This window comes from Suncus etruscus, chromosome 16 (genome assembly GCF_024139225.1).
Source record: "Suncus etruscus isolate mSunEtr1 chromosome 16, mSunEtr1.pri.cur, whole genome shotgun sequence".
In the NCBI taxonomy this organism is placed as follows: Eukaryota; Metazoa; Chordata; class Mammalia; order Eulipotyphla; family Soricidae; genus Suncus; species Suncus etruscus.
Window position 1 is genome coordinate 33232307 of NC_064863.1, and position 288358 is coordinate 33520664.

Below are 288358 nucleotides of genomic sequence, written 5' to 3' on the forward strand. Positions count from 1 at the left end.
AGTCTGAATTCTGCATGGATACAAATCCCTTTTGCTTTGATTTCCCCTGATAAGGTCCAGGCCAGAGAGAGATATTTTCATAGCATCCTTCTTGTTAGCATTTCATTTGTCTATGCCCTAGATTTCATTTGTGAATCTCCTGAAACAACTAGAAAACCTACGAGCAATTTATTTGCTATCTAGAAAAAAAAATTCTCTGTGGGATCAATTAAAGATGCTTTTTTTTCCTACTTGCTTTTTGATTGCCTGAAATGTTTCTATTATTAAGTCTAGAGCACAATGAATGGGTAAAAATGGTACATTTATTTCTCTATAAATTTAAGGCCTTTTATAAAGAGAGCAAAGGAAAAGATTTAGATTTATAATTTCTTCACATTAGATGTTTAGTAATTGGAGGAATTGATAGGTATTAATTGGGAATGTTGAAGAGAAACAAATATTTTCTTTCTTTTTTTTTAGAAACAAATATTTCCAAAGGAGCCCAATTCCCAGACTTTGCCTTAAAGCCTATCTGTATTTAGTGCAGAGCAAAATTGTTGATCTTAAAATAAGATATAAATATGGTTTTTAAAATTAGAAAGGATCAGCACAGTAGTACAGTGAAAAGGGTGCTTGCTTGCATGTGGCCAACCCAGTTTTTCCCAGCATTCAAAAGGTCCCCTGAGTCGGGCCAGAAGTGATCCCTGAGAACAGAGGTAGGAGTGCTAAGCCTGAGTATGGCCCAAAAACAAGAACAATAAAGAGAGAGGGCAGAAAAATAATACAGAGGTTAAGGGACTTGCCTTGCATGTGGCCAAGTCAGGTTCAATCTCCAGCACTGTCAAACCCCACAGGAGTGATGCCAGAAAAAGGAGTAAGTCGTGGGCACACAACAAAAATAAATAAATAATGAGAAAATTGCTCTCCTGAAAATAGTTGTCATACTTTAAAAGTTTATATTATACTTCTGTATCTTTAAATCTGTGACTACTGGGTGGAAAAACAGGCTAAGAACTGCTTCCCCAGACTTACCTACCTTGTCTGTGAAGTATGTTTGCTATCATTTAAAATGTAGCCACCCTCTAGGATAACTCGCTTTCAATACTGTTTTGCTCCCCATGCTTTTAAATAATTACTGTTGTGCTTTGCTTTAAAACTTGGCAAAGTGCAGGATCCAGAGCCTGCCAAATGTCAATGAGTTCCTGAATGAATGATTTAGTAATCTCACTTTGCAAGTTTTATATTCCTTCAATAAGTCTAATAAATTGGGTTCATTTCACTCTATGCAATTACCCCGACAAAGCATGCCAGGATTTTTCTTCCATTACATCACATGCAAAGTAACGTCTAGTCTAAATAATGAATGTAGGCCAGTGGCCTGCACCTTATTAAATAAAAAAGCATCAAAAACATATTTCAAATTCAAAGCAAAATACCACCAAGAAAAATTGCTTTCAGGTCCTGTTATATACAGCTTTGATGAGCAAAATTGAGTCCCCAGACTAAAAGCAGAGGCTAAGCTTACATTTTCTATCCCCACTGAGAATAGCTTTTTCCTCTGGGTGGGCCTCACACTTGGACGCTCAGGGAGCCCATGGTTTAATGAGGGATGCCAGTTTTGAACATTTCAGCATTTGAACAGTGTTGCATGTAGTCTTAGCACCCTCAGTTCTGGAACCCGGGCCCTTGAGTGCAGAGGCAATCTAGTGGAAGGTGCCCCAGTTTGGGACTAAAAAAAGGTGTGGAAAATGTTGGTTTGGTATGGTTTAGTCTGGGGGCAAACCTAATGGTGTCTCCCATCTCTGTTCTTAGAGATCACTCCTGGCAAGACTCAGGGAACTAACTGGGGATCATGCCTATGTGAATTTTGTGCAAGGAAAGCCCCCTACTCACTGTACAATCACTTGGGGCCTAGAAAAAAATGGGGAAAAAATAGCATTACCTGCACTTTGTAGTGTCCCCCGTGCTTCAGGGCTCCCTGTATAAGAGAACTCATTGTTTATGCAGGCAATGCTGGTGTCCAGGCATGGGCCTGATCATTTCCAAGATAATCTACAATTAGGCTTTATGAACGTATCTTACCTGGGCTTAATCTCCTTGTAACAGGCAAATATCCATAGCTTTGTTCCCATTCTTTTACAACCCTCTTCCTCCTTTAATATTTCTTAATAAGATACATATGCCTAATCCACTGTCTATACAAACAAACCCAGGCCTCCCCTACTAAATTTGCTATTGACCATCAGTCAGTTGTCTGTCTCAGGCCTGCACACAAAGTACCCCATACAACTGGACTATACAAGCCAGACATACTGTGTCAAAGATAGAAACCAATTCCCATCAGAGCCTAACCAAAGGCCCAGAAGGAAGGATCACAGATAAGTAACAGAACAAAACTGTGCATGAGGGGCAGAGCAATAGCACAGTGGTTAGGGCGTTTTCTTTGAACATAGCCAATCCAGATTTGATCCCAGGCATCCCAGATAATCCCCTGAGACTGCCAGGAGTAATTTCTGAGTACAGAGCCAGGAGTAGCCCCTGGGCACAACCAGGTATGGCCAAAGACAAAAAACAAAAACAAAAAAAAGGGACATGAATGTTTTTCTTTCCTGAAATATAGGTATGTTATTTTATAGTCTATGTTTAATTATATAACACTATTAAACATTCTATTCATTAATATATTTTATATAAATTGTATTAGTATCTAAATAATATTATTTATAAACTCTGTGCCTCAAACTTATTTATTTGAGGGGGCACACTGGTGATTCTGCTCAAGAACTTATCCTGATCCTGTGCTCAAAGGTCTCTCTCCTTGAGGTTCTTGAAGAAAGATATGTAGCATGGAGAACAGAACTAGGGTTGATTGCATGTAACTAATGCTTTATACACAATACTGTGCATGTATATATATTTATGCATGCTGAACATATGGAATAGGTCATAATGCATTACTTTAACCCATATTTTAGTTCACAGAAGCAATTATTCAGGACCAAACTAATATTTTATTGTGTAAAACGTTTTCCTTTGTACTTCCTATGAAGCATGCTCTCCATTTCTTATGGTCAGATTTAGGCTTCACCTTGAAAACCATTTGTTTGTTTGGGGGAGTGACCTATGTGTAGAACTTATTTCTGCCTTTATGCTCAGGAATTACTCCTGGTGAGGTTTGGGGACCATATAGAATGCCAAGGATTGAATCTGGGTTGACCCACATGCAAGGCAAGTTTCTTTGTTTCTGTCCTGTCCTGTCTTTCTGGCCCTAAATTATTGCCTTAAAAACACATCTGCATTGGACAGACTGTAACAATTAAATCGTATTATAAATACTTTTTAAAAAGCATATTTGAAGAGATTATTTTGAAAATTCCTCTTCAAAATTCAACTTCACCTTGGTTTTAGAGTGGATTTTGATTCAAAGTGCTGTAGGAAGTGGATACAAAACAGCCAGTCCTTTATGAAAAATCATGTAGGTAGATTTTTATTAGCTAATTTATTTTATTTTGCCAGGTAACCTCAGAAGTTAGTCAGTTAGTTCCTCTTTCTTCCTTCCTTCCTTCCTTCTTTTCTTCCTTCTTACTTTCCTTCCTTTCTTCCTACTTTCCTTCCTTCCTATCTTCCTTCCTACCTTCCTTCCTACTTACTTTCCTTCCTTCTGTCCTTTCTTTCATCCTTCTTATCCTCCTTCCTTCCTTCCTACCTTCCTTCCTTCCTTCCTTCCTTCCTTCCTTCCTTCCTTCCTTCCATCTTTCCTCCCTCCCTTCCTTCCTTTCTTGTTTTTGGCTATGCCCAGTGGTGCTCAGGGCTTAATACTAGCTCTGTGCTCAAGGATCACTCTTGGTGGTGCTCTGGGGACCATACATGATGCTAGGGATAGAACCCAGGTCATACCTTTGCAAGGCAAGTGCCATTCCTATGCTGTACTATTTCTCCAGCATTTGGTTCATTTGCTGCATATTCAACTCTAATAGCTGCTCCACCATATTGAGGAGAAACAGCATCCTGTTTTAGTTTGGTTTGGTTTTGTGTTTAGACCCTGGGAAGAATTTTTATAGATCTTATCTTTGAACATTTTTATCTTTAGCAATGGCTAAAGTATTAGACAATAAGAAATGGAATGACAGTCTTCCTGCCATTTCTAGCTATTTTCAGGAAAGTAGTGATGGACTCGGAAGAAAAGGTAATTATGGAGAGTCAAAATTTTATGTTGGGATTTAGGCTACATTTACCTGTCTGAATCAACGAGCACTTTTCTCTGCATGAGCTGTCTGCCAAGAAAGCAATTGCACTATGTCTGCCTATGGTCAGTGCTGACTCACATGGCAGCCTCTCTTCCATTTGTCTCCAAGGAATGCTCTATTGCAAAAGATTTGTGTGTGCGTTTCTCACAGGCCTTTCCTGAGTGTAGAGATTTAGAGAAATTCGGAAAGGATCTGCCTTCACTCCTGGATCTCAACAGCCAACTTCTCGAAGCTGCCATTTGGAAGGAAAAACAAGCATAGAAGCCAAGGCCAGATGGATGAAATCTTGGCCAAGAAGCAAAGCTCAGCCTTTGCTTTGAGCCGCTGCCATCTTTATTCTGCTTCTCTCAGGAATTTTGTGAACAGTCATTAAACATTTCCTTTCCGGGGTCAGCATTAAACACATTGTTCCTTTTTATCATGTTTCCTCTTTTTCTCTGCGTTGATCCACTCCTTTCCATCACCTAGTTCACAGGAGAAAAAAGCCATCCCAAAGATTTCCATATTAATAATTAATAGGAATTCACTGTGTTCTGGATATTTCCCTACTCCCTCTCTTACTCACCTGACCGAGTAGATAATGACTATTCCCACCACACATGTAAAGGAGCATGGGAGTACAGAGAGATAGTACATAGGTGAAGGTGCTCACCTTGCTTTCAGCCAAGCATTTCCTCCAAGCACTTCCTGAAGTGATCCTTGAGCACAGAGCCAGGAGTAAGCCCTGGGGGGGAGGGAAGGAGGAAGGAAGGAAGGAAGGAAGGAAGGAAGGAAGGAAGGAAGGAAGGAAGGAAGGAAGGAAGGAAGGAAGGAAGGAAGGAAGGAAGGAAGGAAGGAAGGAGGGAGGGAGGGAAGGAAGGAAGGAAGGAAGGAAGGAGGGAGGGAAGGAAGGAAGGAAGGAAGGAAGGAAGGAAGGAGGGAAGGAAGGAAGGAAGGAAGGAGGAAAGGAAGGAAGGAAGGAAGGAAGGAAGGAAGGAAGGAAGGAAGGAAGGAAGGAGGGAGGGAAGGAAGGAAGGAAGGAAGGAAGGAAGGAAGGAGGGAGGGAAGGAAGGAAGGAAGGAAGGAAGGAGGGAAGGAAGGAAGGAAGGAGGAAAGGAAGGAAGGAAGGAAGGAAGGAAGGAAGGAAGGAAGGAAGGAAGGAAGGAAGGAAGGAAGGAAGGAGGGAGGGAGGGAGGGAAGGAAGGAGGGAAGGAAGGAAGGAAGGAAGGAGGGAAGGAAGGAAGGAAGGAAGGAAGGAAGGAAGGAAGGAAGGAAGGAAGGAAGGAAGGAAGGAAGGAAGGAAGGAAGGAAGGAGTTGGTGTCTAGAGCAATGTGCTAGCTCAATAAGAGTTTCATATCTAGCAAAAACAGCCCTGATTTCAAGTCTGATGTGCAGACCTGATGAGCTAGCATATAAGATCTCATACCTACAAAAGAGAAACCTGGTGAGTTCTTTTCAGAAACATCTAACACGCCTCACTTTCTGCAAGCTAGGAGGTGGGTTTGTAGCTGAAAGACTTAGTCATCAACTTTGATCATTTCTGAGCAACTGAGAACACTTTGGGAACTTGAACTAAAGAGACAGCGCGAGGGAGGTGAGGAGCCCCGAGGGGGTGCTGGATGCAGGTTTCTTCCCCTGCTTCACAGCCTTGCACAGCAAGCTGTTTCCTGTTCCTCAATAACACAGCGACCTGTCTCACAGGTGTCTTTGCTTCATTTAAACTATCTCTATTTCCTCTCTCTTGGCTTTGCCCCTGCCAGGAAGCCCATTTGCAAATACTAGCCTTCCAGAAAATCCTTAACCCTCTCCTGCTGGCCTGGAATTCGGGATTTCTAATGCTTTCTTCACCTTGCGGAGGATAGAATTATTTAGGCAACCTTTTTGCTGAATCCATAGTACCAAGTGCTGTGTGGTACTGATGAATGCTTTTAAGCAGTTCTGAATAATTTCTTCTTGTCCCTGAATTGTGTACTTTCTCTGTGAAACCAAAGAAATCATGGTGGTGGTGACATATGATAGCAATCCTGCGTACTACTAAGATAACTTTTCTTAGCTCCATAATCCCTTGAAGCCCCAGTGTCAGGCTTATGAGATAGCTACTACTACTTTATAGAAAAAATATATTAAAAAAAAATAAAGAAGCTCACTGGGTCAGGAGATTAAAGCATCTGCCTTGCAAGTATGAGGTCATGAGCTCAATTCCTGGTGATCCACATATTCATTGAGCTAATTTTGTTTTGTTTTGTTTTTTAGAGGGCCACACCCAGTGATGCTCAGGGGTTACTCCTGGCTATGTGCTCAGAAATCGCTCCAGGCTTGGGGGACCATATGAGACACCAGGGGATCAAACTGTGGTTTATCCTAGGCTAGCATGGGCAAGTTAGACGCCTTACTGATTGTGCCACCGATTCAGCCCCTCATTGAGCTAATGATAGCTAATAATAGCTAATAATAGCTCTGATGACCTGTGATCCTAAGCGCCATCAGTAAGCAGGATCCCCCCCCCCCCAAAATGTGAGAAATAAAACCAAATGTTGTAAGTCTGTGTTTGCCTTGTCCTCTAGAAAGTCTTCCAGGAACGTTTATTTCCAGTAATAAATTATTTCTGAATTCTAGGCAATGTTTGTAAAACGTTATTCTTCTAAGTAATTAGGAAAGTGGTAAATGGAGTCCAGAGGGCTTCATTTGACCTCAGCTCAAAAAAATGTACAATCAATCAAACACAGTCAGCATGTCTATACCCAGCCAGCTCCATAGACTCACTCTGCTCTCGAAAGAAATGTAAACCAAGCCATTAAAAAGTATGAGTACACCGGCCATGTAGCTGAAAGCTGGCAATTACAGGAAGAGAAGCTGAGCCAACTCCCCGAACCTGCTGAAGCCATGCCAGTTGCACCTATCACCTACAATTGCCACCTCGCCAATGACCCTGTGGCATCACTCTACAGAGACATTAATCTGGCCAAAACTCTAAAATCATGCCGATACTTGGGCTGACATCAGTAGGACTTTCAGCAATAGTGCTTAGAATTCCTGGACCGTGCTGTTGCAACTCCAGTTTTGTTTAATACTGCCTTCCCTGTAGGAACACAATTTAGATGCCAATATTTCTCTGAAGCCGTCTAATGTTCAGAAACAAATGAAGTAACAGAATGGTCAACAGCAACAAAAGCTTACTAAACCTTCTCACAACTTCTTAATGACCTCATTAGAGATACAATAATTTTCACATAATGTTATTGTCTATTTTTTTTCCTTTTTATTTTTCTTTTTTAAATAATTTCTTTCCCCCTTACCCGAAAACAAATGTATTATGACCAGCTATGTCAACTATGTAATACACATTCTTTAAATAAAGTAAATTAAATTTTTTGAATCTGCATCATTTGAGTTAGTGATAGGACAGTGTAGGTAAGGTACTTGCTTTGCTTGTGGCAATCTCCAGCATCTCATATGGTCCTCGAGCACCACTAGGAGTAATTCCTGAGTGCAGAGTTAGGTATAATCTCTGACTATTTTAGAGTGAGGCCCCCAAGCAAACAAAAATATGCAACCAAAAGTTGGCACATCTGATGGAGGCCTAGTCTTTAGTTGCCATATTTCCAGCACCCAGAACAATAGCAGGAGTTGAGATATTATTTAGTGAATAAAAAGTCTGAGTCTTAAGTATATACTATGTAAATGCTGAGTTTGGGAATGCAGAATGCAATATGATAGGGATAGGAAAAGTCTGGTTAAATTAAATCATGAAACTTTATAGAAATGATTTGTATCATTTTATTTGGGAGTTTTGTTTGGTTGGTTTTGAGGTCACACCTGGGCTAGAGTGATAGAACAGCAGGTAGGGCATTTCATTTGCCTTGCACACAGCCAACATGGGTTCAATTTCTTACATCCAATATGGCCCTTGAGCACTGCCAGGAGTGATCCCTGAGCACAGAGCCTGAGTAACCCCTGAGTACTGCCAAGAGTGGCACAATAAATACATAAATAAAATGAAGATGTTTTAAATAAAATAACACACATATCCCAAAACATGATAGACACTAATCACTTCAAGAAGATCTGAATAGACTTCATAACTGATTAACAGTATTTGTAACAGTGTTTGAAGGTGTATACATGAGTAAAAGAAAATGTCATAATTTGACAATGTAATAGAAGGGGACCCCACTGTTATTTGTAATATTTACTTTTTTTTTTTTTTTTTTTGGTTTTTGGGCCACAGCCATTTGACGCTCAGGGGTTACTCCTGGCTATGCACTCAGAAATCGCCCCTGGCTTGGGGGGACCATATGGGATGCCAGGGGATCGAACTGCGGTTCATTCCTTGGCTAGCGCTTGCAAGGCAGACATCTTACCTCTAACGCTACCTCACCGGCCCCAATATTTACATTTTTATAATGAAAATGTATTCATGGATGATTTGCAGTTTTGAACCAAAACAAGAAATAAAAGAAAATTGCTCATTTGAGGAGGTTAAAAGATAATCACTTGTCAAAAAGGATAAGTATAAAATTTCCAAATAGTTTTTCAATAGAACAGTTAGAAAAGGAAGAACATCTAAATGATTTGGTTTTCTTTGTGGTCAATGTTTCTGTAAGGGTCTAAGACAGCCTTCAATTTTTTTCTTTAATTTTAGGCATCTTGACTTACAATACTAGCAATGATAGGGTTTCATGCATATAGCATTCTAAATTGCACCCTCCACCAGAGTGTCCTCTCCCCTTCAGCACTGTCCCAGGATGTCGACTGTATCCTACACCCACTCTGTCCTCTTCAAGACAGTTGTTTTGGTTTGGTTTGGTTTTAGGCTCATACATGGCAGTAATCATGACTTAAATCTGGCATTTTTATTCAGGGAACACACCTGGTAGTAGTGCTCACGGGACCATCAGCAATGCTGAGAATATCAAAGCTGAGTTGATCACATGCAAGGCAAGTGTATTATCTACTGTACTATAAACTGTATACAAATGCCCAAGGTGGTTTTGGTGAATATATAGATTTCTCCATAAGTTCCTCCGAAAGCCTGAGCCAAGATTTGCAAATACATAGTTTGTCACAACTTGATGATGTACACAGAAAATGTGTTGTTTCCATCTCATTGGAAAAGGACTTCAACGTACCTAGCTATATACCTCTCTAATCTTCCTACTAAATTTAAATAGCTCTGGGATACAGAAACAATTTCAGAAACTTCTGGAGAGAAACACCACACAAACGAACAAGTCTGTGGTTCAGAGTTATTAGCCTGATGCCCAAATGCATATTATATTTGCAAGAAGCAGTTTACAATCTGCTCCTCTTGACAAATGTATCACTAGGGGATTTAAATCCCTGCATTTGCAATTTCTGTCTCTCCCGCTCCAAATTTATGGTGACATCGTAGACACGAATAATGTGTTAGGGTTGAATGAATTGAGGTCTCTGCTCCTCTCTTCCAGCTCCATTTCACTCAAAGGAAAGTAATAAATAGGAAGCAAAGAAAGGTCTCATCACATAGTGAATCTAAGTCCTAATGACCTTCCTGGACTGCAAAATGGATTTGCAATTTACTTGGCATTGCCCAAACCATTTGGTGCCTCTAATGAGGTGTGAAAACATTTTGGCCATTTTGGACCAAGACTCTGTATTTCAGACTTCTCCTCAATAATTTATGGAGGGTCACACTACCTTTCCCTGGAAAAGTAAAAATGATGTATCAGTGGCAAGGGAGGACTCGATTCCAGTCTGTCCTGTCTATTGCTTTGACGGTCATGTGATTGATCACTAAGGAGTCTTCATCTATTCTGCTGCCCCAGAGACCAGAGAATAGCGAGTTATATAACACAGGTATAGAGCAATCTAATGCCTGGCATTCCGCATTTCTCTTTCTTTTAAAAAGCGCTGACTGGGTCTCTGGCCAAAAATGGAGAGCAAAAACTCACATTTCCACAAGGGAAGTCATGTGCAAAATAATGTTTGCATGCTGAGCAGTATCCAGTCAGTCTCTCAGTCTCTCCTCTCCATCTGGATTTGCTATAAAGGCAGCAGTTGGTCAGTCAATGCAAAGGCATCTATCTATACCACATGGAGATAACATTCACCCAATGGCATGAAATCAGTTAGCTTAAAAATGAAAGACTCGCTCATTTTGAAAAGTGGGAATAAAGTCCTGCATAGTTTGTTTCTTTGAGCTCATCATAATTTTTTTCTTTCCAGAGTGAAATAAAAACAAACCATGAGACAAAGTGAAAGAGAAGCACATCACAGTACTTATTTTATTTTTTTGTTTTATTTATTTAAAAAAGTACATCACATAGTTGATATAGTTTATCCCAATACATTTGTTTCCAGATAAGTGAAAGTAAGGTTATTGAAAAAAATAGAAAAAATAAAATGGAAGAGAAGAAAAGGGAGAAGAAAGAATAAAAAGAAAATAGAGGAAGGAAGGAAGGAAAGAGAAAGAAAGAAAGGAAAGAAAGAAAGAAAGAAGAGAAGAAAGAAAGAAAGAAAGAAAGAAAGAAAGAAAGAAAGAAAGAAAGAAAGAAAGAAAGAGAAGAAAGAAAGAAAGAAAGAAAGAAAGAAAGAAAGAAGAAAAAGAGAAAAAGTAGCAAGCACTTTGGTGAAAATTATAACTCCAATGAAGACATTAATACAATGGTAAAGGTTTATTATACTCTTTTTGTTAGCTGTGTATTCTGTTTAATTGGGGTGTTCGTTTAGGTATGATAGCATGAAGCAAATGAAGTTGTCCAGAAATTCATAGCACTATTACTGATACTATGACTTTTAGGGACATGCACTCAGCTTCCAGGCTTCCTAGAAGAAGAAAGATACAGGGGGAGGTTGCCTGCACTCACACGTCACTTATTTTCATGTGCTTCTGCTCTTCATTCATTTCCTCAGCAAGCCATATCTCCATCCAGCTGGTCCACAAAGATTGCAACTATTGTATACTCTACCAAATAAAATAGGTTCTTGTCTGAAATTCACTTTGTTCTTCTTTTACACCTAACCACAGTAGCCAGTGTGAGCATTAGAAATCCACTGGGGGTGGGGGGCGGAGAGACAGCACAGTGGTAGAACATTTATTTGCCTTGCATGCGGCTGACCTAGGAGGGACCCGGTTGAATTCCGGGCATTCCATATGGTCCCCCAGCCTGCCAGGGATTATTTCTGAGTGCAGAACCAGGAGTAACCCTGAGTGCCACTAGGTGTGGCCCAGAAACAATCATTCAATCAATAAAGTTAAAAAAAATCCAGGGCCAGAGTGGTGGTGCAGCAGTAAGGTGTTTGCCTTGCACGCGGCTGAACTAGGATGAACCATGGTTCGATCCCCCCGGTTGGTCCCATATAGTCCCCCAAGCCAGGACCTATTTCTGAGTGCATAGCCAGGAGTAACCCCTGAGCATGACAGGGTGTAGCCCCAAAACCAATTAATTAATTAATTAATTAATTAAAATAAGATTTTAAAAATCCACTGAGCTTATTAACATCTTCAACCACCAATCTAGACAAAGATGGTACTCAAATTTCTACCTGGGTTTCTTTCTTTAAAAAAAAATCAAGGGGCCAGAGAGATAGCATAGAGGTAAGGTGTTTGCCTTTCATGCAGGAGGCCATCAGTTCGAATCCCGGCGCCCCATATGGTCCCCTGTGCCTGCCAGGAGCAATTTCTGAGCCTGGAGCCAGGAATAACCCCTGAGCACTGCTGGGTGTGACCCACAAAAAAAAAATTAAAACTATAGACTTTAATAAAACATTAATACCTTATGAAAAAAGTTACTTCTTCTACCTGGGTAAGTGAATGATTTTTAGATAGCAGTAAGTTCTTTAAAGAAGAAATAGGAGGAGGCATAGAGATGACTTAACAGACAAGAGACTAGACTTGGGGCCGGAGAGATAGCATGGAGGTAAGGCGTTTGCCTTTCATGCAGGAGGTCATCGGTTCGAATCCCGGCGTCCCATATGGTCCCCCGTGCCTGCCAGGAACAATTTCTGAGCCTGGAGCCAGGAATAATCTCTGAGCACTGCCGGGTGTGACCCAAAAACCACAAAAAAAAAAAAAAAAAAAAAAAAAGAGACTAGACTTTTGGGGGCCGGGCGGTGGCGCTAGAGGTAAGGTGCCCGCCTTGCCTGCGCTAGCCTAGGACGGACTGCGGTTTGATCCCCCGGCCTCCCATATGGTCCCCCAAGCCAGGAGCGACTTCTGAGCGCATAGCCAGGAGTAATCCCTGAGCGTCACTGGGTGTGGCCCCCCCCCAAAAAAAAAAAAGAGACTAGACTTTTGTCTAGACTTGGAGTAGCAAAGTTTCATTGTTTCTAATGGGTTTCTAATATCACTCCTGAATTCCAAGCATTTAGTCAGTTTGTACCAGGTACTTGCTCATCAACATTTGGATGTTCAACTCATTGGGAGAGCATTGTTTTAACGTCTTCTCATCCTCCCTTATTATAAACTATTGAAATATGTTCTGAAGGGTAGCAAAATAATCACCCAAAATATGCTGCTTTGAAAATGGCTTCTTTTGGGGCCGGAGAGATAGCATGGAGGTAAGGCATTTGCCTTGCATGCAGAAGATCGGTGGTTCGAACCCCAGCATCCCATATGGTCCCCCAAGCCTGCCAGGAGCGATTTCTGAGTGTAGAGCCAGAAGTAACCTCTGAGCACTGCCCGGTGTGACCCAAAAACAAAACAAACCAAAACAAAAAAGAAAATGGATTCTTTGGGGATAAGAGGCACTTGGCCTATAACAAAAACAGAGCGAGAGATTTTCTCAACTCTTTTTCTTCCTAGATAGATCCTCCAAAGGGACCCTGCTATAAAAATCCCCTCCAAAGCTGTTCTATGGACCAGAGAAAGCAGTTTCTAAACAGAAACTAGACCAGAAAAAGACAATATACCTAGAACACTCTATCATAACTCATTGTCCAATTTTGTTCACCTTGCTTGCTTTTTTGTTTATTTATGGTGCTGAAGATCAAATGGACGATCTCATAGGTGGAAGACATGTTCTTACCACTAAGCACTTCCCTCTCCCCTCATCTATTCTCTTGCCAACTCTCTCACTCTTTATCTAACTGCCTATCATAGTGTGTGTTTGGGTCATGTTCAGTGGTGCTTGAGGGCTTCTCCCTTTTTAGTGCATAGCAGTTGTTTCTGCTGGTTCTTGGGAAACAATGAAACTTTGCTACCCCAAGTCTAGACAAAAGTCTAGTCTCTTGTCCTTTAAGTCATCTCCATGCCTCCTCCTATTTCTTCTGTAAAGGACTTACTGCTTTCTAAAAATCATTTACTTACCCCTAAAAAAACCTACCTGCTCACTCTTTTTTTAGATGGTATTTAGTTCCAAATTCTAAACCACCTTAATAAATTACTAATTTTCTTTGGCTCTGGAAACCATATGTGGTGATGGGAATCTAACCTGAGTTGGATGCATGCAAGTTAAGCAACTTATCAGCCTCAGCATAGACGTTTATGAATTATGTAAGCCAAGGAAGGTTCCCCCCCAAATGCTCACAACTAGAAATGGCTTAGAAATGGCAAATAATCACTTTCATAACTGTAGCCCATATGTTTTCCTAGAATATGTCGCTTGTTCTCCAAGCACAACTTTCATGTAAGGGAGAAATAAACATTTCAAGATAACTGGAAAATATCAAGTCTCCTTAAAAGGACATAAATGATGCCTGCCTTTCCAGAGGCAGCATTTCAAAAGCAGCAGTCTCTGAAACAAGAGTTTAAACGACACAAAGAGAAGGTCAGTTGGAGGAATAAAATGACTTTTAAGTCCTGATCCTCTAGTAATCCTTGCTGAGAAAATGGAGCAGGAAAGAGTGGTTTCTACTTAAAAGGAATTAAAATAAAAAGCAGGCTCACAACAGTGGGCAAAGGTGCCCTTGTCTTATTCTCAACTCAGTCATTGACCAGCTCTATGATGGGCCTTGAGGGAAAACCCGTAACTCTGGGGGGCCTCTATTTCTTCAGCTGTAAAGTGAGGAGATTGAACAAGATGATTTATAAGATTTCTTACAGCTCAGACACCCTATGTCTTGATGAAATTCAAACAATGTTAGATGTGGTATCCTGCAAGCAATAGAAAACAACTTGGAGACTTAGGCAGGCAGAGTTTGTTGGGGGGGGGGGAGGGGAGTTCTTTGCAAGAATTTTACCAGTACATTGTAGAATCAAAGGAAAGACTAGACAGGCCTCAGAAACAAGATGCTTGGTAAGAGTAGGGGGCATATTGCTATGCAAGAAGCAAGAATGTAGGGCCGGAGCGGTGGTGCAAGCAGTAGAGCATCTGCTTTGCACAGCTAACCTAGCACGAACCGTGGGTTCAATCCCCCAGTGTCCCAGATGGTCTCCCAAGCCAGAAGCAATTTCTGAGTGCATAGCCAGCTGTAACTCCTGAGCATCACTGGGTGTGGCCCAAAACCAAAAAAACAAAAAACAACCAAAAAAAAAGGAAGCAAGAATGCTTCTGGTATATATAAACTTGGATGCTTTATCCATGTTCTCATAAATTGAATCCTGAGATAGATGCTCAAAGTGCTGTGGCTTAGGTCACAAGACCCCACCACCACTATTGGTAATAGGGAACCCTTGATTCACATTCCCTCAAGGACATCATTTAATAGGCAAGAAGTAATTCCCATGCAGATCTTTGCTGCAAATATGTTTGGTTTTGTGATACTTCAATGAAAAAGTAGAGATGTGGTGCGTGCCCACTAGTAGCCTGGTGAGGAAACGCGTGAATACAATGAGCATGTGCCTGATAAGTTGTGAGAAACCAATAAATAGTTCTTCATCCCACACGTGTTCTTAAGAACATACTGGGTGGGCCAGCACCATACAAGCTTCTAAGAATATGCTAATAAACAGAACCTGGCTAGAGAAAACAGTCATGAATTAATAACAGTGAATCACAGATATGAGAGAAGGTTATAGAGATGGCTCAAGGGTCAGGTCCCTACTTCAATCCCCCAGAGCACAGCTAGGTGGAAAACACACACACTACACACACACACACACACACACACACACACACACACACACACACTGTCCTGTTTGTGTGCTGGGTCAGAGCAGTACCCCGCATCACCAAAACCTGAGCATTGCCCATCCAACACAATTAGCCACATGTCTGCAAAAGTGGCCTACTGGACCCCAGAGTACTTGGGATTTTTCCTCCCCAAATATATACCCAATAAAGGTTCAAGGCAGAGAAAGTGGCTATTTGGGAGATTTTGAGTCATATTCAAGATCTTGCTCAAAGTTCTAAGATCCTACTCAAAACTTTTTAAGAACCCAACTGAGAGTAAATCTCTGGGTCTGTGAATTCTTGGCAGGAACATGTAAATGACCTTGACCTTATTACCACTATTGTCCTCTGTTACAGCTAGTAATTTATGTGTCCTATCTGTCTTATTGCAGGCAGGCAGTATTAAAAGTATAAACCTTTCATTCACAGTATCTGCTTAAAAATCTTTTAGTAAATGCAATTCTCCTACTAAAAGTGATTGCAATTGTACAGAACTTGAAGCTTGATGCTTGCCTTTTGTAAGCCAAGTTGCCATTGATTTTATGCTTTTCGTCTGGACAAAACAGGTGGTGTATGAGAAAATAATTGAGCTCCTCAGAAATTGTAAATTATCTCTACCTCAGAGAATATGTACTTGTAAATGCCCGAGGAAAATCCCATACCCATCTACCAACAGTAGAGGGATAAAAACAAATAGAATTCTTTTTGCCAAATTTTGGGGGGAAGAATTAGAACCACACCTGGCAGTGCCTGGTTCTGTGATCTGGAGTGACCCCTGGCTATGCTAGGGGGATCACATGTGTGCTGGGGACTAAAATGAGATCAGCCTCATGTAAGGCAAATAAATGCCTTACCTCTACAACAGGAAATTTCCTTTCCTTTAAAGACTTGATTCAAAAATATTTTCCACTTCTGATATTCCATTGCCTGAAACATTAGTCATTAAAAGGAAATATAAAGAATCATTACTATTATTCTGCTATATTGCTACATCTTTAATTCCTATATTTTAGGTTTAGTATCTCAGTTTGTGAGGAGGGGAAGAATGACATACCCAAGAAACTTTTGTGCTAAAATATTTACTTTTGTTCACTTGTTTACACTTACATTCAATCCTGCAGTCAAAATCTGGAAATCTGTTCAGATAAGAAATTTTAACTCAAGGAGATTTTTCTATATACAATGTTAAACACTACCCTCTAGTCTATATGAGCCTTTACTATCATTTAATGACCATAATTTTCTTTATGTTAAAGAGAACTATAAAACTACTATTTGCTATTTAATTTAAATCAAATATTTTAAATTTATTTTTGGGGTACCTTTGAATTTTTTAAACATCACCATCATTTTAAAGGAGACAAAATTGTTCAATAAATCAGATGTACATGTCAACAACCTAGGTCATCACAACTGTAGAGGAAAACCCATCAAAGCAGAATCTGGAATATAGGCCAATGAGAAAAAAGAATTCTCATTTTTGCCTGTGTGTGGATTCCTCAATGTTAGTACCTTAGGGCCTTGGTAAGCAAAATAATGATGAGCCCCTGGAGGGGGAATATAAGGAGGTGACAGGGGAGGGGGACTTTGACTCTTTCCATATATTTCATCAGCTTATTTTCTATGACTCATTATGGTAGCCTGAAAAAAACTCTTGATTTGAGCTTGGGTCAAATAAGTACAGATGAACTAGTTTCCTTCAGCCACTCTACATGGCCAGTTTACTCGTGCACATCCTCAGCTGGACCTGAATATTGATCTGTTTTATGTTTGTTCCCAGCATAAAATTAGTAGTCTTCAAAAGGATTCCATTCAGATCTTCCAGAGTAATTAAAATGATAATCTAAATATTAAAAAAGAACAAATAAAAAAGAACAAATATTAGCAAAATAATTTTTTGTTAAGTGTTATTCCAGTAGAATTCATGGGAAATAGCTTTTTTTGGGACTGGAGAGATAGTCTAGCAGGTAGGGCACTTGCCTTGCATGTGTCCAATCTGGATTCAATCCCTGGCATCCCATATGGTTCCCCAAGCACTGCCAGGAGTAATACCTGAATGCACAGCCAGAAATAACTCTTGAGCATGCTAAACAAACAAAAATTACTCATTAAAACTGTGTTTTCCACATGAGTGGTTACCAGAAGGGATGGGTATAGGAGGTGGGTAAACTGAGGAAAAAGAAGTAAATTATATAGTCAAAGTACTGGATGTGATAGTGGGGAAGAGATTTTATAGAATATATTAGGCAGGAGTTTAGAATGATACATAGCTGAAACTTACATCATTATAGTGCAAAGTGATTTTTTAGGAACTTAAAGGTTATCCATTTCCCCAGAAGAAAACTTAATTAAGAAAAATTTTCTACTTATTTTTGACTGAAGGAATAGTAGAATCTTTGTGATCCTACTTAATGCAAATACTTTTTGTTCCCACCTGGCACTGTTCAGGAGTTACTTCTGGCTCTGCACTCGGGGATCATTTCTGGTAGATTCAAGAAAACTATTATGGGACACTAGGGATCGAGCCTGGGTCAGTTGGTCTCAGGGAAGGCAAGTAACCTACTCTCTGTACTATCTCTCTGACCCCAGGGCTCTACAATATTTGTCTAAGAACATGGTGTTGTTATTAGTAAGAAAATTCTCATCCTAGGACCCAGGACACATGGGACCTGCCTAGTATTTGCCACAAAAGTATGTTTGAGTTATTTTCCCTCTCTATGAGAAGAAAGTATAAATAAACTTTCAAGTTGTTTTTGTCATAATCTTTCATTATTCTAGTACAAATACACAGAAATTATGATTCACTCATTGATTTCAACAGGCATCTCTTGGGTACTTATAAAGAACCAGGCATAGGTTCTCTGAACAGAAAGGAGAGTGAGACCACCCCACATATTCCCCCAAATTCTTTGGGACATATCTGTCTGTTTCCTGGCACTGTTGGAAGCAGGGGTTCCCTAAGCTGATGCCCGCATTGATGGTGTGCTATTTTTCCAATGAGTAGCAGAATTCCTGGCATACCATAGGTGCTCCAAAAACATTCAGTAAATGAACAAAGAAGAGGTTTTTCAGGAACAAGATTGATCAACCCCATACAAATTCCAGAGAGGAAACTATCAAGCATTCATTACAACTAAATTTGAGCCAGAGACAGTATAGATCGGGCAGGGGTCTCAAACTCGCGGCCCGCGGGCGTTTGCGCCCTCCGTACAACATTTTGTGGCCTTGCCCTAGAGGAATCTTTTTTTGTTTTGTTTTGTTTTAGTTGTTTGGGTCACACCCCCCAATGTTCAAGGCTTACTACTGACTTTGTACTCAAGGATTACCCCGACTTTGCCTACATAGGGTAAGGAGTTTGCTTGCATATGGTTGACAGTTTTGATCCCAGACACCATTAAAAGTGTATCCCGAGCATAGAGCCAGGAGTAAGCCCTGAGCACCCAGATGTGGCCCAACCCTCACCACCAAAAAATAAAAAATCACAAATACAACATAAAGTAGATTCTACCTAGGAATCCCTTAGCCCACAGCAGATAGTCTGCACCAACACCTGTTCTCTCTAGTCCTGGTCAGAGATGTATCCCTGGAGCTCATGTCTTGTGTAATGGACTGAGGTGTCCACACTTTCTCTTCAATTACCTCTCTGTATCAGTTCCTCACCTTTCCCTGCCTTCTTGGGTCCCTAGGAGACCCAATTGTAGAACCTGCTTCTGGGACACAGAGTTTAAACAACACAACTGAGCACAAGGCATGACAAAAGGGGATGCAGCCAAGTTGGGTTGTCAGTTCCCTCTCGGGTGGCTGTGTTGCATCTCCAGAGATCTCAGCTGGTGCCAGGCAGCTCTGCTTGTGTTTTTTCTTCCCTGAATCTGTTGTTTATGTGTGTCTCGAGGATCATATCCCTCTAGTCTTGAGGGGCACAGAATCCTTAGAATATCCTGTTCCCTAGGACATTTTTTTAAATTTCTTTTTTATTGAGTGAAGTTTCATGATTCACAGTACTTTTTATGATGGTTTCCCATGCACAAAATTCCAACACCATACCCATCACCAGTGTATTCACCTCCCCCCCCCCCAAGGATCCAAGAACACTCTCTTTCAACCCCTGTCCTCCACCATCTCAATTCTCACTACCTTTTTTTTTTTTTTTAATTTTTGGGCCACACTCAGTGACGCTCAGGGGTTACTCCTGGCTATGTACTCAGAAATCACTCCTGACTTGGGGGGCCATAGGGTATGCTGGGAATCAAACCACAGTCCATCCTAGGTCAGGTGTATGCAAGGCAAACACCCAAATGCCCTACTGCTGACAACCACTCCGACTCCTCTCACTACCTTCTTGACCTTCTCACATCCGAGTTTGATAGCCCCTTATTCACTGCATTCATCTCCAAACTTTGAGTAGAGCATCAGTTTTATGAAGAACCTGGACTGTAATCTGAACATTACATGATTTGGCCCAAGCACAATAAAAGAATTGTGTAGGGACTGGAAGATAATACAGTAATTAGAGCTGTATGCCCCAGGTTTACACCCAGCACCACGTGGTCCCCAAGCATCATCAGGTGTGGCCCTGGAGACTCTCTGCACCTCTGGATTGGTTCAGGTGTCCCCAGCACTGCAGGATCTAAACACTGACACTTGCTCAATTCTTTGCATTGAACCACCAGCTTGATTAGCCAAGAATCACCCCAGGGCCTCCAGAACTACTTGTACTGCTTGGGAACACCCCCACTCCAAAAAAGTCTGTGAATGCTAATTTCTCTCCTCTTCCCTATTATCACTGTTATAATCTCCACCATGTGCCTTTAACACAGCACTTAATGCTAACAGCTATGTTAAAGTAAATGTTAAAATGTAAAAGCCACGTTAAAGTAAAGTTGTGCCTTTAACATACAGCTACTTAATGAAATCTATGTTGAATACATGAACAAAAGTCCACCAAAACCTTTATTACAGTCTTTGAATTAATTCCATGGGAATCAATGTACATTTATCCACATCCTAGTATTCGAGAGCCATATGAAGTCTTATCTGAATGTGGGGTTTGTTTTAAATCCTTTATGATTAATTATCTGCAGGTGTTTTATTATCTGCCTATTTTAGGTACCTATAGACCCAGAACCTTGTTAGAATTTCTCAGGTGAAAGGTGTCAGAAGGGGGGGGGGAAGGTATCAGAAAAAGCTTACACAGCCCTGATCTAGATGTCCAGATGTTAATTTAGGAAGCATCTTTAATTTTTATTAGTGAGGGCCAACGCATAGTTCTGCCTTACAAATAAACATTATCTTTTTCTCATGCTCCTACAGCACAAAGGTCGGCTTGCTGGGATTACAAATCAAGCTCAGGAAAGGGTGAATTGACATTGCAGGGACAGATGGACTAACATCCAGTTTCCGGTCCTTTCTAAATATTGGAGAGATTTTATCTTATGCCATCTAACACACAAATGAACTGAGTTTTGCCAATTCAGTCCTCTCGGTCTACTTTATCTCCAGAGAACCATAACTTTACTTCCTTGGATTGAGTAGATTTTCTTTCTTTTTTTTTTTTTTTTGTTTTTTTTTTTTTTTTTTCGGGCCACACCCATTTGATGCTCAGGGGTTACTCCTGGCTAAGCGCTCAGAAATTGCCCCTGGCTTGGGGGGACCATATGGGACGCCAGGGGATCGAACTGTGGTCCCTTCCTTGGCTAGACGCTTGCAAGGCAGACACCTTACCTCTAGCGCCACCTCACCGGCCCCTGAGTGAATTTTCTAATGAACAATGCCTGTCTGTCATTAAAGGCTTCACTACTCACCATGTGTCCTGATCTTGTTGGTGCATCATAGAAGTAATTTCTAGTTCTGGTATTTGAGGCAGCACTTCTGGGATCTGAGCTAAAGACAGCCTCTGGGGGGTGCCTATAATTGAAGAAAAAGTGCTACTTTAGTTACATCATTCTAGGCAATGGTGTTACAGAAACACCAATAATGGAGTAAAAAAAAGATACCCTCTATCCAGAAAAGATTTCTTTCCACCACTCAATGAAAATTGCTGCCTATACCTCTGTCTCTTCTAACCCATTTCTCTCAGCCTGGTTTTGTTTTTTGTGGGGTTTTGTTCTGTTATTTTGTTCTGTTTGTTTTTGGTGCAAGAGATAGAAATACACCCAGTTGCACTAGATGCTTACTTCTGACAATGCTCAGAGGAACATACGTGGTGCCAGAGGTTGAGCAGAGGTCAACTATATGCAAGGCAAATGCTTTAATCCTTTTAAAAATCTCCCTGGATCTCACTCTGTCTCTTTTCTTACATTTTTTCCCTTCTCCTGCTTTTCCCCACTTCCTGTGTTCATGACCTGAAGCTTAGTGTAAGGAAGAACCAACTAAAGAAAGAAAAGGAAACTTAACTATCAACCATTTTTTTAACTCTGTATCTCACAGTGATTTAATTCAAAAAGGAAAATAAAAGAAAATGTGGTAAGCACACTTTGATAACAAGAAAAAATTATATCAGTTTGGATACTGACTGCAAACATTCTTGCATCTGCTTTTGTTGAAATATGTCCTTAAAAATTAGTCCTTCATTTCAGGGACAGTTTTACTGACACAGAATTACAAATTAGATAAAGTCTCATCTATCTTCCTTGCTATGATTATGTAGCCTAATGAAACTCTTAATACTGTCTCTCGATGACTTAAAGGAGATGAAACTTCCTGGTCCTGGTATGGCCAACTTGGTTTGATCCCTCACATCCCATATGGGTCCCCAAGTCTGCCTTACTTCTTAGTGCAGAGCCTGGAATAACCCTGAGAAGTGTCAGGTAGGGCTCAAAAAGAAAAGATAAGGAAAGAAAAAAAAAAGAAAGAAAGAAAAAGAAAACTTCCTGACCCTGGCATAATAAATCTATTTCACTCTACTGGGATCCTGGTATCTTTTGGGGCAGGGGGCAGGTTGTTTACAGAATCTTAAATTCTACATTATACACAAGGTTTGGGTTTCAAATCTTCTTTTTTCTGCAGAACCCTGAATGTGTGTGAGAATGAGTTGACTCACTTATAATTTAATAAAAAATATATATAGGGGGACTCATTTCTAAAAAAAAATCAAAAAGGATATGTATGTAAACAAGTACACAAAGCTTTCTTGTCCACCAATATGATCAAACACCAGTTACTAAAATCAAAAGACTGTCAGATCTTCTCTCGGAGTTTTACTATTTTTATTAGAAAAAAGAGAAAGATTTTGATAGAAAAACTTGTTTAGGGAATTAATTTTCTGAATAAGAAAGACATTTACAGATTCAAAACATTTTAAGCATAAAAGAATATTCAGGTGAATCAATCTCTCTCTCTCTCTCTCTCTCTCTCTCTCTCTCTCTCTCTCTCTCTCTCCCTCTTTCTCTCTTGTTTTTTCAGACCAACCAATAAAAAGACAAGTTCTGGCTGTCTACTGGGGGTGGGGGGACTTATGCTCAGGAGGCACCATGTGGTGTTGGTCCTGAAATCCTTGCCCATGACCTGAAAAGCAAGTGTTTAAATCCTGTACTTTTCCTCTCTGACCCTTAATGTTTTTCTTTTCCCCTCTTTTTCCAAGATAGTCACTTCTCAACCCATCACCTCATTTTTTTCCTCTTCCCTTTCCTCTCTTCACCACAGTTAACTAAGGTCATTAGCATTTTCCATATCAATAGATGATAGAGAGATGACACATACTTTTATGAATATATGTATGTTCTTTCTTTTCTGCATAATTGGCATCATAGTATAATATATGCAAACTTAATGGCTTATCTTGGAGGTACTCTCTTATGATCTCTTCTCCATTCCTCTGAGGGGTTGGAATTTTAATACCAAATTAAAATGTTGTATTTTGTATTTAAAAAGTACTTAAATATTAAGACATCTGGGGCCAGGGAGATAGCTCAAAGAGCCCAGAATTCAATGCCCCGCTTTGCATGGTCCCTATCAGAACTGCCAGGTATATAGTTCAAGAGGCCTTATGCACTTCTGGGATAGGCCTAGAGGCCCCCAGTACCATTAGACCCAAGCAGTATTTTATCACTGGAGCCAAGCATTGTACCATCCAGCCCACTCTGATCAGCTTGGGCCTCCTGAGCTCTGCTTAGAGCTACCACCAAATTACAAAATGTGCTTATATGATTGCTATGAAGTCCAAGCGGATTAGCAGTGATGAATTCTGGAGGTTACTACTCTTGGCTCTTTCAAGTTATAACCTCTGTTTGAACATCAGTTAAAAGTCCAGGTTTCAGTGCTTGTTCTTTTATTCCCAAAGATGCCAAAGCTATCTTTATAGAGGTTTTTTCAGAGGAGAAGCCAGCTTTATCTCTACTTTGCTTGAGTTTTTTTTTTTTGGGGGGGGAGGTGTGGTGTTGTTTGCTTTGGTTTGTTTGTTTGTTTGCAGGCCATACTCAGTGAAGCTCAAGGGTTACTCCTAGCTCTGCACTCAGGAATCACTCTTAGCAATGCTCAGAGGACCCTATAGGATGATGACAATTGAACCCAGGTCAGTTGTGTACAAGGCCTTACCTGCTGTACTATCTCTCCAGCACCCACCCTCTTTCCTTTTTATGTGGCAGTTGGCAACCCCAAACCACTGGTTGGAACCTGCACTGGCCTCAATCATTTCTTAATCCTTTTTACAAATATTTGGCATCCCATAGTATATAAGTAGCACATGTTCTTTATTTTTGTATTGAGGCACCATGATTTACAATAGTGCAACTATTAGTGATTTAGGAATACAATATCATACCATTCTCCCCTTTACACTGTCTCAAAATCCTTTCTCATCCCTCAACAACCTCCTTTAGCAGATTTCTTTGACTGACCACTGTCTGTTGTCATACTATGTATCTTCCACATGCAAGTGAGAATATTTGCTATTTGTCCTTGTCTCTCTCTGACTCACTAATCTCACCTTCAGTATAGCTGAGCTATACTGAATTATGCTCACTATATACTGAGCTTTATTCACTATACCCATCAGTTTCAACTGAGTTGCAAAGAACTGAACATTTCCTCTTTTCTTATGGCTGAGTATGTGACCACAATTTTTTATTCACTTATTTGCTCTTGAGAACTTGGCATGTTTCCAGATCATGACTATTATTAAAAACAGTGCCATGAACATAGGTGAACAAATATTTTCAACTAGATCCCTACAGAAAAGTCGCTATCTTTGACAAACTGCTAATAATTTTTCCCTATTGCTTTTATTTGTATTTGTTTTTTCTCATCATCAAATTTAGTCTTTCAGCTGAGACTGTGTCTCTATTAGAAAGGCCCACATTTGCAATTGGAAATAAATTCTATCATTGTGTTCTTTATTATTTAAAAATTCCAATGCTTATATTACATTGATCTATTTGAAAATTTATCCTGTTGCTGCTGAGAACTCTGGAAAAAAAGCAATTTGTTTCTAGATGGTTTATTCAGTTTAATAAGCACTATTCATTCAGGCAGTCTTTTTTGCCTGATCATTTGATATGGCATTTTCATTGAAATCATAAACTATCTTATTTTTTAACTTGATAATTTTATCTAGTTATATATGAATGTTATAGAGAAATGCCTGGCTCTCTTTATTTCTCTGTCCATTTATTCTTGATTGTTATTTATGGCTTATCTTTTACAGAGTGATATTACAATAATTCTGCTTATTCCAAAAATATTGTGTATTTTATTGATTTAGGAAAAATTGACATTTTTACATTTTACATTTTCATCTTTCTATCCAGGAATATGGTATACCATTTTTTGTTCAAGTCATTTTTACAGACATATGTATTTTTCCAAAGTTTTTAGGAATACTTATATAGTTTTTCACAGAAATCCCCATGTGTAATTCCTATTGAATTTATTCTAGTAATTTTATAATTTTTATAGTTGCTTGAATTGCACTATAGGTTTTAAAAATATATGATGCCATTTATTTTTTATATTGCTTTGAAAACCTATGAATTTTAACTTTTTAAATTGTTCTTTAGGGAACTGTCTTAGATATTCAAGACATACAATATCTATGAGTTTATCTTAACTATATTTTTCTTTTTTTTTGTTTTTTTTTTTTTTGGGCCACACCCTGTGACGCTCAGGGGTTACTCCTGGCTATGCGCTCAGAAGCTTGCTCCCTGCTTCTTGGGGGACCATATGGGACGCCGGGGATTGAACCGCGGTCGTCCACTAGGCTAGCGCAGGCAAGCAGGCACCTTACCTCCAGCGCCACCCCCGCCCAGCCCCTTAACTATATTTTTCAACTTGTCTAATCTTGAAATTTTAGATTTAGGCAAAAGTTAGATAAGAAATTTTCTTTTTTTTTATCTAAAAGGCTACTGTTTCCAGGTCCACAGTGAATAAAGTGGCAATTAATAAATATTCTTTAAAGTTTTCTGATGTTAGTTAGCAAGTGCCTTTATAAGAATGATTGAGTCATTGAGACAAATGTATTTTATTATATTATTAAAGAGGCTATTTATATTTTAAGTGCTATTATACAAAAAGGGATAACCTATATTTTAAAATGCATTTCAGTATCTAGAAAGTGATCAAACAATATTTCTCACTGTATTCCTGGAACAAGCACACTTGCTCATAAGAGTGAACTAATGGAAACTGTACCCTAGGTTTTTCTGCTATATTTAGCTTAAGATTGTGTACATAAAGTGGTTGATTCTTAATAACAATGAAATAAAAATAACAGCTGTGAAGAAGCTCAATGCAGCGGCTCTATGAGAAAGAAAGCAATGGGATAGAATCTCATTTTCCCATCTTGGTCTTCATCAGGAAATCTTTGTTATTTATTTACTTTGTAGCAGGCTCAAAATTATGTCTAAAGAAATGTCGTACTGGGGCTGGAGTGATAGCACAGCGAGTCGGGCATTTGCCTTGCATGTGGTTGACCCAGGTTCCCTCCCTAGCATTTCATATGTCCCCCACCCCCCCAGGTCTGCCAGGAGTGATTTCTGAGCACAGAACCAGAAGTAACCCCAGAGCGCCACTGAATTGGTCCCAAAACACAACAAATAAAAAACCTCATACTAAATGGTTATTGTCATATTTGTGTAGCACTAGGAGGGCCTCAATGGGTGTTGAACATAACCTCAAAAAGCAACTACAACTGCTTCTTAATGAATAGTTGCCTAAGTTTATTTTCTTGATGTCTCCAGTTTAGAGAGATAACTTTCTGGAGTTTATGGGCAGAATAAATAAAAAAATCTAGAAAATGAACTCATAAGTAATAGAAAAAAGTTGCAATTATCTCTCAAATAGTAACTAGAAGATCAATTTATAATAATTCCTGCCCTATCTCTTTAAAAAAGAATTTCCAATATGTTTAATATATTAATATATTATTAATTATAATATATTGTGATATATAATATAAGTATTTTATATTATATAATTATATATCAATATATATTTAATATATTATAGACTATGTAGGAAAAAGGGTGCTTCCTAATTCTGCCTATCAAATAAACATTATAGCATTCAAACCTAAGAAAAACTGTGGCCATTGAGAAATCTTGCTTATGCATTATATGTGGTTGACTCCAGTTCAATCCCCAGTACCATATAGTCTCCCAAGCACTGCCAGGTGCAGTCCTGAAGGTCCCCAACCACCAGTGGGGTAACCCAGTATTGCAGGGCCCAAGCAGCACCACAAACTTGGCAAAAAGAATCACCATGAGGGACTAAGAACTCTCTTTAAAAAATCATGCTTAGGAGTCCGAGAGATGGTAAGTAAGGTGCTTGCCTTATCTGGGTGCAATCCCCAATAGCCACCCCACCACTACCACAAAAAAAAAAAAAAAGATATTTAGACCAAATTAACTCTTTCGAGGCCGAAGAGATAGCCTGGAAGCAGGGCATCTTGCCCTTTGCATGCAAAGGGTGGCTCGGTTCGAATCCCAGCATCCCCCGAGCCTGCCAGGAGTGATTTCTGAGCGTAGAGCCAGGAATGGCCCCTGAGCGCTGCCGGGTGTGACCCCATAAAAACCAAAAAATAAATTAATTTAATTAAAAATATAACTCTTTAGTTTACACTATCCTTCTGTTTCTCCTAATATCTAAAATCACATATGTTAATACTGTTAATAACAAAAATTCTAAAACGTTAATTTTTTCTAAAAAAGACAAGAAAATCAGGATATATATTCTTTTGTTTTGTTTTCTGGGCCACAACTGGTGGCACTCGGGTTTAGTCCCGGCTCTGTGCACAAACATTGCTTCCTGGCAGGCTCAGGGGTCCATATGAGATGCCGAGATAGAACCTCCTCGGGTCCTCTGTCCACGGTCAGCCAAGTGCAAGGCAAGGGCCTACCAAGTCGCTACCTTTCTGCCCTGGATATATCATTTTAATACATTCCCAGAACTAGCTCAAAGTGGGACGGAGTGATAACACAATGGCACAGCAGGTAGAGCCTTGTACTCAGCTGATACAGGTTGAATTCTAGGCATCCCATAAGGTCTCAGGAGCCCATTAGGAGTGATTTCTAAATGCAATCCCATAAGCACTTCCGGGTGTGGCCCAAAATTTGTAAAAAAGCTGCAAGGGATGAAAATTGTTTTTCTGAGTCTGCTCTGGGAAATCAAATTTCTTTCAAAGGACTAACAACTCACTAACACTAGCAAAAGCAGCAGAAACAAATATATTTTAAACTTTTCACAAATTTGTCAAATCTCTGACGTGGACATTTCTTGAATTTATTTCTCTGAACCGTTTGAAAAGCCTAAAAAATTCAAGAGACACAGTAGTCTGAGCTTTTACCCAGCTGCATCGAGCAAACAAATGGATTTTCAGCAATAGCAGCTTTGATTAAAAATAAAACTCCAGGCATTCTCTTGACAAATAAAGCCCTTTCCTGATGCCCGTGACAAACCCAGGCTGCCTCTAATATTTCTTTCCGTCTTTTTTATGTCAGATTTCTATAGCGTTTCAAAATGTTTCTAATAATAACACCTGGAATGTAACCTCAATTCATCCCTCCAAAGTCATTTTGTCTTCCTGCTGCGTCACTGAAACTTGCAAAGCAATTTTTTTTGCTTTGTATCTGATGATCTTCCTGTCAGAGAAAACTCACCTCCCTGGGGAAAAGGCACACCTAAGGTGGCCTAAGCCTGGCCAGACTCTGTTGCTGAAGAAATTTGTCCATCAATTTCTGATATTCTTCTCATCCGAAGTACTAACCAGGTCAGACCCTGCTTAGCTCCTGAGATCAGACAAGGTCGGGCGTGCTTAGGGTGATATGACCATAGACAATGTTTGACATTTTTATCTCCAAAGTGGCTCCTTCAGCTAAGTTTTTTTTCTCTGTTATTAAATTGAAAATCTCAAAGTAGTTTAAAACAAGGAGTGCTAGAGGTTAGAGGTTAGAGGAGCGATAACTCTGCCTTCAGCTTCCCAAGAGAGAATTTATTTTATTTTGTTGTCATTGCTTGTGTGTGTGCCTCTTTGGGTCCAAAGATGTGTCATGCAGGTGATATTCCAGAACCAAGCTTGGAGATAATAGAATATGGAGCACATAGTAGGTGCTCAGCAAATGTGTGCTGAATGAGAGATTGTCATCACAGTGGTTAGAGCACATGCTAAGCATATAACAACCCTAGGCTCCACTCCTGGGCCCCCAGAGTCCCTTGAACATCTCCAGGTACAGCCTTGTAAGTCCCTAAGCACCTCCAGGGTATTCTGGCCATCCTAGACTAGGATAAGCAGCATCACATCTTCAGGCCCTTGCACTGAGGACACCCCCAGGACACTTGTCTGAAAATCCACTGGGGATCCTATACCTCTTGTGCATCAGTTGGGAGGTCCAAAAGAATTTATTTTTTTGAAAAGAATGCCATCAGTGCTTCTAGATTTGGCATTTATGGCTGTTCTAGAATGGCAATGAAGGGACAGAATCAATCATTATCTTGTCGATAAATTTTATACACTTAAGCATTTCTCCCTTCAATAAGGCAGCCTCTACATTTTATCTGGCCAGCCATAGAGCTTATAGGCATAACCTTGGCTGTTTTATGAACCCAAGCTGTATTTTAAGAGTCAGAAATATGACACCTCATTTTTCTTAGTGAAAGGACCTCTGGTTCTATAAACTGTGGGTGTAAGCTGGATGATGTGATGCATCTTCCTCAGTGTGTGGCAATTGCAGGAGGGAGAGCCTGCAGACCTGATGGGAGGTTCCTAGCTAGTTGGATTCACCCAGTAAAGGCCTGCGGTGGCCTTGTGTGAAACAGCAGACAGATGGCCTCTCCTGGCAGTGCCACAAGCCTAGATCAGAGGTTTGGCACTGGGTATACTGATACATAAACCACCAAGATGATGTCCTCGTGGCTTTAGAAGTACTGCTATGGCTGCCTTGAGCCTAAAGGGAATAAAATAAATGCAAAGGTTGGGGCCAGAGAGATAGCACAGCAGTCGGGAGTTTGCTTTGCATGCAGCAGATCCAGGACGGATGGTGGTTTGAATCCCAGCATCCCAAATGGTCCCCCGTGCCTAGCCAGAAACAGTTTCTGAGCACAGAGCCAGGAATGGCCCCCTGAGTGCCACTGGGTTGTGACCCAAAAACAAAAACAAAAAATAAATAGATAGATAGATAAATAAATAAATAAATAAATAAATAAATAAATAAATAAATAAATAAAGGTAAAGGTAAAATGATCCAAAGAAATAGTATACTACGTACTTGCCTGCACACAATTGATCCAGGTTCAATCCCAGGAACAACATATTGGTCCTCTAAGCCCTTCCAGGAATGATCCCTGAGCACAAAGCCAGGAGTAAGCCCCACATATTACTGTGACCCCCAAAATTATTTAATTTTAAACACAAGTGATAAAGCTGTATTTGAACGTACTTTTAAAAAGTAGAAAAGCACGAAGAAGTACAAAAAGAAGCATGTTTGGGGCCGGAGAGATAGCGTTTGTCTTTTATGCAGAAGGTCATCAGTTCAAATCCGGTTTCCCATATGGTCCCCCGTGCCTGCCAGGAGCAATTTTTGAGCATGGAGCCAGGAGTTTCCCTTGAGCAATGCCGGATGTGACCCAAAAACCACACACACACACACACACACACACACACACACACACACACACACACACACACACACACACACACACAGGCAAAACAAAAGAAGCATGTTTGCCAACGTCTTTTAAACCTACTTAAAGAATCTTGTTTAGAAGTTTATGGTGATTGAGGGTCTGGGGATAGTCATATCTAACAAGACTCAAGACTATTTTTGGCTCTGTGTTCACGAGAGACCCTTGGTCAGGACTGGAGCAATAATACAGAAGGTAAGACACGTGCCTTGCATACGCCTGACCCAGGTTCATTCCCCAGCATCTCATACGGTCCTCTGGGCACTGCCAGGAGTGATTCCTGAGTGCAAAGCAGAATCCCCAAGCACTGGACGGGTATGCCTCCTCCAAAAAAATTAAAAAATTTACTACCTGAAAGTGCTCAGGAGGGCCTGATCGGTGACGTAAGCGGTAAGGCGTGTCTGCCTTGCCTGCACTATCCTTAGACGGAACGAGATTTGATCCCTTGGAGTTACATATGGTCCCCCACGCCAGGAGCTATTTCTGAGCTCATAGCCAGGAGTAACCCTGAGCATCAACTGGGGTGTGGCCAAAAACAAACAAACAAACAAAAAAGACAGATATGATGTTTCTGATGATGTAGTAATTCTTATTCACTTCTCTAATTAGTTTTCCAAAAAGCATAGAAATGCAGAATTCAATATGTCTACCTTTCATTTTGAACTTTTAAATATGAAGAAATGGAAAGAGAGAGGCGAGAGAGAACCAAGAACCACTGGCACTTTTCTGTGGACCCAAGATAGCTAGCGACCTTTTAAAGCTGATAGGACCAATGATAGCAGATTAGATTTGACTCCTTAAAATAGATTCCTATCTTTAAGGTGTTAACTCCTTACAATATTCAAAGTTCCATCTGCTAACAAACAGTGATCTTTAAAACCACTCATCCTTTCCAAATCTGGCTAAAACGAAAATCAAATGAGGATGGGAGACTAAATTGCTGCAAAATTACCTAGAATTAACATGAAAGAGAAAAAGACATTCCTGGAACAGACAAACAGGCAATATTATGAGTCAATGACTCACTGCCAGTTCATTCACACCACTGATAGTCCTCAGTAATTCCAGAAATAAAGCTGATGAAAGTGTTTTCACCATTCTCCTTTTTATTACTTTGGATAGGTATGATCAAAAATTAGAATTTAGGAGGGAAACATTCTTGAAAAGTCTTTGCAAGACAGAAGAAACCATCATTTCTTAGTAGAATCAGTAACTGAGGTCAGAAAGCATAGTACTAGAATAAATATCTTTGCATGCAGTTGATACTGATTAAGTCTTCATCACTGGATGAAACAGAGCCAGGAGTAGTCCTGAAACACTGCTATGTGTGGTCCCAAAACAAAACACACGGGAGGTTTGCAGAGGCAGGCAGGATGGCTTGGTGTAAGGACAGAGTAGATGATTCTCTGTAAGTTTTCTCATCAGTTAATCTGGCCTGGGCATATCATGGTCATAACACAATGGCATGTTGATGAATGCAGAAAAATAGGTCCTCATCTCATTTGCTTATAGTCTTTACACTTAGGAATTTCTTCCTGCATTGTAGGATGCCCTCTCCCATTTGGATCTGTTCTATAACCAAGCAGATGGCTCTAACCTTTGCTGGGTTTATACACCTACATTTGTATTTTTAAGTTTCATAACTGTTTTAGTGGAGCAAGTCAATTAAACGTTCATGTTTATCTTGCTTGGTGGCTTGACATCTGTGACCAGTGATTTATTTTTTGCCTCTGCAGGAAATTGAGACCTGCTTCATCTTCCATTTATCCCAGCCATCAACATGTTTCAGATTCTAATTTTACACTGCCATCCATTTTATTTTGGGCTAATACAAATTATTGGGCCAGCCACTTACTCTCAGCATTAAGTAATTCTCTCACACAATTAAATTCCATTTCTTTGGCTTTGTATTCCCTCGGAGCCCGCCCACATTAAACTGCAGAAAAATTTCAGCCCAGTTTTCCAGATGACTCACATTGTCACACACCAAGCCCCTATATCCTTTACAAAGAGAAACGTTTCATCTCAATTTCTAAGGTTAATACAAAAGAGTTTTTATCTGTGGGTTAGCCCAGCTGGAGTTCACTCCCCAGGTCACCACTGCTTCAAGTGGGTTGCTAGAAAGTAGACATCACTGAGTTTGAACTCACTCAGAAATTGAGTGTGGCACAGTTCTTAAACTCCTATAGCTTCTGTTTCTCATCAAAAAATAAACAAGAGGTTGCTATGAAATTAAATAGTTTGAAATGTCTGAAAGTCCTGGGCATGTGGGAAATGTTGGCTGTTTTTATAGTTTAATTCCCTTCCTAAGGCAATCTGGGTAGACTTACTTAACTATGATGCCAGCCATTGCAGAGACAAGGACTCTGTTGTGGCATATGCCAGTATATCATCAATTACTAAGCATATAGGCCTAGTCCACAGTTCACTTTCCATAAACTTTGGTCAACCATGAAAGTGAAGACATTGAAGGTTTAATCTCTTCACCATTGCACCATTGTTGTGGACATGGAGCAAGAAATATGACTTCCTTTTCCTGGTCAGGAAAACAGGAGCTTCCCTCATAGCCGGATATTAAATTGTTGTTGGCTATTTGGCTTGTGACATCTCTCAGATGTACTTGCAGTGTGGCAGGAAACCAGAAGAGTGATATTATTCCTCTCCTGCTTCCCTGTATCCTGTGCTCAGTGATATGAACTCAGCCTTTCCAAGACTTCTGGTTGGGGCTTGCAATACTCAGTGCAAAGCTGCTGGAGGAAAAGTGGAAGGGGAGCCCCCCCACCTCCCGCAGCTAACTAGTGGGAGGCAGTGATGGTGATACCGGAGAGGTCTTCTTATCAGACCATTCCCAGATTGTTGACATGGCCTATATTTTTCCCTGCCTGCCCTTCCATAATTCCTATTCCACTTTCAAAGTCAAGTTCCCTAACCTCTCTACCATTTCTATGGATTTCCAAGGACACTTCCTTTCTCCCAGGTCTGTCAAGCCCATTTCCATTGTTGTCATCTCAAAATTCAGATCCTGTGCACTGTGTGCCTGTCCTTGACTTTGGTCTCCCAGCATGGTCAACTGCTCAGCACTGTTGCTGAGGACACTGTGAAATTACTCTTACTCATTCCTCAAAGCCTCATCTGCAAGACAGTCAATGGTTTTCATTATTTTCTGCTATCCTTAGCAATTCTATAAGGCACATTCTATTTTCTTTTTTTTGTTTTGTTTTGTTTTTTGTTTTGTTTTGTTTTTGGGTCATACCTGGCAGCGCTCATAAGTTACTCCTGGCTCTATGCTCAGAAATCACTCCTGGCAGGCTCGGGAGGGGGGGACAATATGGGATGCCCGGAATTCGAACCACCAACCTTCTGCATGCAAGCAAACGCTTTACCTCCATGCTATCTCTCTGGCCCCCACATTCTATTTTCTTAATGACAAATTATGTTCTGCCTTTTTGCTTAATTTTTCCTTCTCCCCAGCCCTCAATATTTATTTTTGCTCATTGTTTTGTTTGGTTCGGGGGAAGTTGTCTTTTTTTCTTTTATTGAAATTAATTTTGGTTGGGGGGTCACATCCAACTGCTCTGCACTCAGGGATCACTTCTAGGGGGTGCTCAGTGATATGGGTCGCTAGGGAAGCAAACCGGGCTGACCACATAGAAGCACGTACTTTCTCTGCTTTATCATTTCTCCAGCCCCTCACTGCTTTTTTTTTCACTGCATACTCATTTCCTCCAAGGGTTTGTGTGATTTAATAAGCTTCACTTGCACTTGAATTACTTGCCAGATACTATGTCGAGGAACACAAATATAAACATGACTAGTCATTACCTGTGCAATGATAATAGTGGAACAAGTAAAATGTAGATTAATGCCAATGCAGAAAACATACACCAACACATTACTCAATGGCAGGAAGAAAATATTAGAGGCATGTAAACACTTTGGATTTGATTTGGCATAGAATGTCTCCTCTCAGAGATGTGACTCTTTTATTGTTTTTTGTTCTTGTTTTCTTTTTAGGAGTATAGAGATAGAATCTAGGGCTCATACAGGCAAAGCATGTGCTCTACAGCTGAACCAAATCCACAGCCAGAGGCACTAATGGGCCCTCACTTACGTCTCAGCCTCGTGCCCTGTTTGACCTTATTGTGTTAGTTCTGTCTTTTTTGAGGTATGAACTACCTCTCCCCCTGTGTGTAGCAATGTTTGGTTTTTAATCTATGAACAGCTGAAGACATATTCAGGGTTGGATGGCCAGAGCAGACAGCTAGCTGTTCGGCTGTGTAGACTCAGTCCCTGTGCTCTTTGAACTACATTTCTTCACTCATGGTTACCAGTGTCTACTGAATATCTCTCAGCATGCTATTTTCCCTGACATTCTCTCTGCTGCTCTAATCCATCATTACAGAGAAGAAGCTTTTAAAAAATGGCACTCAAGGGAAACATCAGCTCCTTCCATTCCTCTCCCAGAAAGAGCAACTTTATAAAGGTGGTTGGAGGGGGAGGGGGTGAGGATTATGTGTTAGTTAAAGAAATATAAATAGCAAGAATGAGTTTGCTTGGTTCACCCTTTAAGATGCTAGGATTCAAGGTTTAAACAATAAAAAATAGTCCATCAGCCCTGGGGTCTGCTTAACCATTAATGATTATATCCCTGGTAATATAGGCCAAGGGTTAGTGGGAGCTATTAGAAGGGAAGGATGGTCTGGTCAAAGATGGGTTTCTCTCTCTGGTGAACGAAATACACAAGTCCATAAATACAACTTGTATGAGGTAGTCTGGTGGTTCCTTAGTGCTTGAAATTTGTGAGTCCCCTGATGCTGAAAGCTGTGGGGGGCTGTGGGTTATTCTTTTCTCAACAAGGCTGCAGTGCTCAAAATTCTGACTTGCGAAAGATCCAGCTGCACTAGATTGGAACTTTGCCAGGGTCTGAAAGTCAGGCGATGGGACACTGACCAAAGAGAGAAAAAGGGCCAGAGTCATTTTTCAATGAAGAGTTTTCAATCTTCACTGAAAAAATCTGGCATTTGTCACTTTGCAACAACCTGCGGTTTTATTTTATTAAGCTAGAGTGCTCATTGCACAAAAACTTTCCATTTTCTCCTTTTATTTTATTTTATTTTATTTGGAGAGGTGAGGAGGTCCATACTGCTGTTCTCAATTGAGTACACTCTAGCTAAATGTGGGGGTCTTCCCTGGGGCCCTGAGAGATACCGCTATGCAAACACTGTGCTTACCCCTCTACGCTTACACTCCAACCCTACTTTATAGTTTTTAACTGTGGTCATAGGGTCATTTAGTCAATATCTTTACCCAGACAGAGGATAATGCTTTTACTGCTAATGTTCAAGAGTAGAAAGTACATTTCGGGAGGGTTACACTCAGCAATTGCAGAAATGGGTACCATGGGTGCTAGGACATATCTCCCAGCCAAAACATCTAATATTTTTAAATTAAGCTGTTTTAGGTAGCACCCAATTCATTTATCCTCAGTCAAGGATGCTACTAATTTTTGTTTATTTGGGGATTCCAGAAGTGTTGGAGGAGGGCAACTTCTGACTCGAGGCCTATATGGTTTTTTTCTGGCACTTGAGGGGCCATGAAGAGGCGAAGGTTAAACCTAGGGTTCGTGGCTGCAGACCATGTTCCACTCATCTGGGCATCTCCCGTGCACCAAGATGGCTGCTTATTTCAATAACTAATAAAAGTACAGTTGCAGAGTGTCCAAGAAAGTCCTTATAAACAGGCCAGAAAGACAGTACTACAGTATGCAGAGTGCTTTTCTGTGCACAGAGCTGACCCTGTGTTTTAGGCCCCAGGACCTCATATGGTCCTTCGAGCTCCATTAAGAATGACCCCTGAGCACCAGAAGGTGTAGGGGGGGAAATAAATCCTGTATAAATTGCTAAGTGGCTACAAATGCAGCTGCAGGAGGACAGGGGATAGGGATGGGGAAGAGTCAGGGACGCCTGGGCTAGTGTTCTGGGGTTCATGCACTCTCACTTCGTTTCATTTCAGGTTTAAAAACTGTTCCCCACAGATCTGCAGTTGTTTAGAGGACTCCTTGCAGAGCACAAGAAACCTGCCTCTTGGGATGAGCTGGAGAAGCGTCCTCACTGAGGTTTTAAAAGCCTGGAAGGAGATTCAGTCCCTCTTCACCATCACCCTTAACTTCTGGGGGTCTGGAGGCCACATCGCTGGATGCTCACTGGGGGGCATGTCCTTCCTCTGGGCTCAGGAGTGTCGCTGACCTGTGGAACTGGGGCATCTGAGCTAGGGTGAGCAGGATGCAAGGCTCGTTAGCTCTTGCTTCTCAATCGGATTTGACAGCTCGAATTCTGGTGGCTTTTGCGAGCAGAAAGAAGATGGAGCCGCAGCAATTGTGCTAGCAACCCCCTTGGCTGCTTTAATTAGGTTTCCCTGCTTTCCATTTCTTGGAAGAGGACAGGGAACTTATTTTATTGGGGCAATTAGAAGTTGTCATTGCACGACGTTGCCCTCCACAAACTGACGGCTCCTGCAACCCCCTCGTGCCCACTTGGCAAATTATTTCTTGCAATTCTGAGAAATAATGGTATCTTGTCTCATTTAAAAATAAGTAGGAAGCTTAGTCCTCACTGCCTGCCCTCCTCTGCCTACTCACATGAATTTCTCCTTGCCAATTAAGCACACTTTCTTCCCATCCTCACTGTGTCCGTAGGATAATGACATTTAACCCAATTTCATTTGCCTGCAGCTTCTTCTGAACAGTTTTGACTATTTTTGCTTTGCTTTGCTTTGCTTTGCTTTGCTTTGCTTTGCTTTGGTGTGTGGGGGTGGCAGGGCAGAGGGGTCATACCCGGCTGTGTTCAGAGTTGGGTTCTGGCTAATTTATTTAAGGGGTATGGAGGGGGTCACACCCAGCAGTGCTCAGGAGTTATTCCTGGCAGACTCAGGGGATTATATGGGATTCCGGGAATTGAACCCAGGTCCATCCTGGGTCGGCCACATGCAAGGCAAATGCCCTACTGCTGTGCTATCTTTCTAGCCCTGGGTCCTGGCTAATTTAAGTGAGCTCAGAGGGCATGTTCCTGACTCAGGTTCAGGGCTCCAGGCCGAACCCCTGGATTTCCTAAAGAACTCTGTGAAGTCACAGCACTCACCTGCAACCAGACACACGTTCAGCATTTGCAGTTTCTCCTCATCACTTTCTTTCACGAGAGCAGATGTAGATATGTTCTTATGACCTATGCCAAAAAAAAAAAAAGGAAATGAAATATTTATATGATTAAGATGCACATTCTTGATCTATAGTCCCCAGGTTGGTCCAATGGGTTCTTAAGGAAAATGGGCCATTCAAAACTGCAGGGCCGACAGACGCAAGACACTAAGAGCTTTTTCATAGTAAGTGATTTTCCATCAACAAATTCAAGTTACTCCCAAACCCAATGACTTTTCCGCTATCATAAATGCCATTACAGCATCTCCTCTAATGGAAAACACCAATTCTATGTACATAATATTATATTATTTATGTTTTATATATATACTATGCAGAATATTTAACACATGTTTAATATTTAGTGCCCTTAATGGTGCAGCATTTTTTTTTTTATCGTTTTGTAGACTGGGTTTTATAAGACAGCCTTTGAAACCTACTTAGCTTCTGAATATTCCGAAAAACTTAATCTCACTTCCCACTGTTGACTTTTTTCCAGACACCTTTTCTGTTGGTTTTTGTGGCTGTTTTTAAAAGATTTTAAAGAGGAGGGAAGAGAGATACTCAAAGACTCAAAGCTAGGCACTATTTGCAAATAATTCACATTTACAAAAAAAAAATAACAAAGTTATCAGCACTAGAAAGACTCTGGGTCTTCATTCTGACATTTTATTAGCTGTTCAGCTTAAAACAAACAACCCCTATGCAGCGCAGAGAGCTTTGATTTGTGAAAAAAAAAATCATAGCATATATCCTATTCATACACTATGAAAATCTAGTGAAAATTCTCTAGAAAAAAAATGATTGTTCAGACAATGAGCATGATTTTGGTAACCAATGTATGAAGGACCTTTCATAGTAAGGTACCAAAGGTGAGATGTGATAAGAAACTGCTTTCAGCTAGACCTACAGGGCCAGTGAAAAATTACAGGGGTAATTGCCTTAACTTCCACTACACCTTGTAAGCAGTGATGCTGGTTCAATCCCCAGCCCCACATATAGTTCCCCAAGAATTTCCTAAAGTGATATCTGAAGAGAGTCAGACATAAGTTTGAACATAGCCAGGTGTAAGAGAGGGAGGGAGGAAGGGGGAGAGGGGGGTGAGGAGTAGAGAGAGAGCGAGAGTGAGAGAGAGAGTGAGAGAGAGAGAGAGAGAGAGAGGGGAGAGAGGAGAGAGGGGGGAGAGAGAGAGAGGAGAGGGGAGAGAGGAGAGAGAGGGAGAGAGAGAAAGAGAGAGAGAGAGAGAGAGAGAGAGAGAGAGAGAGAGAGATTAATGATTAACTCCTGGTGCTTAACCAAAAGTATAAGTGGCAACCTCACTAAAACCTGGAAGCCATCACAGCCTTTTCTGCAAAAGAAGAAAATTGGGTGGAGGAGAGGGCTAAAAGTACTAGAATGCTTGCTTTGCATATGGAAGCCCATGATTCAGCTCCTGGCACAACACTGTTACCCCTCTGGATGTGAGGCCCCAAATTGTTTTGAAACAAAAGCCTTGGAAATATAATCACCACACTATTGCCCTATCAAAAACTACGATACACTTTGTATTCAATTTCTTACAAAATCTCTTTATTTTGAGCCTTTCCCCAAACCTGAGAGGTGATGGTGGAGTCTGACTTTATAGAGAAGAAAGAAGAGATTCAGATACATTTATTTCTTTAGTCACATAACTAGTAAGTGAGAATAGCAAGAGTCCAATCACACCAGCTCCTAAATCTAATCTCACAATACATCTTATACTGTCTCTAAGAGAACATAAATTACCCACAAACTTTAATCAAACCTTATATTCATATATTTACCTCCAGGACCAGGATATGTGTGGGTTCACCAACAGGATATACCAACGGTTTTCTATCCTAATAGGTGTGTGCTGAGTCTTAGGTGTTAAATATTTGTAATTTTTGTTCTCTGTTGATCTTATTTCCTTCTTAGCTCTGTCTAGCAAAATCTATACCATGCCACTTCTAAATATATTGCACATACTCATCAACTAGAACCATTCTGCTTGAAATGTCCCACACTGAAATGTAGTCTTACCATTCCATATTCTTTAACTCCTTTTGGATCCTCATTGGAACTGAGTTCAGCTTCCCATTTATCAGCTTTCCAAAATCAACAGGCCTCTATTTTTCACTCATTCACTAGTCAGGGTAGGATAGAGGGGCATGAAATTTCTCGAATTCTCATCCTGGGTCTTCTTGATATTTCTATTATTTAGATTTTCTAAAATTATGATTTACACACAGTTGGTGTGTGTTGGTAAATCAAACTATAGATAGCTGGGGTGATATTACAGTAGTAGGGTGCTTGTCATGTATGAGACCAATACAGGTTTGATTCTGAGAATCCTAGATGGTCCCCCAAGCCTTCCAGGAGTGATTCCTGGGCACAGATCCGGGACTAACCCCTAAGCACTCCTATGTGGCCCCAAAACAAAGCAAGCAAACAAAAAGAGCTCAAATCTCCAATTGAGACAATCACAGATTTCTTCAAATAACAAAAGGGATAAAGTGATATATATGGCACCTCCCTCATTGACAATAGGGCAAACCACAATGTCAGAAAGGAAAGAGAGAAAGTGAGAAAGAGAAGCAGAATGATGGTCCAGGAGATAGGCAGGGGTTGTGGGGGGAGGAAAATGGTGGCAGGAAAGTTGCTGATGGGTGTACATTCTATGACTGAAACTCAATTATGAACAGTTCTGTAAACACGGTGTTTAAATACAGAAATTATTATTTAAAATAAATAAATAAAAATAATGGATCTATTTCTCAATACTTACTATGCCACTTTTGTGCTCTCCTGAGGTCTTTAAATACTTTATAGGTAGTGAAAATAAGTAAAAATATAAAAACCAAGAGAATTAAAATATACCAAGTGATCTTTGTTGAACAAAGGAAATCTGCAAAGAAAAAGCACACTATAAAAATACAAATAAAGTTATGCAATTAGTAGGCTATATGGCTGTACAGTTGGGTTCTAAAAATTCTATTCTTAGCTGAAACGTGAATATGTGACCAGCACTTTTATAGGACCATTTGCTCAGTTACACTCTTTCTTGATGAACTAAATGAATACATTTGACTATGTGCCTTCCAGAGAACCATTTCATTCCAAAATTCCAGAAGGAATTTCATTTACCAATTTTGATTTCACTAACCTAGCACCTTTCAGTTGAGTCCAACACACAGCAGCCCCAGAATCAAAACTCTTGGTAATAAATAATTTTCACCCCACACTACAGAGCTAAAATATATGTTTTCAAATCAATCAAGATGCATTGATGTAGAAGACAAGGGAAGAGGCAAACAGAGAAGGCAAGGGTCAGAGAGATAGCACAGCAGTAGAGCGTTTGCCTTGCATGCAGAAGGACGGTGATTTGAATCCAGGCATCCCATATGGTCCCAAGCCTGCCGGGGGCGATTTCTGAGTATAGAGCCAGGAGTATCCCTTGAGCACTGCCCGGTGCGGCCCCAAAACAAAACAGAAACAAAAAAGAAGAGAAGGCAGGACTGTGCATATATAAAAGAGGCTATGACAGATTCATGGTAAACTTACGTAGACTCAGACCTTCCCACTGATTTTTACATACAAAGTGCATGCATTCACTCAACAGACACCCTGGCTTAAATTTAATGTGGATACAGGTTAAATTGTCATTCAACTCAGTTAGGTGACAATTAGCTCAATATCCTTTTATCACACAAAGACACTACTTAGCAGAGCAGGAATCAGTACACAATTAGAAAGACACAACATTATAATCAGAGATACACCTGTCTGAATTTCTCACCCACCCACTTCTCCCTCTTCCTTACAAACAGAATACTTACTGCTGGTACTTCTCAATCTAGCAAGATATATAATTTGCTACTGACCACGTAGTATTCCTGATCTATAGGTCCCTTTCATAGTACTTCTTCAAAAGTGATATAAATTAAATTGGTATACAGCACTGCTTAAAGAATAAGCAGACTTCAGAAAGATCTAGGGTGCCAAAGAAATAATATACGTGCAAGACATTTGCCTTGCACATGACCCACCTAGTTAACCGCTGCATTGCATCTGGCCTTCCTGACCAAAACCAAAAGTAATCCTTGAGCACAGTATCAAGAAAAAGCCCTAAGCACAGATGTTATGGCTTCCCAAAAAAGTGTAGATATTGAGAATAATGTCAGCAGTCCTCCCAATATTATTCCATCTCAGATTCATTTTCTCAAAAAAAAAAGAAAAGCAGCATTTAATTGGCATAGAAGAGCTGAGTACCAGCAAAAGACTAGGTGGTCTAATCTACAAACTGACATGAATACTAGTGAGACATGAAAAGTAATCATGTGGCCGGAGGAGATAGCACAGCGGCATTTTGCCTTGCAAGCAGCCGATCCAGGACCAAAGGTGGTTGGTTTGAATCCCAGTGTCCCATATGGTCCCCTGTGCCTGCCAGAGCTATTTCTGAGCAACAGCCAGAAGTAACCCCTGAGCACCGCCGAGTGTGTCCAAAAACCAAAAAAAAAAAAAAAAAAGAAAGAAAGAAAAGTAATCATGTATTTACTTTCTAGTGCAGGGTGGTCTTGTCCAATCATGGTGCCAATGCACTATCACAGCATCAATGTGAACACTGAAGTCTGCCTTCCCACATTGCCCATTATGGAAAGGAGCAAGTGGAAATAAATAAGAGTCAGGAAATAGCAGAAGAAATGGTCTCAGTGATGGGTTCAGAGTCAGTTTTCCAACTTGAACTAAATGTAGTACACTGATTCTGATGGATAGGACTTTTAAGAGCGACTCCATTAGTCTTGGCACAGCAGAGTGAAAGAAAATAAATTTAAACTTTTCTACACAAGGAAAAATGGACATGCAGCTTCCAGATTACAAGACTCCATAATTGGGCCTCTCTATATTTCTTAGCTAGGGGTCCAATTAGTTATCATTTGGAGATTACTAGAGTTATAGGCTTTTCCATTAACCCAAAAATAAATTACCTTAAAAGCAAGATTATTAAAATAATTCTTTCCCTTTATATTTTAGAAAATATAAAAACTATCAAATGCACATTGGAATTAAAGTTCAAATATCTATGCTCCAAACTTCTTTATCTTCAGGTTATAGCTTGGCCTTTTTCTGATGCAAACTTTTCAAACATACTTGCCAACTTCCCTTCTGAATCAAAGGCAACTGACCCTCTCTGAGATCCTCTCTCTCTCTCTCTCTCTCCTCTCTCTCTCTCTCTCACTCTCTCCTCTTCTCTTTCTCTCTCTCTCTCTCTCTCTCATCACACACACACACACACAACACACACACACACACACACACGTTAAATAACCCCTCATTGCAAAGACTGTAAGGTCCTGTAAAACAGTGGGAACAATTTTTGAAGTCTATGTTTTATTTTAAAAGTGATCTCTGTACTACATATTTGTATTTGCTCTAAAGTTGAAAATAATGGCATCCAAAGTCATAAAGCTTTAATTTAGCAAAGCAGTTTATGATTCTCAAGAAGGCTTCCATGGGGATGGTATATCAAAAATCAATTTCTCTGCCATATCACCTATTCCTTGGGAAAGTACTTGCTTGTTTACTTTATATTTATCCATTTCCATGTCTCCAGTACCTTGTACTAAGTTTTATATCATTGAATAGTGACATCATAAAATGTCTGTCAAGAGTAGATATTTAAGTGAAATGGGAGCATCCTGCTCTGTGGGAAAGATCAATGATGTTAACTAAGAATAGGATGTCTTGGTAATTAAGTTTTGACTTGATTGGTGAAACATCAAACAAAATTAAGACATGTGTAAACTGTGTGTTTACAGATCTTACCATTGTCTCAGGGTCACTTCGGACTAACACGTTATATTATCTCACCAACAAAATCTTTCAACTATTTAAATGTCAGCAAAGTCATATGGTACTTCTATTCCATTTTCTATTTATATACAATTCTCTTCTCTTTTTAATTGTCTTGAAAGTGAAATATTTTATGAAACTCTGACATTTCCAACGCTGAGTAAAACTAGAGAAGAGAATGTTGAAAGAAATGAGTTACACCAAAAAAATAAAAAGATATGCATCAGATGATTTCATTGTGGTCACAGAGAAACCAAACAAACAAATAAAACAAAAACAGATTTTTAGGAGAAAACCAAATTGTGCTTACCAAAATAGAGGGGGGGGGATATGGTTTATTGGGTAAAAGGGATTAATGATGTTTGGGAGAAATATGAATTTTAGCAGTGAACTTAATGTGGTATAAAAGGCAGATGTTGATTTGTAAAGAACAACTGAGAAACTATAAAATCTTACAATGTTACTTCAGAAAAAAAGAATAATTTAAAAATAAAATGGAGAGACCAAAGTGATGGTGCAGCAGTAGGGCATTTGCCTTGCATGCCGCTGACCTAGGATGAACTATGGTTCAATCCCCCAGCATCCCATATGGTCCCCAAGCTAGGAGCAATTTCTGAGTGCATAGCCAGAGTAACCCCTGAGCATCACCGGTGGGGTCCAAAAATCTAATAATAATAATAGTAGTAGTAATAATAAGAGATGGAAGAATAATACATAGAATAAGGCACATGCCTTCATGCACTAACTCAGTTCTATTCCTGCCACCAAATGTTCTCCCCAGCATTACTAGGTATAGCCCTGGAGTCCTCCTAAGCACGTCTTAGTGACCTAGGTAATCCTTAGCACCACAGGGCCCCAAAAGCCCCACATTCTCAGGTTCTCACTTTGAACCACTGGTGCATTTGGCTAAAAATAGCTGAGAGGGTTTTCTGGGAAGCCAAATAATAAGAATATAATAATAAAAAAGAATATAAGAATAAGAACAGAAGGATCAGGATTGTGACTCAAATGAAGCGCACATGCTTGTGTATGTGAGAGTCTGTGTTAATCCCTGAATAACATCACCCCTCTGTTTCCCCACCAGCACTGCTGAAAGTGTCCTCAATAATCATACAATAAAATAAAACTTACTTTTGACATTCTTTTCTAGGTGCAAAGAAATATGTGTGCAATTACTTGGGTAGCTCATAATTGTACAAGTATGGTTTCTAGACTTTCCCTCAGTTAGACCTTCCTCAGAAATTGTTGAGTGAGTGTCAACTTTTATGTTTTGGGTTACATTATATTCTTCCAAATGGTTGACTATGAAGGGACAGTGAAGTACAAATGTTGACAAGATTGAATACAGTCATTTGTCTTCTCTTCAATTGATCCTTGCATGGCAAGAACTGGAAAGAAATTAAAAAAACATTAATGACAAAACATAATAGGAATACACATACAAGTTGAGACATAGGAGTAGAATGTTTGCCTCACTGTGTGAGGCCCTGGGTTTAACCCCTAGCATCTCAAACATACACACACACACACACACACACACACACACACACACACCACACACCTCAAAACTAACTCTTTTTCCTACACAAAAAAATAGAAACTAGAAGTTATTCAGGAAAATATAAGTTATCCAAACTAAGAACAATTTGTGTTTATGAAAACCAGGCACAGAGGTTGAAAAAAATTGGAACAGCTTAGAAAATCAGACATTGGTGCCAGAGCATAGCACAGTGGTAGGGCATTTGTCTTGCACGGGACCAACACAGGACGGACAGCAGTTTGATTCCTGACATCCCATATGGTCCCCCGAGCCTACCAGGAGTGATTTCTGAGTGCAGAGCCAGAGTAACCCCTGAGCGCTGCAGGGTGTGATCCCCACCCCAAAAAAAAGAAAAAGAAAAGAAAATCAGACATCTTCCTGATGACTGTCCACATAGGCTATATCCTCCAAAACAGACACAACAGTAATTCCCATGAACATTGTGCTGCTTTACCAGGGTTGTACCAACAAAATAAATGGGTGTCACGAGGAGCTCACAGTTTTTGTTTCACAATTCTAGAGGAATTTTGGGATGAAGCTGCTGTGAGAGTGCTTCCTTGTGAAGGCTGTGAGCAAGTACATATATGCATCTCTTCCAGATTATTTTGCTTCTCTGCTTCAAGTTAAGGTCACTGTCTGACTTCCAAAGCATGAAGAGCTCCAAAAGAGAGATACCCTGGAGAAGGAAGGAAGGAAGAAGGAAGGAAGGAAGGAAGGGAAGGAAGGAAGGAAGGAAGGAAGGAAGGAAGGAAGGAAGGAAGGAAAAGGAAGGAAGGGAGGAAGGAGGGAGGGAGGGAGGGAGGGAGGAGGAGGGAGGGAGGGAGGGAAGGAGGAGGGAGGAAAGGGAAGGGAAGGGAAGGAAGGGAAGGGAAGGGAAGGGAAGGAAGGGAAGGGAAGAAAGAAAGAAAGAAAGAAAAAAAAAAGAAGAAAGAAAGAAAGAAAGAAAGAAAGAAAGAAAGAAAGAAGAAAGAAAGAAAGAAAGAAAGAAAGAAAGAAAGAAAGAAAGAAAGAAAGAAAGAAAGAAGAAAGAAAGAAAGAAAGAAGAAAGAAAGAAGAAAGAAAGAAAGAAAGAAAGAAAGAAAAGAAAGAAGAGAAAGAAAGAAAGAAAGAAGAAAGAAAGAAAGAAAGAAAAGAAGAAAGAAAGAAAGAAAGAAAGAAAGAAAGAAAGAAAGAAAGAAAGAAAGAAAGAGAAAGAAAGAGAAAGAAAGAAAAGAAAGAAAGAGAGAGAAGAAAGGAAAGAATGAAGGACAGAAGGAACAAAGGAAGGAAGGAAGGAAGGAAGGAAGGAAGGAAGGAAGGAAGGAAGGAAGGAAGGAAGGAAGGAAGGAAGGAAGGAAGGAAGGAAGGGAGCAAGGGAGGGAGGAAGGGAGGGAGGAAGGGAAGGAGGAGAGGAGAAAACGAATTCTGTTGTTTTAAGCTAGTCCCAAATTGGGGGAAGATCTGTTATGCCACCCAGAAACTAGAATAACCTTCAGTTTTCAAAGAGCATATGCGATCTCTGCTTAAAACAATTTCCAGTTCCTTTTGTTCATTCAGATACTTATTTCCCCCAATTTACTTTCCAGTGAATCAGACCCAGAACCCTTCAAGAATTATATTACTGCTTGAATAAGAACTGAGAAAAAGACAAGCTATACTTGTCTGTACTTTCATCCAAAATCAATGGCAAGAAATCTTCTTTCTCACTTTGAATAAAAGTAGGGGGAATATAATAGGGAGTAATATAGGAAGCAAGCTCACTGGATAGTATCAGCAGTCAACTGGTATTTGGACTTGAGGCCACCATTTTATTTTATGACTATAAATGAGCAAATTAATTTTAAAAGATCCAAATGTATTAAAGTAAATATTATATATTGATCTCAAAATAAATGCAAGATTGTTTGGCACTACATAGTTTGTGTTGATTTTTAATTTGTTAGCTCATCCATGAAACAACTGTTTGAGTATCTAATGTCAGATTTTATATTAGGATCTAGAAATGCACAAAGTATTCAGTCCCTGCTATCAAAAGGTTTAACAGAGACCAATAAGAAGGCAACTCATGGCCAGTGGATGAATGTCAGGCAGGAATGGGTACAAATGCATGGAGGAGTCAATGGCTTTTTTAGAAAACAAGGTTTGATTTTACTAGAACTGTGGTTCTCTTAGTCTTGTCCTGGATAATTTTGATTTACTGCTTTTGAAGAGACCATCTAAAGAATCTTTAAACCAACCAATGTGTCTGTATTACATTGTATAATGTAATTGCATTGAAAACCATTAACAAGTGATATAAGTCACTTACCAAGAGTTGTCCCTCTCAGGGCCAATGCCACCAGGCTGAAATCATAACATATTATTAATACATCTTTTTTTTTTTTTTTGGTTTACGGGCTACATTCGGCGATGTTCAGGGGTTACTCCTGGCTCTGCACTCAGAAATCACTCCTGGCAGCCTTGGGGGACCATATAGGGTGCCAGAAATCAAGCCCGGGTTGATCTTGGGTTGGCTGCATGCAAGGCAAATGCTCTACTGCTGTGCTATTGGTCTGGCCCTAATTTAATTAAACTCTTTAAAGTTAATTTAAACTCTTCCTTAAAGAATTTTATTCTCACTTTTCCTTTGCATTTACCTTGTGGTGTTTGTTCCAATGAAATAAAATTCCTGTTTCCTTTGGATTCACAAACTAGACATAAATGGCAACTTTTAAAGTTATTTTGACTGTTCTGGCAAATCCTGGTGAAGTTTTGAAAGTTGGAGTGATTTTGAAAGATTTGCATCATCATCTGAGTTTCCCTTACTGATTGCAAAAAGGTCACAAAAGAAAAATTTAAGGGAAACGAAGTGATATTAAATTGCAAGAATGTTCTCAGACATGATAACTCCAATGTGATTCCTGGAAAAGAAAGAAAAAATTTTATTTACTGTGAAATTTTGAGGTTTTGACATTCCAGTTTCCTGATTTCCTTAGGTGAATGTAGCACAAATTAGTTTTTAAATGGCAATGTTAATTTATAAAATGAACTAGTATTTACAGTATTTAAATACTTTTCTATTTCTAAGTGCAAAAAGATATCACGTCAAACTATAAAAAGTTAATAATGAGGGCCCGGAGAGATAGCACAGCGGTGTTTGCCTTGCAAACAGCCGACCCAGGACCAAAGGTGGTTGGTTCGAATCCCAGTGTCCCATATGGTCCCCCGTGCCTGCCAGGAGCTATTTCTGAGCAGACAGCCAGGAGTCACCCCCTGAGCAACGCCGGGTGTGACCCAAACACCAAAAAAAAAAAAAAAAAAGGTTAATAATGAAGAAAAATAGTCAAGGCTACTACTATGTAAAATTATGTAACACTATAGGTACCCATTTAGGCTATGATCCAATTTTTCAACAAAAATTCTGCAGAGGAATAGAGTAGAATGATATATTTATAATCCTAAAAAATAAAATCTTCCAAGTATACTCCAAAATAATTTACCCTTAAAGTATTATAAAAGAAATAAAGACTTTTCCAGATAAACTAAAGCTAATAGTGCTTACTATCATCATACTTTACCTTCCAAAAATGTTGAAATTATTTCACAAAAATAAAAAACACCCCTCAAAAACCCACAAAATCTTGAGTACAATGATAAGTACCTTAGGTCTCGAAAAAGTAATTAGGTCAAAAAAAAAATACAGCAAATGAATCCAAACTTGCAAAGAAGTAAACTATCATTATTTGCAGATGACATGCTTAGAAAAAAAACCCTGAGGATTCCACCAAAGAACTCTTAGAAATTATAAATAAATAAATTCAGTAAAGAGACAGGACAAGATACAATATCAGTAAATAAAAATCTATTAATTTCTACATAGAAACAATGAATTAGAAAAGAAGAAATTAAGAAAACAATTCCATTTGTATGATCCACAAGACTATGCAACAACCTGAAGTCTCCAGAAAAGAATTTATTTTTTGTCCTCTTCTTATTTCCTGTTCGTATTCCTTGCCTGGCAGCCATTCAAGTCCCAATCTCCTCTGTCACACTGCCTTCTGCACTGTGTCTGTGTCTTCTATTCTTTGTTCTGTGTCATATCTCCCTCTGCCCTTCATCTTATAAAAGATGAATGATTGACTTTAGCAGGTATTGGATAATACAAGATCATCTCCTCATCTCAATAATCATCACTTAATCATATTTGTAAAACCTTTACAAATTTCTAGATCATCACCCAATATCTTTGATGGGAGCCAAAGATATTCAGCCAACCTGAACCTCCAAAGGTGAAAATAAAACAGCAAATAAATGGCATCATTCTACTTTTGTCTGGAGACAAACATCAAATATGAAAATTACAATATAATAGAAAAACTGCTGTTATCTCTGTCATCAGCCAAGATACTTGTCCAATTGGCTTAATCTCTATGTGTCTCATTTTCTCATCAACAAAATAGAGATAATAACTCAAGATTCTGCCAACTATATCAAATTATAGTAGCAACAAGTAGTAGGATACAAATGAAAACACTTTAGTAATTGTATTATTTAAGATGCAAATTCAAGTTCCAGAGTAAAAAAAATTAAAATTTCATTCGTCAGGGGCTGTGGTGCAAGGCATAAGACGTCTGCCTTGCGTGCACTAGCCTGGGATAAACCGTGGTTCAATCCCCCAGTGTCCCATATGGCTCCCCAAGCCAGTAACAATTTCTGAGTACATAGCCAGGCATAACCCCTGAGCACCACCGAGTGGCCCAAAAACCAAAAAAAAAAAAAATTCATTCATCAGGATTACCTATTATTTAATTCATGCAACTAATAAAAGTTCATATATATATATATATATATATATATAAAGAATGTAATCCCTATTTAGTAGTAAGGATCGATGAATAAGTAAGTAATCTCAGATTTCTAACGGTATAGTCATTTACTAAATTTTAAATTTGCATTTTAAAAAAGCACTGACACTCTCAACTTTGCCTTCACATGATTTTCTTACAGTCTGCCATATTATTACATAGGGTAGAACACATGTTTTATTATTTGATAAATGAGAGGCTCTTTTGCCAATTCTCCACATTTTTAGGTTTTTTTTCTGTAATAGTACATAAGAAATTAAATTCTTATACCTGAAATCATAAAATGCATCAAAGAAAACATAGAAAACAAACATTCCACGATACTGCCTTCCACAATAAAGTTGGTCTTTCTCTGTCAAAGGCAAGGGAAAGAAACAAAAGGAAAAGTAAGCAGACAAAATTACTAATTCTGGAAAAAAAAAACCTTCACAGGAAAAGAAAATTGTCACTAAAACAAAGAGACATCCTACTGAATGGCAGAAAATATTTGCATAACATTTGTCTGACAAAGGCTCAAACTCCAAGAAATATTAGGAAATCACAGAACTCAACAACAAAAACAAGTAGTCCCATCAAAAAACTGGGGAGAAGGGCACCAGAATAATAGTACAATGGGTAGGGTGTTTGCCTTGTATGAGGTGGACCAGGGTTTGATCCCCAGCAACTCATAAATTCCCTTGAATACCACCAAGAATAATTCCTGAGTACATAGCCAGGAGTAACCCCTGGACATCGCCAGGTATGGTTCAAAATAAATGAATAAATAACATTGAAATTAAAACCTAGGGAGAGGAACTGGACAGTTCACTGAAAAAGTCATTCTAATGATGGCCTCTTGGTATAAGGAAATGTGAACTGTCACTTTACTTTAGAAAAATGAAAGTCAAAATAACAATGAAATCACTACCTCAAACCAGTGAGAGGGATCTATCTTACACAGGCCAAACAGAAAACACTGTGGAAAGGGGGTGGAGAAGCAGGAACCTCCAAACACTTCAGTGCCCATGTAAATTAATTCCACCTGTCTGAAAGTAATGCAATGCTCTCTCAAAATAATAAACATAAAATGATCTATTGCATGATCCAGAAATTCCACCCAAGATACCTACCCAAGAACACAAAAACAACTTGAAAATATGCGTCCACATCTATGTTCACAGCAGTCTATTTACAACAATGAAAATACAGAAACAATCCAAGAATGCAACATGGATGAGTGAATGGTAAAGATGAGGGCTAGGGGCCAGAGAACTAGGACAGGGATCAAAGAGCATGTTTTGCATGTAGCAGACCCAGACTGTGTACCATTGCCAAGACATAGGGAATCCCCCGCACCACAGGGCCCAAGTTGCATGACATCCACCCAGGTTGGCTGAGAGTCTCAGGGAGGAGAAAGCCCCTCCAAAAAAAGATACACACACACACACACACACACACACACACACACACACAATGGGATATTGCTCAGCTCTAAGAAAGCTTGACCTTTGTTACAACATGAAAAGAATGGGGTGGGGGCTATGCTAAGTGAAATAAGTTAGAAGTAGAATGACAATGATTGGATGCTCTCACTGGCATGTGGGCTAAATAGAAACAAAGCAGAAGAACAGACTAATCAGTGGAAACAGACCTGAATATGCAGATCATAGATCTTCGGTTAGCAAAGTGGTAGGGCAAATCTGTGGGGACAGAAGAATGTTTACAAGAGCTGTGGCACAGGGATACTGGCATCTTGGTGATAATGGTATGGGAATATATATCCTTTAAAGAGAAGTAAAAGTGTATCCCTAAAACAGCCTTACTAATTTATATTAAAAATAAATTAGGGGCCAAAAGGGAGGAAGGAAGAGGGAGGGAAGGAAGGGAGGGAGGGAAGGAAGGAAGGGAGGGAGGGAGGGAGGAAGGAAGGAAGGAAGGAAGGAAGGAAGGAAGGAAGGAAGGAAGGAAGGAAGGAAGGAAGGAAGGAAGGAAGGAAGGAAGGAAGGAAGGAAGGAAGGAAGGGAAGGAGGGAGGGAGGGAGGGAGGGAGGGAGGGAGGGAGGGAGGGAGGGAGGAAGGGAGGGAGGGGAAGGGGCAAATGAGGGAGATATGGGATGCATGATGGGAACAGGGTTGGAGGGAGGACTACACTGGTGGTGGGAATGCCCCTGATTCATTGTCACTATGTACCTTAAATATTACTGTGAAAGATTTGTAATTCAGGAGCCGGAGCAATGCGCAAGTAGTAGGGTGTTTGCCTTACATGCTCTAACCTAGGACAGACCACAGTTGGATCCCCCGGTGTCCCATATGGTCCCCCCACGCCAGGAGCAATTTCTGAGCGCATAGCCAGGAGAAACCCTGAGCATCGCTGGGTGTGCCTCCCCCCAAAGTAAAAGATTCATAATTCACTTTGGTCACAATAAAAGTTATTTTTAACAAATAAATAAAAAGGAGATTAAAAAAAGAAAGAAGTAAAATTAAATTTAAGCAGACTTATAAGTCTGGTTTACTTAAAACTAAGAGCTCTTGAAAGTGACTCAGAAGGAATTAAGAACTGGACTCATAATTAAAACCACCAATATTTTCTGTGTACAATCTGTTGAGAACACAAAGAAAGTTCCATTTTCCTCTTCTTGTCTTTCCCTAAAAAGCTTGTACAAGAGAGACAGCATGTAGCCTCCCCCTACAAAAGAAAGCTCTAGATTTATAGACTCAAGAGGAGCAGACCACAACAAAGCTTATCGGTTATCCCTGTCTAGCAGTCTGCAACAAATTTAGTTTAAGAATAGTCCTAGCTATAGACTTTTTTATAGAAGCTGTTTCTTATGACCTTTCAAGCAAGTCAGTTCTTTAAGTCCTAAAGATGTGTGTCAAAGATGTAAGTGCCACTTCCAACCTGCCAGCATATTGTTGAGAAAGTTCATTTTCAGGAATATAGAAGACTTGTTAGGGTAAATGTCTGGCATGCACCTGACCTGTGATCAATCCTGGCACCACATGTTCCCCCAAGAGTCACTGAGTACATCCTGGAATCCTCCCTGAGAGCCCCCTAAGAGCCCAGCTCTGCAGGGTTCAAGCAGTTTTGCATCCTCAGCTTCTTGTATCAGATCCCTGGCCTGATTGACCACCAATCAACCAGGGACTCCACCCTCTTAAGGGAATCTCAGAAAACAACCCCCCCCCCAAAAAAAAAAAGAGAGCAAGATGTTTCTCTACATTAAAAAAAATTTGACATGATTCTCAGTTGTAAAAACATACTTAGTTGTTACAAAGGGGTTTTTTGGGGAGAGAATCCATTATACTTTGCAATCTCCCATTGTTTCCTTTTCCCGTGACACTGAAAGGGTTTAATATCTGAGGCCTACCTACAAGTGAAGGGTTCAAGGAGGGTAGACAGGAGTGTTCTCAACAGGAATGAAGCTTCTCTGCACTTTTCTTCTGTTGTTTGTTTCTAATAAAACCAGTCTATCTCTTAACTAGCTGCTTGCCTTTTTGAAGTCAGAAAAAGTATTACTGCTTTAGTATTTGAAATACAAACTAAAGAAGGAAGACATTTGTGCCACTAGAAGCATAGTTAGTACAGCCATTATGGAGAAGCGTATGGTAGTCTCGTTTAAATCAGTTCTGTTCAGCAATTCAAAAACTAGTTACTCACTAAATGAAAAAAGTCACATCAAGACATGTCCAAGAATATTCCTTGCAGCTTTTTTATAATTGCTGAAAACTGGAAACAACCCAGTAAGTGAATGGGCCAAATGTATTTTTAAGTTTGGTCTACTTGGCAATAAAAGAAAGGAACAGGGGCCGGGCGGTGGCGCTGGAGGTAAGGTGCCTACCTTGCCTGCGCTGGCCTAGGACGGACCGCGGTTCGATCCCCCGGCGTCCCATATGGTCCCCCAAGAAGCCAGGAGCAACTTCTGAGCGCATAGCCAGGAGTAACCCCTGAGCGTCACAGGGTGTGGCCCAAAAACCAAAAAAAAAAAAAAAAGAAAGGAACAATGAATGCACTCAATCATGAAAATGAAGCTCGAAGAACATTATGCCAAGCTCAAAAAGACAGATCAAAATAGCTACTGCCTGATGCTTCCACTTGTATGAAGTACAGGACTGGACTAAAAACCTGGGTGACAGATCAGAAATGTCCCTTGGAGGTGGGAAAATAATGATAGGAAGGAAAGAGGACTCTTTCCAGTACTGATGAAAGTCTGTATCTTGTCATTCCATCAGGGCACATAACCATCAAAATTGATGAAATCAAACATTTCATATTTCTCCCAGTCTTTTATATGTAAATGATGTTTTTAAAATACAGCCCAAACAAAACAAGATATAGCAAATTTTTTCAATTTTCTTTCATCATTATTGGGTATTCTGCATTCTAAGGCTCAATTCAATAATTTAAAAATATTAGCTGCCAAAATAGGAAAAAGCTAACGGCTTAGTTGCCTGATTTACAGAGACATGAATGAGCCTAGGTTTTTAGTTTTGGTCATAGGTCTGCCTTTGTAACAACTGGCACCCACTTCAAAGAGTATCTATTTTAATAGCAAAAACTCAAACAATTCTGTCTGTCACTGAAGCTTCTCTGTGAATATTGAGTGGGAAAGAGGAAAAATAAATTGTGCATGGATAACACAACCATAATGTTCACCAAATCAGGAGTAAACAAAGCTTGGCAGAATATGAATTTATTCATAGAACATTTGGGGAAGAACATTCAAACTATTTCCTGGAAGGAAAGGAACAATATTTTTGGTTACTTTTAATTATGATGGCAACGTATGACTGACAGGTTTGGATCATGAGAAACTTCTGCTTTTGCTTATCCAAACATGGAAATAAGTGCACACAATAATAATTCTTTGTGGATTGTGGGAGTAGATTTTGACTCAAATTACTCCAATTAAAGAGGTACTTATCTTGTAAATAAAAAAATATGTGAAATAAATTTATTTCAAAGATTGTCCAACTTAAAAGTCCTAGATTTGTGGCATAAATTTAGGGTTCATAAATAAAAGATGGGGAGAGTAATGACTCAACTGGCTGAATCAAAAGGTGGTTTTAAGGACCAGATGAAAAAGATACTTTCTTTAAGAAGATTTCTTTTATATTTCCTTTACTTTGTGACTCAAAAAAAATCAAAATTGGTATCCCTTAGAGCATCCTAATGTGATAAGTCCTGACTTAAAGTGCTTAAAATATGAGCATATCAGACAAAATCCTCCTTTCCATTGAGCCTTCCTTTTCATTGAGTCTGATTTCTTGGAAAAATCCAACAACAAATATGTAAATTATATAGATGATGAGTGCCATGGAGAAAAGAAAAAGCTGCAGAAAATACATCATCATATTAATGTTTTAGAGAAAGCTTTTCCGGATAAAAGCATATATACAGGGGGGCCAAAGCGATAGCACAGCATTAGGGTGTTTGCCTTTCATGTGGCTGATCCAGGACAGACCTCAGTTCAATTCCCGGTGTCCCTTATGGTCTCCCATGCCAGGAACAATCTGAGTGCACAGCCAGGAGTAACCCCTGAGTGTCACCAGATGTGGCACAAAAACAAAAAACAAAAAAGGCATATATACAGAGAGCATGTTTGGGTGAATGCCGTGGCATAATCATTCCAAGTGGGTTGCTATTGTTGTAACCTGCTAAATGAGAGAGTAAATCTAATGCTTTGAAAGCACTAAAGAGCATATATTCAACAAAAATATTTTTTAAACTTTGTTCATTATTGATTGGTTGATTGATTAATTGGTTTCTGGGTCACACCAGGCGGCACTTAAGGGCCACTCCTGGCTCTGCACTCAGAAATTGCCCTTGGCAGGCTGGGGTACCAAGGGATGCCCAAACCAAACCAGGTCCCTTCCTGGTCGGACGCATGCAAGGCAAACGTCCTACCGCTGTGCTATCACTCCAGCCCTTCCAACAGAATTTTTTAAGGTGGAACACCCAATAGTTCTCAGGAGCTATTCCGGGAGCCCTGGAAGACTGGATCTGACGCCAGGAATTCAAATGGGAGTCAGACCATTGCAAGGCAAGTAAGTGTCTTACCTCTTATACTATCTCTCCATTCATTTTTTTTTTTTTTAGGTCACACCCGGCAGCACTCAGGGGCTAATCCTGGCTCTACACTCAGAAATTGCCCCGGGCAGGCTCGGAGGACCAGATGGGATGCTGGGATTCGAACCACCGGCCTTCTGCATGCAAGGCAAATGCCCTATCGCTGTGCTATCTCTCCGGCCCCTATCTCTTCATTCTTACCAGGAATATTTTATGCCTGCGTGTATCATATACTTAAATAAGGGCACAAGAGCAATAGCACAGCAGGCAGGGTTTGATCCTCTATGGTCCCCTGAGTCTTCCAGGAGAGATTTCTGGAGGCAGAGTCAGGAGTAATCCTTGAGCACCACCGGTGTGGCCCAAAAACCAAAAAATAAAACAAAAGTATATGAAAATACTGTGTAAAGTCACTGTCTTTTGTAAAATATAGTGATTCAGAAAATGCAGCAAGAAAAAAATATTACAATAAAGTAAATGTACCTTTCTCATTGTAGTCCTTTGTTGTTCAAAAGTGTCCCTAGAGATGACTGCTTTATCATGAATAGGTTGAAAGATTTGGGGAGTTAAATTGAGTTGTTAAATGTAAGAGTAAATGTAAGAGTGCCTCATATATGTTTAAGTGTTTAGTAAATTAAAAATTTTATGACATAATGATAAGTCAACATCCCAAAGTTGATTGGGGATTACTGATGAAATAGATAACAAGTCAGTAAAAAGAAATTAAGTGCCCATCTTGAAAAACAAGGATATCACCTTCAGATTATTTGCAGTCACTACCTGTCTTGAATACAGGTAGGTGATGGGGGAAGAAGGATATGGGGGCCCTGGTGGTGGAAAGGTTGCATTGGTGAAGAGGGGTGTTCTTTTTTACAACTGAAACCCAACTACAAACATGTTTGTAATCATGATGATTAAATAAAGATATTATAAAAATAATAATTGCAGGAGCCAGAGAGATAGTACAGCAGTAGGCATTTGCCTTGCAAGCAGCTGACCCAAGACCAAAGGTGGTTCAAATCCCGACATCCCATGTGGTACCCCTGCCTGCTGGGAGCGATTTCTGAGCAGAGAGCCAGGAGTAGCCCCTGAGCACCGCCAGATGTGGCCCCAAAGCTAATAATAATAATATTTATAATAATAATAATAAATAAATAATTGCAGTCACTCCTGATTACACTGTTCTTCCTGATGCTGACATAAGTAATGTGTGAAGTCTCATGGACTTCAGGGTTTATCCTATATCTGATGAGTATTTAACATAGCAATTATCCTTTGCTTTCTTTTTTTTTTTTTATAATTTTTTTATTTTGAATTATGAGAACAAAAGATGCAAAGAAAGAGGATAAGGTAAAGTTACAGTGGAAGGACAATCACCCATAACATAATTATCAGAAGAAGTCCCCTTGCTGATATCTTAACTTTGAACTTTCACCAAAGAAAGTTAAGATAAATGAAACAGAATCCATGTGCAATTACTTTGTCCCTCAAGTCTCCAGATTGTAGCACATTATAATATTTCTTAACAGCACACAAGGCAATCTAAAGCCATCCAACTTACGTAACTCCTTAAACATTAGAGGCATAGTATTTTTTACATTTCCATGTACATGCATATTAGCTTAAGTTAACCTCAAATTTTAAGTGGGTGCGTTTTAAGGATTAGAGTCAAAGGAGCACAGTAAAAACGGTGTTAGAGTGGCAATTGTTGTTTGCATAGGCCCACCAAAATATGAGAGGCATGGAAAGGAATAACCTTGGCCTAAATACAAAGAGATCCTACCTCTGAAGTTTCCTGGCATAAGACCAGCTCTAGGGGCCCGGAGAGATAGCTCAGCGGCGTTTGCCTTGCAAGCAGCCGATCCAGGACCAAAGGTGGTTGGTTCGAATCCCGGTGTCCCATATGGTCCCCCGTGCCTGCCAGGAGCTATTTCTGAGTAGACAGCCAGGAGTAACCCCTGAGCACCGCCGGGTGTGGCCCAAAAACCAAAAAAAAAAAAAAAAAAAAAAAAAAGACCAGCTCTAGGCCTCAGGAAAATTATCGTTCGATCCAAGACTTTGTCTGTAGTGCCAACACACTTTTCACACAGTTTTCTGCTCATCGAACTCCCATTTTCACCAGAAAGTGTGAAATGGAAGGTGAAATGAAAGCTACTGGCATTGTTTCTGTCAGTTGGCTCTTAAAAGTAAAGTAAATCAGAAGAGCTAGATACAATTAGGTTTGAGGGATTTTCATTTTCACTATTTCTGTCTTATACCATCATAAATCATTAGGGCTCACTTTTTTTTTTTTTGGTTTTTGGGTCACACCCTGTGACGCTCAGGGGTTACTCCTGGCTATGTGCTCAGAAGTTGCTCCTGGCTTCTTGGGGGACCATATGGGACGCCGGGGGATCGAACCGCGGTCTGTCCTAGGCTAGCGCAGGCAAGGCAGGCACCTTACCTCCAGCGCCACCGCCCGGCCCCAGGGCTCACTTTTTTAAGTTTTTTACAACCATTATAGTTTAGGTTACATGTTTATGATAATGTTAATGTTTATATTTTGAGATGCATGATTACCCCCACTTCACCATCTCCAAAGAGCCCTATATTATCCATCTAGTAAATAAATGTGTCCATATGTTCCTTCTAGTCTGTTTCTTCCCCTTATCCCTCATTTCTCCACTGTCAAATAATCTAGTTTAGGAATAGACATGTTTAAATCACAACTTCAGGACTCAGGATTTTTGAGTATGAATATGAGTGTGTTGTATTTGGTGATCAATAATAATTGCTTCTCTTAGGCAGTGCTTTGCCCGTAGGTAGGGAAGCGATCATTTGAGCACTTGACAGCTGCAATTTCTCTTTGCAAATGAAAATATTAGGAGCATTCTCTCCTCCTAGGCCTAGAGCAACTTTTGCCTTGTCACCCTATCCTTTCTTACCTCACTGTTTCAGTAATCACAGGACTGCAGAAATTAATTACTTGCCCGTGAATTCTCCTGAATGAAACTCCTTGAAATAAGAAATAGCCTTTTACCTTTGCAGACTAGTTTCCTAGTTCCAGTAGACACTTTTCATAAGAAAAAAAAGTAGGGGCCAGAGAGATAACATAGAGGTAAAGCATTTGCCTTGCATGCAGAAGGTCCCGGCATCCCACTTGGGCCCCCGAGTATGCCAGGAGCGATCTCTGACCATAAAGCCAGAAGTAACTCCTGAGCGCTGCCAGATGTGACCCGCCCCTCCGCCCAAAAAAAAAAAAAGAGAAAAAGAAAAAAGTAAATAAAATATCACTAAGACTTATAGGGACTGGAGAATAGCTCAGTGGTAGGGCATTTGCCTTGCATGCAGCCAACCTGGGAGGGACCCAGTTCAATTCCCTTCATCTCATATGGTCCACCAGCCTGTCAGGGGCAATTTCTGAGTGCAGAGCCAGGAGGACCCCTGAGCTCTGCTGGGTATGGTCCAAAAATCAATCAATCAATGAATCAATCAAGCAATAACTAAAGTTTTTTTAAAAAGAATAAGACTAACCAGATCCTCTTTTAAACTCTTAAAATCTTAAAATCTAAGAAAAAATTTTTAAAAATTATCTAGTTAGGGAATGACTCAGTTCCCTTAATTCTGCATGAAAATCAAAATAAAATTTGATCCATTTTCTTTCTTCTCTCCTTAATCTACATGAAGTAGATTTACACATAGCAATAATTCTGTCAAGCCAAAAATAATAGTGTATCAAACCATATTATTAAGTACTGCATCTTACTGTGAAATAAACGGTTTTTTTTTTTGCCTTTTAAATAAACTTAAAATTAGGAGAGGCCATTTCCAATGCCTATTTAATATAAATTCAGTTAAAGTCTCAACACTACTGAAGAAGTTTGCCTTCTTTGGTAAAGTCAGACTAAATAGTTTATGCTGTGTAATTATGATAATAAAATATTCCAAGTAATGATTATTCAGAGACTCAAATACATTCTTGATGAAAAAGTGATCAAACAGCACTCTATTTTAAACTCGGGCCTTCAGAGGGTTTATTATTTTGAAATCAAATCTATTAAATTCCATGAATACATTATTCCTCACTAAGTTTCCCTTTGAATTAATTTGACACCTTAAAGACAAGGTATTAGTGAATCATTTATAAGTAAAATTTATTTTATAAATTTATTGCAGACATTAAAGTGAATCGAACACAAGGGAAAGAAAAAAGACAGTAGTAAATGATATGATAGGTTCAGACTACACCAGAAAATTTCCTAGTTAATTTTAGCACTCTTAATTTCTCATCTAAACAATTTTTCTAGAGCAGGGGAACAATGATGGAGGGATTTAGAACATTGGTGGGGAATTGGGGTAGCAGCTCTATTATCCTAAAATAGTAACATCAATAATACTGTAAACTAGGTTACCTCAATAATTTATTTTAGCCCAGATGAATTGACAGAGCCCAAATTGGGTAGCCAGAGAAGTGAACCCGCTCTGTTCTGCAGCAGCACATTCACTCCTTGCCAATGAATGCCAGCACCAGACATAGAAAACACCATGTTACAACAGTGACGATGGGGAAACAACACAGTCCTCCACCATGCTTAGAGAATGAAGATGGTAGTTCTGATGACCCGAATCAAACACCTATTTAGCCTCTCAGATAAAGACTTTGGAGAAGAAATATGTGATTTTTCTTTTTTTTTTTACCCGGTATATATATATTTTTTAATTTATTTAAACACCTTAATTACATACATGATTGTGTTTGGGTTTCAGTCATGTAAAGAACACCACCCATCACCAGTGCAACATTCCCATCACCAATGTCCCAAGTCTCCCTTCGCCCCACCCGACCCCCGCCTGTACTCTAGACAGGCTCTCCATTTTCCTCATACATTCTCATTATTAGGACAGTTCAAAATGTAGTTATTTCCCTAACTAAACTCATCACTCTTTGTGGTGAGCTTCCTGAGGTGAGCTGGAACTTCCAGCTCTTTTCTCTTTTGTGTCTGAAAATTATTATTACAAGGGTGTCTTTCATTTTTCTTAAAACCCATAGATGAGTGAGACCATTCTGCGCTTTTCTCTCTCTCTCTGACATATTTCACTCAGCATAATAGATTCCGTGTACATCCATGTATAGGAAAATTTCATGACTTCATCTCTCCTGACAGCTGCATAATATTCCATTGTGTATATGTACCACAGTTTCTTTAGCCATTCGTCTGTTGAAGGGCATCTTGGTTGTTTCCAGAGTCTTGCTATGGTAAATAGTGCTGCAATGAATATAGGTGTAAGGAAGGGGTTTTTGTATTGTATTTTTGTGTTCCTAGGGTATATTCCTAGGAGTGGTATAGCTGGATCGTATGGGAGCTCGATTTCCAGTTTTTGGAGGAATCTCCATATCGCTTTCCATAAAGGTTGAACTAGACGGCATTCCCACCAGCAGTGGATAAGAGTTCCTTTCTCTCCACATCCCCGCCAACACTGTTTATTCTCATTCTTTGTGATGTGTGCCATTCTCTGGGGTGTGAGGTGGTATCTCATCGTTGTTTTGATTTGCATCTCCCTGATGATTAGTGATGTGGAACATTTTTTCATGTGTCTTTTGGCCATGTGTATTTCTTCTTTGTCAAAGTGTCTGTTCATTTCTTCTCCCCATTTTTTGATGGGGTTAGATGTTTTTTTCTTGTAAAGTTCTGTCAGTGCCTTGTATATTTTGGAGATTAGCCCCTTATCTGATGGGTATTGGGTGAATAGTTTCTCCCACTCAGTGGGTGGCTCTTGTATCCTGGGCACTATTTCCTTTGAGGTGCAGAAGCTTCTCAGCTTAATATATTCCCATCTGTTAATCTCTGCTTTCACTTGCTTGGAGAGTGCAGTTTCCTCCTTGAAGATGCCTGTAATGTCCTGGAGTGTTTTGCCTATGTGCTGTTCTATATATCTTATAGTTTGGGGGCTGATATCGAGGTCTTTAATCCATTTGGATTTTACCTTCGTACATGATGTTAGCTGGGGGTCTAAGTTTAATTTTTTGCAAGTGGCTATCCAATTGTGCCAACACCACTTGTTGAAGAGGCTTTCCCTGCTCCATTTAGGATTTCCTGCTCCTTTATCAAAAATTAGGTGGTTGTATGTCTGGGGAACATTTTCTGAGTATTCAAGCCTATTCCACTGATCTGAAGACCTATCCTTATTCCAATACCATGCTATTTTGATAACTGTTGCTTTGTAGTACAGTTTAAAGTTGGGGAAAGTAATTCCTCCCATATTCTTTCTCCCAATGATTGCTTTAGCTATTCGAGGGTGTTTATTGTTCCAAATGAATTTCAAAAGTGTCTGATCCACTTCTTTGAAGAATGTCATGGGTATCTTTAGAGGGATGGCATTAAATCTGTATAACGCCTTGGGGAGTATTGCCATTTTGATGATGTTAATCCTGCCAATCCATGAGCAGGGTATGTGTTTCCATTTCCGTGTGTCCTCTCTTATTTCTTGGAGCAGAGTTTTATAGTTTTCTTTGTATAGGTCCTTCACATATTTAGTCAAGTTGATTCCAAGATATTTGAGTTTGTGTGGCACTATTGTGAATGGGGTTGTTTTCTTAATGTCCATTTCATCCTTATTACTATTGGTGTACAGAAAGGCCATTGATTTTTGTGTGTTAATTTTGTAGCCTGCCACCTTGCTATATGAGTCTATTGTTTCTAGAAGCTTTTTGATAGAGTCTTTAGGGTTTTCTAAGTAGAGTATCATGTAATCTGCAAACAGTGAGAGCTTGACTTCTTCCTTTCCTATCTGGATTCCCTTGATATCCTTTTCTTGCCTAATCGCTATAGCAAGTACTTCCAGTGCTATGTTGAATAGGAGTGCTGAGAGAGGACAGCCTTGTCTTGTGCCAGAATTTAGAGGGAAGGCTTTCAGTTTTTCTCCATTGAGGATAATATTTGCCACTGGCTTGTGGTAGATGGCCTTCACTATATTGAGAAAGGTTCCCTCCATTCCCATCTTGCTGAGAGTTTTGATCAAGAATGGGTGTTGGACCTTATCAAATGCTTTCTCTGCATCTATTGATATGATCATGTGGTTTTTATTTTTCTTGTTATTGATGTTGTGTATTAAGTTGATAGATTTATGGATGTTAAACCAGCCTTGCATTCCTGGGATGAAACCTACTTGATCGTAGTGGATGATCTTTTTAACGAGGCATTGAATCCTATTTGCCAGGATTTTGTTGAGGATCTTTGCATCTGCATTCATCAGTGATATTGGTCTGTAATTTTCTGTCTGGTTTAGATATCAAGGTAATGTTGGCTTCACAAAAGCTATTTGGAAGTGTTTCTGTTTGTTCAATTTCATGAAAGAGTCTTGCCAAGATTGGCAGTAGTTCCTCTTGGAAAGTTTGATAGAATTCATTAGTGAATCCATCTGGACCTGGGCTTTTGTTTTTGGGCAGACTTTTGATTAACATTTTTATTTCATCAATGGTGATGGGGGTGTTTAGATATGCTACATCCTCTTCCTTCAACCGTGGAAGATTATAAGAGTCCAAGAATTTATCCATTTCTTCCAGGTTCTTATTTTTAGTGGCGTAGAGTTTTTCAAAGTAGTTTCTGATTACCCTTTGAATCTCTGTCATATCAGTAGTGATCTCTCCTTTTTCATTCCTGATACGAGTTATCAAGTTTCTCTCTCTCTCTTTCTTTGTTAGATTTGCCAGTGGTCTATCAATCTTGTTTATTTTTTCAAAGAACCAACTTCTGCTTTCGTTGATCTTTCGGATTGTTTTTTGAGTTTCCACTTCGTTGATTTCTGCTCTCAGCTTTGTTATTTCCTTCTGTCTTCCTATTCTTGGGTCCTTTTGTTGAGCATTTTCTAGTTCTATTAGCTGTGTCATTAAGCTACTCAGGTAAGCTCCTTCTTCCTTCCTGATGTGTGCTTGCAAAGCTATAAATTTTCCTCTCAGTACTGCTTTTGCTGTGTCCCATAAGTTCTGAGAGTTTGTGTCTTTATTGTCATTTGTTTCCAGGAACCTTTTTATTTCCTCCTTGATTTCATCTCGGACCCACTGGTTATTGAGCATGAGGCTGTTTAACTTCCAGGTGTTAAAGTGTTTCTTCTGAGTCCCTTTGGAGTTCACAAATAATTTCAGAGCCTTGTGGTCAGCGAAGGTAGTCTGCAAAATTTCTATCCTCTTGATCTTATGGAGGTATGTTTTATGTGCCAGCATGTAGTCTATCCTGGAGAATGTCCCTTGTACATTGGAGAAGAATGTGTATCCAGGTTTCTGGGGATGGAGTGTCCTATATATATCCACTAGGCCTCTTTCTTCCATTTCTCTCCTCAGGTCTAGTATATTCTTGTTGGGTTTCAGTCTGGTTGACCTATCCAGTGTTGACAAAGCCGTGTTAAGGTCCCCCACAATTATTGTGTTGTTGTTGATATTATTTTTCAGATTTGTCAACAGTTGTATAAAATATTTTGCTGGCCCCTCATTCGGTGCATATATGTTTAGGAGAGTGAATTCTTCCTGATTTACGTACCCCTTGATTAATATAAAATGTCCATCTTTGTCCCTTACAACCTTCCTGAGTATAAAGTTTGCATTATCTGATATTAGTATGGCCACTCCAGCTTTTTTATGGGTGTTGTTTGCTTGGATAATTTTTCTCCAGCCTTTTATTTTGAGTCTATGTTTGTTCTGACTATTCAGGTGCGTTTCTTGTAGGCAGCAGAAGGTTGGATTGAGTTTTTTGATCCATTTAGCCACTCTGTGTCTCTTAACTGGTGCATTTAGTCCATTGACGTTGAGAGAAAGAATTGTCCTGGGATTTAACGCCATCTTTATTTCGAAATTTGGTGTGTCTTTTGGGTAGTCTTGTCTTAGATTAGGTCTTTCAGTTTTTCTCTTAAGACTGGTTTTGTGTCTGTGAAGTTTCTGAGCTGTTTTTTGTCTGTGAAACCATGTATTCTTCCGTCAAACCAGAAAGTGAGTTTTGCTGGGTATAGTATTCTGGGTGAAGCATTCATTTCATTCAGTCTTGTCACAATATCCCACCACTGCTTTCTGGCATTGAGTGTTTCTGGTGACAGGTCTGCTGTAAATCTCAGGGAAGCTTGCTTGAACGTGATTTCCCCTTTTGATCTTGCTGTTTTCAGAATTCTGTCTCTATCTGTGGGATTTGTCATTGTGACTAGGATGTGTCTTGGGGTGGTTTTTCTGGGGTCTCTTTTGGTTGATACTCTTCGGGCATGCAGGATTTGATCACATATATTCTTTAGCTCTGGAAGTTTCTCTTTAATGATGTTCTTGACCATTGATTCTTCCTGGGAATTTTCTTCCTGGGTCTCTGGGACTCCAATGATTCTTAAATTGTTTCTGTTGATCTTATCATAGACTTCTATTTTCATCTGTTCCCATTCTTTGACTAATTTTTCCATTGTCTGCTCATTTGCTTTAAGTTTTTTTTTCCAATCTCTCCTGCTGTATGGAATTGTTATGTATCTCATCTTCCACAGCACCAAGTCTATTCTCAGCTTCTGATACCCTATCCCAGAGCTTATCCATTTTGTCATTCACTTCATTTACTGACTTTTTCAGTCCTGTTAGTTGACATGTTATTTCAGTTTGGAGTTTTGTGATTTCTGTCTTCATATTTTCTTGGTTCTTATTAGTGTTCTGTTCAACTCGATCCATGGTTTCTTGGAGTCCGTTGAGCATCTTCCATATTGCTAGTCTAAAGTCCTTATCTGAGAGGTTGATTAGTTGGTTGGTCATTATCTGGTCCTCAGAATTGTCATCTTCATTCTCTATGTCTGAGGCTGGCCTGCGTTGTTTCCCCATTGTCACACTTGTATTGTGGGTTTTTCTATGTGTTGTGGTGGTATTCATTGTCAATATGATGCAGGCAGCACACTCCTCTGGCTCCTCCCTTTCTGGATGGGCTGACTTGCCTCTAAGGGAGGGGAGTCCTCCGTGGATGAAGCCTCACACTGGGTCAAATCTTAGGCCCGAGCATGCAACAGAGAACACAGTCCGGAGAGAAATGTTTGCTTCTGTGATATAGAGCCGTTCTTAGTGTGATTTTTCCTTCTTGTTGCAATGGAGTTCTTTCCTTAGAAAGAGTGCACGGCCGCTATGCGGCCGTGCTCCGCTGGAGCCTCTTTTTGCCCCACTCGCAAGAGTTTCACACAAGAGGACAGTAGACAGACATAGACAGGTCACACTCACAGTTTTTCACAGTTGGGCCCCACTGGGCCGTTGTACTTTCGCGGATTTTCCCCGCCTGGTGTCACACACAGGGAGCCGGCTTTTGCAAAGCTTAGCCGGTTTTCATGCTCTGTAGTCCCTCCCTGAAAATGGCGTCTGGGCTAGCGAGGTTTCTGGAGCCTCTTTTTGCCCCACTCGCAAGAGTTTCACGCAAGAGGACAGTAGACAGACATAGACAGGTCACACTCACAGTTTTTCACAGTTGGGCCCCACTGGGCCGGTGTACTTTCGCGGATTTTCCCCGCCTGGTGTCACACACAGGGAGCCGGCTTTTGCAAAGCTTAGCCGGTTTTCATGCTCTGTAGTCCCTCCCTGAAAATGGCGTCTGGGCTAGCGAGGTTTCTGGAGCCTCTTTTTGCCCCACTCGCAAGAGTTTCACGCAAGAGGACAGTAGACAGACATAGACAGGTCACACTCACAGTTTTTCACAGTTGGGCCCCACTGGGCCGTTGTACTTTCGCGGATTTTCCCCGCCTGGTGTCACACACAGGGAGCCGGCTTTTGCAAAGCTTAGCCGGTTTTCATGCTCTGTAGTCCCTCCCTGAAAATGGCGTCTGGGCTAGCGAGGTTTCTGGAGCCTCTTTTTGCCCCACTCGCAAGAGTTTCACACAAGAGGACAGTAGACAGACATAGACAGGTCAAACTCACAGTTTTTCACAGTTGGGCCCCACTGGGCCGGTGTACTTTCGCGGATTTTCCCCACCTGGTGTCACACACAGGGAGCCGGCTTTTGCAAAGCTTAGCCGGTTTTCCATATGTGATTTTTCTTAGAACTCAAAAAGGCAAAATGAATAAATAATTCTCAAAGAAAGCATAGAAACAACTGAACATGCCACAAATTAGAATCAAGAGGATATGAGAGTAGAGATTAAAAATTTTCAAGCTGAAATAACAGGACTAAAAAACTGGGTTGGTAAAATAAAAACCTCAATCAAAATCCTCTCCAACAGAGTAAAAATGGCTGAAGATAGAATCAGTGAGCTGGAAGATGAGATGCATAACAACTCAATACAACAGAAGTTGGGGGTTGGAGTGGTGGTATAGTGGTAGGACGTTTACCTTGCATACTGTTGACCTAGGACGGACCGCAGTTCTATCCCTCAGAGTCCCATATGGTCCCCCAGCCAGAAACAATTTTTGAGCACATAGCCAAGAGTAACCCCTGAGCATCACAGGTGTGACCCAAAAACAAACAAACAACAGAAGAAGTTGGGAAAAAGCCTTAAAACAACTGATCAGGCAATGAGAAAAGTCCACAAAGAATGTGAACAAACAAAAAGTAGAAGTCTTTGATAAACTCACCTGAAACAACATAAGAATCATTGGAGTCCCAGAGACCCAGGAAGAAAAAAATATCCATAAAGTATCAACAGTCAAGGACATCATTGCAGAAAAACTCCCAGAGCTAAAGAGTGCATGAAACCAAATCCTGCATGCCTGAAGAGTATCAGCTAAAAGAGATCCAAAGAAAAGCATCCCAAAACACATCCTAGTCACAGTGAAGAGCTCCACAGATAGGGATGAAATACTGAAAGCATCAAGATCAAAAGGGAAATTATATTCAAAGGAGCATCCCTAACATTTACAACAGATTTGTCATTAGAAAGCCTTAAGGCGGGGCTGGAGAGATAGCATGGAGGTAAGGCGTTTGCCTTTCATGCAAGAGGTCATCGGTTCGAATCCCAGCGTCCCATATGGTCCCCGTGCCTGCCAGGAGCAATTTCTGAGCATGGAGCCAGGAGTAACCCCTGAGCACTGCCGGGTGTGACCCAAAAACCACAAAAAAAAAAAAAAAAAAAAAAGAAAGCCTTAAGGCCTGAAGGCCATGGTAGGATATAGTGATAAAATTCAACCAAATTAATAAATCACCAATAGTTCTTCACCCAGTCATACTTACATTTAGGTTTGAAGGAAAGATACACAGCTTTCTTGATAAACAATAGCTCAGAAACTTTACAGACTCAAAACTGAAAGGTCTACATCAGGGGTCTCAAACTTGTGGCCCGCGGGCCGTTTCATACAGCATTTTGTGGCCCGCGGCCAGCCTTCAAATATCGCAGTATTCGCAATTATTAGCTTACCGAATAATCGCAATAAAAATCGCATTAGTAAGAAAAAAATCGCATTAAACATTTGCATACCCCGAGCAGTTCCGTTCCGGATATGCAAATGCTTAATGCGATTTTTTGCGATTTTTTTTTCTTACTAATGCGATTTTTTATTGCAAATATCCGGTAAGCAAAATCCCTTATATGGCCCTGCCTCACCCCAACTTTGCCTCCTGCGGCCCCCAGGTAAATTGAGTTTGAGACCCCTGGTCTACATTAAGACAAGACAGACCAACATACATACCAAATTCCTAATGAAAGATGACAATAAATCACTAAATCTCATGACAATTATCTCTCTCAATGTCAATGAACTAAATACACCAGTTAAGAGACACAGAGTGGCAAAATGAATCAGGAAAGCTGAATCTAACATTTTGCTGCTTACAGGAAACACATCTGAATTGTCAGAACAAACACAGACGCAAAGTAAAAGGTTCAAGGACAATCATTCAAGCAAACAACTCCATTAAAAAGTCTGAAATGGCCATACTACTATCAAATGGCACATATTTTAGAATTAAAAAACTTATAAGGGACAGAGATGACATTTCTTAATAATCAAGGGATATGTACAACAGAAAGAACTCACTCACACTCCTAAATATATACTCACCCAATGAGGAACCAGCAAAATATTTACAGCAGTTGCTGTAAATTTGAAGGGAGACATCAATAGCAACACAATAATAGTGGGACGCTTCAACACTTCCTTGTAACCCCTTGATAGGTCAATCAGAGAACCAACTCTCGGGGCCAGAGTGATAGCACAGTGAAAAACTCTATGCCACAAAACATGAGAACCTGGAAGAAATAGATAAAAAGTTGGAGTCTTGGGCCCGGAGAGATAGCACAGCGGTGTTTGCCTTGCAAGCAACCGATCCAGGGCCAAAGGTGGTTGGTTCGAATCCCGGTGTCCCATATGGTCCCCCGTGCCTGCCAGGAGCTGTTTCTGAGCAGACAGCCAGGAGTAACCCCTGAGCACTGCCGGGTGTGACCCAAAAACCAAAAAAAAAAAAAAAGTTGGAGTCTTATAACCTCCCAAGGATGAACCAAGATGATCTGGCATATTTGAACAGACCCATCACTATTAATGAAGTTAAAATAATCAAAAGTAATCAAAAGTCTTCTCGAAAACAAAAGCATAGGCCCAGATGAATCCACTAACAAATTCTTTCAAACATTTCAAGAGGACCTACTCCCAATCCTTTCAGACTCTTCCAGGAAACTGAAGAAACAGAGACACTCTCAAAAAGTTTTTATGAAGCTAATACCACCCTGATACCAAAAGCAAACAGAGATGCCACAAGAAAGAAAACTACAGACCGATATCCCTGATGAACACAGATGCTAAGATTCTTAGAATTTGCTAAAATCCTAGCAAATAAGATCCAACACCTCATCAAGAAAGTCATACACCACAACCAAGTAGGATTCATTCCAGAGATGCAAGGATGGTTTAACATAGGTAAGTCAATCAACATAATACACCTCATCAATAAAAGAAAAAATTAAAATCACATGATCATGTCAATAGATTCAGAGAAAGCATTTGATAAGATCCAACACACATTCATATAAAAACTGTCAACAATATGGGAATGGAAGAACTTTTATCAATATAGTCAGGCCCTTTACCACAAGCTCATGGCAAATATCCTAAATGGAGAAAGACTAAAAGCCTTTCCTCCAAGATCTGGTACAAGACAAGGCTACCTCCTCTTATCACTATTATTCAACATAAGACTGGAAGTACTTGCCATAGAAATTAGGCAAGAAAAGATATCTAGGGTATACAAATAGGAAAGGAAGAAGTCAAGCTCTCACTGTTTGCAGACAACATGATACTATATTTAGAGAACCCTAAAGACTACCAAAAAGCTCCTAGAAAAGAAACAATAGTTTCATATAGCAAAGTGGAAGGCTACAAAATTAACATGCAAAAATCAATGGTCTTCTTATACACAAACAGATATTAAAAACACAATCCCATTCACAATAGCATCACAGAAATTCAAATACCTTGGAATCAACTTAACTCAACAAGTGTAGGACCTATACCAAAAAAACTACGAAACACTGCTTCAAGAAATAAAAGAGGACACAGAAAATAGAGACATATACCCTGTTCATGGATTAGGAGGATTAACATCTTAAAAATGGCAATACCACCCAAAGCATTGTACAGATTTAATGCAATCCCTCTAAAGATACCCATGACATTCTTCAAAAAAGTGAGTCAAATACTCCTGAAATTCAGTTGGAATAGTAATTGCTAAAATAGTAAATAGCTAAAACAATCCTTAGGGGAAAATAAGATGGGAGGTATCACTTTCCCCAACTTAAATTGTACTACAAAGCAATAGTCATTAAAACAGCATGGTATTGGAATAAAGACAGACCCACAAATCAATGGAATAGATACCAATATTCAGAAAACGTCCTCCAGACATACAACTAATTAATCTTTGATAAGGGACAATAAATGCAAAATGGAGCAAGGAAAGCCTCTTCAACAAGGAGTGTTTGGAAATTGATCAGCCACTTGCAAAAATAGTGAACTCAGACCTCTATCTTACACCATGCACAAAGGTCAAATCAAAATGGATTAAAGACCTGGATATCAAACATGCAACTGTATGACTATATAATGTGGGGGCCGGAGAAATAGCATGGAGATAAGGCGTTTGCCTTGCATGCAGAAGGATGGTGGTTCAAATCTCTGCATCCCATATGGTCCCTCAAGCCTGCCAGGAGCGATTTCTGAGTGTAGAGCCAGGAGTGATCCCTGAGTGCTGCTGGGTGTGACCCCTCAAAAAATAACTATATACTGTATATAGAAGAATATGTAGGCAAAACATTCCAGGAGATTGAAACTAAAGGCATCTTCAAGGAGGAAACACCAGTGTCCAAACAAGTGGAAGCAGTGATAAGCAAATGGAATTATATTAAACTGAGAAGTTTCTGCACCTCAAAGAAAACAGGGACTAGGGTAAAAGGTCATCCACAAAATGGGAGAAACTATTCACTCAACACCCATCAGATAAGGGATTAATATCTAAGATAAACAAGGTACTAACAGAACTTAACAAGAAAAAAACATCTATACCCATCAAAAAAATGGGAAGAAGAAATAAACAGACATTTCCTCAAAGAAGAAATGCAGATGGCCAAAAGGCACATGAAAAAATGCTCCATATCATTAATCATCAAAGAGATGAAAATCAAAACAATGAAGAGGTATCATCTCACATCACAGAGACTGGAACACATCACAAAGAACAAGAACAACCAGTGCTGGTGAGGATGCACTAAGAAAGTAACACTCATCCACTGGTATGGGATTGCCTTCTAGTCCAACTTTTCTGGGAAATCAACATGGATATTTCTCAAAAAACTGAAAATTGAGCTCCCATACTATCCAGCTATACTACTGGATATAAAAACACAATATGGACACAATGTAAATACAATATAAAAATGCCCTCTGCATACCTAGGTTCATTGCAGCAATATTTATAATAGCCCACATTAATGATGACCCACAACAGATGAGTGGATAAAGAAATTGTGATATATCTACATAATGGAATACTACACAGCTGTTAGAAAAAATGAAGTCATGAAATTTACTATACATGAATGGACTATTATAGTGAAGACTATTATGCTGAGTGAAATGAGTCAGAGGGAGAAGAAACAGAATCGTCTCACTCATCTGTGGGATTTAAGAAAAATAAAAGACATTGTTGAAATAACACCCAGAGACAATAGAGATGCGGGCTGAAGAACCAGCCCATCATATGAAGCTTACCACAAAGAGTGATGAGCACAGAAAAATAACTAACAACTACCATGACAATGATAGTTAGAAAAAAAATAAAATGCTTGTTCTGAAGTTAGGCAGGGGGTGGGGGAGTAGGGAAATGTGAAACATTAGTGGCAGGGAAAAAGTCTCACTGGTGAAGGCGGTGTTCAGTCGATGACTGAAACCCAAGTATGAACATTTTTGTTACCGCAATGCTTAAATAAAGAAATTATTATTAGGGCCCAGAGAGATAGCACAGCAGCGTTTGCCTTGTAAGCAGCGGATCCAGGACCTAAGGTGGTTGGTTCGAATCCCGGTGTCCCATATGGTCCCCCGTGCCTGCCAGGAGCTGTTTCTGAGCAGACAGCCAGGAGTAACCCCTGAGCACCGCCGGGTGTGGCCCAAAAACCAAAAAAAAAAAAAAAATATATATATATATATATATATATATATATAATTAAAAAATAAGCATTATGGTTGAATTATAAAAATATCTTTTTAATTCTATACCAAATCAAAAATTTCTAAAATAAAAACAAGCACAGCTTGTGGTAAAAACTAATAATTTTTTCAAACATTTATTTTATATTATAAAATATACTAATGAGGTGAACACATTTTATAAGTTACCTCTTACTGTGGGGAAAAATTATTAAAACATAAAATAAAATCAGATTGTGCCCTAATTTTAATCACCATGGGACATTCTGAACGAGACTGTCTGAATTAGTTTCTGGCCACCCAGAAGCCTTTCTAAAATAGAAAGCACTTCTATTCCACCTTTGCAGGTACATAATTTTTTGCCTAATCATTTATTTTTCATTTACAGTAACTCTATGCAAAGTTTCTCCCACCACAAAATGAGCTCAAGATAAATGGTGGTTTTCAAACATTGCTGTTGTTGACCAAGGAGGGTTAAAATTCCCAGATAAATCCATCATAACAAAAAGAATTGAGGAATTGTCTGCTGTTCTGTGTCCACAAAAGAGAAGTCTCTAAGTTGGAGACACAGTAAAAGTAATGTTAAGAGTTGGCACAACCAATTAGATGCCAAGAGAGCCAAATTTGTCAGTGACTGGCTGTCGCTGTCATATTGGCTGACTATTACAAGGATCAGATTTTAAAGGGAAAAATCTTAAAGAGCTCTTGTGGTTTGTTTACCTGTTTCCATAAAACACAAACCAATAGTTCTCATATAATTTAGTAAGTCTTTCTTAGGCTGACTATTCAGTTTTCATGCAATCCATGTTGATTTTCTAGAGACTCTAAGTACATCTTTATGATCTGCCTTCAATACTACTAGTCACATAGTAAACTCAAGAATTCAAAATAATTGGCTGTCTTTACCAGAATCAGCACCTAAGAACCAACAGGATTGGGTCAAAACCAGTGAAAAATTGCTCTATCCTTAAGAAGTCTATATTCTATGAGTTGCTTCAACTTCACTTCCAGTATTGTTTTTTGGGGGGGAGAGGGGTCACACCTGATGGTGCTGAGGCTCTGTACTCAGGAATCACGCCTCGTGATGCATGGGAAGATAATATGGGAATTCTGGGGATCAAATGCTAGTAGGCCACATGCAAGGCAAGCACCCTAACCATTGTACTATCTCCCTGTCCTGGCCCCTAGTATTCTTATGTTACAGAAACATCTGTGTTTTCTCAAATAATGGCTTGCATTTGGTTGTCTGATGCTAGACAATGACTGAGAACTTAATGCATTTCATCACCAGATGATTCCAGCCCTCTCTGATAAATAGTTCTATCTCACAAAACTAAAAGAAATATTTTCTAAGTTCACAAATAAGTATAGGCATGTAAATGTAACAAGATAGGCTACTGCATTTAAACAAATTGTTAATACGATGCTATCATATATATAAAAAAAACATACCTAAAATTTTTAATTCAGTAACTGTAAAAATAGGGAGAAAGTAGTAATTGCTTTATTGATCTTTAGGCTCCACACTTTGAATCACTTACTTATACTAGATTAGTTTGTACATTATGTTAGTCTTGCAGTACAGAATTATTTATGTATGGTTGTGATTTTAACTCTACTTCGGTGCCCCTTTTTCTTTTGGTTTGAAATTACTGCATTGAATATTATTTTTCTGATCTTAGCTGATATTTTCATTTCTTTATATCATATTGAAGGTGATTAGTTCTTCTAAATTGCTAACTTTACATCCTAAGTGGATATTGATTTTGTTGAGGCCTCTTTTTTATATAATCATGGAACATAAAATTGTTCCGTCAGTGATGAGCTTTGTGGACAGATACTCCAAATTGCTCAGTAAGACTCACTTTGTCTTGACTTATGTAAAGATGGGTCTGATGTGTAAGTTCAAAACCAACAGGATGTAATTTTCCCTCCAAGAATTGTCTTTGTGGTTTTTAAACTTATTACTTTATTTTTATCTTCATATAAAAATATGAGTTAAAATGTCAAAAATAAAATAACTAAAAAGTATATTTGTACTATGCTCACTTAATCTAAACAACATCATGGCAGAAGCCCAAGAGAAGAATGAATTTGCAATCGTTCATAAAATCATAATCATAGTGTTTATTTAGCAACCTGATCTGAGGACTGAACATTAAATATATGCAACATTAAATAATCAGTGCAAACCATAAAAGTATCAGTGCAATATTTCATCAAATATAATTAGCAAAAGCATTTAAATCTGGTCACTTAGATTTATGTATATGCAACAATAATCACTGTAGCACCTCTTCAAATGCAAACGTTTCTCTGACTTTATCAAATTCATCTGATGACTTTTTTATAGTATTTTTATATTATATTATATTATATTATAGTATATTTTATAGTATTTTTATAGTATTTTCTTATTAAATGCTAGGGCGTATAATTGTCAGCCATCATCTTAATACATTTCAATCTTTTGCTGATATAAATTTCTTTTAAATTAAAAAATTTTTTAATTATTATTATTATTATCATTATTTTTTTTTTTTGGTTTTTGGGTTACACCCAGCGGTGCTCAGGGTTTACTTCTGGCTCTGTGCTCAGAAATCGCTCCTGGCAGGCATTGGGGATCATATGGAATGCCGGGATCGAACCATCATCCTTCCTAGAACGGCTGAGTGCAAGGCAAATGCCATTAACTTGTGCTATTTCTCCAGCCTCAATTTTTAAATTATTTAAAAAAAATTAAAAGTTGTAGTAAATTTGGTGCTGGAGCAATAGCACAGTGATAGGGCATCTCTGCCTTGCATGCATCCAATCCTGGATGGACCCCAGTTCCATTCCCGGAATCCCCCATATAGTTCCCAGAGCCTGCCAGGAGTGATTTCTGAGTGCAGAGCCAGGAGTAACTCCTGAGCACTGCTGGGTGTGACCCAACACCCCCCCCCAAATCCAGTGAATTTAATTTTGCATTAGTGAATGGAGGGCGGTATTGTCTTTATAACTGAAACCCAACTACAAACATGTTTGTAGTCATGGTAAAGATATTATTTAAAAAAAAAGAAAAAGAAATACAGTGAATGCTCTTCTTTTTTCTCTCATTACAAACACTCTATACATTTACCTACAGAATTTGCATTTTGCATTTAAATCAAATCCCTAAATTCTTTTGTTTTTCAAAAGGCAACAGAAATTATTTATATAAAATAGTAGTGACGGAGAAAACTGCAGCATTTTAATATAATAAACATTTCTTCCTTTATCGATTAACTTCAAGACATAAAAGCACACTTAAACTTGTTCTTCAGGAAAAGTTTTTCAAAGAGTAAAAATTATAAGAGTTCTATGAACCCAGAGTTTGAAATGGAAACAGCAGGTTCTAAATAAATATTAAATAAATATTCTTGGTTTCTGACTTGTTTGTTTGCTACACTAACAGTACAGTGAACAGAGCTACTGTGCTAGGTCATAGTCAATTACATTTGTGATCTTATTTTATTAACTTTTCAGGCCAAGCACTTGAGCACATGCAGCAGAGAAGAGGGTTGTAGCCATTTTTGTAGATTAGAAAGCTAAAAGATAGATTGTATTATAGACTCACCTTTGGGCGTCTTGAAATACTCTGGCAACGTTAAAATAAATGCGATCCCTACAGCCAGAAGCAACTTTAAAAAAACAGTTTTAGTCATGGCAGTTCATATGCCCAGTAGGTTCCCATTTGAACACATTTCCTCCTGTGTTCTTCTCATCTCCTCCGCAGCTCTAAATTTATGCAACATACCTCAAACTTCCTTTGGTGCAAGACTTTTTTTTTTTAAGCCTTGAACTGAGACCTCTTCGTTTTGAGTCACTTTCCATTGAAAAACCTAAATTGTCATGAACTTTTAAATTCTTCTAAACAAGAAAGAGAAAGAAACGGTTAAAAAAAAAAAAAAAACCAAGTTTCTGTTTTGTCCTCATTTAAATTTGAAACTGTTTCCTCATGTTTACCAATGTAGGTAGACATGCACACATGCTCAAAACAGAATCATGGTTGTTTGCATATCATTTCTTTATTCACTTAGGATGTGATTCCTGACTCCCACCTCCTAAGATGTGGGCGATGTTCAGAACACAGGTGTTAGAAGGCAGCCGTACAAGTAGGAGAAACTAATGACAGACAGAAATTTGCTCCTACTTACTAGTTAACTTGGAATAACTTATCATTGTTATGCCAGTAAACCCGGTGGTTATTATTATGAAATCCACATTTTAAGTTCCTATTTAGAAAAAAAAAACGTTTATTCTGATAATTGCCTTGAAATAAAATACATTGTCAGGGCCAGAGGGGTGGTGCAAGTGGTAGGGCATTTGCCTTGTATGCGTTAACCTAGGATGAACTGCGGTTTAATCCCCCAGCGTCCCATATGGTCCCCAAGCCAGGAGCAATTTCTGAGCGCATAGCCAGGAATAACCCCTGAGCATCACCAGGTGTGGCCTCAAAAACAAACAAACAAAAAATTAAATCTTTCATTAGGGGTCATTCATGGCTATACTCTGGGGACCATATGCTGTACCAAGGATGGATCCTGGGACCACCTGCATACTTGTAGGCAAATCATACACTGAACCCATTGAGCTCGCTCTTTCACTCTTGCTTGCTCTCTCTCAGAAATTTTTCATGTTTGTTCTGTTTTGGGGCCACACTTAGTGGTGCTCCAGGGCTACTCCTGGCAGGATCGGGAGACCATATGGGATGCTGAGGATCAAACGCTGGTTGACCACATGCGAAGCAAGCGCCCTACCCACTGTGCTATTGCTCCAGCCCCACTGTCAGAAATCTTTATAGTTTGATTTCCCCACTTTCATTTGTTGGTATTTTTGTCTGTGATGCTCTCCAGAGGGCTGCCCAACAGTGTGTTGCTCATCCACCGCCACGGCAATGATCACTGAAGTTTGTGCTTATGGGTGGCTGCAAAGCTTGTGCACATGTGAGCTGAGCTCTCTCACTTCCTGACCCTGTGCTCACAAATCTTTTTCAACATGCAGCATTTGAGGTGTTACTTCCCTTTTCTTGTGGCACTCACAAACTTGTGGCTATGTGCACCAGGACCCACAGATAGCAGAAATCCTAGGCTCACAGCCAGGGCATGTGGGGCACTGAGGATTTGAACTGGTGGCCACAGACTTGCAAAACAGGCATGATCACTCTGCTATTTCTCGGGATCCAAATACTTATATTTTTAACATCAGCCATCTACACCACCACTACAGTTAAGAATTTGGCTTCAGCTTCTTTGAGGTATCCAACTTAAAAATAGCAATGACTTAGAAATAAATATAGATGGTGTCAACTCTTGTTTGACTTTTAATCCTAAAGCTAGACTTTTTAGTACAAGTTAATTTTTATTTAAATGTAAAAATTACCCAAAGAGGGCTGAACCCAAGTTCAATCAACGAAATACCATAGGGTTCCTTGAGCCTGCCATGAATAAATTCAGAGTGCAGAGTACCAGGAGTAACCCCTGAGTGTAGCCAGATGTGGCCCCAAACCAAATATATATATGTATATGTATATATATACATATATATGTATATACATATATATTTATGTGTATATGTATATATACATATATATGTATAGACATATATATGTATGTATATAGTTATGTATAACTATAGATAGATGATAGATAGATAGATAGATAGATAGATAGATAGATAGATAGATAGATAGATAGATAGATAGATAGATAGATAGATAGATAGATAGATAGATAGATGACAGATTGAAACAAAGAGGGGCTAGGTCCAGAGTTGCAGGACATTTGTCTTGCATGTGGTCAACCCAAGACTTAATCCTCAAGCAACCCATATGGTCTTCTGAGCATTCCACCAGTGATCCCTGAGTACAAAGTCAAAAGTAAATCATGAACAATGCCTGGTGTGCATTCCCTCTGCCCCCCAAAAATAAATAAATAAATCACCCAAAGAGTTGGAAACCAACCTGTCCTGTCTGAATTGACAATGGAGCCATTACACTATCTGTGGCTTTAATTGAACTATAACAGGTCATCAGTTATCTGTAAGATACCATCTGAGAAAAGCAGCATTCATCATACTTGTCATTGCATAAGCAATGTAGCATATAATTACACAAACCCAGATAATCCAGCCCATCACATCCCTGTGCTATTTGGTTTAGCTTACCACAACTATTATTGTCCATGTGGTTCGCTTTACCACCCAAACATGAAGCAGGGTGTGATTGTGAGGGTATAATAAACCCATAAGTATGACTCTTCATTATTGTTAGAAGTTAATGCTGGCATTTACTGTGAGGAACTGAGAAATCTAAGAGGCTTTAGAGAAAGAAAGAGGCAGAGGCCCAGAGGATGAGACCAAATATAAACACACAGCCTGGCTTAGATGCTGGGAGAAAGGGACTTTCATTCACTGCTAATGGGAATGAAGACTGGTCCAGTCTTTTATGGAAAACAATATGGATATTCCTCAAAAAACTAGAAACTAATCTTTCACATCAATCAATACCATTCCTAGAAATATAACCTGCAAGGGGCCGGAGAGATAGCATGGAGGTAAGGCGTTCACCTTTCATGCAGAAGGTCATTGGTTCAAATCCCGGCATCCCATATGGTTCCCCGTGCCTGCCAGGAGCGATTTCTGAGCATGGAGCCAGGAGTAACCCCTGAGCACTGCCGGGTGTGGCCCAGAAACCAATATTTTTGGGAGACCAAAAACACAATGCAGAAAAACTCTTTGCATCTCTATGTTCATCGCAGCACTAATCACAACTAGAATCTGGAAAACAACTCAAAGAACAGATGCCCAAGAAGAGATGAATGAAAAAAGAAACCATGGTACATCTACACAATGGAATGCTATGCAGCTGTTAGGAAAAATGAAGTAATGAAACTTGCTTATACATGAATGGATATGGAAAATATTATATTGAGTGAAATGAATCAGAAAGGGAGGGATAGACATAGAATGATCTCACTCAGTTGTGGGATATAAAAAATAGAAATAGTATAGTAGTAATATTAAGAGAAAATAGAGATAAGAACCAGGAGGACCAGCCCATGGTCCTCCCGCTAATAGCAGGAGAGTGCAGTTAGGGCAGAGAAGAGACCACTGTGACAATGATAGTTGGAAATGATCACTCTGGACAAGAATTAGGTACTGAAAAGAGATAAAGGGATAGGCATAATATCCCTCAGTAACAGTATTGCAAACACAATGTCTAAAAGGGGTGGAGGAAGGAAGGAAAGAAGTGAGGATGAAAGAGAGAGAGAAAGAGGAGAGAGAGAAAGAGAGAGAGAGGAAAAATGTCTTCCTCACAGGCAGGTAGAGGGTAGGGTAGGAAGGAAACTGGGGACATTGGTGGTGGGAAATGTACACTGGTGCAGGGTATGGTACATTGCATGACTAAAACTCAATCACAAATAATTTTGTATCTGTGAAAAAAGCTAACTATAGTATTAACAGCCTTGTAAAAAAAATTAGACACCGGGGCCGGTGAGGTGGCACTGGAAGTAAGGTGTCTGCCTTGCAAGCGCTAGCGTAGGACGGACTGCGGTTCGATCCCCCCAGCGTCCCATATGGTTCCCCCAAGGCAGGGGCAATTTCTGAGGGCTTAGCCAGGAGTAACCCCTGAGCATCAAACGGGTGTGGCCCGAAAAACCAAAAAAAAAAAATGGACACCTAAATTCAACCTAAAATAAATGAATAAATAAATAATAAAAGCCCAGTGTTAAAGGCATGAGGTCATGAGTTCTACTTCCAAGGCTGCCCATATACAGAGCAAAAACCCAATGGCTCTACTGTCACCACAACGGTGTGTGACCTCCAGTGCACAGCCAGGTTCACACATCACAATGAGAAGTGTGTGATCTTGAGAAATCATCATAGTGACTCTGACAGCAGTATAACTGGCATGTATGTGAGACTTCTGTGAACATATGTGCCAACACCATAAATGGCTGTGTGATTGCCCAAGAAGCACATCTGAGCATGTGCAAGCATGAACTTGCATGCAGGACAGTGGTTCGAATCCCAGCGTCCCATATGGTCCCTGTGCCTGCCAGGAGCTATTTCTGAGCAGATAGCCAGGAGCACCCCTGAGCACCGCCGGGTGTGGCCCAAAAATCAAAAAAAAAAATGTGAACATTCTGCAGGCCAATAAAGACTTTATTGCTCTTTAATATATACATTCCCTCCTATTTCAGGTATGCAACTTAAAATTTTTTACACTGTAACTATTCACATATGTGATCCTGGTGATAGAGAATTATGGAGACAAACAACAGAAATCTTCTTTAGTTCTCAATGCATATCAATAATGGGGGGGGGCAAGAAATAATACAGGAGGTAGTGCACTTACCCTTCAAACAGCTGACCCTAGTTCGATCCCCAACCAGGTGACTGCTGAGCAGAGTCAAGAATACTCCCTGAATACCCTTGGGTCTGACCCAAAAACTCCCTCACAAAAATTTTTTTGTTTTGTTTTGGTTTTTGGGCCACACCCGGCGGTGCTCAGGGGTTACTCCTGGCTGTCTGCTCAGAAATAGCTCCTGGCAGGCACGGGGGGACCATATGGGACACCGGGATTCGAACCAACCACCTTTGGTCCTGGATCGGCTGCTTGCAAGGCAAACGCCTCTGTGCTATCTCTCCGGGCCCACAAAAAAATTTTTTAATTGCTTTGCCAAAAAGTATATCAACACACGATAGAAACAGTGCCCAGATATCACCAAACTTTAAGACTGGCTAGCCATTCCAATCTTAAAGACTTGATTAACTTTATTTCTTGTTATCTTCCCCTACCCTTTGTTGTTGTTATTGTTGCTATTGTTGTTGTTGTTGTTGTTGTGATGACAAGGAGTCTGACACAGAACTCACATAGCAGTTGTGCTGTTGTGGTACACGAGTTGCCTACTTTCTTGGGGGCAGCCAAAGATTGCAGGATTGGTCATAATGCTGGCACACACTTGTCTGTGTGCCAAGGAATTAACTCTCTGTTGCAGTGAAAGATTTCACGGTCTCGGGGCCTGAGCGGTGTGGTGTGGATCAGTAAGGCGTCTGCCTTGCCGGTACTAGCCTAGGACAGACTGCAGTTCGATCCCCCAGAGTCCCATATGATCCCCCCAAGTCAGGAGCGATTCTGAGCACACAGCCAGGAGTAACCCTTGAGCGTCACGGGGTGTGGCCCAAAAAACCTAAAAATGGGGGCCCGAGAAATAGCATGGAGGTAAAGCATTTGCCTTGCATGCAGGACAGTGGTTCTAATCCTGGCATCCCAAATGGTCCCTTGAGCCTGCCAGGAGCGATTTCTGAGAGTAGAGCTAGGAGTAACCGCTGAGCACTGCCAGATGTAACCCCAAAACCAAAAACAAACAAACAAAAACCCTAAAATAAAAAAAAAGACTTCACGCTTTTTTGGGGTGGGCAGGGAGAAGCAGGGTGTCCTAAATAGCAATGCCTAAATAACAAGCATCATACTTGGCTTTGGGAGTGGTGCTGGATCAAACTTGTACCTCATCCTTGAATGGCAGGAGTTCTACAACTGGGTTCTCCCAGAGCTCCCATTTTATTCTTCTAATCTTTGTCAGTCTGAGAAAAGGAAATGGGAAACAAAAACCTAAACCAATTTGTGTTACGTTGATTGCTGAGTATTTTTTTATGTTTGCTGGAGATTAACTTTCTTCTCAGGGGAACTGCCCATTCGTGTCTGTGATTGACGCATTCATACCCTTGTTGTTGCTTTCTAGGTCTTATTTTCTACTGGGAATCTGTACGGTTTGCCATCTGTGTTGCAGACAATTTCCCTAGGTGGTCGTGTTCCCTTTTGTTTTGAATGTAGCATTACTTTTTCTTCTCCGCTTTATGACAGAATGTAAAATAAGGTAGGCAACATATTTAATGGTTTTCTGCTAAGAAACAGCCGCTCTCCACTATACTTATAATATTATGTGAAAAATAATTTATGATACAACAGAGAGTTGTGCATGCTTAAATATAAAACAGATTCGATTTTAGATGCCTGAGATACATATTGGTGAACAGGAAGTGGTTCGCTATCGCCCTAATAATCTAACATGTACCAGTCAGTGCTCATGGCTGTGGCTCACTTTTAACTTCAGAGTCTAGTTTCATGATTTTCAAGGCACCTTTGAAAATATTAGATTATGAAGGAATTGGCAATACATCTGAAATTACTTGACCACTGGGGACTTCTCCCATCTGTCTCCGTGAAGGAATAAGAGATGAATACATCTAAAACATAAGAGATTGTGGCTATTGCATTCCTGTTAACTTTCCTACATCTTATAGTCATAGTTCTCAAAATACATTATTGTTTTTCTACCTCTAAAATTGAGAGCTCTAATTAAATAATTTTACAGTGTGTTCTATATATAGTTTTTTAACATGAAAGAATGTTTTATTTCAAGCATCATTTTCCTAGGAAAACAAGAAGCATATATGTATTTTTTTTTCTCCCTGCAGCTCTGGAGGAAATAGGGGCCACTTCTAGCAGTGCTCAATTGAAGGTTGGTGGTGCTGGGTCCCAGCCAGCACTGGGCAAGACATGTGGTATTAGGAATGGGAGTTGGCATCTCAAATATGCCCAGCATGTGTTCATACCCTTTGTGCCATTTTCCCAGCCTAAGAACAACATCTGTTTCAGTTTTATGAGAGGAAGTTGGGGCCACATGCTCAGGATACTTGGGGTACTTCCAGACACTGCTCAAAAATGACCCCTGGGTTCAGGGGATCTGACATATTGGTGGTAGAACTTGAACCAGGATTGTGACGGAAGCAGATGCTTGCAAAACAAGTCTGTTACTTCCTATAAATTTCTTGGCCCCACAACACATGTTTTTAAGTAATAAATAACAGGGCCCAAGGAAATGTCTCAAAGAGATGGAACACATGCCTGTCTTATGCAAGACCCTAAGTTTCATCCTGGGTACCTCAGGGCCCTCCCGAAATCCCTGAATGTGGCCTTGGTGTCTCTTGAACTTGATCAGTCCAAATATGTAACTGCCAGGCTCACATTAGAAGGGCCAAGTGGGAGTGGGTCCATAAAATATTTTAGAACAGCACTCATCTGACCAGCACTCACCAAGATATATAAAGCACTAGTAGAAATTTACAAGAAAAAAAAAATCCAAACCTGTCCAAAAATGGGGAGAAGGAATGATCAGAATGTTCCTCAAAGAAAGAACACAAATACCCAAAGGCATATGATAAAATGCTCAATATCATCATCATAAAATTGCAAATCAAAACAACATTAAGATACCACCTTACACCAAAGAGACTGGTACACAAAGAACAATAACCAGTGTTGGCATGGATGTGGGGAAAAGGGGTTCCTCATTCACTGCAGGTGGGAATGTCAACTGGTTCAGCATTTTTGGAAAACAATATGAACACTCCTCAAAAGACCCTAAAAACTGAGTTTCCATATGACCCAGAAATTCCACTTCTCGGTGATACTCTAGAAACGCAAAACCACAATGAATAAAAGGTATCTGCACTCCTGTGTTCATTGCAGCATTATTCATAATAGCCAGAATTTGGAAACAATCTCAGTGTCTGAAAACAGATGAGTGGATAAAAAAAACATGGTACATAGACACAGTGTAATACTACACAGTTACTAGAAAAGATGAAGTTATGAAATTATTTTGGTACATGGATGGATCTAGAGAGTATCATGCTGAAAAAAAAATGAGTCAGAGGAAGAGGGTTATACTCACAGTGCGGAGGAAGAACAGGGAAGGAATTACTATGACAATGATACGGGGAAGTGGTCACTGTGGATGAGAATTAGCTGCTGAAAAGAAGTAAAGTAATATTCATGATACCCTTTCAGTAACAATATTGTAAACTATAGTGCCTAAACAGATAAAAGAAAAAAGAAGAAAGTGCCTGCTACAGAGGTAGGCTGGGGGGAGGGAAGGAAACCAAAGACATTGGTGGAAGGATACAGACACCAGTGAAAGGATGAGTGTGGAACATTGTACACCTAAAACTCAACCATGAATAACTTTTTAATTCATGGTGATGTAATACATTAAATATTTATAAAAATTTAATAAAATAACTATCATTACAGCCTTGAATAGTATGACTTGAGTTTAACTTCATTCCATCATCTATTATTATGGGAGAGAAACATTTTATAGAATATACTGAATATGAGCAGTATATTTTCAATTTTCTACTATTGAGCCTTCACTCTATTCTAGTTCAGGGGACAATAACAAACAATAGTCAGGATCAATGACATTGATTGAACTTTTAATCTGCATATACAGGTTGGTTTAGTCAATGGTCCAGACAGCCCACTGAGGATGGTATTATTGTTATTTCAATTGCACAAAAACATGATTAGATGGGGGCCAAAGTGATGTACAATGGGTGGGGCTTTTGCCGTGCCTGTAACCAACTTGAGTTAGATCCCCAGCACCCCATATGGTCCCCATAGCCCTGCTAGGAGTTATTCCTAAATACAAAGCCCTAAGCACTGCTGTGTGTGGCCCACAAACAAAATAATCAAGTACAGAAAAGCCATGGGTTTGAGATCACATTATTAACAGAGAGGAAAGTGCTGCTTTCAACTCAGAGAGAGTGTAGGAAGATTTAATGTTCCCCTTTTCCTTGCTATATCTCCACCTTCAGACTGCCTTTTGTCAACAAGGGTCTTATTTAAAAACAAGTAATAGAAATGACAACTATTGCCCAAATAGAGCCCTATAGAACGCCTCATGTTGTCATGGGATTTCTTCCAAATGGTAACGTGTGTTTGACTCTGCAGACTGACTGTTTAACGTGTGTTCTTTGTGCAGAGGCTCTCTGGGCCTTGGGCAATGTTTAACAGCAATTGCCAGTAGCAACCTTCCCATCCCAGTTTCAACAACAACAAATAAAGGTTTCTAGACATTGAGGAGGCCTTAAGGGAGGAGGCGAAACAATTCCCAGCTGAAACCACTGTGGTCGGCACTTCCATGGGACCACTGCATCCTTCCAACAATCCTTCCATTGTTTTCCTTCTGCTCACTCCTGCCCTGTTCAATGCCCTATAATCTAATCACCCAGAAAGTGAATGTAAAAGACAATTCATAACCTGGATCAGCATCATTACTTCTAATTGTTACTCAAAGCTGGCACATCAGCTTTAGAGCACATCGGCTGTGCTCAGGCTGGCACCTTTGGATGGGAGGGCAGAGGGAAATAATTACTTCTTAATGAGGTCTGCTCGAGTATGGAGAGAATCTGGGAAAGCTCCGAGGCCCTCGTTTAGTTTGTGTTCACTCCCCAGAATATTTCCTGACCCCCTGCAAGATGTCAGGATGGGTCTGAATGCTTGAGACAAGATTGCCAAAGAGGCAGAGTCCTTTGAGTCACAATTTGGAAAGCATGGATATGCCAAGGACAGAGACTGTAATGTAAGCAAATACTGACACTGGCTAGTTTCCAGAAGTATTCCAGAAAATATAAATATATAAGGCAAAGTGAACTATGCTGAGAGAGTGGGTGCAGCATGCTTATCATTTTAATAATTATTGGGGGATGGAGTGGGCAGAAAATATAGTACCGTGATGAAGGCACTTGCCTTTTAGGAAGTTGGCCCCTCTTTGAAACCTGGCACTGTATATATTCCCCAGAGTAAAGAGCCAGGAGTGATCCCTGAACACCACTGGGTGTAGCCTATCTCTCACCTCACCCCCCAAAAAATCAGATTTATTTTATTTTGGAGAAACATACCCAATGGTGCTCAGGGACTACAGCATGAGAGATTGCTCCAGAGTTGGACATATATAAGCCAAGTAAGTGCCTTAATCAATATTCTAGTTCTCCAGCCCCTTGTAAGAATGCTAAAGGAAGCTTTGCATGAGTCTATTTAGCTGAGCCCAGAAAAGGCACAGATAGAGGGACTCAAAACCTGTACCTGATCAGGGGGTGTCAGGGCAAGAGGAAGAAAGAAAGGCTGATGACGAAGAGGCACAATAGAATTTTAGGGTGTTAGAAATGTTCAGGGGCCGGAGCCATAGCATAGTGGTAAGGCACACAGCCAACACAGGAGAGACCCCCGTTCCAATCTTGGCATCCCATATGGTCACCTGAACCTGCCAGGAGAGACTTCTGAGCGCAGATCCAGGAATAAACCCTCAGCGCCACCGGGTGTGACACAAAAACAAAATCAAGCAAACAAAAAAGAAATGTTCTATATCTTAATAACATTTTATGATGATGGTGGTCGTACAATTTGATGATCATCATTCCTTTAACATAGCAGGGGAAAGGGCATGTTTTGATAGTAAGGAAACAATCAATGAACACAATCCTCTCCCTTTTTCTCCAGATATGTTTTTTTCTGTGTGGAAATGATGAGTGTTTGGGAAAGGACTTCTGTGTCCAGGAGCCTTAGCCAGATCTGAGTTCAAATAAAGAGCCTGGGGGTTGGGGCAGGGTGACCCAGAAGGAAATCACAATTACTTCAATGGTGGTGGAGAGATGGGTTCTAGTGTTTGCACACAGGAGGTGACTAAGCCAGTAAGGCCCACCTGAGACCTTCTGTAAGGAGCAGAAAAGTTGTTGAACACTGCTCAGGCCAATACAACACCTTTTATTCTTTTTTTTTCTTTTTTTTTTTTTTTTTGGTTTTTTGGGCCACACCCGTTTTACGCTCAGGGGTTACTCCTGGCTATGTGCTCAGAAATCGCCCCTGGCTTGGGGGGACCATATGGGACGCCGGGGGATCGAACCGAGGTCCGTTCCTTGGCTAGCGCTTGTAAGGCAGACACCTTACCTCTAGCGCCACCTTCCCGGCCCCTAACACCTTTTATTCTTATTCACCTCCCCTTAGGGGAAGATTTCTTTGATGTGCTACCTCAGTGTTGAGAGCAGTGGAGATTGGGCAAAGCTCACCAGGGGCTCTACCAGAGTTCTCTTCATAGATGGGTGGTCTCTGTGTGGGCATCCAACCCTGTTTGGCTTATGCTGTCTGCACCACAGTCACTTGTGGCAGGAAGGTTGAGTGTATTTGGACTAACTAACAAAATTCACTGCTCTGAGAACTGGCAGCTCCTGCAGGAAAGAAGCTGTGGGGGTCATTTTTCTCACAAGGAATCTATTGCAGGCTTGTCTGCCTAGTCAGCTCTCTCAGGGAATGCAGGTCCAGAGAAGCGCACTGAATGGGTTCCTCAGTATTTCTGCCTCTGGGAACAATGTTTCTGCCAACCAACTTGACTTTGAAATGGCTGTTATGCTGATCACATGGATAAAGAGACAGGAAAACAAAGCCTTCTCCATTATTCTAGAATACCAGCAATTTTGACTACTTAAGAAATAGAGTCATAGGGGTCAGAGCAATAGCACAGCAGGTAGGGTGTTTGCCTTGCATGCGGCAGACCTTGATCCCCAGCATCCCATATGGTTCCCTGAGTCTGCCACAAGTAATTTTTGAGTGATGAGCCAGGAGTTACCCATGAGTAGCACAGGGTGTGGCCCTCCAAAAAATAATAAAAAAAAAAAAGGAAAGAAAAAAAATAGAGTCAAATCAGAGGCAGAAGACATGCAATTGACTCCATTTTGAACCTCAGCTTTCTATTTCCCCACCCCCACCCAAGCACCATCAGAAGTGATTCCTCGCAGAGTAAGGAACAAGCCATGGACATTGCCTGGTGTGCAGAAAGGTGAAGGGAGGAAGGAAGGAAGGAAGGAAGGAAGGAAGGAAGGAAGGAAGGAAGGAAGGAAGGAAGGAAGGAAGGAAGGAAGGAAGGAAGGAAGGAAGGAAGGAAGGAAGGAAGGAAGGAAGGAAGGAAGGAAGGAAGGAAGGAAGGAAGGAAGGAAGGAAGGAAGGAAGGAAGGAAGGAAGGAAGGAAGGAAGAGAGTGAAAGGAAGGAAGGAAGGAAGGAATGAAGGAAGAAAGGAAGGAAGGAAGGAAGAAAGAAAGAAAGAAAGAAAGAAAGAAAGAAAGAAAGAAAGAAAGAAAGAAAGAAAGAAAGAAAGAAAGAAAGAAAGAAAGAAAGAAAGAAAGAAAGAAGAGAAAGAAGGAAGGAAGGAAGGAAGGAAGGAAGGAAGGAAGGAAGGAAGGAAGGAAGGAAGGAAGGAAGGAAAGAAAGAGAGAGAAAGAAAGAAAGAAAGAAAGAAAGAAAGAAAGAAAGAGAGAGAGAGAGAGAAAGAAAGAAGAAAGAAAGAAAGAAAGAAAGAAAGAAAGAAAAAAGAAAGAAAGAAAAAAAAAGAAAGAAAGAAAGAAAGAAAGAAGAAAGAAAGAAAGAAAGAAAGAAAGAAAGAAAGAAAGAAAGAAAGAAAGAAAGAAAGAAAGAAAGAAAGAAAGAAAGAAAGAAAGAAAGAAAGAAAGAAAGAAAGAAAGAAAGAAAGAAAGAAAGAAAGAAAGAAAGAAAGAAAGAAAGAAAAACGAGTCAAATTAATGGCTCAGGGCCTGAAAGCTATGAGATCCACTAGGGTCATTCTCAGATAAAATGAACTGTCTGCAGTACAGGGCATTTCACCGTCAAGTATGAGCACCTTTCAGTCTGTTCCCTTTCCTCCTCAAGAAATATGAGAATTAGTATTACTTTGAGTCAGAACAAACCTTGGTTGTAGTCCATTCTTTTTGTCTGAATGGGACTTAATCCTTTCAGACACTGAGCTCCTGATTTGACTCTACTTCCTAAAGAGTTGACGATTGCTCTATTCTGGCATCATGAAGAAAGTGTTGATTCCTTTCTCTCTTTTTTTTTTTTTTGGGGGGGGGGGTCACACCCGGCGGTGCTCAGGGTTTACTCCTGGCTGTCTGCTCAGAAATAGCTCCTGGCAGGCACGGGAGACCATATGGGACACCGGGATTCAAACCAACCATCTTAGGTTCTGGATCGGCTGCTTGCAAGGCAAACGCCGCTGTGCTATCTCTCCGGGCCCTGATTCCTTTCTGTCCCTTCTGATATGTCATCTAGAAATACTGCTATCTCTTGGGACAGAGGGAAGGAGAATGAAATGCAATTTCTGTCCACATTGTCTTGCTAAGAGCAAGGTCACTGAGTGTCATCTGATATGTGGGATGGGGCTACCCTTTAGTCACTCACTACTTTTTTGTTTTTATCTCAGGGTAATAATTTCATACTCAGCCAAAATTCTCCCCAAAATTCTATGCTATGTGTAGTCTCCAACTCACACTATGCAGGTGTGAATGTAGAGAGATAAATGGTTTGCAAGAGATGAATGGAACAGAGAAGGATAGAGAGGCAGCATGATCATTAAAACATTGTTGCACTTCACATATTTCTTTGACTCATCTTCATCCATTCTTTCCCCAAAAACATGAAATAAATGAATGCATTGATGCTGAAGACCTCTTTATATTATTTGGTGTGTCTGAGTCAGAAAGATAGTAAGTAGGTTAAGTAGCTTGCCTTGTACACAACTAACTCCAGTTTTATCCCTAGATCACCTCTTGAATTGGTCCCTGAGCACAAAATCAGGAGTAAGCCCTAAGTACTGTCAGGTATGGCCTACTCCCCAAGGTTTTGTTGAGACAGAGTGCAGCAGACTGGAGCACATGCTTTGCAAGCAGAATACACAGATTCTATCACCAGCACTGCCTGGTCCTCTTAGTACCACTGAAAGTCACTTCCAAGCAATTAGCCCAGAGAAATCCTTGAACAATCATTATAATAATTATTATTGTTGTAAGTGTAAAATAAAATTATAAATGTAAAATAATTATAATTACTAAGAATGATAGTAAATAAATTAATTGTTTGCCCTGATCCCACAAAGCTAATCTTTGCTAGTAACAGTGATCTTACCCACAAAGAAAGTTCTCCTATCTGCCAACATTTTACCTTCACTCTGCTAGTGTCCAGCTTAGCAACAAGGAGTCTTAGTTTTTGCACTGATAGTTGGGCATCAGTTCCTGCAAGACTGACTAAGTCAATTCTCCCAAGAGAATTACTTACTACATACCTCAACCTTTGCCTTGAATAATAGTGTGACTAATCTGTCATTGGTTTCTTGCCTTTTTTTTTTTTCTGGTGTTTGATTTTTGGGCCACATCCAGTGGTGTTCAGGGGTTACCCTTGGCTCTGGACTCAGAAATTGTTCCTGGCAGTCTCAGGAATAATGTGGGATGCTCAGGATAGAACCCCTGTCTGTCTTGGGTCTGCCACGTGCAAGGCAAATGCCTTACCGCTGTGCCATCATTCTGGCCCTTGTAGCAAGTTATTTTTGTATTGACTTAGTACAAGACTTCCTATATGCTATTGCTTATAAAATATTATTATAATTATTGGTTCTAGAAATTGAAAATTTCACAGTGAACCTATATTTAATAAACTATCAACACAGACCATCTTAGTCTCTGAACATAACTTTGCCCCATACAAAACATAACATTAATGAGTACTCTTGTGCCAGTTATTTTTCAAATATAAAACCATATGTATTGAGCTGCTGAATTTATTTTTCTTTCCTGCATGAAATAAGTCCAAGTATATTGTGTTCCTTTTTTGCATTTGTATAAGCTTATAAAATGCCCAAGTATAGACTCCTTAAGGTTTCATAAAACTGGTAGTATAAATTGAAAAATATGGGGGGGGGGTTCTGTTAAAATGCTCTGGGAGAGTCAAAGAGAGAGCAACAGGCTGGAGTTCACACTTCACTTGCAGTCACACATAAGGTACAAGTTTGCTTTCTCACACCACCTAGTCTTCTGAGCACTGAACTAGAATAGACTCAGATCTCAACTGCATCTCTGTCTGTTTCTCTCTCACTCTTTCTCTTACACACACACACCACACATACCACACACACACACACACACACACACCCCCACATACACACGAGTGCGTGTGCTCACGTACCCCAAAACCAAAAAAAAATGCAAGAGGGGAAAAATGGATCTTTTCTAGCAATCTGCTATTTCCAAAGGATTCATAGCCCAGGTGCACGTTTTTTCATTAATTCATGAAACCAATATTTGTGGTGTTGTCCCCCTGAACAACTCTGATCAGGGAGAAAGATGACTTAACTGGGGCCGGAGAGATAGCATGGTGGTAAGGCGTTTGCCTTTCATGCAGGAGGTCATCGGTTCGAATCCCAGCGTCCCATATGGTCCTCCCGTGCCTGCCAGGAGCAATTTCTGAGCCTGGAGCCAGGAATAACTCCTGAGCACTGCCGAGTGTGACCCAAAAACCACACAAAAAAAAAAAAATGATGACTTAACTAACATGCATAATCCATCAAGAATTAATAGTAGGAAAGTATGTAGAGAATGACAGGTAAACAGGGAAGAACATGTTCAGCCTGAATAAAGGTTGGAAAAGCGAGGGATATGTTTAAAGGTATACTTTTAAAATTATACATCCTGGACACATGTTCAGAATAGTCACAATCAAGTCTAAAGAAATAAAGAAGGGTTAAATTTTCAAGGATCTTACAACCATGGTAAGAGATGTTTGAAGTCAATCTCAACCAACCGTAACAGAAAATCATTAGAGCATGTTAAGCAGGATCATGGGGGATGAACAAAATTAGGTTTACATTTTAGAAAGGTTAAAGGAACTGACAGGAAGAGTTAAAATTTGTTCTACCAAAGCCTTTTCTGAGCTGGAGCCTGATCACAGGAGGCTCATGTCTGAATGGGTGAATGGAATTACAAGCAGATGAACGGAAATATGGGTAAGCATCTGTAAAATCACACCAAGTGCCCTATTTCCAACCCTCGGTAAGCAGGTCTGAAGTAGGGTCACACATGAAATAATCCAAACCAGGCTGAGGGTGAAACAGATAGTCTGGCAATCTTCTACCTTGTATCAAAAGCGAGCTGCCTGCCAGAACTGTCAATGTTGTGTTTTTTTGTTTGTTTGTTTGTTTGTTTGTTTGTTTTTGAGTACAGAAATCATCCTCAGTTAGGAGAGTAAAGGCAGATCGCTCAGGCTATCCTGAGCCAGTCCCGCCCAGGTTTACATGTAAGACAATCTTTGTTTTAGGGTAAAAGCAAGTTGTAAACAGATATATAAAGGAACCAGGGATAATCTTTGGTTTGGGTGAATCCATATTGTAAACGAATAGATACAAAGGAGCCAGGGATGATCTTTGTTTTGGGTAAAAACAAGGTATAATCTAACATGCATCAATGCAGATTTCTTTTGCCAAGTCCTCAGCACCATGGAGGAAATTCTGAGAAGTGAAAGGCATAGGCATATCCTCCATGGCCATAGTGAGTCCATCCTAAAGATGCAGCTTTGGGGGCTAGAGAGATAGATTGAAGGACTGAACACATGTTTTGATCAATCCTGTGATAGATTACCAGGACTACATGTTCTCTGGAGCACTTCCAGAAGGAACCTCTGAGCATGGAGATGGGAATAGGCTCCTTGACATTATTAGGTATACGCCCTTCCCCCAAAAGATCAGTCCCTAAAGCCCGCACATGAAATAGGACTCTGCCATGGACCTATGACCAAGGAATGGACTAAGTGACTTTGGCCTTAGTTGTGACAGAAATAAGCTTGATTGGGCCAGGAAGGTGGCGCTAGAGGTAAGGTGTCTGCCTTGCAAGCGCTAGCATAGGACGGACCGCGGTTCGGTCCCCCAGCGTCTCATATGGTCCCCCCAAGCCAGGAGCAACTTCTGAGCGCATAGCCAGGAGTAACCCCTGAGCATCAAACGGGTGTGGCCCAAAAACCAAAAAAAAAAAAGAAATAAGCTTGATGGATCTCATGTGAAAAACATGTAGAAAGGACTCTGCCACATAGAATAAGAAAGGGGGCCAATATGGAAGGAGGGACGGTAGATGACATGCAAGTTTATAACTGTTCCCTGGGAACAAAAGCTTGTTCCTAGAATAAAGTGAGAGAGAAGTGTAGCAAAATAAAGGAAAGAAGTTAGGGAAGTAGAGTTATAAAGTTATTATATTTTCTCCAATAATTTTACCTTTAGGTTTTAGTAAAGTTGGTCAATGAAGTCTAGATTAGATCTTGATAGTGGTGAGGAAAGTAGGAAATTTATTTCTTTTTCTGAACCATACTAGGAAAAATGAACTATCCAGGAAAATCAAGAGAAGCAAATGAAAGTTTGAGGTACAAGGTCAGGATAAATTGTGGATTGACTTGAGGATGTCTCTTTTAACCTGCAGATTTTTCTTTTGGAGGGGTAAATATGAACATCTTCCATAATATTTTTATATTTTGGTTGGAGAACACATCTGTCAGTGTTGGGGGCCACTCCTGTTATAGGCTTCAAGGGGCCACATGGTGTTTGAGCTCAAACCTCGGGATCATGTGACAAATATGTTCTCCAACTGGGAGCCATCTCCCTGATTCCAATATTTTAATAGAGATTATATCATGTCAACATATGGCCAGTAGCAACAGTACTGTTACAAGAAATACATGCTGGGGCCGGAGAGATAGCATGGAGGTAAGGCGTTTGCCTTTCATGCAGGAGGTCATCGGTTCGAATCCCGGCGCCCCATATGGTCCCCTGTGCCTGCCAGGAGCAATTTCTGAGCCTGGAGCCAGGAATAACCCCTGAGCACTGCCGGGTGTGACCCAAAAACCAAAAAAAAAAAAAAAAGAAAAAAAAAAAGAAATACATGCTGCTTTAAGGAGACCTCTTTCTTGGATCCCAGATTTTGAATATATATTTTGTCTATAAGCCTTTGCTCTTCCTCAACCATCCAATGAATTATCAGGGTAGAAATAAAAAATTAAACCATTTCTTTGTGAATGGTATCTAGGATAAAAGTCTATTTTTGAAGTATTATGAAGTAAATACTCTTTTGACAAATTAAAACATGAATTGCTAAATCTCACCATGGTGACCATTGCCAATTAAAACTGAGCACCCAAAGACCATCTGTCAAGATATCTGCAACCAGATTTTCAATTACCACACTTTAATAACTATTATATGGTTCCATCTTAGAAAAAAATATTGAGGCTTTGACAGCATATATTGATCCATCATTACTCTCTTATTCTACAGACTCATTTATGGGCTAAGTTACAAGCACTCAGCATAAATGCTTAGCTATGAATACTTCTTCAAATCTTATTTCTTATGTTGCCAGAACTCAAGATTAAAACCAGCCATGTCAAATTCTTCTTTTAAGTTGAGTAAAAGTGGGCTGTATTTTACATGTTATTAATATGTCTACATAATCATTCCCTTTACAATGTTTATTGATCACATATGATGGTGTCTACAAGTTCACTGACCCTTAAAAAAAGGAACACAAACCATCTTTCCCACATGTAGTGATTCATACCTTCAGTAATCATTGGTTAAGCATCTATCACAGGATGGGCATTGTACATAATTGTAATAGACAGGAGAGGTCTAAAGAAATAAAAAGAAACCAGTAGGATTCTGCTTTCCTGGAGCTTCTAGCTGAAGTAGGGTCAAATCGATAGATACACTGTTAGGTATAGACAGATCTGAGCAATGAGCTTAGAGGATGGTGCTGGGAGGGAGGGGGCAGGTCTACCAGATAGTGAGAAAGATAACATGGCAAAGAACCTAATCACTGCTAAGCTAGGGATGGGGTTCAATGAGAGAGCACATTGCTTACCACATGTAAGAGACCCTGGGTTTGAGCACATGCACCCAAAAGAGACTGTTAGGTAGTCTTTCTACTTTGGGGGGGGGGGCACAGCTGGTGACGCCCAGGGGTTGCTCCTGGCTATGCGCTCAAAAATCACTCCTAGAAATTCACGAAGAGCAAAGAGACACATTTTTTTTTTTAAAGAGACACATTCTTGAGGCACATAAAACAGGAATAAAAGGAAAGAGAATGGCCAAGTGAGGCAAAAAAGGAAATGTAGAAGAGTACCAAAAGAAAGAGACAAAGAGCAGAAAACGGGAAAAAAAGGTGAAATGTCAGAAAATGGGGGAAAAGTGAAATGTAAACCAAGAAAATAGGAAAAAATAAACAAATAAGCGTTCACAGGGACAAAAAAGTACACAAGATATCAGCAAAAGCACAGGTACAAAGGAAGAGTAAAAGAGCAAAGAGAATAAGTAATATTCTCAATGAAAATGAAAAAGAAAGCCAATTAGACATAAGCATCGAGGCCAAGACATACATCTTAGAACAAAGACGAATGACAAAGATACATTCAAGAAAAACTAGCAAGGAATCATAGAAATGAGTAAGAAACACTAAAAAGAAACCAAACACATTCACAGAAAAAATAAGCAGAGAAGTAAAAGATAAGCAAACAGACATTAAGTGAGAAGGGCAAGAAAGTATAGTAAAGGGCACTTACGTTCTAGTTTAACATGCATGGCTGTTTTGTTGTATCTTCTCTACTTGTTTCCTTTTCTACCCTTTATGAGTGTCTTTTCTCTAATGTGTCTCTTTGCTCTTTATGAATTTAGGTTTAGCATGTATGGCTGTTTTATTGTACTTTCTCTACTTGTTCCCTTTTCTACTCTTTGTGTCTTTTCTCTTGTCCTTTTTAATTCCATGCATTCTTCACCTGCCTGGTTATTTGTTGGCCATGTGTATGTTTGTGAAAGTGGATCCTTAAGCCCATCTCAATAGGGGCAGAGTGTCAGCTATCAAATCAAGCATTGCAGAACTCTGCCAGACAGCCAGACCTATGAGAAGTAAAATACACCTAAAATGGAAAGACTGCTCAAAGAAGACGAATGACAAGACTTGAGAACTGAAAAGTAAAATGGAAAAACTGTCACAAGGGAGATTGAAGTCATGAGATAGACCCCAAAATGGAGATCCAAGATGACCTGAGATAGAAGCCTTGGCCTGAAAACCTAAAATTTTATCCACACAAAAGGACTCATTTCTAGATGGGTGAAGACTAAATTAGGTGGTAAGCTTGATACCAGCCAGTAGCCTATAACCTGTGAATAATAGAAACCCCAAGACCAAAATAAATCCCAAAATAAGAAAAAAAAAATCACTCCTGGCTTGGGGGACCATAGAGATGCCATGGATCGAACGAACAAAGGTCCGTCCTGGGTCAGCTGAGTGCTCTATCGCTGAGTTTTCGTTCAGGCCCCTAGTGTTTCTACTTTTGTGGAAGAGCTAAGAACCTTTAAGTACACAAGTACTGGTCAAGAATTTACTGACAAGTGCTGGCAGAAGAGAAATAACTGAGGGAGAGAAGAGGGAATGAGAGCAAGTCAGCAATTAAAAAGCCAGGTCCAGCCAGCCAGCCAGCCAGCAGTACCCCAGATTGGAATGGGGGGGGGGTATCTTACTTGATTTTCTTTTATAGCAGTGGTGGAACAAATAAACTGTAAGTACGGATGGTTAAATCATAGCTAATAGATTCCAAGATAGAATGCGAAAATTTTGATGTGGGGCGAAAAAAAGACGATGTATGGGAGTTCTTATTTCTTAAATTAGAATTGTGTGTTGAAGTTAAAATGCATTTCTACTCTTCCTTACTGTAAACACAAAACAGGAAAGCTGAATAACATTGCAAAATGGAGTAACAAAAAATCATTTTGGGGGTTGGGGGAGAGCCTGAGAAAAATGTGCATGCACACAACTGCTGTAAATAGCAGTTCATGTACATGAAAGTTAACGCTAAGAAATCAAACCAAGGCTAAAATAGAGGACCAAATTCCAACTTTCAGGTAATAAAATGATTCCCCTTTTGTACTTTATAACTTTCTGGTTGATATGATTTTGAGCTAAGCACACAGTTGTAATTGCAAAGGGTGTGACATGGGGGGGGGTTCTCTCTGAGGGGGCTTGCTTTAAAAAAAGTTACTTTGTGACTGTGCTTTGTAGTTGAAGCCCAAAGTGGCAGATTTGGGGCTGCTCTGCTTCCTGATTGTAACCATTTTAAAATCCCCAACATCCGTTTTTCTTGGAACAGGCAGTCTGTGTCAAGGTTTCATTGTTTCAAATTATGTCGCATTTTTCCTAACCACTTCCTATAAACCAGAATGTTCAAATAGATCCCGAAAGAGATTCCGGGCCCCCACAGGCTGCTTGCTACCAGTTTGACGTTTATTGAGCTAGGGACTTGCACCAATCAGTCTTCAACACCGCTTGCATGCATTGGATTTTCACTAGAGACCTGGTGAAATTTTCCTGAGGAAAAGTCATTTTGGAGGGAATAATCACAATTTACCTCTCAGCATCGAATCTGGAAAAAATGAAAAGACTGGGAGAATCAAAAAAGGCGGGTGGGGATTTCTTTTACACACCACTTGGAGGTAAACTACAAGAAACCCCTTGTAGGTCCAAAGGCTGCTCCTTTGCCTTGGCAGGTGGCTGACCTAGGTTGGGTTCCTGCCACCACAAATGCCTCCCCACCCCCAACACCACCAGGAGCACAGAGCCAGCCAGGAGTAACTTCTGAGCACTGCCAGGTGTGGCTCAAAAAAAAAGAAACCCCTTCCCTCTCAGATGCACAAAGAACTCCACTGGGGCGGGGTGGGGGTAGGCCACTACAGTTAAAAAAAAATCCAGCCTAATTATAAACTAAAAACCGTTCAGATTTGCTCTTTGGCCTGTGGGCGTTCAATGACTAAGCCTGAGACCTCGTGCACAGTAATTTTATAGACCTTTTCTGCAAAAATGAAGAGGGAACGAATGTCCTTGGGTCGAATCCCTATTGCCTCATGGTGAGAAAACAATGCTGATGGCCAGAGACTCGAGGATCCTCATTGCATAACTGCACCGACGACTCGCTAACACGAATGAATGCCCAGTGGGTTGCAAAGGTCGCAGCCACAGCGAGAGAGGAGAGAAGCAACTCTTGGGTGAGTTTTCCAACCCCGCAGAACCCTAGGACCCCAGGCCATCGCCTTCTCCGGGGAAATGCAAACCCACAGGGGCCGGATCCTAGCCTGGAGGAGGAGGAGGCCCGGACTCTCGGGCTCAATTTGCACCCCTGGGAATCCCCCGAATCCGGGGTTCAGTGGGGGGGCGGGGAACAACCAGAATCATTGTCCGCTCCGCGTCTTCCGCAACCTCCCCGTGGCCCCGCCCGGTCTGACGTTTCCCGCTGGTCACCGGGGGGCCCTCCCCAACCCCCCATAGGTCCGCACGCCTCCTCCTCCCGGAACCCGCCGCGCTTCGTCTGCAGCGGCCATAGGGCGCTCAGCGCGCGGGGACAAGGAGGCGGTGCAGGAGGCGGCGGCGGGCCCCAGGACCCCGGCGAGGAAGAGGCGTGGCCTGGGGAGGGAGCAGGCGGGGCCCGGTGGGTGGGGAATGGGGCTTGGCCGGTGATGAGGAGAGGGTTTTGATTGGTGAGGAGGCGGGACCTGCTGGTGAGGGGCGAGGTGGGGGCGGGCCTTGAAGCTGGGCGTGGCCCTCCACTAGGGGCGGGGCTTTTGGAAGTCTTGCTCCACGACTGCTGGGCCGTCTGCTCGGCCGAGGTGGGGGCGGGGCCTGATGATGAGGGGAGTGGTCCTCCTCCAGGGGCGGGGCCTCGGGAAGCCTTTGGAGCCCGGACTGCCGAGTTTTTTTTGCTTTGCGGTGGGGCGTGGCCTGACAGTGGGTTGGGCGTGTCCTGGTGGTGAGAGGCGTGGCCCGCCGCCGGGGGCGTGGCCTGAAGCCTCTTGCGCCCGGACTGCAGGGCCATTTGCTCAGCGGTAGGGGCGTGGCTTGAAAATGGAGGGGGCGTGTTCTGGCGGCGATGGGCGTGACCCGCCGCTAAGGGGCGTGGCTTGCCGCCTCCATCGCCGCGTCTGCCGCTGGGCCACTTGCTCGGCGACCCCCGCCCCGCTCGGTCGCCCCGCCGTGTCTCAGTCTCGCGCGCCCGCCGCCCCGGTGCAGCCCGACGGCGGGGGAGTGGCCCGTCTCGGGCCGATCGGCCCCGGGGCTGAGGCTCCCGGGGAGGGGGTGGGGGCGCCCGAGGGGGGACCGAGCCTCCCGGTCCTCGGCCCTCCGGCCCCCGCCGCCCGTCCCCGCCGGGCCGCCGCCTCTTCCCGGGCGCCTTGGGAGTCCGACACGGTGAGTGCAACTTGCTGCGGGGGTCCGGGGTCGCATGGTGGGGGGCTCCGATCGGCTGCACGAGCAAGGCCCGCGCGCCCCTAGAAGAGCCCCTTCGGCACCCCCGAGCGCTTGAAGCGTCCGGGGACAGCGGTTCGAACCCCGGCCCAGCCCTGAGCACCCCCCCCCCCGCCACTGTGGAGTTGTGCAAAGTTGGGGGCGCGGCGTGGGTGGCTCGAGGCTCGCTCCTGGCTTTGCGGGGATCCCCCCTCACCTCCAACCAACTGGAAACCATTTGCAGTCGTTGCATTTTTTCATTGTTACCCCCCATGGGTTATCATCCTCGAAGTTGGGAGAACTTGCCTGTCTTCCCAGATGGGTGATTGGATTGGATTTGGGGGCAAACTTTTGTGCCTGTCTCACTCAGCATGCCGGAGTTTCAGAAGTTGGAACTGATCAGAGTTCGTCCCATTCGAAAATTGGGGTTTGGAGGGGGGGCAAGTGTTTCTCTGATAGTCCATGCATCAAGACATGCAAAAGGGACACGAGGGATTTGCAAAGGTTTGCTTTGTCTCCTAGGGAGCTACTTGTATAGCCGTTGCAAACAAAGATCAGGAACAGGAAAATGGCTTTGCTCTTTTTTTTTTTTTTCTTTTAATATAAAACTTGTGTATGACAGTATCCAGCAGTGACCGGCCTCTATAGACTGTTTCAGGGCTCTTTCCATTATGGAAATAAGTTAGTGGGTCTTTCTGGGTTTTAGGTCACTGAAATAAGCTTTTCTTTTAGTTTTATTATTTTTTAGGTTTGATTATGTTATGTCATGACTGAATACTTTCACACGAATACTTTTTACATAATGGGGCAGGTAGGGAAAAAACCAAAGTGGAATTGTAAGAGGAAAGGATTTAATATACACAACATGGAGTTGCAGAAATGATTGGAAGCATCCTAGTGTCCCATCTAGTACCTTGAGAGATAATGCGAGAAACTGAAGGCGAGCAGTGTGGGTGGAAGAAGTACAAGTCAAGAAAAGATAATAGTAAGTGGGAACTCTGAAGACCTTGTACTAACAAAGGAAACACCGTGAGAGAGAACATGTGTCAGTGTGTTTCTAATTCTAAGATCAAACAAGCCCATCCAGTGTAAGCGGGCAGGGCGTGTTCTAGTAATGAGGCCCACGAGGAGCCAGTTCTCAGGGGGCCTGCAGTAAACTGTGTGTGATGTAATGGACCACAATGTTAAAATCTCCTTAGGGAAGAAAAATGAGGACTGGGACAAGTCAGTCTTCAATGTAGGACCACAATAGAACTCAGAAAATAATCCTTTCGGCAGACTGAACTTGATCCATTTATAACTTTTAAAACACCTAGAACAGTTATTTCCCAGACATTTTAAGGAACCAAAAATGAATAGCTTATTTCTTACACTAAAATTCTGTGTGCAAGTAAGTTTAAGAGAGCTGGGGTACATAGATTTTTATTTGGGGGAACCCATACCTGGCCATTCTGGGGGGCTTTTCTGTTGAGATGGCCTGTGGACCCAGACTTAAAGCCAGAAATCCCGGACGAATTACCTTCCTTGTCCTTCGGTAGTTTTTGTTGCTCCTTTTATTGGCTAATGTTCAAGTTTATTCTTTTATTTATTAAGTTATTTGATTTTGGGGCCACACCCATCTGTGCTCAGTGCTCTGTGCTCTCAAAAATCACTCCTAATGTGCTCAGGAAACCATATATAGGGTGCCGGAGATTGAACCCACCGGATTGGTTGTGTGCAAGGCCACACTCACCATACTGTAGTTCCAGTTACTAAGTTTATTCTTTTTAAAGGCAAATATATTTGTTAACTTTTCCCAAACTTTATTTGACTATGGAATATAACTCAAGAACTCGAGTCTGCAGACATTCATGGGCTGACTGCTCTTCAAATGGTTTATTCAGGAGTTTTTCCTATAGCTGCTGTTCGATAAAAATTGGAAACCAGCAAGAAAGGAGTTTGAGGTAGTTTGATATGAACCAAAATGAATATATCCGTAAGGTAGATTTTTACCTGACTATTTATGTAAGGAAGAGGTTTCTTTTCCCCTTAATTCTCATAGAATTCATTGTTCTGCAAGTTTCCTAGGAACCAGATGGCCTCTAGGTATTTTTCTCTTCTAATTTTTTTCTTACTCATAGGTGAACATTTCTTATGGAATCACAAATTATAATAAGTAAATATTTGACTAACACTTATTTTTATTACAGACATGATTGATGCTTTAACTTTACTACCAAATTCTGGAGCATAGAATAAAAAGCGTTATAAAGCTTGATGTGTAATGAATAGAGAAGGGATTTGAAGCTGAGGGTTCAGATAGGACATTCATGTTCTGTCCTGTTTGGTTTTTTTTTTTTAGGGTGGGGCTACACCCAACAGTCTTCAGGGGTTACTCCTGGCACTGCTCAGAAATCACTCTTGGTAGGCTCGGAGGATCTTATGGGATGCCTAGTATCTAACTCTGGTCTGTCCCAGGTTTGCCTTGTGTGCAAAGCAAAAACACCCTACTGCTGTGCTATTGCTCTGGTCCCTGTCCTGTTGTTTAATGGTTTTTAAAGTCCTGTTCTTGTTCTTTTTTAAGATTTAAGTTTAAGGTTCTCTGATTCTGGTTTATGGTGCATGTTTTGTTTTGTTTTTGTTTGTCAGGGATCACTCCAAGCAGTGCAGAGGGACCATTTGGGATAACAGAGATCAAACTGGGTGTCGTTGGCTGCTTGCAAAACAAGTACCTTAGATATTAGATTATCTCTCAGCCCACTGACCCTATATATATATATATATATATATATATATATATATATATATATATATGTATGTATAATATTTTTTTATTCAGTCAAAAGATGTTGGTTGTCTAATAGGTATTGGGTAGAAGAAAAACATCTTTAAGGATGTAAGTGAAATGATGTCTCAAGAATCCTCCCTGTCTGATTTTTCTTCCCCCTCCATTTAGTGATTTAAAGCAATGAAAGTTTGTCTCTCAGTCATAGTACAAGACCAGTAGGGCCAGCAGGAGGGTGAGCTTTGGTCTTTGTCAGCAGTTGATGCTACAGCTTCCACAATTTTGAACCAGTGTGAAAGAGATATGATTTGCACGAATACTTTTATTAGAGGTTTCTCTTCCTGGATTTGACTCATGGACCTTTTCTCTCACTGTCATTCCGTTGGTCAAACAAGTCACATAGCTCCAACCAACAAAGGAGATGAAGAACAACAGCAAAAGAGGTGAAGAATTGCAGTTCTGTCATGTGTCCAGGAACGAAACTGTCATTTAACAGGCTTCCTACTCCAAGAAAACTTTCTTGGCACAAAACTTGAATAAAGTAAATCAAATTCTGTTTTTCAGTTTTCTGTCTAGAACACGGCTTTTCTTTTCCATTTACATAAGTTTGTAGTGATTTGGGTTTTGGGGCCACACCTGGAAGTGCTTTGCCGGTGGGCATAGCCTACTTTTGGCTTAGAATTCAGACATTAGTATAAGCAGTGCTCAGGGAGCTGTGCTTGGGATTGAACTTGGTGTCCCTGCTTGCAAGCACGTGCTTGGACTTGCTGAACCAGCTCCCTGAATCCAGTATGTGTATGATTTATCATGGAATTATGCTAATAAAATTATAAAGAGCATATTTTTAAAAATTACATATAAAATTATTTTGAAGACCCCATAATTAGATGTACTATTTTCACCTGGTAGATTGCATGTCTTAATATATGTGACTATATTGTTGGGGCTGGAACTATAGTACAGCAGGTAGGACATTGCCTTAGACATGCAGCCAACTCAGGTTCGATTGCTAGCATTCCATATGGTCCCGTGATCACCTCCGGGTGTGATCTCTGAGCTCAGAGCCAGGAGTAACTCCATGAGTACTGCCAGATGTGAGTCTCCTAACCAAATTAAAATAAATAAATAAATAAATAAAATTTTCTTTTATTAAATGTTTGAAACTCTGATTTGTATAAGGCATTTTGTTAGAGCCTGTGAGAATCAAGAGATGAATGGAAAATTTATAACCAGAGTAGAGAATAGCAGTAGCAGGATCGCTCTGTCTTAAGCTATGGAGGAACATCAGATTTTTCAGTATAAAAATAAAAAACAATTTTTTTTTTGGTTTCTGGGCCACACCGGGTGACGCTCAGGGCTTCCTGGCTATGCACTAAGAAACTAAGAAATTGCTCCTAGCTCGGAGAAGCATATGGGATGCTGGGGATCCCCATAAGGGAATCATATGGGATGCTAGGTTCATCTTATATCAGCCACATGCAAGGCAAACGCCCTATTGCTGTGCTATTGCTCCAGCCCCAGATAAATCACAATTTTTTACACTGCTATTCTTTGCTGTCTCCTTCCTTTCTAGTCATAGTTTTTTTTTTGTTTTGTTTTGTTTTGTTTTTGTCAGAAGTTACAGAAAATTTAACGCTTCTAGGCTAAGAAAAAAAAAAAACCACATTTTATTAGAAGGGGTAAGTAGATTATGTGCCCAGGGCAGGCAGTAATCACTGAGTGTAAAGGGAACTTAGAGCAGGGGCTCCAATGCCTTTGCTCTCTTGGTCTGTATGATTTCTTGCCACTATCTCTCCCTGCCCTCATGTTTATCATGATTCCTCTTTTTCTCTATTGACTAATGGTTTCTGTATTGCTGCTGTCAGGCTATCTTTTACTGAGATTTACACACTGGGGAGCTAGAGCTGTTAGTAATTCCACAAGCACTGATACTTTTTTCTCCCTAAGTGCCATGTCTTGGTTAGTTCTTAAGTTAAACAGATGGCTACCAGAATTTGGAAATAAGTGGCATAGATGCCTAAAGTAAAAGAAATGAGCAAATTTTGTAGTAAAGGAGAGGCAGTGAGTGCTAAGAGGTCGGGGTTAAAGAAATGTGTGCGGCCTCTCTTTACACAATCTAGTGGGACTGCCTGGTGAATCTAGTTGGGAAAAGAAGTGAAACCTGACGCTGCTTTGTAGCAACTAGAAGTCTTCCCTGAAATCATGTCCATAGTAATGGTTCTGCTGCCTCTGTGTAGCTCAAATAATGAATTTGTCTGACTCTTTTTTGTTGGGGGGGGGGATCCACACCCGGTGACACTCAGGGGTTTCTTCTGGCTATGCACTTAGCTTGGGGGACCATATGGGACGCCAGGGGTTCAAACCAAAGTCCATCCTAGGCTAGTGCGTGCAAGGCAGAGATGTCTTACGCTTGTGCCACTGCTCTGGTCCCAACTTGTCTGACTTGCAGGTTCCCTGCTTGGATTCTAATCTGGGTTCCCTGGCTACTCCCTATGGCAGACAGGCTGGGAAGAGAACATATATACTGTCTTGCTCTATTCTTTTCTCCCATCCAAATTGTTCTAGTCCTTACTTAGCCTTCTGCCCTCTTTTCATAAAAAAAATAAACCAGTCAGTACCTTTCTGGAAGTCTGCCTTTACACAAAAAGTGACCCCCACTTGTACCATCCCTGTTTTGTTTCAGTGCACCAAAGTGGTGGTGGGGGAAGCATCTTTAACTTTGGGGTAAAGGTAGTCTTGGTACTCTGGGCATTTTGTGTTTTAATGTTCTGTTTTCAGATCTTTCCGCCAACTTAACCTCTCCTTATTTTTATGATTACATTTTTGTTTTTTGGGCCACACCCAATGGCGCTCAGGGGTTACTCCTGGCTCTGTACTATAAATCGCTCCTAGCAGGCTTGGGGGAGGACCATATAGGATGCCGGAGATTGAACCAAGGTCTGTCCTGGGTGCAGTATGCAAAACAAAGACCGTACCGCTGTGCAATCACTCTGGCCCCAACCTATCCTTTTTTTTTTTTTTAATTTAAATGAAATTCTATTTCTTTTCTGTTTTGCTTCTCTTGAGTATGAAATGTATACTTCCAGGTTGGAAAAAATATCCAGTGGGTAGAGCTTTTGCTTTGCATGGAGCGGGCTCCTTGGTTCGATCCCCATCAACCCATATTGTCCTTTAAGCCCTGCCAGGAGTAATCCCTGAATGTCAACACAGGAATAAACCTTGAGCACCCGCAGCTGTGGCCACCCGAAAAACCTATGTACATGTATGTATGTATGTGTGTGTGTGTGTGTGTGTGTGTGTGTGTGTGTGTGTGTGTTGTGTTTGTATTCATAGTTTTTTGTCAAGTGGCTAAAAACTTGGTGAGGGGGTGGTATGCATTGCCTGAAACAGGGCCGCTTGAGAAAATATGACAGGGAAAGTAAGTAAAACGTGTGTCTAACATTAGATGGCTTTTGTTACAGATCCATGTTAGGCTAAACGCAGCCAAGAGGGAGAGCCTTTGAGGTTCAGGTTGCAGGACACCGGAAATGTCCCTGGAAGTTTTCCTCATAGCTTGCTGCTGTGCAAATGAGCAGTTCTTAGGTTTGGCTAAACATTCACCATTGCCCCACTCCCTGCCCTTCAAAAGTTGCCTCTGTGTGTTTGCTCAGGAGACTGTTGAGATCTACAGTTCACCCGCAAGCCACTGTTGCTGGGGAGCGGGCATGCTCCTCACAGCAGTCCTGGGGCTGGTTCTGGAGCCTTTCGGGAAGCTGGAACCCCTGGAGAAAAACCCTGGAGTACCCCTGTGGAGGATTCTGCATGGCTTTCCAGCCTCCTTCTCCATCTGACACAGTGACTCATGGGGCTCCGCAGACCCTTGGGCTGCCAGGGAGGTACAATTATGAGTCGTTCCCTCCTGGGAATAAGTCCCACGAGGTGTTTACCATTACAGGCCTCTTCCTCTGGGTCCAGACGCACCATTGGTTAGAGGCGTCATCGCTGCTTTAAGTGTAGTTACCTGGTGACTCCGGTGATGTGGCTACTACAGTCAGACCAGAGGACTGGCTCTGTGATGGTGGTTTGGGAGACTGCAGACAGAAAAGCTGCTTTATTCTTCTGCTATCCAGTCTGCTGTAGTTCTCTGCTGGGTATTATTGTTCCTTAATGTCTGTTTGCTTTGGTGGAGTGTGTGTGAGCGCTTCCTTATGACCTCAAGGACAGCAAGGCAGGACAAGTAGGTGAGGACTGCTAGAAGGTTCCATTTTATTTGTGTAAGTCATATAGTCAAGACTTGCTCTTTGGACTGACCATTGGGCTGTAGAGTGGTACATAGAGGAGAAAAGATTTAGAACTGCTTCATTTCTACTTAATGCCTCCCTTCCTTTCATGATGTACATCCCTGCTAAACAGAAAGAAGGAACACCCAGTTCTGTGCTAGTAGAATCGCTATACAGAGCAGAGGCCTTTTGTGTTGACTTGTGTTTTGTTTGGGGGCTACACCCAGCATGGCTTAGAGAGGTGATGCTGAGGATAGATAGAACCCAGTTCTCTTGCATACAAAGAATGTGTTCTAGCCTTTTGCTTTCTCTTATGGCTTGAGCATGGTCCCATTTCCTGAACCATTTTGTTTTTGTTGGTGGTGGTGGTAGTACTGTTTTGTCTTGTAGTTTTGAGCCATACTTGGAGGTGCTCAGGAATTACTCCCAAATCTGTGCTCAGTGGTTACTCTTCAGGAGACCCTGTGTAGCACCAGAGATCGAACCTTCGTCAGCTTTGTCCAGTGCAAGTGCTTAACCCTGTCCTATCTCTCCAGTTTGCCCTAATTTTATCATCCTTCTTGTCCCACTGGAGATGAAGAGTTGGAGAATATTAGTTTAACTGTCTCCTAAGAAAACTGGTCTATTAAGAAATTCTAACCTTCTGGTCTTCATTAATTGCCAGTTGACTCACTAAAATGCTTTATTTTTATTATTTATTTATTTATTTATTTATTTATTTTTATTTTGAGCCAAACCTGGTGATGCTCAGTTGGCTATACACTCAGAAATTGCTCCTGGCTTGGGGGCCGCTGGGGAATCGAACCGATGACCTCCTAGGTCAGCCACGTGCAAGGCAAACATCCTACCGCTGCGCCACCACTCCGGCTCCATCATTTTGCTTTGTTTTTGTTTTGTTTTTTTGGGTCACACCCGGCATCGCTCAGGGGTTACTCCTGGCTCTACGCTCAGAAATCGCTCCTGGCAGGCTCGGGGGACCATATAGGATGCTGGGATTCAAACCACTGTCCTTCTGCATGCAAGGCAAACACCTTACCTCCCTGCTATCTCTCCGGCACCGTCATTTTGCTTTTTGTTTGACTTAAATCCTAGAGCAGTTTTCTGGGTGGTTTTGTTTTTGTTTGATTTTGGTCTAGTTGTAGGACAGGTCAGAGTTTCTTTAATGGTTCTTCTAAGGTTAATTACATTTGTGGTGATTAACCTTTTCTAATTACAAGCATCTGAAAAGCAGTTCTTCACATTTTTCTCCTTTCTGTTGCTAACATTGCCCTTCACCGTCCTTTTCTTCCCTGATTTAATGTGCAGCTTAGGAAACCGGATCAGTCCTGCAGTTGAATCTGGCTGATCTATGATTGGCTCTTAGATATTTGGAGAAGTCAGACACTTTTGATTATGTTTGTGTCTTGAGAGTATACTGATAGACTGCCTTCCCCTCTTCCATCATTGTAAAGCTTCAGACAAGGCAGAAAGAACACTTACTAGCTGTGGTTCAGGTCAGTAAAAGACAAAATTACAGTTATCCAGACTGTTGCCTTTTATGACACCAAGAGGGTTAGGTATCTCAGCAAATGCCAGGCAGAGTGTGGCTTCTCTCATCAGCGTTTTACTAGATTTTTGTCCTTGTGCCACAGCAAATAGAGATGTAGATTCATGGTCTAAGGAGATTGTGGCACGAAAATCTTCCCTTTTACCAAAGAGCTCTTTGAGGGACCAGAGAAAATATAGCTGGGTTCCATCCTCAGCATAAGATCCTCGGAGCACTTTTTCTTTTGATAGAGGGTGTCATTACTGGCAGTACTCAGGACTTACTCCTGGCAGTGAACCAGGGTTAGGTTTAGGGGTAGGAGTAGAATTAAGGATAGGGGAAGTGGTTAGGGTTAGGGAGGGGAGAAACTGGGGATATTCGTTTTGGGAAATGTACACTTGTGAAGCATATTGTACATTGTATGACTGAAAATCATGACAACTTTGTAACTGGATAATGGTGGTTCAATTAAAGAATTTATAGGGCTGAAGAGATAGCACAGTGGTAGGGCATTTGTCTTGCAGGCAGCCAAATTCAGGATGGAAGGTGATTCAAATTTCGGCATTCCATATGGTCCCCTGAGCCTGTCAGGAGTGATTTCTGAGCACAGAGCCAGAAGTGTAACCCCTGAGCACTGCCGCCGCTGGGTGTGACCCAAAAACAAATAAAGAAATTTATATAAAAAAGAAAAAAAAATTTAAGTGCCATTTGGGCATTTGATTGCAATTATGATGACTAATACTATGTTGGATGTGTTTATTAAGCACTAAAATTAACTATTAATACTTTGTATGTATTAATACTTAATAAGCATTAAGGATTCCATTAGAATGTGTTTATTAAATATTGTGCTATTTCCCTCTATGATTGCTTTATTTGCTTTGGATTTAGTCAGCACCTAGCTGTGAAGGATTTGTCTGCTGTGGGTTTCTCCTGAATGTTTAGCCATGTAGAGGTCAACTGGAACCCACTTGCTCTGTCGAGTAGGGCTAAGTGCCCACCCTTTCTCCACTAGGGGTTGTTTCAAGTTGCCCTCAAAAGATTTTGCAGCCAAATGCTCTACCACCAATCTATGGCCCTGCTCCAAAATGAGAGATTTTGAAAGAGGGAAGGTACCTGTGGAAGAATGTGGTTGAGTCTGCATTGGGTTCACATTGAGCCGAGCTCTCAATGGGGCCCTCCTGGCCTCACCCACAAGGGCCAGGGGAGTGACCTCTGTAAAGTGGCTTCTGTTGTCCTCCACAATGAAAAACCAACTCCGGAAGTCCCTACTCAAACAATCATCAGATGTCCCATTCATTACACAGTGCACTTTCCTGAGGAGAAAACCCAAGATGATAGAGATAAGAGATTCACCCGAATGGGACAGCTAACTGCTGACTCTGGCCTTTGCTGTGGGTCACCACAGCTGCCATTATAAAGTGATAATGCGGTACATGCCAGTTGAAGTTGCCAGGATCAACTCTGTTCAAAGTGACCAAGAGCTGGTCTGGAGTGATAGTACAAGTAGTAAGTGCCTGTCTTGCAGGCAGCTGGCTTGGGTCTGATTGCTGGCATCCCATATGGTTCCCCAGCACCACCTGGAGTAATTCCTAAATGCAGAGCCAGGAGTAACCTCTGAGCTGGGTATGGCCTCCAGACAAAGTGACTGAGCACTTTAATGTGCTCTTCCTTCTCTTCCCAATCCCAGGGGCCAACTGAGCCAGTGCTTATGACAAAATCGATTGAGCACATCAGATCTTGTGCTCTTCAATATGGACTACTTCCTAACAGTGGGCTACTAACTCACAGGCTTATTTTTTGTTTGTTTGTTTGTCTTATTTTTTGGCCACACCCTCTAGTGCTCAGGGGTTACTCCTAGCTCTAAGCTCAGAAATTATTCCTGCCAGGCTCAGAGGACCACAGGGGATGCCTGATAGGAGCCTATGTCAGCCATGTACAAGGCACACCCTCTACCCGCTGTGCTATTGCTTCAGCTCCTCACAGACCTATTTTTAACACTTAATGCTTATGGCAGTAATTTTTAAAACATTGAATGTGTAAACTAGTGAGATACAGCATAAAAGAATTCTAGGCATAAGATGCAGCTCAAGGGATAAGTGTTTCATAGGCAAGGCCCTGGGTTTGATCCCTGTACCTTAAACCCTACCTTCACCTTGTCCCCAGCATTGTCAGTTGAGCCCCCAATATCCACACACATACCACTAAACAATCACCAAAAAATCCTGTGGAACCTAAATGAAATTGTGCAAGGGAGCTAGCTGAAAGGATTGGAGCCCTTGCCTTACCTGAAGGAGTCTCTGGTTCTACGGGGCTTCCAGAGCACTGAGCCTGGAATAGTCCCTGAGCAACAGTAATGACTTAACTCCTCCCCAATAATGATAAAATTGACTGATTTGGGACATAGCAATATAAGTGAGTTATTACTGTTGTAATACCAGTTTGGGTGAAGTTTGGATGACAGCATAAGAGGGCTGGGTGGGTGAATCTAACAGAGGTAGTCTGTTAAAGTCCACAGACCAACTTCCTAGTCCTTAGACTCTTGGTGGCTTCCAAGGAAATGAGCTCACACTGGAATCACTCACAAGTGAACTGTATAACTAAGTACATACTGTTGAGTGCAGCTGACTTTTTCCCCCCAGGGTAAGACATTGTCCTTGACAGAAGCTGCATTTTAATTGACATTCTGGTCCAGCCTTGTTAACTTGTGAACAAGCCACCATGGATTCTGTCCCTATTCTTCCAGAAAACCTTTTAAGTTCTCTTTCTGTTTGTAGCAGCCAGAGTGAGGGGAAAAAAAATCAAATTGTAAGTATGGGTGCATGAGAGATTGTGGATATGGCTTAGAAGTCAAACGTCTAGGGGGCTGCAGGGTCAGGTATACTGGATCCACACACTCTTGGCTACACTTGCACCTTTCTATGTTCAAGTTAAAAATCCCTGGGGGTGGGGTGTTTTACAGTTACTCTTCGATTTAGTGAGTCAACTACAGGTTTCATCTGACAAGATGATTTCTTGATTAGAAATGTGTCCTTGGGGCTGAAATGATAGCACAGCGGCATGCCTTGACATGGCTGTCCCGGGACGGACCTAGATTCGGTTCCCAGCATCCCATATGGTTCTGAGCCTGCTAGGAGTGATTTCTCAGTGCAGAGCCAGGAGTAACCCCTGAGCAACGCTGGGTATGGCCTAATACTCCCCCTCCAAAAAAGAATGTGTCCTTGACCTTTGCAGCTAGCTTGACATCCTACGAGTATATCTGTGTATCTTTACTGCATTGCAATTTTTAAATCAAATGACAGTTTCTTTATCTGAAAGACCAAAACCCTGCTGTAATTTCCATAGAGTTTCCAGTAGGGGGAAAGGCAGGTATTAAATAAGTAATTTCAATGAGATTATAGCATTATCTGAGCAAGTCACTTGGGATCTGTATGATATAGCAAAGATAGGCTTTAAAGACAAACTTGATCCCACTTTTCTCACCTTAATAAGTTTGTTTCAGCACGGTTAGAATACATACAGAGTGAAAAACCCTATATTAAATGGCTTGTACTGTGAGCCTACTCTTCTGAGTACACTGGCATTCTTGAATGATAGAACATTTTAATGGATATGTAGTTTACCATACCAAATCTTAGAGCTTATTACAGTTGAATTTAAGGCTGTTATCTATTTTTAATTTTCCTTCACTGATTAAATTGGAAGTTTTCCCAATTTCCAGCAGAGGAAGATCTAGCATTGTGCTTAGAAATCTAATTTTGGAGTTCAAAGTATATTTTGAGATTTTTTTTTCTTCATTACAAAAGAAATTTTGTACCACGTGTTTATGGGAGCCAGTGAAAAGATTTAAGATAATGAGCCAGCAGTTTGGGATTCTTGGTCCAGAGAGATAATACAGGAGTTAAGACCCTTGTCTTGCATGCATCCAACCCCAATTTCACGCCTCCCCCTCTACTCCCCAGAACCTCATATGGTCACCTGAGCACAGCCAGGTGTGGCCCAAAGACAAAAACAAACAAAAAACACAAAACGGTTCAGGCTTCACCTGTTCAGACTCAAAATTTCTGATTTCCTAAATGCTAGGTTTTTACTTTATTAAGCTACTTATGGATGGCTGTAGACCTCCATTCCTGTCCACATGGTTACTAGGTATATAGTTGAAAGTAAATTTGTCTAGCATTCCTCTTGAACCTTTCCTTTTTACCTTTATTTATAGTAATGTTACCCTTCTCCAATCACCCAGTTTGAACATGCTTCTTTCTGTGCTTGACTTCCTCTGTTTGTTACAGAAAGCCTAATTGGTTTGGCTGTATCTTTCACCTTCCTTAAAGTCTTTCTCTTTCAGCCCATTTTAAACTATACTTATTTTAGCTTTTTCACTGATTTCTTTACAAGTAGCATCTTTCATCATAAAGTCATTCTTCAGCAAATTCATCATTTCTGAATCTTGCCTTTATTTTATTTATTTATTTATTTATTTATTTTGGCCACACACAGTGATGCTCAAGGCATATTCCTGGCTCTGCTCAGGGATCATAGTTGGGGAACCATATGCACTGTCTGGGGGTCAAACCCAGGTTGATCATGTACAAGGTAAGCACCTTAATTATCCAGTGTACTATTTCCTTGGACCTGGGTTTTCTCGTTTGTTTGGTTTTGGTTTTTTGGTTTGACTCCCGGCTCTGTGTTTAGGGCTCACTCCTGGTGAGGGTTGGGGGTTCTTACGGGGTTTCAGGGATCAAATCCGAGAACCAAGAACAAGACAGGCACCCAACCTATTTGCTGTGTTATCTCTTTGGCTCCTTAAATGTTTTCTTTGATTCAGATCCTGATACTAGATCTTTTTTTTTTTTTTTTTATTTTGTTTTTTGGGCCACACCCTGTGACGCTCAGGGGTTACTCCTGGCTATGCGCTCAGAAGTTGCTCCTGGCTTCTTGGGGGACCATATGGGACACCGGGATCGAACCGAGGTCCGTCCTAGGCTAGCGCAGGCAAGGCAGGCACCTTACCTCCAGCGCCACCGCCCGGCCCCCCTGATACTAGATCTTATTTGACAAAACTTTAACAGTAACACAAAATTGCCAGATTATCAAATATCTACTTTTTAAAAATTTGTGATGTAGTTTACAGTAATATTAATATGTATGCTTTAGACATAGAGTGTGAACCACCAAAGTGACAATATTTCTTTAAAAAAATTTATTATTTGGCTTTTTGGACCATACCTAACACCATTCAAGGATTCCTTCGGCTCTGTGCTCAGAAATTACTCCTGACAGGCTTGCCAGGGGTGGGATTGGTGAGACCATATGGGATGCTGGAGATTGAACCCAGGTCCAGCGTGGGTCGACTCTGTGCAAGGCACATGCCCTACCTCTGCTATCTCTTTGGCCCTGACAGTGTTTCTTTATCACTAGAGTTGCTGGACTTAAAATGGTTCTTCAAAACCAGGTGTTATAACATCCAATCTTTAAACAATATTTATTTATAATGTTTTAGTGCCCTTCCTTGCCCTATCCTTCACTGTTTCTGTGGTACCAGGAGTCACACACATGCCTGGCTATGTTGGCTCATACATTAGGGTGAGGCACCACACACATTAGGTCTTGGTGTGTCTTGAGCTTTCTATTTCCTGTTACGGTCTGCCAAGGGTCATGCTCTCAGTTGAGGTACACTGTAACATATTCTTTTTATGCAATATAGACAGATTAAAATTTTGGGAAGGCAAATCTATAGAAATTGAACCATTCAATTTGGTGTCTCAGAACACAGATACTGTCATTAAAACTGTAAAAGAGGGGTGGAGTGATAGTATAGTGGGTGGGGCATTTGCCTTGCTTGGAGACCTGGGTTCGATTCTCAGCATCCAATATGTCCCTCAGAGCCCACCAGGGATGTGTCCTCAAACAAACAAACAAAATATGTGAAGTCCACAGAGATAGTACAGACTATTTATTTATTATTTATTTATGGTTTTTGGGTCATACCTGGTGACATTTAGGGATTACTCATGGCTCTATGCTCAGAAATTGCTGATGGCTGTCTCGGGAGACCATATGGGATGCGGGAATTCAAACCACCATCTGTCCTGGATGGCTGTGTGGTAGGCAAACGCCCTGCTACTGAGCTATCTCCACCCCCAGACTTTTTACCCCTGGGGATCATACCTATTGTGCTCCTTCCTGGCTTGCTCCTGGCTCTACACTCAGGGATCACTCCTGGTAGGTTTTGGGAAAAAGAATGTGGTGTCAAGGTTTAAACCCAGTTTGTTTTTGGACAAGGCAAGCTCCTTATCTGCTTATATTTCTGACTCCAGCAAAAAACTTCTTGATTGTTTAACAATGCAGTTAATTGAATATATATGTCCTATAAATAAACTATGGTTATAAATAAGTATTCTAGAGAATACTTCTTACCATAGCAGAAGAAAATTTTGGAACAAAACAACCTCACATCACTAGACAAATGTTGATAGGACAGGAGTTGGAGAGACAGCACAGTGACTAGCACACGTATCTTGAATGTGGCTGACTTGACTTTATTCCCTGGTATCCCACCTGGTCCCCTGAATACGACCAGGAGTGATTCCTGAGCTCAGGCCATGAGTAAGCCTCAAGCACTGCTGGCTGTGGCCCAAAAGAAAAAAAAAAAAAACCCAAACCCCTCAATTTAAAGTTTTTAGGACAGAATAAAAAGCATTACTTTTGTTTGTTTGTTTGTTTTATGTGTTGTTTGGTTTTTGGATCACACCCAGTGGTGCTCATGGCTTACTCATGGCTCTGCATTCAGAAAATACTCCTGGTGGGCTCAGGGGACCATATAGGATGCCTTCTGTGACTGTGCAAGGCACCCACATCATATCAAGCTTTTCAAGTATGCTAGTTGTCAGAACTCTTATCTAAAACCTAAGGGTTTGTGGGTTGTTTTTACATACCAGTCTAGGATTGTGTCAGTTGCATAATGACAAACATCACATTGAGGGTGTGTAGAGGTTTAGGTCATACCTGAAGGTGCTCAGCTTTTTCCTGACTCTGCTCTGGGAGGACCCTTATTAATATGAGCACCCTCTTTTGTGGGATATAAATGAAACACAGTCAGAGTCAACAAATGACCCAAGGCACAGAACTGGAGAGTTGGCCCACAAAATTGAGCTTATCTGAGTGGGGAGAGGAAAGGAGGGGCTGGGATTGGAGGGCTCCTTGGGACAGTGGTGGTGGAATGTGGGTACTGGGGTGAAGGTTGTCGTGTGGGTACAGTACGTATGTGAACTCATTAACAGTGTTGTATAGTTCTTCAAATAAAAAAATTTTAAAAAGATATTTTTAAACATCTGGAGAGATAGCTGGAGAGACTGGAGAGATAACACAGCAGTAGGGCCTTTGTCTTGTACATGGCCAACCTGGGACAGACCTGGGTTTGATTCCCAGCATTCCATATGGTCCCCCAAGCCTGCCAGGAGTGATTTCTGAGAACAGAGCCAAAAGTAACCCTTGAGTGAAGCGGGTATGGCCTGAAATCCAATAATAATAATAATAATAATAATAATAATAATAATAATAATAATAATAATAATAATAATAATGTTTTTAAAGATACAGACAAGTAATTGCTATCATCCCTAGATGATGGCATCCCTAGATATCATCCCTAGACTAGAATTTTTTTTGCAAAACAAGACAGATAAAGGGTGAATATAAGATAAGAAGTTTCTAGTATGTGATGAGGGAAAGACTAGCAGTCTGTAGGAAAAGAAAACAAAAGAGTAACTTGGTAGTTTGGGAGAAACATAATAAATTGGTAGTTTGGAAATAAGAAGAATAAATTGGTAGTTTGGAAAAGTAGAAATCAGAATGATCAGCAAACTTAGAATATGTTCACATTTGTTCAAACTTGAAAATAAGTTCAAAGTAGTTATTTTGGGATTAAAATAATTTATACTTGTTATTGGTTTGTGAAAATAGATGAAAAGAGTAAACTGCTTGTAAAATGTTAACTTCATGGAGAGAGCCAAGGTCCTATCCCTGGATATAATATATCTATACCTATATCTGTCTATATCTGTCTGTCTGTCTATCTATCTGCTTATAGTCCTCTGAGCACCACCAGGTGTGACCTCAAACAAAAAAAGTAGTAGTGCATGTGGCCAACCTGGGTTTGATCCCTGACACCCTGTATGTCCCTGAACCTGCTAGGAGTAGATCCCTGAGTGCAGAGCCATGAGTAAGTCCTGAACACAGCCAGATATTTTAAGAATCTAAAAGCTGAAAAATTTTTTTTCAGAAGAATAAACTACTTAGACTATACATATCTTCCATTTTTAGTAAATTTTATTGAGAAGGATCCTAATTTCAACAGTTAAAAAATCTGAAATTAGGGGCCGGCGAGGTGGCGCTAGAGGTAAGGTGTCTGCCTTGCAAGTGCTAGCCAAGGAAGGACTGTGGTTTGATCCCCCGGCATCCCATATGGTCCCCCCAAGCCAGGGGCAATTTCTGAGCGCTTAGACAGGAGTAACCCCTGAGCATCAAACGTGTGTGGCCCCCCCAAAAAATCTGAAATTAGGGGCCAGAGTGGTGGCGCAAAGGGTAAGGCAAGGTCTTGTCTTGCCCGCACTAGCCTAGGACAGAAACTCGGTTTGATCCCTCAGTCCCATATGGTCCCCCAAGCCAGGTGCGATTTCTGAGCACATAGTCAGGAGTAACCCCTGAGCATCACTGGGTATGACCCCCAAACAAAACAGAAACAAAAACAAAAAATCTGAAATTAACTTGGATGCCTATTAGCAAGAAAATAACTTAGGGGCCATTGCAGTGGTGCGGGTGGTAGGGCATTTGCCTTGAACAAACTAATCTAGGACAGACTGAGGTTTGATTGGGATCCTATATGGTCCTCCAAGCCAGGAGCGATTTCTGAGCGCATAGCCTGGAGCAGTGGTCCTCAAACTATGGCCCGTGGGACACATATTGTATTTGTATCTGTTTTGTTTCTTCATTGCAAAATAAGATATATGCAGTGTGCATAAGAATTCGTCCATAAGTTTTGTTTTTACTATAGTCAGACCCTCCAGTGGTAGGGACAGTGAGCTGGCCCCCTGTTTAAAAAGTTTGAGGACCCCTGGCCTGGATTAATACCCCCGAGTGTCACTGGCTGTGGCCCAAAAACAAACAAAAGAAAAGACCTTAATAAATCTTTTTTATAAATACATTGACTAAAGATATTTTTATTAGTATGTATGTGTGTACACTAATATATTTACAAGTAGCATACATGCTTTAGATATGTACATATGATTAGGTTAACAAAGTGAAGTGAGCGGCCTGGAGCGATAGTGCAGTGGGTAGGGTGTTTGCCTTGGATGCAGCCAACCCAGAATTCATTTCCGGTTTCCCGTGTGGTTCCCCTGAGCACAACCAGGAGTAGTTCCTCAGTAGAGACAGAGTAACCCCTGAGCATCAAGGGGTGTGTCCCTCTCCCCAAGACAAAGGTAAAATGTTTAAAAGATGTATTCAATGTGATCTCAAACGTACACTTAGATATGTACACTTGTGACTAAGTGTTGTAACTAACTACATGTTGTGGTAGGTTTTAATCCTACCGCTATTTATCTCGCTTTTATTCAAGGAGCCTGGGGGCCAAGAAGGTAGTACAGGGGTTAAGGCAGTGGCCCTGAAGGTGGCAGACATTAGTTGGAACCCCTTCATTGAATATGGGTCCCCTGAGCACAATCTGGATTGATCTCCCAGCACAGCCAACGGCAACTGGGTGTGGCCCCCAAACCTGAAAAATAAAAAAGAAGAGTCAGGGATCCTATCCTAATAATGAGTCCCTCGTATGCATCTCTAATTGTCTCAGAACAGTTGCAGACAGCCTGTTCGGCAGGCAGAACACTAAAGCAGACTATGGTTCAAGTGTATCCTTGGATGAAAAGTGTCTTTGGCCCCTTTGAGAGCAAGGACACCCTTTAAACATTTTAAGTTGCTGGAGAAGGGTGTCTGTTTCAGCCTATCCTCTCTGGCCTTCTACAGGGGTTGTAGAACCTTGGGGTTTGAAAGCAGAGCTTTCTGCTGCTTCTTTGATTGAAAACCCCAGGTCCAGAGTGATAAGGAAAACCTTTACTAAACTGTATGACAGAGTGGGGGGAGTGTCATTTCACTCTTGTGTCCTGCAAGACTGCCCAGTTAATTTTCTAAGACATTGCCCTGTTCAACACTCCACTGTCTCCTGCTTGTCTTCACACCTATTTTTTGTGTGTTTAGGGCATTTATTTGATCATGTTTATCCAACAGTCTCAGAACTTTGCTCACTGATCAAACTGACCCCCCTCTCTCTTTCTCTCCCCCTTCAACCCTCTTTCTCCCTCCCTCTCTTCTCTCTGTCTCCTCTCTCTCTTTCTCTCTCCCCTTTCCATACCTCTAAACACTGTACGCTTTTAATAATATCTTCCTTCATATTCTCCCATTCTGTTTGTGCAATTGCCTTAGAAACTGCCCTCTCTTACTCCCATTAAACAGACTCCATGCCAACATTGTCTTATTTCTCCTCTCTCATACAGTATTTATGGTTGGTCCTACAACATCCAGAACAAATTTGCTTTTGTTTTTGGGGAGCCATCTGGCAGTACTCGGGGATCTCAGTACACAGTACTGCCACTGCTCAGTGATCATTCCTGATGGGGCTGGGGGAAACATATGTGGTGCCAGGGATTGAACCCAGGTCAGCTGTGTGAGGGGCCAAATGCCCTATTCTCTGTACTATCACTCCAGCCCCAATTTAAAAAAAAAAATTGTATCTAGTATTTTATGCTTCTCACTCTTGTTTCTCGAAATATTTTTTATTCTTTTAAGAATCATGTGAATCAAATGCCTCACAATATTTTTGTAAGCCTAAAGTCAACCCTTATGGGGAAGGAGGGAAGAACGGGGGATTGTTAAATAGACATTGCCTTTTGAGTGAAATTATCTGAAGTGAGTGAATTCTTAGATTCTGAAGTTTTCAAGATACTGTGTTTATAGATTACAGAGTTTATAATGTTCTTATATTTGTGACCAAACACTTTTGTTCCAGTAATTAGATTTAGTTGTGTTTGAAGGTATGCAAATGTTTAGCTAACCCCACCCACCAGTGTCTTGCTCACAGCAAGAACCTGACATTTGAACATTTTATTGCATTTGGTTGGATTTTGTTCTCTGAATCAGTTTGCCTTCACTGTAGCTATGTTCAGACCATTGTTTAGTTTTGCTAACGACAGAGGGCACCTTAGGGTACTTGTATCCTCAAATAATAATAGTCCTTATAGTCCTTGGCCAGTCCTTGTTAGTTTTCTTGAGCCACACTTTCCTTTTTCCTCAGTAGTGCCTTAGAAATTGGGAGAGTGTGTTGAATCAGGAGTTGCCCAGCCCTAATCTGACAGTAGTATTATTGCCTGCAGGCTTTTTATTTGAGAAATACTAAGTACTGTCATATTTTGATCCTCTGTTGTTTAGGAACTTCTTATAATTTGCTCAGTGAAATCTTATTCAAGCTCCTCCAGTATTCATTCAAAGTGCTTCTTATTTGAAGGGAGAAGATAAAGACAGAAAACACAGAGTAGACATACCTTTGTATTCCTCCCTCTTCAGCCCAAGAGCACAACTGGAAAATCACAGAACTCATCTAATTAAAAGATGCTATTAAAAATATTTCATGATACCTTATTTAGAAACAGTATAGAAATAGAATTTTTTCAGTGATTTTTTTTAAGTGAATGCTTTAAAGAAAATGCTCTGCAAAAATTTCATGTTTCAGCAGTAGAAGAGTTAACATACTAAGCTGCAGAGAAGAGCTACTACCCCGGGCTAGAGCTTTCTGTCTCTGTCATTTGTGGTCTGGGGAGAGGGGGGTTGGTGTTCTGCATTTGAAAGGACTTTAATGAATGCCATCAGTGTTTGTGCTGAGCTAATGGTCAGTCTGGGAAAGGAGAGCCCGGAAAGTGGTCTCCCCGTTTCCGATAGGTGGATGAGAGTTTGCTCTGATTGCGCGGAATGTTCCACCGAGCTTCATCTTTATTCATGATCCTTTGTTCTTTATTAACCTGATATACATACATATATATATATATGTCAGTATAAAAGTGAATGCAGATATATATGTGAATGTGATCTGTTTTCCTTTCCATCTGTTTGTTGTGTGCAGCACGACTTACACGGGGTCTTGGTTGGATGCACCAATCTGTGTGCAGTGCTTTTTGCCCGTTGCCTAGACGATCCCTTGGTTTCTCTGAGGATGTCTGGTTCTCGTAAAGAGTTTGATGTGAAGCAGATTTTGAAAATCAGATGGAGGTGGTTTGGCCATCAAGCGTCATCTCCTAATTCTGCAGTTGACAGCCAGCAGGGAGAATTTTGGAATCGAGGACAGACTGGAGCAAACAGTGGGAGAAAGTTTTTAGACCCATGTAGCCTCCAATTGCCTTTGGCTTCAATTGGTTACCGAAGGTCCAGCCAACTGGATTTTCAGAATTCACCTTCTTGGCCAATGGCATCCACCTCTGAAGTCCCTGCTTATGAATTTACGGCAGAAGATTGTGGCGGTGCACACTGGCTGGATAGAACAGAAGTGGAGGATGGCACTAGTGAAGAAGAAAATGAATCTGATTCCAGTTCATGCAGGTTGACTATTTTCTTACCATTAGAATGGGGTGGTGGAGGGGGGAATATTGTCGATAATGTTTTAAGGTCATTGAGTGCCACTGTGTTATATTAACTCTATGCCTTTATATGTTCTTAGAGATTCTACCTCCACATGGTACACACAGATATCTCAGTGTGCTACTTTACAGGGATTCTTTTTAATCTAACACTTTAATTCTGTAATTATAAAAAGCAACATATAGCATGCATTTTGAAATGTCATGTGCCATGTATATATAGATCTGTCTGTCTTTGAAAATAACATATAGTAGCAATTTGATGCATCATTGGATAGGAGTGTGCTCCATTCATTTATCTTCCGTAAGTCATCGACAAAGTAGAGAAGATGTTTCTGTAGTGTAAAGGTTTTAATGACTTTTCAGTTTGGAACTGATCGTAGTTATTTTTAAAATGCTATCATAAAAGGTTTTTTTAAGGAGATACATGTTGTGGTCCTTGCCAGTTTTCACATCACTGTAGCTGTCAATATCTTTCTTATGGCAATTTCTTTGTCCTGCCTATGTCGCTGCCTCCCATCCGAACACGGAGATTATAGTAAAATGTCTCTCTGACCTGACAGCTCCTACCTTCGCTTTCCTGAACATCCTGCTGTTTAGGGAAATGAAGGGCAATTCTTCTGGAGTTCAAGGGGACCAAGAGAGACTTGGTAGTCAATGAAGGGGGAAAAAAAGAAAGTCAGATTGAGGAGAAGAAGGAAAACAGAGTTGCTAATATCATAGTGACTTTCTACATCTTTACTCTTGGAGCCTGGTTTTGTCTTTGAAGTGAATTTTCTGATTTATCAGTTTAAACACAGCAGGCAGGACTGTTGCCTTACAGGCAAGCCACCTGCCTTTAATCCCCAGCACTGTTATCAGGTCCTCCTAGCACCAGCCCTGCTACAAGTGATTCCTTAGCAGGTGTAAGCCCTGAGCACTGATGGGTGTGGCCAAAAAAACCCCAAAACAAAAAACACCATAAATAAATAAACTATGATAGCCTATTATGTAACAGAGCACAAGAATTAATCTTTCTGACTCCTCTTCAAAATATTTCTAGCTATTCAGAGGCACACAGTCTATAATTATTGGATTCTTTCCTCTTAATATTTCTTTGCAGGTTTTGATAGCACTCATACTTTGGTAGTCATTAATATAGACATCAGGTGAGACGAGACAGGATGAGTTAATGTATATAAGTATGTCTTTATGGATACTTACTGTCTTCTGTTCTTCTAAACTCCAGATCATGGAATTCTGATCTGTAGTGTTGGAATCCTAATAAATCTAAACCAGTCACCTGTAGTCATTTGTACAGTGAAGAGAGAGAATATTTTTATATAGGTAATAGTGTTTTAACTTAAAATGTCTTAGTTTTTTAAACTGACATTGTCATAAAGGGAATAGGAGCTACCTAATATTTTTAATATAAACATTAACTGAATTAGTGTGGCTTCATAGTGTTGATTTTCTTTGGAGAATTGTCATAAAACATATAATTAAAATTTTGGATTTTTCCCTTAAAGGTTTACATGTTTTTATGAGAAACCAATAAATAACCATTTTCTACTTGAAAATCAATGATCTATTGTGAAGAACTAATAAAATTAGAGATACTAAAGATTGATTCACATTGTAGTGTAAGTTATAAAAATCTTAGCCTGCGTTTATGTTGCATGGTGAGGGCATATATATGAGTGTAAAATTCATCTCTATGTGTCTTAAGATGTCTGAGAATATATTGATCACTAAAATTTATGTCTTTTCTTAATATCTACATTATTGTATAGTTAATCATTACTCTGATTAAGTTAATCTATATAGTATCTATATTTAAATAAAATCTTGGTGATATGTTCATTTCTGAAAGAAAAGGCATTTTCCTTTTTAGGACTGAGATTTCTTTGTGCATAATTCCAAGATTGTGAAATTGTTATTTTTATTATAGTAGATAAAAATATTTTGAAAATAGAAACGTGTCTTTTTAAAATGCCAATCATGAAAATAAAAAATATACAGTTTACATTTTCATCAACCAAACTATTCCTAAAAACCACTTGAAAAATATTAAAAATACTGCCTCTCGTTGAAGAGGACATATGTCAAAACAATTTATTTTTTTTGATGGCTTGAAACTTCTATTTAAAAGAAATAGAAGAAACTATGTTTCAAAAAAAGGGGAGAAATGAATTTAAGGTGTCATTTTTGTACGCCCTTTTCCCTCTTGATTGAGTATATCTAGTTTTTTCATCTTTTTTCCAGTCTTCCAGTTCTTTGGTCTCTGCAGTTTGTCACAAGGATACATTTATTTGCTCTCAGCCTCTGTTGAAGTAAAGGGCCTCTCTCTGGGAATCACTTTTTTGTTGTAAAGAAGGACATTCACTATCCCTGCTAATATAAGTCACACCTAATATGATTCACATTATCAATATAAGTAGCAAGTGATGTTTATGTAATATTTGTAAGTAATAAATCACAGAGTAGGGCCGGGCGGTGGCGCTGAGGGTAAGGTGCCTGCCTTGCCTGCGCTAGCCTTGGACGGACTGCGGTTCGATCCCCCGGTGTCCCATATGGTCCCCCAAGCCAGGAGCAACTTCTGAGCACATAGCCAGGAGTAACCCTTGAGCGTTACCGGGTGTAACCCCCCCAAAAAATAAATAAATAAATCACAGAGTAAATGTCTGAGATTACAGTTTAACACATAAAAATAGTGAAGGGGCTGAGAGATATGCAGGGACCTGCATCTGACCAGGGCTCCATGTGGCTCCATGTGGCTTCCCAGTCATCACTGGGTGTGGTCCTGGGCACCAAAGCTTTAAACCTCTCATTGAACCTTTGACCTATTTAGCCCAAGTGTCACTGGGCATTGCTTGAAGACTCCAAAATAAGAAAGATACTAAAGACATAATGGGACTACCATATATGGAGAATATCTTATTTAAGTAATCATACTATTCATCTTATACCTTCCATGGAAATCTTGAATCCAAAGGATAAAAGAGAAAGCCAATGGGTCTGTACAATTTTTAAACAGGAAATAAGAGACCATGTATGTGTATGTTGCACATGTGTTTAATCAGTTTTATTCTAGCTAGGAGAAATCTCTGAGTATACGGTATGTTGGTTCATTTCTGCTGTCGCACATCTCAATGATCGAAAAGTTTGTCATTTTTTAATTTTAACCTTGCTATGAGAGTCAGCTCAGTCCTAAAAATGGTACTAAAAATGCAAGCTTTATTTCTTGTACCAGAAGTTTAAGACCCTAACTAACAAGAGTTGTCACTATGAATATGAACAATAGTTTTCTAAGACAGTGCCTACCAAGTTTTCATGGTTGCTCACTGTCACCTTTGTATAAACACAGTCAGAATGTCCTTGACTTACCAGCTTTGATGTGATAGAATTTTGGACAGATATTGGGATATTTCATTTCATAAGGTAGCATTTACAGGGCCAGAGAGATAGCATGGAGGTAAGGCATTTGCCTTTCATGCTGAAGGATGGTGGTTCGAATCGCCTGCCAGGGGCGATTTCTGAGCATAGAGCCAGGAGTAACCCCTGAGCGCTGCCGGGTGTGACCTAAAAACCAAAAAAAAAAAAAAAAAAAAGTAGCATTTACCTTTTAATTGGCATGCATAAAATATTAATATACTCCACAAATAGAGTATAAATAGCTAAGACTGACGGGCTAACAGGCCTTATTGAGCGCTACTAATAACTTTTCTTTTTCTTTTGATGGGTTCTTTTGATTCTTTTGATTGGGGGGTTGGGGAGTGGGCATACTCAACAGTGCTTAGAGGTTAGTTCTGGCTCAGAAGTTGCTTCTAGGCATACCAAGGATTGTTCAAGCCAGTTATCTTGCCCTTAAAGCTTATACTCAGCCTATTGGCTGTACTCTTTCTCCAGCTCTGATACTCTGTTAGAAATGAGGCCTCTGAAGCACAGTTAGGCTAGGCAATTTGTTCAAGGTTAGTAAGTAAAGCTATATTTAAAAAATATATATATAGGCTTTATGTTTCAGGGCAGTTTTAAATTCCTAGGAGAATTATGAAGATGCACAGGAAATTCCTATAGACCTCATCCATCATCTCTTATTGTGATTACCTTAAGTGAGTATTGTGCCTTTGTTGCATTGTTTTTAACTAAAGCCCCTGTTTTTTTTGTTTGTTTGTTTGTTTTTTTAGATTCCCTTTATTTTTACCTTGTTCTATTGTCTGAGCCTGTTCCAGACACATTTTTTCATCCTGTCTCCATCGTTTCCTCTGGGCAATGGGTTTCTCAGACTTTCTTCATCTTGCCTGATCGCTGCCATATAGGGATCACAGCTTGGGCAGATTGATTGTGGACTATTTTATTCAACTGTAGATTTGTGTGATGTTTTTCTCATGATCAGATCTGATGGATCTGGCAGGTCTTAAAGAGGTCAAGTATCATTTATGTGCCAAGATTCCCTGACACCATTCCTACTTAACCCCTGTTGATTAGCTTGGGGAAAGGGTTGTTTTCAACCCAGAGAGTACATTGTAGATCTCATGCTGACACACCAGAGGCTATGCTTCTGTGGCATCTCATTCTAGAGTTCCACTCAGATCAGCATGCATGTAGTTAATGATTTCTTCTGTCTCTCACCAGTCCATTTCATGAGCTGGCTCCGGAAATGCAGACCTGGCTGGGTTACAGGGATGGCCTCTGAGCCACCCATTGCTCTTTCTGCTCAGCCACCCGACCCCCCCATGCCTCCACCACCGAACTCATTGCTCTGTCTTCACTGCAACCACTCAGACTTGGCCTGTTCCTGGGGTGGGGATGGGGGAGGGGTGACTGCTCTGACTTCTTCTCAGGGTCCCTATGTGGTCCTTTCTCAGCAGAGGGTTTGTCTCATTGGGATACCTTTGCTCAAGGACAGTCTCCTTTCTAGGCCTTCTTGACACTGTGTCTCTAGAATGGTCTTGTGAGCTAGTCTATGAGTGATTGGGCTTTAATTAAAATCTCCATTGCTTCAAAGAAGTTTACTATGACATTCCTACATAGTTGTGTGTGTGTCCCTGGCCCCATCTCCCCAAGGCATATCTTGGATCCTTTTGACATAGTTTGTGGTTCTTCTCTTCAGGAAACACTATGGTGTGTGCATACATGGCTGTATTTGTTGTTGTATTATAGTTCAGGAGTCACCACCCTACAGCCTTTCTTTGCCTGTGCACTGTCAGTCCAGGGGTCTTAGTTTTCAGTGGTTGAAATTGACTGTCTGATTTTAACAGGATAGAGAATAGACAGAAATCCTAGTTCTCAGAAAGTGAAAGACTTCAGGTAGGGCAAAAATAGACTAAGTTCCCTGACTGGCCTTTTCAGCTCCAGAGGTGTCAGTCAGTCTAGAGAATTCACCATTTTGAGGTAGAGGTTGTACCCTATGATGCTTGTGAGTCACCAAGGCTACACCCCCAATACCTGTAGGATGGAGCCCAGGGCCCCAAACATGCCATGTTCTACCACTTGAGCTGCACCATCAGCCTTTGAAGAATTCATCTTGATACCACTTAACATCTTATTTTGGTGATCGGGGATCATACCTGATAATGCGTAGGGTTTTCTCCTGGCCCTGAACTCATGAACTACTCCTGGTGGCCCTCAAGGAACCATATGGGATGCCTGGGATCTAGCCCAGGTCAGCTGAATACAAGGCAAGGACCATACCTGCTGTACTAGCTCTCAAGCCACTCACTTATGGTTTTTTTTTTTTTTCGGGGGGGGGGGGTCACATCCAGTAACGCACAGAGGTTACTCCTGGCTCTACGCTCAGAAATCACTCCTGGCAGGCTCAGGGGACCATATGGGATGCCGGGATTCGAACCACTGTAAACACCTTACCTCCATACTATCTCTCCGCCCCACACTTATGTTTTTTTAATTCTAGAATCCAAAACTGGATGAGAAGGTTCTACAATAGGCATATTAACAGTGACATTCCTGTGTACATGCTTGCTACACATACATAGGCTCATAGCCCTATCATTTGATCATTCAACCTGAGAGAATTTTAGTAGAGAATAAGCTAAGATGATATAAACCACTGGGGATAGAGCTCAGTGCGCTAATGCACACGCCTGGCATATATGTTAACTCTTGAGTTTAATCCCCAATGCTTAAAACCAGAAAACAAAGAGGTTCAGAAATGCGGCAGCTCAAATAAAATAGAAATCTATTTTTCTGTCACCCAGCAGATAGGCAGGTGGCCCAGATAAGAAGCAGGGCTCTGCTCCATGGATTCACTCAGGTTCCTTCTATCCCATTTCCCAGCTTGGCCAGTGTGCTACTGGGGAAGCATCTTGGCTCTCTCCCTCTGGGTTCTAGAAAGCACCCTAAGATAGGACACCTTCAGTGGCCCTGTGCCTGCTCTGCTCACACCCCATAGTTGAAATTTATTCACAACCACAACTTGCTGCAAGGGAGGTTTTGAAATGTTGTCTACCTGGGAAGCATGGTGTCCAATTCTATTTATTCATTCATTCCAGATGTAGAGTGGAGAAGGGAAATGGGACCTAGTCTGCTGACGAGGTGATATGGTGGAAACTCTTGTCTAGAATCCTTTGGTGTTCCTTCAATCTAATTTTCAGACACTTTTTTTGTTTTGTTTTTGGGCCACACCCGCCAGCACTCAGGGGTTACTCCTGACTCTCTGCTCAGAAATCGCCCCTGGCATGCTCAGGGGGCCATATGGGATGCCGGAAATCAAACCACCTTCCATCCTGGATTGGCTGCATGTAAGGCAAACACCCTACCACTGTGCTACCTCTCTGGCCCCTCAGACACATTTTTCTGTATTATGTAATATTTTTGTCACATATATACTGCAAAACAAAGCTGGCAAAAACAGAACAATTTTAAATCTTAATACTACCTCTCCTTCCTCAACAAGGTCAGAACAGTCTGAAGAAGTGTCCTTCCAGAACTTTCCTCATTTGTTTATTTAGAAAATATATTTTAGGATGAAGAGATCAATCTGACTGTATAATCTTGATGTGTTATTTTAATCATCTGCTTAATCATCTGGTAAGATAATAAAGTATGGACTGTTATGCAACTTTTCTGGCTTCAAAGGACAGAAGCCCAACTCCAAGTAAGAAGAAAAAAAGGAGGGGGAAACGGCATTTTTGGTCTTTGAAGTAAATGACTAGTCCAAAAAGAGGCTAAGGTTGAATCCAGATACTCATAACAGTAGAAATTGATTTTTCTCCTTGTCTAGATTCTTTTTTTTTGTTTAATGCTTTTTTGTTCTTTTCAGGATGACTTTCAGTGTAGCAGCCAAAAAACAAAAGCCACTGATAGGGTTTCCTAAAACCTGTTTCAGTAAACAAGCTCAGGTTTACATCTTAGTCATTTACTGGAAAGAGTGACCCTTCCCCAAAATGACAGCAAACATCTTGATACTGACTCTGATTGACCTTGTCAGCAGAGACCAGCCATTATTTCTGAGAAATATATTTTGAATGGTATATTTTGAATGGCAGGTTCTAGTCTATCTCACCTCTGCCCAGGGTGAGAGTGAGGTGGGGCTGTAGGGGGGTGCCCCAAAAGTAGAGATGGGCCTATTGGCAGAACCTTAGACAGGCAGGAAGTGTCTGTTCAAGCAGCATATCTGGTTATGAAATTGTCTACATTAATGGCACCTGAGCATTGGGTAAGGTGCTGGCCTCGAAAGTTTTGGGGGAGACAAAATTAGATACAGATTGAAACTGCAAAGGTTGGTTCCCTTAATCCTCCCTCATTGGTAAAGGGCTAGCTGTATATATGAACTTGCATTTCTTTCTCTAAGAGCTGTCTATTCTGATTCATAAAATAGTTACTGTAAAATATTTTGTAAAATAGTCACTATTCATATATTTGGGCACAGGCTTAAAAGTAGTTTTTAAAGAAGAAAATATATCAAAAATTAGTGATTTCTTGCCTTTACTAACCAATTTACATCTTTATTTTTTTTTTCATTTGTGGTATGGCGTATTTGTGTAGTATACCAAAAGATTCATGGCTTAGGGGCAGGAGAAGAGAGTACAGAGGGTATAGGGCATTTACCTTGCATGCAGCTGACCCAGGTTAGATTCCTAGCATTCCATATAGTACCACAAGCCCTGACAGTAATGATCCCTGAGAGCAAAGGCAGCAGCAGTAAACCCTGAGCAGAGCTCACTGATCCCCTTCCCACCCCACTCCCCCCAAAAGCAAAAAGATTCATGATTGAGTCATTTGTGGTTTCGTAAAAGCTTGAATTCTGTGTGTCAAAAGCAACAAGACAGGTGACAAAGTGAACCACTTACTCGGGAAGCCAACCAAAAAGGGCATTGAAGTTTCAGCTTTAAAATTTTTTTTATAGTTATGGGTCTTGTGAAATGAATTTTAGAGCTTCTTTCTGAACGGTTATTCCACTTCAGAAGCTTAATGCAAGTCCCAGTGATGAGAATGCAGAGATGGAAGCTGGTCTGTTGTGGAGGTAAATTTGGCCAGATGTGCAGTGCTCATGCCTGGGAAATCTTTGGGGTTGCAAGGGTCAGGCGAGTTTCGGTTTTCCCCACATTGTGAAATTTGACTCTTTAATTTCCAGATCCCTTTGCTAACCTGTATTGTCATTTTTCTTTGCATCCTAGTTTCTAGCAATTGAGACTAGCAAATGTGCACTGCATATTATCAGCTACTCTGTAAATAGTTGGGAAGCTAAATTCTGATTGATACTTATGCCTTTTCTTTTTAGGCATTTCTCTGACATGCAAATTCATCACTTATTGTAGAGTGACAAGCTAAAAGTTAAATGTTTCTTTGCAGCTTGGAAATACCTGACAATGTATATACACACTGTAAACAACTATCATCAAAGATTTTAATTGTCTCATGTAGTTCTTTAAAATGTGACTTATCATCTTAGCAATAGCATAAATAAAACCAAGCAGAGGTATTAGAAATACTTCCTCTGCCATGCAAAAAATTGAGTAGAAATACAGAAATACATTATTTTCTAAATTCCATAAATACTGGTATTGTGGGTTAGGTTATCTCCTGAATTTACTACAGGCCATTTAATCAGGAACTATAAATTTTAGTTATAAAAATTGGGTAACCCTTAGATAACCTTTTTGAAAAGACCCACATTCTATGAAGATCCACAGTCATGATCCTAGGCCTTCACATCGATTGTTGAGAGCAAGACTACTTTGATTGTTACTTTCTCTGTGCTAGGGTTATACCTTTATTATTTCATCTGGTAATACTTTGTAGTGGAGCCTCTAAGAGGCTCTACTTATTCCTTCTTTGCTATTAAAAAAAAGTTAGACATAGAGGAGATAAATAACCCATCTAGAGCCATGCTTAGTGACATAACTGAATCAGTATTAACGCAGGACAACTTTTTTGTATTAATGGAAATGTTCTGTATCAGCACCATCCAATTTGGCAGTCGCTAGCCCTATGGGGCTGTTGAGCATTTGAAATATAACTATTCTAACTAAACCACTAAATTTTTAATTGCATTTAATTTTAATTAAATTAAAATAGCCCTATGGGACTGATGGCTACTGTATTATACAGCACAATTCTAAAATCTTCCCCAAATGATCTTAATCATCCTACCATATTCTGCAATTCAACCCTCCAAAGCTGACAGTAGGCAAAGAAATAGCTGGAAAGTCTAAGATCTTTGTCTCTTGGAAATCTCAAAGATGCTTGTTCTCTTTGGGGAGTGTAAACAAAACAACAGGCCTTGGTCCTAGACCCACAATTCAGATGTCTTTTTCTTTGTTAAATTACCCTCCTTTGTGAAGCTAGCATCATTGTCCCTCCATACCTCAGTCCCAGAGCTCACTATTTCCCAGATCTTCACTGGTGAATCCCATCTCTTTAGTTCCTTGTACATTAAATGATTCAGTAGCATTTTTATAACATTTTTAGATACTTCTATTAAGACCATTCTCTGCAGAGGTAGTGAAGATTATTGATTCAAGAAAGAATTTATCAGAATCATAATACCTTTTAAAAAGATAGGTAGAAAAGAAGCCTCTCTGTTCTGTGAGAGATCTACTTCCTCACCTATGACCATTGTCTACCACCTTCTTTGTCCTTGATCCTGTTCAGGTCTCATCTTTTCTTTTCCATCTGCAAGTAAGTTTTGAGTTAATGATGATGTAGGTGGCTTCTATGTATAAGAAAAATGTATTGGTAATGTAAATTTTGATTTTTGGTGAATTCTTACATTGTAAAATGATATATGGAGTCTTGGATTGCTTAAAAATAGAACAAGAAATGCTGGAGAGCTGTGTGACTCCTGAGACTTTTGAGCAGCTTTGTCTTTCTCTCCTGTTCCTTTTATTCCTTTTTTTCCTCTCTTTTTTTTATTTTTTAACGTGGATAGCTTCACTCATCCAGAGGACACAGACCAGAATTGGCTCTGTTTAATATACTTTATTTGAAGAGGTTAGACATCATTGCTGATCTCAGAAACTAAATGAATTAATTTTCATGTTGGAAAAAAAAGTTTCTGTAATTTAGGATGCCTTGAAAGCAAATGACAATGTTTGAAATGTTATTTTAGAATCATATTTTGTTCATGTGTATGTTTGTGGACTTGGGTATTTCATGTTTATGTTCATCACTGTTACTCCATTAGGTGATGCCAGGTCATTTTATAGTGTTTTGTGCAGGGCTGGGGTAATGTAATGGCTGCAGTGATAGGGCATGGACCTCCCATGTGCGAGGCCCTCAAGCACATCATTTCAGAGTCCATGTTGGCACAGCATTGAAATGCATGGGTGTGGGAGGTGTTTGGATAAAGGAATGTTTAGTCTGGCACAATTACTGTCAGACTATAATCTCCTCACAATTAGAGTTCTGACTGGGGTGTGGTCCAGCCCAATATATCTCAATCTTTCCCCACCATGACTTGCTTTACCCTTCTTTCTTTTCTCTACCCCCCATCCTAATACTGGTTGGCTCCCCTAGTCTCATACCATTGCCCTCCCAATTATGCAGTTCTCACCAGTGGCCCCTTTGGAGTACACTGAGTGAGGGCACACAGCAGGTCATACAACCCTCAGTTGAGAGATGCAGTTCTGTATTAATTATATATATATTTTTTTGTTTTGTTTTGTTTGTTTGTTTCTTGGGCCATACTTAGGGGTGTTCAGGAAACCATGCAGTGTTTGGGATCTAAGTAGGAACTTTCCATGTGTTCCAGCCCTTTGAATTATGTCTCTAAACACAGCTGTTCTTGAACATTCTGCCATGAATATATTTTACTAGTTCCTCCTCTCACCTAATTTCTCTTCCCTATCCATTTGACTCACGATGGAGAAGTCTGAGAAAGGCAGTCTCAATGACAGCCCTGTTCTGTGGAGAACAACTCACTCCTGCTGAGACACTTTATTTTTTTTACTTCCCAGTACTTTCAGAAATTTATTTTCTTTTTTGGTAAGGTTTTTAGATACCTCTGTTAAGACAGTTCTCTTAAGATATAGCAAGGGTTGATTCATCCAAAACTTTATCAGAATCACAGTGCCCTTAAAAGCAGATCTACCCCCCTGCCGCAAATATTTACCAATCTGAAGAAGGTCAGGGGGTGGGTTAGGAAGATGCCTGGGAACCCACACACCACAAGAAAAACCCAAAAGACAATGGGAAAAACTGTACTTCCAACATAGGCATAAGACCTGTAATACACCACCTCTTTACCTGCCCTCCCCCAAATGTAAGGTAGTCTTTTGCACCACTTTGGTCCCATAAAAATTTCGCTAACTCATTTTATTTCTTTTTTTTTTTTAATTTATTTATTTATCTTTTTTTTTTTAAATGTTTGTCCTTCATATATATTTGTGAGCACATACAGTTTCAATCCCCCCCCCTTTTTTTTTTCTTTCTTCGTTTTTTGGTAGGTGACCTGTGGCTGTTATCCCATCAGTCCACCCACGAATACACAGACATTATAATGTAGCACCACTTCCCCCTACAAAGGCACACTAAGTAAAGGGGAAATTTTACATTTAAAAAAAAAATAAAAGAGAGCTCTTATCTACTAGAGATAGGAACTCATAGTTATTTAAAATATAGGGATATCTCCTGCCTTGAAAATATGTCATGTGGAATCAAATTAGACCTCAGGTGATTAGATACCATTCATCCAGCCTTGAACCCTGGATCTCCGACATAGAAACGGCACAGCTCTCCACAACAGCTGCAGGAAACAAACTCCATCCAGGACGGACTTAATATGACGAGACCAACAACAAGGCCCAGCTCTAACATGATATCCTGACAACGGGGAAAATGCGATCATCTTGACCTTAGAGCAGATTAGCCTACCTTACCAACTAACGACAAGACAAAACCAGAAGTCTTGGCTCCCTTTGGTAGGACAAAAACCCAAGATCGGGATTTACAGATGACTGGCTGCTTGATCCACGACCAGACTGTATACATCTTGGGACCAATAAATAAGCCCTAGTTTAGGGTTTGAACTATGACCTGCACAAGAATCATGATCCCCAGCCCCAAAGATCCGGCAGAGACAATTGTAACGGAATGGGGCTTTTGGGAGCACAAAGAAAGACGCTATCCTAGGTGCCACCCTAGGCTCAGTGCAAAGACCAAGATCATCAACCACAGAAGATGGGTTAAAATGACACTGAGGTAACAGAACCTCTAGAACCACAAAGACTGACTTCATCATAAGTCCCACCTCAGGATCTGTACAGATACTGAGACCTCTAAACACAGAGCAGAAGTCTTCCACACACCAAAGGAAAAAAAAAAGAAAGAAAAAAAAAAAAAAAAAAAAACCACCGGGAAAGTAAAGGATCCTGAGCAATGTCTAGAGTTGATCCCATGACAGTATGCTCCAAGGACGGAGAAATCCCATATCTCTTAGGCCAAGTGAATTCTTTTTCGAATGACCCCAATATTTACTGTGCCAGTGCAGGAGGGAAAAAAACAAAAATACAAAAAGCACAAAACCTTGGTTATTTTTTTGATATAAATATATATATTACCTTCATTTATTATTGTTATTATTATTTTTGATTTACCAATCTATTTTGGTCGATTTCTCTGTTTGGGTGTGATTATTGAAAGTGTAGTCCCCAATTATACTTATTTTTTTTTATTTATTTATTTATTTTTTTTCTCTTCCTTTCTTCTCTTTCGTTATGTGCTATGCCATGTTTCTTAATTCAAGACCATGGCGTGATTTTTGTTTGTCTGTTTTTGTTTTATTTTTTTTCCTACTTGTTTGTTTGTTTGTTTTGTCTGCTCTGTGTGGTGCTTATCGATATAGCTGGAGCCCTCACTGGATATTTGACACTTCTTTTGGTACTAGTGGAGTGTTTCACCTACTTTTTCTCCATCTCCCAGATTGATGATGAGAGCCTTTAGAAGGACTCCGCCCATTTTCGGGGTATTAGACTCTTACCCCAGTTTATTGCTTTTTTCTCCTTCAAACAAAACCACGCAACTTGAACTAGCTAGTCCTGACTCCAGATAGAGGGGGAAATAAGGGAGGCATCAGGACCAAACAGGTGCAAGACTACTAAGTAGTGGGTTAGATACAGAGGGGACCACATATTCTAGCCGCCCTGGGGTGAGGGAAAAGGAAAAGGGAGGTAGGATAGAAACGGAGGCGTAGGGATGACAATTTGGCGATGGGAATCCCCCCTGATTTTATGTAAATATGTACCTAAAATATTATTGTCAACAATATGTAAGCCACTATGATCAAAATAAAAATTTATATTAAAAAAAAAGCAGATCTAATGCAAAATGAGTTAAGATACATTTGTCTGTTTTGCAATTAATCATAACTAACAGATGTTGGGTACTTTCAAGTGATTTTGTTGCATGCACCATGGGTAGTACAATGATTAAACTTTTCTTTTCTCTTTTTTTGATTTAACATTTTCAACCTTTTACCATTTTTGTCAGTAAATCTTTAAAAAAAATAGGGAGTTCATGCTCTTCAAGTTATAAATGGATTTTTTCCACCCGATTTTAAAATATTTGGATTAGACCATCAAATTTCTTTAACCAATTAAAGATATTAGATGTTAATTGGATTTTTGAAGACTGGCCATATTGTTATATAAAATATAACAATAAATGTGTTTTAAATGAAAATATATTTTGGATCCTAAACAGTTAACTTATAAAGGACTTTATATATAAACAACCAAGCTTTTTTAAATTAAAGTGTTGCTTCAATATATAGTTTCAAATTAATGTAATGGCTTTATCCTTCAAAAAAATTTCTCTTATGTCCTTACATGAAATATTAGGAGACATGGTTATCAGAGTGAACAGAGCTTGATTCTTTTTCAGCAGAGCTCCTGTGTTTGCCAGAAAAAAAGACATTTAAAAATGTGAAGAATATGTGCAACTACTAACAGACATTATGTTTATTTCCAATGCTTGAATGGTTTAAGCCACCGGTGATTTCAAAAGCTGAAAATAAATTATGGTTATGCATTCATAACTGACATCCTTGATTATTTCAACTATTTGAGAAGATTTTATAAGAACTTGATTGGAAAGATCTGTTTAATTAATTTATTTCAAAGTCTGTGTTTTCTTCTTTTTCAGGACTTCCAATAGTAATCAAACCATATCATCGTGCCATACTATGGAACCATGTTCATCAGATGAATTTTTCCAGGCCCTTAATCATGCTGAGCAAACATTTAAAAAGATGGAGAACTATTTGAGACACAAACAGTTATGTGATGTGATTCTGGTTGCTGGCGATCGTAGGATTCCAGCTCACAGGTAATTGTTCTCTAAACTTTTTTACTTTTTTAAACCTTATTTATTGATTGATGAATTGGCCTTTGGCCTACACCCAGTGGAGTGGTCTTTGGGCCACTCCTCATTCTGCATTCAGAAGTCACCCCTGGCAGGCTTGGAGACCTTATGGGATGCCGCAAATTGAACTGGGTCCCTCCTGGGTTGGTCGCATGCAAGGCAAGCACCCTACCACTTGCTATCTCTCCAGCCCCTGTTCTCTAAATGTCTTACATGTGAAAAATATCCTTGATGATCCATTTTGTTTGATATGCTGAGATAATGCATTCCAGATGACTATTAGGATGGAATACTTGGGGGAAGGACTCTATAATGGAAATTGCAGGAAGAAAATAATTACATATGAACTTATTGTATGTAAAATTGACTCCCCAGGGGCCAGAGCAATAAGTACAGTGGGTAGGGTGTTTGTTTTGCATGTAACCAACCCAAGTTTGATCCCTGGTGCCACGTATGGTCCCCTTACACTTCCAGGTGTGATTTCTGAATGCAGAACCAAGAATAACCCCTGAGTACTCCCTGGTGTTTCCCCCATCCCCAAAATAAAAACAAATTATGTTCTATGAGCCAGAGCAGAGTATAGCAGGTATGGTAGTTGCCTTGCATGGACCCAACCTAAGTTTGATGCCTAGCACCAATTATGGTTCTCCCAAGTCCCAATAGGTGTGATTCCTGAGTGCAGAACCAGTACTAAGCCCTGAGTACTACAAAAAGAAAAGTAAAATTACCCCCAAAGGGTCATTTTCTGTGGACGCACAAAGCCAAAATATACTAAATTTGTCAGTGTTTGATTAAGATTTCAGCAACAATAAACAGTTTTCATCTCACCTGTTTTCTGTCTTGTAAATAAAATGTAATGGCAACACCAGAGAGGTAGTCATTGAGCTTTTTATTTAATACATAGATGGGAAACTCTGTATAATCCAATAATACCTCTTCCAGGTTTCTCTTCAAAAAATAGGAAAACATCAGGGGCTGGAGCAGTTCTACAGTGAATAAGGTGCTTACCTTGCACATCCCTGGCCTGGGTTTAATTCCCAGCATTCCCCGTGGTCCCCTGAATCTGCCAGGAATGATTCCTGAGAGTATCGATGATGGTATGGCCTCCTCAAAATCAAACAAAACAAGAAAATAAAAATAAAGAGAAAACACTGATTTGAAAGGATATTTTCAACATGTTAGCCTTAGTACAGTAGCTAAAATAAGAATCAATTTGAATGTATGTTCTTGGTTTATATGCAGGAGGCCCAGATTCCATCCTCAGCACTTCATGGGTCCCTGAGTATTAGGCAGGAGAAATCCCCAAGAACACAGGGTGTGGCCCAAAGACCAGAAATGAGCAATTGAATAAACAAACTCTGGTAATTACAACTATAAGTCTTTAGAAGCAAGGAAGATAGTGGAAGAAAGAGGCAAACTTCTTTTATGTTTTTGCTGACCTCCAACAAATAGGAGAAGCCGTTGTTCCAGGGAACAAAAAGCTTTGACAGAAATGAAGTATTGTCTAGTTTAGAAAAGAAAGGAGGACTGCTTCATAAGGAGCAATTTATTGCTTTCCTTCTGTTGTTCACTGTCAATTAGCACTTTCTTCCCAAGGGTTTTTTTAATGCCCTTTAAAAGAAGTTTTCACTCTGACTTAAAACTTTAGCCAACCAAAGTAGAAGTAAAATCATTAGGAAGACTGGACCTGACTTTAGGGTTTTCAGTAACTGTCAGTAAACATTGAGAAGGTACTGTGTACTGTGACCAGAGTCCATGTTCAAAGCATATGTTGATCAGAACAGATCAGAACAGAAATTTTACTGAATTTTATAGCAGCATTTCATTTCTGATTTTTGAGAGCCACACCCAGAGATGCTCAAGGATTACGCCTGGCTCTATGCTCATGAATTACTCATGAGTCACTCAAGCCAACTCCTGGTCAGCTTGGGGGACCAAATAGGATATTGGAGATTGAACCCAGGTTGGCCATGAGCAAGAAGGCCAGAGCCCTTCCTGCTGTACTACTACCCTCATTTCTGTATTTCTTTTTTTTTAGGGGGGGGCCACACCCGTTTGACGCTCAAGGGTTACTCCTGGCTATGTGCTCAGAAATCGCCCCTGGCTTGGGGGAACCATATGGGACGCCGGGGGATCGAACCGCGGTCTTTCCTCGGCTAGCGCTTGCAAGGCAGACACCTTACCTCCAGCGCCACCTACCCGGCCCCTCATTTCTGTATTTCTAAAAGAAAACTGATTTTCTTTGCCTACCACACTGCAGGAACAATTTCCAGATCACTTCCCTTACTTCCCTCCTTGCTCTCACTCTTACCCTGCTCCCTTTGTTTTTTCTGAATAGTCACCCACGTGATCCTTTAAAGTTTGACTCAGGGAGCTGGAGAGATAGTATAGCTGGTAGTGCATTTGCCTTGCCCCAGGTTCAATCCCTGACGCTCCATATGGTGACCTAAATCTTCTAGGAGTGATTCCTGCATGCAGTCAGGAGTGAAATCTTTCTTAGCACAGTCAGAGGTAGCTCAAGTTCCCCTACCCTAAATGCAGCACAGCTGCTTCCTGGCAGCCTTTCTGTCACTGAGTCTGACCTAGACTGTGTTGTTCTCCCCCACACCCCCCAATCACACCATCCCGATAGTTCACTGCCCTACCACACACACCCTGTCCATCCTGGTCTGTGCTTTTCCTGCTGCGTCCTGCCCTGGATGCCCCAATATGAACTAATCCCTGCCTCTTCTTCAAGTGTTGGCCCTCACATCACCTCCCAGTGTCACCACTGCTTTTCCCCTGCTTTTCTCTTACATGGCATTAAAATTGGTTTAGGTGTATTTCAGGGGTGTTTGCTCACACCTCTGTGGAAGGAGGCTGTCACCCCATGTGTTGCCACTAGTGTAAACCCACCACCACACCTGTTTGTCCCCCTATAGCACTTAATGACTTTATTAATAGAAAGCTGCCAAGTTAACTTCCATGTGTATTACCTGTCTCTCCCCTAGAACTTCATGTCCCATGGGAGAAGAACCTTCCATGGGTTTTACACACCGGTGTGTGTTCGGTTTGTATAGGAGATGTATGGATACCTACTCATGTGTCCCTATAGAAGATGCTCTTACTCATCTCTGCTTGTGCACTAGTTATGCTGGGGTCCTTGCATAGTTCTTGGAGGGTGTCTAAGTTGGTACCTGTCTGGAGTCTAAGGCTCCTGGGGAGTGAAGAGAAAGGAATAGAGACGAACACAAGAGCACCTCACAAATTATCTGTACGATCCTTTCTGCTTTCTTTTTTTTTTTTTTTTTTTTTTTTTTTGGTTTTTGGGCCATACCCGGCGGTGCTCAGGGGTGACTCCTGGCTGTCTGCTCAGAAATAGCTCCTGGCAGGCATGGGGGACCATATGGGACACCGGGATTCGAACCAACCACCTTTGGTCCTGGATCGGCTGCTTGCAAGGCAAACGCCACTCTTTCTGCTTTCTTAACACAATGAATAACATGTACAAGTCTGCTGACATGGGAATACTTTAAAATTGTTTCAAATGATGAAAAGGCAGGTTGTAAGTTTATCATTCTTTTTTTTTTTTTTTTTTTTGTAGTTTTTGGGTCACACCCGGTAGTGCTCAGGGGTTATTCCTGGCTCCAGACTCAGAAATTGCTCCTGGCAGGCATGGGGGACCATATGGGACGATGGGATTTGAACCGATGACCTCCTGCATGAAAGGCAAACGCTTTACTTCCATGCTATCTCTCCGGCCCCTATCATTCATATATATATATTATTGGTTTTTGGGCCATACCCGGCGTTGCTCAGGGGTTACTCCTGGCTGTCTGCTCAGAAATAGCTCCTGGCAGGCACGGGGACCATATGGGACACCGGGATTCGAACCAACCACCTTTGGTCCTGGATCGGCTCCTTGCAAGGCAAACGCCACTGTGCTATCTCTCCGGGCCCCATATCATTCATATTTTTATGCAACTCAAATCTAGACAGAGTCAGCATTAAAAAAATGTGTGTTGTGCAGTTGGAGTGATAATATTAGCAGGTGAGGGATTTGTCTTGCACATAGCAAATTTGGGTTGATCCCTGGATCCCCATATGGTTCCCATAGCCTCTTTAAGTGTGATCTCTGAACACAGAGCCAGGAGTAAGCCCTAAGCATTGGGGGTAAGGTCCCAAACAAAAGGTGTATTTATATAACACCTGTGGCCCCAGAGCCAAAAAATTACTAGTGTATTTTATATAATACTAGTATTTTATCTAACAATAACCTTAGGCGTGATATACAAATAATATAACTAAGCAAAATATGAATATAGTAACATACTTCAATAAAAATGTCTCAAGTTTAAAATAACTTGCTAAAAGAGAATAATAGAACATGGCTTATGTACCCTTGAATTTTTTGAACAAAAAGGGGCAGTTGTTGGGTTACACCTTGTTTTATTTAAAACAAAGTTTACCCCTGGTTTCTTTGTATCTGTTTGTTTACAACTTGGTTTCACCCAAAACAAAGATTGTCTTACTTGTAAACCTGGGTGGGTTTACTGTCCCACCCAGGGGTGATCTCTATACTCAATAAAAACAGTAGTTCTGGCAGGCAGTGAGTACCATACTAGGTAGAAGACTGCCAGTCTATATGTGTTTCACTCTCAAAAAAAAAAAAAAAAGAAAAAAGAAACTTGCTAAAACTATCTAAATGTTTTTGATTAAAATAATGATTTTTTTAAATTTTTATATTTATTTTTAATTGAAGTGTCATAATTTAACAGGTTATTTTCAAAAGTGAGAAAAAATCTTCACATCTTTAAAATACATCATTTTTTTAATATTGTGGACATGTGGCTTTTTCTTATAAGGAAATACATCATATTTTAATAGTGTAGACTGGTAGCTTTTCTTTTTGTTATAAAGCTTATTTTTAGTGGTGAAAGTTTATTTAGTAATGGTCATTTATTATTCAAAAGGAGGAAGTAGAGCAGTTAGTCAAACTTAAAATGCATTTTCTATAGTGAAAAAATTTTTTGAAGAAGAGGAAAAGAGGCATTTATTAACATCATCTCTAATGTGATAATTTTTTTTTCTTGAAATATGCTTGCAGATTGGTGCTGTCCTCTGTCTCGGATTATTTTGCTGCAATGTTCACTAATGATGTCAGGGAAGCAAGACAAGAAGAAATTAAAATGGAAGGTGTAGAACCAAACTCACTATGGTCTTTGATTCAGTATGCATATACAGGTAATAAATCTAAAATGTAAATTAAGGTTTCTCCGATGGATGTCATATTATTAGAGCTCAGATTTTTATTTTTAATAAAACCTCCCACCACTAATGTTCATTAATTCTGCCCTCATAATGACCAAACTTGGCCTTGTTAGCTGCATAGGTGAAAGCTTTTGATGGCATTTTTAATATAAGAGCGACAACAGGTCAGTTACATAATTTTTGTTTTGATTTTTGGGGGGACAACAATTTACAGTACTCCTGGCTCTGCGCTCTGGGGTCATTCCTGGCAGTGCTTGGAGGACCAAATGGGATGCCAGGGATGTAACCTGAATCAACTGCATGGCAAACACCTTACCTGTTGTACACTCTGGCCCCAGTTACAGTTTTACAATTTTAATATTTTCATTGTATTTCTTTTTTGCCTACCCCGGGATCCCAGACATTGGGACTGTTAGGATTCTCAGTTCATCAGTTTTATTAAGCTCTCACCTTCTCACTTGTCCTAAAAGCTTTTTAAACCACCAATCTTTGTCCCCTTATGCCTTAGATCCCAAACAGCAGAACTATTAGAATTTTTGCATGTACTGGGACATAACTCCTGGTCTCTGACTTGCCCGGCAAGCACTGTTTTTGTTTTGGGGGTCACACCTGGCAGTGCTCAGGGTCTGTAACCCTCAATGTGAGGGATGAAAATTAAAATTTGAATGTTGCATTTAATGTATATATTGTTAAAGCACAACTTAATTCTGAAAATAAGCCATTAGTCCGGGCTGGAAGAGAGGCAGTTTTAGCAGATGTCACAGGGAGATAATGCATTTTTAATTAGTATTCTTTATTCCTTTTGAAACATCTTAAATGTTGCTTATTCTATATCCCATGGAATGCCCCTTTAATATAGAAATAGTGCTGTTCACAGCATGGGTTTTATAAACTGAAGTGACTATGGTCCCATGGTTAACGAAGCTGCTTTTCCTCCTCAGGCCGCCTTGAGTTAAAGGAAGATAATATCGAGTGCCTGTTATCTACAGCCTGCCTTCTGCAGCTCTCACAGGTGGTGGAAGCTTGCTGTAAGTTCTTAATGAAACAGCTTCACCCATCCAACTGTCTTGGAATCCGTTCATTTGCTGATGCCCAAGGTTGTACAGATTTGCACAAAGTGGCTCACAATTACACGATGGTACGTATTTTTGGAGAAACAGGAAGGCACGTTTGCTCTTTGCCTTATTCCCTTTTTGGTGCAGTCTTGTCTACAAGTTGTCTAATATATCATATTTTCATCATTAAGAGAGAAAGCTGCCAGGCCTTTCCCCTGGACGTAGAGGATTGAGACCTTAAGTTATTAGAGTTGTAAGATGCAGAGAGACAGGGAGATGATACTAAAGGTAAGGCACTCTGCCTATGAGCACCCAACCCAGTTCAGTCCCCAGCTCAGAGGGTTATTTCTGTGCAGAGCCATAAATAGCCCCTACACCTTGGCTGGAGTGACTGCAGCACCACCATCCATATTTACTCCATCTACCCATAAAGAATTAGAGCTAGGATGTTCTATGTACAGATGTGCCTTTTAGAGTAAGATTCCACTACAAACACCTGATATGGTAGCACATGGATAGAGTTCAGAATTACCCACATATTCCCCAGTGGAATTGGTGATTTTGATGTGTCATTGGTACATACAACTACAAAAGCCAGGAGAGCTGGGGGGGGGGGGGAATCTTATTTGAAAGATAAGTGTGAGAGTTTAGAGAGATGGTACAACTAGTAACCTCTCATGTAGCCGACCCTGACTCTATTCATGGCACCCCAGATAGTCTCCCTGAGTACTATGAGGAGTGAATTCCTGAGCACAGAGTCAGAAATAATCCCTGAGCATCACTGGGTATGGCCCAAACGCCAAAATTTTAAATTAAAAAGATTGGGGTGGAGTGATAGCACAGTTGTAAGGTGTTTGCCTTGCATACTGCCGATCCAGAACAGACCCGGGTTCAATTCTTGGCATCTCATGTGATCCCCCAAGCCTGCCAGGAGTGGTTTCTGAGTGCAGAGCCAGGAGTAATCCCTGAGCACTGCTATGTGTTGCCCTCCACCCCCAAAATTAAAAAGTTAAATATGAGTATATTGTTTGCAGGTGTGCAGGATGTTGTTGAGATTGTAGCAGATTCTGTGTTCAGCATTTTTATTTTAAAAAATTGTGGGGCCGGAGAGATAACATGGAGATAAGGTGTTTGCCTTGCATGCAGGAAGGTGGTTCAAATCCCAGCATCCTTATGGTCCCCCGAGCCTGCCAGGAGCGATTTCTGAGCATAGAGCCAGGAGTAACCCCTGAGCGCTGCTGGGTGTGACCCAAAAAACAAAAACAAAAATTGTGAGTGTACTAAGTTTTTAGCTATGAAGAACTTTGCTCACAATGAAACAGATTATGAATGTGATCAAAATAAGTCACAGAATGGAAGGCTTGTTTCGGCAATTCACCTTGATTTTGGATGTCATCAGAATGGAGAACTTGAACTTGAACTGGGATCAACCTTCAGCAGTTTTGTCATTAGAGGGACTCAGGGAAAGGGGCACCACAGGGTTATAAAGCAGAACCATCCTGCCACATTCTGATCTATCACTCCTGGGCATGAATGAAAGGATGCTTGAAATGCCAAAGTACAGCTCATTTACAAAGAACGTGGCCATTCACATGCAGATACAGTTATCCTGTCACTCATTTTTTCAACTTCTTAGAAGTCTCCAGAAGGGTCTCTCTGGCCACTCTAAGCAACACTTGGCCCAGCTATATGGGTCAGATCAGGGGTGGCGAATAAGTTCGACACAAAGAGCCAAAATTTTAAACTGTGAGAGTCAGAGAGCCACACCATGCAGTGACCTGCCAAAACAGACAAATACTCACACAAAAGCATCTAATTTTAACAGTAATCTATTAAACACATACTGTATTTTGCCATTTTGAGTGAGGGTCAAAATCCTGCAGTGATAGTGAGGGTGTGCTGTGTCCTCCACACTAAGAAGAACTCACGGCCAGATGTTACCCAACAGGTGCAACATGGGTCCCCTGCTCGCTGGCCCGTGCAGTTGTTTTCGAGGGATAGGAGATGGGGCAGGACTATGCGCTCAGAGATCTCTCCTCGGAGGTCCCTCCTCAGAAGTAGCAGAACAAAATCCGAACTTGGCAAAGAGCCACAGTATACAAAATAATGATGAGGTAAAGAGCCACATTCATTTTGGCTGGGAGCCTCATGCGGCTCTCGTCACCCCTGGATCAGATGATTCAATGCCCAGTGCGAAGGCCTGTAGCACCACCTGGAGGAACTTGGCACCACAAGGACCAAATTTATAGTGCTCAGGGGACCTGTGGGGCCTGGCTTTGAACCTGAGACCTGTGAGTACCCAGGCCTATGTTCCAGCTCTTTGAAATAGTTCTTTGACCCCCTAAAAAGTAAGTTTTTTAGTCTTTTTTTCTTCCCCTTTCCTTCCCTTAAGTTAATATGTTTGTGAAGGGATTGACAGGTAACTTAGGGATGTTTCATGAGAAGAAGAACAATTAGAGAAGACGCTAAGAGTAGGTATTTGCAACTGTTGGGGAGAAAGATTCCTTCTTCTACTTCATAAGTTTTATGTGACAAATAAATGATTTCAGCGACATTTAGCACTTAAAACAGTGATTGGCATATAGTATATCAAGTCAGCATCATCATCTTCGTTATCTTCGTACAGTTTTACCGTGCTCATCACTGTAGATTGATGGCAGTGAACAGAGGCATTCAGACAAAAGCAGACCTTTATGATTCTTTTTTTCTCCTTGTGGAGTAATAACTTCTTAGAAACATTTTTTATGCATTATGGGCAGCTATGTCAGAGCTAAATGTCAGAGATATATGGCAGGACAGTACTAGGCCGAACTAATATGTGGGAATTGGTATTGGGATTATTGTTTGTTTGCAGTTTTTTTTTTGAGTGGGGCTTTGAACCACATAAGCAGTATTCAGAGAACAATATGTATTACTGAGTATTGAACCAGGGCTGGCCACGTGCATGACAAATGTCTTAACCCCCGTACTGTCTCTGGTCCCTTTTGGCCAAATCTTAAAATAGCAGTGGTGTCTCTACAATAACAATAGATGAGATGGAATTGCATTCAGTTTTTCCAATATGAATAAAACACCTGAGGAGAGAAGTTAATACTTAAGCTATGGGGACTGGAGCGATAGCACAGCAGTAGGGCATCTTCCTTGCATGTTCCTTCCAGACAAACCCAGATTCGGTTCCTGGCATCCCATATGGTCTCCCAAGCCTGTCAGGAGCGATTTCTGAGTGCAGAGCCACGAGTAACACCCCAAGACAACAGCCCCCCCATACTGGGCATTGAATCCCAGGCCTCACACATGCAAAGGAAGCACTCTACTGTTAAGCTATAGCCTTCCCTTTTATGTACTGATCTTTGCATTGATTTTCTGGGATAAAATCCGATTTATCTTCATCTTCAAAAACTTTTAACTTGCAATATAAGGTAAAAATGAAGAATGTACAGGAAGGATCAAGATTGATGGGAGAAATCTTTTCAAGAGCTTTATTCAAAATATATTACCTGGGCTGCAGTGATAGTATAGCAGCAGGGAGCAGCCCCAAAACAAAACAAAAAAACTTGGATAAAAAAAAAAACTTGGATTAAAATACCTTGCCCTCGTTTATTTTGGGAGTTGGGGGCACATCTGGCAGTGCTGAGGGCTAATTCTTCCTCTGTGCCTAGGACCCCTGGAAGTCCTTGGGGGACCACTTTGAGTGCTGGGGATTAGACTTGTGTCGGCAGTGTGCAAAGCCAGTGCCTAACTTTCTCTCCTATTTCTCTAGCCCCAGCTATTTGTCTTTTTTTGTGTGTGTGTGTTTGGGTCACACCCGGCAGCGCTCAGAGGTTACACCTGACTCCACGCTCAGAAACCGCCCCTGGCAGGCTCGGGGAACCATATGGGATGCCGGGATTCGAACTACTGTCCTTTTGCATGAAAGGCAAACGCCTTACCTCCATGCTATCTCTCCGGCCCCTAGCCCCAGCTATTTGTAAAGCTATTTTCTTTCCTTTAGGTTGCAGTAACCTGTTTGCAGCACTCTGTATTATAGTAGTGCAGGTTCGCATCTGTTCAAATACAAGCCACCACACCACACCTGCCACCAGTGCTGTGTGTATATACCTTTTTCCATGGTATACTGCACTGACCTTTGCTTCCCTGTTCCCTCTTGCCTGCCTCAGTTCTTCAGTCACGATCCAAGAATTGGATTGGCTTCAGTTTTGTCTATCCCTTTGTTTTAAAACTTTTTATAGCCTGGGACTGGAGTGCTAGCACAGTGGTAGGGCATTTGCCTTGCATGCAGCCAACCCAGGATGGATCCAGGTTCGATCCCCAGCATCCCACATGGTCCCCCTACCCTGTCATGAGCAATATCTGAGCGCAGAGCCAGGAGTAAGCCCTGAGTGCCATCAGGTATGGCCCCAAAATAACTTTTTATAGCCAATTAACGATGCTTCTATTCTTTAACTCCAGGCCATTGTTTGACATCATTTAGTTACAGCAGAGACATGGAATTGAATTCTTCTAACAATAACTAATCGAGAGGCCGGTTGTCTGATTTGAATAGTTGCTATGGGAACGGAATAGAAACGTATAGCAAATTTCAATCTTTGATTTAAACAAATCCCTCCGTAATTTCATTTGTCTAACAAGTATCCCAGAGGGAAAAGGGCATAAAAGACTTGCAGTGATTAAGAGCATGTGCACTGCCTGTATCATGAAAAGAATCTGAAAGATAAACTAGACTTTATTCCAGGTTGAGTTCAGTTGTCACAGACAAGAGTGGTGTCTGAGGGGGCCCCAGTCATAATACAGTGGGTAGGGTGCTGGCCTTGCATGCAGCTAACCCAGGTTTGATCCTCAGCAATCCACAGGGTCCCCAGAGCACTGAGTGCAGAGCCAGGAGTAATCTCTGAGCATTAAAGATAGTTGTATAACTTTGAGCTGCTTCTTTAACCTACCTGAAACAGATGATTCTGCAGATCAGGAACAGACATCTCCTCTACTAAATGGGACCCACAACATTTGGCACCACAGAAGTGCCAAAAAAATCTTTGTTTTGTGGTCAGAGTCATAATAGCACCTTACAGTTAGTAAGGTGTTTGCCTTGTATGTGGCCAGTCTGGGTACATACAGTATCCCCAGTATCTTTGTCTTTTGAGAAATTTCTGTCTTGCCAGTTTATCTGTTTTTGGTTATTCTTGTTTCACATGTGAATGAAACCAGTTGGTAATTGTCTTTAACCACCTGGCTTATTTAGCTTATATGCACCCCGAGTTTCGTCTGTGGTACTGTGAAGAGCACAACTGTATCTTTATTGTTGGTTTATTTTCTTTCTGGGCCACATCCAGCAGTGCTCAGAGAGACTCCTGATGGAGATCATTTGCAGTTGCTGGGTATGAAACTTAAGTTGGGCCACATGCAGAGCAAGCACTCTACCTAGAGAAAGCTTACTTTCTATAGCCCCTTGAATCTTTAATAGCTGAGAAGAGGTCTGTTGAGTATGTACCTGGTACCTCCTCTGACCCAGCTACCTATTGATGGGCATTTAGGTTGATCCCATGTTTTGACTGCTATGAATATGATCATTCAGGTTTTCTTTTTTTTTTTGAGCATTCAGGTTTCAGGTTTAAATTTTGTGATATAGAAAACCTAGGAAAATAGTTGAAATATTTTTTAAAAACTTGCTTCAGAACAAATCATTACTTTTGAAAAGTACTTTTTATTTACTTTTTGAATTGTCTTCTTTCCATGATTTACTGGGGAAAAAACATGTTTTTCCTAATAAGAACCATATGAGAAGACATTGTTCTTGGGGCCGGAGAGATAGCATGGAGGTAAGGCATTTGCCTTTCATGCAGAAGGTCATTGGTTCAAATCCCGGCATCCCCCATGCCTGCTAGGAGCGATTTCTGAACCTGGAGTCAGGAGTAACCCCTGAGCACTGCCAGGTGTGACCCAAAAACAAAAACAAAAACAAAGAAAAGAAAAAAAAAAGAAGGCATTGTTTCGAAATAGACACAACGTCAGATAAATAATCAAAAGAATATATAATAGTCTAGGGTCCAGAGAGATAGTTCAGTGGGTAACACACTTTGGCCTTGCACACAGCCAACCAAGGTTGATTCCCAGCATCTCATATGATCTCCTGAGTCCCATCAGGAGTGGTCCTTGATTACATAGCTAAGCACTAAGTCCTGAGCACAGATGTGTATCTCCTCCCAAAAAAGGACTATATAATAGTTTCTTTCTCATTGATGTAATACAGTTAATATAGTTTGTAAGCATGGCAGTAGCTAACATCAATATTATACTTTTGGAAAACTAGAAATGTTAATTTTTTTAATCTTCTGAATCTCACCTAATATATAATAAATAACTTTCCATGTGTCCCTATGCTCTTTTCTTGAACATTTTAATACTTAATAGACATTTGAGTTACAGCCCCCTTGCTGGACATTTAGACTAGATCCATTTTTTACCACTATAAATAATAATGAGGGAAATCTGCCCTTTTTTTCTCGTAAATTTTTATGAATTAAGCATCTATCTAGTGGGCTGAGCACATCACTTTATAGCTCTTGCTGTATATGTTAACACTTGATTTTGGTGGGGCGGGAGGCTTGAGACTGCACCCCGCAGTGTTCCTGGGTCCATGCTCACAGACACTCATGGTGGAGCCTGGGGGCCCATGGGGCACTAATGTTTGAACTCAGGTTAGCTGCATGCAGGCAAGAGCCTCCTTGTGCTGCTTTTCTGGCCCCCAAATCATTTTATTATGTCAGTACATGGTGAAATAGAACAGTTTGCTTATAGTCATTCCAACACAGAGGTTTTATTGAAATACGCTTCTGAAAATGATAATTAGTCATTTAAAATAGATTTATGTTGGCATCTTTAACATATCATGATACATTGACGCAATTGAAATTAGTTAATTATTTATGTGTGATTTTCCTCTTAGGAATTCCTGTATAAAGGAATGTCAGCCCAAGATATATTTTAGACTCACACCTAAGTTGAGTTACTACTGAGACTCTGGAAAAATAATAATTCTTATTTTAATATCGAAGAGAGTTATTATTGACAGTTCTCACATCTGATTCTAATTTTAACAGCCTTCACTATTTTATTAGAACTCTGCACTGAGATAATACAGCATTTAGGAGATAAGAGAAAAATGTTAAGAGAATGGGTGGTAGTATTTGCATTTCTATTATAACTATGTAGATAGTCTATAAGTTAAGACTTAAGCTTTGTACATTAGAAAGTGAGATTGCTTAGTATAATAGCCTAGTATAGGTCATTGCCTCATGTCTAAGGTAAGTCTTTTCTCCCTGTGCAAACTCTCAGCAGCTTGGTCCTCTGAGAACCAGAGACAGAGCCAAGTCATCTTCAGTGAGCTCTGATGAGCAGAAGGAGCAATATTATTTTTTGTTTGTTCCTTTCAGGAGCATTTCATGGAGGTCATTCGAAACCAGGAATTTGTGTTACTCCCAGCCAACGAAATTGCCAAGCTCCTGGCCAGTGATGATATGAACATTCCTAACGAAGAGACAATATTGAATGCACTTCTGACTTGGGTCCGTCATGATTTAGAGCAGAGGCGGAAAGATCTCAGTAAACTCTTGGCTTACATCAGGCTACCTCTTCTTGCACCACAGGTAAATCTTCTTTTGATAGTATAAAAATCAATGTTCTTAATTTCAACAGCAAACAGGTATTTCATACTAATGAACATGTACTTGCCTACAAACTCTCTGTTGGACTGCTCTGTTTAATGAGGTGGTTTTTATACAAATTCTTAGGAAAAGAGAGTGAGCTCAAGAGTTCCACTTGTGTTTGCAGTTCAGTTGGTCTGGTTTCCTAAAATGCATCAGTTCAGTAAAATTTTTGGTTTGGGTTTGGGGTAGTACTTTGATTTGATTTAACTACTAAATCTTGTGATTCAAGAGAATTGCTAAAGTTATAATAATAAAAGGATTGCTGGAATTAAGAACTAGAAAGTTTTGGAGCCAGAACAATAGCTCAGCGGTAGGGCTTTTTCTTGCATGCAGCCGATCCAGAACATAACGTGGTTTGATTCGCAGCATCCCATATGGTCCTCCAAGCCTGCCAGGAGTAACCCCTGAGCGCCACCGGGTGTGACCCCTCCCCCAAAAAAAGGGAACTAGAAAATTTAGATAAATTCATTAGTCATGTTTATTAACTCATTGATTCTGCAAACATGTAAATGTAAAATACAGTATAATAGCTCTGTAGAGCATTTTAGAGCTCTAACAGTTGGCATGCCTTAGTTTCTTCATTTGCTATTTAGTGAGAACAATGTCTTTGACTATTTTAAGGATTATTATTAATGCTCAGGAAGGTGCTCAGTGAGGCACTGAAGCGATAGTATAGGGGTTAAGGTGCTTGTTGCACAAGGTTGGCCCTGTTTAAACCCCAGCACCCCAACACTGCCGGAGTGATCCTGAGTATAGAACCAGTAACATCCCCCATGCACCAAAAGGTGTTGCCCTCCCACCCAAAGAAAGAAAAATTCTCTGTGAAACAAAATAATGCTGTAAGTAATAATTCTGTGATTATTTTTATAGCATAAATGAGAATTTGGGGGAGGACTCAGACTCTGTAATGTTTTTGAGGCTTGTGGTGCTTGTGTGGCTCTGCTTACGGGTTGCTCCCAGCGATACTCAGTACATGTGATGTTGGGGATCGAACCCAGGCTTTCTGCATGCAAAGCAGGTGTCCAACCTGTTGAACTATCTCTCTCAGCCTCGATCATTTATCATTTTAATCTGCTCGAGTGTTATCACACACATGTATAGAAAGAAATTTAAGAAAAATATGGATGTCTGGCGAGATGACTCAAAGTCATGCAGTTTATGCTTTACCTATGAGAGGTCTGGATTTTGATCTCCAGCACCGAAACTCTACTTGTGTATCACCAAAGAGCAACCCCCACCCAGGCACCACACATGACTCTTAGCATGCTGAGGGAAGTCAGCCAGGAGAGGGACAGATGCAAAATGATAGTTTATATGTTGCAGATAAAGAAATAATTTGAGGGACTGGAGAGATAGCATGAAGGTAGGGCATTTGCCTTGCATGCAGAAGGATGGTGATTTGAATCCCGGCATCCCATATGGTCCCCTGAGCCTGCCAGGAATGATTTCTGAGCCTAGAGCAAGGAGTAACTAACCCTTGAGTTTGCTGGGTGTGACCCCGCCCCCAAAGAAAAAGTAAAAAGAAATAGTTTGGGAATAACAAATGACCAGAGGCAGCAGAATCTGAGATTTGGTATACAGAACTCAGTGTACCAGGGATGGGGTGGAGCTGACAATAGTGGAATAAAGTGAATTCTCTGTTGTGGCTTGGAACATTGATGCATGAAACCCTGTCATGTACAATATTTTAAATTATGGTCTCTCTCACTCATTCACTCACTCTCACTCGCTCCAGCTCACTCTCTGGCTCTTTCTCTCACACACAGGAAGTATCAGTTCCTTGTGAACAGTAACAGCACTGCTCATAGTAATTTTTTAAAAATTACCTCAATGCAGAGCAGTTGCACTGCCCCTTGCAATGCCACATCTCGGCTGGTGGAGCTGACATGTGCCACCCCATACATCCCAGGTCTGCGCTGTGATGAGCCCTTCAGGCCCCACCTGTTGAGCATTGGATACTGGAGCTGGTACTTGAACTAGTTTTAAGTTTGCATTGCCAGCAGGACCTCTCACTGTAAAGATCTTAGCCATCTCTGTTGCACTCCCCATTTCACCCCTGGGAGTGCTAAGTGCAGCTACACAATCCCATTGTGCCTTGGAGAGGTAGGTTGACCAGCTGAGCCCAGAGAATGACTGTAGCTCCACCCACCCATGCATGAGCACTTTGGAGTGACTGTTCCCACTTTAGGATTAAGATGTTCTAGCTGGTAGATTCAGGGTACTCGACCCAACACAACTATATGCACAGCTTCTACTTTCTGACAGTTTTAACTGGAATATGCAAACATTTCTTCCTCCTTTGTTCCTTATCTTGAGGATTTGCTTTAGAAGTGGAGAAAGGGTGATATGTTCCAGCTCAAGGTCAGACTTCTTTGTTAGAAGGTGCTCCTATTTACTACACATGTATTTAGAATGAGACATTTTTTGCATTATTGTGAAGAAATACTATTGCTAGTTCTTTAGACATAAATCAGTGCTGATGTTTTAGAAGAAAGACCATTTTCCAAGGCTGAAGACCAAGTGAATCTATAGTGAGAGTATATGAATTGTTAAAAAAATTCAGGGAGAATGATGTGATTACTACTTCTCTAGCCATGAAATTTAAGAAGAGTTACTTTTATTTGGGGGGCACACCCAGCAGTGCTCAGAGGTTACTCCTGGCTCGTGCTCAGAAATTGCTCTTGGCCATATGGGATGCCAGGAATCAAACCCAGATTCATCCCACATGCAAGGCAAACGCCTACCACAGTACTATCACTCTGGCTCCAGGAGTTACATATTTTGCTAATACATAGCAGAATTTTTTCTTCCTAAGTGAAATAAAGTAGAACCAAAAGCTCTTAGTAGATTTTTGAAAAGAAGCTTGCAGTTAAGTAACTTGCCAGTTTACTTCAGCACTGTAGTTTCAGATATTTATGAAGCAGTAATTGCATGCCTCACCAGAAGTCTTTGAAATATGTTACTCAGGTAGTTATCTTAATAGTGTGAGTCAGAAGACCCCAAGCTTGAAAGGCACTTTGGAGATCGTTTAGTCTAACACCTGTTGTACAAATGAATAACAGACCAAAAAAGTAAAGCAGTATGTTCAGAATCACACAAAGCAGTTGCATAAATTTCAGTCCACCTACATTATTATTTTATTCAGCTCTGGTACTTGACCCAAGAGAGAAGGAATAGAGAGGAAAGGGAGAATGAAATGGGCTCAGGAGTTAGGAACAAGTATACCATGCTTGTCTCTTTATTGGCAGTAGTGCCTACTACAGTGCCAAAAAAGTAGCGTGGGGAGGGAGGGGAAGAGGGGAGAGAGGGGGGGGGAGAGAGAGAGAGAGAGAGAATATGAACAAGTATACCATGCTTGTCTCTTTATTGGCAGTAGTGCCTACTACAGTGCCAAAAAAGTAGCGTGGGGAGGGAGGGGAAGAGGGGAGAGAGGGGGAGAGAGAGAGAGAGAGAGAGAGAGAGAGAGAGAGAGAGAGAGAGAGAGAGAGAGAGAGAGAGAGAGAGAGAGAGAATATGACTGCCCGCCCTACAGGCAGGTGGGAAAGGGTGGGTGGAAGGGAAACTGGGACTTCAGTGGCAATTGTGCCCTATTCTGCAATCTAAAACATCTAAAAGGAAAAAAAAAGGAAGAGAGAAAGATAGAGAAGAAAAACATACCCCAGAGACAGAAAGGGAAAAGAGCATCAGGGAGTGTGAGGGGGAGAAACCGGGGACATTGGTGGTGGGAAATGTGCACTGGTAAGGGTTGCTGTATATTGTATACTGTAATTGTTCAATCGTGAACAATTTTGCCTATGAAAAAAACACACAACTGCGTTACGAACCTTGTAACCACAGTGTTAAAAAAAAATAGGCCAAAAAACAAAAAAGGCAAAACAAATACACCATGGAGTTTGAAGGCAGCTTTGCTTGCACGTTAGAGAGCAGAGAAAGGGACATTGTTGAGAGATGTGGCTAATACAGGATACAATCCACATCATGTCTCGAGTTATGCCAAGGAGTTTGTATTTTTTCCAAAAGTGGTGAGAAGGCACTGAAATATTTATTCCCAGGGGAATGTCATGATTATTATTTTACTTAGGGAAAAATCCCATAATTGCAGTGCATAGAATGGGTTGGAAAGGTTGTAGCTGGAAATCAGTAGGGAAACGATTAAATTCTGCTATGTGGACAATCAACATGCAAAACAAAAAGAATGGGCTAGATTATTATTTAAGACCATACTCAGGAATGAGCCCAAAATGGATTCAAGACTTGGATATAAAATCTGAAATGGGCCAGAGCGATAGCTCAGTGGTAGGGCATTTACCTTGTACACAGCTGCCCAGGACGGACCTCAGTTTGATCCCCGGCGTCCCATATAGTCCCCAAGCCAGGAGCAATTTCTGAGTGCATAGCCAGAGTAACCCCTGAGTATGACCGAGTGTGGCCCCCCAAAAAAATCTGAAACAGTGGATTGGGAGAGAGAATACAGTGGGTGAGGAGCTTATCTTGTATGCAGCCCATCAGGTTTTATCTGTGGCACACAATATGGTCACCTATATCCTGCCAGGAGTGATCCTTGAGCATAGAGCCAGGGTTAAGCCTAAAATATAGCTGAAAATAAATAAACTTTAAATATATGAAAATATAATTATTATCAGCTCAAGGACTATTAAGGGACTCAGTCGTGATTCTGAGTTATGACAATAGGTTGATGAAGATGCTATTAACTAAGACAAAGACTGGAGGATGGGCAAAGGAGATGGCTCAATTGGCTGAAATACTGGCCTTGCTTGAAGTTTTGCTCTCTGTTACTTTGTCTTCTCCTAAGCTTTTCTGAAGCTGGTGGGAATCTGAAGCTGTATTGCCTGGTAGTGTTTACACAGGCACTTCAGCCCTCTGAGCAGCAGTTTGTCTTTCTATGAAAATGTGTCACCAGAATATTGTGAGAAAGCTGAAGATCAATTTACAGAAGTAGAATAATCGGTGATAATTTTAAAATAGACTCAGCTAACTAAAACTTTACGGGATGGGGTGGAACTGGACTTGTTGACAGATGCAGGCCATGATGCAGTAGCTGGAGGTGAGACACCAGAACAATGCCTGTATTGTTGGAAAATATGTCTTGGGAGAAAAAACAGTAATTGTATGTTTCATCATAAAGGACAGTGGGTAGGAGAGCTACTAAAATCATCTAACACTTTCCAAATGATAGGTGACTTTATACTAAAAAATTACCATTAGGTTCAATTACCTAAAGAATTAACTAACTATAAGCAAAAATAGTCTTTCTCAATGACAAAAAAATTTTTACATGTCTTTCACAGCTGTATCTCAGCAACATAGTGACATTGAATTAGAGCCACTCCCACAATGCTGACCTCACTCCACCATAGTTCCCAGCATGCATCCCGAACCTCCACCTCAGCCCCCTAGACTGCCAGCGCAACAGGTCCATGCATAGCTGTCATAGCTTGGGTCTCTTGATTCCACTGTCGTTGACCTTGGCCGGGGCATTCAGGGCTGACCAGAGAATTTTTTTGGAGGGGAGGCACTCCCGGTGATGCTCAGGGTTACTCCTGGCTATTCGCTCAGAAATTGCTCCTGGCTTGGGGGACCACATGGAACGCAGGGGATTGAAACAAGGTCAGCTGAGTGCAAGGCAAACGCTCTACTACTGTGCTACCTCTCTAACCCCAGAGAATTTTCTTTTTAAACCTACCTCGGTTAGTCTGGAACATTTTATTCACCCAGGTAGAATAGATTCAATTTACATAGAGTAATTTTATGGTAGTGTTCACACTAGGGTAAGATGGAGGAAATAATACATTTAATTGGAATCGTTTACCAAATGAGTACTTCAATGTGGCACTTTTTCTCATTTGTTTTTATTTTATTTTATTTTATTTTTGTTTTTTGTGTCACAACCAGTGGCACTCAGAAATCGTTCCTGGCAGGCATAGAGGACCAGATGGGATACTGGGATTCAAATCACTATCCATCCGGGATTGTCTGCATGAAAGGCAAATGCCCTACTACTGTGCTATCTCTCTGGCCCCTCAAAAGTAAATTTAATACTTAATTTTCATAATTTGCTATTATAGCAGAGAAGTTGTATAATGATTACTTAAAATGCAGAATATATCTATGTCTGTAACTCTTTCTCTGTGCCTTTGTTTTGGGGCCACAGCTGGCAGTGCTCAGGGGTTATTACTGTAAGGTGGGAACCTGATGTGATTCCAGGGATTAAAGCCTGGCTTCTGCAATTAAAATATATTTTCTAGGGGATGGAGAGATAACATGGAGGTAAGGTGTTTACCTTGATGTGATGCCAGGGATTAAAGCCTGGCTTCTGCAATTAAAATATATTTTCTAGGGGATGGAGAGATAACATGGAGGTAAGGTGTTTACCTTGCATGCAAAAGGTTGGTGGTTCAAATCCCGGCATCCCATATGGTCCCCTGAACCTGCCAGGAGTGATTTCTAAGCATAGAGCCAGGAGTAACTCCTGAGCGCTGCCGGGTGTGACCCAAAAACCAATATATATATATATATATATATATATATATATATATATATATATATATATATATATATATATATATATATATATATATATATATATATATTTGCGGGGGGGAGCAGGAAAGAGAGAGAAAACATAAAATATATTTTCTATCTCAGCCCATTAAGCTCTCTGTCAAACCCTTTTTCATTGTCCCTTTGAATAATTTTAAACAATATCTGGTGTCATTTGTTTGCTTATTCTAATACTTAGATTAATAACTACATTTTTTGGGGGGGTCACACCCGACAGCGCTCAGAGATTACTCCTGACTCTATGCTCAGAAATCACCCCTGGCAGGCTCAGGGGACCATATGGGATGCCGGGATTCGAACCACTGTCCTTCTGCATGAAAGGCAAACGCCTTATGTCCATGCTATCTCTCCGGCCCCTTAATAACTACTTTTTTAAAATGTTCTTTTCTTAAATACACTCAATCCTGTTATTTATAAATTACAGATTCTGTCAGTATTTGTGGATGTGGATATTTTTAACATTCACTATTACATTTTAAAAACTTTACTTTTCATGTATATGAAAATACTTTCTTATTTGGAAAGTATTAAAGCAATTATATAATATAAACATTTAATATTAATATTAAATATTAATTAAATGATCAAACCCTGGGGCTGGAATGATAGTATAGAAGGTAGGGCATTTGCCTTGCATGCAGCCAATCCTGGGTTCAATCCCTGGCATCCTATATTGGCCCTACCCCTACCCACTCACCCATCCTTCAACCCGCTACCCCCAAGCCTGCCAGAACTGATTTCTGAGGTCAGAACCAGGTGTAATCCCTGAGCACTGCCAGGTGTGGACAAACGAAAAGATCAAAACCTAATAAACAGCTGTTAATGATGTTGGTCACATGTACATTTTGCATATACATTAAGTATGTAATAATTATTATTAATTCCAGATAGGTCCTGAGTCTTAAGTCATCTTTATTTTCTTTAGCATGCTCTGCTTAATTTCCAAGCGCCATATACCTTTTTACAATGACTATTCATAAAGATTTTTTCTTTTTTTTCCATTATCAGAAAACATGAACATATTCTCAGCATTATTACTTACTCAGCAAATATAAAGAAAAATCACATTCTCATCCACTGGAGTGGCTAAAATAAAAGGAGACAGTTATAATTATTGGAGAGGATGCGAAGAAATGGGAACTCTCTCCCGAGCATCGCTATGGGAGTATCAGACGGTGGGACCCCTTGGACAGTTTCTTAAAAAAAGATTCCAGCATAAATCAACCAAGATCAGTGAAAACCTCTAAATACATAAAGACACACAAATTCTTTTTAGCATCCTTATTTATAGTAGTTCTAAACTGGAAGCAACTAAGCAAAATATGGTCTACCCAATAGGATATGTTTTTCAACAAAGAAAAGAAATAAAGAACTGGTGGAAGCTGCATACAGAACATGAAATGTGGGAATCCACTTAGCTGACACCTCTAGAAATCTGTAGAAAAGAAAATATAGTGTCAGATGAACTCTTAGGACAGGAGAGGGAGCTGGGAGGAGCAGAGAACGGGCATGGAGGAGCCCGTCAGTGATTGCATGTTCAAAACTGGGCCTGGTGCTACTGGCAGAACTTGGTAAATATCTGAAAACTCACTGTCAACTCGAAATGGATTTTATGATCTGAAAGCCTTATCAATAAAATTGTAAAGAGACCTGATTAAAGTCAGCCGTGTATAACAGCGTAATAATATTGTTTTGTTTGGGGACCATGTCTGATGATGCTTAGGGGTTACTCCTGACTGCACTCAGGAATCACTCCTGGTGGACTCTAGGGACCACATGGGATGCTAGAAATAGAGCCCTGGGCTGCTCTTGCTGGGCAAGCACGCAGCCAACCCATTGTATATTTGTCCAAGCCCTAAACACATAATAGTATGGTGACCACAAGGTTTATTTCCTAGGAAAACAGGAATCAGTTTCCGGTCTGTTGAGATCACTTGTTACAAGGGAAGCTATTGATAACTTACTGGAGAAAAATGCCATATTATTATATCCATCGTTGAAAAAAGAAAAGAAAGAAAGAAAAATGCACTAGGGAGAAATCAATTGCTCTTTTTCTGAAAGCTCTGAAGTGGGATTGGGGAAGTGGCTCAGTAGTAGAAGATTGCCATGCTGTGTGAGGGACCTTGGTTTCATCTCCAGCAATGCAAACAACAACAATATGCTAAAGGAAAATAAACAAAGAAGGAAACAGCATAAATAAAATAAAAGTGAATTACTAAACACCATGACAACTCTTCTCCTAAATAGTGAAATACTAAAATCCTATCATTTCTAACCAGAAATAAGGATATCACCCTAGTAATTTATCATTGGCAAATTTTAGCAATTGCAGTAATAAAAGAAGATTAGAATCATTGGTAGATAAAGTAGGAAAAGATGTCAACTTCCTCTCTTTGGTAAATGAGGATTGTATGTGTTTTGGTGAGAATTTAGTAAGGAAATGTGGTAAAGTAGTTAGTTACAATAAAAATGGGCAGTGGTCAATAGATATTTTCTCTCCTTCAACAAAACATGTAAAATAGGTATCATGATTCCTAGAAGCAGTGTGATAGGATGTGTAGAAATAGAATGGCATGAGGCCACTGGGAAGAAGGCTACACATTTATAGAAAGATTTCTTAAATACAAAGTGTTGATATATTGTAAATTCTAGGTCTAGGACAAGAGCTCAAAGGACTGGATGGAGCACAAGATTTACATGCAGAGGGTCTTGGAATCAGTCCCTGGAACCATTGGTCCCCCAGCCACCACCAAGTGTGTCCCCCCGTCGAAAAGATGTTAATTCTCTGAACATTTTCCAATTTTTTTGTTTTGTTTTGTTTTTTGTTTTTTGTTTTTGGGCCACACCCGGCAGTGCTCAGGGATCACTCCTGGCTCTCTGCTCAGAATTAGCTCCCGCAGGCACGGGGGACCACATGGGACACCGGGATTCGAACCAACCACCTTTGGTCCTGGATCGGCTGCTTGCAAGGCAAACGCCGCTGTGCTATCTCTCCGGGCCCAACATTTTCTAATTTAATGCAAATTTTGTTCAGATTTCTGTAGGATCCATAGATGAAGGGAAATTGGATGTTTTTCTTAACTTCTGTGGAAAATGAAGACTCAGAAATATGAAATAAACCATTAAACCTTGAAAATGAACAGTGAAAGATTTTAGAATTTACAATAAAGAGACAAGTGAGATATGGTTTTAGAATAGGAATTAAAAATACATATGTGGAACAGAATAAAGTATCAAAAAACAGGACTGGAAAGGTAATACAGCAGGTAAAGCACTTGCCTTACACACTGCTGACCTGGATTGGATCCCTGATATCCCAGGCAGTCTCTTGAGTACCACCAGCATCAATTCCTGAGTGCAGAGTCAGGAATAACTCCTGCGCATCACCAAATGTGACCCAAAAATACAAAAATTAATAACTATGACAACAGGAGCTAGAAAGATAGTAAGGTGCTTGCCTTGCACTAGTTGATTCTGATTTGATCGTCAGCCTCACAGAGGTTCTCCTGAGCACCTCTAGGAGTGATCCCTGAACACAAACAGGAGTTACCTAGGTTAGGTTCAATTCACAAGATGTATAAATGATTACTGAATAAATGATAATGGTATCTGAACGAAAATTAAAATATTTCTTTTTTTTTTTTTTTTGTGGTTTTTGGGTCACACCCGGCAGTGCTCAGGGGTTATTTCTGGCTCCACGCTCAGAAATTGCTCCTGGCAGGCACAGAGGACCATATGGGGCGCCGGGATTCGAACTGATGACCTCCTGCATGAAAGGCAAACGCCTTACCTCCATGCTATCTCTCCGGCCCCGAAAATTAAAATATTTCTAATTCTGTATTTTACTTAAAAACTAATTTCAGGGGGCCAGAGAGATAGCACGGAGGTAGGGCATTTGCCTTGCATGCAGAAGAACAGTGGTTTGAATCCCGCCATTACATATGGTCCCCCCGAACCTGCCATGAGTGATTTCTGAGCGTAAAGCCAGGAGTAACCCCTGAGCGCTGCCAGGTGTGACCTAAAAACAAAAGAAACAACCAAACAAATAAGCAACAAAAATTAATTTCAGGGATGGAGTGATAGAACGGGACAGCAAGAGGATTTTTGCTCTGCACATGTCTGACCCAGGTTTAATCCCTGTCATCGTATATGGTCCCTTGAGCCCACTGTGATCCCTGAATGTAGAGCCAGGAGTAAGCCCTAAGTACCACCATTGGTCCTAAAACAAAACAAGCACCCACCTAATATCACACAGACAAATAGCCTAAATGAAAGAGATAAAATGAAAATTACTGTATGTGTGCATTCATATAAATTATATAATATGAGACACTGGGTTTTGTCTTGTTGGTATTTAAAGAGGTAGATTTGGGCCATATCCAACAGTGCTTTAGGACTTATTCTTAGTTCTACATCCAGGAATTACTCCTGGTGCTCAGACCATATAGGATGCTAGGGATTGAACCTAGCATCAGTTGCATGCAAGGCAAGGACCCTACCCTTTGTACTATATCTTTAGGCCTTAAGTACAGGGTTTTCATTTAATATATCGCCATTTGGAGTTACTGGCCCCTGGAAAAAATGGCCACATTTTGTTTTCATTATTGTTTATATTCTTTAGAGAGGTTATATAAATACAGTCTACTTAATTTCTGCTTAAAATTATTCTTTAGTTAGCCACATGCCCTGCCATTTAAATTTAAGCAAGAGTCCAGCTTCACAATTTCATAACTTATCTCAAAGGAGATGCAAGCCAAGCTGCTAAAACTCACAAGTGCACAGGTCTTAAAGCTGAAAACTCAAAAAAAAAAAAAAAAAAAAAGCTGAAAACTCATAGGACACCCTCAGGAGAGGGTAGTTGAGTCCTGCCCTGCCAAAGCCCCAGCAGCTGCATCCAGACCCCCACAACTGCCACCATATAAACATCATCCCAGCTTAACAACTTCCTGTCTCATTTCAGAAGAGAAAGCCAAGAAATGCTGAAACTTATCTGCCCAATTTTATAGATCCTGGATTTACTGTAGCACATAGCCACAGACCTCCAAATCCACAATGTTTACAGCCAGTAGGAGCACAAATTAGATGAGAACATAGCTTAGAAGGCAACTAAGTTCATTAAAAATTGTAACAAGAAGGCTTAACTAGCAAAAACCACATAGTAAACCTTTAGTGACTTTAATGAAACCCATTGTGAGATACAGCAGTTTTCACAATTTTTATTTTTACTGAAGTATTTTTGGCTAATTTCACCTTTTTTTTTTTCCTTCGTTTTTTGGGCCACACCCGGCAGTGCTCAGGGGTTACTCCTGGCTGTCTGCTCAGAAATAGCTCCTGGCAGGCACGGGGGTCCATATGGGACACCGGGATTTGAACCAACCACCTTAGGTCCTGGATCAGCTGCTTGCAAGGCAAACGCCACTGTGCTATCTCTCCGGGCCCTTGTTTTTGTTTTTGTTTTGTTTTGTTTTTTTGTTTTTGTTTTTTTTGGCTTTTGGGCCACACCCGGTGTTGCTCAGGGGGTACTCCTGGCTGTCTGCTCAGAAACAGCTCCTGGTAGGCACGGGGGACCATATGGGACACTGGGATTCGAACCAACCACCTTTGGTCCTGGATCGGCTGCTTGCAAGGCAAACGCCACTGTGCTATCTCTCTGGGCCCTAATTTCACTATTTTATAACAAGCAATATAAAATAAATATTGTGCCTGCTAAGGGGCCTGACTTGAAAGGTGAGTGGAAAACTGGGGGCAATGCTGGAAGGAAGGGAACACTGGTGTTGGAATTGGGATTGGTATATTGAATACCCAAAACAACTACTATGAACAACTTTGTAGACCAGGGATCTCAAACTCACGGCCCACGGGCCGTTTGCGGCCCTCTGTACAACATTTTGTGGCCCTGCCCTAGAGGAATCTTTTTGTTTGTTTGTTTGTTGTTTGGGCCACACCCCCCACTACTGACTTTGCACTCAAGGATCACCCTGACTTTGCCTCCTGCGGTCCCCAGGTAAATTGAGTTTGAGACCGCTGTTGTAGACTGTGGTGTTTAAATGAAGGTTAATAAAAATAAAATGTTTGCTTTACTGAAAAAAATTATTCTTCAGTTAAAATAACTTCAAGTTAATAAAAGTAAATTTATTTTATTTAGATAATAGAAGAAATAAAAACACGGAAAACTAGTGTTAAACAAGTATTGGGGGGAAAAAACCCAGCTGTCCTGCACTATCCAGAGAGAACACTGTTAAGATTTTCTCAATTTTTGTTTGTTAATGAAATGTAAAGTCTAAGTTTTTTTTGTTTTGTTTTGTTTTGGGAGGGTCACACCTAGCAGGGTGCAGGGGTTATTCCTGGCTCTGTGCTCAGAAATCACTCCTGACAGGCATGGGGTACCATATCAGATGCCAGGATTCGAACCTCCGTCCATTCTGGGTTGGCTGTGTGCAAGGCAAACGCCCTACTGCTCTGGCCCAAACTATAAATTTTATAAGTGCTTAATTTTGTAGTTAAGTAGTAGATATCTGCCTGTGTACTGTAGTTGTTTGCCCCAGCCCTACTGTTTCCTCAGTCCTTCAGCATCCATTCTCACTGTTCCCTTCTAGTTCTTGGCAGACATGGAGAACAATGCTCTCTTCCGAGATGACATAGAATGTCAGAAGCTGATCATGGAAGCCATGAAGTACCACCTGCTGCCGGAGCGCCGGCCTATGTTACAGAGCCCTCGCACAAAGCCCCGGAAGTCCACTGTGGGCACGCTGTTTGCAGTCGGAGGGATGGATTCCACCAAAGGTAGTAAAAATCTGCACTCTTCGCAAACAAGGGGGAAAAGAAGTTGCAGTCCGCAATCTGCATGATGAAAGATCTTGAAGAAATGACTGGCTCCTGACTGGAGATTGGAACAGTTATCAGATAAACCAAGACACAGTAGCTAGCAGGAAGTGAGCAGAGAGTTGTGGAGACAGACTTAGGGACAAGGCAAGAGAAGCTTATCCGCTGGGATTATCTCAGCTTCAAAATTGATATAGTGATAGTAAAATGATAAAACTGATAGTAAAAATAAGGTTGGCACAGTAGTATACTGGGTACAGTACTTGACTTGCATGTAGCCCACTAGGGTATGATCCTGGCACCACATATGGTTTTCCCAAGCCTCACTCACCAGGAGTGATCCCTGAGTGCAGAGCCAGGAGTAACCCCTATGCACTGCAGCCAGGTATATCCCAGAAACCAAACAATAAAAGAACCAGTCGAATCATTTAAAAATAAAAGTGTAGGGGCCGGTGAGGTGGCACTAGAGGTAAGGTGTCTGCCTTGCAAGCGCTAGCCAAGGAAGGACCTCGGTTCGATTCCCCAGTGTCCCATATGGTCTCCCCAAACCAGGAGCAATTTCTGAGCACTTAGCCAGGAATAACCCCTGAGCATCAAACAGGTGTGGCCCAAAAAACCAAAATAAAATAAAATAAAAGTGTATTTATAGCCTATGAAATCAGAAAGACTCTGCCTCTACAGAGAGCAATGAGAGATGGGAAAGCTCTTCTGTATAGTGAAATGCCAACAACTAAAAGAGGCAAAGATGAAAGTAAGAAACTTTCCTTTTGACAGACAGCATAACTAGTTCAGTAAAAATTCATCAATAGTTGCTGAGGCCAGTGAGCGGAAAATTCAAGAACAAGATAGTCACGTTCAGAGTATCTCCCAGTGACTTGCTATTTACTAGTTACAAAGATGGCAATCCTTACAATAGACACACCTTGATTTAAAAAATATTTAAATAAGAAAAGAGGAGATCGGGCCCGGAGAGATAGCACAGCGGTGTTTGCCTTGCAAGCAGCCGATCCAGGACCAAAGGTGGTTGGTTCGAATCCCGGTGTCCCATATGGTCCCCCGTGCCTGCCAGGAGCGATTTCTGAGCAGACAGCCAGGAGTAACCCCTGAGCACCGCCGGGTGTGACCCAAAAACCAAAAAAAAAAAAAAGAAAAGAGGAGATCATGCAATTTGCTATCAAATAGATCTTGCTAAGTGAAGTATGTCAGGCAGAAGGGAAGATAGAATGGTTTCACATGCGATATTAAGAGACAGTTGAGAAGGGGCAGGAGCAATAGCACAGCAGTAGGGTCTGGGTGTTTGCCTTTCATGCAGCTGACCCAGGACGGACCTGGGTTCGATCCCTGGCATCTCAGATGGTCCCCCAAGCCAGGAGTAGCACCTGAGAGTCACTGGGTGTACCCCCCCCCCAAAAAAAAAGAGCATAAGGAGGTTAAAAAAAATGCTCTAAAACAGCAGAACCCAAGAATTGTTGTATAGAGCTGAGCTTGAGAGTAGGGTGGAAATAGGGTGATGGAGGAAAATGTTGTTGGATTGTTGAATCCATGAAACCCTACCAGTAACAGTATCTTGGTGCTTCAGTTACAAACCTTTTGAAAAGATGGGCTGATTCTGTTCTCAAGAACTTGACATTTATCTGTTTGATTCTTGCTGAAAGTCTGTAACCTGTAAAAATCCAGGTTATATAATTCAGGACTTACTCTGGAGGAGATGCCAGGTTGAGGACAATCTACAGAGTAACTTGTCTGTTGATGCTATTTCTAGATGTCAGTGTAGTGAAGAGGCAAGGTTTGTTTCAGATCAGAGGAGACAGCAGATGCCTCACACAGCTATTGCAGTGCAATATCATGCATTTTTCTTTGTAAGATTATAGTTGGGAGTCATGATGAAATCAAAATAAAGTTTGTAGCTTACATAACATTGTTATATAAATGTTGATTTTTCACGCTTTAATGATTGAGGTTCCTGTTTTGAGGAAGATCCTTTGGACTATTTCCACTCATCTCCCAAGTCAGAAAATAATACATACACTGGGGCCAGAGAGATAGCACAGCGGTAGGACGTTTGCCTTGCATACATGCAGACGACCTGGGCCAGATCTGTGCTCGATTCCTGGCATCCCATATGGTCCCCTGAGTCTGCCAGGGGCAATTTCTGAGTGCAGAGCCAGGAGTAACCCCTGACCGCAGCTGGATGTGCCCCCCCCCAATAAAGAGGCTTTATTTGACCCATATCATTTAAGAAGAAAATAATACATACACAAATAGAAAACGAGTGTAGTTAAACACTCTTTGTATCATATTTGCAGTAGCTCCAGTATAGCATCAGATACCATGCACACCATTAACTTATACTTTGCCAGGCCTGCCAGATGCTGTGCCAGAAGCATATCTGGATAGTATCTCTAGGTAGACACTTGTCCCTGTCCCCGAATCCCTACTTTTGCTAGTGTGCAGCTCCCTGACATCCCACTTCACCTTCCTCATCCCAGGTGCATCTGTTTCTCCCGACCACGCTTGTCTCATTCACAGGATGGGCCAAATCTCCCATGTCAAGCATATAGGTGTTTCTTTCCCACAGGTATTCTCTGTTTTCTGGTACAGGATAGCCTGACCAAAAGACTTCACTAGCTCTCCTCACACTTCTCCATTTACAAGAGAACTTCCCCAAGAGGAGGCTGTTCTTTAGGCTGTTATTTTCTATATCTGTGTAAACTAAAACTCTGCAGACAAGTTGATCATTCTAAATAGACGATAATTTTTTTAAGTTTATTTTTTATTTGAGTCACACCCAAACTCAAGGTTTATAGCTGATTCTATGCTCAGGAATTACTCCTGCAAAGTTCAGGGGACCATGCTGGGAATCCAATCCAGGTCAGCAAGGCAAACACCCTTCCTGCTGTACTATCTCTTCAGCCCTCATTGATCATTCTTGTAGTCACCAAGAAATGTTAAAACATTATCTATGCTTTGTAAATGTCACTTTGGGAAGCTTCAAGTTTTTACATCGAGTTTTGCCATTAAAAGGGTTTTGTGATTTATGGACAGGTGCTTTTCTAAAGAAAAAGATGTCCCAAATCATGTCCTAAGAGTTGTGTTCAATATTAAAAATAAGATTTTAATTCTCAACTTATAAAACTATATGACTGCTTAGTTGATTAAATCTAAAACTGATTTAAGTTCAATTTTTTTGAATTCCTAAAACTTAATAGTGGGATGATTGATAGCAGCTTTTTGTTATATGGTAGAAAGCTGATTTTAGGATAAAATCTTGGAGATGAATCCAATATACTGTGAAAGTGATCGACACATGAATAAGAGTAAAATTTCATGTCTAAAATTTATAAAGAAAAAAATTCATAAAAGAAGATGGTCTGTGGGGCCAGAGAGATAGCACAGTGGGTAAAGTGCTTGCTTTGAATGCGACCGACCCATGTTCCATCTCTGGCATCCCATATAGTTTCCCGATCCTGCCAGGAGTTAATATCTGTGTGCAGAGCCAGGAGTAACCACTGAGCACCCGCTGCACCCTCAAAAAAGAAAGTAAAGTGATTCATTAGCCAGAACGATGCTCAAGTGGCCGGGTGCAGGTTCTGCATGTAGGAAGCCCAGGTTCTTCTATCCCTGTAACTACTTGGTTCTCTGAGCACTGCCAGGTATGGCCTCAAAGCCAATACTTTTTTTTTTTTTTTTGCCTCTTTTTTTTCCTTTAATTTCTACTGCCCACCTTATAAGGAAAACAAATGAATTATTGGAATCAGTTCAGAAAAGAAAAATGTAACCACCATCAGATTAAGTATTCTAGACTCAGGATTTGCAGAGCACTTACCCTATACTTGGACCCTGAAACCTGCCTGCTAGCAGAACACGTATTCTACTATTTCCTTGTGTGCGCCACAGCCCTTCTCTGCTACTGGTAATAAGGATCTTGGTCTCCAGCTTTCTGATTCTTTTCTCACAACTCTCCTTCCTGTTAACTACTGTTGAATCTTTTGACAAACTGAAGCAGTTTTGTTTAGTTGGTGGGGGTGGTGGTGGTGGTAATACCCAACAGTGCTCAGGAATCACTTTTTTTAAAAAATTAAAAAAGATTTATATGGTTGGGGCACAGAGGAAGGGCGTTTGCCTTGCAAGTGGCTGACCCAGGTCGGATGGTGATTCGAATCCCGATGGTGATTCGAATCCCGGCATCCCATATGGTCCCCTGAGCCTGCCAGGAGCAATTCTTTTTTTTTTTTTTTTGGTTTTTGGGCCACACCCGGTAACGCTCAGGGGTTACTCCTGGCTATGCGCTCAGAAGTCGCTCCTGGCTTGGGGGACCATATGGGACGCCGGGGGATCGAACCGCGGTCCGTCTCCTAGGCTAGCGCAAGTAAGGCAGGCACCTTACCTCCAGCGCCACCGCCCGGCCCCGCCAGGAGCAATTCTGAGTGCAGAGCCAGGAATAATCCCTGAGCACTGCTAGGTGTGTCATTTCCCCCCCTCCAAAAAAAAAGATTTGTATAGTTAAGTTTTGATTATGCAATGTTCTGACACCAATTCCTTCGCCATTATACATTTCTCATCAATTTCCCCCAGTTAACCTTCAGTTGTCCTACCTCTGTCTGTCTCTCTCTGTCTTTCTCTTCCTCCCTTCCTCCCTCCCTCTCTGTTCCCCATTTTTTCCTAGGCATTGTGCTTTATAATACTGTTAATGAAAGGGTATCATGCATATCACTTTACTTTCAATTCCTAATTCTTGTCCAGTGTGGTCATTTCAGAAATCACTCTTTGTAAGTCTTAAGGGACTATATCGATGCCAGGGATTGAACCCAGGTCAGTTGTAGGCAATGCAAATACCCTATTCACTGTACTACCTCTGACCCCTCAAGCAATTTTAATTGTGTTTGTTCATTTGTTTGTTTGTTTTGGGCAACACAGTGGGGCTCAGATTATTCCTAGCTCTGTGCTCATGGGTCACTCCTAGCAAGGCTCAGGGAACCATATGTAGTCCTGGGGATCAATATCCAGGTTGGTTGGCATATAAGGCGAGCATCCTGCCCACTGTATTTTGGCATCCCTGAAGCAATTTTAAAAGCAAGGCAAAACATCCTTTAGCTCACCCGGTAAAAACCCACCTTCCTCCTTCCTCACTTCCGTAGCTCAGCTGAACTCAGGCACTGTCACATGACAGTCGTCATGTTTGAGTCTCAGCCACACAAACACAGTGACTCTCCCCCCTCCCCCATTATCCCTGACCACCCGTGTTCTAACTCCAGCTAAATCAAATTTAAGATTCCTGTTTCTTGATTTTCTCGGCACTTGATCTCTTTTTCTCTTTGGCTTCCATGATCCCACTCCATCCTGCTTTTCAACTCTTGCTGCTGCTTCTCTTCTCCTCTGCTTCCTCAGTCTGATCTTTAATAATCATCTTTCACTACATAATCACTGCACCCTAATTTTTGTTGGACCCCAGATTGTCTTACTACCTTTTTTGAAAGCTATCTATAATGGTTACAGTTCCACATAAAATTTGTGCTGGTTATACAGCAAAATATGGTATTAAAATCTGGAAAATTGAGTTGAGGTCAGAGATTCAAACCAGCCTACAGGAATTTAATCCCAAATGTTTTCAGTGAGGGGGCTGAAACGACAGCACAGCTGGTAAGGAACTTTCTCTTGCCTTTCATGTAGTTGACGTAGATTCCATCCCCACATCCCATATAAGTCCCCTGAGCACTGCCAAGGGTTGATCCCTGGGCACATAGCTAAAAGTTACCCCAAAACACTGTTGGGTGTGGCCAAAAAAGTGTCTTCTTCAGTACTATTGAGACTAAACTGCATATTAGATCACAAATCTCAGCCAGCTTTTTCTTCACATAATTTGTACATGTTACTTTGAAGGAGCAACCAGCATTGAAAAGTATGATCTCCGCACAAATATGTGGACTCCAGTGGCGAACATGAATGGAAGGAGGCTGCAGTTCGGGGTGGCAGTGCTGGACGACAAGCTGTATGTGGTTGGTGGGAGAGACGGACTGAAGACTCTGAACACGGTCGAATGCTACAACCCCAAAACAAAGACGTGGAGCGTGATGCCACCCATGTCCACGCACAGGCATGGCCTAGGTGAGCATGACCAACAGAGGGACTCATAATGCTGTTCCACAGTCAATCCCCAAGATTGTGGTACTGCCCAGTCTGCAGCAGGCCACCAGTCATTCCTACAGGGGTTCCCTGTTTCTTGAGAAGCAAACACAGAGGAAAGGTGTTTGTATGAAACATGAGGCAATAAGCACAAGTGAAAATGGGGGCCTGCGAGGCCGGAGCCGTGGTGCAATGGTAGGGTGTTTGCCTTGCATGAGGCTGACGCAGGATGGACCACGGTTTGATCCTCCAGCATCTCATATGGTCCCCCAAGCCAGGAGCAACTTCTGAGGGTATAGCCAGGAATAACACCTGAGTGCCACCAGGTGTGGCCCAAAATTTAAAAAAAAAAAAAATCGGGGCATGGAAGCTGGATAGGTAGTAAAAGTCAGGAAGTGTAGTGACCCAGGTTCCATCTCTGGCACTATATATGGTCTCCCAAGTCCTGCCAGGAGTGATCCCTGAGCACTTCTGGATGAAGCCCCCAAACAAAAGAAATAAACATATGGAAGGACTTTAGGATGAAAAACTGACCATGCACTTTAAAAGTATGCTCTGGGACTGGAGCAATAGGTATGATAGTGGGTCATACACTTGCCTTGAACGTGGCTGAACTGAGTTAGATCCCTTAAGCCCTGTCAGGAGTGATACCTGATCACAGAGCTAGGAGTAAGCCCTGAGCACTGCTGGGTGTGGCCCAGAAACCAAAAGCATAAAAAGGGCTCTATGTTTAATCTAGGAGAAAATGTTTCACCCAGAAATGTTCACCCAAAAATTCGGGGGCTAGCAGCAGGGGATAAGTGCAGTTAAAGCAGAGAAGGGACCCTACCATAATCATAGTTGGAAATGATCACTCTGGACAAGAACTGGGTGCTGAAAAGATGTAACGTAATGATAATGCATGATGCTGTTTCAGTAACAATATTGCAAACTACAGTGCCTAAAAAGAAGCAAGAGAAGAAAAATATCTGCCATGGAAGCAGGTGGGGGTAAATGGAGGTAGAAGGCAGGAGAGAACTGGAGCCATTGGTGGCAAGAGATGTGCACAGTTGGAGGATGAGTGTTGGACATTGTATGACTGAAATTCAGTGATGAACAACTTGATAACACTATCTTTTGGTGATTCAATTAATTAAAATGTTTATGAAAAAATCTATTTAGACTAGAGAGATAGTACTGTCTGTGAGGCACTTCCTTGCATGCAGCCAGCCATGATTCATTCAATCCCCAGCACTGCCCAGTAGTTCCCCTGAGCACAAAGATAGAAGTCAGCTCTGATTGCCACTGGTTGTGGCCCAACAACCAAGACAAAAGAGCATCAAGAAAGATAGCATGGAGGCAGTGCATTTGCCTTGCATGCAAAAGGACAATGGTTCGAATCCTGGCATCCCCTATGGTCCCCTGAGCCTGCCAGGAGCGATTTCTGAGCATAGAGCCAAGAGTAACCCTGAGCGTGGCCGGATGTGATCCCCCTCAAAAAGAAGAAAAAAAAAAAAGAGCATCAAGAAAGAGACACCTCCTTGCTGGGAGGTGCTGCAGTCATATTGCTAACAGGCACTCTTGCAGCACAGAAAAGAATGTTCACGTGTTCAACTTGCAGCTTTAGAAGGCTTAAAAATTGTTATAAATAAAAAAGCGAAACTTGATTTCTCCCTGAGCAGTCTGATTTGTGCTGACCTCTTCTTATCTAATAGGTGTTTTCGACTTGAATTGATAGTTTTATTTTAGAACTTTTTTTTAGAAAGTTTTAATAGCAAAGTCTTAAATGATTTATTTGAATTATAGGAAGTTCATGTGAGAATTATCTTCTATTTGAAAAAGTGGTTCTGCTACTGAAATTGTTTTTTATTATATCATATAAGGGGTTGGACTAGATAAATTCTCATTGTCTCCCCAACAGAGCGATAGAATAGCAGGTAGGGCGCTTGCCTTGCACGCACTCGACCTGAGTTCCGTCACCAGCATCCCACATGGCCCCCTGAGCATGCCAGGAAGGCATCCTGAGCAAAGCTAGAAATAGCCCCCGAGCATCGCCGGATGTGGTTAAAATAAAAGACAAAAAATAATAAGTATTTGCATATATATAGCATGCACATAGATGACTGTAGACACAACACACACACACACACACACACACAACATGTATCTCTCCAGTAAGCAACACTACAAGGACACAAATCAGTGGAATGGTTTGTTGATTTGTTGAAGGCGATAGCATAGTGATAGGGCTTTTGCCTTGCACACAGCTGATCCAGGATGGATGGTGGTTCGAATCGTGGCATCCTATTTGGTTTTCTGAGCCTGCCAGGAGTAACCCCTAAACATGGCCAGATGTGACCCCCCCAAAACAAACAAACAAACAAACAAACACATTTCTGAACAGAAAAATAAAGACATAATAATGAGGCTGTGTTAAAGCATTTACTTTGCATCCCACAGACTCTGGTCCTAGCCCCCACACTACTTACGGTCTTCAAAGCATGCCAGGCATCACTGCTGAGCACAGAGTGAGGCAAAGGCCCTGAGCACAACCGGTGTGGGCTAATCCCCTTTCCTAAATTAAAAGGAAAAAAATGCTTCCTAAAAGATACTGCAAATATGAATTATTGGGGACAGAATTTAATAGGGCATTGTGGTAGTTTAAATGACTTTATACTACTAGACATCAGGATATTGCTTCTGAAGCGCATGAGGTCAGAGCTGCAGTGTTTCTAGCTAACGCTGCTGCTGACCCAAACATGCAGTAAGGATGCTGTACTCCAGTGTCCACAGCTCCTACAGAGAAAGATCTGCCTGATTGAGGCTCTTGATACTGCTCTCTTGAAGTGTCACTTAGCAGCCATCAGCACATCACAACTCTTCTCCTCTCCCCTCACAGGTGTGGCCGTGCTGGAAGGCCCCATGTACGCTGTGGGTGGGCATGATGGCTGGAGTTATCTCAACACAGTGGAGAGATGGGACCCACAGGCGCGCCAGTGGAATTTTGTGGCCACCATGTCAACCCCGAGGAGCACCGTAGGCGTGGCCGTGCTGAGTGGAAAGTAAGGAAATCATTCAAATTCCTCCAAAATACAGGATACTAAAGGTGGTACATGTGAATTGTGGAAGAGAAATAAATTGGACATGTTTAGACATTTTGATTCTTAAGTTCCTCCAGGTGTGGCCCCAAAACAAAAAGATTTTATTGTTAATAAATAATAAATATTGTTAATAAAATTAACAATAAAATTTTATTGTTAATAAAAAAAATGGAGGGGCTAGAACAATAATACGGCAGGTAGGGCATTTGCCTTGCACATGACCATTGGATTCAATTCTCAGTTCCCCATATGGACCCCTGAACACCATCAGGTGTGGTGCAAAAAGAAAAAAAGTAAATATGTAAGTATTTTATACCTTTTTTTTTTTTTTTTTTTTTTGTGGTTTTTGGGTCACACCCGGCAGTGCTCAGGGGTTACTCCTGGCTCCATGCTCAGAAATTGCTCCTGGCAGGCACGGGGGACCATATGGGACGCCGGGATTCGAACCGATGACCTCCTGCATGAAAGGCAAACACCTTACCTCCATGCTATCTCTCCGGCCCCTTATACCTATTTTTTTTTTTGGGTCACACCCGGCAGTGCTCAGGGGTTACTCCTGGCTGTCTGCTCAGAAATAGCTCCTGGCAGGCACGGGGGACCATATGGGACACCGGGATTCAAACCAACCACCTTTGGTCCTGGATCGGCTGCCTGCAAGGCAAACTCCGCTGTGCTATCTCTCCGGGCCCATATTTTTTTTTAACTTTATTGTAAATACTGTTAAGATTTGCAGAATATTGGGCCGGAGCAATAGCACAGCAGTAGGGCAGTTTGCCTTGCACTCGGCTAACCCAGGATGGACCTGGGTTCAATCCCTGAAGTCCCATATGGCTCCCCGAGCCAGGAGCAAATTTTTTTGGGGGGCAGCCCATACCCAGTGACGCTTGGGTGTTACTCCTGGCTATGCGCACAGAAATCGCTCCTGTCTTGGGGGACCATATGGGACACATGGGGGGAGGAGAATCGAACTGTGGTCCGTCCTAGGCTAACTCATGCAAGGCAGATGTCTTACTGCCTGGGCCATTCCTTCTGGCCCCTCCAGGAACGATTTCTGAGTGCATAGCCAGAAGTAACCCCTGAGCATCACCGGATGTGGCCCAAAAATAAAAAAAAAAAAAGATTTGCAGGCTACAGTCTGTCACTAGAATATCTGGATAATTTTTTCATTGTTGATTTGGAGCCACATCCAGCAGTTCTAGGTGTGACAGCTGCTCCTGGCTCATTGTTTTGGGGTTACTACCAATAGTATTCAGTGGCTATGAGGTGTAAGGAATTCAGCTCTGGCTTCAAAGCCTAAGCTGTAGCCCATTGAGCTTTCTTTCCAATCCCTCTGTAGTAATTTAACAAAGAGTAATGGTTCATATATAGCAGGGGTGGCAAACAAGTTCGACACAAAGAGCCAAAATTTTAAACTGAGAGTCAAAGAGCCACACCACACAGTGACCTGCCAGAACAGACAAACACTCACACAAATGCATATAATTTTAACAATAATCTATTTAACACATATTGCATTTTGCCATTTTGAGTGAGGGTCAAAATCCTGCAGTGATGGTGAGGGTGTGCTGCATCCTCCACACTAAGAACTAACGGCAAGATGTGACCCAACATGTGACACACGGGTCCCCCCGCTCGCTGGCCTGTGCAGTTTCTGAGGGATGGGAGATGGGAGGACGCCCTCAGAGATCCCTCCTCAGAAACAGCATAACAAAATCCAAACTTGGCAAAGAGCCACAGTATACAAAATCACGATAAGAGGCAAAGAGCCGCATTCATTTTGGCCGGGAGCCGCATGCAGCTCTTCACGTGTTCGCCACCCCTGATATATAGTAAACCTTCATTTTAAGCTTTTATTCTCATGCTTCATTCTTACAAGTCCATTCCAGATATCCGTTGACTGTACAGTTGAATGCTCATTTTGCTATTTGCTGATTCTTCTTATTGGGGGGCCCATGCAAGTTCTTCATCTCCATAAGCTCCATGTTTTTACCTGGGCAGTAGAAATCATCTATTTCTCTTGTGAGCATGGTGGGGGTAGTGGTGGTTATATAGTTCTAGACCGAGGGTCTAGCATGAGCCTTGTGCTCAGAAAGGTTTATTTCTTTTCTTGGTAAACAATTTCTGACTTAGCTGATAAAGAATTAAGTCCCAATATATTTATACACCAATTTGTCTCTATTCTACACCACATCTTAGCATCTAAAATTGCAGTGCATCCTCCAATCGGTAATGAATTGTCAAACAGATGTCAGCTGTGTCATAGTTGTCATAGCTTGTGGGTGGATTATCTTTTTTGTATTTGTGCAGTCATCTATATATACTTATCGTTACACTGGTAACATGTCAGCTTTCTTCATCGCACTAATTGTGTGATCTTTCGTGGTACTTTAAATTCAGTGAAATGCCCTCAAAAAACTTTGTCTGCATTTTAATAGCACCTCTTTTTTCTTTTTCATAAACTGGCACACTAACAATAAATTTGGTAGAGCTCCACCAAATTTAAAGGGCTTGAGGTTGAGGAACTAATTAGGTGATAATAACCATATACTGAGAGAGGAAGAGTTTTTGGAGAGGAAATCCCAGATTTGTTTTTGCTGGGACACATTTCAGATTCTCAGAGAACATGTTGGCCTGAGGGACTGCCTCAGTGGCAAGCAATAGAAAATTCCTATTCTGGGGCCGGAGAGATAGCACAGCAGTAGGGCTTTTGCCTTGCAAGTGGCCGACCCAGGACCGATATTGGTTCAAATCCTGGTATCCCATATGGTCCCCGAGCCTGACTGGAGCAATTTCTAAGTGCAGGAGTAAACCCTGAGCACCGCTGGGTGTGACCCCTCCCAAAAAACAACAATAACAAAAAAAAAAAAAAAAAAGAAATCCACAACAGTTACAAAGAGGAGATGAGGGAAAGAAGGCATTAATGAAAATAAAAATATTTTTCAAAAAGGGCCGGAGAGGTAGCATGAAGGTAGAGCATTTGCCTTTCATGCAGAAGGTCATTGGTTCGAATCCCGGCATCCCATATGGTCCCCCGAGCCTGCCAGGAGCAATTTCTGAACCTGGAGCCAGGAGTAACTCCTGAGCCCTGCCAGGTGTGGCCCAAAAACCAAAACAAATTAAAAAAAAGTTCCTGTTCTGCCCACCTCAAATTCCCCCTGCCCATTCAACCCTTCCTGCCTCAACTGCTTGTTCTGTGCCACTGTCTCTTTTTTTTTTCTTTATTTTAATCATTTAATTTTTTTTTTTTAGGCTTTATGCAGTTGGAGGCCGAGACGGCAGCTCCTGCCTCAAGTCAGTGGAGTGCTTTGACCCTCACACCAACAAGTGGACACTGTGCGCGCAGATGTCCAAGCGACGTGGCGGCGTAGGTGTGACAACCTGGAACGGACTCCTCTATGCCATCGGGGGCCACGACGCACCCGCCTCCAACCTCACTTCGAGGCTCTCAGACTGCGTGGAAAGGTAACACTCTTTGAAAGGAAACCTCGGGAGCACACGTTCCAGAAAGACAAAGGCAGTCTTTAAGGAGGCTCCACCACATACATGCAGGCCAGATAGTTCCTGGGTCACTTCACAGACACAGGGACTGTTGTTTCTCATCTGTCTGCTAATGGCCCACCTGCATTCCTCTCAATTTGTGTTAGGAAGGATCATGTCTTAGGGCCTGAACCTATAGCAGGTAGGCGCGTTATCTTCTATTGACCAGATCCACTGGTAGATCCAAAAGGGGATCCACTGATCCACCAATTCCCAGCACACTGTAAGTTCCCTCAAGCCCCACCAGGAGTGATTTTTGAGTGCAGAACTTGAAGAAAGCCCTGAGCATCACCCAGTGTGGCCCCCACCAAAAAACAGTATGAATGACTTGGAGAAGATTAAAAAAAGTGAAGGCATAGGTTTATTGGTGATGAGTTTTTTATGAAATCTCAAGCAGAGTTGGTTTTTATAAGAAAGTAAATTATGTCTACATTTCACTTGTATGGGGCCCACAGTGATAGCACAGCAGGTAGGGTGTTGGTCTTGCATGTGGCTAATCCAGGTTTAATCCCAGCATCCTACTCCTCCAATTCCCAGATGGCAGCAATCTCAGACTTGAAGACAGGTTTTGATAATTCTGCAAGTACTTTTGGATGCAGAGAGTATTTGACACCTAAATGAATCAATAATGTGTCAAGTTAAGTACATCTGAGAAAATACTGATGTTGCTTTCTTTTATTTATTTGGGGGGCTGTTTGGGCCACACCCTGTGATACTCTGGGATTACTTCCGACTCTGTGCTCAGGAATTGTTCCTAGGAGGCTCGGAAGACCATAGTGAATGCCGAGAATCAAATCAGGGTCTGTCCTGGGTCTGCTGCATGCAAGCCAACACCGTACCACTGTGCTCCAGCCCCCTGAAATTGTTTTCTTTTTCATGCTCAAATTATGTGTTGTGTAGCATATAATAAGATACAGAAAATAAGTTGGTTTTTTTAATATCTTTATTTAAGCACCATGATTACAGTTGGGTTTTATAGAAAATAGGTTTAAAGAGCAAGGCTGATTTTACTTACAATATTATATTGTAATATTTATATTACATGTATATTATATTATGTTATATTATATTATATGTATATTTACTTACAATTATTATATTGTCATTCTGATTTCCTCCCATTTCCTTTCAGATACGACCCCAAAACCGACATGTGGACTGCAGTGGCATCCATGAGTGTTAGCAGGGATGCCGTGGGGGTCTGTTTGCTTGGTGATAAGTTATATGCTGTTGGAGGATATGACGGACAGGCTTACCTTAATACAGTAGAGGCCTATGACCCCCAGACCAATGAGTGGACCCAGGTATGGTATCTTACTTCCTAATATACATTATACCTACTCTTTTTTTTTTTTTTTGGTTTTTGGGTCACACCCGGCAGCACTCAGGGGTTACTCCTGGCTTCATGCTCAGAAATCGCTCCTGGCCGGCTCGGGGGACCATATGGGACGCCGGGATTCGAACCGATGACCTTCTGCATGAAAGGCAAATGCCTTATCCTCCATGCTATCTCTCCGGCCCCTATACCTACTCTTGTCTCTTATTTTTTAAGCTTTTGCCAAAACATTCTCTCAGTTTTGTCCAATATATTGTCTAATACATAAACATGCTAGTGTTTTATGAAGGCCAGCTCTTCATTAACTGGGAAAACAAGAGAAGGCAGATGTAATTCCTGAGGATGTACAATGGGGCTACATTCCACTGGATATAGCCCCAAAACAAACAACAAAAGACAACAAGTGAAACTTGTTTCATAGCATAACTAAAATCCAAAATCAGTTTGATGGGTAGACACTTACTTATTACATGTCTTAGCTCTATCCTTCATATTTCTCATAATCCTTTAGCCCCACCAGGAATGGAACCCTCAGTACAGAGCCACACCCTAAATGGATGCAAACAAAGCACTTAGCCTCTGTTCTGTCTCTCCAGCCCTCTATTCTCTTTTAAAAACACCCAAATGTGAGCTGAGACTCTAAAAAATGTTTTCCTTTCATTGTACCAACAATTACTTAGGATAAGTAGATATTTGTAAAGGTGACAGTGTCTTAAGCTAAATGAGATATGGTGACAGTGTCTTAAGCTGTCATCACCCCACTCTTTGCCTTGACTGAGTCGATTTTCATTGATTCTCTAAGTGAAACTTTCTGGCAGGTTGTCATGGCAACTCGGTTGAGAGACTGGGTGTCTAGAATTTTTTTCTAAAGACTGCTAATTACAAACACAATTTAATTTAAATGACTTGGAGGTTATGCCTAGAATACCCTTAAAGGAGATGTGGATTTAAAATAGGTTATTTGGGGGCTCAGGGATGTGATACAGTGGTACATTGTTTAGCTCCACATAAATATATTTTTAAAATAAGTTCACAGGGCTGGAGAGGGAAAGAGATTGATGGGCAGAAGTGCATGCTTTGTGTGCAGGAGACCTGGAATTGATGCCTTGACATTGCATGGTCTCTCAATCATGCCAAAGAGTGGACCCCAAGCCATCACTAGTTGTGAAACAAAAACAAAAGAATGTAAGGGACCAGGGAAATAGCTCAGCAGGCTGGAGCTTATACTTTGCTCAGAAGAGGGATGAATTTGATCACTGGTACTTAATAGTACCAAGCATTGAGCTGGATGTGTCCCCTAAGCATGCTAGTTACAGATCCAAAACGTTAATTTGGAGGTTACATGTTCAAAGAGCTATAATTGACCAATACAGTGGATAAGATAGAAGAATAACTGAGACTTTTCTTTCAGCCAAATTTTATATGTTCTTAAAGACCACCCATCACTCTTGTGAGTGATTAGAGGTGATTAGTGATTAGAGGCTGATTAGAGGTCATTCTGTATTATGTATTTCCACCTCCACTTACGAAGTATAAAGCAAGCTTGCTTAGTACTCATTTTTGTATTGGTTATTTCCAAGTACTAATCTATTCAAATGTCTATATTCTCACTATTCTCAGAATTGTCATTGTTTCTACCTCCCATGTTTTTTTCTGGGGGGCTGGACTGGGGGGAGCTGTAGGGAGGACACACCCAGCAGTGGTCAGAGCTTACTCTTGTTTCTGTAATCAGGGATTGCTCCTGCACAATTCAGGAGATCACAGATCCAACCCCGATTGGCCTCGTTAAAGGCAATCATGTATTATTGTTCCAGTCCCAGAGTTGTCCTTTTATCTAAATTGTCTTTATGTACATATTTATTTCTGGTACAGATTGTCCCATATGAGTATTTTATTTTAAAAATTAAGTTTTTATAAAAAGATTTAAAATTATTTCTTATCCATAAATTAAGATACTATTATTGGGGCCGGAGCGATAATACAGTGGTAAGGCATTTGCCTTGCACGTGGCCAACACAGGATGGACTCCAATTTGAATCCCGACATCCCATATGGTCCCCTGAGCCTGCCAGGGACAATTACTGAGCACAGAGCCAGGAGTAACCCCAGTGTGACCAAAAAAAGCAAGCAAACAAAAAAAGATGATATTATTCCCTGTACTTCTATCTCATGGCCAAGTTGTTTTTTTGTTTTTGTTTTTTTTTATGGCCAAGTTTTTTTTTTGCCAATTTTGTTTCCAGTTCATGGGAACTGGCTGGATGGTGTTTGTTCCTGTTTACTTCTCAATAGTAGAAAGCAAAAGATTGAGTCTTTCAGCCTTGATAGAGAAGCTGCAAGTCTCCCCAAAATAAGTGGAATTCTGGCATATGTCAGCCTTGTGCTCTCACTGAAATGACATATATGTTTCCTGACTCCAGACACAATGGTCTTCTTTGTGAGCCTCCATTTTGCTTACAAAAATTACCTTAATTGGGGCTGGAGAGATAGCATGGAGGTGGGACATTTGCCTTGCATGCAGAAGGATGGTGGTTCAAATCCCGGCATCCCATATGGTCCCCCGAGCCTGCCAGGAATGATTTCTGACCGTAGAGCCAGGAGTAACTCCTGGGCGCGACCGGGTGTGATCCAAAAACCAAAAACCAAAAACCAAAAAAAAAAAATGACCTTAATTATTCGGCATTTCTTAATACCCATCATGCCTCATTTTGCTCAAAATATTGTTTCAAGTAGAGCAATTCCCAAGTTCTTAGAAATCAACCGGGGCCTGGCAAGATAATACAGCGAATAAGGTGCATGCAGTCAACCAAGGTTTCATCCCTACCATCCCATAGGGTCCCCCAGGCACCACCAGGAGTAGTTCATAAGTGCAAATATAGGAGTGACCCCTGAACACTGCCGGGTGTGGTCCAAAAGCAAAACAAAACAAAAATCAGTTGAGCCTCTGAGCACCACTGGGAAGTGGGACCCCTGGTCATTGGGACCCCTGGTCATTGCTGGGTGTGGCTTAAAACCCATCCCACCCACTACTTATTTTGTGATGCATATGTTGGGTCATTGGGCCTTTTTAAAAGATCGAAAATCACATTTATGGAACACTAAATAACGGCATAATTGGGTGATACTTCCTAGTGATCTAAGTAGCAGGAACTGACGAGATGGGAAGGGCAGGGACTAGGCCCTTGGTCGTGCTGGGGCTTTGAAGTCTGAGGGCAGCAGCTCCCAGCCAATGGGCACAAACTACCGCAGAACCTGCCAGTTGGTGAGCTGTTGGCAAAATTTTTACACGAAGACTCAACCTGCCTGTCTTTCTGTTTCCTTCCAGGTTGCTCCTCTCTGCCTCGGAAGAGCCGGAGCCTGTGTGGTGACCGTGAAACTGTAGTTGAGCGCTTTGTTTTCTAAATGCAGATGGGCTCTCCCTTTATGAATTGAATGCTATTATTCTTTTCTCCTTGGACACATTTTTAGCAAATTTATGAGGCCACATTCCCGGGCACGCAGTGCCTGCTCTCACACAGCGGAGGCGGCATTAAATACCTTCTTTTCGGAGTGAGTCCCAACTATAGCCGGTGGATTGCAAAACTCCCAGCACAACTGAATGTCTCCTAAATGCCACCCAATGCTAACTGGGGACTTAGTTCATATTTTACTTACATTTTCCAGGTTTCTTGTATTGCACTTGAAATATAACAGATAAAACTTTTTTTAGGAAAAAAAAACATTTTCTTCTTAACTTTATCATACTTGAGTTTAATTTTATCCGAATACACTTGTTCTGTTAACTATCACCACTGTTTGAATGATACACTAAAGACTGTGCTTTTTAATTTTTTTTTCAGAATAGCTGCATTATATGTACTTTGGTTGTGGATTTGATTTCTAATGTTCACTCAGTCCAGTGAGCAGAAAAAAAACCACTAACGGGTTTAAAAAACAGCAGCAGTGACCAAATAAAAGCTTGATATATTGATCTGTAAGGTCTATTTAAATAATAATTCCATCTATATTCATCAAGAAATATATGTTATAATACTCTGAAATTGGAATTGAGTACTAGTGTTTTGTATTAACATTAAGATATGCAATTTATGTAGGGAAAATGTTACATACCTATAATGTTCTTTAACGTAACTAATATTTAATTCTATGAATTTGTTTTCTTTTATATTGTGAAAGATGTTTTGATTTTGTTCTTTTTTTTATACTGACAAAACTGTTCAGATGTTCTCCAGACTCAGTTTCCTTCCCTGCCTTGTGTCTTACATTTGCCAGTTATCAATCCTTAATGCTTCTTTGTAGTTAAGCAGTTTGGGGAAACTGGGCTTACTGAATGCTTAAAAAAATAAGTACAAAGTGTTTATTACCCAAAGTTTTGTACATTTGTAAACTCTAACCACATTAAGTGAATGTTAATACTCTCAGTGAATTGTTCATTGTTTGCAAAAATGCACTGAGCAGTAACATTTTGTGATAAATCCTTTTAGATATAAGTCATTAACTTGTATCTTAACATAAAATGACTATAAACTCCCATCTTTTAAAATGTTGTGGTACTGTGTTTTTACTTTTTATATTGGAATTGCCTTTATTTTCGCGGCTTTCTTTAAAAATTAATGCAAATAATAAAAAAGTGAGCTGATATTAAATGCTCATAAAATGTTTCTGCTTTGGAAGTAAAGAAACTGAACACTGGGGCCGGAAAGATAGCATGGAAGTAGGGTGTTTGCCTTGCATGCAGAAGGACGGTGGTTCAAATCCCGGCATCCCATATGGTCCCTTGAGCCTGCCAGGCGCGATTTCTGAACATAGAGCCAGGAGTAACCCCTGAGCGTTGCTGGGTGTGACCCAACCTCCCCCCCACCACAAAAAAAAAGAAATTGAACACTAGTATTTTTTAAAAAAAACCCAAACTGGCCTATTTTGGGGCCAGAGCATATTACAATAAGTAGGGCATTTGGCTTGCACATGGCTGACCCAGGTTCAATCCCCTGTATCCCTATGGTCTTCCAACCCCACTAGGAAGCACAGAATAAAAAGTAATCCCTGAGTACTACCAGGTGTGACACACCCCAAAAAAAGCAAACAAAAAATTTTTTATCATTTAATTCTGTTCCTACTATCAAAGTAATAGCAATAATTATGAGAAATACTAGTGTTTCACTTATTCCTTGTGTTAGGGATATAAATTAAATTATTTTGCTGTGGGGCCGGAGAGATAGCACAGCAGTAGGGCATTTTCTTGCAAGCAGCTGACCCAGGAAGGCCGGCGGTTCGAATCCCAGCATCCCATATGGTCCCTGAGTCTGCCAGAAGCGATTTCTGAGCGCAGAGCCAGAAATAATCCCTGAGTACCAGGTGTGACTCAAAAACCAAAAAAAAAAATTTATTTTGCTGAGAAGATGGGATCATATTTAGGTAAGAGAAAAGAGGACAGGTAGAGGCCAGAGGATGGCGCAGCGGTAGGAAATTTGCCTTGCATGCAGCTGACCCAGGACAGACCTCGGTTCAATTTCCAGCTTCCCATATGGTCCCCCAACCCAGGAGTGATTTCTGAGCACATAGCCAGGAGTAACCCCTGAGCATCACCGGGTGTGGCCCACAAAAAAGAGAACAAGTAATAAATAGAAATTTCAAAACCAGACACATGTTTATTATTTATTTTGTACTGGGTCCACACCCAGCTGTACTCAGTGCTTTACTCCTGATACTTTGCTCAGGGATCACTCCTGGTGGTGCTCAGGGGACCATATGGTGCTGGGGATAAAACCCAGGACTGCCGGGCCCGGAGAGATAGCACAGCGGTGTTTGCCTTGCAAGCAGCCGATCCAGAACCTAAGGTAGTTGGTTCGAATCCCGGTGTCCTATATGGTCCCCCGGGCCTGCCAGGAGCTATTTCTGAGCAGACAGCCAGGATTAACCCCTGAGCACTGCCAGGTGTGACCCAAAAAAACAAAACAAAACAAAACAAAAAACCCAGGACTGCCATGTACAAGACAAGTACTCAAAACTAGACATGCATATAATATCTACATCATTACCTTCATCACCTTTTCAAACCTTACACCTATGAATGAAAGTGAGTATTTAAACTTGTTCTCATTCCTCTAAACTACTCTTCCTCCAGGCTGTAGATCCTGTGGGTCTTCAGAGACCAGACTCACATTAAAGGAACAGATTTTTATTCCTGAAGATTTTCCTTTTCTCTGTGGAATGCTTTAGTCAGTAGGACCTGCTCTTTAGGAAACCAGAAATAATCTGGATGAATACAACTTTTTAATAATGACAAGAGCAGTCACTGAAACCTCCTCTGACATTGGGGTGTCTCATATATAATGAAATGTGATCCTTGCTAATAGTGAACGCTTATGACTCAGGATTTGCTATGAGAAACTACTAAGAATTTGCATGCACTAATGCACTTGATCTGAGGCTTCCCTTCTTTGCGCAGGGGCCATGCTAACCTTCTCTGTATCGTTCCAATTTTAGTATATGTGCTGCTGAAGCGAGCACCTTCCCATCTTACTGTTAAGGGAATTGGAAATAGGTTTACCCCAACATTACATATGGCCAATAGCAAAGCAGGCTTCTAACGCAGACAATTTGATTCTAGAAAGGTCATTTTATGTGAAGAATCATTTAATAATTAAAAAAGTAAAGATTTATACTTTTTAGAAGTAAAATTTATACCAGCTGCATCTTTATCAGAAATTTTTGTTTCTGATAAGCAGTGTTTGCCTTGCAAGCAGCCGATCCAGGACCTAAGGTGGTTGGTTCGAATCCCGGTGTCCCATATGGTCCCCCGTGCCTGCCAGGAGCTATTTCTGAGCAGACAGCCAGGAGTAACCCCTGAACACTGCCAGGTGTGGCCCAAAAACCAAAAAATAATTTTTTTTTGTTTCTTAGTATTGGAGATGGATGGGATTGTTTTTTTTTTTTTTTTTTTTTTTTTTTTTTGTGGTTTTTGGGTCACACCCGGCAGTGCTCAGGGGTTATTCCTGGCTCCAGGCTCAGAAATTGCTCCTGGCAGGCACGGGAGGACCATATATGGGACGCCGGGATTCGAACCGATGACCTCCTGCATGAGAGGCAAACGCCTTACCTCCATGCTATCTCTCCGGCCCCGGATGGGATTGTTTAATGAAATCTTGGGTACTTTTTTGCTTCAAAGAAATAAATGCAAGAAAAGCTGACATACATTTAAGAAATTTATAAATATCCAATGAATTGCATGATGTTTTGGATGATAGAACCATAAATCTATTCCTCAAAAGAAGACAAAAGTCAACAAATCGTATCCAAAACTGGCTCAGAAGAAAATGTAATAACAGTATAATAAATCACAGTGCCTCAAAATTAAAAAAATAATTTAAGAGGCAAGTGAGATGGCACAGAAGTTAAAGCTTTTGCTTTGTGTGTTGCTAACCCTCATTCTTATCTCTGGCACTACATATGTTCTGCAGTCTTCCAGACATGATTCTTGAATGATGCTGGGTGTGGCTCTCCCAAGTCATCAATATTTAAATACTAGTTGACCTATAGCAGGTAGAAATTGAATTAGCCTTCAAACATCTTCCAACAGAATTCAAGAATAAGTAGGTTTATTGATGAATTCTGCCATATGGTTAAAGAAGTATTAATACGAGATTACTCTTAATTTCCTCGGCGAAGTGAACACCTTCAAATCATTTTAGAAGGCCACTATTTTCCTGATACCAAAGGTAGACAAAGATTATACATCAAAACAAACTAAGGGGTTGGTTAGAGTACAGGGTATGGCACATGCCTTTTAGTTTGATCTCTGGTCCCCTGAGTACTTCCAGGAGTAATCTCTGCGCATCACTAGTTGTGAACCCAAAATTCATAAAGACAACAGACCATAGGAATGTCAATAAAAATCAATGTAATATAAACCCCCATGATAGTATGAAAGGGGAACAGGATACATCTTTACCTCAATAGGCAAAAAAGAACAATATCCATTTTTTTTGGAGGGGGAGGTAATCATACTTAGCAGTGCTCAGGACTTCTGGTTCCAATTCAAGGATTACCCCGGTGGGCTCAGGAGTCCATAAGGGGTGCCAGACACCAAAGACTAAAGTAAAGTACTGATAGCTGTTACAATATGAATGAACCTTGAAAGAAACTAAGCTCTCTAAAAGTTAAATAAGTTAAACATAAGAGACCACATACTGTATGATTTCATTATATAAAATGTTTTTTTGTTTGTTTGTTTTTTGGCCACACCCAGTGACACTCAGGAGTTACTCTTGGCTGTGCATTCAGATATTGCTCCTGGCGGGCCGGGAGAGATAGCACAGCAGCGTTTGCCTTGCAAGCAGCCGATCCAGGACCAAAGGTGGTTGGTTCGAATCCCGGTGTCCCACATGGTCCCCCGTGCCTGCCAGGAGCTATTTCTGATCAGACAGCCAGGAGTAATCCCTGAGCACCGCCGGGTGTGGCCCAAAAACAAAAACAAAAACAAAAAAGAAATTGCTCCTGGCTTGGGGGACCACATGGGATGCCAGGGAATCGAACTGAACAAGGCAGATGCCTTAACGCTTGCACCACCACTATGGCCCCTCATTATATAAAATGTTTAAAATGAGTAAATTCATGGGGGCAGAAAGCAGATGGATGGTTGCCAAGGTCAAGAAAGGACTGGGGTCTGACTGAGTACACTGCCAGATGTCTTTAAAGGGCTGCAAAGGATGCTTTGCATGTGGTAGGCCTACTTTATCCTTTCCCTGTGCTCTGCCAGATGTACCCCCAAGGTCTTTAAATGACATACTTGCAATTAAATAGATTCAGCTTAACTTTTCAATCTAAAATACAAGTTACAGGGGTCAGAGTGATGGCACAGTGGGAGGGCTTTTGCCTTGCACACAGCTGATCCAGGCTTGATCCTCGATATCTCGTATGGTCTCCTGGACCCTCCAGGAGTAATTCCTGAGTGCAGAGCCGGAGTAACCCCTGAGCAACACCAAATGTATCCCCTGTCCCCTTTCCCCCCAAAAGAAGATGCAGTGAGCTGCTCAAAAGAGACATGAAGTCCATTTTGTGGAAGGTTAGAGGTCCTTGTTTTGAGGTTGCTGGAGGGAGCAATGAGGATAGAGAAAAGTTGTCATTCAAAGAGCTGCGTCTCTGTCAGTGACAAAAATAGCTGCAGCCTGAGAACTTCAGAGCAAGAAAATGCTGGCAAAAGCTGACCTACTTATCTGGTTGGGTGTTGTTTTTTTCTTCTCAGAATCTCAGCAGCAAGGCTGTAGAGCAGGACTCAAGTGAGATAATTCATTTGAGAATTCATTTATCTCAGAAACTGTTGGATCAATGAGGCATTGAACAAAGCATTAAGGTTGCTAAAAACTTCCAGGCTAAGGGTGTAGTTTCAGAGGATAATGGAGCCTGAATGTCGGATTTTTTTTTTTTAGAAGGGGACTATGAGAGTCCATTCCTGTATTCCCTGAAATATTCTGCATTTTAACTATTATTAAAACTTCATGGGCCCAGAGAGATAGCACAGCAGCGTTTGCCTTGCAAGCAGCCGATCCAGGACCAAAGGTGTTGGTTCGAATCCCGGTGTCCCATATGGTCCCCCATGCCTGCCAGGAGCTATTTCTGAGCAGACAGCCAGGAGTAACCCCTGAGCAATGCCGGGTGTGGCCAAAAAAAAAAACAAAAAACTTCATATAATAGGGGCCAGAGAGATAGCATGGAAGTGGGGTGTTTGCCTTGCATGCAGAAGGACGGTGGTTTGAATCCCGGCATCCCATATGGTCCCCTGAGCCTGCCAGGAGTAATTTCTGAGTGTGAAGCCAGGAATAACCCCTGAGCACCACCAGGTGTGACCCAAAACAAACAAACAAAAAAAATAACTTCATATAATAGACTCTTGCTTTGTGTTGATTTAATTTCTGTTGTTGTTTTGGAGCTATATCCAGCAATATTCAGAGGTTACTCCTAGCTCTTCACTTCTGGTAGTGCTCAGAGGAACATACAGAATGCCAGGGATCTAATTCAGGTCAGCCACAGGCAAGGCAAGCTCCAAACGTCTGTCAGATCGCTCTAGTCCAAACTCTTGCTAATTACTGGTTGAATAAAAATGTGAAATAGCTTTGGTCTTTGAGATAAATCATCTCAGAAACATTTGGAATGAGGGGCTCACAGCATTACAGATATTAAAACAGAGAAAGAAGGTGTAGTTTTTCTAATATCCTTGTAGTTTTTCTTATAAACAGGAGTGTTGAGGGCCGGAGCAGATAGAGCAGTATCATCTCACACCAATGAGAATGGCGCAGGTCAGTAAGTCTGGAAACCATGTTGGTAGGGTTGTGGTGAGAAAGAAACCCTCATTCACTGTTGGTGGGAATGTCACCTGTATCAGCCTCTAAGAAAAGCTGGTGTGATCCCTGGTGCCACAATGAGTGACACCTCTACCATCTGGCAGCCAAGTACACTGCCATATGTGTGTCCTGTGGGGACCATAACAGCAAAAGGAAGGAAGGAAGGGATGGTAACACTCTAAAATAAAACAATTAGTCACTTCAGGGAAGCATCTGCAATGTATAAGAAAAAAATTAGCAATCATTAAATTGTCAGGGCAAGGAACTAATTTTAATCTCTTTAGTTCCTTGACTGTTTGATTCAAGGCCATGTATGTGTACCTAGAGTTATTCTTGGCACACAGTGGGGGGGGGGGAAGGTGATTGGCTTCCTGTAGAACTCCAAATTTTATTTTAAGCTCACAATTCATTGTACATAATAGCAATTAATAACTTCATAGAGTTAATATTTTTAACTACTAAAACTGAATGGAGGAGCCAGAGTGATAGCACAACAGTAGTTCGTTTGCCTTGCACGCAGCCAACATGGAGGGACCGTGGTTCAGTTGCCTGCATCCCATATGGTCCCCCAAGCCCACCAGGAGCGATTTCTGAGCACAGAACTAGGAGTAACCCCTAGGAGCACCACCGGGTGTGCCCCCCCAAAATTTCTAAAACTGAATGGAAACGTGTTCAACTGAGGTGTCACTGGCAGATAATGCAAGTCCTATTGTTTATTTGGTTTGTTTTTTTGGGGGGACACACCTGTGCTATACTCACTCAGGGTTTACTCCTAGCTCTACTCTGTTCTTGGGGATCAGTATGGGGGGGTTTAAAGTACCATATGGGTGCCGGGCATCAAACCTGTGTCAGCCACCTGTTAGGCAAGTGCCCTGTGTGTTATAATATCTCTCTGGCCCCTATAGTTAATATTTTCTGGCTAGCTTTAGTCATTGATTGGCATGCTTCTTTTTGGTTTGGTTTGGTTTTGGTTTGGGGCCACACACAGCAGTGCTCAGGGGTTACTCCTGGCTTTGGGCTCAGAAATCACACCAGGCAGGATCGTTGGACAATATGGAATGCTGGGGATTGAACCTGGATCAGCTGCTGTGCTATCACTCTGGCCTAGTCCTGCTTCTTTAATTTCCTTTTCTTATTTAACATGCTAGGAAATCAAGGGAGTTTTACATATTAGGATACCAAGTAAATACTTTAGTGACTTTCATCACACCATGGAGGGATACCAAGTCTGGAAATAAAATCATCTGAAATTCTTAGCACAAATATGCTGGACCTTGAGCCAGAAATTCTCTGCCAAGGTGCAAGTGGGAGGGTGAATGCAGGCCAGGATCCCCAAATTGCTGAGCCCAGTATCTAAATGCTTACTTGCCAAAGTTCAGGGTTGCACTTCAAAAGAATTCACAGAGGAGAACAGGAAAGAAATGTAGCTCCTTTATCCAGAACCAGTCAAAACAATTGTATTATGAACAATTTGGCAAATCATGATGTTATAATAAATTTAAAAAAAAAAAAGGGGAAGAATCTGAGAAGCTCTAAAAATGAATTTATTATCACTGAGTTAACATGATTTATAGAAGTGTTAATAATGTTGAGGGTTTTTTGAGTTTTTATTTTATTTTTGTTTTGTGGCCACACCTGGTGATGTTCAAGGGTTACTACTGGCCCTGTACCATCATTCTTGGTGGTGTTCAGAGGCCATATAGGATAGAGCTTCCATAAGACTCAACAGTACCACTCCTAGGAACCCAAAAATAATGCAGAAAGACCCTCTACATCTATATATCTATATTTATCACAGTACTATTCACGACAGTCCATTTCTTTTTCTTTCTTTCTTTCTTTTTTTCTTTCTTTCTTTCTTTCTTTCTTTCTTTCTTTCTTTCTTTCTTTCTTTCTTTCTTTTTCTTTCTTTCTTTTTCTTTCTTTCTTTCCTTCCTTCTTTCTTTCTTTCTTCCTTCCTTCCTTCCTTCCTTCCTCCTTTCCTTCCTTCCTTCCTTCCTTCCTTCCTTTCTTTTTTGTTTTGTTTTGTTTTGTTTTTCGGTCACACCTGGTGGCACTCAGGGGTTATTCCTGGCTCTGCACTCAAAAGTTGCTCCTGGCAGGCTCGGGGGACCATATGAGATGCCAAGAATTGAACCACCATCTGTACTGGGTTGGCCACGTGTAAGGCAAACGCCCTACTGTTGTGCTATTGCTCCAGCCCCACAATAGTCCATTTCTGGAAACAACCCAAGTGCCCCAAAAGAGATAAGTTGTTACACAATGAAATACTATGCAGTTGTTAGAAAAATGAAGTCATGAAATTTGCTTGTACGTGGATGGATATTATGCCAAACAAAATGAGTCAGAGGGAGAGGGATAGACATAGAACAATCTCATTTGTGGAATATAAAAAAAAAGATATTATGGTAACAATATCCAGAAACAATAGAAATGTGTGCCAGTCCATGGTGGGGAGCTTGCCACAAGTAGCAGGGGAGTACAGTTAGGGCAAAGAAGGGACCACTATGACAGTGATGGCTGGATGTTCACCTTGGATAAGAATTGGGTGCTAAAAGAAGATATGATACGCATGATACCCCTTCAGTAACCATCTTGCAAATCAGTGTATAAAAGGAAAATAAGAGAGAGATGTGAGGGGCAGGCATAGGAGAGGGCACGGGAGAGGGCAAGAAAGTAACTGGGGACATTGGTGGTGGGAAATATACTCTGGTGAAGGATATTGTATACTATATGACTGACTGAAACTCAATCACGAACAACTTTATAACTGGAAAAAAACCCAACGGTATTATTAACAACCAGGTACCACAGTTTTTAAATAAAGGAATTTTAAAATATCCAATAAAGGTGCCGGAGTAATAACACAGTGGTGAGGGTGTTTGCCTTGCACTCGACAATTTCCAGAACCCCTTATGGTTCCCAGAGCCCGCCAGGAGCAATTTCTGAGCACAGAACCAGGAATAACCTGTGAGCGCCACCAGGTGTGGCCCAAAAACCAAATGAATGAATACATAAATTAATTAAAGTTATAAAAAGAAAACTATGCACTGATTAAGGGCCCCTAATTTATATAAAATGAAATTGTTCACAGTTTAAAAATAACAAATGAAGGGGCCGGTGAGGTGGTGCTAGAGGTAAGGTGTCTGCCTTGCAAGCACTAACCAAGGAAGGACCACGGTTTGATCCCCCGGCGTCCCATATGGTTCCCCCAAGCCAGGGGCAATTTCTGAGCGCTTAGCCAGAAGAAACCCCTGAGCATCAAATGGGTGTGGCCGAAACAAACAAACAAAAAAACAAAACAAATGAAAATGTGACTTTGGAAGACATCTACAAAGGAAGGATTTGTTGCTTTGTAAAAATAATCAATAGCAAAAAGAATCAAAGTGCTTTTAGTCTAACACATATCAACAAAGGAAACTTATAAGACAATTACCTAAAATCAGTGACCGCAAAGCGAGATGCCCCCAACTGCCATAATAAGCATCGCCTGGGCAGGTGTTAAAAACACAAATTGTGGGGCCAGAGCAATAGCACAGCAATAGGGCATTTGCCTTGCACACAGCTGACCCAGGATGAACCTGGGTTCGATCCTCCGGCATCCCATATGGTTTCCTAGCCAGGAAATATTTCTGAGTTCATAGCCAGGAGTAACCCCTGAGCACCACAAGGTGTGGCCCAAAAACAAAAAACAAAAACCCACACAAAATGTTCCATTCCAGGACTCTTAAATCAGACCCCAGGGCAAGGCCCGCCTGTCCTTTGAGTGATTGGAATACAAACTGGAAGTATCAGACATGCAGGAAAGCTAGAGAACCAATAATCAAAATTATTGTCTCAGAAGCAGAGGAAGGGAACTCGTGAAAGAGCATTAACTTATTTGGTCTGGGAAAATGAAAACTATTTTTTTATCACCAATAAGCAGTCTCTTATTTGACCTAAATGAATATGTTAAACACATAAATCTATAAATATAAATGCACATAACATGTATAATGACAAAAGCTAAAAAGAAATAGGAAAAATGAGATAATTGGGATAATAGAAAAAATGTTGATAATGCAATTTTATATTTGCTATTTATTTATTTATTTATTTATTTATTTATTTATTTATTTATTTTTGGTTTTTGGATCACACCCTGCGGTGCTCAGGGGTCACTCCTGGCTCCACACTCAGAAATCACTCCTGGCAGGTTCAGGGGACCAGATGGGATGCTGGAATTCGAACCACCGTCCTTCTGCATGAAAGGCAAACACCTTACCTCCATGCTATCTCTCTGGCCCCTTATTTATTTATTTATTTATTTATTTATTTATTTATTTATTTATTTATTTATTTATTAAAGAACTGGAAGGCACCCGTGGGACTCGAACCACCAGAGGTGATTGGTTTCAAAGCAAAGCTTTGTGACTGCGAAGTAACCGCTGAGCTAAGGCCAGTCCTTGTTTATTTATTTTTAATTTTTTAATAAATCTTTATTTAAGCACCATGATTACATGCATGTTTATAGTTGGGTTTCAGTCAAAAAAAGTATAATCCCCTTCACCAGTGCAACATTCCCACCACCCTGCCTGTATTCGAGACAGGCATTCTACTTTTCTCATTCTTTAACATTGTCATGCTATTGTTAGTGTATTTACTTCCCTAATAGCATTCACCACTCTTTGTGGTGAGCTTCAACTATATTTTCTTTTTAAAAAAATGAATTTAGGGGCCGGAGAGATAGCAAGGAGGTAAGGCGTTTGTCTTTCACGCAGAAGGTCATCGGTTCAAATCCTGGCATCCCATATGGTCCCCTGAGCCTGCCAGGAGCGATTTCTGAGTGTGAAGCCAGGAGGAACCCCTGAGCGCTGCTGGGAGTGACCCAAAAATAAACAAAAAAATTAATTCCCCCTAAAATAAAATTAGGTAGGAAGTGTTATTACCATTTAGATTGAAGAAGACAAACTCAGAAGGACTTTTTTGTTTTGGTTTGGTTTTGGTTTTGGGCTATACCCAATAGTTCCCAGGAATTATTCCTGACTGTTTTCAGGAATTATTCATGGCAAACTCGAGGAAATATTGAGCAGGCTTGGGTCAGCCATGTGCAAGGCAAAAGTCTACCTGCTATATATTTCTTTGGCCCCTCAAAAGAGGTAATTTGCCCAAGATTCTTATCAAAGAACTGCCTACTGTTCTGAGCTAAGTTTAAACTAGGAGTTTATGAACAAGTTCAATTTTCCACTATTGTATTTCTTTTTTGTTTGTTGGTTTTGGTTTTGTTTTGGGGTCACACCCAGCAGTGTTCAGGGCTTACTCCTTGCTCTGTGCTCAGGAATCACTCCTGGCAGTGCTTGGGGGGCTCTATGGGATACCAGAGATGAAACTTGGGATGGCTGTGTGCAGAAAATAGGGATTTTATGGGCCAGAGAGACAGCACAGCGGTAGGGTGTTTGCACGCAGCGGATCCTGGATAGATGGTGTTTCTAATCCCAGCATCCCATATGGTCCCCTGAAGCTACCAGGAGCGATTTCTGAGCGCAGAGCCAGGAGTAATCCCTGAGTGGTACCAGGTGTGATGGAAGGAAGGAAGGAAGGAAGGAAGGAAGGAAGGAAGGAAGGAAGGAAGGAAGGAAGGAAGGAAGGAAGGAAGGAAGGAAGAAGGAAGGAAGAAAGGAAGGAAGGAAGGAAGGAAGGAAAGGAGGGAGGGAAGGAAGGAAGGAAGGAAGGAAGGAAGGAAGGAAGGAAGGAAGGAAGAAGGAAGGAAGGAGGGAAGAAAGGAAGGAAGGAAGGAAGGAAGGAAGGAAAGGAGGGAGGGAGGGAGAAAAGAAGGGAAGGAAGGAAGGAAGGAAGGAAGGAAGGAAGGAAGGAAGGAAAGGAGGGAGGGAGGGAGAAAAGAAGGGAAGGAAGGAAGGGAGAAAAGAAGGGAAGGAAGGAAGGGAAAGAAGGGAAGGAAGGGAGGGAGGGAGGAGGAAGGGATAGAGGGAGGGAGGGAGAAAGGAAGGAAGGAAGGGAAGGAAGGAAGGGAGGTAGGGAGAGATAGGGAAGAAGGGAGGAAGGGAGGAAGAAAAGAAGGGAGGGAGGGATAGGGAGGGAGGGAAGAAGGGAGGAAGGGCAGAAGGAAGGAAGGGAAGGAAGGAAGGGAAGGAAGGAAGGGAGGGAGGGAGGAAGGAAGGAAGGAAGGAAGGAAGGAAGGAAGGAAGGAAGGAAGGAAGGAAGGAAATAGGGGTTTGGGGTTTTTTGTTTTTTTTTTTTTGTTTTTTTTTTTTTGGTTTGGTTTTGGGGCCACACCTGGTGTTCAGGAGTTAGTCCTAGTTCTGTGCTTAGAAATTATTCCTTGCAGGCTTGGGGACCATAGGAGCTGCTGGGAATCAAACTCAGATTAGCCTCATGCAAAGCAAATGCCCTGCCTACTGTATTATAGCTCCAGCACCAAGAAAATCACATTTTATAGTAGAAAAGCACTGGAACAGTATAAACACATCCTATGAGGAATACTCTGTGTTAAAAAGAAACAGGAAGCTGTATTGTTCAACACTCTCAGACACTTTCATACTCCAATGCAGTATAAATACTTTGCTTTGAAAAAGCTACCAGATCCAAAGTCTAAAGAAATGCAATCATGACCTGTAAGAATTTCAGAAGAGAAGCAAACTGATGAACCACAGAAGTAGTAATTAATACAAATGTTTGTAAACACACTGACACTATTTGCAGACTAGAAAAACTCAATACTAGAATAGGAATGGGGAGTGGATGGGATGGTGACTGTGAGAGAGATAGCTCCAAGGGCTGAACAAAACTGTAGGCTAGGTTTGGTATCTCAGTGCCCTCAGGAGCAACCTACTTATCCTGGGGCTAGATCCTGAGCCTCCAAACCAAAGAAAAATTAATGAGGCTTAGGGGTATGTTGTGATAAAGTTGCTCCTATACACATAAAAGGCAAGGGTTGTTTAGTCTTTATTAGAATTGATTATAATATTAGCGCCTTAAGTGACAGGCATTGGCAGTTACCTTGGGAAATAATTTTAAAGTTTGCTTGTGATATCCAGAGGCACAAACAAGAAATTGTTTATTTCTAAAGCAGGTCAAGCTAGTCTTGCGAAATAAGCTAACAGGGACTTTTTCAGTTTGGTCTTCATTTGGTTTTAATTTAGAGATAATTTAAAAAAAAATCTTCTTTAGTTAGTCAATTGGTTGATATATTAAACCCTTTAAAAAATTCTAGTTTGGGCCGGGGAAATGCCTCAAAGTGCATGCTGGACTTAGATCCTTGACCTCACATATTTTCTCTGACCCATTGTCTCCACTGAATGCTCCTGCAGGGCTCAAAACACCACTGGTGGCTGTGGCCCTAGTGGGCACCAACATCACGGGGACCAAACCTCCATAGTGATCATCAGACCTCCACAGAGGGGGGCGTAGTATGGTTCCCAGTTCCCCTTTCCTAATAATAAAAAATTTAACCCCTCCAAACCCAAAACTAATAGTTAAATACCCCATCCCTTCAAGTCCAGAAATATGGGTGGAGAGAAAAAAAAAAAAGTAACAGGAACTCTTCCAAATCTTTTTCACAGTTTGTCGGAGTATGTGTTCTGTGAGCAAAAAAAAAAAAAAAAATCCCACCTGGTTTAACTCCACATTTTGCTCATTTCCTATAGCTGAACAAGCAAAGTTAAATAACCTCTTAGTTGGGGGTCAGAGCAGACTTGCAAGCGCAGGCGCCTTTCAACCACACGGGGCCCGCCTTCCCCATGACCCATTTGCCAATCAGCGCTCAAGAACGAAGCTAAGGCCCCCGCCTCCCCGCTTTCATTTCCTGGTCCCGAGAGCCGACGGCGTCACGTACTCCTTAGGGCCAGGCTTTTCGCCCTTCCCTCCTTTTTTAGCTGGCGCTCGCTGATTGGCTGCTGCGGCACGGTTGTAAAGGAAACGGGGAACGCTTCGGGGAGACTGGGTGCGCATGCGCTCTCGCTCGCGCGGCCTCTCGAGCTCTGCGATGAAGGTAAATAACTTAGCAACCCCGGGGCAGGGCGGGAGGCCTGGACCACTGGCTCTGCATCACTTTTAAGCGGAGGGGCTGTGCTCCTAATCCTGGGGAGTGGGCCAGAGAGAGGGGTGACTTGGCGACTTGGGTGAAGGGAGAGCCACGGCCTTTGTGGCAGGGAAGAGAGGAGAGGAAGGCCTCTCACTCCTGGAACCTGGAAGGGAGCTGAAGTGTTGGGAAATGAAGGGGCTGGAGGGGAGGGAACCCCAAACTCGGCTGGCTTAAGGAATGGAGGGTCGCAGAGAAATGAACACAGGTGGGTGTCACAGGCTGTCTCATTTCTTGCTGCCACAACTCCTCAGCAAGTCTTGCACTGCTCCCCCAGAAACCCGAAAGGCCTAGGGAAAAAATCTCCATTCTCAAAGGGGAAAATGAAGGGGCTGGAAGGGAGGGAATCTCAAACTCAGCTTGGCTTAAGGAATGGAGGGTCGCAGAGAAATGGACACAGGTGGGTGTCACAGGTTGCCTAATTTCTTGCCGCACTAACTCCTAGCAAGGCTTGCACTGCTCCCCAGGACCCCTTAAGTAAGTGAAAGGCTTAGGAAAAAACTTCCTTCTCAAGTGGGATTTGCCCAAGGGCAGGTTCCCTGGTGAAATCTGCACCTGCATGCAAGGCTTTTGTGTTCAAGAAAGAGCACTTTTTTCTGTCCTTACGTTTTTCTGGGTTCACTCCTTTGTGAATCCCTCTCCCAGGTAACTCAATCCAGCCTTTCGATTTACATCAGCAATCATCCGATTCAAAGAACTGGGGGACTTGTTTCAATAATGATGCCTCCTGATCCTTCCTGTTAATGTGGACATTGAAATGGATCCTGATTTAGCACCAGAAACTAGCTCTTACACTGTCTGCTTCAGTGTTGAGAAGTCTGTATCTCTTTTTTGTTGTGGGGGTCACACCTGGCTGCACTCGGGTTACTCCTGGCTCTGCACTCAGAAATGGCTCCAGGACCATATGGGATGTCGAGATTCAAACCACCTTCCGACTGTGTGCAAGGCAAACGCCTTACCGCTGTGCTATCTCTCCAGCCCTGTCTGTATCTCTCGAGGCATTTAGGTTTACTAACTCTAAACCCCACAGCTAAATAACAAGCAAAATGTAAACTACAGTTTCTGGTTGCAAAGCCAGCCCTACTTCCTCTGCACAGTGTCAAGATGAAACCTCTGGAGAAAAATGCTTGAGATATAGCTAGATGCATTTTATCATAGGATTCATGAAATTCCAGTTTAACAATCCCTCTTAAACCTGTACCACCACCCCTGGGCAGTGATGGGGACTAGAGCACAAACAGCTACAAAATTGCCCAAGTGAGATGAGAGGCTTCTGTGCATTTTTCTTCTGCTTGGGCTACAAAATGGATGGATGCACCTGTGGTTAAAGTAGTTAATTTTTTTTTTTCTGTTTGGTTTTGTGCTACATCAGGTGATGCTCAAGGCCTACTCCTGGCTCTGCACTTAGGGAATCACTACTGGTGGGGCTCTAGGGACAATATAGGTGCTCAGGATGGACTTTTTGCAAGGCAAGTGCCCAACTTGATGTACTATTGCTCTGGCTCTGAGGCCAGAATGTAGTTAAAATATAGAGATTTTCACTTTTTATATATTTTTTTTAATATTTTTGTGAATAGCAATTATTAGTTTTGTTAAAATCCATGTTACTGGGCTGGAGAGATAGCACAGTGGGGAGGGTATTTGCCTTGTATGCAACCAACCTGGGTTTCCCCAGCATTTTCTATAGTCCACTGAACCTGCCAGAAATGATTTCTGAGTGCAGATCCAGGAGTAAACTCTGAGCACCGCCGTGTGTGACCCAACCCCTCCCCCCAAAAAAATCCATGCTCCTAATAATTAGCTAAATTCAGTGTTTAATTAAGCTTTAGTAGTTATCAAACTTTAAAAGTATATATTTTTGGAAAATGTTCAAACATTCAAAAGTTAGAAAATAGTAACAAATGCTCTCCTGTATTTTGAGGCCAAGGCCATTTTTTTGTTGTTGGGCCACACTTGGTGATGCTCAGGAGTTACACTTGGCTCTGCACTCAGGAATTACTCCTGGTGGTGCTCAGGGTACCATATGAGACGTTGGGGATCAGTCTGAATTGGCTATGTGCAAGGCAAGTGCCCTACTTATCTCTTTAGCCCCTCAATGGTCATTTTGTTTGCTATACTGTTGACTTCTCTCAGATGAACTCTTACGAGCCTTTACCATTCTTTTTAAGTTTTGGGACCATACACAGCTGTGCCCCAAGGCTTATTTCTGCCTCTGAGGTCAGGAATAACACTTGGCAAGGCTCTGGAAAGCATTTGGTGTCCCAGGGTTGAAACTTAGGTTAGCCATGAGAGCCATGTTTGGCCACAATAGATAGTTCAGCACCCTACAGGGGTCTCAAACTCAATTTACCTGGGGGCCGCAGGAGGCAAAGTCGGGGTGATCCTTGAGTGCAAAGTCAGTAGTAAGCCTTGAACATTGGGGGGTGTGACCCAAACAACTAAAACAAAACAAAACAAAAAAAGATTCCTGTAGGGCAGGGCCACAAAATGTTGTATGGAGGGCCGCAAACAGCCCGCGGGCGCGAGTTTGAAACCCCTGCCGGGGCGGGGCGGGAAAACTATTTTGCCAGCCCCAAACCTGCTCTTATGATCATGCTTTGACAATTTTCCTACTAAGTTGTTGCTTGTTTGTCTTGAAAATATAAAACCTGTGTGTTTTTTTCCAAGCGTGTTTTCTCACTGTTCGACAAGTCTTGGCTTGGAAATCCAATTCAGTATTCCTGGCAAAAATCCTCCGGGAATTACCTGGCTGTAACAGGGTAAGGAACCAGTGAATGTAAGTGAAACAACCTAACTCCATGTAGATACTCCATAGAACTCACCACCTAATTCAGTGGAAATTCTGGTGGGAAGAGTAATACATTCATCCCATTAATATAAAAATTCAGATTTTGTTTCCTTTGGTAATAGAATTACTTTTAAATACAAATGATGAAACTGTCATGAGGAAAAAAACAAGTTATTTAGATGGCAGTTTTATTTATTTTTTTTTGTCATATAGAAATAAAAAACATTTCTATCCCACTTCTGTATTGATTGTTTTTAGAGCTGATCACATTGTGAAAATCTATGATCGCCATGGTCAAAAAAGAAGTAAAATTAATTTGCCTGGGTAAGTACAGAGCTCTAGTAAAATTTTTTCATATTTTGATTCCTTGAGGATAAAAATATCTTTTTTTAAAGCTAGAAGCAAATGGAATTTTATCACATATATCACCTGCATCTTCTTTTTATTTTCCCTTCTTTGCAGAGGATAGTTCATTTAATAACAAAAGCACTTAATGAAATATGTAGGTATGTAGCACAATAGTTAGAATGTTTTTTAAATTCATTTATAAACACTTTTATAGTCCCAGGGAGAGCTTATTCAATAATATTCCATTCTATTCTTTGAAAGGGCCTACTCCTGGTGGGGCTTAGGAGATCAAATGGTTCTAAGAATCAAACACAGGGGCTCTCACATGCTAAGCCTGTGCTCTGTCACTTGGATTATATCCCCAAACCTACATAATATTGCATATGAGTTCATCTGAAATCTTGTTTATTTAGAAGTAAGATTTAGATGTGCTCAGGAAGACAATTGAAGCACTATTATTGTATTTCTTCTCTAATAAGTCTTGGAGAATTACTACTTCCCATGCTTATGCAAAGACAAATCTCTCATTTATTTTAAGGAAATTGTTCTTGATTATGTCAAGCATAACTTAAGCATTTCAATGGTTCTGTGTAATTGTTACTTGTAATTGGCAGTCACTAAGATGGGATAGAATTCCTCAGCCAAATTCTTATGTTGCTTTGCTTTTAAAATTCAGGTCTGACCAGATGAGTAAAAGGAATAGAGGTGGGAATAGTTCATGCCTGAAAAGCCAATGCAGTAACCAACCTCATAAATTAGTGTCTAAATAAATAAATTTTTTATTCAAAAATAATTAGGTTCTAAGGTGGTTGGTTCGAATCCCAGTGTCCCATATGGTCCCCTGTGCTTGCCAGGAGCTATTTCTGAGCAGACAGCCAGAAGTAACCCCTGAGCACTGCCGGGTGTGACCCAAAACTCAAAAAAAAAAAAAAAATTAGGTTCAATAACCACAGAAGTATAGGTAATTATTCTGTTTGCTTTGTATTCTGCTGAACAATTTTCAATTTCATACATATATGGTTATTGTTTTTCAATTACCATATTTTTCACTCTATAAGACGCACCTGATCATAAGATGCACATAGCTTTTAGACAAGGAAAACAAGAAAAAATATTCTAAAGCAAATGGTGCAACACGAGACACCATCAGGAGATGGAGGCTGGGAACAATCAGCCTGCGAGGCCTAAGTATATTTACAATATACCGGTCCACAGCTGGTTAAACACATTTACCTAACTTTTTACATCAGAAAAAAAAAAAAAAAACACCCGGGGCCAGAGCGATAGCACAGTGGTAGTGCTTTTGCCTTGCACACAGCTGACTCAAGACAGACCTGGTTTTGATCCCCAGCGTCCCATATGGTCCCCTGAGCCAGGAGTGATTTCTGAGCACATAGCTAGGAGTAATCCCTGAGCATCACCAGGTGTGGCCCAAAACCTCAAAAGAAAAAAAAAAACAATTTTTAAAATACATTTTTGTTAATTTAAGAAAAAATAAAAGTTGCAGCAGCAATCAAATAATCTTAAAGGAAAGCTCTACATGTGATGGTGAAAGTGCATTAACCTGATTGCTCATACTATATGGTATATCTGTGCACCTGCCAACTGACTGAGAATTGTCTGAGAAGTGCCCTTTGTGTGTGTGTGTGTGTGTGTGTGTGTGTGTGTGTGTGTGTGTGTGTGTGTGTGTGTGTGTGTCTGATGGCATGAAAATTACGGTAAATTTTTGCTCTTTGGGGGAAAAAGGAGATTCCTATTTGATCCTCAGGCTTGCTCATTTGCCAACTGACTGAGAATTGTCTGAGAAGTGCCCTTTATGTTCCTGAGCACTGCTTCAGGGGCTCCCCAAATAAAACACAATAAAATGCACGGCTGCTTTCTGTACTTAGTTGACATTATATTGCACGTGGGGGGCATTTACTTCTCTCAGTCTCTGGCAATCTTTCTTGTTTCTTGCTCTGTGCCCACCTAGAGAACGTCACTGCTTTGGCATTTCCCATTGTTTCCAGGAACCAGGTCAAAGCAGTTATATTTGTGTCTAGAAGAAGGCTAGAGTGCTCTTAGTAAAAACCTCTGAGTCAGGGCCAGAGCAATAGAACAGCTGGGTAGGGCATTTGCCTTGCACTCAATTAACCCGGATTTAATCTCCAGCATCCCATGTGGTACCACACATATCACCAGGAGTGATTCCTGAGAACTGAACCATGAATAATTCCTAAGCACTGCCAGCTGTGGCTCCAAAACCAAAAAAAAAAAAAAAAAAAAAGACAATCATCTCTGGTTGGTTGCAGTTATCTTTACTGTGTCTTCTTTGTGCCTTGGCCTGGCTTCCCAATGGCCCTTGTTTCTTTACTTTGAGTTTCTGTGCTGTATTGTAATCAGATCCTACCCATAAAGGATCTCCAGATCATTGAGATCCCCAACACAATGTCATTATTTGGCAGGTGATTTTATCAGCAGTTTGAAAGATTTCTTTTCTATATCTTCTCAAGTCTGTGAGAATTCTCATGTGAACAGTCTGAGGAATAAAGCATTTATTTTCTAGACTGGAGCAATACTACAGTGGGTAAGGCACTTGTCTTGCATACCAAGCCGACCTGGATTTGCATCCCACCACCCCAAAGGGTCCTCTGAGCTGTCGAGTAGTGATCCTACTACTGGATGTGGCTCAAACAATAACAATGCTACAATACTTTTTTTTTTTAGGTTTCAGGCCACACCTGACAATGCTCAATTCTATTCATTTTCCTATGTCTCTAACCCCAATTATTTTTTCTTATTTTTTTCTTAATTTGGACCACATCCAGCAATATTCAGGACTTACTCTTTGCTCTGAACTTGGGGAGTCATTGATGGAGGTGCTCAGGGAACCATATTTGCTGCAAAATCAAACCTCAGTCAGTCACATGCAAAGCAAGTACTCTACCCACTGTACTATCTCTCTACTCTTTCCTTTGATTTTTTAAGATAAACAATCTACCTAGATTTAATTATTTTTAATTAAAAAAATAAGCTTCAGGCTATTAATCTAGCAGTGCTCAGTAGTCTATTTGGAGTTTCTCCTTGCTGTACTAAAGTAACTATGTGATCTCTGATATAAAACCAGGATTCCCATAAGCAAAACACATGCCCCAGGCCATTAACTATCTCCTCAATCCAGATCTAACTTAATTTCTTGTCAAAACCTTTTTTCCTCTTTTTAAATCTGAAATAACTTTTCAAAACTTTTTATATATGTTAACTCTTAATTCCATTTGTAGAAATGTTTGATGAATTTGTTTTAATAAAAGGCTGAATTATGCCAGTGATTCAAGAGAACCTGCCTAACTTATTGTTATAATTATGAAGTAAATGATAATGGTATTAAAATTTTAAGTTTTTGTCAGCAACAGAAATGAAGTTATTATATAAGCGGTGAATAGTGCTTTTCCCCTATTAAAAATAATATATGGTGATGTTTTGCTCTCTTTTTTAAAAAGTAACTGTGTTGCTATGGATTGGGATAAAGATGGAGACATCCTAGCAGTGATTGCTGAGACATCCAGTGGCATTTATCTTTGGGATGCCAACAAAAACAAAACCAGCCAGTTAGACAGTGGCCTGAGGTAAGGAGAACTTTATTTTTTGATTTGTACTAGTACTTTGATTAGTAAGAGGCACTAGAATAAATTTACAGAAGTTCATTTTATTGTTATATGTAATCCTGCTGAGTTTTCCCAACCAATTTGAATAAAATGGTTGTAATAGTAAAATAGAAGAGTTTATTTTTTTTTGGTAGGGGAATGTGGCAGGTGCGCGGTGATAGTCCTGGCTCTATACCCACAAATTACTCCTGGTGGTGCTCAGGGGACTGTTTGGGATGTTAGGATCAAACCCACGTTGGCCGCAAGCAAGGCAAGCTCCCTTCCTGCAGTACTGTTGCTCTGGCTCCAAGTAGCTTTTTTTATTTTATTTATTTATTTTGGTTTTGCGGCCACATCCGGTGGTGCTCAGGGGTTACTCCTGGCTTTGTGCTTAGAAATCACTCCAGGCAGGCTTGGGGGACCATATGGGATGCCAGGGATTTAACCTAGGCCTGTCCTGGGTCAGCTGCGTGCAAGGCAAACACCCTACCACTGTGCTATTCCTCTGGCCCCAAGTAGCTAATTTTAACAATGATTTTACTAGCAGTAAAATGTCTATAGATGAGTTAAGATGTGCATGGGAACATCTGGCTACTGAATGGAGGCATAGCTGGATGGAGAAATTCCAGTGATATAGCCAGGACTGCTTTTCTCCATCTCTCAGCTCTTTCTTTTTCCAAATTGACTTCATTCCAAGTCAGACTCTACGTGGCCAGTGGCAGCTTTTGGCCAAGTTATTCTTCATAACATTTGGCCATTTGGCAGCATTAGGCTGTTATTCTTCATAGCACATTATGCCAGAGAAAAGAACACCCTTTCTCACATCACTGCTGTCTACCTAGTGCCTCAAAGGGACTGACTAGAGGCCAGAGAGATAGCACAGTGGTTAAGGTGCTTGCTTTGCATGCAGCCAATTCTGGCTTGATGATCCCCAGCACCTTATGTGGTCTTTGGAGAACTGCCAGGAGTAATCCCTGAATACTGCTGTGGATGACAAAACAAACCAACAAATAAGGTCTCAATGTGGTAAGCAGGGATAGGGGTAAAGAGTAGGATGAGGACAGGGAAGTTCCCTTGTAGAGTGACTCAGGAGTAGATGATAAATCACAGATCTCTGCTAATGTGTTGCAGTATAGGAAAGAAAAGCTGCTTAGTTACTTACAACAAAAGATTTGCTATTTGGACAAGTTGTTAAACTTCTGTAAAACTTTTGTGAGATTTGTTTATCCATCTCTAAGAAATGGATAAATGAAAATTTTCTCCTTTATGACATCGTATTGCCAACTGCAGGCAAAAAGAAATCACTGGGGGCCAGAGTGGTAGCGCTAGAGGTAAGGCATTTGCCTTGTAAGAACTAGCCTAAGACGGACCGCAGTTCGATCCCCTGGCGAACCATATGATCTCCCCCAAGCCAAGAGTGAGTACATAGTCAGGAGTAACCTCTGAGCGTCAACGGGTGTGGCCCAAAAACAAAAACAAAGAAAAGAAATCACTCTGGGGCTGGAGAGATAGCATGGAGGTAAGGCATTTTGCCTTGCATGCAGAAGGACGATGGTTCAAATCCCGCCATCCAATAGGGTCCCCTGAGCATGCCAGGAGCAGTTTCTCAGTTAGAGCCAGGAGTAACCTCTGAGTGCTGCCAAAAACAAACAAACAAAAAACAAAAAATCACTCATGTAAAATTAGTCATTACTAGCTGGGCATGGGACTCATTGCTATGCCTTGCATTTGTGTGACCCTGATAACCAATACCTGAAGCAAAAAATCAGGGAGTGAATGAAGAAGAGAATCAGAGGAAGGAAGAGAGGAAAAGATTAACTTACAATTTTCCAGTTTGTTTTACAAAGAATAGTTAAATCTAGAGGAGCAGGGAGGTCACACGGAACAGAACCAGATATAATCTTTAGCGCAGATTCCCTGTGTCCACAGGTGATATTGTCTGCCCAGCAAAGTTTTACTACATCTGGAAACCTTTATTTATTAAATCATCCCTTTTACATTTTGTCTATCTAATTCTTTCTATTTACATCATACAGATGTACCAATGAGGGCCAAAGTGATAGTATAGCAGGTAGGGTGCTTGCCTTCCATGCAGCCGACCTGGGTTTGATCCCCAGTGTTCTATCATGGCCCCTGAACATTTGCACAAATGATTCCTGAGTGAAGAGTCAGGAGTATCCCCCGAGCATCACTAGAATTGCCCCTCTCCCCCCCAAATGTATTGACAAGTAATTTTTTATAGCAAATAATGTTAATTGCTGGGGCTGAAGTGATAAAACATCAGATAGGATACATGCCCTGCAAGTGGCCACTTTGAGTTTGGTCCCTGGCATCCCATTTGATCCCTATCACCAATTAGGAATAGTTTCCGAGCATCAAGCTAGGAATATGTCCTTAGCACTTCCTGGTGTCTCCCATAAAGCAAGAAAAAAATATTTGTTTCTTCTTAGAGAATACCCATTCTGTGTACCCATTCAAGAGATTTTTGATCATTTGGGGGCCATACCCAGTAATGCTCAGGGATAACTCCTGGCTCTGTGCTCAGGGTTCACTCCAAATGAGCTCTGGAACCATATGGGGTGCCAGGAATTAAACCCAGGTTGTGTATTTACAAATGTCTTTTCACTGTTCTTTCCCTCTGCAGCCCATTTCAAGAGAATATTGATAAACATCACTTAAAGCGTCTTCTTTTTTTTTTTTTTTTTTTTTTTTTTGGCTTTGGGGCCATACCTGACTTTGTTCAGTATTAGCCCTGGCTCTGTGCTCAGGAATCACTCCTGGTGGGCTCAGGGGAACATATGAAATGCTGGGGATCAAACCTGGGTCGGCTGCGTGCAAGGCAAGCACCCTACCCACTGTGATATTGCTTCAACCTCTAATGCTTCTTATTTAAAAAAATTTTTGCATCACACTTGGTGGTATACAGGACTTACTCCTGGCTTTCTGCCTAGAAATCACTCTTGGTGCAGCTTAGGGGACCAACTGGAATGCTGTAGATTGAATCTGAGTTGGCCACCTACTGAGTTCCCTACCCACTGTACCTCCCAAATGGTTCTAATTCAGCATTAGGAATCCCATGTCCTTATCCAGAGGAAACTGCATCATTTTTTAGGTGTTTCTCACTGGTACTTTTCTGCCTCCTGCTGGCCACGAACCCACAGATCCATGTCCTCACCTCTCAGTGTTAAGATGCATAATTGATATCATGATCAAACAAAAATAAAAATCAGGGGCCAGAGTGATGACACAGGGATGATGTTTGCCTTGCAAATGGTTGACCCAGGTTCTATCGCTGGCATCGTATATGGTCCCCTGGGCCTGCCAGAAGTGATTTTTGAGCGCAAAGCCAGAACCTCTGAGCACTGCTGGGTATGGTCCAAAAAGTAAAACAAAACCAACAAACAAAAAGTAAAAATCAGTGAATGAGGTTCACACATGATAGCATAATTCTCATTAACATAAATTGAAAGGCGTTTTGCTGTTGGTATATACCTAAAAGACCTTTGCATAATCAAAGCTTATTCACTAGTTATTTTTGGTTTTGTTTATTTATCTTTTGGGCATCCTAAGCAATGCTGGTAGGGACACTGGACTAGGGCCATACCTGGCTGGGCTGACAGTTCAGTGCAAGGGTCTGAGAATTACCCAAGCTACCTAGCTGTACTGGGGAACCTTTAGGACTGTAGGCTGTGCTAGGGGGATCATGTAGTCCTGGAGACTGAGCTGACATCGCTGCAAGCAGACATGAATTGTAAGCTCTGTATTCTCTCTTACTCTTGTTTTTTAATATACTCTGTACAGATAGTAAACAAGGGAATTTTGACTAGCAACTTAAAATAAACTTTTTTTTTTGGCATTTTTGGGCTACACCTGGTAGTGCTCAGGACTTATTTCTAACATTATACTCGGGAATTACTACTGGCGGTGCTCAGAAGACCATAAGTGATGCTGAGATTACACCTGGTTTGGCCGTGTTACAAGGCAAGCACCCTATCCACTGTTACTACTTCTCTGACTGCCCAACTTTTCTTATTTTTATCTTGCATATTTCTCCTAAACAACATAAATTGTTTATATTTTATTGGGTTTTTTTTGTTTTTTTTTGTTTTGTTTTTGGGTCACACCCAGCAGCACTCAGGGTTTACTCCTGGCTTTACGCTCAGAAATCACTCCTGCTCCTGGCAGGCTTGGAAGACCATATGGGATGCCGAGATTTGAACCGCCATCCTTCTGTATGCAAGGCAAATGCCTTACCTCCATGCTATCTCTCCAGCCTCAAATAGTTTATATTTTAATATGATTTGAGCTTCTTTAGTTTTCAGCACCTTAAATAGTATATAAAGCATATTCTGAGGTAGTCATACCAAACTTCCTGCAGTGCCATTTAATTATCTTTTTTTTTTTTTTTTTTTTTTTTGGTTTTTGGGTCACACCCGGCATTGCTCAGGGGTTATTCCTGGCTGTCTGCTCAGAAATAGCTCCTGGCAGGCACGGGGGACCATATGGGACACCGGGATTCGAACCAATCACCTTTGGTCCTGGATCGGCCGTTTGCAAGGCAAACGCCGCTGTGCTATCTCTCTGGGCCCCATTTAATTATCTTAAATCATTATGTTAACACAATTGTTGAATTTGCTTCTTTTTCGCTAAATATTACGTGCCTTTATGGGATACGTGCCTTTATGGGACTGTAGTGGCACTTCTGTGAATCTACTTCCATAATGCTACTAAGGCTTGTAGCAGTAATCATTTAGTTACCTACTTTTGTTTTTGTTGTCATTAATTTATTTGAGGTGCTGGGGTTTGAACCCAGGGCCTCTCACATGCAGAGCAAGTATTCTGCTGCTAAGCTGTCCCAATCTGTGGATATATATCTGTGATATTGCAGTACTTAGAAACAATTCAAAATACAAAAATTAGGGGCTGGAGAGATAGCATGAAGGCAGGGCATTTGCCTTGCATGCAGAAGTACAGTGGTTCGAATTCCGGCATTCCATATGGTCTCTCGTGCCTGCCAGGAGCAATTTCTGAGCATTGAGCCAGGAGTAACCCCTGAGCGCTGCCGGGTGGGACCCAAAAACCAAAAAAAAAAAAAAAAAAAAAAAAATCGTTCAGCAAAGTGTTGCTTGGATCATGCATGGTATATAGCTCTTGAGAATTGATTGCTCATCATACCATTCTGCCTCTTTTTTTTTAGGGCTTCAAATACTGTCCTAACATCAGTACTTTTTGATTTCTTGTGCTTTTTTAAAAATAAATAATTTTTTATTGTGACCAATGTGGTTTAAAAGTCTATTTCTTATGTTTTGAGCCACACCTGGTCGTGCTCAGGTTTTGCTGCTGGTACACTCTAAAGACCTTATTGGGATGCAGGAATCAGGCCCTGCTCCGTCATATGCAAGGCAAGCACTCTGCTGACTCACTGTACTATCGCTCTGTCCCCAAGTCTTTTTAAAGTTTGCACCTTTGAGAATTTGCTTGGTTTTATAACATGTTGCATTTCCTTAGAATTATTTGTTTTGTTGCATTGTGATGCCTTGGTTCAGAACCATGCAAGGTCTGTACTCATTGAGTACCCAAGCCCTAGAATCCTGTATCCTGTAGTAAGGTTCACTTGGCTACATGTGATAATTAAACACTCACTGAATCTGTTAGTATTGTTGGGAAGTTATACATACCCTAGTACCTAGGGCCTTCTAAAGTTCTTGTGTTTGAAGAAAAGAGAATTTTTTTGTTCAATTTATTCTTCCTTTAAAGCTATTTACTTAGTATCAGAATACACTGCTTACCCCTTCTTTCTCTTTGGTGGTTGCGTAATTGTTGGTATTGGCAAACCATTGAATTGTCTAATGTTACAGTTCTTGTATGTGAAACCGAGTTGCTGATCGGAGTGTTCTTGGCATGCAGTTCCTCTTTCTCTGATATTATTCGACTCACTTACCCAGATTACAGTTTTCTTTCTGTGTTTTGAAGCAGCAGAGTTTAACAGAGGATTAAATGGCCAGCTGGGTAGTACAGCGGATAGGATGCTTACTTAGCATGCAGCCAACTAGGACCTGGATTCAATTCTCAGCACCACACATGGTTCCCCAAACACCCCAAGATGATCCCTGAGCAGAGCTGGATTGCCCCAAAACCAAAACAAACCCCAGAAAATAAAATAGGATGAAATGAATTAAGAGATTCATGACAGGAAATGCCTTTGGGGGAGGGGGGAGGGGTGGTGGTGAAGAAACTGGAAGAGCTCCAGACAACAAAGCACCACTAACCCTGGTGAAGGAAGAGAGGATAATGAAAGACTAGATAGAGCATCTTAGTCTGTAGCATGGGTCTGAGAAAGTCCAGGCCTGGGGCATATTTGAGCCACAGTCACCCATTGGAAGAATTTCTGCCTCCCAAGAATAGCCTGCTACTGTGGTCTCCCTCATCACTAGCTGAGAGCGCCCCTGGGAAGGTGTAGCCCCTCGGTCCCAGTGTCTGGCAGCTGTGCCTCAGTGACTGCTCTAGGTTCAGTGTTCTGGAATTGCTCTTGGTGGTGCTCAAAGTTCAATCTGGTGCTCCCACATGCAAAGCATCTTCTGGCCTCAACATCTTTACCTTTTAAGGCCAAGAACTCCCAATGGTATTTTTTTTCAATGTAATATGTAATTGAACCTTTTGAAAAAGCAAGAGGATTTATGAGCCATTAGGATTTATTTTGAGAATGTTCAGAGTTAACAGTGGTAGTTAAAGACAAGTTAATAAGTCATCATGTCATCGAGTGAAGTTTGCGTTTTCATCCCCACTGAATGGAAGTCTGTATGCTTTTGAATGTTTGTGTTTTAAGTCAGACCATAAGTTCAAGACATAGTGGAGTGTTTCCAAGATGTCTTATGTTTCATTTTTGACCTAATTCTTTTAATGTTGTTTATATTTTGTCCGATTTTAAATGTTTAAAATGTGTTTCTTTTTTGTCCTGATTTTTAATGTTTAATTTCGTGTTTATTTTTTGTGCTAAAGCATCCCATTATAATTAAGTATGCTACAATCATTTATGAATTTTTAAAAAATATTTAAATATTTTTAAGAGTAGATATAGGCTATGATTATACATCGATAGTCATTTGTATCTTAATGTTACAGGGATCAAATGTCTTTCCTTCTTTGGTCAAAAGTTGGAAGTTACCTGGCTGTTGGAACTGTTAAAGGAAATCTGCTTATATATAACCATCAGACTTCTCGAAAGATTCCAGTTCTTGGTAGGTCATAGCTGGAAATACTGCTAAATATTTGCACTGCTTTGCACAAATGAATTATTGCTTTCTGTTTCCCTGCTTATTGTAAGGAAAAATTTGTGTCAAATTTCCCCAGTTAGGCCTGATATCTGGCTAAAGTTAGAGAAGTTCCCTTTCATGGCCTGCTCAGAGTTCCCCAGACTATGTAGAGTAGATTGTGCTGAGGTCAGCCTTTCTGTCCCTTTGGTCACCTTTATTTTCCTGCCAGGCCTTCTCACCCAGACTGTATCTCTACTATTGGATAACTTGTGTGCTCACCCATTGATGGATAGACTGAATATTTGGTGAGAACTTAAGATAGTATGTCTTCATTCCTAATCTGACTCCTAAAGTCACCAAATCTCAGTCTATGTAGGCAAGGACTATGGAAGGAGAAAGGTGTTTGCATTTTTGTCTTGTTCAATGTCTTCATTTGAATGATTCAAGACCCTGTCTTCTGGTTACTGGGTTTCTGCCTTATGGACACCAAGTTATAGCAGAGTTGTAACGTTACACTGTCTGGTGAGGGAAACCACTGGGCACAATTATATCAGGAGGTCATAAAAAGTCTTTTTTTCTTTTTTTTTTTTAATTTTTTTGGTTTTTGGGGGGCCACACCTGGCAATGCTCACAGATTACTCCTGTCTGTGCAGTCAAAAATTGCTTCTGGCAGGCTCAGGGGTAATCGATGCCGATAATCGAACCTGGGTCTGTTCTTGGTCAGCTGCATGCGAGGCAAACACCTACCTATCATTGTGCTATCGCTCTAGTGTTTTTCTTCTTTCTTTTAAAAGACTTTATTTATTATGGATTGCAAACTTTTTTTTTTTTTTTTTTTTGCCACTCTTAGCTGTGCTCAGGGCTTACTCCTGATAGAACTCAGGGGACCCTATGAGGTGCCAGGATCCAATTTGGTTGTGTGCAAGGCAAGCATTCTACCTGCTGACTCTCTGACCCCAAAGTCATTTACTGCTAATGGAGGAATTAAACTCTGGAGATACTAGTGCCCAGAATACCTGAGCCTGTACCTTGCATGTAAGGATGCTTAATCATGTCCAACTTCTTATCTGTGCATACCTTGAATGTTACTATTTTTCCTGCTACAGCTAAAAAGTTCTGTCATTGGTCTATTTGTAATGTTCACTGAAAATTCTGAAGTATAGAAATTCACAGCTGCCATACACATTAATCGCTTTGGCTTTGCCTGCATTTTCTGCTTCTGCCTTCATCAGAAGGTGGTTCTTCTATCAGTCATCTTAGAAACCCTAAAATATTGGCCTCATGTGGTTTAAAAAAATAATTTATCAACATATGCCTCTTTCACATCAGGTATTTTGTCACATATACATGATTTTATATGATCTTTGTATTTGATGTGAAGATGTATCCTGATCTCAGACTAATTGAGTCTGGAAAGATTCAGGTTTAGTGAAGTAAACCTTAGCTAGCTCAGTTAAACCCTTAGCTAAGTAGGTAGCTGCCTTGCCCAGAATTAGATGTGATGTGATTTCCAGGTGTAGTTTTTCTTTTCTCTTCTTTCAAGCAATTTTCTTTCCAAACCAAGGTATTCTGCACCTGGCAGTGCAGTCAGAGTGTGAGCCATCAGCAGTTTACAGCCCCATATTGTCCCATCCCCATCCATCTCGTCATCCTCCCACCCCACACCTGTCTTGCTCTCACTGTACTTTGTTTCCTTGAACAAGGAGAGATGCAGACATGGTGTGGTCCACATGTGCATTAATTTCCCGTACACAGGGCTTAACTCAGTATCTCAGTCTCTTAACAGCGTGGTGCAAATCTCAGTTGACGTAGCCTATTATGATTTGACACTAATCGAATGAGTCAGGATGTGAAAAGTGTCCCAGCACTGTAGCTAGCACAGAGGACATGTCAGTTGGAGGGAAGACAATTCTGAGCCATGGAAGCAAACAAGGCTTGAGGTGTACAGTGCAGAGGAAAAAGATGCTTCTCCCTTTCTCAAATACTTGGAGTTCATCTCTAGCAGCTTTGACATTCTTCATATGGTTTTCTTTTCCTACAGCCTGTCTCTTCAGACACCTAATAGCACCTGCATCACTTCATTTATGACCAGCAAAATGTGCTATGTCTGAATTTCTTCTCTTGAGTATTCCCTTCACTTTTGTGTTCTGGTTACCTGATCTGAAATATTACCTATATCTGGACAGTTCCACATTCTCTCTCTAAAACTAAAGACTAATATGTAGCCAATGGCTCACTCAGTTGCTCCAGCAAGAGGCTCAGAAATGCTTTAGAGTTCTGACCCTTGCTCTCTTCTTTCACACATTTACACTAAGCCTTGACTCTTCGCATCCCTTCCATATCTGATTTAATTAGTCAAGTGGATGATAGTAACAAAGGTCTCACTAGGGTACACTCATATTTGTACGTGATTGTTATGCAAATTTGATTTGTTAGCAAAACTTAGATTTTGTTAGCAAAGCTTGAAGGAATTCCCTGCAGATATGTTCAGAATCAAGCTTCCTAATAACCTTGCATCTGTAGCACAGGCATGAGATACCTTCTACCTGGATTTCTACCATCTCTCAACCTGTTGCACTTTTCTCTTTCTCTCTCTTTTTTTTTTTAGGGCCCTACCAGGCCTTGCTCAGGGGTTACTCCTGGCTCTGCACTCAGAAATCACTCCTGGCAGGCTTGGGGACCATATGGGATGCAGGGATCGAACCGGGGTCAACTGCATAGAAGGCAGTGTAACTACCTGCTGTGCTATCGCTTCAGTATCCCTGTATTCTTAAGCTTATGATTTGCTAAGGAATATTCTGTCTTGAAGCTGGAGTGAGCCCTTCTGTTCAGAATTCTTTGGGTACTCTCCAGTTCACATGTGGGTGAAGCCAGTATCTTCACAGTGGTCCCACAAGCCCTTGGTAATCTGGACCCTGCAACCTAGACTTCATCACCTCTTCCTCTTTCCCTGGTTCCTCTGAGCCTGTGCTCCTTCTGAGACTGTTACACTCCAGGCACACTTCGGAGATGTGTTGACATCATCACTCATTCCACTCATGTGAATGAATAAACACAACATTAACTAATCCATTAAATATTAATTAGTCAAGTAGATGATAGTAACATAGATCTCACTAGGGTACACTAATATTTGTACCTGATTATTACACAAATCACTTAATGTATAGTCAGTTGGTTTAATTAAAATGAAGAATCAAAGGGCTGGAGAGTCAGTGCAGTCATAGTTGTCTAGCACATGGCTGACCCAGGTTCAATTCCCCAGCACCCCATATGGTCTCCCAACCACGACCAGGATTGGTTGTTATTTTTTGTTTGTCTTTGTTTTTGGTTTGTTTGTTTGTTTTGCTTTTTGGGCCACACCCGGTGACACTCAGGGGCTATGTGCTCAGAAATCGCTCGTGGCTTGGGAGACCATATGAGATGCCGGGGATTGAACTGCAGTCCGTCCTAGGTTAGTGCGTGGAAGGCAAATGCCCTACTGCCTGCTCCACTGCTCCTGTCCCCAGGATTGGTTTTTGAGTGGAGAGCCAGGAGTAAGCCCTGAGAACAGCCAGGTTCTCAAAACAAAAACAAAAAATAAATAGTTAAAACTGAATGTTGAATTTACTTATGTCAGGGGACTACCGCACAAGCTGAAAATAGGCAAAGATTACTTCAATGCTTTTGGTAGTTACTTCTCTTAAACTGTTATCATTGGAGGGCCTGAGTTATGGTACAATGAGTAGGGTTCTTGCTTTGCATGTGACCAACCTGAATTTAATTCAAGCACTCCATGTGGTCCCCTAAGCACTGCAAAGAGTTACCCTTGAGCACAGAGCCAGAAGTAAACCCTGAGCAAGCTAGGTTTGGCCCCAAAACAAAAACAAGTAAAAAAAATTGTTAACATTGAAGCTTTGGTTATATGGTAAGTAAACTCACTGAGGAATAAATACCTTTTTAAGTTAGGTGCTGAGTCCATATAGGAACTTAAAAAACAGTATTTATTACATTTATGAATAGTTACCTTGACTTATAATTTGGTAATAAGCTTTTAAATAAGGCTTCTTAGACAATGCTTCAGTGAAAATTGCAATTCCTAAATTCTGCTTAATATCTTTACATAATCTTTTATATCAATAGCACAGATTATTTTAAATTGTGCTTATGTGTATGTGTGTCTATTTTGGAGATCCATGTGTGTACAATCATCTCTCTTTCAGGAAAACATACTAAGAAAATCACATGTGGCTGTTGGAACGCAGAAAATGTGCTTGCTCTAGGTGGTGAAGACAAATTGATTACAGTTAGCAATCAGGAAGGGGACACGATAAGGCAGGTAATACAGTCACTTCAGCACCTGCTTCGGTCAACTTTTTCCCCAAATAAAGTTGCCTGTTGGGGCTGGAGTGTTAGTACAGTGGGTAGTGCATTCGCCTTGCATGCAGCCCAATCTGGGTTTGATCCTCAGTGCTACATATGGTCTCTTGAGTTCCACCAGGAATAATTCTTGAGCACAGTCACGAGTATTGGGTGTGGTGTACCCCCCTTCTCCAAACAAAAATTTATCAGACGAAGCCATTAGAAATTTTTAATCTTGGGCAATAGAGAAAATATAGGTAGTGCACTTGCCTTGCTATGACTGACCTAGGTTTGATGCCCAGCACCCCAGCGCACATCCTAAGTAAGCTTTGAGCACTGCCAGGTGTGGATTCAAAACAACAATAACAAAAACAACAATTTATTTCAATATGAGATAGATATATAATAACTTTATATACTATGCATCAAAAACCTAACTTCTTAGGGCTGAGATATAACTTGCAAGTACTTGGTTGCATATGTGAAGACCTTGGATTTGGTTACTGGAACTGCAAAATATACATTTTTAATATACTAGAATTTTTTTTTTGTTTTTGTTTGATGGAGGACCTCTTCGGTGGTCCTGGGGGTCATGAGAACTAAATCTAGTGGTGCCAGGGCTTAGACTCAGAGTTCTATACATGTGAGGCATGTGCCCTAGCCCTGGCATTAGTACATGTTTCTTTGATTAGATTATTTGACCCAAAATAGTCTCTTTTGTACATTCCCTCTTGTCTGCCTTTAGCATGGACTGTCACTCTGTGGTTATGGTCAAGCTCAGTACTTGTGAACTAAATCTTACATTACGTAAGTATATATAATGTGAAATAACAATAACCTGATTCAGATTTTGCTCTGGAATCCCATTCCTTTATTTATGTTTATATTAGTGAAACAAGATATTTTTTATTAAGTGAAATTCAATAGAAATATATGAGGGAAGAAAATGAGAAGAAATAAGCATTCAAGAGAGAACACAAAGGCTGAGCGATAGATAGCACAGCATTTGCCTTGCACACAGCTGACCCAGGTTCAGTCCCCAGCATCCCATCTGGTGTGAGCCTGCCATGAGTGATTTCTGAGGATAGCACCAGGAGTAACCCCTGAGCACTACTTGGGTGCCCCCGCCCAAATAAAGAACACAGGCTTCTCTAGAGTAGAAACAGTAGGAAAACAAACAAACAAAAAAAAACAAGCTTTGAGCTTTCTCTCCAGCCTGCATCTTTAAATAACTGCCTGGTACATATCACCAAGCTGTGCATTAAAAGACATAGAACTATGTCAGGTATTGTTGTATACTAAATGTCCTCACTAAACCTAATAGTTTAATAATAAATGCTGGGTCTGGGGATTTGGCTCAAAGGGTCAGTGAGGCCCAGGATTTGGTTTTCAACATGGTGTGATCCCCAGAACTGCAGGACTGAGAAGTATTACATTACCAGCCAAGTACTGGTCAGGTCTGTACTATGGGGCTGAGTCCGGCTGGGAATGCTCCCAAGTCCAGGGTGCTGCTGGGCAATCCCCCCAAAAAAAACTTCTCACTCCCACTCCAGATCTGTGAAATTAAGTAACACATACTCCTTCTGAGTTTTTGTGGGTGAAGAATCCAGGTACAGCTGGCTGGATACTTCTGCCTTATAGTCTCTCTGGAGATTGCAAACATTTCTTCACTGGCACTGACTCGGGCAAATGTGCATTTCTGCTCTATTGCCTGGAAAGCCACCTCATGGCTCTCTCCCCATGAAGGGCCTCACAGCACAACAGCTGGCAAGTTGGGCTGTAATCTCTTAGAAGTTAGTCATGAGGCCCAGCCGACATCACCGGGGGAAGGGAGGAATGAACACTACAATCTGTTTCCCCCTTTTCTTTGAGATTGTACCTGGTGATACTAAGGGGTTACTCTTGGTCTGCACTCAGAAATTACTCCTAGCAGTGCTCAGAGGCCACAGGGGATGCCAGGATCAAAACTGTGTTGGCTGCATGCAAAGCAGGTGCCCTTCCTACTATACTATCTCTAACCCCTCTGGATTGTCTTTGAGGCTGCCCTTCCCAAGAAGGCCGGACTTGTCATGCTGGAACACACTTGATCCCATAGGACCATTCATTTCATGCATGAAAGTTCTTGAAGCATAAATGCTTTGTGGAGAGGGCCAAATAAATGTTGTAATCTTTTTTGTTTGTTTGTTTTTCTGTTTTGGGGTCACACCTAGCATTGCTCAAAGAAGAAAAAACTGGGGCACGGGATCTAGACGGGATCATTTACTATTTCTGTATCTCTCAAATGAGTGCCCTACTCACAAGGCCATGTTTAAGTAGCCCCAAGGCAGTTACAAATTCCATCTACTTAGTGACCTGTACACTGGCGCATTTGTTTTCATGGATACTGCGGGAAATCTGACTGCTCACCCAAGTAGAAACAGCATAAATATGGATAGGAAAACTTCCTGCTGTCTTTTCATGGCTGGCTCAAGATTGACCTGACTGAAAATTTTATTTTTTGATTTTTGGGCCACACTCGGTGGCGCTTGGGAGTTACTTCTGGCTCTGTTCAGAAATCATTCTTGGCAGGCTTGGGGGACCATATGGGATGACGGGGATCAAACTCAGCTCCATCCTGGGTTAACAGCATGCAAGGCAAATAACCTACCACTGTTCTACCACTTTGGCCCTGACTGAAGATTTGGGCTTTGAGAATTGTCAGGAAAATAAAGATTTAAGATGGAAGTTGGGAAGCTTTGAAATTTAGGCAGAACTGTTACAGAATTATTATGGATCTTAAGAAAGATGAAATGTCATTACTGATTAAAAAATATTCTAGAAGTTCAATAATACAGTGGGTTCAATAATACAGATAATACAGTGGGTACTGCACTTGTCTTGCAATATGTGTCTGACCTGGATTCAACCTTCAGTATCTCATATCGAACCCCTGAGCCCTGACAGGAAAGATCCCTGAATGCAGAGCTAGGAGCACAGGCATATGTGACCCCATGCCAATAAAAGTTTCCAGAAACGTCATAATTTGTTAATATTAGTTACTTATTAAGCTAGATTGGTAGATAAATAGTACAAATGCTATAGCTCCCCATTCTTGTCTATAGCAGATATCATTATGTAGATCCTGGCATGTTTCTCCAGTTGATCCAAATCTGGTCTTAGAATTTATTTTTTCATGTGACATCCCAGAAAGCCTCTATAAGTTAAACATTTTCCATTTCTTGTTTGTTTGTTTGTTTGTTTCAGTGCTTAGGGGTTATTTCTTCTGCACTCAGGAATCACTTTTTGAATGTATTATTAGGGGGTCCATATAGAATGCCAGGGATTAGACCTGGGTTGGCCATATACAAGGCAAGCACCCTAATCACTATTCTGACCCCTAAACATTTTCCATTTTCAACCCCTACTATGAATGCTTTAGAATTAGAGTGATTCCTTAAACTGCTATGTGGCAAGCAAAGCATACATTATAAGTGTTTGGCATTTTCTTTGAATTACTCTACTATTCTGTATATCCTCCAGTCTTTCTTGTGTGGTTTCATTTTAATTTATTCTGCTGATAATCTGTCTTTGCTTCCTGAAGTGGGAGATTGCTGTCTTTCATCAATTCTAGAAAAATTTTAGTCACTATCTTTGGTTAATGCCTTTCATCTTATGTATTTGCTTTCTCTGGAGCATCTGTGAGATGCTCTTTGTCTCTGTCATAGTTTATCTTATCACAGCATAACCTTCCCCAATTGTCTCACTTCTTTCTTTAAATTTGGCTAATCTATCCCATCTCTCCAGTCTTATCATTCTATAAATGCTATGTCTGAGGACTCAGATGATAAGCCAAATTGTAGAGCACTTGTCTAGACTGTGCCATGTTCTGATTTTGATTGTTCATATTGACCCTCCAAGTACAACTGGGAGTGGCCCCTATTTAAGTAAAGTAAAGTAAATAAATAAGGGGTCAAAGTGATAGAACAGCGGGTAAGGCATTTGCCTTATACACGGCCGATCAGAATTCAATTCCTGGTATGATTCTGGTTCTTGTTGATGTTTGTTTATTTGTTTTGGGGTCATACCTGGCAGCACTCAGGGGTTACTCCTGCCTCTGTGCTTACAAATCACTCCTGACAGGTTTGAGGGACCATATGTGATGCCAGAAATCAAACCTGGGTTGGCTGCGTGCCAATCTGATCTGGCTAGCAGTCTCTGGAGGTTTCTCCTGACTCCTTTCAAGCTCATCTAGCAATGTAATATGATGCAGGTTACCTTTTAACTGGAATTTCTAAACATTTTTAGCAGTGGGAATTTCTAGGTTCTTTGTTCAACCGTTAGTAGAACTGGTTCTACACAGAGATGCCTGCTTTATTAATAAACAAATGAGTCCGAGTGTTGCACCACTTACAGCGAAGGTATTTTTACCTCCCTGCAGACGGCATTGCGCTCAGAGCCGAGCAACATGCAGTTTTCCACCATGAGGACAGATGACTGGACCTCCGCCTCTGAAAACACGGTAAGGATTCTAAATCCTTTACTGGCCACGAGACTTGGTAGTTTCGTAGAAGATGCAGTCTCCTTTCCTGGGGTGGCTCAGAATGCCTATTTCCAGTTTGCCCTTGGGTAGCGAAGCATCCTAAGAATATCCTGCCTCTCCAGCTGTTGCTGGCCAACAGCCCCTGACGGTGAGGCTAGTCTCCCATACAGTGAGCACTGCCCCTCTATTCTTAGGGAAGCAGAAACAGTGATGGGAAATGGAGAGTTTTTATAAACAAGTGCTTATTTGTATGTGAATGTTTTGGTTTTGTTTTGTTTTCATGTTCTCAAAACTATGGCAGCTATTGTGCTGGAAATGTCAGTGGCTCATGTTTCACCTTTGTTCCCCTTTGCTACTCAGTGTGCTTGGTTATGGTCCTTGCCTGGGCCTGAAGTCACACATCTGGCTGGGGAACCTTGCAGTTTTGGTCACAAAGGTTAACCACAGCCTTCACAGGGGCCACACACATCTGTAGTGCTGTGCACATCCTGTTTGTCGTGTTCACCAAGTGACTCATGCTTTAGTTTTGCTTAAACGTGATCCCTAGATGTTGCACATATATTCATGGTACTTACACCTTTTTTAGTTGTGCTTGCTGGGGGTTGCATACTTTGGTGTGGTATTCATGCACACCTGGTTGTGATCACAGTACTGCAAGTGATGGGTGAGGTCCCAAAGAGCAGAGCCACCAGAACTGTATTCAATGCATGCCAATTGCTGTAGGAATGAAACTCAGGGCCTTGTGCCTGTGAGTCAAGCACTTTTGATACTAAATCATCCCCAGGTCCAGTTTTAGGAAATTTTAAATAGGGGGTCATAGCGCTGGTATGGCAAGTTGGGCATTTATCTTGCATGCAGCTGAACTAGGGTTCAGCACTTCCAGAATGATTCTTGAGTATAGAGCCAAGAGTAACGCTTGAGCATCGCCCGGTGTAGCCTAAAAACAACAACAAAATTTAAAATAACTTAGATACATTTTCCTGCCATATTTTAACATTGTGAAATCTAAATGATTTTTATATTGCAATATAATATAATACAACATAATTGAATATATTTAATGGAGTGTTTATTTCTTAAAAAGCTGCTAATATATTGACTCTGATTTCCATTTGCTACTATCTTAGATCAAGAAAATGGTACGTGTGTGTGTACACATACACATGTGTTCATTCATACATGTTCTATAAGAGTTACATATAGGATGAACCAATATCTGTATATCCATCACCTTTAGTGAGCACATATGCATAAAGTACTTCATTTCTCTCCAACACCATCACTCCCTCAGCTAATTTGACTTGTCTGAGTAACATAAGGACACACAGTCACATTGACCAATGTTTTGTAGGTGCTGGAAAACTTGATGATGTAGAAAGCCAAGCTAGATTACCCTTATGAGTATGGCCTGTGATCCCAGCTGTCATACTGTCCTCAAGTAAGGGAAGGCTCTAAATTCTAGCTCTGGGGTCTATTTTAGTGGGACTCTGATATATACACTTTCCAGTGTGCACTTCTAAGGAGGTGCACAGAAAAATCTTTTTTTTGTTGTTGGTTTTGTTTTTATTTTTGGGCCACAGCCAGTGGTGCTCACCAATTATTTCTGGCTCTGCGCTCAGGAATCACTCCTGGCAGTGCTCAGGGAACAATATGGGATGCTAGGCATTGAACTTGGATCAGCCACTTACATGACAACTGTCTTATCTGCTATACTATCTTTCTTCTTCTTCTTCTTCTTCTTTTTTTTTTTTTTTTTTTTTTTGTGGTTTTTGGGTCATACCTGGCAGTGCTCAGGGGTTATTCCTGGCTCCAGGCTCAGAAATTGCTCCTGGCAGGCACGGGGGACCATATGGGGCGCCGGGATTCGAACCGATGACCTCCTGCATGAAAGGCAAATGCCTTACCTCCATGCTATCTCTCCGGCCCCTATACTATCTTTCTTATCTCACACAGAAATTCTTATTTTGGAGCTCATACTTGGCGGTTCTTGGGGTGGTAGTTGGGGAACCAGACAGTGTCAGGGATTGAACCCAGGACTCTAACTTCAGGGCAAGAACCCTTCTGAGTCATCTTTCTTTCATCTCAAGAATTTAAGTTTCTCAAAGCAGCTAGTTTAATACAGATTCAAAGAGTAATGTGTACCTAGTATATAATAGTACAGTATTTTTTGGTGTTTTGTCACATAGCTATACTACTGTTATGCTAAATGCTAGCATTTAACACATCTAAATTTGACTTGTTACTATTTTCTATTGGATTTATCCTGTTTGGATTTGCTAATTAATTAGTCTGATCATGAGGCATTTATTCTTTCATAATTTCTTCATTTTTTTTTCAGATAAGCGTGGTTGTTGGCAAGAAAAATTTATTTCTTTTCAATCTAAATGAACCAGAAAGCCCAATTGACCTGGAATTTCAGCCGCGCTATGGCAACATTGTCTGTTATAGTTGGTACGTACCAAAAGGTTAGACAGACAGTCACATTCTCTTCCCTAATAATTATGCTATTTCAGTTTTGTCTGTCACTGTTTTATTCCAGATAGAACTCTCTTTAGGTTTTTCATAGTTTATGGTTCAGTGTGAAGAACTACTTAGCATATTTTAGCCTACATAGGTTCATAGTTGATTTATATATTCGTTGATTCATTAATGCTTATTTTCAGAATTTTCAATAGTAGTTAATTCACTCTTTAGGATATATATTGATTTATAGGGCTATATTGGCTCCTAATACATAATTTCACTGAAACCCAAACACAATCATGTATGTAATCAAGGTGTTTAAATAAACAAAAAAAAAATCCACCTGAGAACACTAGAAAAGGCATTTCAAATAATGCTATAGTGTTTGTAGGGATACAAACCTTACACCCTGAATATTGATATAATGACCTGGCACAGGCCTCAGATGAATGGGCATTCTCCATTCACGCTGGAACCAGGCAAGCTATCTACGAAACATCCAAGGTCTTTTATAGCAACAGTTGGAAGCAGTCCTCTACCAGGAAAGACACCACCAAGGGTGTGACATCGACCTCCTTAAAAGACACTTCCGTTTATGGTTTTTGGGTCACACCCGGCAGCACTCAGGGGTTATTCCTGGTTCCATGCTCAGAAATTGCTCCTGGCAGGCACGGGGGACCATATGGGACACCGGGATTCGAACTGATGACCTCCTGCATGAAAGGCAAACACCTTACCTCCATGCTATCTCTCCGGGCCCGACACTTCCGTTTATACTGAGAAGATGTGACAACAACAATGACCTGTGAGAAGACATGACAACAACAATGACCTGCTCTACAGGACATGGTTCTCTCTATTGCCCCTTAAGTGTGAGGTGAAACGAGAGGATGCTCTGCACCATCCTGACTGCAATATGGGATATGCAGACTCCAGGATCTTTAATACAGAAGCATGATACCAACAACAGAGACTATGTGAGGAATGGAGGTGTATTGCCACTACAGACGATGACTTGAATTGGACAAACTAGTTTGCCTGGAGCCTAGAGTCAGTCCTGTGCCAGGAAACTTCAGGGGTAGGGTCTCCATGTATTTAGACCATAATTTGTCTTTCCATGTCCCTTATGTTTTGGTGGGCCTATGCAAACAAATGCCACTTTAATATCGTTTTTTACTATGTTCCCTTGACTCCAATCCTTAAGAAAAACAACCCATTAAAACTTTTGAGGTTAACTTAAACTAGTAAGCATGTGCATGGAACTAGATAAATGTACTTTGCCCTCAATGTTTAAAGAGTTACATAAGTCTAATATCTTTAGATTATATGGTGTGCTGCTAAGAAACAATATGTACTACAACTGGGGATTTGAGGGACAAAGTAATTGTATTGTACATGGGTTCAGTTTTGTTTTTCTTAATGCTCTTTGGCTGAAAGTTCAAGGCTGGGATATCATCGATGGGACTACTGAGAATCCTGTTTATGGGTGATTGGGCTTCCACTGTAACTTTACCCTGTCCTCTTTCTTTGCATCTTTGTTGTCATAATTAAAAAAAAAAAAAATTAAAAAAAAAAAAAAAAAAAAAGAAATTCAAAGTAAATGTTTGAATTTTTCTTTTTTTTTTTTTTTCTTTTTTTTTTTTTTTTGGTTTTTGGGCCACACCCGGTGACGCTCAGGGGTTACTCCTGGCTATATGCGCTCAGAAGTCGCTCCTGGCTTGGGGGACCATATGGGACGCCGGGGGATCGAACCGCGGTCCGTCTCCTAGGCTAGTGCAGGTAAGGCAGGCACCTTACCTCCAGCGCCACCGCCCGGCCCAAAGACTTTTTTTTTTTTTTTTTTTTTTTTGGTTTTTGGGCCACACCCGGTAACGCTCAGGGGTTACTCCTGGCTATGTGCTCAGAAGTTTGCTCCTGGCTTGGGGGACCATATGGGACACCGGGGGATCGAACCGCGGTCCGTCCAAGGTTAGCGCAGGCAAGGCAGGCACCTTACCTTTAGCGCCACCGCCCGGCCCCTGAATTTTTCTTGAACAAGAGTTTTCATACTCCATGAATAAGCAATAAATATTTTCAGTGTTTCTGGAAAAAAAATACATAACTTCAATCTCCTTTTTAACTGTATTGTTGCTTTTATTTTTATAGGTATGGTAATGGCTACATAATGATTGGTTTTACCCGTGGAACTTTTATAGTTGTTTCCACACATATTCGAGAGATTGGACAGGAGGTAATTCAGACTTGTGACCATAAAGATAATCTAACCAGTATAGCAATATCACAGACCCTTAACAAAGCAGCTACATGTGGTGACAACTGGTAAGTTATACCCCAAATTCCCAAGAGATCTTCTATTGGAAATACTCAAGAGATTTAATAAGACATTAATAGCTATTAATGATGTGACATCCAGAATTTCTTGCACTCTTAGAACATGTATAAATAGAAAATTTCTAAGATTTCTTTACCACCGTGTTTTTTATTCAGGATAAAACTTGAAAAATCTAAATGTGCACTAAGCATAAAGCCTTAGATGGAATATGTTCTTTTTGTTTTGTTTTGCTTTTGTTCTTTTTGGGGGGGGCCCACACCTGGAGGCACCCAGGCATTACTCCTGGCTCTGCACTCAGAAATTGTTCCTGGCAGGCTCGAGGGACCACATAGGATGCTGGGGATTGAATCCTCGCCTGTCCTGGGTTGCTGCATGCAAGACAAATGCCCTACTGCCGGGCCATCACTCTGGCCCTGGAATATGCTCTTCGGAAAAAAAAAAAAAAAAAGTAGGCTGGTTAGCAGAGTTGTGAAGCAGAAATAATCTTGGCCCATTAAAAAAAAAAAAAAAAAGCACTTCTGAGATAGTATATAGCAGGTATTTGTATGCTCATAGCTGGTCTGTAAGATCCCTGCTACCACATATGCTTCCTCAAGTACCACCAGGAGTGATCCTTGGACACAGAACCAGTAGTAAGATACAACCATTGCTGGGTATGATCCAAAGTTTTTTTTTTTTTTTTTAATTCAAGTCACTGGGTTCTAAAGAATAATAGGGCAAGTTCCAGAGAAGTAGGAGCTCTGCAGAGTAGCCATACACAGTTATGTTGAGGGGCTGGAGGCAGGCAGGGTTAAGTATCAAGCTTTGCATGTTGCAGAATGTAGTTTGAACCCCCAGAACTACACGATCTCCCAAACATTACTGGGTGCAGCCCTGAAGGCTTCCAAGCATTGTAGAATATGATCCTGAGGACTCCAGCACTAGGGTGGCCCTGCAAGCCCTGCGCATTGCTGGAGTGGCCTCAGCACTGCAGGGCCCAAGCATCCTCCTCCTGAAATCCACTTGGGAAAAGTATAAAAACAAAAACAAAACAGCAATGGGACCAGTGATAGTACATTGGGTAAGGCTCTTTCTTTGCACATAGCTGACCCATGTTCGTACCCTGACACCACATATGGTCCTCCGGGTCCCACCAGAAGTGATTGCTGAGACAGAACCAGGAGTAAGCCCTGAGCCAGTGTCATTCTAAGACAGACAGACAGACAGACACACACACACACACACACACATACAGAGTAAAGTAAGAGAAACCATTTTTTTTTTCTGTCTCTTACTGAAGTTTATTTCATCACTATTATTATCAAGATCTGTTGCCATGGTTCAAACCCTGGTCAGCTGCAAGCAAGGCAAGACTCTTACCCATTGTATTATCTCTTGAGCCCCAATGTGTTCTTTACCCACTAGATCATTTGGTACATCTCTTTATAGATCAATTATCTGTTTTATAGCTTATCCTTGTGAACAAATGTACTTTTGCCTGAAATCCATATTTATGACAATATGTTTTTTGGTTTCTTTTCAGCATTAAAATCCATGACTTGTCAGAATTAAAAGACATGTATGCCATCATCAACTTGGATGATGAAAATAAAGGTATTGATTTGGAGGGGGAATACCATCATTTTATCCTAAGAGTAATGCTTGTCCTTCTGTGAGTTCCAGCCATTGTAGGAAATGTAAAATCAATACCCTTTGCTAGAGTTCCCTTGCATAGTCTCTTTATTTTGATCAGTCTGTTGAGTTGTTTCTCAACTAGAAGGATCTAAGTACATTTATGTTCAAAGATGTTTTATAAATTCAATTTTGATTCCAGCAATATAAGTGACATGCTTCTATACATTCCTTTTGCTCTACTGTTGAATGCCTCACTGGTAGCTTGTGCCCCCTACGCCAACTGCTAGAGAATATGTTGGTCTCCATAAAGACTATAAAACTGGGGCCAGAGCAGTAATACAGTGGGTAGGGAACTTGCCTTGCATGCAGCCAACCTGGGTTCAATCCCCAGCATCTTGTATGGTTTCCCGAATTCACCAGGAGTGATTCCTGAGTTAAGGACCAGGAATAACCCCAGAGCACCACTGAATACGGCCCTAAAAACAAAGAAACAAGAAAACCCACAAAATTGAGACCAAAGAACTACAAAACTGCAACAGCGTTTGAAAACTGCAGAGATTCTGGTAGCAAGAACAAGCATACTAGCACCTTGCCTGCGACAAATTAATTCACCGTGGAATTAATTCTTCTGTGCATGATTTCAGGCCTGGGCACCTTGTCCTGGACAGATGATGGCCAGTTACTGGCCCTGTCTACCCAGCGGGGCTCCCTGCACGTCTTCCTGACCAAGCTCCCCATCCTTGGAGACACATGCAGCACGCGGATCGCCTACCTCACCTCCCTCCTGGAAGTCACTGTTGCCAACCCTGTTGAAGGAGTAAGCAGACACTTTACTTTGTTTCTCAAACTGGAGCCAGCATGACCACGGACTCACTTCCTTTGCTTTCTTCTCTCCTCTACTCCAGGAATTCCCAATCACGGTTTCTGTGGATGTGGAACCCAACTTTGTGGCAGTGGGGCTCTTTCACCTGGCTGTGGGGATGAATAACCGAGCATGGTTCTATGTCCTTGGTGTGAATGGCAAGTCTCAAAACTCTTATCTCACCCAGCCAGCAATTGCTGTTACTCTTTTGGGAAGGATCCAGCATTTCTTCTGTCTCTAAGTCTTCCACAGGTTTTCCTTGGAGCCTCTGCCTACTAGTTCAGTAGTAAGACATTTGCAATACTTGGGACAAGGCATGATTCATGCTTTCTCCCTTTGTTGGGGAGGAAGGATGGTAAGGCACTGCCTTCAGATTCCCCTCAGCCAGGCCAGAGTGTCCCCAGTACAGTGGGGACGGTGCTTGCCTTGTACTTAGCTGACCCAGTTTGGTTACTGGCATCCCAGATGGTCCTGTGAAGGCCACTGGGAGTGACCCTAAAATAAAACAAACCAAAAAAAATTTCCCTAGGCAAGTTGACTTGGGTGAGCGGCTACAAACCAGTTACTTCTTTGGGTCTTGATATACTCAACTGAACATAAAACCTTTTTGCTTTTATGAAATCTTTTAAGTGTCATTTGCCTTTGCACAGACTCTTTTAGCCCCTTAGCCATGCAGTAAGTGCTTAGTGCATTCCTCCTGCCTTGAGCCTTCCCTTCCCTTCCCGTCCTTTCTCCGGCTTTCCCCACGAGAGAGCAGCAGTCAGACTCAGGGGGGGTCTGGCTGACATCTTCATAGTTGACAACATACATATGTAGTCCCCAATAGCCAATCACCTCTGTTGTCAAAAAAAAAGTCTAAATTGGGGTCAGAGAGATAGCATGGAGGTAGCGCATTTGCCTTGAATGCAGAAGAACGGTGGTTCGAATCCCAGCATCCCATATGGTCCTCCAAGCCTGCCAGGAGCTGAGCATAGAGCCAGGAGTAACCCCTGAACGCTGCCGGGTGTGACCCAAAAACCGAAAAAAAAAAAAAAAGTCTAAATTGTGGTTATTTCTCGTGTAACTTTGTTTTCTGTTTGTTTCCGGTCAATCACGAAGGAAGGAATTTGTTAAGGAAACTTTCTGTGACCACTAAAATTTGTTAGAAATGACTGGAAAAGGGATCTGAGAGATAGCATAGTGATAAGGCGTTTGCCTTGCACACAGCCCACCTGGGATGGACTTGGGTTTGATTCCTGGCATCCAATATGGTTTCCCGAGCCTGCCAGGAGTGATTTCTGAGTGCAGAGCCAGGAGTAACCCCTGAACGCCACTGGGTGACCCAAAAACCAAAAAAACAAACCAAAACAAAACAAAACAAAAAAACAGAAAAAATTGTGGTGGGAGATGGGTGAGGCTTAAAACATCCTTGCAGAAGTTTCACCATTTTAACATTATTTACAAACATTATTATCTTGCTCTTCACATGGATTCTTAAAATCTCCACAGCCGTGAAAAGGTTGAAGGACATGGAGTATCTGGGCACGGTGGCCAGTATCTGCCTTCATTCTGATTATGCTGCTGCTCTTTTCGAAGGCAAAGTGCAGTTGCATTTGGTAAGTTCCATTTTCGATGGCCATGGGCCTGCTAAGAGTGGGGGGCTAAGGGTGGTGCCAATGACTGACCTACTGGCTAATTCTTGAGGACATGAATCTGGAAGCCATTGCACAGATTAGCCAGAAGCTGCTTGTGGGTCTAGCAGGGATAGTCTCGCACTCATGTGTGACGCCGCATATCCCCCAAGACACCTGTCTTCCTCACTGCAGGGCCTTTGCTAAGTAAGAATGGCCCTGCATCACTGGCATCTAGAAGGAGTTAAAATGATGAGGATACCATCCTGGGAGTGCATTGTGCCCCTACTGAGTGTCTTTTGTGGATAGCCCTGAAATTAGGCCCTACCTATTTAATGGTTCAAGAGCTGTCATTTAGGACCATAGAGATAGTGCAGCAGGTAATGCATTTGCCCTGCATGTGCGTGACCTGGATTTGATCCCTGGCATCCCATATACACCCCAAGCACTGCCAGGTGTGATTCCTGAGCACAGAGACAGGAGTAACCCCTGAGCATTGCTGGGTGTGGCCCCCAAACCAAAGCAAAACAAAAGAAAACCGTTGGCCCCTAGAAAAGAAACTTAGATCTTGGAATCTTCTCTACTGAGTCTCTCCCCCTGCCCCAGATCAGGTCCTAAAAGCAACAGAGCCTACTAGGATATGTGTCCCCATCAAGGCAGGGGTGTCTAGTGCTTTTGAGCTAGGTCGAGCTGGGGTTCCCTTGGGGATACCTTTATTAACCTCCTTGACGGTGTCTTGTGCATCTGGATCTTGAGTTTGACTCTCCCCAGGTGTACTCATATCTCCGAACCCCTTTTGTTCTCTTCGATTCAGATAGAGAGTGAAATCTTGGATACTCAAGAAGAGCGGGAGACGAGGCTTTTCCCCGAGGTAGATGACAAGTGCCGGATTTTGTGTCATGCTCTGACCGGGGACTTCCTCGTCTATGGGACAGACGTATGTATCATCATCTTTCCTATGGAACATAGAGAAGGCTAGTTTTTGCTTTGCATTACACATTATGATTATTATATATAACCATTCATGCAGTTATATTTTCTGTATAAACTGATATAATACATGCCAAATAACATAAGAATATTTAGAATAATTTAGGTGTATACTTACATAAAACATGTAGGTAGCATGATTTGTTAGCATGACAGTGCTTTTGGGATAGCTAGTTCTGATGGTAGTGAAAGGGGAAAATTTATCCGGACTCAAATACAATTTCATTGCTTTTTAGCTATTACTAAACTCCTCTGAGCTTCTTTTATCTTGTCTTGGTATTTAAGGATTTAATTTAAGGAGTTAATTCAACTTTCTCTAATGCCTATGGTTAGTTGGTATTAATAAATATTAAACTTAATTAAATATTGGAAATTCCACTTTAGTCAGTTGCTATTTTGAATCATCATTAATCTATACCAATGACTATTACATTAGCACATTATAGTAATATCCTTTAATATGATGTTAACACCTTACTATAATTACCTTATAATAATAATATTGCAATAATGTAATTACATAGAATAATATGATATATGGTTTAATGTAAAGAACATAGTTGTATATGTGTGTACATAGGAGTTATATAGCACCTATAAAATATAGTAAGAGAACCTAGTTTTAGAAAATGTTTTCAAAGTATTATCATACCTATTATTATTTTTACTTGTTTATTTTGTTTTATTGGTAACACCTAACAGTGCTCAGGGATCACTTCTGGCTCTGCACTCAAGGATCCCTCCTGAAAGACTCAGGAAAATACAGGAGGTGCCAGAGGTTGAATCTGGTTGACTGGGTGCAAAGCAAGCACCATACCCACTTTACTATTGCTCCAACCCCCATACCTACTGTTTTGCTTAGTCTTTAATAGAATTCAGTAAAGTTGAAAAAATAAAATAAAAAAGCATTCCTCTACATTTGAAAAGTGTGGTTTGGGCCAGAGCTATAGCACAGCAGGTAGGGCATTTGCCTTGCATGCAGCTGACCCAAGTTTGTTCCCCAGTTCCCTGAGACTTCCAAGAGTAATTTCTGAGCCTGAAACAGAAGTTGCCCCTGAGTGGCCACTGGGTGGGGCCCAAAAACAAAACAAAACAAAAAAGAAAAAGAAAAGCATGGCTTGTTGTGTCAAAGGCTTCATTTTCTCACAGAAAATTAATTTTTTAAGAACATTTTTTAGGGATATTTGTAGCAGGAAAAGTGCCCTGGTGAAGGGTGATATACATTCTATGACTAAGCTGAAGTATGAATAATTGGTAGGGTATTTCCTATAAGTGGAACAGCTGAGAAATCCATTAAGCATGAATATTAGAATTAACAGTCTATTGAATCACATGCACATTATCATGTTAGTTATGTCTTTGGCCCTGTACCTTGTTCATTTACTCAACATAATTTAGACTCAACAAAAATATGAATTTTATTAAATTAGGAAGTCTGTTTAATTTAAACACCAAAAGTATTTTCTTGACATTTTATATCGAGTGTTTTTTGTTTCCCAGACTGGTATGATTCAATATTTCTACATTGAAGACTGGCAATTTGTGAACGATTATCGACATTCTGTCGGTGTGAAAAAGATTTTCCCTGACCCAAATGGGACTAGATTAGTTTTCATTGATGAGAAAAGTGAAGGATTTGTCTACTGTCCAGTAAGTCTGAAACTTATTAAAATGCTTCCCTTATTCATTTTATGCCATCCTTATTGAGATGCTTTGATTTATGGTACCATCAATAAAAGTATCATGCATACATCATTCCAACATCACACCCTTCACCCTAGTTCCTGTTTCCCTCCACCAATGTCCCAAAGACCCCTCCCCACCATACTTTAGTTCCATAGGTCAAGTCTTTAATTTTGTTGCTTTTGGCCATTAGTTGCTCCCTCAGTTTGTTTCTTGATTATACTTACAACAAAAATCAATACATGAATAAAGGTAGAGTTTTTGTATTATTATATATTAAAAGTCGGGACTGGAGATTAGTACAGCAGGTTGGGGTTTGTTTGCCTTGCATGCTGCCGACCTGGGTTCAATCCCTAGAATCCCATATCATTCCCAGAGCTGTGGCCGGAGTGATTCCTGAGCAAAGAGCCAGGAGTCATCCCTGAACACTACCAGATGTGACCCCAAAACCCAATATTTAAAAATACATATCAGGGGCCAGAGTGGTGGCGCAAGTGGTAAGGTATCTGCCTTGCCCATGCTAGCCTAGAACAAACTGCGATTTGATCCCCCCCAGTGTCCCATATGTTCCCCCAAGCCAGGAGCAATTTCTGAGTGCATAACCAGGAGTATCTCCTGAGTGTCACAGGGTGTGGCCCTGTATTCGCCTCCACTTCTGCCCTTTACCGGGAGAGATTTCCGGCCAGCAGCTTTCTCTCAACCAGGACAGAAGGCAGAAGGCAGATACAAATAATTTGCAAGTGTTAAGCTCTTTTGTGAACACCTAGAAAATTAAGCTGTAGAAGTTAATAAAGCGCTCAAGCTGAGTTCCTGTCAAGAGGCTTTAATGATGGAGAGCTGGGTTTTTATGCCCTGCTCCTGTGGGAGGGGTGGTAACATAGGATTGAAACTTAAACCAATCAGATTTGTACAGGTACAACGATTTTAACCAATGGGAGCATAGACACATTTTGATGGCGGGAAGGATAAGGAGGAACCTGGCAGGATGTGGGGAGGGGAAGCAAATCCTTAATAGATTTTTTTTTTGTGCAAGCAATAGGGATTACAGTTTAAGCCTTACAAAAACCTATCTATAATTACGTGTATGAGAGCAGTTACAAAAACAGGTTCCATGGAAAGGTTAAGGAATCTGGTTTAAGCCAGATTCTGTGTGTCAGGCTAAATTTATTTGCAGAGTTTCTTTTTGGCTCGGGGCTAAGCAAACTTACGGCTTGAATCAGGCAGCGGTGAAAAATCCATTGAATATGTGGGTGTACGGTCGCCCACATGGCCCAAAAAGCAAACAAAAAAAATTACATATCATATGTAAAATTATTTTCCTAAACCATATGCTAGAGGGGTTAACCCTTGCATGCTTCCAACCCTGGTTTGGTCCCTGACACTGTATATAACTTCCATGGCCCCACCAACAGGGGATTCCTAAGCACAGAGCTGTGAATCAGCTCTGAACCCTGTTGGGTGCCTCTAGCACCCCCTCTCACATTATCCCCACACGTAATAATAAAATCATTTTCTTGATTAGTGCAAGGTCTTTGTATTTTGTTGTCATGTTGCCCATTTTCATGACTAAGAAAACTTTCACATGGGGCCAGAGTTATAGCAATAGCACAGCAGATTGGATTTTTGCCTTGCACGTGGCTGGCCTGGGTTTCATCTCTGACATCCCATATGGTCCCCTGAGCCTGCCTGCCAGGAGTGATTCCTGAGTGCCACCTGGTATGACCCAAAAAAAAAAAAAAACAGAAAAAGAAAACTTTTCTCATTATTCCATACTTTTTATAGATTAGTCTTGGAGATGTGTTTTATTTTTTTAAGTTGCTGTATAGGCCAGTCTCAGCTTTGCACCAGGAGGTGCTGGGGGTCAGGCTCAGATTCCCAGACTTCAAGGCATGCACTCTATTGCTTCAGCCATACCCTTGCCCAGGACAATTAGTTTTGGGACTGAACAGTGCTCAGAGGTCTAATAGTGCTGGGGGACTGTATGATGCCAGGGATGGAACCACAATTTCCACATGCAGTGCACCTCTTTTGTGACATCTCTCACTGGAAACGTAGTTCTTCTGAACCATTCTCACCTTTCTGGATGGAGCAGTCTTGTAGTATCACAACTTTATTCTTGTGACTTTTTTCTTCAAGTGAGCAGTCAGCCTCAGAGGGCAGGGTTCATGCCTTCCCCTCAAAGATCCTGAATACAGAGAAGAGGGGAAGTTTGTATCTGCTGGCTTAAAACAAGAGTGTGCCTTTTCAGAATATCATTCTTTGTTTTTCAACATCCTTAGTTCTTGAGAATAGATTAGGAAGAGGAAATGGTGTTTATATCATTTGAAGTACTTGGGTTTTTCCACTTAGTTTTGCATTCACTTAATGATGAGTGTGTCCTTGGTCACGGTTCACAGAGTATCCAACTACAAGTGGGAGCCATGCTTGATTTCCCTGTCCTCACATTCTCAGTCTCTTAGAGACATAGCTCTGCCCTCACCCTATCAAGTACTTTCCTGACACCAAGACTTTTTCCCTCCTCTCTCCCACTGCCTCCCGGTCCTCAGCCCCTCCCCTGCCTCCAATTTTCTCTTCTGTTGACTCACTCTCTCTGCCATTTCCTCTCCCTTCAAGAAAGAAGGAATTTTTCTCTGAAAGTTTCAGAATTATTTATGCAGTGTTTCTAATGTGTGAATTCTTGCTGAGCACCCCCTTGCCCTCATCCAACAAAATGGAGAGGAAATGACAGATAGAGGGCTAGACCTCACCCCTCTTTAACAAGATGGTGCAATTCCACACAGATTTCTTTTATGTAAATGGGCAGAAGGAAGCTAACTAAGTGGGCTTGCTTCCCTGGGGCTTCTGTGCCTGTGGAAACTGAGCTTTGGCTAAACATAGTGGAGCCTAGGAGAGGAAGCCATGCTTGTGACACGCTATGCCAGTGGGTCTGGAGCTTAATAGTGTAACCATTTCTGTTTCCTCCTATAGACAGTGCTAAGGAGGGGGATTTAGAGTGAAGAGGGACCATAGTCTTACTCTTGCTATGAATACTTGAACATTTTGCTAGTTCTCCAAAATCTCATGCCTGCTATCCCTCCCTGCTCAGTACCCTGGGTACTTCCCTCATACTTCACTTGTCTCAGGATAAGTTCATCTCTGCCTGCCAACTTCATATGTCTCAGTGACCAAGAAACTTGTATTGGATGTGAAAATTATTTGGGTCAGGGGAGAGACACATGAGGCAAGGGATAGACTCCATGTCCCCACCTGAAGCGTGGCCTCCAACCCTCGAGCCCTTACCCTTGCTCCCTTTTCTTTTCTAGTCTGATATTCTATATTTAAATTAGTATTTTGGGGGGGAATAGAGGAGAGGTTTGGGCCACAACCAGGATATTCAGGACTTACCCCTGACTCTGTACTCAGAATTTATTCATGGCCATCCTCAGGGGATTATATGGGATATCAGGGATTGAATTCAGGTTGGCCATGTGGAAGGCAAATTCCATTACTTGCTGTACTATCACTCTGGACCAGTATTTTTAACTGGATGTTTGACAGATTTTATTTTTTAATTTTTTTATTTTTTTTGTTTTTTGGGTTACACCTGACATCACTCGGGGTTATTCCTGGCTTTATACTCAGAAATCGCTGCTGGCAGGCTCCAGGGATATCAGGATTCAAACCACAATCCTTCTGCATGCAAGGCAAACACCTTGCCTCCATGCTATCTCTCCGGCCTCAGATTTTAGATTTTTAAAAGCTTGATTTTCCATGAAAGCCACAGGGTTGTTGGGGGGCTTTGTTTACTTGTTTTATAAAGACTCTAGCATGGGGTCAGAAAACTTTCCCTCCTGTTGTGGTCACCATGTTGGGAGGAAGTGAAACTTTGAGCTACTTGAGCTGCCCACAGGCTCCTGCTAAGGCTCATGAAGATGCCTTCAGGAGACCCGGGCAACTCTGGAAATCCTGTTCTGCAGGTTAATGATGCTACCTATGAGATTCCAGATTTCCCCCCAACCTCTAAAGGCATTCTTTGGGAAAACTGGCCCATGGACAAAGGTGTCTTTATCGCCTATGATGATGATAAAGTGATTACTTACGTCTTTCACAAGGACACCATACAAGGTATTTTATCCCTCCCCACTTCATGTTTTGGTTTTTTTTTTTTGTCCTGTTGTGGCTAAATTTCCAATACAATGAAATGAAAACATCCCTTCCTGACAAGTGCTCACTCTGAGTGAAGATGATCCTTCTTTCCTTAATCTAGGATCCAAGGTCGTTTTGGTTGGCAGCAGCAAAGTTCCATTCTCAAATAAACCTTTGCTATTGTACAATGGAGAATTGACCTGCCAGACCCAGAGTGGAAAAATCAACAATCTGTACCTGAGCACCCATAGATTCCTGGACAACATCAAAGACATGAAGCCTGAGGAGCTGCGAGAGATGCTCGAGAAGACAATCCTGCTTAAAAGGTAGCAGCGCTTCATTGTTTAATTTTTCTCTTTGTGTTTGGGCTACACTCAGCAATCCTCACTGCTTGCTCCTGGCTCTGTGCTTAGGGATCACTCCTGACAGTGCTCAGGGATCTCTGTGGTGCTGGTGATTGAACTGTGATTAGCCACATGCAAGGCAAGCACTTTAACCCCTGGATTGTTTCCCTGGCCCCTGATGGCCATAGTTTTATTAAACCATACAAAAAATTGTTTTGGGAGAGCCACACCAGGCTACTATATTCAGTGCTTACTCCTGACTCTGTGCTCAAGGATTACTCTTTGAAGGCGTGGGAAACTATATGGGGTGCCAGAAATTATACTTGGGTCAGCTATTTGCAAGGCAAGCACCTTACACACTATGCTATTGCTCTGGCTCCAGCAAACTTTCTGTGGCAGCTTGAAAGGTAAATATCTCAGCCTTTGAGGGCCATAGCAGTCATGACTGCTATAACAACTTAGGATTTAATGAATGCTATTATTGGCTTAAAATTCATTTTATTTCCTCAATAGCCTCTGATTTAGTGATATTTTAATATTCTTAACCATGTCTGCCATAATTAATCAATATATATTATAACCTCTTATATAAACTAATTTTTAAGAGTCAATGGGATTATTCATGACTATGCTTTTCTTTTGGAGGGGCTTTGGGGATACCTGACTTTCATTGCTCAGGGCTATCTGAGCCTCTGCACTCAGGAATCACTTCTGGCAATGCTGGGGTGGGGGGCACATATGGGGATACCAGGGATTGAACTCAGGTTGTCCATGTGCAAGGCAACACCCTACTGGCTGTACTCTCTCCAGCCTATCATGACTATATACTTTCAGTGCCTTTTGTATTTTTTTTTTATTTTGGGGCCACACCTGGCTGTGCTCAGGGCTTACTCCTAACTGGGCTTGGGGAACCATAGGCGGTGCCAAGGATTGAACCCTGGTTGACTATGTGCAAGGCAAACACTCTACCCTCTACTATCACTCTGGACTCTGATCTTGTTTCTTAAACCTATCCTCTTGGGCCCGGAGAGATAGCACAGCGGTGTTTGCCTTGCAAGCAGCCGATCCAGGACCTAAGGTGGTTGGTTCGAATCCCGGTGTCCCATATGGTCCCCTGTGCCTGCCAGGAGCTATTTCTGAGCAGACAGCCAGGAGTAACCCCTGAGCACCGCCGGGTGTGGCCCAAAAACAAAAAGAAAAAAGCAAAAAAAAAAACCAAACAAAAAAAAACCTATCCTCTTTATTAATATGCTAAAAAAGAAATTCAAAAGAAAGAAAAACAAAAAAATCAATAAATAAATTAGTAAAATTATTAAAAGCAGATTGTGGTTACACAGAGTAGATTCTGATTTAAAAAAATTTTTTTTAATTTCCCCCAAGGAAGAGAAGCTATAGAGGCTTTTATTACTCACCATTATTTTTGACAATCTCTGATTCAGAAAGAGTTTTCAAATGTTATCAAGGACACACATTAATCTCTGTAAAATCTAGAATTCATACATGCAGGCCCAGGAGAACTCTTTCTGGAAACTTCTGCATTCATCTTGTAGGTTTTCAGATGCCTGGGATATATGCAAGATTCTCAATGATCAAACTTCCTGGAATGAGCTGGCCACGGCTTGCCTCCACCACATGGAAGTGGAGTTTGCCATTCGCGTGTATCGGACAATTGGAAACGTAGGCATTGTCATGTCCTTGGAACAAATAAAGGTAAATAGTGTCTGGTGTGTTTCATCAGACTGGCTCCAAATGCTATGGGTGAAGACATTTGAAAATCTCTGTAGTAAATCTTACCTGTCTTGTCAAGGTAATGAGCAGAACTGCTGTTTTCTACTGAGCAATCCTTTATTTTTTTCTTTCTTTTTTTAAAATTAAAATCTTTATTTTTTCTCATGAAAACTGCTTTTATTTGTAGGGGATTGAGGACTACAATCTTTTAGCAGGGCATCTTGCCATGTTTACAAATGATTTCAACCTCGCTCAGGACCTGTACCTGGCATCCAGCTGTCCTATTGCTGCTCTGGAGGTAGGAGGGCAGCAGGTGGGAGGCAAAGGAACCATCTGAGGAGGTTTACGCTTCCTTTCAGAGTTAAAATTTCAGGTTGGCTGGGCTGGTGTGATAGTACAGTAGATAGGCATTTGCCCTGTAGGTTGTCAACCTGGATTCTATCCCCCACATCCCAGATGTTCCCAAATACTGCCAAGAGTGATTCCTGAGTACAGAGTCATGAATAAGCCGTAAGCATCACTGCTGGTTTGACCCAGACTTAAAAAAATATCAGGCTCTCCAGCTGGCTGAAGAGGTTGTGCAAAGCTTAATAAGACTCTTGCTTATCTTGTACATGACTTAGCCAGGTATCTCTGGCATTTCTGCATACCTGGTACCACATATGATGAGGATGCCCGAGTCCTTATAGGAGTGAACTTTGAGCACTTCCAGGTGTCATCCCCTCAAAAAAAATTAAACAAACAAAAATCAGACAGGTATTTGGTACAGCAGTAATGGAATTGTCTTGTATGCATAAGACCTAGATTCTAGCCCTGATATCCCAGCCCCTCTCTTTTAAAGACATAGCTCAGTTTTTACAGCAATTTTCACTTCCTGGAACCTCAGTCTTTCCACTCCACACACCTCTAAGTACTCATTACCAGCAGAAATATTTTCCTCCTGCATTCTACCCTGAGTTGTAACATGACAGACCAAAAACAAAAACAAAACAAAAAAACAAAGGTTGTTAATTTTGCATAGGCACAGCAAAAAGTTGGCTGTAAAAGTGTGAAAGGTCTAATTGTGCATACATATTCTAAAAACAATCAGCCTTTTCCAATCCTTGTCTTATACATATCACAAAAAGTTTTCATAGACTTCTCTGAACATAAACATTAAAACCTTTTCACAGATATACTTATTATGAAAATTCTTAAACATTCTTACACCGAGCACTGTAATATAGCACCCAAGCTCCTTTTGTATAAAATTCTCTAAACAAAATTATAAAAATGTTTCTGCAGATATATACACAGTTTGAAAATAAGTTTGCTAAAACATTCTTATAATGATGGGGCCGGAGCAATAGCAAAGCGGTAGGGCGTTTGCCTTACATGCAGATGACCCAGGATGAACCTTGGTTTGATCCTCAGCATCCCATATGGTTCCCAAGCCAGAAGTGATTTCTGAGCACATAGCCAGGAGTAACCCTTGAGCATCACCAGGTATGGCCCAAAAATTAAAATAATAATAATAATAATAATAATAATAATAATAATGAGCACTGTATAAAAGTCCATAGTATCCAAGTTCCTTTTTCTTTTCTTTTTTTTTTTTTTTGTTTTTTTTTTTGTTGTTGTTTTTGGGCCACACCCTGTGACGCTCAGGGGTTACTCCTGGCTATGCGCTCAGAAGTTGCTCCTGGCTTCTTGGGGGACCATATGGGACGCCGGGGGATCGAACCGCGGTCCGTCCTAGGCTAGCGCAGGCAAGGCAGGCACCTTACCTCCAGCGCCACTGCCTGGCCCCCCAAGTTCCTTTTTCATCATCTTCTATAGAACATTTTTGCAGACATAATCTGAGAATAAGTTGCTATATAATATATACAATCAAGCATCACAGAAATTGAGAAACGTTCACTAGGATAGCTGAGAACTATTAAAAATCTAACATGCATTTCCCCAGAACTCTGCAAACTAATATTAAACCATTAAAGTTGGGCATAGAACAAAACAGTAGCTATTAAGATCTATGCAGGTAGAACACACAGTTCAACCAGCAATATAATCATCGATGCATATAGGATCAAAAGATTAAACTAGAAGAAAATTGCAGGAGGTTCTGAAAGCAGCTTCTCCTCAGTTGGGCTTCAGCTGGGCTTGGATCCTCCATCCTTCACCTTTTTTTTTTCTTTTGGTTTTTGGTTTTTGGGTCACACTGGGAGGCTCTCAGGGGTTACTCCTGGCTCTGTGCTCAGAAATTGCTCCTGGCAAGCTCGGGGGACTATATGGGATGCCAGGATTCAAACCACCAAATGGGCAAACACCCTACCTCCATGCTATCTCTCCAGCTCCATTTCTCCTGTTAATGCTTTACTGTGTAGAGATTGTGCACAAATAATCTGCTCCTCTGAAACGAAGTTTCTCTGGTTTTGCTAGATGAGGAGAGACTTGCAGCACTGGGACAGCGCACTCCAGCTGGCCAAGCACTTGGCCCCGGAGCAGATGCCATTTATATCTAAAGAATACGCTATTCAGCTGGAGTTCATGTAAGTCTCTGCTTTCCTATGCTTCAGTCTGTAGGTCATCACTGTAAACCCTCAGTACTATACTGTCACTTATCATAAGGGCCTCCACTGTTTTCAACATTGCTTTTTAGAGGGAAGAATGCCTTACTAATAGCATACTGCTAAAATATGCTCTCTTACTAAACATGCCTTACCCATACATTTGTCTGCTTTTTATTATTAGCCCTCCAGTCATTTTTTAAAATTAGTTGCTGTGAAATTATAAAGTTTTTCATAATTGGGTTTTGATCATATAGTATTTTAACACCATTCTTTTCACAATGTCCCATTTCCTGCCACCAATGCCCCACCCCACCAACCCCACTTGCATCCCTCCAGTCTGGTTCTACAAGACATGTGTTTTTCTTTATATAAAATTTTGCACCATGGTTTACAGTACTGTTATTGATAGGTTTCATACATGACACTTTACTACCTTTTAGCACCATGCTTCTTTCTACCATAGACATTTCCCTCCCCTAACACAGTTTCTCCCCCAACCCTCTCAATGTCAGTCCTCTTTATCTTTTTATTTATTTATTTATTTATTTTGGTTTTGGGGCCACACTCAGTAGTGCTTAGATGTTACTCTTGGCTCTCTGGCAGGCTCGGGGGACAGTATGGGATGCTGGGAATCAAACTCAATTCATCCTGGGTCAGCCGCATGCAAGGCAAACACCCTACCTCTGTACTAACCCTCTGGCCCCCAGCCCTCTAACCTTTTTTTAAGTTTATTATTGATTGATTGATTGGTTTTGGGGCCACACCCGCCGGCCCCCAAACCAGGGTTACTCCTGGCTCTGCACTCAGAAATCGCCCCTGGCAGGCTGGGAGATCATATGGGATACTGGGGAATCAAATCAGTTCCCCCCGGTCGGCCACATGCAAGGCAAACGCCCTACCGCTGTGCTGTCTCTCTGGCCCATAATCTTAACTGCAAACCTGAGTGTGCCGTACATTTAGAAATGTTCAATATTGGGGCCGGAGAGATAGCATGGAGGTAAGGCGTTTGCCTTTCATGCAGAAGGTCATCGGTTCGAATCCCGGCGTCCCATATGATCCCCCGTGCCTGCCAGGAGCAATTTCTGAGCATGGAGCCAGGAGTAACTAACCCCTGAGCACTGCCAGGTGTGACCCAAAAACCACACACACACAAAAAGAAGAAATGTTCAATATTGGGGCCAGAGCGATAGCGCAGTAGTTGTGTGTTTGCCTTGCACGTGAATGACCCAGGATGGAACTCGGTTTGATCCCCCGGTGTCTCATGTGGTCCCCCAAGCCAGGAGCGATTTATGAGCGCATAGCCACGAGTAACCCCTGAGTCACCAGGTGTGGCACAAAGACCAAAAAATTAAAAAAAATATTCGATATTATGTGGCATCGTAATTGTTCACAGGTGCTCCACTTAGAGAGCATCAGATGTATCCACATCTTCCAAAACCTGCTCCTGGCCTTTGGAGCTCATTGAGGATTTGTGGGGCAATTTCCAGAGATAGTGAAAATATTACGTTTTGACCTGCATCATCTTTTCACTTAAAAATGGTGTTGCCTTTTTTTTTTAATTGAATGAATTGCCTGAGGATAAAATGAGACAATCTGTGTTGAAAATTAAGCCAGAAAGATTTCAAGGCTTGTCAAGGAATTACACAAGCTCGTACTACCTAGAAGGGCCTTACAGAGGCTGGAGAGAGTTCAGCAAATAGGATGCTTAGCTGGTCTGTTGCTGATCTGAACTTGTCAGGAGTGATCCCTAAGTGTAGTCAAGAATAAGCCCTGAGCACCATCAGGTATGGCCCAAAAAGAAAAAAAACAAACAAAGAAACAAAAGAAAACAGCTTTTCCCCCCTGGAAATTCCTGATTCCACTCTGAGATTTAGAGTTGGTCTGGATGCTAAATGCCAGACAGTCTTAATTCTCTATAGTCTTAGAGAACAGACAGTGATCACCTAGGGATCACTACCTGGTGAGACTCCTACAAGCATAAAGCAGCCAGAGGAAAAGATAAAATTTTGTAGCTTGCTAAAACCTGGATGAAATTGGAGAGCATGGTGTTAAATGAGTCAGAAATTAAAAGACAAGTACCAGATGATCTTGCTTGTATGTCGGTGCATAAAAAAAGAAGCAGGAAACATCTGTGGTACAAACTCTGAGACATGCTCAACAGAACTGGGAATTGGGAGAAATGGAGGTTGGGGGTGGAGGAGGGGAGCGTATGTTAGTGTGAGACAATGGTGTTTGGATCGCTCCAGATTCTCTGGTGGAGAGACTGGAGTAGTGGTTCTGCAGGTAGGAAACAGCGATTATGGTACTATTGTATACCATGATTCCTCATGATTCCTTCTTTATTGTTTTTGGGAGTTTAAAAAAATTTTTAAGTATCTCACATATTTAATATCAGAGTGCAATTATTCTGTCTTTCCTTCTCCCTCATTCTGACTCACTTCACTCTTCATAATACTCTCCATATCCTACCAGGTATAAGAAGATTTCTTGACTTAATTTTTCATAGAATCTCCATAGCAAATTACAGTGTCTAAAAGGAAAAGAGAGAGTGTGTGTGTGAGTGAGTGTGTGTGTGTGTGTGTGTGTGTGAGAGAGAGAGAGAGAGAGAGAGAGAGAAGAAGGAAAACAAGGGGAAGGGAGGGAAACTGGTGACATAGGTAGCTAGAAATGTACACTGGGTGTTGGATCACTGTATGACTGAAATCATGAACAACTTTGTAATTGTGTATCTCACAATAAAATAAAAAAAAATAGATTCAAAACAAAAAGTGAGAGTTCCAAAGTCTGAATTTGGCTTCTTTTACCTGGACTTGCCTATGCACAGTCTTGGGCACCTGAACCAGGGACTCTCGTTTTTAATGTCAGGACACATTTCCTAGTTGTGCGGAGGTAAGTGGGCTCAGATATATGAAGTTTCTTCCACCCACCATGGGCTGCCTTGAACTAACTTCTCAGTCAGCAAAACAGCATCTCTATCCACAAAAGTTTCTATACAACCAACATGTGGAAAAAGTAAACGAGGTATTTATATGCTGAATAATGGTACCTGAAGGGCCGGAGAGATAACATGGAGATAAGGCGTTTACCTTGCATGCAGAAGGACGGAGTTTCGAATCCCATATGGTCTCCCAAGCCTGCCAGGAGCGATTTGTGAGCATAGAACCAGGAGTAACCCCTGAGTGCTGCCAGGTGTGACCCCAAAACAAACAAACAAACAAACAAAAAAGAGAATAATGGTACCTGAAGTGATAAAGTGGAGCTCAGTCAATGCCATTCTCTGAGCTGACTCATTGTTCTGAAAGTTGGTTTTACTAGAGGAAGTAGTATTTCCAGGTAGATCAAAGGCAAATCACCAATCCATTACTTCCCCAAAAACCCAAATTGACATATAAATGTCATCTGGATATGATCTATGTGTTGACATTATCAGGGGAATGGGCAGTACTGTTATTTATATTATGTAGAATACTTTTTAAAAACAATTGATGTTTTTGGCTTATGAGCCACACTCAGCAGAATACTTTTTAAAAATAATTGATGTTTTTGGCTTATGAGCCACACTCAGCAATAGTCAGAGAAACTACTACCCCTGTGAACCTTAGGACCATATGAGGTGTTGGGGACCAAGCCTATTCAGCTCTGTGCCAGGCAAACATCCTGCCTCCTGTATTATAGTATGTAGAATACTTCTTTTTTAAAGTCAAACTTAGAACCAGAATTCTAAATACTCTCAGTCCCAATATGAATCTCTATTTCTGTCCAGAATCTCTCAATACATACTCTATTTAGAAGTCCTGAGCCTTTGGGAAACACATTGCTTTTTATGGTCACATTTAGTGTCCCAAAGGTCCGAACTAGCTAAAAACAGCTCACACGTTGAATAGAGTTTGTAAACATATGATCGTTATCACCTGTAAATAAGGGATTTATTGTGAAGTATATTCCAGCGTAATACTTTGCTTTTGGATTTAGAGGATCATCAGGGAGCCTAGGGATCAAATCCCAGTCAGTTGTCTTGCAAACCACACAACCCCTGTGCTATCCCTTCAGCCCCTCCAACTTAATATATTCTTTTAAGGTTCAAAGTTATCATTGATGGGAAAGAATGCATGATATATGTTTATCACATCTTTTGTGAATTTAATCTATTCATTATTTTACATTATTTTATTATGGTTTATTAAGATTACATTATTTTATTATGTTTTTTTCCCTTTGGTTTTTGGTATTTGGGTCACACCCAGTAGCGCTCAGGGGTTACACCTGACTCTGCTCTCAGAAATCAATCCTGGCAGACTTGGGGGTGGGGGGTGGGCATATGGGATGCTGGGAGTCAAACCCGGCTTCATTCAAGGTTGAATGCATACAAAGCAAACGCCCTACCGTTGTGCTATCTCCGGCCCTACATTACTTTTTAGTTTTTTATATGTGATAGGATTCTTCCATATGTGTTAACATTCACTCTTACTTTTCTTTCAGGGGTGATTATATAAATGCTTTGGCTCATTATGAAAAAGGGATAACAGGTGATGATAAGGTAAATTTTAATAAAGTTAAGATATGCATGGCTCTCTTTGTGAGTATAATAGTTTCATAGTGAGTATAATAGTTTTGAAAATTAAGCTCTTATTTGCATTGTTTTCAGTATCTAGCAGGTGAGTCTTTTCTCAGCTTATTAAAAACTTGCCATCAGGATGTTCTTCCTGCTGGAGATCCAACCCAGGTCCACACACTGAGGCACATGTGCCCTATCTCCAACCCCTAACTCATTCTGAAACTTCGAAAACTCAAAACCTTATAACTTTATAAACTGTCTTTTGTTTTGTTTTGTTTTGGTTTGTTTTGGGGCCACACCCGTCGGTGCTCAGGGGTTACTCCAGGCTATCAGCTCAGAAATAGCTTCTGGTATCGGGGGACGATATGGGGCGCCGGGATTCGAACCAATCACTTCAGGTCCTGGATTGGCTGCTTGCAAGGCAAATGCCACTGTGCTATCTCTCCGGCTCCTATAAACTGTCTTAAAAGGATTTGTTTTCTATAATTTCCTAAAGATGAACTTCTTAAGGATGGGAGTAAGATTTTTTGTTCTGTTTTTGTGTTAATGTATTCAGGGCTTACTTTTCTTTCTATGCTCAGGAATCACTCCTGTTGGTTCTCAAGGATATGAGGTGCCAGGGGTGAATCTGTCAGCTGCTTACAAGGCAAACATCCTACCTACTGTATTATTCCATCCTAGGATTAATATTCTTTTGTTTGTTTGGCTTTTTGGACCACACCCTGCAACACTCCAAAGTTACTTCTGGCACTGTGCTCAGAAATTGTTCCTAGCAGGCTCATATGGGACCATATGGGATGCTGGGAATTGAACCCAAGTCTGTCCCTGGTCAGTCGTGTGCAAGGCAAACACCCTACCACTGTGCTATCTCTCCAGCCCCCTGTTTTTGTTTTTGTTTTTATTTTTGAGTCATACCTGGTGGTGCTCAGAGTTTAATTCCTAGCTCTGTGCTCAGAAATTACTCCTGGTAGGGAACAGGCAAGACCGTATATGGTGCTAGGAATCAACTCAGGTCAGTTGTGTAGAAGGCAAGTGCCCTATCCATTGTACTATCTCTTTGTCTTCGGGAGTAAAACTACTTACAGTATAACTATGATTTCCTAAAACATTTCCTTTTACTTTTTTTTCTTTTGTTTTTGGGACATACCGAGTGACGCTCAGGGGGTTACTCCTGGCTATGCGCTCAGAAATCACCCCTGGCTCTTGGGGGACCATATGGGACTCTTTAGGATTGAACCTCGGTCTGTCCTAGGTTAGCCATGTGAAAGGCAAACGCCCTACCACTTGTACCACTCCCCAGCTCCACATTTCCTTTTACTTTTAAAAGAGTTCCAGTAACCCCTGTGAAAATGAATGCCCAATTTTTTCTATCAGTATGAGCTCCTGTTGTAATGAACCTGGCATTTCAACTGCAGAAGTTAATCTTTACAATAAGAATGAATGCTTTAAAATTAGATGAAATATTGCAAAGACTGAACATTTTTTCTATTTTCAGGTTTATATCTAGCACTTTTTATTACAGATTATTGTAATAATTGCAGTTTATTGCAGATTTATTATAGTCATTTTAAAAAGTCACTGGAATTTAAAGTAATATAGAATATTTCCTCCTCCATCAATATCTCCTTAATGGTAACACTTGTTAGCTCACAATATAATTGTTGGGCTGGAGAGAGAGCATGGAGGTAGGGCGTTTGCCTTGCATTCAGAAGGACAGTGGTTCAAATCCCAGCATCCCATATGGTCCCCCGAGCCTGCCAGGAGCGATTTCTGAGCATAGAGCCAGGAGTGACCTCTGAGCACTGCCAGGTGTGACCCAAAAACAAAACAAACCCAATATAATTATTAATTTAAAATTTGTATTTTTAACCCAGATTCTTTCGGAGTTTAATGAGCATGTTAAAGTATGAATTATTACCAAAAATGAAATAATTTCCATTCAGCTAAGATAACTGAATTCAGTCTTTGGAAAGCTGCCTTTTAATTTTCAGGGTTTTTTTTTTTTTTGCCATTTTAATGGTCTTTTCAAGTCAGTACATTTGAATATGTTTTAATATTTTAAGAACTAATATTTCATTGTTTGGATATGAATAGTTCTGTTTTTAAATCAAATTCCTTGCTAATTATAAACAGTTATTATTTTTTTTGGTATCAAAACCACTGCAATTGGGGCCGGAGAGATAGCATGGAGGTAAGGCATTTATTTGCCTTTCATGCAGAAGGTCGGTGGTTTGAATCCCGGCATCCCATATGGTCCCCTGAGCCTGCCAGGAGCGATTTCTGAGCATAGAGCCAGGAATAACCCCTGAGTGCTGCCAGGTGAGACTCAAAAACAAAACAAAACAAAAAAAGAAGGAAGGAAGGAAGGAAGGAAGGAAGGAAGGAAGGAAGGAAGGAAGGAAGGAAGGAAGGAAGGAAGGAAGGAAGGAAGGAAGGAAGGAAGGAGAGAGGGAGGGAGGGGAGGGAAGAAGGAAGGAAGGAAGGAAGGAAGGAAGGAAGGAAGGAAGGAAGGAAGGAAGGAAGGAAGGAAGGAAGGAAGGAGAGAGGGAGGGAGGGAGGGAGGGAGGGAGGGAAGAAGGAAGGAAGGAAGGAAGGAAGGAAGGAAGGAAGGAAGGAAGGAAGGAAGGAGAAGGAAGGAAGGAGAAGGAAGGAAGGAGGAAGGAAGGAAGGAAGGAAGGAAGGAAGGAGGGAAGGAAGGAGGGAAGGAAGGAAGGAAGGAAGGAAGGAAGGAAAAGGAAGGAAGGAGGAAGGAAGGAAGGAAGGAAGGAAGGAAGGAAGGAAGGAAGGAGGGAAGGAAGGAGGGAAGGAAGGAAGGAAGGAGGGAAGGAAGGAAGGAAGGAGGGAAGGAAGGAAGGAAGGAGGGAAGGAAGGAAGGAAGGAGGGAAGGAAGGAGGGAAGGAAGGAAGGAGGAAAGGAAGGAGGGAGGGAAGGAGGAAGGAAGGAAGGAAGGAAGGAAGGAAGGAAGGAAGGAAGGAAGGAAGGAAGGAAGGAGGGAGGGAGGGAGGGAAGGTAGGAAGGAAGGAAGGAAGGAAGGAAGGAAGGAAGGAAGGAAGAAGGAAGGAAGGAGGGAGGGAGGGAAGAAGGAAGGAAGGAAGGAAGGAAGGAGGAAGGAAGGAAGGAAGGAGGAAAGAAGGAAGGAAGGAAGGAAGGAAGGAGGAAGGAAGGAAGGAAGGAAGGAAGGAAGGAAGGAAGGAAGGAAGGAAGGAGGAGCACTGTAATGAATGCTCTAACTAGTATCTTTACCCTAATGTAGTATGTAGCCTTGTAGGCAAGATTTCAGATTGTTGCAATATGCATGCTTTTTCATTTTGCTCCCAGAGGAGCTGTAGTGATACAGCTCATCATCGCATAGGAAATGCCCTTCCCCAACTTTTCTCAGCAACACTGAATCAGTTGTCTTCCTTCTACCAACTTGATCATTTTTGAAAGACGTATCTCCTGTGTGTTATGAATAAAAATAGCTGTCTTTTAAATTTATCAACCACTTGTATATTTTTTAACGTGCATGTATGTTATAAATAGCTCATTTATTTTTTTTCTTTACTTGTTGAGATTTGGCTAACTCTATTTTTATATCATTCCAATCATTACTACTAGCCACTCTTTAAATAGCCACAGTGGCTACAGAAATCACTTAAAATTAAACTGGATGTAGTCTTTGGTTCCTTGCTCATAGTTGTAGTGCTTGGCAGCCACTGGGGCTGCCATATTGCATTGGGCACATAGGAACATTTTGTCAGCTGTCAGGAGAGATGAAGTCATGAAATTTTCCTATACATGGATGTACATGGAATCTATTATGCTGAGTAAAGTAAGTCAGAGGGAAAGAGAAAGATGCAGAATGGTTTCACTCATCTATGGGTTTTAAGAAAAATGAAAGACATTTTTAACAGTATCTCAAGGACAAGAGAGATGAGGGCTGGTAGGTGCAGCTCATGACATGAAGCTCACCACATAGAGTGATGAGTGCAGTTAGAGAAATAACTACACTGAAAACTATCATAACAATGTGAATGAATGAGGGAAGTAGAAAGCCTATCTCGTGTGGGGTGTGGGGTGGGTGGGGAGGAGGGAGATCTGGGAAATTGGTGGTGGGAATCTTGCATTGGTGAAGGGGGTGCTCTTTACTTGACTGTAATCATACAACTGCAATCATATTTGTAATCACGGTTTTTAAATAAAGATAATAAAAAAAAGCAAGCAGTAAAAAAAAGAAAGAATATTTTGCCATCATGGTATGACTTGTTAGCTGTGCCATTTGTTTCACAAGATTCCATTTTGCCAAAATAGATTTGTTCCTTGGAAAGGTCTTCATTTGTCTTTAGTGAATTAAATGATTCTAACTAAATTTTTTAATGTTTAATCGCATCTTTTTTTTTCTCCCAGTGACGCTCAGGGGTTACTCCTGGCTATATGCTCAGAAATTGCCCCTGGCTTGGGGGACCATATGGGACGCTGGGGGATCGGACCATTCTAGGTCAGCATATACAAGCAGACACCCTACTGCTTGCACCACCGCTCTGGCCCCTGTTTATTCACATCTTGTAGAGAATTTTTCAGTTTTGTTTCTGTTTTTTATTGTTGTAACTGCTTTTAGACCATACCCAGCAATGCTTAGGGGGTTACTTCTTGTCCTGCATTTAGGAGTCATTCCTGGAGGAGTTCGGGGGGACCATATAGCATTCAGGGTATTGAACTTGAGTCAGCCATGTGCAAGACATGAGCCCTACCCACTGTATTATCTCTTCAGCCCTAGAATTCTCTAGTTTGGAAAATGGGCTTTTCCTCTTCATTTTTTATCACAGCTTTTGTGTTAGGTGTCTGGCATAGTAATTCTTAGAGAAAACTTTTACCAAGATGACACACAAAGATAAGCAAAGATGTTAAATCTTGGGGCGGAGAGATAGCACAGCAGTAGGGCGTTTGCCTTGCAAGTGGCCTACCCTGAACCAATGGTGGTTCAAATCCGGGCATCCCATAGGGTCATCCCCCACCCCTGTGCCTGCCAGAAGTGATTTCTGAGTAAAGAGGAGCCAGGAGTAACTTCCAAGTGCTGCCAGGTGTGTCCCAAAAACAAAAAAACAAAAACAAACAAACAAAAAATCTCTAGTAAAAATACAGTCATACACCTAAAAGTCCTAAGCTTTTTTGTCTTTTGGTTTTTGTTTTTGTTTTTTTGGGTCACACTGGGTGGCATTCGGGTTACTCCTGGCTCTGCACTTAGAAATCAATCCTGACAGGCTCAGGGGACCATATGGGATACTGGGATTTGAACCACCGAGCATCCTGAATTGGCTGCATGCAAGGCAAACGCCCTACTGCTGTGCTATCTCTCTGGCCCCAATTACTAAGCTTTTGAAAGGAGAAAAAAAAAAAAACACTTTTGTGACGGGTATTAAAAAGACACCTGTTATTTATAGAATCTTGAGGTTGAGGAAAGTGGACCCCAACAGTAGGCTGGTGTCAGAGTTGAATAACTTCTTTGGCTAAAGTCCCTCCCTGGAGTGGCAGGCCTGGCAGCTGTGTCCACCTTGTTCGCACAGGAGCACGACGAAGTGTGTCTGGCGGGCGTGGCCCAGATGTCCATCAGGATGGGCGACATCCGGCGCGGTGTGAACCAGGCCCTCAAGCATCCCAGCAGGGTCCTTAAAAGAGACTGCGGGGCCATTCTGGAGAATATGAAGGTAGACTTTTCTCAGCGCGAATATTCGTGGGGGTCTGAGACCTGAGGAAAGTGAGTATTTGAATCTCCTCGCCTTGTTAGCAATTTTCAGAATCTGCCCAGCTGTATGAGAAAGGCCAGTACTTCGACAAAGCTGCATCTGTGTACATCCGCAGCAAGAACTGGTAAGGACTTGGCGAGAGCTGTTTATGAACAGGCCTGAGCATGAATGTGTTCCCCTAGTCTTGCCTTTATCTGTGGTCCCCCTACCTGAGCCTTCCCTCCATCTCCTTTTCTCTTTCGACAAGTTCCAGTTACAGCTTTTTTCTGTTGCTTTGGTTTGGAGAACTTCATGATCTGACCAATTCCTCAGGGAAGGGAAAAGCCCTATTGGAGCCAGACGATGGATGAACTAAACTCACCTCCTCTTTTCCACCCCTAGACAAGAGAAAATAGAACATGATAGCTATTTTTTAATTGCTAAATGCTCCCATTTGTTGTTAGGAAATTATCTTGAGAAAGAGAGCAGAGAGAGAGAGAGAGAGAGAGAGAGAGAGAGAGAGAGAGAGAGAGAGAGAGAGAGAATATGCTGATATTACTCTCAAACCCATCTTCCTAGGGTAAAAGTCGGAGAACTTCTACCTCATGTTTCTTCTCCAAAGATTCACTTGCAGTATGCTAAAGCTAAAGAAGCAGATGGAAGGTTTGTATGATCGCCAACATATACTGATTTAAAGTAATATGAGTGAAAGTCAAAAACAGAAAGACATGCCGGAGAGATAGCATGGAGGTAGGGCATTTGCCTTGCATGCGGAAGGGCAGTGGTTCGAATCCAGGCATCCCATGTGGTCCCCGAGCCTGCCAGGACCTATTTCTGAGCATAGAGCCAGGAGTAACCCCTGAGCGCTGCCAGGGGTGACCCCAAAAAATCAAACCAAAACAAAAAACAGAAAGACAGAAAACTTCCTTAGTCTGGGGCTGGTAGGGTGTTGCAGCCCATTGGTCCCCCAAGCACCGCCAATATTAATTCCTGAGCACAGAGCCAGATGTAACCCCTGAGCACAGTGGTGTGGCCTAAAAGCCAAAAGAAAAGAAAACTTATTTATCCCTAACCTAGCATGGAGTTCCAGGCTACTATTAAGTTTTTCCTATACTTTGTACATTTCAGTTGACGTTTATGCATTTAAACATAGACTACTACTTCTCTTTGAAATGCAAATACTAGCAGTTGACATTCTTACATAATGTCATAAGAAAGTGAAGCTATGCAATAGTCCTTTTATTGGCACTTCATAATGCTAGAATGCAGCAGAAAGGTGAATTGAAATTCCATCCTTGTGGCAGCACTATGTAAGCTGTAAAGTAATACTGAAATATAATGGTGATCATTTCTATCCTTAATATGTAAAGCTCTCCTGCAACTTAAGATAAGGAATTCAAAGATGTAGAAGGACATGGGCTAAACACAAGAAATCTATAGAGAAAATAGTATTGAAACTGTAGTGCAAACGTGAAAAGATCTCCCTCAAGAGTAATAATGTAATCGACAGGCATATCCTATCCTACAGTAGGATTTATTTTATTTTTAGTAGTAAAATACTTTTTATTGAATGAAACTTACTCAGTTAGATGTGAAGGGAGAGGAAGTAGGGACCAGAGAGATAATGCAGCAGAAAGGACGTTTGCCTTGCACACAGCCAACTTGAGTTTGATTCTCAGAATCCTATATGGTTTCTTGAAGACTTCCAGGAGTGATCCTTGAGCACAGAGCCAAGAGTAAGCCCTGGGTACTATGAGGTGTGGTTAAAAAAAAAATAGGATGAAGGAAAGAAGAGAGGAAAGAAAGGAAAAAAGAAGGAAGAGGAAGTGTATGTTCAAGAGAAAACGGGTTAGCAGAGAGACTTAGAGACAAGCAAGCAAAATATACATATTTAGGAAAACAGATTTGAAGCAGAAGAGGAATGATTTATTTTAAACTGTCAGATGTGTTTATAATGTATCATTGATGGAAGTATAAATTTATATAATCTTGAAAAACAGTTAGTATGTATGAAGATATATTTTAATGGTTACTTACCCTCAACTTTTTAAATAGAAAGGAAACATACCTGCAGTTTTATCTTTTGGGGGCCAGCAGTACTCAGGGATTACTCCTGGCTCTGAAATCAGGGATCACTCCTAGCAGGACTTGGGAGACCATATGGAATGCTGGGAATTGAACTTAAGTTAGCTGTGCAAGGCAAATGTCCTACCTGCTGTACTATCAAAATTTTCATTTTGCGTGTCTGCAGTGATAGCACAGTGGTAGGTAGGGCATTTGCCTTGCATGTGGGCAATCCAGGATGGATTTGATTCCCGGCATCCCATATGGTCCCCTGAACCTGCCAGGAGCAATTTCTGAGAGCAGAGCTAGGAGTAACCCCTGAGCACCTCCGCTGGGTGTGGCCCCAAAACAAAAACAACAAAATTCATTTTGAAATAGGAAAAACCTGAGAGTTGGCTCTTCACCTCCACCTAGAGGCCATGCAAAGATTTTATGTTACCATTAAACCTTTGAAAATGCTAATCTAAAATATGTCTTTTATAGCTGAAACTCAACTACAAACATGTTTGTAATTGTGGTGCTTAAATAAATATATTAAAAATAAAATAAAATAAGTCTATATTACTGCTACAGATTTCCCTTCTAAGAGATAAAAAAAAAAAACAGTGAATTTATTTTTGTTTTTGTTAGTTTGGGTGCCATATCAGACATTGCATAGGGCTTCTTTCTGGCTCTATGGTCAAGATCTCTTCTGACATTGCTCAGGGAATGATTTAGGGTGCCAGAGATTGAACCAGAATTGGCTTTATGCCAGGAAATCACCTTACCCCCTGTATTAACTTTCCAGTTCCTAAACAAACAAAAAGCAAACAAACAAGCAAAAAAACCCAGTGTAAAGGTATAGGGCTGGAGTGATAGTACTGCAGGTAGGATATTAGATCAAGTTCAACCCTGGCATCCCATATGTTCCCAAGTAAGTCCTATGCATCACCTGTTATGGTCCAAAAACAGCAAACAAACAAAATGCAAAGTTATATAGCCATGGTTCATGTAACAAAATTTGGTATCAGTAAGCTCTTAGAAGAACTTACTTGTTTTTTGTTGTTATGGGGGCCACAAACAGTATGTTCAGGGGCTACTCTTGGGTGCTCAGGTGATGTCAGGGATAGAATCCAGGCCCTTACTCCATCTAAGAGGGACATATGTCATGGGAAGTAATCCAGTAATGCTCAGGGCTTACTTCTGATTCTGCTCAGAGATCTGTTGGAGCTCCAGGAATCATATGTGGTGCTGTGTTTCAAACTGAGGTCAGGCATAGGAAAGGCAAGTGTCCCACTCCCTGCACTGTCTCTCTGACCCAGAAAAAAAAAAATTTTAATGAAATAGTTACTGATGTTTTTCATTATTTTCTGATAATGGAAAAATTTTAAGAAAATTAACAGTGCTTGCTTCGGCAGCACATATACTAAAATTGGAACAATACAGAGAAGATTAGCATGGCCCCTGCGCAAGGATGAAACGCAAATTCATGAAGCGTTCCATATTTTTTGGGCCGGAGAGATAGCATGGAGGTAAAGCATTTGCCTTTCATGCAGAAGGATGGTGGTTCGAATCCCGGCACCCCATATGTTCCCCTGAGCCTGCCAAAAGTGATTTCTGGGCATAGAGCTAGGAGTGACCCCTGAGCACTGCCGGGTATAACCCAAAAACAAAACAAAAAAATTAACTTATTTATATATGTTATATATAGCCATATTTATAAAATTAGAAATGTCCCTATTGTTTACTGACAAACACTGCCCCTTCAAGCGTTAAGAAAATTTTTCTAAAATTACTTATTTCTTTATTTTTTTAATTTCATTTAAAAATTACTTATTTCTTGGGGCTGGAGTGGTGGTGTAGCGGTACAGCATTTGCCTTGCACTCGGCTAACCTAGGATCCCCTGGCATCCCATATGGACCCCCAAGCCAGGAGCATTTCTGAATTGCATAGACAGGAGTAACCTCTGAGCGTCACCGAGTGTGGTCCAAAACCCCCCTCACCCCCAAATGACTTATTTGTTGTAGATACAAAGAAGCTGTCTTGGCTTATGAGACTGCAAAGCAATGGAACAGTGTAATCCGCATCTACTTGGACCACCTCAATAACCCAGAGAAGGCCATCAGTATCGTCAGAGAGACCCAGTCCCTGGATGGAGCCAAAATGGTAGCCAGGTAACAACTGGGGCTCCCAGCCTGGACTAGCCATTAAACAAAGCCCCCAAAGCAGAGGAAAACATTCAGATGGACACTATAGTCTTTTCACTTACTTTTATTAGACCTAAGGATTTAAATACAAATGTTGTTTTATTTTCATTATCTAGGGAGAGGGTGGTCATACCTTATTTACAAATAATCAAAAAGTGCTCCAGAACTACTCCAGAGAAGCTGAGGCCACTCCCAACAGTGCTCAGAGAATCCCTATGTGGTGCTGGGGATTGATCCCTGGGGCTCCCACATGCAAAGCCTATACTTAACCCAGTGTTTTCTCTCTCTGGTACCCCCAAACCATCCGTTGTGGTTGGTCAGTGTATGTTTTCCATATATAAGTCGATTCTTGAGAATTGCAGTTTCCTAGATTTGGGGATGGGGTGGAGGCAGGTTCTTTTTCAGTATATTCTTAGGGTTGAAGATTTTACTTGTAAACCACAAATTTGTTTTAAAGCGGGTCAAGCTAATCAAATTGCTTTCACTTAGGTTTTTCCTGCAATTAGGTGACTATGGGTCTGCCATCCAATTTCTTGTCATGTCCAAATGTTACACTGAAGCTTTCACACTGGCTCAGCAACACAACAAGATGGAAATCTATGCAGACATTATTGGTAACTATCATCGCTCTCCCTAATTCATCTTTTAAGACTTAGTAGAGGGGCTGCGTCGATAGTATAGAAGGTAGGGCATTTGCCTTGCACACAGCTGACCAGGGTTTGATCCTCAACATCTCATATGTTCTACTATGTCTCACTAGGAGTAATTCCTGAGCTTAGATCCAGGAGTAATCACTGAGTGTTTGACCCAAAACCAAACCAAAAAAGAAAAAGAAAAAACCTCAATGACCAGACTGGAGAGATGGCACAGTGGGAAGGGTATTTGCTTGGAAGGCCAATGACCCAGATTCGACCCTGGCATCTCATTTGGTTTCCCAAACACAGCCAGGAGTGATTCCTGAGCAAAGAGCCAGGAGTAACCCTGAGCATTGCTTTGTGGCTACTCCCGCCTCAACATTTACTTTTAAAGCCAATTATCAGATCAAACGTACTCACACACACATGTGCACACATGTGCGTGTGTATACACATTTGTGTTACTTGTTAAGTTGCAATATCTCTATTACTACCTTAGAAACGATGTGAAATTACATGTAAAAGCTTTTTGGTACTCTGGAATGTGGCTCAGTGTACAGCATATGTACATGTATGAGGCCCTGGATTTGATCTCCTACATCTCCCCCAAAGGGCCAATTATCAAAAATTAGGATCCTTAGGATCCTTTAGTGACTTTCAAGAGGCCACACTCTCCCAAATCTTTTTGTGTCACCTGAATAGTGAGATAAGTAGTGGTGATAAAGAACTCAGAATAGGATTTGAAAAATATGAAGCTTTTTAGGCATTTAAAATATTGTTATGGGACCAGAGAGATAGTACAGCATGTTGAGTCTTGCTTTACATAGATAACCCAACTTCACATATGGTTTCCTGAGCCCTGCCAGGAGTGATCCCTGAACAAAGAGCCAGGAGTAAACCCTGAGAACCACTGAGTATGGCCTCCAAAACAAAATAAGTAAATTGAATGAGTATGAATTAAATGATAACTTGGTGGTGCTAGAGCAATAGCACATTGGATAGACTGTTTGCCTTGCATGCGGCCACTCTGAGTTCAAGCCTCAGCATCTCATGAGTAATCCTTGAATGCTGTTGGACGTGGCCAAAAAAAAAAAAAAAAGAAATTTTGCTCAGTGAAGAGTGATCTAGATAAACGGTGATTTTTGTAAGTCCAAAAGCAAATTTGTATTCTAAGTACCTGTTATAAGTTTTCCTTCTTTTGAAACTACTAAAACTAAAATATTTTTTGGAGGATGGCAGACCAGCAATATTCAAGGATTACTCCTGACTGCACTCAGGAATCACTCCTAGTAGTGCTTGGGGGACTATATGGGAAGCCAGGGATCAAATTCAGGTCAGCCATATGGTGAGTGTCCTACCATTCATTATTATGTATTATTGCTCCAGCCAGACATGCTATTGATTGTATTGTTTTGCCTTTTTTTTTCCTTTTAATTTGAGGGGAGAGTCAGGGGGTTTGGGCCCACACCTGGTGGCACTCTTGACTCTGCACTTAGAAATCACTCCTTTGGGGCCAGAGCTGTGTCCTACATGATGTACTTTCACTCCAGCCCCAACTTCCCCTCCTTTCATAGAAACTTCATATCTGCCTTGTTGCTAGAGATCATGGACTGTTGTTACACTGTGCTGTTCTATCGAGCCTCTAAATCCCATGGATGAATATAGGTAATAAATTCTACCACTTGCAGCTTAAGAGGACCTTTCCTTAACTGTGCCTCATGATATTTAAGCTTCAAACCCAAAGGAAAACATCATCTATTGACCCCATGTCTCGTCATCATCTTTCTTGGTCCCAAATTCCATAGTGTAGAGCACAGCTCCTGAGGGGAGCTGAAGGACATTATATCATGGTGAGCTTTGCCTATGGTAGGTGGAGCCTAGTTATGGTTCAGACATGGTTGGTCCTGAGTCTCTTAGAATGGGCAACGTGAGACCAGTATGATAGTACAGCAGCTAGTTGGCACGCAGCCAATCTGGGTTTTATCCCTGGCATTCTGGCATTATGATCCCCAGAGCCTGCCAGGATTGATTATTATAGCCAGTAGTAACCTCTTTTTTTTTTTCCTTAAAAACAGTTTACTTATTTATTAATTGATTGGTTTTTGGGCTACACCTAGCAATGCTCAGGGGTTACTCCTGGCTCTGTGCTCAGAAATTGCTCCTGAGAAGCTTGGAAGACCATATGGGAGGCCAGGAATCAAACTGGGTCCATCCCAGGTCAGCCACATGCAAGGCAATGCCTTACCACTATGCTATCTCTCTGGCCCCCAGGAATAACTTCTGAGTACTGCTGAGTGTGACACAAAAACCAAACAAACAGAAGAATGGGCAGTGCATGGAGCCAGAGTGATAGCAGAGTGGGTAGGGCATTTGCCTTGCACAGGATCAACCTAGGTTCAATCCCTGCATCCCGTATGGTCCCTGGAGCCAGCCAGGAGTAAGTTCTGAGCGCAGAACCAGGATTAACCCTTGAGTATTGCAGGAATGGCCTAAAAACAAACAAAGAATGAGCAGTGTCTCCAAAGAATGTCAAAGCCTCATTTCCGTTCTGACTCCTTTATAGCAGGAAAAGAAACTGGAACAGAGCTTTGTTGGCGGGGTCATTGGGACAGCTTATGATGGACGTGGACCAATGTTTGCTGTAAGAGGTTGTCAGCAGCCTAGTTGTGGATCATTTGTTTTTAGCTATGAGTGGCAAACGGGTTTTGCTCCGATATTTCATACTCGCTGATCTTCTGTCCTAGGCTCTGAAGATACGGCTAGTGAAGACTATCAAAGCATTGCCTTGTATTTTGAAGGCGAGAAGAGATATTTTCAGGCCGGAAAGTTCTTCCTGCTGTGTGGCCAATATGCACGAGTTAGTATTTGCCAAGAAAATATCCACTGGACCCCAGGCAAATCGATATTGGAAATATTTCAGAAAATTTGGGCATGCTCCCAGACACAACCCAGACTTGAAATCTCATTCGCCTTTCCAGTCCTGTCCTGCAGCCAGGACAATTCATTTGCTCAGTGAATTGGAAAGAGTCTTTATATTCAGAAGCCTTGGGTTCAGTCCTCACTACCACAGTTCCCTGAGCTGCACAATAGAGTAGCCTCAAAACATGAAGTGGCCCCTGAGCACTACAAGTTGCCTTTCCACAACAACAAAGTGTCCTGTCCCTCCAAGGCTGAATCCTTTCATGATCACTCTCCTCGCCCCTTCTTTCATCTAAACCCTGTCAGTTCCAGTTTATGTACTTTAGTTTTTGAACCACACCTCAGCAGTGCTCAGGGATTACTCCTGTTTCTGCACTTAGTAATCACTTCTTACTGTGCTCAGGGACCCTGTGGGATGCCTGGGATAGAACCAGAGCTGGTAGTATGCAAGGCATGTACCTGCTGTGCTGTCACTGTAGCCATTTTTTGTTATTCTTGTTCACTTGTTGTTTTTTTAAACATGGTGGACACACCCAGTTGTACTCATGGACTTCTTAGTCCTGGATCTGTGCTCTGGAAATCACTCCTGGAATGCTTAGGGGACTGACTATATGCCATGCTAGACACCAAATGGGGTTAGTTATATGCAAGACAAGTAAGTGCATTACTCCGTCTCTCTCTCTCTCTCTCTCTCTCTCTCTCTCTCTCTCTCTCTCTCTCTCTCTCTCTCTCCTCTCTCTCTCCTCTCTCTCCTCTCTCTCTCTCTCTCCTCTCTCTCTCTCTCCTCTCTCTCTCCTCTCTCTTTCTCTCTCTCTCTCTCTCTCCTCTCACACACCCTCATTCTAAATTATTGAGATAGCTTCCCTGGATTTTAGTTTCTTTCCTACATAGTTCAACAGCTTCATTTTGTTCTCCAGGTCTGCTTGCTTTCACTGCCAACCCTCCCCTCAGCTGGGAGAGCGATGTTTAAACAGGTCACAGAAGTCAGTGAGGTTGTGGGTGGAACTTGTGGATGGTGCCTGTGTGGAAGGGGGCAGCTGCTCATCGCCAGTGTGACCAGGAGTCTTAGCCCAGTACAGCCAGAATATATAATGTTTCCAGAGAAACACATTCAGGTCCCCCATTTTATTTTTTTATTAAATATATTTTTATTTAAGTAACACGATCATATTTGGGTTACAGTCATAACCAGAACACCCCCCTTCACCAGTGCAACATTACCCCCTCCCCCCTTCCCATCCCCTACCTGCATTCGAGACAGGCACTCCAGGTCCCCCATTTTAAAGTAGGGTCCCCAGATGAGATGGCTCAAAGAGTGTACACTTTGTAGGTTCAGTTCCTGGTACCCCATGATCCCTTGAGCACTGCTGGGAGTGATCCCTGAGTACCACTGGGGGACCCAAAAACCAAGCAAAATAGTAATAATAATAGGGTCCCAGAGAGTTGTGAAATATTTCCTGGCCAAAGAGAGCATGGCTGTTGGTCATGTTGGTCAGCCTTTTGGTCGTCAGTGCACTGTTTTTTGCCTGTTAGATCAATTCCCAACTCCTCAGTGTGCCACTCAAGGTGACCAGCCGGCCTGAACATCCCTGTCTGGCATCCAGCCACATCTGTGGAAGAATCCCACTGTCCTTGCCTTTTCCCATCCTTGCTCTCCAGCCCTGTTGGCCACCAACACAGTAACACAATACTTGTCCATCATTCAGGTCCTTTATGGAAATAACACCCTTGTCCCCTGGTTCACTTTTCTTCCCCAGACAGTGCCTCTGAAATCAGATAGCGGCACAGCACATTTGTCCTTTAAATTTTTTGTTTTATTTAAATTTTGGGCCACACCTGGAGGTTTCCAGTAGTAATCTTAGCTTTGTGCTCAGGAGTGACCCCTGGTGGTATTTAGGGGATCATATGTGGTTTCAAAGATCCAACCAGAGTCAGCCACAAATGAAACTAGTGCTTTAATTACTCTGTTCTCTCTCCAGTCCTTTTCTAAGCTTGTACTTATTATCTATTTATTGGGGGCTTCTAGGGATTGAACGGATGTCCTATGCATGCAAAGTGCTTTACTATTGGGCTTTTATAACCTTAAACTTCTTGTGCTGGGTGTACAGGAATCAGATTAAAGTAATTTCCCTTAAATTATCATATGTCAGGGCCGGAGAGATGGCATGGAGGTAAGGCATTTGCCTTTCATGCAGAAGGACAGTGGTTTGAATCCCGGCATCCTATATGGTCCCCTGTGCCTGCCAGGGGCGATTTCTGAGCACAGAGCTAGGAGGTAACCCCTGAGCGCTGCCGGGTATGACCCCCCCCAAAAAAAAATTTATCTTAGAGATGAACTCTTTATATTATCACATTTTCCAAATGAGTTGGTATTCCTCATATCAAAAATTCCTGGCTTTTCATTCTCTATAGCTCAGCCCCATATACCTAGTTGTAAGTTGTCGGTAAATATAAGCTATAAATTAATGAAGGCTGGTGCTGGAGCGATAGTAGTGTGGAGGGAGCTTACCTTGCATGTAGCCAGCCCTGGTTTGATCCTTGGCATCCCCTTTGGTTCTCTAAGTGGAGATCCAGGTACTAAGCTATTAGTACCACCAGATATGGCCAAAAAAAAAAAAAAACACTCAAAATTAATTAAGGTAATTAAAATTTCTCCTCAAAAAGGCCACAGGTTTTGTTTTCATTAGATGTCAGAATTTGCTGGTTCACAGAGTTAATTGGGTCTTTCACTTTTTTTTTTTTTTTTTGGTTATCACAAGTTGACCTTTATTAATCTATTTTCTTTTTTTTTTTCATGTCCCAAATTTCTTTTTTTTTTTAATGCATAATTTTTTTTTATTTAAACACCTTGATTACATACATGATTGTGTTTGGGTTTCAGTCATAAAAGGAACACCACCCATCACCAGTGCAACATTCCCATCACCCAAGTCCCAAATCTCCCTCCTCCCCACCCAACCCCCGCCTGTACCCTAAACAGGCTCTACATTTCCCTCATACATTCTCAATATTAGGACAGTTCAAAATGTAGTTATTTCTCTAACTAAACTCATCACTCTTTGTGGTGAGCTTCCTGCGGTGAGCTGGAACTTCCAGCTCTTTTCTCTTTTGTGTCTGAAAATTATTATTACAAGGGTGTCTTTCATTTTTCTTAAAACCCATAGATGAGTGAGACCATTCTGCGTTTTTCTCTCTCTCTGACTTATTTCACTCAGCATAATAGATTCCATGTACATCCATGTATAGGAAAATTTCATGACTTCATCTCTCCTGACAGCTGCATAATATTCCATTGTGTATATGTACCACAGTTTCTTTAGCCATTCGTCTGTTGAAGGGCATCTTGGTTGTTTCCAGAGTCTTGCTATGGTAAATAGAGCTGCAATGAATATAGGTGTAAGGAAGGGGTTTTTGTATTGTATTTTTGTGTTCCTAGGGTATATTCCTAGGAGTGGTATAGCTGGGTCGTATGGGAGCTCGATTTCCAGTTTTTGGAGGAATCTCCATATCGCTTTCCATAAAGGTTGAACTAGACAGCATTCCCACCAGCAGTGGATAAGAGTTCCTTTCTCTCCACATCCCCGCCAACACTGTTTATTCTCATTCTTTGTGATGTGTGCCATTCTCTGTGGTGTGAGGTGGTATCTCATCGTTGTTTTGATTTGCATCTCCCTGATGATTAGTGATGTGGAACATTTTTTCATGTGTCTTTTGGCCATGTGTATTTCTTCTTTGTCAAAGTGTCTGTTCATTTCTTCTCCCCATTTTTTGATGGGGTTAGATGTTTTTTTCTTGTAAAGTTCTGTCAGTGCCTTGTATATTTTGGAGATTAGCCCCTTATCTGATGGGTATTGGGTGAATAGTTTCTCCCACTCAGTGGGTGGCTCTTGTATCCTGGGCACTATTTCCTTTGAGGTGCAGAGCTTCTCAGCTTAATATATTCCCATCTGTTAATCTCTGCTTTCACTTGCTTGGAGAGTGCAGTTTCCTCCTTGAAGATGCCTGTAATGTCCTGGAGTGTTTTGCCTATGTGCTGTTCTATATATCTTATGGTTTTGGGGCTGATATCGAGGTCTTTAATCCATTTGGATTTTACCTTTGTACATGATGTTAGCTGGGGGTCTAAGTTTAATTTTTTGCAAGTGGCTATCCAATTGTGCCAACACCACTTGTTGAAGAGGCTTTCCCTGCTCCATTTAGGATTTCCTGCTCCTTTATCAAAAATTAGATGGTTGTATCTCTGGGGAACATTTTCTGAGTATTCAAGCCTATTCCACTGATCTGAGGACCTATCCTTATTCCAATACCATGCTGTTTTGATAACTGTTGCTTTGTAGTACAGTTTAAAGTTGGGAAAAGTAATTCCTCCCATATTCTTTTTCCCAATGATTGCTTTAGCTATTCGAGGGTGTTTATTGTTCCAAATGAATTTCAAAAGTGTCTGATCCACTTCTTTGAAGAATGTCATGGGTATCTTTAGAGGGATGGCATTAAATCTGTATAATGCCTTGGGGAGTATTGACATTTTGATGATGTTAATCCTGCCAATCCATGAGCAGGGTATGCGTTTCCATTTCCGTGTGTCCTCTCTTATTTCTTGGAGCAGAGTTTTATAGTTTTCTTTGTATAGGTCCTTCACATATTTAGTCAAGTTGATTCCAAGATATTTGAGTTTGTGTGGCACTATTGTGAATGGGGTTGTTTTCTTAATGTCCATTTCATCCTTATTACTATTGGTATATAGAAAGGCCATTGATTTTTGTGTGTTAATTTTGTAGCCTGCCACCTTGCTATATGAGTCTATTGTTTCTAGAAGCTTTTTGATAGAGTCTTTAGGGTTTTCTAAGTAGAGTATCATGTCATCTGCAAACAGTGAGAGCTTGACTTCTTCCTTTCCTATCTGGATTTCCTTGATATCCTTTTCTTGCCTAATCGCTATAGCAAGTACTTCCAGTGCTATGTTGAATAGGAGTGGTGAGAGAGGACAGCCTTGTCTTGTGCCAGAATTTAGAGGGAAGGCTTTCAGTTTTTCTCCATTGAGGATAATATTTGCCACTGGCTTGTGGTAGATGGCCTTCACTATATTGAGAAAGGTTCCCTCCATTCCCATCTTGCTGAGAGTTTTGATCAAGAATGGGTGTTGGACCTTATCAAATGCTTTCTCTGCATCTATTGATATGATCATGTGGTTTTTATTTTTCTTGTTATTGATGTTGTGTATTATGTTGATAGATTTACGGATGTTAAACCAGCCTTGCATTCCTGGGATGAAACCTACTTGATCGTAGTGGATGATCTTCTTAACGAGGCATTGAATCCTATTTGCCAGGATTTTGTTGAGGATCTTTGCATCTGCATTCATCAGTGATATTGGTCTGTAATTTTCTTTTTTGGTAGCGTCTCTGTCTGGTTTAGGTATCAAGGTGATGTTGGCTTCATAAAAGCTATTTAGAAGTGTTTCTGTTTGTTCAATTTCATGGAAGAGTCTTGCCAAGATTGGCAGTAGTTCCTCTTGGAAAGTTTGATAGAATTCATTAGTGAATCCACCTGGACCTGGGCTTTTGTTTTTCGGCAGACATTTGATTACTGTTTTAATTTCATCAATGGTGATGGGGGTGTTTAGATATGCTACATCCTCTTCCTTCAACCGTGGAAGATTATAAGAGTCCAAGAATTTATCCATTTCTTCCAGGTTCTCATTTTTAGTGGCGTAGAGTTTTTCAAAGTAGTTTCTGATTACCCTTTGAATCTCTGTCATATCAGTAGTGATCTCTCCTTTTTCATTCCTGATACGAGTTATCAAGTTTCTCTCTCTCTCTTTCTTTGTTAGGTTTGCCAGTGGTCTATCAATCTTGTTTATTTTTTCAAAGAACCAACTTCTGCTTTCGTTGATCTTTCGGATTGTTTTTTGAGTTTCCACTTCGTTGATTTCTGCTCTCAGCTTTGTTATTTCCTTCTGTCTTCCTATTCTTGGGTCCTTTTGTTGAGCATTTTCTAGTTCTATTAGCTGTGTCATTAAGCTACTCAGGTAAGCTCCTTCTTCCTTCCTGATGTGTGCTTGCAAAGCTATAAATTTTCCTCTCAGTACTGCTTTTGCTGTGTCCCATAAGTTCTGAGAGTTTGTGTCTTTATTGTCATTTGTTTCCAGGAACCTTTTTATTTCCTCCTTGATTTCATCTCGGACCCACTGGTTATTGAGCATGAGGCTGTTTAACTTCCAGGTGTTAAAGTGTTTCTTCTGAGTCCCTTTGGAGTTCACAAATAATTTCAGAGCCTTGTGGTCAGCGAAGGTAGTCTGCAAAATTTCTATCCTCTTGATCTTATGGAGGTATGTTTTATGTGCCAGCATGTAGTCTATCCTGGAGAATGTCCCATGTACATTGGAGAAGAATGTGTATCCAGGTTTCTGGGGATGGAGTGTCCTATATATATCCACTAGGCCTCTTTCTTCCATTTCTCTCCTCAGGTCTAGTATATTCTTGTTGGGTTTCAGTCTGGTTGACCTGTCCAGTGTTGACAAAGCCGTGTTAAGGTCCCCCACAATTATTGTGTTGTTGTTGATATTATTTTTCAGATTTGTCAACAGTTGTATTAAATATTTTGCTGGCCCCTCATTCGGTGCATATATGTTTAGGAGAGTGAATTCTTCCTGCTCTACGTACCCCTTGATTAATATAAAATGTCCGTCTTTGTCCCTTACAACCTTCCTGAGTATAAAGTTTGCATTATCTGATATTAGTATGGCCACTCCAGCTTTTTTATGGGTGTTGTTTGCTTGGATAACTTTTCTCCAGCCTTTTATTTTGAGTCTATGTTTGTTCTGACTATTCAGGTGCGTTTCTTGTAGGCAGCAGAAGGTTGGATTGAGTTTTTTGATCCATTTAGCCACTCTGTGTCTCTTAACTGGTGCATTTAGTCCATTGACGTTGAGAGAAAGAATTGTCCTGGGATTTAACGCCATCTTTATTTCAAAATTTGGTGTGTCTTTTGGGTAGTCTTGTCTTAGATTAGGTCTTTCAGTTTTTCTCTTAAGACTGGTTTTGTGTCTGTGAAGTTTCTGAGCTGTTTTTTGTCTGTGAAACCATGTATTCTTCCATCAAACCGGAAAGTGAGTTTTGCTGGGTATAGTATTCTGGGTGAAGCATTCATTTCATTCAGTCTTGTCACAATATCCCACCACTGCTTTCTGGCATTGAGCGTTTCTGGTGACAGGTCTGCTGTAAATCTCAGGGAAGCTTGCTTGAACATGATTTCCCCTTTTGATCTTGCTGTTTTCAGAATTCTGTCTCTATCTGTGGGATTTGTCATTGTGACTAGGATGTGTCTTGGGGTGGTTTTTCTGGGGTCTCTTTTGGTTGGTACTCTTCGGGCATGCAGGATTTGATCACATATATTCTTTAGCTCTGGAAGTTTCTCTTTAATGATGTTCTTGACCATTGATTCTTCCTGGAAATTTTCTTCCTGGGTCTCTGGGACTCCAATGATTCTTAAGTTGTTTCTGTTGATCTTATCATAGACTTCTATTTTCGTCTGTTCCCATTCTTTGACTAATTTTTCCATTGTCTGCTCATTTGCTTTTAGTTTTTTGTCCAATCTCTCCTGCTGTATGGAATTGTTATGTATCTCATCTTCCACAGCACCAAGTCTATTCTCAGCTTCTGATACCCTGTCCCAGAGCTTATCCATTTTGTCATTCACTTCGTTTACTGACTTTTTCAGTCCTGTTAGTTGACATGTTATTTCAGTTTGGAGTTTTGTCATTTCTGCCTTCATATTTTCTTGGTTCTTATTAGTGTTCTGTTCAACTCGATCCATGGTTTCTTGGAGTCTGTTGAGCACCTTCCATATTGCTAGTCTAAAGTCCTTATCTGAGAGGTTGATTAGTTGTTCAGTCATTATCTGGGCCTCAGAATTGTCATCTTCATTCTCTATGTCTGATGCTGGCCTGCGTTGTTTCCCCATTGTCACACTTGTATTGTGGGTTTTTCTACGTGTTGTGGTGGTATTCATTGTCTATATGATGTAGGCAGCACACTCCTCTGGCTCCTCCCTTTCTGGATGGGCTGACTTGCCTCTAAGGGAGGGGAGTCCTCCGTGGATGAAGCCTCACACTGGGTCAAATCTTAGGCCCGAGCATGCAACAGATAAGACAGTCCAGAGAGAAATGTTTGCTTCTGTGATATAGCGCCGTTCTTAGTGTGATTTTTCCTTCTTGTTGCAATGGAGTTCTTTCCTTAGAAAGAGTGCACGGCCGCGTAGCGAAGCGGAGCGGCCGTGCTCCTCTGAGCCTCTTTTTGCCCCACTCGCAAGAGTTTCACGCAAGAGGACAGGTCACGCAAGAGGACAGACAGGTCACACTCACAGTCTTTCACAGTTGAGCCCCACTGGGCCGGTGTACTTTCGCGGATTTTCCCCGCCTGGTGTCACCGGGTCTTTCACTTTTTAAACTATATTCATCCTTATAAAAGTATCTATATTTAAGACCTACCACCATGGAAGCCCTCTAGTTGAGATAAAGATATATTCACAAATGTAATTACTTTGTGTGTGTGAAAAATAAAGAAAACTTTATTTTCCTGATGTGAAAATAGCTTGAAAAATTGTAGGAGACTGGAGCATGAGTACAGTGGATAGGGCATTTACTTTGCATGTGACTGACCCAGGTTCAATTCCCAACACTCCTATGATTCCCAACCACCACCAGGAGTAACCCCTGAGCATTGCCAGATGTGGCCCCAAATCAGTAACTGCTGTACAATTTTCATTTCAGGCACTTAAACATTTCCTGAAATGTCCAAGCTCAGAAGAGAATATGGCAATAGAAATGGCAATTGAAACTGTAAGTAAATTCTGTAATGAAACTTTTGAGAATGCCACTACTCTGAAAACTTATTGGAAATAGTTACTATTTGGAAATATCCAAATATCCCCGAAGGGGACCAAACAATGTGCCATACTTGCCCCTCAGTAATTTCTCCTTAGCATGCAACACTTCTCTGTACCATAGCCTGGATGGCTTTATGTGACTCCAGCAGCTCCCAGCACAGGGACAACTTTATTACATTCCTGTCCCACTCCCTCTCTGGGGACTATTGGGAACCAAGTGGCCAACACCATATCTTTTTATATGTGGTTATAGGAGGGGGAAATGGATCTTTTATGTGTGACCTGTGTACGATTAAAATGTCCAAAACCTTACTATGCAACTTAATGGATTTTTCGTGTGTGTACAGCCATGGGATCCCATGAGGGCCAAGACTAGAAGCAGTTCCAGTTCCCCAGAAAACTTTCCCCAGGCCCAGGGTATCACTATTCTGACTTGGTTTCCCCTGTGCGTGAGTGTCTTTTGTCATGGGATCATACACCTGGATGCTTTTGTGTCTGATGTTCTTCCGTCAGCATTAAGTCTGGGAAGGTGTCTGTGTGGCACCCCTCATTTTTATCCCTCACACGACACTAGCAGGTGAGTTTATACATCATTATTTGTGGGTACTGGGAAGTCTCCAGTGTGGTATATCATGAATTAAGTTAGTCTTTATCAAGCTGCTCACTCTTGTCAGCAGTTTTGCACCCTACAAGCCTTCCTGAGAGTAAACTAGTAAATCCAGATCGACATGCTACAGACTTAAGCACCTTCTTGTGCTTTTTGCTCTGGCCCCATCATCCAAGTCTTTCATCCATGTTGAGTTGTGGGCATGCTGTGACCCATTTTTATCCTTTGACATGTGACTCTCCATTTTAAAGAGTACTCAACTTTTTCCAAAGCAGCTACATCATTTATCATTTTCCATTCCCATCTGTGACATATGATCTGACAGCACCCAAACTCTCAGATATAGTTTTCCAGGAGCACTCTAAGTGGCTGAAGGCAAGTGTATCTCTTTGGGCACTGCCAGAACAGACACCAGGAGCAAGGGAAGGAGGCTGAGAGAGAGATAGAAAGAGAGAGAGGAGAAAGAAAGAGAGGGGAGAGAGAGGAGAGAGAGAGAGAGGAGAGAGAGAGAGAGAGAGAGAGAGAGAGAGAGAGAGAGAGAGAGAGAGAGAGAGAGAGGAGAGAGAGAGAGAGAGAGAGAGAGAGAGAGAAAGAGAAAGCATGTAAGGCCCAGTACATGGATGCTGGTGGATGCTGTTCTGTCAGGCTTCTTAGAAATATTCTGCAGAAACATTCAGGAAAGAACTTCTCTCGGTGTGTTGAAAACCGCAGTATTTTGACATTACAGCAAAGAAAGATTTCTCCAATGAATAAAGACCCAGTTTGTGTCATGTTTTAGGCATGTTAGGTACTTTTTAACATAGGTTTTCTTTTTCTTTCTCTTTTTCCTTTCTTCTCTTCCCTCTCCTCCCCTTTCTCCTTTTCCTTTCCTTTCCTTCAGATTTGGGCCATACGCAGCTGTGCTCATGGATTACTCCTGGCAGTGCTCGGGGGACAATATAGGACACCAGGATCAAATCTAGGTTGTCCCTACCCACTCTGCTATCCATATTCCAGCCCCAGGTCTTTATTTTTTTTAGCAGCAGATGATGATCCTTCCAGCCTTCCCACCCCCCACCCTGATTTTCTAGGTAAAAGACATGGAATTTATTGGTTTTCTCTCTCACTAAACAGGTTGGCCAGGCCAAAGATGATGTACTGACCAGTCAGCTGATTGACCATCTCATGGGTGAGAGCGATGACATGCCCAAGGTAGAGTGCTCAGGAACTTAGGACGTGGCTTTGCCCTCTGTTCAGCCTGGCTTGTGACTGGAGATGGCTTCTGAAGGGTGCCCAGTGGCCTGTAGAGCAAAGCCACATTTCGGAGGGTGCTGCATGCCTATGCTGACCCTGACCCTTTGTGACCCCATGACACTTGGCAGTGATGGGCCTCCCAGCTAGTTTTTCCCAAATATCATTGAGTTTCCAGTTATTCTAAGATCTCCCAAGGATGATGATTAGAACGTGAATTAGCACTGATTCCCTGTATATATTACAGAAGCAATGGCTCTTAGCAAACGTTCTACTTAGCGCTGAGGGAAAAGTGCAGTGTAGACTCATTCAACTAAGAAACTGTTTTCAAATCACACTGTTCTCAGAGTTGGTTCAGGGTTCAGTGGACTCATGTACCTCTGAGAGACCCACAGCTCATACTGCCCTTTTGCTTTGTGGGTACAGGAGATCTGGTGATGGAACAGAGAACCAGAGGAGAGGAAAGAATGTGCTAGAATATCACAGCTAAAATGACTATAGCAATTCTTTTTTTTTTTTAATTTAAACACCTTGATTACATACATGATTGTGTTTGGGTTTCAGTCATATAAAGAACACCACCCATCACCAGTGCAACATTCCCATCACCAATGTCCCAAGTCTCCCTCCTCCCCACCTGACCCCCGCCTGTACTCTAAACAGCTGGAAGTTCCAGCTCACCTCAGGAAGCTCACCACAAAGAGTGATGAGTTTAGTTAGATATAATAACTACATTTTGAACTGTCCTAATAATGAGAATGTATGAGGGAAATTGAGAACCTGTTTAGACTATAGCAATTCTTATTCTCCCCACCACCACCAAGTCTGTTGCCTTGATCTATTGAATAGAACTCGGTGTGGGGTTTGGGGGACCCTAGGATCCAGCCACATTTCCCCCATGTTGAGCCTGTGAGACTGTTAGAAACAGGATCAGGAAATGGTCACAGGCCACAGTAGGTGTTAGAGGCCAGAAGTTTCATTTCAGCATGACCAATCCTAGGAGTTAGTTGGTTAAGTTGGCCCATTGTGTAAGAAGACACAAAAGATATTGTCGAGTAAGGCAGGACTGCAGCCACCTAAGTGCTCCTGGTCCAGGGTCTGGAGAATCCTCCTGGGAGTCCAGCTCTCATCGATGATACAGGTCTAATATACACCTTTTCATGGAAAACCTGGGGGCCTAACATAGTATTTCAGGTACTTCCTGGCTGCACATTAAGTATAAATATTGGGAACATTAATTTCTTTATCCACTGTGTTTTCCAAAGCAATGTCCACCCTCACTGACTAGGAAGTGCATGTTATTCTCACTGAAAGTGCCAAGATTTAGGTGTCTCTCCCTCACACTAGTGAAGAGAGTTACATTTCTCTAATGGTTTCTCTGTGTGCCAGGATGCCAAGTACCTATTCCGCCTCTACATGGCGCTGAAGCAGTATCGAGAGGCCGCCCGCACAGCCATCATCATCGCCAGAGAGGAACAGTCAGCAGGTAGCCCTGACCCCATCATCTCCCCAATTTCTTTTTTTCGGTTTTTGTTTTTTGGGTCACACCCGGCAGCACTCAGGGTTACTCCTGGCTCTATGCTCAGAAATCGCTCCTGGCAGGCTCAGGGGACCATATGGGATTCTGGGATTCGAACCAATGACCTTTTGCATGAAAGGCAAACACCTTACCTCCATGCTATCTATCTGGCCCCCGTCTCCCCAATTTCAGTCCCTGCCCTCTCTGTTTGGGAGGGAAAGCCCTTTTCAAATAGATAGTATTGCTTTTGTGGTTCTTTTATTTTAAGTTTTTGGACCACACTAATAGTGCAGTGAGAGATCATATGTGATACCAGGGATTGAGCCAGGGTTGGCTACATGCAGGCCAAGTGCCTAATCCCTATACTGTTTCTCCAGCCTGATATATTCTCACTTTGAACTCAGAAAACTAAAGGGAGGAGAGAGGCTTCAGAGAAGTGAAGTGATTCCGTACCAGGAGCATCTAGAGAAGCCCAAGGCCCTCTCTGACTGGAGTGTGTTTCCTCTACTCCATCACAGCCTCATTTCTGGTTCAGAGGCTACCCACATAGTACAGGACCATACTCAGTGGTCTTCAGGGTTTACTCCTGGCTCTGAACTCAAGGATACTCCTGGTCCTGCTTAGGGAACCATATGGGGCTTCAGGGTCATGCTGAGTCAGCCATGTGCAAGGCAAATGCTGTACCTGCTGTATTATTGCTCCAGCCCCCATTGCTCACATTTTCTTTCCTGCCCATGTGCTTTGCACTAACGTTATAACAGTTACTTAAAGTTTATGTGTGGTTCTTTGTAGTTCTGTGGCACATTCAGGGTCTTCGTACTATCCCCAAATGATTCCCTCCACTTCCATGTTCTGTAAAGATTTATTGAGACTGAATTCGCCTGCCTTCTTCACTTGTATTTTCAGCTGATATCCATAAATATGAAGCATCACTGCTCTCAGGGCTTGGGAGACCATATGTGGCTCTAGGGATTGAATCCATTTAGGCCATGCATAAGCCAACTGTCATACCTACTATACTCTCTCCAGCCCCTAGAATACTATATATTTATATCAAAACATCACAAAGTTTTTCTTTCTTTTCTTTTTTTTTTTTTTTTTTTTTTATTTTTGGGTCATACCCGGCAGCGCTCAGGGGTTATTCCTGGCTCCACGTTCAGAAATCACCCCCGGCAGGCTCGGAGGACCCTATGAGATGCCAGGATTCGAACCACCGTCCTCCATGTAAGGCAAACGCCTTACCGCTGTGCTATCTCTCTGGACCCAAAACATTACAAAGTTTTTCATGACTTGGTTTCAGGCATACAATCCTTCACCAGTGTCCATTTTCTTCCACCTCCTCATTTGATCCCACCATTATGCTTATATAAGAGGTGCTTTTATATATATAAAATTTTCACTGTAGTTTACAGGAGTGTTGCTAATAAGGTTTTATACATGACACTTTGCCACTTTTTAGCACCAACTCCTGGTTGAACACTTCCCTCACCATAGGCATTTTCTCATGCTCCCAACCCCTGCACCAGCCCCTATCCTTTCCTCCATCCCCTTCAAGGGCTTGTTTCCTAATGAATACCAGTTTTCATGTTCTTGTATTCCATTGTCTTTGGGTATTAATTATTCCACCATTATGTAACTTTATAATCCCACATATGAGAGAAATAATTTGTGGAACATCATTTTGGAAAGTAGGAGCTATATCATGCGTATCTAACATACTGTGTGTTGGAAACTTGATTCAGAGGATTCAAAGACTGACCCACATTTCACCCTCAGTTCAAGGTTTGGGGCTGGAGAGAGTACAAGGGTAGAACATTTGCCTTGTATGCCGTCTACCCAGCATGGACCTGGGTTCCATTCCCAGAATTCCATATGGTCCCCTGAGCCTGCCAGGAGTGATTTCTGAACACAAAGCCAGGAATAACTCCTGAGCACAACTGGGTGTGACCTAAACAAAACAAAACAAAAATCAAGGTTTGGGGCTGGAGAGAGAGTACAGGGGCAGGGCACTTGCCTTGCATAAAGCCAACTTCAGTTTCCCACAACACCAGATTAGTCCCCTGAGCCTGCCAGGAGTGATCACTGTACACAGAACCAGTTTGCAAGCCCTGAACACTGCTGGGTATGGCCCAAACAACAATCCCTCTTCAAAAAAAATTCAAGAGACTGCTAAGAACAGACTGGGGAAAGACAGCTCAGTTGACTAGAGCACACACTTTGCATGCGTGTGGTCCCAGGTTTGGTCCCCAAACACCCAATGGGAAGTAACCCCTGAGATCACCAGATTCTGCCCCCAAACCATTGCAGATAACCTGACTGACCAAAAACCTTGGAAAATGAGAGCCCCAGAAAGTGCTCAGATTTCATATTTTGCCATAGGTCAGCTTGCCCCCCCCCTTTTTTTTTTGTTCCAAGGAAACTACCGGAATGCACACGACGTCCTTTTCAGTATGTACTCAGAGCTGAAATCCCAGAAGATCAAAATCCCGTCTGAGATGGCCACCAACCTCATGATTCTACACAGCTACAGACTTGTAAAGGTAGAGGCTCAGCCCATGCTGCCAGGCAGGCTCCAGCCTGGGGTTCTGCTGTGGGCACTGTGCCCTCTCTGTCCTCAAGAAGATAAAGCTGGTCAAGGAAGTTAGGTGATGGGCCATCAAAGCAAAAAAGGAGAATGGAGAAATGAGAACTAGCGAAAGTAGTTCCCTAAAGGGAAGCAGGCAAGGGGCAGGGGGGCACAAGACCATCCCTTAGTCAGAGATAGACCAGGTAGCTCCATGTTGGCCCTTGACTGAACTCAGGGCCCATTACACCAAGAATTGCCTGTTTGGCCCTCAGACCTCCTAATTGCCATTTGGAAACCCCCTCCTCAAAAAATAGGGTTCCATTAGATATCCTTTAGGGTCAGGGCCTTCTCCCATTCTAAGCTCTAGTGGGGCTTGGAGTCCCCACTAACATCAGGCTAGACATGCCCCTATTTCCCACGGATGACAAACCCAGTGTCTTTTTCCCACCATCTGGGCCTAGAACGTGAGCTTTTGCAAAGGGCAGCCCAGCCTCAGGTTTAGAAGCTTCAGGCAGGTGAGGGAAGGCAAGTGAAACGAGGTCTCCTGGTGGTGTCTATGAATGCCCCCCCCCCCCCCCCGTCCCTCAGGCCAGTGCCTGGAGTCACTGTTCTTGCCTTTCAACCTCTCAGCAGATAATTGCCCTCAGCCTTTACTCTTGTTCAACTGCTCCAATGCCTCACCCCACCTCCTCTTCCTCTTGGGGCGGCGGGGGGGGGGGGGGTGGTTTCCCATTGGCTGAGTGCACCTCTCTTCTCATCACAGACCCTACCTGCACTCCTCCAACCTCAGGCTTCTCCAGCCACAGCTGCCCCTTTGACTCACCTGCATTACTCCCTTTCAGTTCCCACCCCCAGCATTCCATTCCTGCCTCCTAGCTCACCTGGCCAGTCTTAAGGCTTAGGGCTGGTCTTTTGTTTGTTTATTTGTTTTTGTTTGGGGGCCACACCCAACGGTGGTCAAGGGTTAGTCCTAGCTCTGTGCTCATGAATTTTTCCTTACAGACTTTGGGATGCTGGAGATCAAACTTGGGTTGACTATGTGCAAGGCTTTTAAAAGCTCAACCCACTATGCTATGGCTCCAATCTCTCAGGGACTAGTCTTATTAGCTCTCTCACATAAGCTGGTCAGGTGGACCCTGAGTGTGAGCTCCTGGATAGGGCTGTGTTTCTCAGCCCTGGCTATTAGCAGGTGTGAACTGTGTTAATGCGGGGCCATGGTGAGACTGGCAGGCCAAGCCACAGAACAGGGGACAGCAGGAGGGGAACAGGATGGGCTAGAAGGGCCAATGGTGGAAAAGCTGAGGACACTGACTGCTCCCACGAAGCTCAGCTCCCAGAAGAGAAATGAGAGAGAATCCCTCAAGGGAGGCCATTTGGACTCATACTTTGTGGGGTTGCTGATGGGCAGGATGGGCGCCATATTTTTCAGATCCACGTGAAAAGTGGGGACCACATGAAAGGGGCGCGCATGCTCATCCGGGTGGCCAACAACATCAGCAAGTTTCCATCACGTAAGTTCTGTTGGTGGGCGCTCCTCAGCACCCCAGAACTTCTGTCTTAGTTCAGTTCCAGGGTCCCCAGTTTGGTCAGTGCCAGGAACTCACCCAGCTCAATCCACCCCGGTGATGAAGGCTGAGTCATCCAGCCAGAGGATTCTGTGCAATGGGAGAGGTGCCCTTAGGGTGATGTCCAGACACTTCCAAGAATCTCCTCTAAGGGAGGTCCCCCAGGACCTCCTCAACTGTGTGGCCACACAGATCAGTGGAAGAGCAAGGTTGAGGGGTTGGTCACATGCAAACTCCTACTTGGGCTTCTTGGCCTACGCTGGATATCCCTACTCCTAGAAGGTATAAAGTTCAGCATAAGCCATCCCCTGTGCATGGCCCAATCCCATAATACTGCTCCCCTCATTTCTGGAAATAACACAACTGTCCCCAAGCCAGACCCTCAGGGGTAAGCATAGACCAGGGAATAGTCTCTTCTGTGTGCCTCTTTATGTGCTGCTCTGCTCAGCCTCCTTTTCACAAATGAGCAAATGAGGGTGGGGGTGGGGGTTCATGAACTTTGGCCTAGGATCACATTGTCAGCTAACAGAATCTTGTCTGAAAAGACAATGTCATCTCCAGGGACACGTTGCTGTAGCATTCTGCAGAACGGAGCATTGATCATGGAGCCTCTGCAGGGGTCCCCATTCTCTGTTGCAACCAGCCTGCTCTGCTGTTTTAGACTGAACTGCACATGCACAAGTGTGCACAGATGTTCACCCACAGAACTTTTTTGTTTTTGTTTTGGGGCCACACCACCATACCTGGTGGTGATCAGGGGTTATTCCTAGCAGGGACCGACCATATGGGATGCCTGGGATCAAACCCTGGTCAACCATGTGCAAGGTAAATGCCCTATTTGCTGTATTATTGCTCCAGTTCTAGAATTTCCTTTCCAAATTTAAACGATTTTCTTTTTCTTTTCTTTTTTTCTTCTTTCTTTTTTGTTTTAAAGTAAAAACAGGTTTTATTTGAAGGTACTGAGGAAGTTGAGAGAAAGGATAGAAAGGTAGAAAGTGACTTGCTCAAGAATTTTTCTCCAAAGATAGAGCCCTGCTACACAACCCAGTATTTAAGTAGAAAAGTCCACAACTTTCAGAGATCACAAAACACATTTTTTCCAATCACTAAAATAAATATGTGAAAACCAAGCCAGCTGAGTCACTGACCCCTATTCTTTCAGTCTGTTGTTTGTTTCAAGAAAGACTTCAACATCAGCTGTAGGCCAAGCTTGCATGAGGTGCCCAGGACAGACTATTTCCTGGCTACTGCTGGAAATGGAAATGTGTATGGCCTGTCTAGAAAGCAGTTTGGGATTTCTGCTAAGGGTAGTTTTTAAAAGACCTCATTCTTTTGAGCCAGTAGTAGCTCAATTTGTGGGCAACTACCCAAAGAAATAACTAATGTGTGGAGAGAGGCTGGCATAGGAAGTCATTATCCTCCCTCTCCCACTCCTCAGTGGTCCTACCCAAAGCCAACTGTCTTCTCAGCAGACTAGAAGGTATTTGCAAGGGACTGGTTCAGAGCAAACTCCAGGGTCATGGAGGGCAGCTGGCCTTCTGCTATACTGTGGGACCCTTTGCTCACATAGCGGGATCTGCAGAGACTCCAGACTTATGGGCAGCCTAAGCTTCCTTCCCTTCGAGTGGGAGAGCCTGGGCCATTAAGTCCCTTCTGTGTCGCAGACATTGTGCCCATCCTGACGTCCACGGTGATCGAGTGCCACAGAGCTGGCTTGAGGAACTCTGCATTCGTCTTTGCAGCTATGCTGATGAGGCCGGAGCACCGCAACAAAATAGACGCCAAGTACAAAAAGAAGATCGAAGCCATGGTTAGGTGGGCAGGGCCACTCCCCCAGTCAGAAGTCCCATGGCACCTCAGTGGGTCTTTTCAAAACAGAGCTGCTTGGCTGGAGAGATAGCACAGTGTACCAGTAGGGCACTTGCCTTGTCCAGCCAACCTGGGTTCAATTCCAGGTATGGTCCCCTGAACACTGCCGAGGAAACACTGCTGGTTGGGAGTGTCAACCCTGCCTAGCCTAGTCAAGGTCTGTGTGACCATCACTGATGGAAACACAGAGTGGTGGAGCCCAGGGCTGAGGCCACTATCTTCCATAGTTGTCCTTGGGAAACAGTTTCTCAACTGTTAGGGACTACAGAAAGCTTACAAGGTGTGAAGGGGGCCATGGTGGGACAGTTTGAGAAATATTGGTCTGGAGTGCTGGGACCCCCTTCCTCAGGCACATTGTGGTTGTCATCACACCACTGGGCACAACATCCCCATAATGTATGTCTGTGTAGGAAGGAGCTTTGTGTTTTAAAGGAAGTGCACCAGCCTCGGGTCTTTCCTTTCCATCTCACTGGCCAGCACCCACATATTGCTGAGTGTTGCTGGCCGAGGAGACAGAAAGAACAGCTGTATGTGCTAGAGAGGATGACGGGAGAGTTGCCCAGGTAGGCAGCTGATCACAGCATTTCTGTACGCAGAGGAGAATTCACTTCCGGCCTTACAGGCTGGCCCTGGTGGGGGAGACTTAACTCCAGTGTTGACACAGGAAAGTCACTGCAGTCACCTAGGCGTTGGGATCCAAGTAGAGAGGACAACTGGGCTTGGACTACTGACTTGATGGATGGGAAGACCTGAGGCTTCCCTGGATGGTGTTCCACACACCAGGCACACCAGGAGGACGGGTGGCAGCCACCCCCACTGTATCTTTGACTGCAGTCAATATGACTCATCTTGGCAAAGCTTGAAGCTGGATGGGGCCATGCATAACTGAAATTTTTTTGTTTGCTTGTTTGTTTTGGGTTCCTGGTGATGCTCAGGGATTACTCCTGGTGGGGCTTGGGGGACCATATGGGATGCCAAGGATTGAACTTGGGCCAGCCACTTACAAGGCAAGCACCTTACCCTGGTCCCAGGCTTTTTATTTTTTTTAAACTTCAGACCCATGTACTGGATTAGAGGGCTGAGGAAGGAAAAGCTGCCACTTGGAAGGTTCTCTTCATCCCCACCACTGGCTGTTTAAATTCTCAGCAGAGTCATCCACTTTATATTTTAGCCCTTCACAGTACCCAATTTCTTATTTGTTTGTTTGTTTGTTTGTTTGTTTGGTTTTTGGGTCACACCCAGCAGCGCTCAGGGGTTACTTCTGGCTCTATGCTCAGAAATCGCCCCTGGCAGGCACGGGGGACCATATGGGACGCGAAATTTGAACCACCGTCCTTCTGCATGAAAGGCAAATGCCTTACCTCCATGCTATCTCTCCGGCCCCACAGTACCCAATTTCAAGAACTCCAAAACTCACTGTGGCTCCCTGCCTGCCTATTTGAGAGAAGAACATTCTGAGTGGCACAGGAAGTTGACTAACTGGACAGTTCTGGGAGGCCTTGACCATATTGATGTCCACTAGAGGGATAGAAGGCAGCCAGACCAGGAACCCAGGGGCACAGAGAGCCTGACAAGAGAACCCACTCATATTCTCTGCCACTTTGGGGCTGTGAACCCCACTCCTGTGGAGGGCATTCCTCCAGCTGCCCAAGCCTGTTCTGTTTCCCTTCACTGCTCTGTTTACCCTTCGCTAGAGTACAGTGAGCTTTTCTGTACTGGGATGGGAAGATTCTAGGTTTACAAATGTACTTGCCTTCTCCGGTCCACCTATGGTAGAGAATAGTGGGTTGTTTCATTTATTTTGTTTAGGGGTTATACCTGGCAATGATATTCAGGGCTTATTTCTGGCTCTGTGTCAGGAAATCACTCCTGGTAGGCTCAAGACCATACGGGATGCCAGAGATTGATCCTGGGTCAGCCACATGCCAGGCAAATGACCTCCTTTCTGAACTATTGCTCCAGCCCCCTGTGGATTGTTCTAAAGTGATGTGTGATTCCTTCTCACAGGAGACCTGACACTTCAGAGACAGAAGAGGTCACCACCCCGTGTCCATTCTGTGACTTTCTCCTCCCGGAATGTGGTCTCCTCTGCCCCGGATGTAAAAACAACATCCCATACTGCATTGCAACAGTGAGTTTCTTCATTGTGAATGTCCATTATGATACAGAACTTGAATTGCATGCCTCCCCACTGCAAGCTGTATTTGGTGATTTTAAGCATTCACTCAGTGACTGCCACACATTGTGGTCCCTGCTTTTTCTCTGGCACTGCCTCATTAGGGCTGTCCATAGCCCCAGCCACCTCCTTGGGTGACTGATCACGCGTGATACTGACCAGGCGGAGGATTTTATTAGGTTTAATAGTAAGGCCCATTATTAGAAAACTTAGAAGGCACTCATGTCTCAAAAGTGAGGGTCACACGTGCTATGACCCTTTCCAGCATCAGTTCCCTTGCTGTCGTTCCCACATGGCCTGTTTCCCTAGAAGAAACTGAACTCAGTTTTCCCTAGAGGTGCTTCATAAATCACACGGCATTTTATCTCCAGGGTCGTCACATGGTGAAGAATGACTGGACTGTGTGTCCCCACTGTGATTTCCCTGCACTGTACTCAGAACTGAAAAGGTAATTAAGCCACTTTCCACAAGAGACAGACTCCTCCAAAAGCAGGGCTCCCCCTATCCCCGCCAGTATTGTCTTCTGGGTTTCCCAATGGGTCCAGATTCCTCACAAGTTCTTGAGACCCCATGTGTCTCCTTGGAAGAGCCTCCTGTGATGTTTGAACACATTAGCCTGCAAGAGTCTTGTGCGAGCCCAGATAATCCTAATTCCCAAGTCCCATGATGGACCAGTGAGTCTGGTTCACTTCTTACACTGTTGGAATTGTCAGAGGTGAATTCAAGGCATGAGTCCACTGAGCTGCCTCTTCTTTCCCTCCCACACAGCATGCTTAACACCGAGAGCACGTGTCCCATGTGCTCTGAGAGACTCAAGCCCACACAGCTGAAGAGGGTCTTGGACTGTGCCCCGTACCTGAAAGCAGAGGTGGAGCAGTAGGATGCCCAGGTACGTGCCCACCGCCAGCCTCTCTCTCCAGCTTGCACCCCTGTTGTTCGTCGTGGCGGCTCCTTTTGTACAGCCCAGCACTCATCTGATAGGGATGTCGCCCGACAGTTCTCTGATGTGCATTTACATTCATTCTCTTCTGGTCAGTGTGTAGTGACGTGGGCTCTTGAGTCTTTTTTTTTGTTTGTTTTGTTTTTTTTTTGTTTTTGGGTCACACCCGGCGGTGCTCAGGGGTTACTCCTGGCTGTCTGCTCAGAAATAGCTCCTGGCAGGCACGGGGGACCATATGGGGCACCGGGATTCGAACCAACCACCTTTGGTCCTGGATCGGCTGCTTGCAAGGCAAACGCCGCTGTGCTATCTCTCCGGGCCCAAGTCTTACTGGGGATTAAGAGATGCGGTTTCCTTTAATTTCTCTCAGCATTGCAAAGATGCAGTGCCTAGGATCAAACCCAGGTCTCTCCCTTGCAAAGCAGCACTTCACCCTTCTGAGCCTGCTCCCTAGCCCCCTGCAAAATCCTTTGTATGACTCTGCCTTTTCTCTTGCTTTGAACCTTCCCTTTGATTTTTGCCATTTCAGTGAAAACATGTTTTGATGCACATCTGCTTGGCTTTATTTTTGTTGAGAACACTTTAAATTCCTTATTTGGATGTCTAATCCCTTCTCAGCTTGGGGCAATTTTCCTGATTTCCTCAAATAAAAATTCTTATTAGGGATATGATACAGAAGGCAGGGTGCTTTGCTCTGTATGCAGCTGACCCTTCTTTAATTCCTGGCATCCTTATGGGCCCCCAAGCAAGCCAAATGTAATCTGAGTGCAGATTAGGTGTGGCCCCAATTCAAAACCGAAAAATTATGCACACCCCTAATGTACCCCCAATGTGAATTTAGTAATTTCACTAGATACATGCAACTTTCATGTTATCTTCATTGTTTTTTCTTCTTACTGGATAGTTTCCACTTTACCTTTTATCTCAGAGATTAGATTTTCAATATTTTCTTTGTTGCTAAACCTTGTTTTTCTAGTTTATTCAGCTATTCAGCTACTGTATTCCCCACCCCCATCGGACTATTATTGGAAATTTCTCATACCATCTGTGGATAATTATTTTAGTGAAAATACATTTATGTGGGCAATAGAAAAGCCCCAGGAAATAAAAAGAAGAAAATGATATGACTAAGTTTGCATGTTGGCAACTTCTGAACAGGAATGGCTTTCTTTTCCTTTGTAACTGCGCCATAGCAGGCAGTGCTTGGGGCTTTCTAATGGCTGCAGACTTGGGGAACCCTCTTGGCAGGACCCAAGGAGTCCTAGATATCAAACCCTGATTGGCCATGTACAGATCAAGCACTTTGTAACATCTCTTTAGCCAGCTTTATTATTTTCTTTCTTTGTTTTTTTCTTTCTTTTTCTTTTTTTTTTTTTTTTTTTTTGTGGCTTTTGGGTCACACCCGGCAATGCTCAGGGGTTATTCCTGGCTCCAGGCTCAGAAATTGCTCCAGGCAGGCACGGGGGACCATATGGGATGCCGGGATTCGAACCGATGACCTCCTGCATGAAAGGCAAACACCTTACCTCCATGCTATCTGTCCGGCCCCAGCTTTATTATTGTCAATGCAATTTTAAGTGGGATTTTGTTTGGTTTTTGGGCCACACCCAGTGACCCTCAGGGGTTTCTCCAGGCTATGTGCTCAGAAATTGCTCCTGGTTTGGGGGACCATATGGGATGCTGGGGTAGACACCTTACCACTCCGGCAACACAACCGACTTCAGACACTGCAATGTCAATTACTGCCAGAGGTAGGGGTGTGTGTGTGTGTGTCAATTACTGCCAGAGGTAGGGGTGTGTGTGTGTGTGTGTGTGTGTGTGTGTGTGTGTGTGTAGACACCTTACCACTCTGGCAACACAACTGACTTCAGTATCCTGCAATGTCAATTACTGGGTGTGTGTGTGTGTGTGTGTGTGTGTGTGTGTAGACACCTTACCACTCTGGCAACACAACTGACTTCAGTATCCTGCAATGTCAATTACTGCCAGGTTTGTGTGTGTGTATCAGATTGTGATGGTTAAAGTATCTTTTCAACAAATTCTACTTGATCCTAGTATATGATCCTTCCAATGTGTTGTTGAATCTGGTGTGCTGTTCCTAGTGAATATTTTTGCATTTATTTGTCCACTAGGAATGTAAACGTGAGAATTTTTGTTTTGGACCTTGGGCCACATTTAGGGGTGCCCAAGGATCACTTCTGGTGGACTCGGGGAACCATCTGGGGTATCAAACCTGGGTCCACCATAAGTAAGGCCCTATCTGCTGTATTATCTCTGATCCCATGCCTTAAAGTTCCTTTCTGCTGAGTTTTAAAATTTCCCCTCTTTTTCTGAGGGGTGGGCAGGGAAAAATTCACCAGTGAACACATCTGGTTCAGCAACTTTTGTGGGAAGTCTGGGGTTTTTCTTTTTTAATTACCTCTTAAATCTCCTCAGTAGACTATTACAAAGGCTCAATTTTGGAAGGTTTTATATTTCTAGGAATTTATCCACTTATTCTAGTTGTGTATTTGATGGCATGTCCATACGTCTATTCTGAAACTTTTTTCTTTTCTGATTTAAGACTTAGAATTTTCCTGTTGTCACTCATTTCTGCCTTGGTACTTTTTTTTTCTTCCTAAGGATGGTTCAGTAGTTGTTCCTTTTCCTAGTTCCTTGGGATGTTAGTTTGGTTTAGATATTTTTGTTTTGTTTTGTTTTGTTTGGGGACACACCCGGCATTGCTCAGGGGTTACTCCTAGCAGGCTCAGGGAACCATATGGGATGCTGGGATCTGAAACACCCTACACCATGCTATCTCTCTGACCCCTAGATGTTTCTTAATATAAGAATTTATCACCTCTCACTGTTCTGGCATGATTTTCATTTTTGTCTCTAGATTATTTTTCCTCTTGATTTCTTCAGCCCATTGGTTGTTCGGTAGTATATTGAATCCTATGTATTTGTAACTTCTTCAGTTTTAAGACTAGAAAAGTTTATTTCTAGTTTCAGATCCACCAGTGTTAAGACACTTGTTATGACTTTAAGCTGAAGTTTGAGTTGTGAAGTGCCTTAATCTAAGATCTAGTTCTAGAGTATATTCTGTAAAGTCCATCTAGTTTAATTTTATATACATATGATGTTCTAATATATATAGATGTTCTATTAAGGTGGGATATTGAAGTCCACATCTATTATTATTGCTGTCTCTCCCTATATACATGTGTTCCTGTTAGGTGTGTTAGGTGCACAAATGTGTCTTGTGGAAATACCTTTATCATCATATAATGACCACTTCCTCTTAGTTTTAAGTCTAATTTGTTAATTGTAAGAACAGCTAGCCCAGCTTTCTCTTGGTTTCCATTAGTATGGAATCTTTTTCTACTCATTTACTGTGTGCCCTTACATCTGAAGTCAGTCTCTGAGAGATAGCATTAGTGATCAATGTTGTTTTAACTATTCTGATTGGAGATTTAGTCCATTTATCTTGAGTAATTAATCATAGTAAGCACATTACCCACTGTATTATTTCTCAAGCCCCTTAGACATGATTTTAACCAACAGATTTCTTCTCTTTCAAGAGTTAACACCCAACTTTTGCTGTTGTTTTGAGGCCACACCCAGAGGCACTCAGGGATTACTCCTGGCAAGGTTGGGGGACCTTCGGGGATGCTGGGGATCAAACCTGGATTTGTCCACATGCACAACAAATGCCTTACTGCTGTGCTATTGTTCCAGCACCCAAAACCCAATTTTTTAAATGCTTATTGAATCACCGTGAGATGGTTAAAAAGTTGATGGTTGAATCTCAGTCATACAGTGTTCCCAACAATTTCCCCTTTCCCTCTCACTCATCTGTGTCCAGCCTTCCTCTATGGTAGTCACACCCCCTCCTCTCCATCCCCACCCCTTTTGGGCACTGTGATTTGCAGTACTATTACTAAAGGGGTATCATATTTATTAACTAGCTCCTTTCAGCATCCAGTTCTTGTCCAGAGTGGTCATTTCCAAAACTATTTGTCATAGTTATTCCTTCTCTGTCCTAACTGAACTCCTCTGCCCCAATTGTCTTTGAATATTATTCTTACTAATTTTTTTATATCCTGCAAATTTGTGTGATCTATGTGTCCCCCAGAGACTGTAACCCAGATGATCCACCTTCTGTACTACCATCCCAGTCCGTTTCCTAAGTTTATAAGTAGCACCTATTTACAATGTACTTTATAACTCTACTACTTCAAAAAATAGAATCTAGCTTATGTTTTTAATTCACATAAAATCTCTTCACTTACCCTTCCATTGAACCTTAGGTACTTGAAGATGTCTTGAGATTGGAAGTGCGGGTGTGTGTGTGTGTACTTGAAGATGTCTTGAGTTTGGAAGTGCAGGGCATGTGGAGGGGGGGGGTGTCAATGAGTTTGGAAGTGCGGGGGGGGGTGTATGCTGAGTATCTTCTTATATTGTGATGTAGATTGAAGCTATTGTTTGCTTTTTTTTTTTTTAGACAAATGACTCAACTTTAATTTCAAGAAAAACTTTTTTTAAGGGGGGTTTGGGATCACAATCGGCAGCACTCGGGTTACTTCTGGCTCTGCGCTCAGAAATTGCTACTGGCAGGCTCCAGGGACCATATGGGATGCCAAGAATCAAACCAGGGTCCGTTCAGCGTTGGCCACTGCAAGGCAAACTCCCCACCTCTGTGCTCTCACTCTGGCCCCCCAACTTTTCTATACAAATTTCTGAATACATACCTTACATTTTTTATTGTTCCCATTGATTTCATCTTCCTCCTCTTCACTTTATAATCCACTTCAAGCAATGCCAGGGCCAAGAGATGAAATTCAATATTAGACTGTCCATTTCTTTATGGTTTTGAACTACTTCCCACAGTATTTGTACCTGGCTCTTTGCTTGTTGTGCCAGGGAACAAACATTTGCTCCAGCTGTTGAGCTATCCCTGTGGTTCCCACCACACTGTACACTTTTAACTTGTACGTAATGTTCTGTTCCACCTTCCAGAAATTAGTATAAAATTGCCCTTCAGTATGCCAGTTTTTACTGACCGCTCTTCTAAAAGCATATGAATTTTTTGTCTTTTCTAGATAAAATGTCCCTCAGAAGAGAGCATTTTCCCATAACAGACTGTGTTTCTAACCTGGGTGGACTTAGAGATGGTCCTTTCTGGATACAGAAAAATGAAGACACCCTCTCTACGTCACGGCTTGCAAGTTTTACAGCTTGGGACACGTAACCTGCTGTTGTCTTCTGTATATTTTAGTCTTCAAAATCTTACAGTCTACATGCTGTACTACTTATAGTAACCTATTAAATATTGTAAATATTAAGCTTTTTGATAATTTTTATATTTTGAAATATTTCCTTTAAAATAAAATTGTTGGCTAGATATATTACAATGTTGTTGTTTTTTTTCCTGCTTTTGAAGACAGAAAAATAAAGGAAAGTAGCATTTGAGACACATTGTAAAATTTGAGCAGCACAAAAGTTTATACAAATCAAAGCTATTTAACATTATCAGTCCAGTTCTACAAAAACATTGTCAGTTAGATCATCATTTGAAAAAAAATGTATAAGCCTTAAGTCTTCAAGTTGTTACTGCATTCTGTGAATTCCTGTCACAAAATTAAATCCTTCAATTTCCATGAAATTGAGTGCCTCCCCCAGATCATATATACCATAGTTCTACATCAGCGTGTATTTCCTTGCCAGCCCCCAATCTGAGCACAGAGTAACTTGTTCCAAAGCTTAACTTCAAATGAATTGGATGCTATGTTCAGGGCAGAACCTTGAGCATTATAGACCTGTAGTCAAAGTACCAGCATTATCTTCCAGCATTCTGCCTCCACCCCCCACAGCCTCCATTGTTAGGATCTATTCTTGCTGCCCCTTACTCAGTGGCTCAAACTAAATCTCATCATAGTTTCCTAGTTCTTCTGTTATCACTGGGGAATGTCGAAGGGCTGAAGGAATACAAGCCATAGGCACTTGGAATTTATAAAGGCAAGTACATTATATATTGCAAGTTGTGGGCCTCAGACATTTATTCATAACCATGATGGTGTAACGACCGGTCTTGTAGAGGAAGGACATACTAGTACAAAAGCAACATGCTTCTTATTAACAATTTTGAGACCAACTGATAATGCTGCACAACTCAGACAAAACTAAGGTGAAGGACAGATTGTTATAATGAGGAAATGACTTATCCAGATATTACAAAAATTAAGTGTGGAGTGAGAGGTATCTAGTTGCTCCAAAAAGAATCTGTTGGTCACTCCAGTGCTCACAGTTACTCCACTGAAGATTCACCTGCCACAGGCCTTTAGTATTAGCAACCAAACTTTTGTGAACTCACCAAGTCCTACTGCCTTTAACATTAGCCAGACACGTCATGGCTGTGAGGGTTCAAACAAGACCCATTTCTCCTCACTAAATAAAGAACATCCTTAGAACCACTGAATTCTAAAACAACACTTAGCTTTCAGTATTATGCCAACCACATGGTAGAGCATTAGTCATTTAAAACAATGCCCTAATTAACAAGTATATGACATTACACACTGTTCTATCTGCAGAGAGACTATAGGTCCCTTCCCAGGGCTGGGAAGAGCCACAAATTGGAGTGACTCACCTGAAAGCAATAGAAAGGTACAAGCAAAAGAACCATACTGGCCCCCTTAGTTGGGAAATTGTCCCTGAGGCGGGCTTTAACAGAAAGCTGTGCATGGCTGGATGGGCAAAAACTTAAGGTGAGTTTTAGTTCCCACAAAGAAATCTTGGTGAAAGGCATTTTTCACTCTGGTGAATATATTTAACATAGCCCAAGAACTTGATGCCTCGTCTCCCAAAGAAGGTGATTTGTTCCTTGAAGGCAGGGGATGGTTCCCTAACTTGAACGTCCTTCCAGTGTTCTCAGCACAAGGAACACACCCAAGATCTCCAGGGGCCAGATAAAAGGCAGGATTTGCTTAGTCCCAGGCCACAGTGAGACAGAGTTTGTCCCAGCCTAGACCCTAAAGGTCTAAACTGAAGGTGGGGAGACACTGGCAGGGCAGAAGCCCTCTTCTCCCCAATTCTCTTGCAGCCACACAGTTACGCCTCTTGGTAAGAGAAGGCTCAGTGAAATGAGTTAGGCAGAGATTTGGTTAGCAGAAACCAGGTAAGTGGAAGGTAACAGAGTTGAGAGTTCAGGATCTGATTCAACTGCCAAAGTAGGAGGTTTCAAGGAACTAGAAAGGACTCCAATTTGCTTTTTTGGATATGCAATCATCTGCAAGCTAACAGGGAATGTAATGTTATCAACAATGCTTTACTTTACAGAAGAGCAATCTTAGGAGGATCTGTACATGTACCACCTCTTGCTCAGTTTGTGAGATATCTAAAAGTGTACAAAGAATACTCGGTTGTATGTGATGAATGTTTTGTTTATAATTTATTTACAAAACTTCACCACATAAAAGTTAACTATCTTTAAATTTTTGCAGTGGTCCTGTAAGGGCCGTCGGGAGATGTTCGGCAGTAATTCTACAAAAGCTGCCTTAGTACCTGCCACCACCCCTAGGTATAGTATTCTTAACTACCATCTGATCCTGAAGGACCTACCATTCCAAGTCTTGATTCTACATAGTGATTCTGAAGCACAATTGCATTACAGAAGGGGACTGTGGAAGACTGTGGAACAAGTGGTTCTCTCTGCATCTATGAGAGGAACACAAGCTTGTGCATAGTGCCCGCCTTCCTGCAGCTGCTCTTCGTTGCTGAAGGAATCACCAGCTAGTCCTGTGCAGTTAAAACATAGACTTCTCCAGAGTAGTGACTGACAGCAGAATGAGTCAAGAGTGGCTGACAACAGTGAACCATGTTCACTTCTTGGAACTTTTTCCTTTTCCTTTTCTGGGCTCCTTATCTTTTTCTGATTTTGAAGGCTTTGAAGATTTTGACTTTTTCTGCTGAGAGAAATACACAAAAATAGTTATTAAGAGCTGTATTTATAAGTGGATTGTTTATAACTACAATCATAACTTAAAATTTGAAACTAATATTCCATATGTGAGCAGCCACCTAGAAATAACATGTTATTTTTTATGATTAGAGATCTTTCCGTTTCAGATTCGAGATCTGAGCTCAGCTGTCTGTAGCGGTAAACAAGGGAGATAAGCTCTGTTATTTCCATGACCAGAAAGAGCCTCGTTACAGGCAGCTACTATTCCTACACAGGACAGAAATAAATGAGAATAACACATGTGACCTCAAAGGACAGAGGTAAGACAGTGATTAGCTTCCCTTGATCAATGGGGAAAAGTGAGTTTATAGCATAAATGGTTTCAATCTTCCCTTCCATAGTTCAGGATGTTTTAATCTTAGTTCAGCAGAAGTAGTTTATAAGGCAGGGCTATAGATGTCATTCTTGGTTACGCTGAAAAAATGTGCATCTTCAGATAAAACACAAACAGTCGAGCACTTACAACTTCTGGAGAGTCAAGTCAACAAAAGTGACTTTTCTGAAGTCTATCAAAATTATGTCCTACTTTCTTTCCACCTGACTCCTCCACTGCTGTAGAAGTCAATAAGTTGTAAAAAAAAAAAAAGGTAAAGCATTTTCAAAGTCTTCCAAGTGGTATTGTCTGCTTACTCTGCTAGTGAAATGTTTGAAAGACACATTTTTCTGAAACAGGAACAACACTGAGGACCCCTGGATGCTCCCTGTGTGTGGCTGAACCACTACCTTGATCATAGCATCATTCTCCATGGAATCAGGGTCCTTGTCATCAGCCTGCGAGTCCTCCTCGGTCAACTCCTCGCTGTACTCCAAGTCCAGTGATGGTCCCATGCTGCTGCTATGTCTGGGAGTCTTCACGGTCTGAAGCGAGTAAGGGGTGCGGTGGGCTTCCCTGTTGTAGGCTCTGGTGAAGGCTGCTTTCACCTGAAGAGAGGAAGGAGTCTTTCACCCAAGCACCCTGGCAGCCCAAAGGGTTCAGTGCTGTCTGATCTGCCTGGAATTGTATGTAAAGGATTCGTGCATGCGCATGTACAGATACACTGATGTCATGTCCCTTTAGGGAAGTTATACATTTTTTTCATAATAATTATAGAGCTCATGAGCCAAAAGTAAACAGCATATCTGGGAATTTTAGATATCTAGACAGAGAAAAGTGACTTGATATATTCGGGTTTACCTACCTTCTGTGTTCTCCAAAATTCTGCAATGATGATGATGCATATGTGAAACCTATACAATGTCATTATACAATCTCACTTCTATGAAAGGCAATAAACAAATGTAGAGTGAATCTAGCTGGTCTTTCATTCATAATTACATAAATAATCTCTACCATAATAGTGGATACTTCAAATATAAGCATGAAAAACCTCAATTCTAGGTTCTGACTATAACTGAATATAACAATAAACAAGTCTATGAATTCTGTCCAAAGATGTCTGCTGTGAGAAGTTACCTTCACTATTAAGTTAGGTCAAAATTCCAGAGAAAACAATCCACATGAAGAATGTTTTCAGGGTGGAGGGGTAGCACAGTGGGTAGGATTCTTGCCTTGCAAGCAAAAGATCTGGGTTTGACCTATGGCCTCCTATATAGTGGTATCCAAAGCACCACCCAGAGTAATATCTGAGTACAGAGTTAGGAGTAAGCCCTGAATATCACAAGGTATGACCCAAATCATTAAAAAAAAAAAAGAAGAAGAGGGGCCGGGTAGGTGGCGCTGGAGGTAAGATGTCTGCCTTGCAAGCGCTAGCCAAGGAAGGACCGCGGTTCGATCCCCCGGCGTCCCATATGGTCCCCCCAAGCCAGGGGCGATTTCTGAGCACATAGCCAGGAGTAACCCCTGAGCGTCAAACGGGTGTGGCCCAAAAACCAAAAAAAAAAAAAGAACATTTTTCAAGAGTAAGGTATTGGAAACCTATTCACATTACACCACTAGTTTTTCACATTTATATATAAATAGTAATGCACAATTATGTTAGATTATGCAGCAAGAATAGACACTGAACTTAAATATTTGGCAAACTAAGAAAAGGTTTATAGAGCTGGAAAGATAGTACAGTGTGTAGGGATATGACTAATAAGGTTTTGACCCCTGGTATTCCATAGTACCCCGAGTATAGAATCTAAGTCTTAAGCACCTCTCGGTATATTTCCAAAAGAAAAAGTCCGGGGCCAGTGAAGTGGCGCTAGAGGTAAGGTGTTTGCCTTGCAAGCACTAGCCAAGGAACGGACCGTGGTTCAATCCCCCGGCGTCCCATATGGTCCCCCTAAGCCAGGGGCAATTTCTGAGCACTTAGCCAGGAGTAACCCCTGAGTGTGGCCTCAAAAACAAAAAACAAAAAAAAGAAAAAGTTCATAATTTTCTCAGCCAGCAAATACACTGCCCCCCACAAATATATTAAATACCATCACACTTGCTTTTCAGATCTTCTTGCAGCAAAAATATACAAAAATTTTTTTTTGT

General features: G+C 41.4%; 4 protein-coding genes, 1 non-coding gene and 1 pseudogene across 7 annotated transcripts in view; 3 read left to right on the forward strand and 3 right to left on the reverse strand.

The window, feature by feature from the left end:
* Positions 1 to 9910: 9910 nt before the first annotated feature.
* On the reverse strand, positions 9911 to 76071 carry TMEM156 (transmembrane protein 156). The gene is given in 8 exon segments (XM_049789823.1): positions 9911 to 10001; positions 21038 to 21140; positions 37481 to 37564; positions 40322 to 40441; positions 44518 to 44694; positions 44697 to 44774; positions 47542 to 47805; positions 75984 to 76071. Coding segments are annotated over 8 exon segments (1005 nt in total).
* A 22014-nt stretch (positions 76072 to 98085) lies between these two features.
* KLHL5 (kelch like family member 5) lies at positions 98086 to 181429 on the forward strand. Of its 3 annotated transcripts, none has more exons than XM_049790124.1 (11): positions 98086 to 98143; positions 135186 to 135368; positions 140491 to 140627; positions 141596 to 141792; positions 149137 to 149349; positions 162588 to 162774; positions 168694 to 168918; positions 171815 to 171977; positions 175266 to 175478; positions 176686 to 176857; positions 180212 to 181429. In XM_049790124.1, exons 2-11 carry the CDS (start codon positions 135226 to 135228, stop codon positions 180266 to 180268), a joined length of 1707 nt encoding a protein of 568 aa, XP_049646081.1. In that variant the 5' UTR covers positions 98086 to 98143; positions 135186 to 135225; the 3' UTR covers positions 180269 to 181429. The 3 variants fall into 3 exon arrangements, with proteins under 3 accessions (XP_049646081.1, XP_049646082.1, XP_049646080.1); XM_049790125.1 differs by lacking the exon at positions 98086 to 98143 and adding an exon at positions 99152 to 99338; XM_049790123.1 differs by lacking the exon at positions 98086 to 98143 and adding an exon at positions 120146 to 120564.
* A 1852-nt stretch (positions 181430 to 183281) lies between these two features.
* On the reverse strand, positions 183282 to 183396 carry LOC126033181 (uncharacterized; annotated as a pseudogene).
* An 11784-nt stretch (positions 183397 to 195180) lies between these two features.
* Positions 195181 to 283282, forward strand: WDR19 (WD repeat domain 19). Its single transcript, XM_049790208.1, has 37 exons — positions 195181 to 195213; positions 197971 to 198062; positions 198350 to 198415; positions 201919 to 202044; positions 209185 to 209300; positions 213518 to 213633; positions 218074 to 218154; positions 220514 to 220626; positions 222784 to 222957; positions 224493 to 224563; positions 225229 to 225401; positions 225490 to 225604; positions 226935 to 227041; positions 227871 to 227993; positions 229547 to 229696; positions 233686 to 233833; positions 233976 to 234180; positions 235749 to 235908; positions 236114 to 236224; positions 238345 to 238454; positions 242955 to 243012; positions 248574 to 248714; positions 248795 to 248877; positions 249312 to 249395; positions 252804 to 252950; positions 253473 to 253597; positions 256363 to 256475; positions 265308 to 265376; positions 267144 to 267221; positions 268650 to 268746; positions 271195 to 271319; positions 272775 to 272856; positions 274575 to 274725; positions 276787 to 276910; positions 277327 to 277403; positions 277724 to 277844; positions 282977 to 283282. The coding sequence occupies exons 1-36, from the start codon at positions 195208 to 195210 to the stop codon at positions 277833 to 277835; spliced, it is 4029 nt and encodes a 1342-aa protein (XP_049646165.1). The 5' UTR covers positions 195181 to 195207; the 3' UTR covers positions 277836 to 277844; positions 282977 to 283282.
* On the forward strand, positions 252178 to 252284 carry LOC126032896 (U6 spliceosomal RNA). The gene has a single exon (XR_007504056.1). It is a non-coding gene; the product is annotated as a U6 spliceosomal RNA (small nuclear RNA).
* A 1966-nt stretch (positions 283283 to 285248) lies between the features above and the next one.
* Positions 285249 to 288358, reverse strand: part of RFC1 (replication factor C subunit 1) — a 74097-nt gene continuing 70987 nt past the window's right edge. Inside the window, exons 24-25 of the mRNA XM_049790105.1 lie at positions 286618 to 286815; positions 285249 to 285838 (exon numbers count right to left, since the gene is read on the reverse strand). Of these exons, the coding sequence (XP_049646062.1) occupies positions 285755 to 285838; positions 286618 to 286815 (282 nt within the window). The 3' untranslated portion in view covers positions 285249 to 285754. The remainder of the gene's footprint in view (positions 285839 to 286617; positions 286816 to 288358) is intronic.

Excerpts from the sequence above, each read along its gene's own strand:
- KLHL5 (XM_049790123.1), top strand. The coding sequence starts at position 120,182 with ATGTCTGGTTCTCGTAAAGAGTTTGATGTGAAGCAGATTTTGAAAATC. Across the intron at positions 149,350-162,587 it reads TACCTCTTCTTGCACCACAG|TTCTTGGCAGACATGGAGAA; the intron begins GTAAATCTTCTT and ends GTTCCCTTCTAG. Across the intron at positions 162,775-168,693 it reads AGGGATGGATTCCACCAAAG|GAGCAACCAGCATTGAAAAG; the intron begins GTAGTAAAAATC and ends GTTACTTTGAAG.
- WDR19 (XM_049790208.1), top strand. Across the intron at positions 209,301-213,517 it reads TCGAAAGATTCCAGTTCTTG|GAAAACATACTAAGAAAATC; the intron begins GTAGGTCATAGC and ends TCTCTCTTTCAG. Across the intron at positions 238,455-242,954 it reads GCTATTCAGCTGGAGTTCAT|GGGTGATTATATAAATGCTT; the intron begins GTAAGTCTCTGC and ends CTTTTCTTTCAG.